This window comes from Brassica rapa, chromosome A04 (assembly GCF_000309985.2).
Source record: "Brassica rapa cultivar Chiifu-401-42 chromosome A04, CAAS_Brap_v3.01, whole genome shotgun sequence".
Lineage (NCBI taxonomy): Eukaryota > Viridiplantae > Streptophyta > Magnoliopsida > Brassicales > Brassicaceae > Brassica > Brassica rapa.
In genome coordinates this window covers 11,222,708-11,471,926 of record NC_024798.2, presented here as the reverse complement: position 1 = coordinate 11,471,926, position 249,219 = coordinate 11,222,708, and the positions used below count along the sequence as shown (strand labels likewise).

The 249,219-nt window shown below is 34.1% G+C and overlaps 38 protein-coding genes, 1 long non-coding RNA gene, 1 other non-coding gene and 1 pseudogene across 51 annotated transcripts in view; 15 read left to right on the top strand and 26 right to left on the bottom strand.

Annotated features, from left to right (window-relative positions):
* Nucleotides 1-3,964: 3,964 nt before the first annotated feature.
* LOC103864164 (germin-like protein subfamily 1 member 11) lies at nucleotides 3,965-7,118 on the bottom strand. Its single transcript, XM_009141924.2, has 2 exons — nucleotides 6,612-7,118; nucleotides 3,965-6,509 (listed from the first exon to the last, which is right to left on the bottom strand). The coding sequence occupies exons 1-2, from the start codon at nucleotides 6,739-6,741 to the stop codon at nucleotides 5,971-5,973; spliced, it is 669 nt and encodes a 222-aa protein (XP_009140172.1). The 5' UTR covers nucleotides 6,742-7,118; the 3' UTR covers nucleotides 3,965-5,970.
* A 4,137-nt stretch (nucleotides 7,119-11,255) lies between these two features.
* On the top strand, nucleotides 11,256-13,794 carry LOC103864165 (leucine-rich repeat extensin-like protein 3). Its single transcript, XM_033290062.1, has 2 exons — nucleotides 11,256-12,480; nucleotides 12,572-13,794. Exons 1-2 carry the CDS (start codon nucleotides 12,345-12,347, stop codon nucleotides 13,792-13,794), a joined length of 1,359 nt encoding a protein of 452 aa, XP_033145953.1. The 5' UTR covers nucleotides 11,256-12,344.
* Nucleotides 13,795-18,971: 5,177 nt separating this feature from the next.
* Nucleotides 18,972-21,755, bottom strand: LOC103864163 (tryptophan synthase beta chain 2). The gene is made up of 7 exons (XM_018658151.2): nucleotides 21,558-21,755; nucleotides 21,069-21,393; nucleotides 20,707-20,923; nucleotides 20,315-20,578; nucleotides 19,780-20,053; nucleotides 19,495-19,593; nucleotides 18,972-19,414 (listed from the first exon to the last, which is right to left on the bottom strand). Exons 1-7 carry the CDS (start codon nucleotides 21,625-21,627, stop codon nucleotides 19,161-19,163), a joined length of 1,503 nt encoding a protein of 500 aa, XP_018513667.1. The 5' UTR covers nucleotides 21,628-21,755; the 3' UTR covers nucleotides 18,972-19,160.
* A 7,900-nt stretch (nucleotides 21,756-29,655) lies between these two features.
* LOC103864161 (S-protein homolog 8-like) lies at nucleotides 29,656-31,446 on the bottom strand. Its single transcript, XM_033290073.1, has one exon. The coding sequence runs from the start codon at nucleotides 30,861-30,863 to the stop codon at nucleotides 30,465-30,467; it is 399 nt and encodes a 132-aa protein (XP_033145964.1). The 5' UTR covers nucleotides 30,864-31,446; the 3' UTR covers nucleotides 29,656-30,464.
* Nucleotides 31,447-31,680: 234 nt separating this feature from the next.
* LOC103864160 (ribulose bisphosphate carboxylase small chain F1, chloroplastic) lies at nucleotides 31,681-32,762 on the top strand. Its single transcript, XM_009141922.2, has 3 exons — nucleotides 31,681-31,953; nucleotides 32,110-32,244; nucleotides 32,332-32,762. The coding sequence occupies exons 1-3, from the start codon at nucleotides 31,783-31,785 to the stop codon at nucleotides 32,569-32,571; spliced, it is 546 nt and encodes a 181-aa protein (XP_009140170.2). The 5' UTR covers nucleotides 31,681-31,782; the 3' UTR covers nucleotides 32,572-32,762.
* A 5,230-nt stretch (nucleotides 32,763-37,992) lies between these two features.
* On the top strand, nucleotides 37,993-39,724 carry LOC103864158 (LEAF RUST 10 DISEASE-RESISTANCE LOCUS RECEPTOR-LIKE PROTEIN KINASE-like 2.7). Its single transcript, XM_009141920.3, has 2 exons — nucleotides 37,993-38,485; nucleotides 38,572-39,724. Exons 1-2 carry the CDS (start codon nucleotides 37,993-37,995, stop codon nucleotides 39,663-39,665), a joined length of 1,587 nt encoding a protein of 528 aa, XP_009140168.2. The 3' UTR covers nucleotides 39,666-39,724.
* Nucleotides 39,725-54,763: 15,039 nt separating this feature from the next.
* Nucleotides 54,764-62,268, bottom strand: LOC103864157 (LEAF RUST 10 DISEASE-RESISTANCE LOCUS RECEPTOR-LIKE PROTEIN KINASE-like 1.3). The gene is made up of 6 exons (XM_009141919.3): nucleotides 59,965-62,268; nucleotides 59,762-59,785; nucleotides 59,361-59,657; nucleotides 58,974-59,279; nucleotides 58,320-58,892; nucleotides 54,764-55,486 (listed from the first exon to the last, which is right to left on the bottom strand). The coding sequence occupies exons 1-6, from the start codon at nucleotides 60,749-60,751 to the stop codon at nucleotides 55,425-55,427; spliced, it is 2,049 nt and encodes a 682-aa protein (XP_009140167.1). The 5' UTR covers nucleotides 60,752-62,268; the 3' UTR covers nucleotides 54,764-55,424.
* Nucleotides 62,269-64,777: 2,509 nt separating this feature from the next.
* On the top strand, nucleotides 64,778-67,057 carry LOC103864155 (E3 ubiquitin-protein ligase SINA-like 7). Its single transcript, XM_009141918.2, has 2 exons — nucleotides 64,778-65,972; nucleotides 66,185-67,057. Exons 1-2 carry the CDS (start codon nucleotides 65,781-65,783, stop codon nucleotides 66,845-66,847), a joined length of 855 nt encoding a protein of 284 aa, XP_009140166.1. The 5' UTR covers nucleotides 64,778-65,780; the 3' UTR covers nucleotides 66,848-67,057.
* A 1,372-nt stretch (nucleotides 67,058-68,429) lies between these two features.
* On the bottom strand, nucleotides 68,430-77,836 carry LOC103864154 (putative aquaporin NIP4-1). The gene is made up of 5 exons (XM_009141917.3): nucleotides 73,348-77,836; nucleotides 73,023-73,247; nucleotides 72,687-72,884; nucleotides 72,527-72,588; nucleotides 68,430-72,442 (listed from the first exon to the last, which is right to left on the bottom strand). The coding sequence occupies exons 1-5, from the start codon at nucleotides 73,477-73,479 to the stop codon at nucleotides 72,208-72,210; spliced, it is 852 nt and encodes a 283-aa protein (XP_009140165.3). The 5' UTR covers nucleotides 73,480-77,836; the 3' UTR covers nucleotides 68,430-72,207.
* Nucleotides 77,837-78,003: 167 nt separating this feature from the next.
* Nucleotides 78,004-80,824, bottom strand: LOC103864153 (putative aquaporin NIP4-1). Its single transcript, XM_009141916.3, has 5 exons — nucleotides 79,864-80,824; nucleotides 79,536-79,760; nucleotides 79,200-79,397; nucleotides 79,052-79,113; nucleotides 78,004-78,967 (listed from the first exon to the last, which is right to left on the bottom strand). The coding sequence occupies exons 1-5, from the start codon at nucleotides 79,993-79,995 to the stop codon at nucleotides 78,733-78,735; spliced, it is 852 nt and encodes a 283-aa protein (XP_009140164.3). The 5' UTR covers nucleotides 79,996-80,824; the 3' UTR covers nucleotides 78,004-78,732.
* Nucleotides 80,825-86,032: 5,208 nt separating this feature from the next.
* Nucleotides 86,033-90,181, bottom strand: LOC103864152 (putative aquaporin NIP4-1). Its single transcript, XM_009141915.3, has 5 exons — nucleotides 88,532-90,181; nucleotides 88,215-88,439; nucleotides 86,653-86,850; nucleotides 86,451-86,512; nucleotides 86,033-86,363 (listed from the first exon to the last, which is right to left on the bottom strand). Exons 1-5 carry the CDS (start codon nucleotides 88,661-88,663, stop codon nucleotides 86,150-86,152), a joined length of 831 nt encoding a protein of 276 aa, XP_009140163.1. The 5' UTR covers nucleotides 88,664-90,181; the 3' UTR covers nucleotides 86,033-86,149.
* A 414-nt stretch (nucleotides 90,182-90,595) lies between these two features.
* On the top strand, nucleotides 90,596-91,593 carry LOC103864151 (annotated as a pseudogene).
* A 1,100-nt stretch (nucleotides 91,594-92,693) lies between these two features.
* LOC103864150 (calcium-binding protein CML24) lies at nucleotides 92,694-93,176 on the top strand. Its single transcript, XM_009141914.3, has one exon. It carries the CDS (start codon nucleotides 92,694-92,696, stop codon nucleotides 93,174-93,176), a length of 483 nt encoding a protein of 160 aa, XP_009140162.1.
* Nucleotides 93,175-100,909, top strand: LOC103864149 (BTB/POZ domain-containing protein At1g30440). Its single transcript, XM_009141912.3, has 4 exons — nucleotides 93,175-95,068; nucleotides 95,176-95,245; nucleotides 95,621-96,844; nucleotides 97,306-100,909. Exons 1-4 carry the CDS (start codon nucleotides 94,995-94,997, stop codon nucleotides 97,879-97,881), a joined length of 1,944 nt encoding a protein of 647 aa, XP_009140160.1. The 5' UTR covers nucleotides 93,175-94,994; the 3' UTR covers nucleotides 97,882-100,909.
* Nucleotides 100,910-101,521: 612 nt separating this feature from the next.
* Nucleotides 101,522-103,316, bottom strand: LOC103864148 (protein C2-DOMAIN ABA-RELATED 1). Its single transcript, XM_009141911.3, has 3 exons — nucleotides 103,087-103,316; nucleotides 102,075-102,170; nucleotides 101,522-101,988 (listed from the first exon to the last, which is right to left on the bottom strand). Exons 1-3 carry the CDS (start codon nucleotides 103,195-103,197, stop codon nucleotides 101,689-101,691), a joined length of 507 nt encoding a protein of 168 aa, XP_009140159.1. The 5' UTR covers nucleotides 103,198-103,316; the 3' UTR covers nucleotides 101,522-101,688.
* LOC103864147 (U-box domain-containing protein 21) lies at nucleotides 101,522-113,820 on the bottom strand. The gene is made up of 3 exons (XM_033290063.1): nucleotides 103,087-113,820; nucleotides 102,075-102,170; nucleotides 101,522-101,988 (listed from the first exon to the last, which is right to left on the bottom strand). The coding sequence occupies exon 1, from the start codon at nucleotides 107,219-107,221 to the stop codon at nucleotides 105,905-105,907; it is 1,317 nt and encodes a 438-aa protein (XP_033145954.1). The 5' UTR covers nucleotides 107,222-113,820; the 3' UTR covers nucleotides 101,522-101,988; nucleotides 102,075-102,170; nucleotides 103,087-105,904.
* Nucleotides 113,821-114,099: 279 nt separating this feature from the next.
* LOC103864146 (protein TPX2) lies at nucleotides 114,100-117,189 on the bottom strand. 4 transcript variants are annotated; one of them, XM_033290070.1, is made up of 8 exons: nucleotides 117,001-117,035; nucleotides 116,869-116,924; nucleotides 116,628-116,687; nucleotides 115,709-115,765; nucleotides 115,135-115,233; nucleotides 114,996-115,055; nucleotides 114,561-114,655; nucleotides 114,100-114,440 (listed from the first exon to the last, which is right to left on the bottom strand). In XM_033290070.1, exons 2-8 carry the CDS (start codon nucleotides 116,908-116,910, stop codon nucleotides 114,320-114,322), a joined length of 534 nt encoding a protein of 177 aa, XP_033145961.1. In that variant the 5' UTR covers nucleotides 116,911-116,924; nucleotides 117,001-117,035; the 3' UTR covers nucleotides 114,100-114,319. The 4 variants fall into 4 exon arrangements, with proteins under 4 accessions (XP_033145961.1, XP_009140156.2, XP_009140155.2 ...); XM_009141908.2 differs by having other exon boundaries at nucleotides 116,854-117,032; XM_009141907.2 differs by lacking the exon at nucleotides 116,628-116,687 and having other exon boundaries at nucleotides 116,869-117,189.
* Nucleotides 117,190-119,948: 2,759 nt separating this feature from the next.
* Nucleotides 119,949-122,094, top strand: LOC117133565. The gene is made up of 2 exons (XR_004457442.1): nucleotides 119,949-120,968; nucleotides 121,248-122,094. It is a non-coding gene; the product is annotated as an uncharacterized LOC117133565 (long non-coding RNA).
* Nucleotides 122,095-127,940: 5,846 nt separating this feature from the next.
* On the bottom strand, nucleotides 127,941-129,342 carry LOC103864145 (probable transcription factor At1g11510). The gene has a single exon (XM_009141905.3). The coding sequence runs from the start codon at nucleotides 128,978-128,980 to the stop codon at nucleotides 128,057-128,059; it is 924 nt and encodes a 307-aa protein (XP_009140153.1). The 5' UTR covers nucleotides 128,981-129,342; the 3' UTR covers nucleotides 127,941-128,056.
* A 266-nt stretch (nucleotides 129,343-129,608) lies between these two features.
* On the top strand, nucleotides 129,609-131,456 carry LOC103864143 (eukaryotic translation initiation factor 3 subunit J). Of its 3 annotated transcripts, none has more exons than XM_009141903.3 (7): nucleotides 129,609-129,789; nucleotides 129,964-130,035; nucleotides 130,124-130,248; nucleotides 130,328-130,452; nucleotides 130,524-130,671; nucleotides 130,760-130,919; nucleotides 131,112-131,456. In XM_009141903.3, exons 2-7 carry the CDS (start codon nucleotides 130,023-130,025, stop codon nucleotides 131,198-131,200), a joined length of 660 nt encoding a protein of 219 aa, XP_009140151.1. In that variant the 5' UTR covers nucleotides 129,609-129,789; nucleotides 129,964-130,022; the 3' UTR covers nucleotides 131,201-131,456. The 3 variants fall into 3 exon arrangements, with proteins under 3 accessions (XP_009140151.1, XP_018514198.1, XP_009140152.1); XM_018658682.2 differs by having other exon boundaries at nucleotides 129,633-129,789; nucleotides 129,983-130,035; XM_009141904.3 differs by having other exon boundaries at nucleotides 129,633-129,789; nucleotides 129,936-130,035.
* A 368-nt stretch (nucleotides 131,457-131,824) lies between these two features.
* On the bottom strand, nucleotides 131,825-135,328 carry LOC103864142 (peptidyl-prolyl cis-trans isomerase FKBP43). Its single transcript, XM_009141902.3, has 12 exons — nucleotides 134,504-135,328; nucleotides 134,358-134,434; nucleotides 134,033-134,277; nucleotides 133,827-133,951; nucleotides 133,313-133,598; nucleotides 133,076-133,234; nucleotides 132,885-132,983; nucleotides 132,633-132,759; nucleotides 132,465-132,552; nucleotides 132,344-132,385; nucleotides 132,198-132,246; nucleotides 131,825-132,093 (listed from the first exon to the last, which is right to left on the bottom strand). Exons 1-12 carry the CDS (start codon nucleotides 134,514-134,516, stop codon nucleotides 132,009-132,011), a joined length of 1,395 nt encoding a protein of 464 aa, XP_009140150.1. The 5' UTR covers nucleotides 134,517-135,328; the 3' UTR covers nucleotides 131,825-132,008.
* Nucleotides 135,329-135,583: 255 nt separating this feature from the next.
* Nucleotides 135,584-136,262, top strand: LOC103864141. The gene is made up of 2 exons (XM_009141901.3): nucleotides 135,584-135,838; nucleotides 135,933-136,262. The coding sequence occupies exons 1-2, from the start codon at nucleotides 135,740-135,742 to the stop codon at nucleotides 136,017-136,019; spliced, it is 186 nt and encodes a 61-aa protein (XP_009140149.1). The 5' UTR covers nucleotides 135,584-135,739; the 3' UTR covers nucleotides 136,020-136,262.
* Nucleotides 136,263-138,584: 2,322 nt separating this feature from the next.
* LOC103864140 (dynamin-related protein 1A) lies at nucleotides 138,585-143,397 on the top strand. Its single transcript, XM_009141900.3, has 16 exons — nucleotides 138,585-138,894; nucleotides 139,190-139,253; nucleotides 139,338-139,445; nucleotides 139,528-139,629; nucleotides 139,723-139,773; nucleotides 140,468-140,529; nucleotides 140,683-140,773; nucleotides 140,866-140,930; nucleotides 141,085-141,279; nucleotides 141,589-141,708; nucleotides 141,788-141,858; nucleotides 141,997-142,222; nucleotides 142,317-142,367; nucleotides 142,456-142,684; nucleotides 142,782-142,921; nucleotides 143,009-143,397. The coding sequence occupies exons 1-16, from the start codon at nucleotides 138,766-138,768 to the stop codon at nucleotides 143,135-143,137; spliced, it is 1,833 nt and encodes a 610-aa protein (XP_009140148.3). The 5' UTR covers nucleotides 138,585-138,765; the 3' UTR covers nucleotides 143,138-143,397.
* A 1,875-nt stretch (nucleotides 143,398-145,272) lies between these two features.
* Nucleotides 145,273-147,694, top strand: LOC103864139. Of its 3 annotated transcripts, none has more exons than XM_009141898.3 (2): nucleotides 145,273-146,133; nucleotides 147,313-147,694. In XM_009141898.3, the coding sequence occupies exons 1-2, from the start codon at nucleotides 146,111-146,113 to the stop codon at nucleotides 147,530-147,532; spliced, it is 243 nt and encodes an 80-aa protein (XP_009140146.1). In that variant the 5' UTR covers nucleotides 145,273-146,110; the 3' UTR covers nucleotides 147,533-147,694. The 3 variants fall into 3 exon arrangements, with proteins under 3 accessions (XP_009140146.1, XP_018513951.1, XP_018513950.1); XM_018658435.2 differs by having other exon boundaries at nucleotides 145,274-146,139; nucleotides 147,314-147,694; XM_018658434.2 differs by having other exon boundaries at nucleotides 145,277-146,135; nucleotides 147,310-147,694.
* Nucleotides 147,695-148,010: 316 nt separating this feature from the next.
* On the bottom strand, nucleotides 148,011-149,562 carry LOC103864138 (B2 protein). Its single transcript, XM_009141897.3, has one exon. It carries the CDS (start codon nucleotides 149,379-149,381, stop codon nucleotides 148,353-148,355), a length of 1,029 nt encoding a protein of 342 aa, XP_009140145.1. The 5' UTR covers nucleotides 149,382-149,562; the 3' UTR covers nucleotides 148,011-148,352.
* A 2,778-nt stretch (nucleotides 149,563-152,340) lies between these two features.
* LOC103864137 (tetraketide alpha-pyrone reductase 2-like) lies at nucleotides 152,341-155,000 on the bottom strand. Its single transcript, XM_009141896.3, has 4 exons — nucleotides 153,338-155,000; nucleotides 153,020-153,128; nucleotides 152,788-152,957; nucleotides 152,341-152,705 (listed from the first exon to the last, which is right to left on the bottom strand). Exons 1-4 carry the CDS (start codon nucleotides 153,425-153,427, stop codon nucleotides 152,463-152,465), a joined length of 612 nt encoding a protein of 203 aa, XP_009140144.1. The 5' UTR covers nucleotides 153,428-155,000; the 3' UTR covers nucleotides 152,341-152,462.
* A 235-nt stretch (nucleotides 155,001-155,235) lies between these two features.
* Nucleotides 155,236-157,173, top strand: LOC103864136 (protein ABIL4). 4 transcript variants are annotated; one of them, XM_009141893.3, is made up of 8 exons: nucleotides 155,236-155,572; nucleotides 155,689-155,771; nucleotides 155,861-156,011; nucleotides 156,089-156,188; nucleotides 156,281-156,340; nucleotides 156,450-156,533; nucleotides 156,614-156,705; nucleotides 156,795-157,173. In XM_009141893.3, the coding sequence occupies exons 1-8, from the start codon at nucleotides 155,474-155,476 to the stop codon at nucleotides 156,936-156,938; spliced, it is 813 nt and encodes a 270-aa protein (XP_009140141.1). In that variant the 5' UTR covers nucleotides 155,236-155,473; the 3' UTR covers nucleotides 156,939-157,173. The 4 variants fall into 4 exon arrangements, with proteins under 4 accessions (XP_009140141.1, XP_009140142.1, XP_009140139.1 ...); XM_009141894.3 differs by having other exon boundaries at nucleotides 155,249-155,572; nucleotides 156,284-156,340; XM_009141891.3 differs by having other exon boundaries at nucleotides 155,258-155,572; nucleotides 156,429-156,533.
* Nucleotides 157,174-158,633: 1,460 nt separating this feature from the next.
* LOC103864134 (putative nuclease HARBI1) lies at nucleotides 158,634-160,427 on the bottom strand. The gene is made up of 2 exons (XM_018658551.2): nucleotides 159,710-160,427; nucleotides 158,634-159,572 (listed from the first exon to the last, which is right to left on the bottom strand). The coding sequence occupies exons 1-2, from the start codon at nucleotides 160,249-160,251 to the stop codon at nucleotides 159,005-159,007; spliced, it is 1,110 nt and encodes a 369-aa protein (XP_018514067.1). The 5' UTR covers nucleotides 160,252-160,427; the 3' UTR covers nucleotides 158,634-159,004.
* Nucleotides 160,428-160,539: 112 nt separating this feature from the next.
* LOC103864133 (UPF0160 protein) lies at nucleotides 160,540-162,511 on the bottom strand. The gene is made up of 6 exons (XM_009141889.3): nucleotides 162,007-162,511; nucleotides 161,684-161,830; nucleotides 161,516-161,614; nucleotides 161,244-161,435; nucleotides 161,059-161,178; nucleotides 160,540-160,967 (listed from the first exon to the last, which is right to left on the bottom strand). Exons 1-6 carry the CDS (start codon nucleotides 162,259-162,261, stop codon nucleotides 160,671-160,673), a joined length of 1,110 nt encoding a protein of 369 aa, XP_009140137.1. The 5' UTR covers nucleotides 162,262-162,511; the 3' UTR covers nucleotides 160,540-160,670.
* Nucleotides 162,512-162,605: 94 nt separating this feature from the next.
* On the bottom strand, nucleotides 162,606-164,002 carry LOC103864132. The gene is made up of 6 exons (XM_009141888.3): nucleotides 163,774-164,002; nucleotides 163,469-163,693; nucleotides 163,299-163,378; nucleotides 163,092-163,167; nucleotides 162,902-162,997; nucleotides 162,606-162,774 (listed from the first exon to the last, which is right to left on the bottom strand). The coding sequence occupies exons 1-6, from the start codon at nucleotides 163,897-163,899 to the stop codon at nucleotides 162,754-162,756; spliced, it is 624 nt and encodes a 207-aa protein (XP_009140136.1). The 5' UTR covers nucleotides 163,900-164,002; the 3' UTR covers nucleotides 162,606-162,753.
* Nucleotides 164,003-164,146: 144 nt separating this feature from the next.
* Nucleotides 164,147-167,528, bottom strand: LOC103864131 (protein HLB1). The gene is made up of 14 exons (XM_009141886.3): nucleotides 166,962-167,528; nucleotides 166,772-166,891; nucleotides 166,550-166,619; nucleotides 166,309-166,422; nucleotides 166,087-166,170; nucleotides 165,961-166,011; nucleotides 165,781-165,810; nucleotides 165,603-165,665; nucleotides 165,452-165,517; nucleotides 165,224-165,352; nucleotides 165,084-165,119; nucleotides 164,874-164,993; nucleotides 164,549-164,740; nucleotides 164,147-164,439 (listed from the first exon to the last, which is right to left on the bottom strand). The coding sequence occupies exons 1-14, from the start codon at nucleotides 167,420-167,422 to the stop codon at nucleotides 164,329-164,331; spliced, it is 1,647 nt and encodes a 548-aa protein (XP_009140134.1). The 5' UTR covers nucleotides 167,423-167,528; the 3' UTR covers nucleotides 164,147-164,328.
* A 3,080-nt stretch (nucleotides 167,529-170,608) lies between these two features.
* LOC103864130 (small G protein signaling modulator 1) lies at nucleotides 170,609-173,442 on the bottom strand. Its single transcript, XM_009141885.3, has 5 exons — nucleotides 173,094-173,442; nucleotides 172,775-172,910; nucleotides 172,649-172,698; nucleotides 172,180-172,233; nucleotides 170,609-172,093 (listed from the first exon to the last, which is right to left on the bottom strand). Exons 1-5 carry the CDS (start codon nucleotides 173,333-173,335, stop codon nucleotides 170,779-170,781), a joined length of 1,797 nt encoding a protein of 598 aa, XP_009140133.1. The 5' UTR covers nucleotides 173,336-173,442; the 3' UTR covers nucleotides 170,609-170,778.
* A 2,085-nt stretch (nucleotides 173,443-175,527) lies between these two features.
* Nucleotides 175,528-184,901, bottom strand: LOC103864129 (scarecrow-like protein 23). Its single transcript, XM_033290330.1, has one exon. The coding sequence runs from the start codon at nucleotides 176,885-176,887 to the stop codon at nucleotides 175,673-175,675; it is 1,215 nt and encodes a 404-aa protein (XP_033146221.1). The 5' UTR covers nucleotides 176,888-184,901; the 3' UTR covers nucleotides 175,528-175,672.
* A 3,908-nt stretch (nucleotides 184,902-188,809) lies between these two features.
* Nucleotides 188,810-192,638, bottom strand: LOC103864127 (probable lysophospholipase BODYGUARD 2). The gene is made up of 4 exons (XM_009141882.3): nucleotides 191,795-192,638; nucleotides 190,898-191,232; nucleotides 190,085-190,284; nucleotides 188,810-189,291 (listed from the first exon to the last, which is right to left on the bottom strand). Exons 1-4 carry the CDS (start codon nucleotides 192,351-192,353, stop codon nucleotides 188,958-188,960), a joined length of 1,428 nt encoding a protein of 475 aa, XP_009140130.1. The 5' UTR covers nucleotides 192,354-192,638; the 3' UTR covers nucleotides 188,810-188,957.
* Nucleotides 192,639-204,911: 12,273 nt separating this feature from the next.
* Nucleotides 204,912-208,565, bottom strand: LOC103864126 (DNA primase small subunit). The gene is made up of 15 exons (XM_009141881.3): nucleotides 207,533-208,565; nucleotides 207,393-207,443; nucleotides 207,140-207,315; nucleotides 206,983-207,060; nucleotides 206,790-206,901; nucleotides 206,537-206,621; nucleotides 206,416-206,467; nucleotides 206,267-206,328; nucleotides 206,077-206,192; nucleotides 205,875-205,996; nucleotides 205,676-205,802; nucleotides 205,522-205,595; nucleotides 205,388-205,445; nucleotides 205,226-205,305; nucleotides 204,912-205,137 (listed from the first exon to the last, which is right to left on the bottom strand). Exons 1-15 carry the CDS (start codon nucleotides 207,645-207,647, stop codon nucleotides 205,075-205,077), a joined length of 1,371 nt encoding a protein of 456 aa, XP_009140129.1. The 5' UTR covers nucleotides 207,648-208,565; the 3' UTR covers nucleotides 204,912-205,074.
* Nucleotides 208,566-208,818: 253 nt separating this feature from the next.
* Nucleotides 208,819-215,576, bottom strand: LOC103864125 (isoleucine--tRNA ligase, cytoplasmic). The gene is made up of 24 exons (XM_009141880.3): nucleotides 214,956-215,576; nucleotides 214,310-214,882; nucleotides 213,906-214,019; nucleotides 213,673-213,770; nucleotides 213,352-213,430; nucleotides 213,083-213,241; nucleotides 212,889-212,978; nucleotides 212,665-212,798; nucleotides 212,262-212,421; nucleotides 212,045-212,128; nucleotides 211,738-211,947; nucleotides 211,509-211,634; nucleotides 211,283-211,420; nucleotides 211,100-211,203; nucleotides 210,936-210,999; nucleotides 210,671-210,759; nucleotides 210,446-210,587; nucleotides 210,283-210,346; nucleotides 210,099-210,166; nucleotides 209,835-209,957; nucleotides 209,612-209,677; nucleotides 209,409-209,520; nucleotides 209,224-209,315; nucleotides 208,819-209,136 (listed from the first exon to the last, which is right to left on the bottom strand). The coding sequence occupies exons 1-24, from the start codon at nucleotides 215,487-215,489 to the stop codon at nucleotides 209,032-209,034; spliced, it is 3,528 nt and encodes a 1,175-aa protein (XP_009140128.2). The 5' UTR covers nucleotides 215,490-215,576; the 3' UTR covers nucleotides 208,819-209,031.
* A 5,253-nt stretch (nucleotides 215,577-220,829) lies between these two features.
* On the bottom strand, nucleotides 220,830-227,790 carry LOC103864123 (probable GABA transporter 2). Its single transcript, XM_009141879.3, has 8 exons — nucleotides 227,764-227,790; nucleotides 223,206-227,678; nucleotides 222,907-223,137; nucleotides 222,302-222,399; nucleotides 222,022-222,208; nucleotides 221,795-221,925; nucleotides 221,477-221,713; nucleotides 220,830-221,370 (listed from the first exon to the last, which is right to left on the bottom strand). Exons 2-8 carry the CDS (start codon nucleotides 223,288-223,290, stop codon nucleotides 220,981-220,983), a joined length of 1,359 nt encoding a protein of 452 aa, XP_009140127.1. The 5' UTR covers nucleotides 223,291-227,678; nucleotides 227,764-227,790; the 3' UTR covers nucleotides 220,830-220,980.
* Nucleotides 227,791-227,792: 2 nt separating this feature from the next.
* LOC103864122 (COP1-interactive protein 1) lies at nucleotides 227,793-231,575 on the bottom strand. Its single transcript, XM_033289353.1, has one exon. The coding sequence runs from the start codon at nucleotides 231,573-231,575 to the stop codon at nucleotides 227,793-227,795; it is 3,783 nt and encodes a 1,260-aa protein (XP_033145244.1).
* A 1,942-nt stretch (nucleotides 231,576-233,517) lies between these two features.
* On the bottom strand, nucleotides 233,518-238,629 carry LOC117133722. The gene is made up of 2 exons (XM_033290590.1): nucleotides 238,523-238,629; nucleotides 233,518-238,250 (listed from the first exon to the last, which is right to left on the bottom strand). The coding sequence occupies exon 2, from the start codon at nucleotides 238,248-238,250 to the stop codon at nucleotides 236,820-236,822; it is 1,431 nt and encodes a 476-aa protein (XP_033146481.1). The 5' UTR covers nucleotides 238,523-238,629; the 3' UTR covers nucleotides 233,518-236,819.
* A 5,311-nt stretch (nucleotides 238,630-243,940) lies between these two features.
* LOC117133862 lies at nucleotides 243,941-244,047 on the top strand. Its single transcript, XR_004457903.1, has one exon. It is a non-coding gene; the product is annotated as a small nucleolar RNA R71 (small nucleolar RNA).
* A 4,213-nt stretch (nucleotides 244,048-248,260) lies between these two features.
* Nucleotides 248,261-249,219, top strand: part of LOC103849247 — a 2,662-nt gene continuing 1,703 nt past the window's right edge. For both annotated transcript variants that reach the window (XM_009126055.3, XM_009126054.3), the window contains exon 1: nucleotides 248,261-249,219. This exon is cut by the window's right edge. The gene's annotated coding sequence lies outside the window, so the exon portion shown is untranslated.

Below are 249,219 nucleotides of genomic sequence, written 5' to 3'. Positions count from 1 at the left end.
ATGGCCGTATAGTATTAACTGAATTACAATACAAAACGGTTACATATTTTTAGACAAACAAAAGATTTCGCTAAATTAAAAAAAAAAATCAAAAATTTAAGTCTTCATATTTTTGGGTTGGCGGAAAAAACACTAATTTTAAAATTTATAATATATAAGTTATTTCAAATTCAACAATTAATCTCACTTTCAGAAAATACATGGTATTATTATAACAAATATGATAATAAATAAGTCAATATTTATATACCTTTGTAATACGGACACTGAAAAAATTAAATATATAAAGTATGTACACATTTTAATTTTAATTAATTTTTTTGTCAAACAAAAATTAATTCCATAATGGGAAATGGGTGTCAAAATCAATATTATTAAGATAGAATAAAAAAATTGGATCCAACTTGTGTTTAAAATTGACTACAACCTTATACTATTTAAAATAACTAGGTAAATTTTGTTCTGAAATTTCGAAAAGTCATTTTAAACTATTTTAATTTTTTTACTTTGAATTTTAAATATATATATATATATATATTCATTAAAATCTTAAACTCCATCTCACTCTAAAACTTCATCGCTCAAGTCTAACAGTAAGTGTAGATTAATTAACCCTAAGAATATAAGTATTTGTTTATACCTAATCCTCGATTATACCATATTCATTAGAAGCAACAAACAAACATATTAACTTTTGGGATATGATCAATACATAGAATTAATATATAAATCATATATCTTTTTGTTAAAATTTAATAAATGATATTATAAGAAAATAAAAAAGTAAAATATGTTCAAATCAACTTTTTTTAAACCCGACATATACATCAAACACCATTTTTGGTCATTGGGTTATTGTGCTGATCGCGGGTGAGCCATTGGTCAATAATTTATTTCATTTTATATAAATACACATATCAATATTAAATTACAAAAATCATGTTTAAAAAATAAAGAAAAAAATTAAATCAATTTTATTTATATTGCTAAAATATAAATAGATCATTTAAACAATTTTTTAACAAGTTGGAGTTACGACATAATAAAAATACAATAAGATTAAAATTAATAAGTATTTAAATATCTATGCAAATATTGAAATTAATTTTTAAAATTTGAAAATAACAGTTTAAATCAAATACCATAAGAAAATTCAAATTGGATTACACATCAGTCACCTATTGGTTCAACTGGTTGGCTTCGGGTGCCAGCATTTTTTTTAGTTTTATAGGGTTATAAAATAATGAATGTTTATTAAAACCAAAATTAGTTAGATATGGATTTACTGGTTCACATTTGGGTCTAGATCCGGTTTAAAAGGGTTGATTTTAAATAGAATTTTTTTACAAATCTAAAAAACATTTATAATGTTGTTAATGAAATTTTTCATCTGTTATATATCCCGCGCTTCCAAAGCGCGGGTCAAAATCTAGTTTCCTGTTAAAATCTTAAATAATTTTGTACACATAATCTCAAAACTTCTTGGGAAAATTGCAAAAAAAACACATATGAAGTACACTTATTCATGTTTACATTATCAAGATTTCCATTTTTAAAATTACATAAATTTTAAGGAAGCAAAAGACAATCATATCCCCTGATCTATTTTCTACTCAGGTGAGAGACGAGATCTTGTCGACGAGTCTGAAACCGCCTCCGATTGTGGACAGTGTGCTATTACCAAAACATACTAGCATGGCTTATCCATCTTATCTCAATACAATATTCCATCACCTTCGCCAGCGTACTATGAGTGCTGATCGATCAAGCTAATCTTTAACGATCAACTGTCTCCTCCTCTGAATGAGGTTCAGCTAACTCGATTTACTTTGATTCTAATTCGATTTTCTCTTTGAATAGCGGTTGAGCTATCAGATTTATTTTGTAATGTCAAATCTTAGTCTCAGTACGAGTCAAGAGAGATGATATATCTCTGCTGGTTGCCACAGAATTGTGTTGTCAACAAACAATGACTAACTCAAGGACATTATTTCATATTATCATTGTTTTCAAGGGGTGGACAGAACCTGCCATGGTTCATATGATTGAGAGAATTATGCATAACTATTGTATTGTATGGCATCACTGACTTCACAAACTGATAGCAGTTCTGCATCTCCAGGTGAGACCTTCCACAATGGCTGTCTACCAGTCACATGTGCACTCAAATTCCCATCCATATTAATTCTCGTTATTTTACCAATAGTTGCTGGAGTCTCGTTTGATTTCATTTTCGTTTATAAACCAAAACTATATTCAATTTTTATTTCTAATTATATTTTATGATAATTTAAATAAAAAATAACTAATTTTTGAAAGTAAAATTAAAAAGATTCTAAGAAGATTTTAAAAATATTTCGTTAGAACATTTAAAAAAAATAGAACATTTTAAATATATTCATTTGTATTTCAAATAAAAAGATAAAGATATTAAAAGATATAATAATGAACTTATGTAAAATATGATATTTTCTAGGAATGATCCAAACTAAAAAATCACATATGAAAAGAAGTCATGACTTTTGTTTTAATATATTAGATTAGGTATTTTTCATAAAAAATACCAGGTGAAAAAAACAAATCATAGGTTTTAGTAAAACACATTAGAACCTTAGTAGAATAAAATAATTTGACATAAACCGTCCACTAACGTATGTATTCTATTTACCTTTTGTTTTTTTTTTTGTAACTAATGTATCAGGATAAGATCATTTTATTTTCCTATGTTATTAATCCTACATATAACCATCCACTAATAATTAAGGGTATGACTGGTTTTCCCGCTACCACCCGCAAACGCAGCTTTTGCGGTTGGTAGCGGTTATTGGCGTTTCGCAACAATCGCTCAAACCGTTCCAAACCGCTTCAAACCGCTCTAAATCGCTCTGAACCTCATAAATTCAAAAGCTGGTTCCAGCTAGCGTTTGCGGTTGCGGGCGGTTGCGGGAGGATAAAAAAAATTTCTTTTTTTCCAAAAAAATATAAATACAAAAATAAAAATATTCAATAAAAAAATTAAATTGGAATTATAAAAATGCTAAAATATATCTATTACATTTTAATTAATATTATAAAACTTTAAAATAAAAATATTTTCTATATTTTTTAAAAATTAAACTATAACTTTCTAAATATAACTTTTATATTTATTATAATATTATTATTTTTGATATTTTTATAATTGTATAAAATGTAAATATTGTTAATTTATTATTTAACCGCTGCTGTATTTGGTAGTTAACCAGTCATAAGTATCCCGCAAACGCACCAATTTCTAACCGCAGAACCAGTCGTACAAATCTCTTAAAACCGCTAGAAACCGCAACCACCCGCATCCGCAAACTCCCGCAACCGCAACCGCAACCGCTGCGGTTGAACCAGTCAGGCCCTAACTGAGAAAGCTGATTCACAAAAATTTTGGAATTAAAATGGAACCATCGACTAAAATCAATTGAGAGAAGTAGATCCCTAGAATTATGGAACTAAATAAAGGTTAATATTAGTAAAAACTGGTTACGTAATATATTCAAATAATTATTTAGATGAAGTTATAAAAATAGTTAGACTTAGAGCTTGATTGGTTTTCCCGCTACCACCCGCAAACGCAGCTTTTGCGATTGGTAGCGGTTGACAGCGTTTCGAAACAATCATACAAACCGCTACAAATCGCTTCAAACCGCTCCGAACCTCTTAAAATCAAAAGCTGGTTCCAGCTAGCGTTTGCGGTTGCGGGCGGTTGCGGGAGGATAATTTTTTTTTCTTTTTTTTTTAAAACCATATAAATACAAAAATAAAAATAAAAATAAAATTTTTAAAATGGAATTATAAAAATACTAAAATATATCTATTATATTTTAATTAATATTATAAAATTTTAAAATAAAAATATTTTCTATAATTTAAAAAAATTAAAACTATAACTTTGAAAATATAATTTACATATTTATTATAATATTATGATTTTTGATATTTTTATAATTATATAAAATGTAAATATTGTTAATTTATTATTTAACCGCTGCTGTATTTGGTAGTTAACCAGTCATAAGTATCCCGCAAATGCACCAATTTCTAACCGCAGAACCAGTCGTACAAATCTCTTAAAACCGCTAGAAACCGCAACCACCCGCATCCGCAAACGTCCGCAGCCGCAACCGCAACCGCTGCGTTTGAACCAGTCAGACCCTTAATCTACATTAATTGGTCATGTTACTAATTTAATAGTATTGATATCACTTTTTCTGCCTTTGTAAGAGTTTTTCCACGTCCGAATTTGATCTTCATTTTACATCGTCTATGCTATGAAGAATTCTTCATCTCTTAATCATGTGACATACTGTAATATTATCAATAAATATGCTCTGTGTTAGAGATAAAATCTCACATTGAAAATATGAATTGGACTTAAATAATATATAAAAGAGTTGGGGTACTCTGCTTACTTCCAATTGATTTTAAGTTGAAAACACATGAAACTTGTCATGGTATCAGAACAGGCCCATACCCTGACCCATTAATCCGGTCCAGAAAGTGGCCTGATCATCTCGTCAGCTGATGGTTCATAGAAGGCTCAGTTCCGTCGAGATTGCTAGAAAATAAAGCATTATCTCGGAGGGGGTATAATGGATTATGCGAGATTAATGGTTATACGCACCATTATCTCAAGGGAGGGTGTTGGAGAGAAAATTCTACAACGGAAATATGAAAGGAACGTAAGTAATATATAAGAGACTTAGGCCACTCCACTTACTGCCAATTGGTTTTAAGTTGAAAGTCTAGGTTATCAGAGCGAGCCCACACACTGAACCATTAATCCGGCCCGAAAAATGGCCTGATCATCCCATTAGCTGATGGCCCATAGAAGGTTAAGTTCCGCCGAGATTGCTAGAAAAAAGTATTGTCTTGGAAAGGATATGAGGGATTATGCGAGATTAATGGTTATATACACCATTATCTCGAGGGAGGGTGTTGGAGATAAAATCCAACATTAGAAATATGAATGGGACTTAAGTAATATATAAAATACTTGGGTCGTTCTACTTACTGCCAATTGGTTTTAAATTGAAAGCCGAGGAAATTTGTCACTCTGTTTTAATAAATCTAACTTATATCATATGTTGGTGAAGATACTTCTCCAAATATTTTTTTTGGCAAAGATTAACTTCTGCTTTGTATTTGTTTTTATTAACAAAGGCCTCCAAAACACTGTCATACCATCTCAGCTCAAGGAAATGTTAAACAATGCATTTGGCCAGCCCAAAGAAACTCATATGGTCAAGTAAATTGGTTAATGGAATCAACTTAACAACTATCACGTGATTGGCTCTCTAACATCTTTCCTGAGTCTTACATGCTGACCCCCGTCCAATGGAATCAACTTAACAACTTCACTTGCCAGCACACGAGCTTCACCAGAACAAAATGTGACAACCATGTTCCCCTTTTCAAGAATGGTTTGCACAAATCCAACACTCTTAGGCTTAGCACCTAGCCGTCCATGTAAAGGTGTTCTTATGCCTCTCTTGAACTTCAACCATGTGTTGTCATTATATGTCCAACACTCTTAGGCTTTAGTAAACAAATAAAAGATATAGAAATTTAAGGGGTGTCAGGTGCACCCCATTGGTCTACATGGGTCCACCTCTGGCAGGTGATAGATGAACTTGGCTAATTTGTCTTTTCGTGGAAGAGTTATGGCCATTTTCTCTATTACTCACAATTCTGATTCCGTTTTGTAATTAATTAGGCACAATAGTCTTTTTGCCAAAATAACTTTTCTGAGCATTAATACATTCTGGACGGAATAAAAGAAAGACCAAAAGAGACATGTAATTCACTGAAAATGTCTTAAAGGGAAATACAAAAATTTAACACAATGTCACGTTATACTGATGAACAGATAATACATGATCCTTATTCAAACAAAGGATGGAAGAAAATTTAAGTGCCACAATATTTTTCATTTCATGATCAGAATTTGGCCTGTAGATCCATGATCACCTTTGGATCCAACTGAAATGCTCTTGCAAGAACATTTGGGTCAATCGCAGGGTTAGACCCAAACACAGAGTTGGCAATAGTGACAACACCTGGGTTTTGGCTGCTCAGAGCAGCGAATGCAACCGCAGGAAAACGTCCCACATTGAATTGGAAATGAATTAGTCCTTCTGGAAACACAAATACATCACCCTCGTTGAGTGTTTTTGTGAACATACGGTTTCCATCTCCGTTCGATGTGACAAATCCTACAAGAAGTTGTCCAAGTCCAACATAGAGGATCTCGGTAGCACGTGGGTGGGTGTGAGGTGGGTTTTGTCCATTTACTCCATAATCTATGCGGACAAGTGAGATTCCAAGGGTGTTTAACCCTGGAAGGTTGTTAACATTAACGGCTGTGACATTCGACCCGACTACATTAGCTACGGGTCTTGCATTTTGAAGCCCTGCCATAAAGAAGTCATCCACGGTGACGAGCTTTGGGTCTTTGCAGAACTTTCCATTCACAAACACTGATGAGAAAAATAACCAAATAGTAAAGAGTATAAGAAATGAGAAATCAGTAAAAACAATACGGCAAAAAAAATATTATGAAGTCATCATCATGTACATACCACCATCTGATGGGGTGTTGACGCCGACGCAGAAGTCTTGAAGGGGGCTTGGGTCAGAAGCAATGGCTAATGGAAGAGTTAAGGCTAGGAGAGATAGGACTGCAAGAAATGAGAGATTCTTCATGGCCATATATTTTAACTTAAAACAATTGTATTGTTTCTTCAATTAGATTTTGATGGAGAGGTAATAAACTTATGAGATATAGCTCTCAATATATAGATGATCTTAGGTGCTGAATCCATATATGCGTATACTTGTAAACCTAAAATGCGACAATGTCTTAATTACTAGATGTTTGAAATAGCTTTTTAAAAATATTGTTTTCATGTCTCAACATACATATGTTTATTGGAAATGGTGCACTCGAAGTTTGAATGGGTTTGTTTCTGTTTACTGATTCTATTTACTCAACTTGTCACGAACTTATACGTGCTTGTTTGGATAATATACAATGACACGTGGTGTTGAGTTGACTCCAACAAATGTAAATGTGGACTTGGTGGTTTGGTTTGATTGCTCCATAAGTAACAAGACACGATTGTGTCAACTCAGATACGGAAGTCAATATCGGTGTCGAAACTTGGAAGAGAAAATTAACATTCGGAGGAATATTTACACTTTAAATCATAAATGTAATTCATTCATAGCTGGTATTAGTTTGAAATCTTGGATGAAAATGCTAATTTGTTTAATATTTGTATTGAGTTTGAAGGAAATAATTTCTTTGTTTGCTTCTTTTGTGTATGAGGACAGTAAAAAACTCAGTTCGAAATTGGCCGTGTCTAGACTAAAACAATAATCAGTAGCTAGTTCAATGTCCCCACTGGACTGTCTAATGGTACCAGCCCGTGATAGGTCTCGTAGAGAGCCGATGGATGAGGTGTGTCTGGTCGAATGTTGGCCGAGAGATGGTTAAGAGCGGATTGACTTGCTATGTCTGGTCAGAGCTAGCAAGGAATCCAGCTGCTTGGTCAGGCATGTGCCGTGCACCTGCTTGTTTTTCTCCTGTCCGAGCATGTGCATTGCACCTGATCTGCATGCCTGCTTGCTTCATTAATGTCATGTGCAGAAGCGGATCTACTTGGGAAAGAAGGGTGTCACCTGACACCGGTAAAATAATCAAATAATTTAAGTTGTGTAGGATTTTGTAAGAAATATGGTTTCCAAGTGGTTATTTTAAGATGCTGACACCGCTAAACTCACGTTCCATATCCTCCTCTGTTCAAAAACGCGGGCGTCTAGTCGCGTAATCGGTCGCCTAGGAGTACCGTAGGGATTAAGGCCCGTATAGTTTACAGCCTAAATCATTTAATCGGATCTTTCCCAGAGTTTTAATCGATTTTTAGCCAACTAATTTTAAACTTTTAACATATTTTGGGCTTTACTAAACAAAACCCACAATGCAATATGATGATACGAAGAAATAGCTGTATTTATAGACAATCAGACTTGTCACTTATGCTCTCCTTACCGATGTGAGAGAAGGTAATTCTGAACTTTTTGTATTTTTCTTTAATTTTATTTCTTGTTTAACTTTTTTAGACAAATCAAACTCGTCTTCTATCTGTCAAAACATAGGTGTATTGGGTTACTTTCTTTTTTTTTGTGCATGACTAAACTAAACGCATCTGTTTTATTTTCTTGAGAAAAACTAATGGCATCCGATAAAACTAATGGCATTTATCAACCAAAAATTATCAGTTTATATGATCTAACTTGGAATTTGATGAAACTTGTATGTATTTAAAACTAAAAATGTACTAAAAACCAGTTCCCACGTATACCCCCGAGTTTATTCTGATTTTTCAAAAACTTGCTAGGTCCAGGATAGCCGCACGGATAGCGCCCAGCGCGATTCCGAACAGGATATCCTCTCATGACCTTGACATCTTTTGTTTTATATATTTTAATAGTTTTTATCTGTTAACTTTTTGAAAGTAGCAGCCATTACATATTTTTGGGCTTTATAAATTTACTTATTTATTCTTGCACTGAAAATAGTGGTCTGTAACACGTTTTAGACGATATCTATGTCATAATGATACGAGTAAAGTACACAATACATTAAAAATTTTATGCTTATATCATGGCACATAAAAATAATTCATGGATCCGTTACTGGTCATGTGCATGTCACAAACTGCTTGCTGAACTTGCTTTAGTCCAGATGATCGTTGAGCCGTTTAATCTCTCGGATGGCTGTGTTGAACTTGCTTTAGAAACAATTCTGAAGCATAACAATTCTCAAGTTTGTGCAAGCATTTCTTAGGATCAATTCTATCCTCTCCTTCGTCAGTTTCAAAACTTATCTTAAGGTGCCAGATAGTTAGTTTGATGAATCATGTATTAGTGTGCTGCATAATTGAATATGTTTTGAATATTCATGGTTGTTAAGGAAAGTGTCTTGTTCGTTAATCAATCGTCAAGTGTTTACTTTGAGTAAAACTCTTACGAACTAATATGAAATGTGTGTTGAGTTTTATACTGAAACTTACTACTTGTTCTCAAGTACAAACTGTTGTGGTAATTATATCGATAAGTATTTAGGTATAAATCATGTCAAGTCTTACTATATACTAGCTATCCAAGAATTCTCGTACGAAATGTGAACTGTGACCATGATGTTGCGTGTGGCGTGTGACGTATCAAGAGCCCAAAGACACGGGATTGCAGCCTATGGCCGTGCACTTCATGACTATGCAATGTCGGATGTTCATGTATCATGAATTCTGACAAAGATGGTGATTGCTAACTCCCTAGGCTAGTTTTACCTTTGTGATTTCGGGATTAGTTTATGCTTTTATATATAGAAGTGAGGACTACAATGAGATTTCATAATGACTAAATAAGTACTAAGTTATGATACTAGTATTTGTTTGTTATACTTAAAAATTATCGTGCTTGCTCAGGTTTAGGACTGAATGTGTAATGGGAGCTAGACTCACTGAGTAAATTAGTTACTCATGACTCATTTGAGTGTTAGATGACCAGTATGCGGGAGACCATATCTTTTGGACTTGAAGAAACATCCAAGACAGTTTTTTTTATATTTGCAATGTCTCTTTTGTTGTATATGTACAGTAAAACGTTGGACACTAGGCTGTTGGATAAAATTAGAAACAGGTTGTAAGATGTTCAAAATTAGATATATATAGTGTATACACAATGTTTATAAATGGCAAGTTACCATATGATATCAGTCTTTTTCCGGACAAATTAATGATCGGGTATTACTCCGTCAGATTTAAAATCCTAAAGTGATTTTCAACAGGAAATTTGGTGTGCTCGGATTGCTAGTTGAAGGAATTCAGAGATATTCCAAAAACTCCGGGTTGACCGTTGGGGAGCATAGACCGTGTCATTTCCAGTCACCCATGATCGGGAGTGTTAGGGTTTAGGTTTAGGGTTTAGGGTTTAGAAGGTGTTAAAGAGCTTTTTATATGATGTTAGAATGGGACCTGTTTAAAATATTTTTCGAATCAAAACTAGTCACAAGGATACTAACATAAGCTGGGTTGTCCCTTTTTTTAAGAATAGATAGTCATGGTTTACAGATTTAGGTATGCTAGAATAACCACAATTTCTTATGTAAACATTCACTACTAACTTTATAAGTTTATATGCATTTGCTATGTTATTATTGTATGGAGGAAAACTAATTATTGCCTAGATCTAGCTACATAATCAGAGAGTAGAACATCGGAGCAATGGTTGCCTGAACTTCAGACTGCGGAATTGAATGCTCAAGCTACCATGCACTACAATACGTCAGGGGATTGGTATGGAACTAATTTAAAGTATAACTCTTCTTTGTTACGATTAATACAACTTACGAGTTGATGCTTAAAGGAGAGACACGTATTCACACTTTAAAGTAGAGTTAACAGAATTAAAAGCATTTCCAATAGAGGTTTTTAAAGAGAGGTTCTTTAAAAAAAACTCAAAAAATAAACCAAAAAGAAACAAAAACTAAGAATCAGGTTCTTAAAATATCGTTTTTAGAATTGGTAAGAACTTCTAAGGTGTCTTTTTTGTATTGGCTCTTTTTGTTTTTGTGTCTTTCTCTCTCTCCCTTGACTTTTTCTCTTTTTGTTGTCTTGAAAACTTTAAATGGGTTTTACTATTGGAGATGACAAATTACAAGAAGTTCTAAACATCACAAACTACAAAATTTACAATTAGAACTCTACTTTAAAGTACTACTCTTTTTCCCAGTTAATAACCGTTGTTCGTGTGTTTTATTACATAATTCATCAGGTTTCTTTGCATCACTATGGAAAAATAATATGTTTTGTTCCCCCATTTGTGTGTTTGCGGGTTTATTTAGGTTTGAGTTTCTTAATCACTCTTTAGCTTTGTATCACGAAGTTCGTGCTTCATCCATTATTTAGCTGATATGGATTACTTGCAAAAGTTTGTAAGCCTTTTGTAAACATGCTCTTTAGTTCTTATTGTGTACAAGTAACGATCGTGAGGGTTTTGAAACATTAAACTCTCGTGAAGGTTACATACTATTGTCGGATAACTATCAAGAGTCTAATTCGGACAACCATTTGCTTTCAGGTCCATAGGGACTCATTATATCCCTGAATTATACCAAAATTTGTTTAACAAAATCACACTAGGGGTATAGCTGGTAATATTTCTGTCTAAAATAAATATACACATCGTTTGTGAAGAAACCAAATACAAAGTATTTATTTAATGATAGGCAGTTTGAGGTTTAAGTGGTACTATAGATAAAAAAAAAATTTGTAAACAGATATCTATTTGAAGGTTATTTTTTTCAATAATTGAGTTGATATATTTTGAATGGAAAATTTTGATAGTTGAAATTTATTTTTTTTATTAATACTAGGTTTTTCGCCCGCGGTCCTAACATTTTATAACTACTTACTAATACATGCATTGCTAGTTAAAATACTATAATGATAAATTATTATGGGGATTTATGTTTTCATTTAATTTTTTTACTTATTATGAAAAAATTGAAATTTTTTGTGTACACTATATTCATTAGTGATAAATAAATCACTCAATATTCTCTTTTCAATTATATAAATTAAGAATTTTACTTGATTAATATTTAGTTATGCTTATTAATAATTAAATTTTATTAAAGATATTTTTGAATAGCAACAAAATATATATATGAATGATTTTTTATTTTAATATATATATATATATAGATTTGGATAATTTTAATTATTATTAATTTTAATCACTTATCTAATAAAAAAATAAATTCGTTTTATTTTGTAGGTAGGTTATATATTTGATTCATTAAGGATCGATATAAACGATATTAACAACCTAACTTTTATCGTGAGAGCTCAGATGTGAAAACTTATTTTACAAATAATAATATAAAATCTAATAAAGGAATTTTAAAAATAGATTGACCAAGACGTTTTCTTCATTAGAATCTCGAACAAGCACATGATTTTTGGAACTATTCTGAATACGTATTGTTGGCAAAAAGCATAGGACTTTTTTTTTAAACAATTGCCTAAAGTAAGTTTACAAATTCAAGCATAACTAAGACAGACCTTCTTAGGTTTTACTATTTAGTTAACCTAGTTTTAACCTATCTGCAAGAGTATCTTACGTCAGTGAAAAGGACATTTTACATATCTTAACTGATATACAACAAACAAGAACAATAGTTATGCTATAAACAAAGGGGTAACTACAACGTTTTATTGTTTGTTTGAAAAAACCAAAGCTCCAAAATGTCTTGTCTTCTCATTCTCGTCTCCATTGCCTTAGCAATAACACTCAGTAATCATTCTTCACATGCAGAAAATCTACCTCTAAGGATCACTGACATTGTCCTATGCAACAACAATAACATCTTCTTAAGATCAGGTACCACAACGCAAAATGATTTTAGTATGAAGAAACTTATTTTCTTTTTCTGTTCTGAAACATTTGTTGTCCTTTGTGTGGACTTGTGCAGGATCATCTGGCAAGCTTGAATGCAGATTCAGACGAGCAAAACTGATCTTAGGACAGGAGACAAAAGGTCATCACGGGGAATCCCATGTTTTATGTCCTGAACACAAAAAGTGTTCAAGAAACGAGAAAAATCAGATATTCGCTCTAAAGAAGCATCCGGGGAGAAAGTCTAAACGGATTCTGAAACAAATAAGAAAAGCAAAACATGTTCAGTTTCAATACAAGAAGCAAAATATAGGAGACAAGAAGTTCATTTCTCCACATCCATGGTTTCTTCCCCCAAACCCGTTTGCACCACCACGTTCGATTTTCCCACCAAACCCTTTTGCACCACCCCCTTCGATTTTCCCACCTAACCCGTTTAAGCCACCGTCTCCTTCGATTTTCCCTCCAAATCCGTTTCATCCACCTCCTCCTCCGAGATTTCCTCCATTATTTCCTCAGCCTCCTCATGCTCCTCCTCCGTCGATATTCCCTCCAATATTTCATCAGCCACCACCTTCTCCTCCTCCATCGTTTTTCCCTCCAAACCCATTTCAGCCTCGGCCTCCCCCCACTCCTCATTCATCCTTATTCCCTCCAATGTTTCCACCGCCTCCTACTGCTCCAGCTCCTCCTCCCTCGTTCTTCCCTCCAAACCCATTTCAGCCTCATCCTCCTCATCCTCCTGCAGCTCCTCCTCCATCATTATTCCCTCCAATATTTTCTCCGCCTCCAGCTGCTCCACCTCCTCCACGATCAATGTTTCCTCCAAATCCATTTAAGCCACGTCCTCCTCAGTCTTCTCCCGCTCCTCCTCCACCATTTTTCCCTCCAGTGATTCCTCATCCTCCTCCAGTTTCCCCTCCTCCTCGATCATTTTTCCCTCCAAATCCATTTCAGCCTCGTCCTCCTCAGCTTCCTCCAGCTCCTCCTCCATCGTTTTTCCCTCCTATATTTCCTCCACCTCCTGCTGTACCAGTTCCATCTCCTCCATCGTTTTTTCCACCAAACCCATTTAAGCCTCGTCCTCCTCCTCTTCCCAGTACTCCTCCACCTCACTCTCTATTTCCTCCACTGCCGCCAATCTTTCCAGGTCTGCATCCTCCTCCACCACCACCACCACCTCCTCCTCCACCCTCTCACTTTATTTTTCCAATTCCGCCATTCCCATTTTTTCCACCACCTCGTAACCCTGGCCCTCCTCCTACTCCATCTTTTTCAGCAAACAAACAACATACTTAAGCAGACAAGAGTATTAATTATATACTAGGTAATAATCCGGTTTCATTATTTTTTAATAATGAAACATTAAATATGTTTAATCTGGATATCGTTTTGATTTTCGGCTGTTTTTTTTAATCTCCTAAATATAACTATCATTCTAAATTAATATTTATTTTAGTTTGTTCGGTTAAAATGTTTGATGTTTCTGGTTTTTCCAGTGATAGCCAAAAATTACTATTATTTGTTTGTTTTCCTATTATGAATTTTAGATAATCCTTATGTCGAACCAAGGCTATTATATTATAGTTTCTAAACGGATAATAGTTAAAAAAAAAAAATATTAAGACAAATCATTTCATTACAATTTGGTTTAGTAAAAGAAATATAATAAAAAATATTTCAACTTCAAAGAGAATTAGATATTTCAGTTATTGTGAATATTTAGTTATAAGGTGCTTACGTCAATATGAACATGTATATGTATATAAAAGTATATAAAAATAGTTGATAAATATATAAAGATACTGTTAATTAATATTAAATAACGTTTTTGTTCAAAATAAAACTTGAAAGATAAAATTCTAAAAATAAAAAAAAAACCTAGACATTAGTGAAATTTCTTTCATATAAAGAAAACCGAATTGTATCAATAAATAGGAGAGGGAGCAGATCGAATATCCAGGTATTTGGAGGCATTCGTATCGATTGGATCTATAGCCACCTTGATATTCGGTGTCTCGGATATCCAATTCGATTTGATTCGTAAATAAATAAATTTTGTTAAAATCAATAGAAAAAAATCTAAAAAAATCTAAAATGATAATATTTTATTACAAAAAATAAAACATTATTTAACTTTAAAAATTCTAAACCTAATACAATAAATTTAATACATAAAATATTGTAAACTTATATAATCTTATACATATATATATATTCTTTAACTATATGCATATAACATATCGAATTGGATATTCGTTCCTAAATATATTGGTATTTCTGATTTGCTTTTTTTGCGGATATTGCATGTATTTGATTTGCTTCGTAGAGTTAAGTATATCATATTTTTTTTGATTCCAATCAAAACGGATAATGAATCGAATCAAAATTTAATTTATGAATGTTTTGCCCAGCTGTATCCATAAACAATATATATATATATATATTTTTTTTGGTTTTCGGTTCGTTATCTATTTTGATTCAAACCGAAAAATCCAGATAGTGTGAGTTTTATTGGAACCATGCATATGAATTTTATATTAAAAAAACCCGTAAAATACAAAATGTGAACACATTTATGTATAGAGCTCTCTACACGTGACACGTCAGCGTATTCATTCTCAAATCGCTGTGAGAGTGTCATGTGTTCATTATAGTATGAATGTATTTATTACAATACTTCTCATTTAATAAAGGACTAAGGAATATATAGACCAAACTCTTATTTTAGAGTTGCAATATATGTATGTTGTATTATGACATCTATCTTATTAAATCTATACTTTAACTTTTTGTTTGGCAACATAGATAGCAGTTAAAAAAAATATAATGTTGTATGGAAACATAGATAGCAGTAAATTAGGAAAAAAAAATTAATGGGCTTATGCTATTAAAAAAATTGGAAGTCCATTACATTATATTAAAAAGTAATAGACTTATGTTAATTGATATACATATTCAAATCAAAATAATAATTTAAAATTGATTTATATCAAAAATTCATTCAAAAATATACATATATTCAAAAATTGATTTTCACTAACATATTTTCTAATAACCATTATAAAAATGTTTTCAATATATAAGAAAAATACAATACAAAGCTCAATTTCAAACACCAGCTTAAATTATGGTTTTTATATTTCACACTGAAATTTAAAAATATATGTGATTATTTATATGATTGTACGTATAAAATATTATTAATTATAAGATTACTTATTTAATGGTACGTATAAAATACGATTAATTATATGATAACACATATTTTTATAACCTATGATGACACATATAGGATATATAATAGTGATTAGGGGTGGACGTTCGTTTTCGTTTTCGGGTCTGTTTGGGATTTCGTGTTCGGTTCAGATCTTTGAGGATTCCGTTAGGATTTGGATAACCAATTTAAATTATTTTTAAAAAGTTAAATTATTATATTCTTTAATTTTTTTAAAAAAATTATAAGCAATAGAATATATTACATATAAATTTGAATAACATATGTCAGAGTACCTAACTTAACATATAAATTGGTTTGGTTTAAATATTTGTATAGAGAATTAATAATTATTTAAGTATTTTTTTTTATTTTTGAGATATTTTAACTATTTTAGATATTTACGTTTGATTATTTGTATATATTTTCAAATAATTAAACGAACTTAAAAGTATCATATATATATTCTGGATGTTTTTATATATATATATTAATCTAAAAATAAATAATATATATAAATATGTAAATCTATTTTGGATATCCAAAATACTTCGGTTCGGATCGGATTAGATTTTAGTTCATCAAATACCAAAATTTTGAATAATTTGGATATTTAATCAATTTTGGTTCGCATTTGATAATACTTATTCGGATTGGGATCGGTTCGGTTCTTCGAATTCGAGTTTTTTGCCCAGCCCTAAATAATGATATAAAAATAAATAGCATCATGTTTTTAAAAAAAATACATCCGTGCGCCCGCGCGGATCAAAATCTAGTTTATGTTTATACTAAGGGCAAAGTACAACAGATTAATGGGCTCGCCTGCAACTTTCCTTTAGATCTTGTGAAAATACTGATCGGCATAATTAATCATTGAAAATAGAAAAAAGATTTCTTAGCAAAGCCTCTTTTTAATCATGGACTCTCTTGAGATGAAGATTAATTATTGGGAACTGATTCTTTCTTAACCATAAAATCTTTGTCTTTGCTCGAATTAATCACTAAACATCAGTCTACTACACTGATGTGAATGATGCAAGCGAATAATAGCTCAAATAACTGTAAATCACGTGATTCGATTAGCTTATATCTGTTAACTCAGCCGTAAATTTATTTTCATGTCTTGCAGTGTCATATTATAAAGTATGCACGCGGGTTCAGTTAGTTTGGGTTATTAAATTTGGGTAGTTTGGTTTTTGGTTAGTTTGGTTTAACATAATCTTACCGAATTAACCCAAAATAAAATTCGGTTAGTTTGATTTTTTTAAAAAATTCCGAATTCTTTTATTGGTTAGATTTCTGTATAATGTTGGATAAATTTGATTATTTTTTGTTAATTCGATTCAAAATTTGGTTAATTCGGTTTGGTTGTTAGTATGGTTTGGGTATAAATTCTTTTTTTAAGAAGATAACCTAAGTAACCGATTGCAGAACCGAACTAAAAATTGAAGTTTTTTCAAGAATTCTACCGAATCAAACCAAACTTCTAACCGAACTAAATGATCATCTTTTTACAACCATTTCAGTTTTTTTTTTTGATTGGTGATAATCTCTATAATATTATTTGTGAAGTCAGTTTTCTATGTGTCGCTCTCACGTTAACTCTCACGGTGGTTGATTACACTGATACTCTTAATGAATTAATTTATATTTAAAATAATATTATTTATTATTTTCTTAAATTTCCTTTTAAAAAAATTCCAAAAAATATACACATATAATAAAAAGGAAACTTTTAATAAAGTTAAAAAAAATTGAAAAACGAAAAATATATATATGTATATAATATGATTTTATAAAAAAGGGAAAGTTCACAAAATAGTAATATTACATTTAAAAATACTTTAAAATAACATAAAATATAATTTTGAAGTAATAAAATATTTTCTTTATATCTATATTTTCTTAGATGAAAATTATAAATTTCTATATAATGTGATTTCATTAAAGACAATTTACACAGATAATTTTGATATTAGAAACATAAATATTATTTCTTTTAAAACATAATTTAAACAATACAAAAAAAATCAAAGTAATAAAAATATCTTTATATATCTATATATTTTCTTAGATGATTACATAAAATAATCAAGTAACATAAACTGATATATGTTTAATTGTCTAAAATATTTTATAATTAGTAATATTGAAATATTTTATTTATTTTTATATATTTAGTTGACTTTAATATCTTTCAATTACAGAAAAAAATATCGATAAATTATATTTTACTTATATACTATTATTTTAAATACAATCACAATTTTTTTACTGCTTATTGTAAATATCTTTAGTTGCTTAGTTAATATTATAATATATTTCATATATTTAGTTGCTTATTTTTTATTATCTTTCATTTTTTTACTAGCTCACAGGCGAGAAAGTTCTTCCTTCTAATTGTAAAAATTGATATGTGTTCATGAACTTTCAAAAATGTATCAGCTATTTACGCATGTAACTTCCTATTGATCATCGCTTTATTTTCTAATATTTTTTAAAAAACATCAACATATAATTTGATAAATATTATGAAAATACATGCACATTTGACTTAATTATAACAAAAAAAAATTATACTTCATTTTGAATTTGAAAGAATATATGTAACTCAATATACGCACAACATGAATGATTCGACTAATCCAACTTATTTCTAAAATCATAGATTTAACTACAAAAAGGATATATAATTTTATACGAATAGTAATTTATTTTATAAATATAAATCATAAGACAACTCAAAACATATTAAAATGAAAATAAAATATTAACCAACTGTTACAATTTAGCTCTTTTGTAAAATTTATATATATGCATGAGACTTCAGAATATTATCGTTTCGTTATATTAATTTATGTAATTTGGAATCAGACACTTTAGTTTATTTTATTTTTTTCATTATAAACACAATATATCTTAAGTTATACATAATATTCATAAAATATATTTACATATCTAAGACAACAAACACCTAAATGCAAATAAGAAATTAATCAAAATTTTAATATATAGAATAAAAAATATTACAGTTGAATTCATATATACAATCTAATTTACTCAAATGATAACTAAATCGACTGAAAAACAACAAAACCGATAAAATATAACATATATAAAATTATATGTATAATTAAAGTAATATAGTATTATTAATATAAATGATGCATATAAATTATACATTAATTAAAAATTAAAAGTAAATAGTAATAAATTATTATAATATATTTACCTTAGAAATATTTATACCATGCATGAGCACAGGAAAATCACCTAGTATCTTGTAAAATAAAACCAAATTATAAACGATATTAAAAGTTCTTTTCATATGTTACACATTGTGTCTATTACTGATGCTCCTCTCTCTGGCACAATTTATTTAAAAGGGCATGATAATGCCCTAACTTATTACACACGTTTGGTTCGGAACATGGGGCTTAACTTGGAGCTAGACAACAAGAGGAACCTTGGACAAAGACTCTTGAATCTTCTCTTCGCTAAATGATAAATCTACCAATTCGCCTCGTAAATATTTTTCATACGAGGCAAGGTCGAAGTGGCCATGTCCACACATGGCCATTAGTATCACTTTTGCTTCACCTGTTTCTTTGCATCGGAGAGCTTCTCTTATGGTTGCAGCAATGGCGTGAGTCGGTTCTGGCGCAGGTATTATCCCTTCTGTTCTTGCGAACTGAATAGCACCTGCAAGAAAATTATATGGGAAAGTTGGGATTTTTACAGTCCAGTACAAAATCTACACGGGTGTAAAGTTAGTAGGCGACCTTGGAAGCACTCAGTTTGGGGAATTGAGATTGCTTCCAAGAAACCTTGATCATAAATATGTGAGACCAACGGTGCCATCCCATGGTACCGTAATCCACCTGTTAAAAACCATAGATAAAACGACAAATTAGCCGAAATGAAAACATGAAGAAAAAAAAGAAGAAGCAAGAGCCACCAATAAATCAAGAACAAAAGAAAAAAAAATTCAAGAAATCAATAATCCATAGACCGAAACCTTCAACTTTAGTATGTCTGAGATCTTGGATTTAAGGTTCATTTATTACCGGAATGGATAGGACTAGGAATGAAGTCATGCCCTAAAGTATGCATCTTCATCAAAGGAGTCAATCCAGCTGTATCACCAAAATCATAAGCGTAAACTCCTTTGGTCAATGAAGGACAAGCCGAGGGCTCAACCGCTCGTATAATAGGGTTGATTTTGCCTTTGAGTTTCTCCCGGATATAAGGAAAACTCAAACCAGCAAAATTCGATCCTCCACCAGTACATCCTATGATCACATCAGGCGTTTCGCCATATTCTTCCATCTGCTTTATGCAGGGCTCTCTAATTAATTTTAGGCCCTGTTCAAAAAATATATTAATTGTACATTTTATAACGTAATTTTAAAATTTAATAACTTTGTTTGATTTTTTTTAATTATAAGTTCTAAATTTAGCATTATATCTAAAATTTTAAAGTTTCTTACCATAATTTATCTTTATATTTTGAAAAATTCTTAAATTTTTTATCTTTATATTTCGAGGCCCTGTTCGACCGCTCCACTTACGCGTGCTGTTAGACGGCCCTGGCTTTATGCATTCTTCTCCAATAACCGTCTGGTGTAACAACACATGGTTAAATACACTCCCTAAACAGTATTTTGTATCTTCGTTTCTTGATGCGACTTCAACAGCTTCTGAAATTGCAATGCCTAAACTTCCTGTGCTTGATGGATCTGCCTGAAGGATTCTTCTACCTGCCTCAGTGAGTTCCGAGGGTGATCGATGAACCTTTGCACCCCAAGTTTGCATCATCAGCCTGCGATATGGCTTTTGTTGGTATGTATGGGCCACCTGAAATACCTATAGTATAAAAGAAACAAGAAATTTATAAAACTGATTGAAGTTGATATCACTGCAAAAAGGATAAAGACACAAACACTTGATTAAATTTTCAAGAAATCACTGCAAGAAGCAAACATTTTGCGTACTTCACAATCAAGTCCAAATAGACTAGAAGCAAAGGCTAAAGAACTGCCCCACTGGCCAGCGCCTGTTTCCGTCACAACGTTCTTGACACCTTCTTTCGCATTGTAATAAGCTTGTGGAACTGCTGAGTTGGGTTTGTGTGAACCAGCTGGGCTACCACCTTCATACTTGAAGTAAATCCTTGCAGGTGTCTGAAGAAGCTTCTCCAATCTCTTTGCTCTGTTATCAAAGCAAAAACAATTAGTATTAATAGATTTGGACTCTGTATTTCTTTGAGTCCTTTTACTACTCTAATTTAATCATCCACTACAAGCTAGTGCATATCATAAACATAAGAAGAACAAGAAAAAAGAAGAACAAGAACCTGATGAGAGGAGTTGGACGCCAAAGCTTATAGATTTCAAGAACTTCTTCGGGGATGTCGATAAATCTCTCTAGTGTTTCTTCTTGTTTAATTATCTCATTAGGGAAAAGATGAGTTAAATCATCCGGTTTGATTGGTTCGAAAGTTTTGGGGTGCAACTGTGGAGGAGGCTTAACAGAGAGATCAGCAACAAGATTGTACCATTGTCGTGGAACTTCAACAGATGATCTATGACTAGATATCAAAGCTGCGTTTGCTCTTAAGCTAAATCCATATGAAACTCTTGTTGCGTGGTTTGGCTTTCTTTTCAGAGTCAAGTCATCACCTAATCAAAAAAAAAAAAAAGTCATCACCTAATCAAGTCAAAATCAATCTCAAGACATCATAGATTGAACCTTTGAAGCTTGAGCTTCAACATCAATTAATAAAAACAAAAACAAATCTCTTTTTATGTTATTTTCAAACGAGTTCATGTTACATTTACGTTACCTGTAACGAAAACTTTAACTAAGGATGAATTGGTGAATGTGTTTGTTGGCAAAAGCAACTGAGAGGCCATTTCTTTGGAACTCTATCAGTCTCACGAGGTTTCGAGCTATGAAACTGAATGTGAGACTAGATCGGTGGAGCATATAAATAATAAGAAGAATTCCCGGCACCTAACGACATCTCACTTGAATACTACTTTCTTTTTTTCAGTCGAATATATACACACACTGTTTTCTTGGTCTTAACTTTTGTTCCTTTTCTAAAGTTGCTTTGTTTTTTCTTTCGACGACAACCAACTGTTATATTACTCAAGCTAGATATGGTCTGGGTAACCAAACCAAAATAGAACAACTAATAAAATAAAGTTTTCTATTTAAAGATTTTGTGGTCCTAGCTAAAGAGTCCGGAATCTGATTTTGCACTCGTGGAATATGTGAGATCTTGAAGTCCGGAAAGCATATCTGCAGAGTCTTTATCCTCTCCAGTTCTAATGCAAAGCTTGGCCAAGTGTAAGGCTCATTAATCATGGCAATTAAATCTTTACAGTCCGTTCCAAAATTCTGACATGTCGAATGTTGAAACATGTTCTCCATCGTTCATTGCAGTGATTCCAATTCTGAATGCAAGGCAGACTCTCGCCGTATGTAGTTTTGTGTCCCCATAAGTTGTGCCTTGCCCAAACTGTCCATCCAGACCCATCTACACCCGTTAAATCGTGATGTGGATGTCTATGACCCATCTATCATGCAAATATTACTCAAGCTTAAGACTTGAGGTTCCACTATACTATGTTCTTGTGGATTTGATGGTACCATATCGTTTGCATTAAACCAGACTTGACACTCGCTCTCAGTGTATCGAACTAACTCTAATGGGTCCCTGTTTATTTCTCTAAAGAGTTTATCGTTTCTAGCCTTCCAAATGTACCAGATTATTTAGGGATAAGGGTCCATGTCTAGTTCAGGCTCGACAATGTTGTTTTTTCTCAAAAAGAAGATAATCAATATTTGCATAAAGGCTCGAAACCGGGAAGATGTGTAGGCTTGTTGGAGTTGTTGATAAGGACCAAGCTTGTAAAGCTGGCGGGCATTGAAAGATTGCATGTGTGGCTGATTCCTCTGGTTCTCCACATCGTGGACAGTAGTTATCACATCTCATGTTTCGTCGTATGAGATTCTTCGTTACTGCCACCTGACATGTTATCAGTTGCCATATATGATGACAAATCTTTTGAGGTGTCTTTATTTTCCAAGAGAAGGCTTGAAGTTTAGTTATATTGGGTTCCAGTACCTCCTTTTCTTCCTCATCCTTCAATAAATTCCGAGCAACCCAATATCCTGATTTAACAGTATACTGTCCATTCTTCCAACAAAATGTATCATGACGATGAGTTGTGCTTATGGCCAAACTCCTTACAAGAGGTATATCAATTGGGGCAATATAATTCTCCAATAGCCCAACATCCCACTCCTTCGATTCTCCATTAATGAGGTCGCTAACTCTCATGTTCGGGTGCAGAGCTGGGGTTGTAGATTAAGCCGGCCTAGCCAGTGTTGTAGGGATCCAAGGATCCTCCCACACCTTGACCTCATATCCAGAATGTATACTTTCTGTCTAATCTCCAAAAGGAGTAGCTTTCGTGCCGCTGAAATTAGAGATGGCAATCATGGATCTGGACCGTGGGCCTGGCCCGTAAAGGACTGTCGCGGGACGGTATTGGGATGAGGTTTTCTAGGCCTGCAAATTTGCGGGCCTCGTGGAACGGGTCTTTACAGGACTGGACCTTTTGCGGGATGGGCCTTTTGCGGGACTGGGCCTTTTACATGGACCCGCATTTTTTTTTATTTCTTATTTTACCTAAAAAAACGAGAAAGAGAGTGAGAAGAAAGTGATTCTTGTGATTTTTCCCCCACAAAACATAAAGAGTTCTGGCGATGATGATTCGAGCTCCAGTGATGATGATTTGAGCTCCGGCGATGACGACCAGCTACAGCGATGACGATTCAAATTCTGGTGGTGTTTTGATTTGGTTTTCTCTTTTTATTACACACACCTATGAATTGCTTTATTACAATGTCCAGTACTGTGAAGTGGTGTTTTTCTTAAATTAAATTTGGTTACAGTGGTGTTGTTTAGGAGAAAAGTTAGTTGTATATCACGTCACTTGTATAATTTGGCAAAGTGATTCACGAATTTTATTGCAATCCAAATAATTAAAAAGAGTGATGGTTTGATGAAGACATACAACACTTGAACCAAATTATTACAAATAAAACAATTCAATCAGATTCAAACTTAACAAAAGCTTATACTTATAACAAAAGAAGACTTTTAGCTCAAAAACGCAAGCACAAACGGAGCTTTGTGGCATTGATTTTGATAAGGTTTTAGTGAAGCTTAATGAGCTCTCTACAACTCTCTTACACAACTCTTCTAATTGAGCATTCATAAAAGAAACTGTAGCAGGCGGTTTGATAAGAAGGCATCCCGTGGGACGGCCCGCGAAGGCCTATATATTTTGCGGTACGGGTTTGGGCCGGCATTTTGAAGACCGCAGCCCGCGCGGGACAGGTCCGCTGTGATTCGCTCAACGACTAACCCGCCGCGGTACGGGACGGAACGGGATGGATAAACCTGTTTGACATCTCTAGCTGAAATGCTTGTTCACACATAAGATGGACTGCTTACAGAGATTATTCGTAAACGCGAACTTGATCTATAGTATCTTCCTTTCAGAACTCGAGCTACTAAAGAGTCAGGGTATTGAACTAGTCTCCACAGTTGTTTTGCTAGTAATGCTAGGTTAAACTCATGGATCATACGGAAGCCAATTATGTCCTTCTCCTTTGGTAAGCAAAGCTTTTTCCATTTTGCCCAGTGAATTATTCGCTTTGGGAGGTTTGAACTCCACCAGAATTGTGCAATGACACTTGCAAGGTGTTCACATATCGCTAATGGAAGCAAGAAACTAGACATAACGTATGTCGGTAGAGCTAGCAAGATTGATTTTATCAAAACCTTTTTTCCTCTTTTTGATAGCCATCTACATGTCCATCCATTCATTCGATGCACCAATTTGTCCTTGAGAAAAGCAAAGAGTTTGCATTTAGATCCGCTGATGTCTTCTTGAATTCCTAGGTATGTACCCATTCCTCCTTCATTCTGGATTCTAAGTGTATTTTTAATATGTTGTCTAACAGTTCCGTTGATCCTCTTACCAAAGAGTATTGAGGATTTCTCTAAGTTGATACGTTGGCCTGATGCTTGTCCGTATTTTCTAACTACTTTCATCACTTCTTCGCATTCATGGGACTCCAACTTACAAAAGAAATGACTATCATCAGCAAAGAGAAGGTGAGATACCAAAGGACACGTGTGTGTAACACGTATTCCCGTTATCTTTCTTTGGTTCTCTGCATGATTAAGAAAGCTAACGAGCACAAGACGCGGATTATCATTAGTATATAAGATAAACTTGAATACTGTGCTTTATTGCTTGTACACCTAAATAATTGAAAAACTTATCATATTTACTTTACCAAAAATTAATAAAGTAAATAAACATTCAGTTTCCTATTGTTTAAGTAACCAAAAAAAACTAATTTTGAAAAGTCGGCATGGCTTCATAATCATACGGTGGATATGAGGATGCAAGAATTTGATTGTCCTGATTGCTTTCATTTGTTGTAGTTGAGCTTTATTTCAAGATCTGTTTAAGGTTTTGTTTTTCTCTTTAGTTATCTTTTATTTTATTTTTCTTTTGTCATCCTCTTTAGTTAATTTATAAGATAAAAGGAAATAATATGTTTTCATATTTAGACTACACCGAAAAAATGTTGAAAGCGTAAAATTATCTACTTTTACTACAACGAGCTTAACCACCTTTCCAATAAGTTTTATTTTCGTTATAAAATTGGATTCAATAAAAGATATTATTATGATACTAAGGCTTCGAATGTTTACAACCGCCTAGTGACAAACAAGATGTTTTCTGGACCAGATGATGTATTAGAGAGTAGAGACAGACTAGATATTTTTATCGAAGGCTAAACCTCAATTTGAGCTAGCTAGATAACGAACAAATAGAGCCAAATGTTTAATTCTTTGGCTAGTATAATACTATCTATTTTGGGCGTATACCGCTCTCAAATTTGTTTTTTGGATCACATATTCTTCAAAAGACTTCATATTAGTTGGACCAAATATATATAGGCTTCGAATGTTACGAACCACCCCGTCCCGCACCGCAGTTAACAGTAACAAAAATCTCTACATATACCATATATCTATACGTTTTTATAACTGTTAAAACCGCACTGCAGTTAAACCGCTTGTCCTGCACTGCTCAAATCGCAGTTACCATTCGGAAACATATAGTCTAATATTTGATGTGAGATTTGAATTGTTTATTTATTCTAACAGTCATTTCCTCCAACCAATAACCACGGAATCTTAACTTTTAAAAAAAAATTGGATTTATCATGAAAATAAGTGGATTCACATATTCTTTATATATTAGTTAATTAATTCTATAATTAGCGAGGTGGAACTCATTCATTCATTAACACTTCCCCTCCTGTACATATATGACAATTGTAGGAATCACATCAATAAAGTGGTTCAACATTGGGCCACTCTGATGTTAAGTTAAATCCATATTTGACAGACACTTCCGATTAAAAACCAAATAGCAATAAATGAATTGACTCATATCCTTTCTATATTATTTAACTAATTTTTAACTATTGATGGAAGACTTCGTTCAACCGAATACATAAAAAATTACAAAATTGGTTCAGATAAGAAAAAAAGGGAGAATTTGAAGGAAAACTTTTGAGGAGAATTAAAGCCGAAATAAGAATAACCACAAGAATTTGAAAGAATCATTTGCAACCAGCAAGCAGTAGACGTGAAATTACCAAACGTACAAGTCGCTGCCAAACGAACTACACCTGGGGTGATGATTGGTTCGACTGTGCCTTTAAAAATTTAGATGTAGATGTTTAGCTATAGATAAATTGGTTGTAGCTGTAGATATTTAGTTATAGATAAATTGGTTGTAACTGTAAAATTATTACTGTAGACTTTTTCTCCAGAAACTTTTGCTGTAGTTAAATTTGTTGTACTTGTAAGTTATAGGATGTAAATATTTTAAAGTAAAATATATGAAATATGTGTTGTATATATAAAATTATTATTTTATATGAATTAAAATAATTTATATTAATATTTTTTTATAAATTATCAAAATTTATTGTAATTTAAAATGTGATATGTAAATAATATTTAAATAATATCTTAATAATTAAAAAACACTTAAATTCAAAATTAAAATATTTATAAAAGTTTTTATTATGATTATATAATTTATATGCTATTATAGATATTCTTTTCATTTTACAGATTCTACAGTATATAAAAAGATGATATAGCATTTTTTGTCTAAAATACATAAGAAAAAGTTTTGCTTTATTTTTTTTTGCTGTAGCTTTAAAAATAAAGCTAAGCATGATTGGTAAAACTAAATAAAAACTTTATGTAGACTTTAATTTTCAAAAGTAAAGCTACAGCATGATTGATAAAATTTAGTGATTTAAAAATAAGTCTCTATAATATTATTTGACAAGTCACTTTCTTAGGTGTCATGCTCACGTTCACTCTCACGGTGGTTGATTACTATGATATCCTTAATGAATTAAAAATAATTAAATTTTAAATACTATTATTTCCTTTTTAAAATTTTCTAAATAACAATATAAAACATAAAGGAAATATAAGTAAAGTTTAAAAATATTAAAAACAAAAATATATGTATATATAATATGATTTCATAATAAAAGGAAAATTCACAAAATACTAATATTTCATTTAAAAGATTATTTTTTAATTTTGAAGTAATAAAACACTTTCCTTATATCTATATATTCTTAGATGAAAACAAATATTTGTATATAGTGTGATTTCATTAAAGAGAGATCATACAAATGATCTTGATATTAGAAAAAAGAAAAAGATGTTTATGGTTATGATTCAAAATATTTTTTTCGTCAAAAAAAAAGATTTTTTCTTTAATTTTGAAGTAATAAAACACTTTCCTTATATATATATATTCTTAGATGAAAACAAATATTTGTATATATTTGTATTCAAGATTTTTATTCAATGTGATTTCATAAAAAGGAAAGTCTGGAAAAATAATCTTGATATTAAAGTAAAGAATTAATCTTCCTTTTTAGAATGTATCAATTATGTTTTTATGCAATTTTGTACTATCATCACTTTATTTTTATAATTTTATTTTTGAAAATTTACATATACCAAACTTCTAAATCCTATAAAATTAACATAGTCCCTGGCTATTTACAAATAGTCAATTCATAAATATATATATATACACATCTAAGATGTAAACCAAACTAATGCAATGAATACAATAAATATGATTTGGTTGAATTAGATTAGAAATAGTTATACTGAATTTGACGGAATATATGTAACACAATATACCTACAAATGAGTAACTAGACAATTTCAAATTTGTTATACAAAGTCAAACATTAAATAAAAAATAATATATTTCCATTTATAGTAATATTTTTATACATATAAATTATGGATGACTCAAAATATTACTAAATAAATACGAAATTCTCAAATAATATTATAAATATATTAACCAACTATTACAATTAAGTATCATTGTTATGTTTATTTATGAAACTTTAATCGATCAACATTTTAGTTTACTTTTACCCTTTGATTCTCAAAACAACATATACTAAATTATACATAAACTTTCTAAAATATATATACAAATCTAAGACAAAAATCAAACTACATGAAAATAACAAAAGTAATAAAAATTTTAATATGTAAAATAAAAATATCTTAGTTAAATCGAAAAAATAAATGTTATCTAATATATCCAAATAATAATCAAACAGTCGAGATATTATATATCCACAATAATACGTCTAATTAAAATAACATAAGATTATTTAAAATAAACCATGTATATTGATTACAATATAAATAACAGAACAAATAAAATTAAAATTAATAAATTAATAAATTATTATAGTGTAAATAAATTATTATAATATATTTACTTTATAAATATTTACATCCGTGCATGAGCACGGGAAAATCACCTAGGCCAATATACTATAATAATTGATTACTATTTACTTTTAATTTTAAATTAATTTATAATTTGTATGCATCATTTATATTAATAATATTATATTTCTTTAATTATACATATGATTTTATATATGTTATATCTAATCTGTTTTGTTGTTTTTACAGTCTATTAGTTATCATTTGGGTAAATTGGATTGCATATCTGAATTCAAGTGTAATACTTTCGGGTACCCAAAATACTTCGGTTCGGATCGGGTTCGGTTTTGGTTCTCTAGATACCAAAATGTTGAATCTTTTCGGATATTTAATCAATTTCGGTTCGGGTTCGGTACTACTTTTTTGGATCGGTTTCGGTTCTTCGGATTCGGATTTTTTTTTTCCAGCCATACTTTGGACGACTTCTTTAAGTAAAAGAAACGATTATCTTTTATAGGACTAAGAAATTGTACTTCTTGTTCCGTTTTCTGATGTATTTGTTTGACATCAAAATTATGTTATTACTCAACAAGAGGTGGTTTGAAAAGACAGATCGAAATAAAATAACCAATAAAATAAAATCTCTATGAAAAAATCGTGCAGTCTTAGCTAAAATACATCGATTACATTTTTAGCCCGAATGATGTAAGAAAGCTTGAAATCTTCTTTGTAGCACTGCTATCCCTTTCAGCTTTGTTGAGAAGCTTGACCATGCCTAAGGTTTCTTCCTTTGATATTAAAAACACATTTTCTAGCGCACTTACATGAATGGAAATCTTGCTCCATTTGAGAGGGGAATATACAAAGATTACATAGCATATCTGGTGCACAAGTTCTTTTCTCATTGAATTAAAAAAACTGTTCACAACACCATCTCTGAATTCTCTAAAGCTTAGATGCAAAACTATTAGCTCTCAAGTTTTTTTTAGAGCACTACATTCACTAAACATTAAACATTCAGATTACACTTAGAAGGAGAGTTATACAAAACTCTACAAACATAATACAACAAAGCATAAAAGATAGCAGAGTAGAGAGAAATCTAAGATAAGGTGACACCGAATTCATAGTAAAAATCAGATGCGTCAAAACAAGGTTCATGACAACAAAGTTTGTGATTTAGTCACTTTGAATAGTGACATTAACGAAATTTATTGCATTTCCAGGCTCCGAACAAACCTCTACACAAGTTTATATTGTAATCTACGTTATGACACAGTAATTTTTTTAAAAGTAAAATTAAGATATTTTATATAAAATATAAGTTATAAAGTGTGGTATAATTATTTTTATAAATGATTTTTGTGCAATATTGCACGGATTCTTAACCTAGTAATAATAATAGAAAAATTAGAAAGTGAACGTCAGTTTTTTCTTCTGGAAGAATATTTACAGAAATTCTGAAATATTCACATATTATGTGTCATTTAATGAGTAGATTTATTTATTTTTAAAATAAATTATTTTTTTAATAAAATTTAACTTAAGTAATTAAATTATATTATTAGTAAATTATTTGAAATACCCTATAGAGAAATCATGTGATAATGATGCTCTCACATGCTTGTAGATACAAGTATTAAATTAGTTTATGCTTAGGTATAAATCGTGGTATTCAATGTTAAGAAAGTCAATATTATTTATACACAGTTTTTCACTTATATAATAAGTTAAATTTATATTATAAATGTGCTTTTTATTATTTGTTACAAAGGTTTCCTTTCCACAATACACAATAAATAAATTATTTTTGTTAAACTTAAAACAAAATGAGCAACTTATCAGTTATCATTTCCACGTATACTCTAACTTGGGCATTTTTTGGCCATGTGTGAAGTAAATTCCATCTTCTCTAGCATCCCAAAAGTTCTTTTTACCGTAATGAACTATAAGACCACCACCTTCATATCCGGTGAACCCTGCATGGAACTTAAAATTTGGCCCTTGCCATAGGTCACAAAAGAATTCTGTTTTAATAACACTGTCATGAAAACTGAATTCATAGGTTTCTCCAGGCCGTAGATAGTGGAAGCCTAGATCGTCGTCGTTAGATATACAATTAATCTTCAAGATATTGTTTCGACCAAGAGAGTTCTTAAAGTGCACGGAGTTTTTTTCATTCCACTTTGCGTTACTCAAACCTATGCACAATCCAATAGTGAGAAGAAAACACGAGAGACGATTCATTGTGTTGATTATTTGTAATGGCCTTCTTCTATAGTTCTTTTAAATTTAGAAGTAATCCGTAGATAACCAAGAGGGAAGATGTGTAATATATATATATATATAGTGGCGTTACACGGATAAGCACTCATTTTTTCTCTATTTTTAAACATCTTTGTTTTGACTAATATTAAGAAAACGTTGATCGCTTTTACTATTTTTCGTGTCCTTATCCGTGTTGCTGTTTTGCATCTATTTAAAGAGTAGATGCTATAGTTTTTTTACGGCTTAGACTAGATGCTTTTGGTAATTTGTTTCAGTGTTCAGCTTTGACCCCCTTTTTTTGGTGTAAATGTTAAAATTCAGCCTTCAGCTTTGACCTTTGTGATATTATATGAATGACTGTGTTTATGTAAAATTTATTGATTTATAAAACTCTTAAGAAAAACTATATAATAAAAAATAGAATTGTTACTCTTCTTCGTTTGAGTATGAACATAATCATCAATAGTGCTCTCATCACTCATAAGTTATAACTAATGACGACATTACATGTCTGATTCAAGTAATTTAATTTTCTTGTAGTACAAGTCCACGAAGATTTAAATGTAGGTCATGCGTCTCATTTCTTTTCTGCCAAAAGGAAGGAGCCAAGAGAATCGGCTCAAGTGGACACTAGTAACCATACACATTCACTCATTACCTTCCAAGAAAAGATAAGATAAGAAAATTTTCTGCCACGTGGCCTTATCATAGTGGTCTGTATCGATAAGGGTGTCAACACCTTTCCTTAATCCTGTGGCAGGTAACGACGTTATCATCAGACATGAATCCCGCACTCTTTGATCTAAGGGCTTTATGCCTCATGCCGGCCTCACTATATATAGATGACCAAAGGAATAGACAAACAAGTAAGTAAGAGAAAAGAGAAAAAGAAGTAGTAATGGCTTCCTCTATGCTCTCCTCCGCCGCTGTGGCTACCTCACCGGCTCAAGCCACCATGGTTGCTCCATTCACCGGCTTGAAGTCATCCGCTGCATTCCCAGTCACCCGCAAAAGCAACACTGATATTACTTCCATTGCAAGCAACGGAGGAAGAGTTAGCTGCATGAAGGTAAATATCACTAGAGTTGTAGGCCCGTCCTTTATTATGTGGAACTGGTACATGTGAAAGTCCGAGTGAACAATAGTATATAATAACGTACCGGATTGAAAAATGTGTATATACAAAAGGGAATTCCTATTTATTAACTGCAAATGGGATTTATAGGTGTGGCCACCAGTCGGAAAGAAGAAGTTTGAGACTCTCTCTTATCTTCCTGACCTTACTGACGTTGAATTGGCCAAAGAAGTTGACTACCTTCTCCGCAACAAGTGGATTCCTTGTGTTGAATTTGAGTTGGAGGTAATAAAAACAAAATTTTGTTTACTTGTATCTAAACATCCATTTTATACCATGTGAATCCTGATTTTGAATGGTATGTGTATATAGCACGGATTTGTGTACCGTGAGCATGGAAGCACACCTGGATACTACGATGGCCGTTATTGGACAATGTGGAAGCTTCCTTTGTTCGGATGCACCGACTCTTCTCAAGTGTTGAAGGAAGTGCAAGAGTGCAAGACGGAGTACCCTAACGCCTTTATTAGAATCATTGGATTCGACAACAACCGTCAGGTCCAGTGCATCAGTTTCATCGCCTACAAGCCACCAAGCTTCACCGGTGCTTAATTTCCTTTCTAAAACAATCATATAATAATCTATACTCATTTCACTTCCAATTGCCTGTTTTTATCCTCTTTGGATTTCTGTCTGGGACATTTTCTATCGGATTGTCAAATGTCTGATTTATGGATATATATATGTAATTTCTATATCGTTGCTTCTTCTTGGTTATTTTTATGGCAATGAGGTTTTAAATTTTTATCCCTATAAGAAAACAGACCACATAACTTAACAAAAAGGTTTCGATAATGTTAGTGGTATAAATGAATTAAAATATAAAAAATGTATCTCAATATTGAGGTTGTTGATTTATTCCCGTGACAATGTGTTGGAAGCAAAAGAGCCATCTTCATAGATCGAAATCCTAGTAGATAAGATCTCGTCCGCTTGGGATTGGACAACCTGTTTTGTTGTTAGACAGATCCTGAATTTGACCCATCTGCTGGTTAGTGTGCGTTTTCACCTTCAATATCAAATAATCTGGAGAATTCTTTGTTTTGTTACATTTATAAAAATAATAACTAGATCTTGACCCACATGATCATGCAGATTTTCTTTATTAATTTAAAAGTAAATATTAAAAAGAAAATTAGATTTAGATTTTAAATTAAAAAATATTAAAAGATATTATTAAAATGCAATATTAGAAAAAGATACTTATGAATATTTTTTCAGATATCTTATTTTTAAAATATCAAAATAATAGGTAATATATGACATATATTTAATAGTAACTAAGTTAATTGTAGGAGAAAAAATAGAAAGTTAAATAAATGGCATGGTCCAACGTAGACTATTTGTAAGTAGATAAAAAGTTCTTATGTTTTAATAGTATTGATATAGAAAATAATAAATAAATGAAATATGAATTGTATAAATATATAGAAAAAACTGATAAGTGTATTTTTGGGAAGGGAATTGGTGGACTCCGACTTGTGGGTATACAACCCTTTCCAATGAATCACGATGGTCGCTACGCCGGTTACCTGAGTTGGTCTAGAAAGTAGCATGTGCACTCGTTAATGCCAAATAATCCTTCAATTCCTCCCAAACAATTGGGTTGATTGACTTTGGCCTCTTGCCGACAACCCGCTTCTGTTTCTACTCATTGATTTGATAGTTGTCATGCTTTTTGTGCATGATGGTGGAACGCATTTTCCACCTGATCGAGTCATGGGCTACAGTTTCCAAGTGAACTCTTATTAAAATATAAATAAAAATAATATTAGTTAAAAACTGTTAAGAGTCAATAATCATGAATCAAACAGTTAGAAAAATTAACATCGATCATCCGTTGTCTTGTCCATGTATGTCAGATAAGCGTGTTTCAGCATTATATACATCATCTTCAAAATACTTTCGCTAATTCAGTTGCTTGAGTAATTGAACCTAAGAAAAAGAATTAAAGGAATGTGTAGTTTAAATAAAGAAAAATTTACCACATCGCACCGTCGGCTCATGAGGATGGAGTGTCGTCAGAAGTTTTCGTCTAGGTTGTTGAACTAACTCCGAGACGCTCATGGTATTTGGCACTTCCCAAGAGACCAGGGTTTGAAAATTTGGTGCGGGAGAAGATACAAGAAATCCAGACGCTGATACAGTATTCACACCAATTTGGGTGGGCCGTTGTTGTCGAGCGCCTTGGGAATGTTTCCTGCATTTCCTGCCATATAAAATTAAAAATAAATTTTGTTAACAGAAAAAATAATCCAAAAACTATTTAATTTTTTTCTAAAATCAATTTTAACAAAACATTTTCTAAACTTTTTTAAAAATTTACAAAATGAGAAACAAGTTTTTTTTAAAATGTATTGAATAATTAATTAATTATATAAAAAACGTTTTAGTTAGACAGACACTTTTAAATAATTTAACAACGAGCAATGAGTCATCGTCCACTCTCCCGTAGAGTGTCGCCTCTTTACTCCTCACCCATTTCGAGTCATCGCCCACTCTCCTGTAGAGTCGTCGCCCACTCTCCCTAGAATCGTCACACACTTCTCCATTCATAGTGTCTCTCCTGATTCGTGTCTTTAAAGCTCTTCGTAACAAAGTTGCCAGTAAAAAAAAATTATAAACAATGAGAAAAAAATTACGTAAAACTAGCGAAAAGGTTGAATAAAAAATGGTTAAACGTAAACAACAAATAGTTTTTCGACAAAAAAATATTTTCATCATTTCGTAATCCAACGACACCAAAATAACCGTGGAGTGAAATGACGAGATTTTCAGGAAACACTTAAAAGACCTAAATCATAAAACATTTTGAAATGGAAGCCCAAATCAATGAAGGTTTACTTGCTTTGAGAGGAATAAGGGAGAAAAAAAAGGGAAAATGAAGATTTCCGAAAATGATAGACTTGGATATTGGAGATAATTGGGGGTGATTGGTTAGGCTGTAACCGTAGAAAATTTACTTTATAATTTAGTATGTAGAATTTTTTTATTTAGCTTTAAGAAATGTAGCTTTAAAATTTCCTACAGTTAAAAAGATGGAGCTTTAGAAAATAAGATTTTTACAACCATTTTTTGTATGTTTTTGCTGTAGTTTTAGTTTTTTGGTTGTACCTTTAAAACTAAGATAAAGCATAATTGGTAGTATTTAAGGTTGTAAATAAAAATTAAAGCTAAAGTCACTTCTTACAACTGAACCAATGACTCATAAAGAGAAAAATAGAAAGATGATAGATACAAGTCTACGGAAAGAGAAAAATAGAAAGATGATAGATACAAGTCTACGGAAAGATGGAAAGATGGGACCTAGGATGAGAATATAAACAAGCCGAGACAGAAAAGAGACGGTAATATGATAGATACGCATCAACTCTACTCTTTGCAATTATAAACTTATGATTTTACCTTTTATAGACTGTTTACATATGAACTGTGACTCACATAGCAATTTTGATCATGCTTAAACACTTATCATAACCTTGTCAAAATCACACGTAACTCTAACAAATTAAGGGCTAATTGTTGGGGTAAATATCAGTCATAGAAATATCGACGTCTGAGATCACTTAAAACATAGCAAAATGTGTTGTTCATGTAACCGATCCGGAAATGTTTAGAGAATAATTCTACATACGCTGCACCAGTTTAAATAACGATATATCAGAATAGGCTTCAGTTTAAATAACGATATATCAGAATACGCTTCGTATAACTCTTTCCGGAAAGTGTATAAAATAATTTACCACGAACAAGGATTATTCGGAAAACATCCTTTCAAAAGGATTTAATGAGAACCTTATTTTATGTAGAACATTCTACGGAATATAAATTTCTTAAAACAAAATTAATACGAAATAAAATTTCATAAAACTAAGATAGACAAAATTTAGAACATCTTTTGTATAAGTTACTTCGGAACATTTTTCACGAAATAACTTTTGTTAAACAAAACGATACAGTTTTTACGAAACAACTTTCATTAAAAAAACTCTACGTTTTACGAAATAACATTAATAAATTGAATGGGGTTACACGGAACAACCAACGGAAGACAAGAAGAGACAACAGTGAACCTGCTCGCCCTGACCACGTGCTCGCCCATTTGCCATCGTCCGGACGTCCTTGCCCGTTTGATCCCGTTCACTCCACTCATCCTTCGTTCCTAGTCGCCACTAGTCCTTCCCACTCCTCCTAGTCCTTAAGTCGTCGCCTGTTCGTCCCCGTCCACTCCTCCTCACCACTTCTCTAAATTTATAGTAAATCGGAAAGTTGGCCAACCTTAGAGAACTAAATGAAGAAGAGGTCAAGACAAGAGAAAAGAGAGATACATTGACCATGAATTCTTAGACTCCACATGTTCTGCATCCTGATTTAGCCTTAGAGAACTTAGTTTTTAGGTGGTTTAGTGTAGCATATCTAGTATTAAACGCAATATTGCCATGATTTGTTGTTTTATTCTTTGTATCTGGTTATTTGACGAATTTTGCGAAAGCATTTCAATCTCTTGTATAAAACAAACTATGTTTGGCTTGATCTTTGAAAAGGGGTACTTAGGTAGCTTTTCATAAAATTCAGTCTAAAATCGGTAGAAACTCTTTACACATTTTTCTGTCTTTTCAATTTGTTGTGTTTGTGTGATTATCACAGAAACTATGGTTCCCCAAAAATTATGTTATTACAAATTTTGATTACACTAGTTTTCTCTCCCACAGTTTTCAACAGGCATTTGTTTTTTTCATGAAATTGGATACAGATCCTATTTAAATTGGTTTTATAAACCATGGCCCGCAGCTCAAAAGTATTGGAAGAAGCATGGATCAGAAGTTTTAGTAAACCGAAAGCTTCAAATGACTCTTTACAAGGAATATCCAAAGAAATGGAGTTGTGGGTTCAATGATTGAGTCTTTCTTATACGTTAACACGAGTCTCCACAAGGACTAGTAAATGAAAGCTTCTAAATATTATGGGTGAGTGCTAACAATGTATAAAATATATACTCTCCGAGTTTATTTGTCACTTTCACTCTTGACTTGGCCTTTCAACATATCCAAGTCTCCCATGCATTTTGTATTTGTAAATTTTATTTTACATTTTCTTTAAACTTAATTCCATTTCTTTATTAAAAAAGAATAAGTTTATTTAGTAGACACAAACATAAAGACTTCAAATCAAAATGCAAATTTGGATTTCAATATTGTATGTCTTAATTGAATTTTAATCCAAATGTTTACTTCGTTGAAATTAACAAAAGGCATATCTTTCTTGTTGGAGATGGAAAGACTCGTCCGGTTCTTACTGTTCAACAAGTAAATGAAATCTTATCTCTTTGCATTTAATTGAAATTTAATGTTATCAACTAGCAACAAACTCGATAATCCATTCAGACTATAATTGGTTCTGAGCTTACAAAAAGTCCTTATCCAGGATTCGTATCTGTAGGGTTAACGGAGACTACTAGTCTGAAGTCCAGTGTTCTCACCAAAGTGTGAAACAGAGACCTTTCTTTCATTTTTTTTTGGTTAATAAACAGAGGACCTTTGTTTCCTTCTGAAAAATTTTCTTGTACTGTTAATCTTCCTCATCACAACAGTTTCTCCAAGAAACAGAAAGAATTATACTTTAAATAAAATGATGGATACTCCATCACTAGGGGTTTGTTTTGTAACGTTGTTCATGTTCCTGTTTCATTATGTTCCTTGTGCTCTAGGCAACCAAGCTTTCTTGTCATGCGACTCTGTTTTTGAGTGTGGAAACCTCACCGCAACATTCCCCTTCTGGGGAGAGAATCGTGGTGAGCCTTGTGGCCATCCATTATTGAAGCTTAGCTGCGACAGAGTTTCTAACAAAACCTCTATAAATATCTCCAACATCTTTTTCAATATCCTTCACATAGATAACACATTCAAAACTATTAAACTTGTAAGACAAGATTATTCAGTTTCCTTCTGCTCTACTCTATCATTTACCAAAACAATGTTTCCTCCTAAAATCTTTCAGCTGTTTCCAAATTACAAGAACCTCATCGTTTTCTCTAACTGCGACCCTCGCTTTCATTACCTTGAGAATTTCACTTGTTCAAATGGGGGGACTGGTTCAGTGTATCACAATGAACATTACTACCAGTCTTGTCGAACAATCTCGGATGTTATTGTTCCTGCAGGTTTCATACCTGAAAAAGAAGCCTGGAATTTGGAAAATGTATTGAGAGAAGGATTCGAAGTGAAGCTCGATATCAATGAGAGACCATGTAAACAATGTTTAAAAACCGGTGGGTTTTGCAGTTTCGACAAGTTTGCAAATCAGTTTTGCTGCAAAGAAGACTTTTCTTTTTATCCTAACAGGATAAAAGAGTTCTCCGGTTCTTTACTTGGAATCAAATGCATAAAAACAAGTTCTGGTGAACTCCCAAAGTCTTCGGCTGGAGCTGATCCAACTAGCTCTACTTATCTCTTGACGGGTTCTAGAGGTTAGTTTTCTAGCAATATAAATTTTGCTTATATCTTTCCAATACAAAATTTACCTATATATAACACTAGTCAGTTTCATGTGCAGTGTTAATCCTCATTATATGTTTGACATTATTGATTCTATCAATGCTCATATACTTTCTGAACAAGATAGAAGCATTAGAACATCCAAGAATAGAGAATTTTGAGGAACTTATACCGCTGAAACGATATAGCTACGCTGAGGTGAAGGAAATAACAAACTTGTTCGCTCAAGAAATCGGGAGAGGGGGATATGGAATTGTATATGAAGGAAACCTTTGTGAAGGGCTCAAGGTTGCAGTAAAGGTCTTAAAAGAATCCAAGAAAAATGTTGAAGATTTCATTAACGAAGTGGCGAGTATGAGCAGAACATCCTATATCCACATTGTTTCTCTGCTAGGCTTCTGCTACGAAGGGTCCAAAAGAGCAATTATATATGAATTTGTAGAGAATGGTTCACTCGATAAGTTCATAACGAGCCAGCCCTCCCTGCGCATTGACCTTGGAAAGATGTATGATATTGCACTCGGAGTTGCAAGAGGCCTTCAGTACTTGCACTATGCTTGCAAGACAAGGATTGTTCATTTCGACATAAAACCACAGAACATACTGCTGGGTAAAGATTTCTGTCCCAAGATTTCTGATTTTGGACTCGCCAGGCTCTGTGGGAGTAAAGAAAGTGTCTTGTGGATGTCAGAGACAAGAGGGACCATCGGTTACATCGCACCCGAAGTGTTTTCAAGAATCTACGGGAGAGTCTCTCACAAGTCAGATGTGTATAGTTATGGAATGTTGGTACTTGAAATGATGGGAGCAAGAAATAGGAACACTGTATCAGACAGCAACAGTAGTTCAATGTATTTCCCAGATTGGATCTATCAGGGTCTTGAAAAGGGAGATTGTAAAAGGTATCTAGAAGATCAGATAACAGAAGACGAAGATGAAGAGTTTGCAAGGAAGATGATTCTTGTTGGATTGTCGTGTATTCAAGCATGCCCATCAGATCGCCCATCGATGAACAGAGTTGTTGAAATGATGGAGGGAAGCTTAAGTGCTCTTGAGGCTCCTCCTAAGTATCTTTTGCATTTATCTGCATCTCCTATGCCTCCATCTGCACCTGAAGATAAAAATTCAATCTCCTTCGAGGAAAGCGCATGAAAAATTCATCACTATAGTATATATATATATATTAAAAGCAATTTATTACAAAACCAGTATATGGTTGAATCCATAGAAATGTATTTTAAAATATTATATATTTATCAATACATGTATGTTAACACAATAACTAAACAAATATTGATACATATATAATGCATAACATGATTAATAATAATAACACTTATCATGCAAATACAATAGTATTTTTTTTAATGCTGATTTATTATAATCTTACAATTATGATATAGGAAAGATTACATAGACGATTAGACAACCGACAATACTACTTGCCTTATGAAGATCTACGCCTAACTGCATCACCTGAGCCGTCTTATGAAGATCCACGTCCGGCCAGATTTACTTGCACCATGTTGAAGATCCTTTGCAAGCATTTCTTCCGTAGTCTGCATAATTGTTTAATAAACCGCTCTCTCCGGGACTTGAAACATGGATTTCCTGTAATCTGTAATAAATTACATAGTCTGGGATTCGAACCCCAGACCTAGGTGTAGAAGCCTTTAAACCTTAACCAATAGGCTACGGTGCTTCCACAAATACAATAGTGTTAGGATTTTAATATTTGTTCGATTTTATTATTTGCATGGTGAAATTCTAACATTATTTTATTTGCATAATAAATATTAATTATTATTACTAATCAGATCATATGCCAGTATTAACTCTAGAATATAATTAAATGTTATTATTATTAAGTATATTATAAAGGGCAATTGTCAATAATAGCACCTTTTGAAGTTTATGTCACAAAAATAGCACTAGAAGGAGAAAGTCACAAAAATGACATTCATTAAAGGGTAAAATATCTCCAATACCCTTGGTTTAAAATTAAATAAACAAACAAAAATAAACAAAATAAATAAAATAAAAATAAAAATAAAAAAAAATAAAAAAAAGAAATTTTTTTATAGTTTCAGATTATGTGTTTTCAGATTCAAAATTTTTATAATTTTTTTTTGAAATTTTTTTTATTTTGTTTTTCAATTTTTTTATAATTTAAAAATACTTTTTGAAACTGTTTTTAAAATTTTTATTTTTTATTTTAGTATTTATTTTTTATAAAATTTTAAACCCTAATTCCAAAACCCCACCCCTTAACTCTAAACCCTAAGGCTTGGATTAATTAACCCAAGGGGTATAAGTGTATATTTACCTCTTTAATGAAACCTATTTTTGTGACTTTGAGCCTTGAGTGCTACTTTGGGAACAAAAATTTGGTTTGGTGCTATCCTAGTCTTTTTCTCTATTATAAATGGTTATTTGCAACTATAATTATATATTGATGGAATAAATATATTTTTGAAATTATCCATATCTAATAATATTTTGATGGAATAAAAAGAGAATTAAATATCTTGTTATGATATTGTTATGAAAATACCAAAAAAAAATAATGTAAGCAATTTTCCAAGAATGATCCATTTAAAATATCACACATAAAAAAAATCATGACTTCTCTTTTAATATTACAGATAAACGGCACAAAAAAAATACATAATGGATCCACATAAGAATACAATATTGACAATCACCCACAATGGTGGATCTAGAAAGTTTTATCTTATGCGGTAAATTTTCAAAGGAAAAAAACGAGGAGCATTGAACTCCATGTTTGAGATTGTAAGGATGACATATCTATACTATACTAAAAGCAGCATATGCTGAGTCTTTAGGCTGCCACGTCACCCAAAATAATCAGCCAATCATGACAATTCGTTTGGACACGTCATACAGGTTTAAGTTGCTTATGGGCTTCACGTTTTCTTTTTATTTGGAGTGGGCTTCTGTGTTTTGTTCGCATCTTTATGGCCTTTATTTATTTTTTTCAGCTTTTCCGTGAACCTGATGAAGACGGAGGTCACAAGATTTGACAATTGAAACTTCTCTGACTGCTTCACAGAACTTTTGTCTTGAACAAATTCTATGGAGAAGAGAGAATTGTAGCAGAAAGATCAATCTCTGTCAAGCCTGTTTTTCTCTGCGAATGTATTTTTCGCTTACCCTTTTTAACATAGTGTGGTGAGAAGCTACTGAATTCATTGGATTGTTATCAAAATGAAAATGATTTATTCGATCCCATGCACTTGGGGGCTGTGAACCGTGAGTTAGGATAGTGGAATTGGCAGGGGCTTCTGTGATTTTCTACTCATTAACTGGCAGGGGCTTCTGTGGTTTTCGACTCATTAACTGGCAGGGGCTTCTCTCGGTTCTTCAAAGATATCTGTCTGGGAAAGACAGAGCTGCGATTCCAGCTTCGATGAGTTGATAAGACATCAAATTCTTAAATCTGCGATTTTTATACATTACGATTTGATTCCAGTTACTCATAGCAGATGATATCAACTTCCTAAAACGTTTTCTTATGTCCTTACGGTTCACTGTGATTCATGGGTACAGTTTTTGAGAAGAATGTCTTGCGATGATTTGATCTTGAACGTGTCTATCAGTTTCAGGTATTTCACGGGTTTTCCGCCTCTGTTGCATGTTTTCAGGGAGGATTATTTGGGTAATTGAATAAGTTCTCTAATCCTTTCGCTTATTCCCCCCTTGAATTATATGGCAGAAGTTCCATTTTTGATGAGTTATTCAGGTTGATGTCACGACTGGACTTAATGGTAAGTTTTTTTGTCTCCTACACAATTAGTTCCTACATTTTTCTTCTTGACCAGCTGCCCAGTGATCTAATATTTTATGTGATCCTCTTTGAAGGTGGACTTCTCCGAGTTTGTTTTCTTTATGTACCGTGAGAATGGAAATGAGAGTATAAGTAAGAGCTTTTGTTCTTTTGAATCATTGTTTTGGTTACCCTCCGCAAGAATATGTTGCATTATGACAATAGAGATAATGCCAAAGATCCACTCATTGTTGTACACTGTAGGTAAAGCTATTACCACATAAATACCGGTTTTGGTTGGGAGATTTGGATTATTTATTGTTTTGTGTTTCACCTCAGGTGCTTGCCCTGTCTTCATAGATGAATTTGTTGAGCATATGTACAGGTTTGGAACCAAATATAGAGCTCTCTTCCTCGACACATTTAAAAGAAAAAAACTATCCTATTGTTATTGATAGCATTTTAGGACCGTATAAGAACATTGTCCTCTAATTGTGGTGCTACAGAATCTGAATCACACCTTTTTAAAGATCCTCTTTCTGTTGTGTTTGGTTTTTATGCTCTTGAGAGATTTTTAAAGTTCACTACAGTCTTATTATTTTCTTCTGCTGTTATATGAACATCACATAGATTATTGCCGCTGCGACACGGGATTAAGAAGTGTTCCAGGCTTAAAGAGAAAAAATCTTAAGACGATGAAGAAGAAGTATCAAAAACTCAATACTCTTATCCGTGGCCAGTCGCCATACTTGAAACGAATAAGATCAGACAAGTGTCCAAGATGTTCATTCAAGTCGTATTGCGTGATCGAGTGGAATCGCTCACAAACGTTTGTGAGTCATTGCTAATATGATAAGTACTTATAGAAGCGTAATTAAGATGCTTTTGTAAAAAAAAAAAGTTGTCATCTAAGTAAATTGGTTGAATTCTGAGAGGATTAATGCTTATTTTTTATAAGATTTGGGAGAAAACCATGGATTTCCGTAGTCTAGATCAATGTTTGATATCTGCTAGCACCAAGGTGAAATTTTTTGATGGTGATGATCCATTGACCGAGTAAGTTTCAGGCAGTGATTTTTGAGAAGCAGCAGTTGGACGTGATTCTCCCGAGGATTTTGATGAAATCATTTATGTGATACATCTACACTATATCATAATTTAACAAAAGAAAACATGAAAAAATAGTTTGATATGATAATTCTTTGGAAAAACAACAAAAAATTCAACTACCAAACGACACTATATCATAAAGAATTTAGGAATTTCATAGAAACATATTTAGGGAAATAAAAAAAGCAGAATAAAAATAAAGTAATAAGGAAAAAATATACAGAAAATTACCTTGATATATATGCTAATTTTTGGAAAATTAACATAAAATATATTAGCTAACGTTATATCTAAAACTTTGTCAAAACATACAGATTGGCACATCCTCATACAAACTGATGATGGATTACACAAGTTTGGTATTAGTAAGACTAAAAAAAAACGTAATCTAATTTACAATAATATAATTCTTTAACATTTTATGATTTATTAAGGATAACTTTCTAAAAAAAAATTGAATGAATGCAAATTACATCGTATCTATTGGGAGTCTTTTAGATACATATATGTGTCTAATAAATATAACATAATCAAACATGATGAGTATTGACTAAATACAAAAATAAATAAAAAATATACATGAATAAAATTATTCAAAATACTGTAACAGTAGATTTATATGCATCATACGATCTATATAATATTTTAAAATATAATATTATTTTTTATAATCTATAAATATATTTAAACGAAGAAACCAATTGTCAAAAAAAATTTACTTAAGCAAAAATAAATAATTTTCAAACTTTGGTTCTAGCATCAAACTTCTGTTCACTTTAATTTGTTATAATTGTGTAAATATTGAAAGAAGCTATTAAATACTTCTACACAATTTTAGGGTTCATATAAATAACTTAAAAACAAACTAAATGAATAAAAGAAAATAACATAAAATAATAAACTAATCAGTTTCTATATAAATATTATTAATAATATTACTTCATAGTAATACAACCAGAGTAACCTACAGAGTCAGCAACAAATGCCAATGCTTGATTACACCAATAAACAAAAATCTGACGATAAAAAGGCTCTAAATTACTACCATGTCTTATATTATATGATATGTTGGTCATAAAACTAATCAATATTTATTTAAATATTACTAAGAATATACATTTAAAATGAGTTAACCAATAAAATAGTATTATTAGTTAACAAAAATTTGAAGAAAGTTAAAAATATCAAGACATCTTACATTTTCAACCTTCAAATTTTCTCTAGAAAGTTTTACATTATGAAACTGAAAGAGAGATAATTAAAATTTATGAACAAAACAAAAATAAAGTAAGCTATTAAGTTAAAGGAACGTTTTAAATAAAAATGAATAAAAAGTTTTATAAAGTAACAAAAATTGAAACACATGGAAAAAGATCAATGTAAAATAAAAGGGCAGAAAAAGCATGTAAAAGTAGTTTTTTTTTTGTCATCAACAACAGACTCACACTGACTCTGTGAACCACTCCGGTAGATGTTGATCCATGTGAACGACAAACGACGGTTGTTTCCTGACACTGCGTGCTAGGCTATCCGCTCTTGAATTTTGCGTTCTTTTCAAGAGCGGATAGCCTAGCACGCAGTGTCAGGAAACAACCGTCGTTTGTCGTTCACATGGATCAACATCTACCGGAGTGGTTCACAGAGTCAGTATGAGTCTGTTGTTGATAAAAAAAAAACTACTTTTACATGCTTTTTCTGCCCTTTTATTTTACATTGATCTTTTTCCATGTGTTTCAATGTTTTTAACTCTAAATATTTTATTGTCTATGTGGATGTGGAGTTACCCGATTGGTTTGTAGAATATAATGAATTTTTTAAGTTGCTGACAGAAAAAATAAAATTTATCAGTTAAATAAAAGACAAATAAAAAATATACACAATATTAAGTAATTAGTTTTTATTTTTAAGTTAATAAAAACAGATAGAATAGATAATGATGATTTTCTTTTCATCACTGCATTATTAGACTAACGTTCTTAAATATATATAATTTGCGCATATGTTACAAAATATTTAGATTCCAACTCACGTTGGAAAACATAAAGATATTCTTTTCCTAATCATAAATAGATAAATTGTTTAAACTACTATTTTTTGGTATAATTTTCAAGTTTATTTTAACCATATTTACCTTTAGTTTTAAAGGGATAAATTGACATTTATGTCCCTAGGATTAACTAATATAGAATTTAAGTTTAGATTTGAGGGAAGTTTTGGAGGATGGAGTTTATAATTTTTAAAAATAAATAAACTAATACTAAAATTTTATTTCTTAAAATTATATCAAAATAATTAAAAAATTTAAAAACAAACTTCAAAAAGAAAATTTGAAAAACATATTTTGCAAAAAAATTATAAAATTTTGAATATAAAAACTTATAATTCAAAAATTATAAAAAATAAAAAAAATTATTTAAATAGTAATTTATATTTATGTATCTATAAAATAAGGATATACATGTCTTTTACCTCTTTAACGAAGAAAGTATTTGGAAAATATCTTTTCAGTGAAAGTAAACATGAATAATAGTATAAACAATGTGGTAAACTTGAAATTCTCCCTCATAAATACTACATTTAGCAATTCTATGAAATTTATGTATTTTTATTATCTTAGTTTGTATCATTCCGAAAGTTGAAAGATATTTAAGATTTAATAATATTTTCAAGTTTAAAATATAGTAATTAGCTAAAATATTATAGAAAGTAAGAACAAAAAAGTATTTACTTTGTTTTCATTTGGATTATGAAACTAATATTCAAAACATATGTAATTTGCTAAGCGTATATACCTAAATAAAATACATGTAGCAATATGGTGATAGCTCACAACTAGGAATGTCTACAAGAGTCAGTAAAACCATTCTGGAAATCCTTTTGCATTTGTAGCAAATTTTATAGTAAGCTTTGATGCATAAGAATTTTTATAATCCCTCAATGATCGATCTCAAACGAATTGTTCTGACTTTAATATCTAATGATTGATTTCTAAGAAGCAAGCTTAGAACTTAAAGCAAATAGGTTGTTCTTAAGCTCTTGGATGATTCACTTTTGACATGACACAAATTCTTTGTGGGCACTTATCGTGAAGATGTGGATCGTAACCAAGAATTTATGTTCAATCAGCTGCAATTCATAAGTAATCGGAGATTAAAGTTTTCATGGTGGCAAATATATCACTTAAATAAAAAATTTAAAAAAAAAATATAAACTTAGCAGTCTGATACATACTGACTAATAATTCTTATTTGCATCGAAAGCTATCATTCACTTCATTATCAATCACACAGTTTTACTTTGACACAACAATAAAAAATCAAAAACTTCAAAGGAAAAATAAGAGTAAAAGTTTAATACATGGTTTAGGGCTAAACTTTCAATGTACAACTCATAAGATTATGATAAAGAAAACGTAATTAAGAATAACTTTCTGATATTTTGAGAACTGTTTATGTATTCTGAATTTAGTTTTGATATTATGCCCACTAACAAAAAAAAAGTATTTCAAAAAATGTGACGAAAAACATAAATATCTCTTTTCTTATACTATATCATAAACGCTAAATAGTTTATAAACACAGAAAAATTTACAATATTTAATATTCATATAACAAAATCAATGAAAATATATAATAGCAACTATCCGCGCATAGCGCGGAAAACGGTCTAGTTTAATTAATTACTCCAAAATCCATAACAAATATTATTGAACTGAGGGTTTCATCAAATACTAGATTTTTACCAAATCCTCTCTTATTGGATATGATATTTATAAAAACTCAGCTCTTATAAATACTAGGTTATTGGATATAACATTTGTACAAATCCTATCAAATCCACCTTTATTGGAAAATATGGATTTCATCAATGATATATATCAAGAATTATTGTGAATTATTAGAAAAAATTATTTACACTTGAATTACAATAGCAATGAATATCATGTAAAGAGATGGAATTTCAAAAAGAAGAAAAACACGATTATTATATCTCCTCTCTTTAAACCTACAAACCCAGAAATAAAATGATCAAACCATAGAAATGGTCTGTCGCTCTCGTATGTTCGTAAACTGAGAAAGAAATGAAGGGGTCAAAAATCAGATCAAAGAGTCCCTTTCAAAACAAGAAACCTTTCTTCTCTGGTGATAGTACGGACGGCGAAGTTCTCAGTCACAGTAGACCGGCAACATCGAAAGGTAACTACTTAACAACAATGTTATATAACTTCTGAATAACATAACCATCTCATCACAAGTCACAAAATTGATTGACACACCTTTTCTATCGAAGACCCGAACCTTCCACTTCTTCCTATATACGGACATTGATACCGAGTGAAACTTGCTGGCCACTGATACCACAAGCCAAGGATCTGTGGTGATGGAACATGCAAAGAACCGGACGTAACTGCCTCATGAATCAAGAGTCATGATGATGTCTCTTGTGTTCTGGTCCATGTCGTCGTGAGTAGCCGAGACAGTATGGCCGCAGCCTCTCATTTTGTCAGCGAGCCAGTCCATCTTCGAATACAGCAAACACTGCATAGTTTTTGCCAAGTGCGTGGACCAATTTGATCATCACTATTATAAGATTTCAACTGAACTGTTGTTGAGTTTTATACCCTTCAGTCTTATGGTTATGCATGGACTTGTGTGTGCAGTGACTAAACAATTACATTGGGAAGTGGAATTACTAAAACTTCTTCTGTCTTATGGCATCAATTGTGGGACATACATAGTGTTCTTTGTGTTTTAGTACTTCGATTTACTTGAAAATCTTTGTTGTCACAGTCTAGATGAGTTTTGTTTTGCTCGCTTAATCAAAATTGAGTAGAAATTAGTCCCCTTTAGATGATTACAATATTGCTATGCATTTGGTACGAAGTTGTCTATTGTCATTAGGCTTTATCTCTTTGTTTTGCTTGCAGGAAAATAAAAGTGATCTGTGAGGGTTAATCAGATATACAGTTTCTAACTAATGTACTGAGACCCCATCTTTGCATATGTAATTGAGAAAGATAGAGTGTTTTTTTCTCAAAAAAAAGATAGAGTGGTTTGCTGCATGTACCTAATGGCCAAGCCACAAATTCCCAATCCTTAGATGTTTCTGTTCTTAACATGGCACTATAATCCTGAGTATATAATCTTGACGTTTTCAGATGTAGTTTTCATATCTTCTGGGCAAGTATAATAATTTGTCTGTTTTTTTAAAAATGAAATTCAAATTATTCATTTTATTTTTTTCTAAAATCTCCAAATTCCATTCTAATTACCTCCTAAAAATTTTCTCAAATCCCAGTTTTTTATAAAACCCCTTGAATTTGGCATATCTCCAAATCTCCACAAATCATCAATCCAATAAGCCCCACTAAATAAAATTCATTTTTTGGTAAAATCTATAGGGGAAGATGCCCTTCCCATTTTGGTTGTAGATTCACCACTGATCACCCATAGGCCATAACACAACAAAGATATCCTAACCGTTAAAATCTTTCGAAAACAGACCCAATAGAAAAATGATTCGGCCAACCGCCAACTTATTAGAATACTAGTATTAGCTCCCGTGCATTATTCTTTATTTTATTATTATATAACATATATTACAAAAATACAGTGAATAGAAATGTTATTTTTAGAGTTATTGGTAGATTTAAAATCTTTTTTTGAGATATTTATAACTTATAACAGCCCAATTTAGATCCAAAATGCATGCAAAATATTGATGCTAATCCAAAATCATTAAATATGAAAACTGAGGGAAGTATAGATGTAGCACAAATGCAATAACAATACGAACTTTAATCTCGTAGATAATTGACGTATTTTTGCTGTTTTCTGATTTAATTCATCACCCATCCCACCATCAGTATATAATCTATACGTTACATGGAAAAACATGTTATAACCTTGAAAAAATGCCATACTTACTTTCATAATTGTATATAAACCCCATACTGCGAAACAGAATATATTCTGTTTTTTATCTTGTTTTTCATTTTCGATGCTATATTTATTCTAAAGTTTTTTTGTTTCTGAAAAAATCTACAAAAACGTATGTTGATCAAAAAACAATACCACCATATAAAAATTAAAAAATAAGAAAACTAAGCTGAAGCTAGATCTTGATCAGAGGTAGACATGAGTTCTCTTTTCTTTCACCACTCGATTTTCTCAATCCCCATTTTCTATCTTTTTGATATCATAATATTTTTTTGAGGTGCTTCTTATGTTGATCTTCATACTTCTCTTCCTTGAATTACTACGACCACAACGAAGAATCATATGCCAGCGAACTGGAACTAATTTAATCTTTCAAAAACAGAATTGACCTAAATTATTAGCTTTACCTTTTACTGCATTGAAGTATATAGATTTTGCCAATACCTTGAAAACAAAAGAAAAGAAAAATATTATAAATAGGTTAGAGGAGAAAAAGATTCATAAAAAAAGAAGGGAACACATGAAACAAACTATGATTTGACTAAAGAGTCGGAGAGTTATTAGCCTCACTAACCAATTAGAAATTATCAACTTTGCAGGAAAGCTTTACTATGAAAAATATGTGTTTTTCATCTTCTTCTTAAAAACTATTTGTTGTGCAAATGTTGCGAGATGTAGGGGATAATTGGTTGGAATTTCTCTTCATACTTTAGTTTTATTTATTTTTAAATCAGTAAATTTTACCAATCATGCTGTAGCTTTACTTTTAAAAATTAAAGTCTACATCAAGTTTTTATTTAGTTTTACCAATCATGTTTTAGCTTTATTTTTAAAACTACAGCAAAAAAAAAACAAAACTTTTTCTTATGTATTTTAGGCAAAAATGTTACATCATCTTTTTATAGGCTGTAGAATCTATAAAATGAAAAAAAATATCTATAATATCAAATAAATTATATAATCATAGTAAAACCTTTTTATAAATATTTTAATTTTTAATTTGAGTGTTTTTTAATTATTAAGATATTTAAATAATATAAATATTATTTACATATCACATTTTAAATTACAATAAATTTTGATAATTTATAAAAAAATATTAATATAAATTATTTTAATTTATTTAAAATAATAATTTTATATATACAGCACATATTTCATATAATTTATTTTAAAATACTACAACTTATAACTTACACCTACAACAAATTTAACTACAACAAAAGTTTCTGCAGAAAAAGTCTACTTTAACAACTTTACAGCTAAGTTTCAAAAAAAAAAAAAAAAATAACAACTTTACAGCTACAATCAATTTATTTACAGCTAAACATCTACAACTAAATTTTTAAAGCCACAGTCGAACCAATCATCACCGTAGTCTCGAGTGTTGATACAGTCATCAAAAATAAATAAAAAGTTAAAAATTTCATCACTTTCGCAACAGAGAGAGAATCAGTGGACGCACTCCAAATAATCAAGAAAATTTAGGTAGAGATGAATTTGAATTTTATAGAATCGTTGTGAGGAAAATCTTTAATGTATAAAGATTAATTAACCGTTCCAAGATCGTGTGATCATGACGTAGTGTTAAGTAGGCCTGGGCATTCGGGTCCTCGGGTCAGGTTCGGGTCGGGTCTCTTCGGGTTCGGGTCTGTCGGGTCTAAGTGTTTAGGACCCGATAGGGTAATTTAAAATTTTCGGTTCCGGATCGGTTCGGGTCTTACCGGGTTCAGGTCGGGTCGGGTTAAAACTTTTAGAACCGTTAATACCCGAGATTTTTCGGTTCTTAAAATTTTCGGGTCGGTTTCCGGGTTTTCGGGTCGATTTTCGGGTTTTCGGGTATGTTTAAGGGTTTTCGGGTCGGGTTTCTTTAATCTCGGTTCGGATATACAGTATATGGGTCCAAATTGCCCTATATACCCGAGAAATTACCCTATATTCCTGTACAAAAACCTGCAATTCTTCAAAAGTGCAATAAGATTCTAATTCTTTGACGATTTTCAAACATCATATCTTCATAAAAAACAACAAGTTCATAACAATACCACAACTTAGTACTAGAATCACAATATAAAACGATTAAGGACAAGCTTTACCATAAGTATTAAGTAACCACAAGAAGTTTAAAAACTGAAGAAGTGCAAATTCAAAACACAACAACAACAAACTGATACTCATTACTCAGTCTCAAACTCTTGACTTGACTCTTTTTAATGCGCAGCAAACCAGCAAGGCAGCAACATTCAACCTTGAAACACAGGTTCAAATTCTGTAACACAAAGATCAGTGGTCATTGAGTAACATAATAGCAATTGAGTAATGAACATTGCAATTTGCACATACGAATTAAAGAGATTAGAAACCAGAAATTATACCTCTCATAAGATCATCTTGCTCTTCTAACAGCTTAAGCATCTGTTCCTTTCCTGTGATTCCTTTTCCTTTGAGTCTAATCTCACACTTGAGCCACTGCTCTGTGCACATTATACTTCAATCATAAAATGAGTCAAACAACTTCTGCTTGGGTCTAAAATGCGTCCACTGGTGCTGAAGGCAGATTCAGATGCAACTGAACTCACTTGCATTGCAAGTACATCCCTAGCTAACACTGATAGAACCGGATACTTTGCACTATTAAACCTCCAGAAAGAGAGTACATCATACTCTGAACCGCCTATAAGATTTGGAATCTCCACACTCTCTTTCAAGTACATATCCAACTCACTGGTTTTTTCTTGAAATCCTGTTTCTTAAACAAGCTCTTTGTAGATATCATTCATGCTCTCATAAGCAAGGCCATTACCAAGTACTGTCCGCTGAGAAACTTCCTCTCCTAACTGATCCTGTGACTGAGTTTGAGATTGAGAAGACGGTCCATGAGATTGAGACTGAGAAGACGGTCCTTGAGATTCACCAGCACTGCCGCTACTGCAACTGTTGTACTGATCAAATAAACTCTTCAAAATGTCCTCGACTTCACCTTTCAAAAGACTAACCTGAACCGAGTCTTCTCCATACAGCTTCTCAAATAACTTTGTGGTAACCTTCATCTTCTTGGTAGGGTCAAGAACACCAGCAACAATGACAAGCTTATTCATCTTCTCAGGATTAGTTCCAAATGGATTCCAATACTTGCCAAGTTTACATAACATGTTTGCTGCCTTAGACCTTAAACTCTCATCAGGACCAGGAGCGGTGCTTAAAGCACTAATGTTCCTTGTTACTGTGACGATCGCATGATACAACTTATGCGCAGTAACATGATTTGATGCAGACAGAACCAAAGTAGCCTGGTAGAAGATAATTAAGAACTGGACTAACCTATCAACAGCTTCCCAATCCTCTTTACTTGGTGGTCCAACTCGTTTTTGTCCATCCACAATCTCATTGAAGTAGTCGTTGTAGGGCTTGTCCTCAGCTTCCATCTTCTCAAAAGCCACCTTGAACTTTAATGCTTGCTCTAGCATCAAATAGGTCGAATTCCATCTAGTTTTCACATCCAAAGGTAAGCTTCCTCTCTGAAGTCTTCCTGATTCTATATGTCGCTCAAAAGAAATCTGCCTCTGAGTTGAAGACCTCACAAAATAAATGCCATTACGAATGGCATTGACACTGCTCTCTATCTCCAGCAAACCCTCTTTAACGATCAGATTGAGAATGTGAGTAGCACACCTAAAATGCAGATACTTCCCATCTAGAACCAATGCATCAGCGCCATTTTTCTCAATAAAAGCTTCAGTAAACCGCCTCAATGCAGAAGAATTAGCTGTGGCATTATCTACGGTTATGCCATACACCCTTTTGATATCCCATTCCTCTAAGCAATCAAGAAGTACCTTAGATATTGTTGATCCTTTGTGATCATAGACATTCTTGAATCCAATGATGAGCTTCCTCAAATGCCACGAGCTGTCTATAAAGTGAGCCATAATCACCATGTAACTGGCACCGGTATGAGGAGCATTCCAAATATCAGTCGTCAGTGACAGCCGTTGATTGTTCTCCTTAATAATCTTCTTCATTGTCTCTTTCTTTTTCACAAACGTCTCAACAATATCTCGGGTCGCTGTTCTTCTCGAATGAGGCACGTAAAGCTTAGTCCTGTTGCAGAAATTCCTCCAAGCTACACTCTCCACCCAAGATAAAGCCAGCTCTCCCACAACCATCATCTCATTTGTCGCCTCTCTGAAGACAGATTCAGATACTTTGCACACTCTGATGTTTCCATCGTCGACATCTAAAGCACCTTGATTATTGTCTTTGTTCACGGACCGCCATGCTTCGTAAGCCTTTCACGCAATATTAACATGTTTCTTCAAGCTTGTTGTTCCTGATTTTGTTGCACACGCCATCTCCTTCCCACAATAGTTGCAGACGGCTCTATCATTATCTTCTTTTTTTCTAGTAAAGTGTTCCCAAACCTTTGAAGTCCTTTTCTTTTCTGACCTTGAACCACTGCAGCCTTCTGTTTTCTTACGTTTGCCTTTGTTACGAGAGATTGGTGTTTGAACTTCATCACCTTCGGGGTCATCATCACATGAAGATACCATCTGCATTATACACAAGACAAGATTAAAAACAATTCTAGACAAGACCAACAAGTTACAACATAATATCTCATAATAAGACTCAAAGTCTTAAATTCAAATCGGCAATCAAAGAAGAAGAAACAAAACTTAATCATAATCAAAAAGATTAATCAAATCCATAAACAAAAATAACCATTCAACAGTCAAAGCCATAAAAAAAGAATCACAACTAAAGTTTGAGACTTACCCTAAATCGATTTGTAGACAACGCTGTTGCTGAGGAAGAAGACGGTAGGGTTAAGGGGCGTTGCAGTTGATGAAGAACTTGATTCTGATGGGATTCCAGTTTGGTGATGTTTGATTTCAGATTTATTGGTTATAAATCGACGACAAACTCTTCGAATCAAACGCTTCTGGGGGAGTGGAAGTGATTCACGACACAAGCATAAACGGCTAAATGTGCATCGGGGATGTGAAAACCTATTTACTAGTGGTTTAGTTTGGTTTAGGGCTTTTCATTCGGGTCTACAAATACCCGCTCGGGTATAGGGTACGGTCCGGGTCGGGTCTCCTACCCACGGGTCTTCAGAATCAAGACCCAATAGGGTAATTGGCCTCTACCCGTACCCGACCCGAACCGAGTTTTCCGGGTCGGTTTCGGTTCGGGTTTTCGGGTTCGGGTAAAATGCCCAGGCCTAATGTTAAGCAATAGTAAAAAATTATTTGTATTTAGGAATACATTAATAATCAGTTCAAAACTGTTTTCTTTTAGGATTTAATTTATTTTATATTTTTTAAACTATTTAATACATGCCACTTGTCATAATTTAATTGCACAAGTGACTTGTATTTTAGTTAATAAAGGATTCAACACACCACACAACATCATCTATGAAAAACACATAATATCATGTCCACCCACACAAATTGTAAGATCTAATATTTGGCCCCCAAAAAAGACCATACTATACATGTTTTGCACATCGGATCCCTTTGCACATTAAAGCAATCAAATTCAAACAACAAACAACACATTGGCTTCGTTCATAAGCACCTCCAACCTTTTCAATAAAACAAACAAAATAACAAACAAATTTTCAAAGACTCAACTACCTAACGCTTTCAAACTAACCGGAACAAAAAAAAGAGAAAACTAGCTGTTTTCTCTTTTTTTCCGATTTCTTTCCTTTTTCTTCTTATTCTTATGACTTTTAATCAACATATATCAAATTTACAACAGAATACGTGATTGGAACTTCAAATATGCACAAAGATGAACTTTTTATTTTTCACCGATTAAGTGACCGAACAACGTCAAATTACCGTGCTTGGTGGCCGAACAGCATTTTTGCGGCGAGTATGCGGTCCTAGGCGGCGAGTTTTCGAAGAGGGAATTAACGAATAGTAATGGTCCTTTTATGCAAAAATCACAAAGAAGGAGAACAGGAAACAACAAAAGAGTCAAAAAAGGTGAAATTCGCAAATGGTTTATCCATATACCGACACCAAACCCTCGCTTCGATCTAGAGTCTCTCATAGTACACTCTCAGAATGAACTCTTCCTCGTCCTACTAGAACTACTAGTCGTCGTCGTCGTCGTATTTGAACCACTCGTAGGGATGTTACGGTGGGTTTGTACCCATGGGTTTACCCAAACCCATAAGTATTGGGCTGGGTTTTTACCCTGAAATAGATAGATGGGTTTAGTATGGGTTATTAATTTTAGAGAATATATTAATTTGGGTAAACCCAATAGGGTAATTGGGTACCCACAGACTTAAAAAAAAAAAATATACGTCGTCGTTTGTTATGTCTTCTCTCTCAAATCTGGAAAATGAAGTCTGTCTCTCTCAAATCTCAATTAAGCTGCGTCCTCTTCATCTCTCTCAGGTTATCTCTCTCTCTCACGTTCTCTCTCTCTCTCTCTCACGTTCTCTCTCTCTCTCTCTCTCTCACGTTCTCTCTATCTCTCTCACGTTTTCTCTCTCTCTCTCTCACGCTCTCTCTCTCTCTCACGTTCTCTCTATCTCTCACATTCTCTCTCTCTCTCACGTTCTCTCTATCTCTCTCACGTTTTCTCTCTCTCTCTCTCACGTTCTCTCTATCTCTCTTGTTTTGATTTTGATTTTGATTGTTCTCTTGTCTCAGGGAAGAAACATCATCAGGTTTTGATTCTGATTGTTCGCTTGTCTCTGCAGCAAACCCATTATCAGGTTTCCTCTCTAACTCTCTTCTCTAGCTTCTTTTGATAGTGAAAGAAAATTAGTGTTGTTGATGAAAAATTTGGGTATTATTGAATGTGTTCGTCGAAATGTCCCAAAGAGAATCTCTCTTGTTTTATATAAAATTGTGAAAAAATTACATTTTTTAAGAGTTGAAAGAAGACCCTTTTAGTGTAGAAGCTAAAGTATATGTAGAATGTTATGGTATGTTACTGTGTTTGCTTGATCTCTTTGCATATGTACTTAAACATCAACTTCTCTTTGTATATGTAGATGGATTCCCAGTCAGTGAGAGTACTTGCAGAACTTGAAGAGCAACTGGATATGGACAGAGAGGAGAATGAAGCTGAACTTCAAGGAGCCCACAGTGAAACTCAAGTGACTCAACCAACAAAAACGGTATTTCAGTCTAACAAACGCTTAAAGGCTGATGTTTGGAAGGAATACATACCGGTAGGTGTAGGGATAGATGGAAAGAACAGAGGGCGTTGCATTTATTGCTGTAAGGAGTTAGTAATAGAAGTTAAGAATGGAACATCATCTTTGAAACGGCATTTAGAAATCTGTCCAGTGAAGCCTGAAAGTGATGGCAATGCTGAAAGGAAGTATGATCACAAAGTAAATCGCGAAATGACTAGTGAGCTTATTATCTATCATGATTTGCCTTTTCGGTATGTGGAGTACGAGAAGGTTAGGGCAAGAGATAAATATCTGAACCCAAAGTGTGTGCCTATATGCCGACAAACCGCTGCTGCCGATGTCTTCAGGAAATATGAGATGGAGAAAGCAAAGCTCAAAAGACTTTTTGCAAATCTCAAAAGTCGAGTGTGTTTTACGACAGATCTTTGGTCAGCTCGCACAGTGATGGGGTACATTTGTTTGACCGCCCATTATATTGACGATGGTTGGACCTTAAACAACAAGATCTTGGCGTTTTGTGAAATCAAGCCTCCTCACACGGGTGATGAAATAGCTAAAAAGGTGTTGGGTTGCTTGAAGGAGTGGGGCTTGGAAAAGAAGGTATTCTCCTTCACCTTAGATAACGCTACTAGTAATACTAGTATGCAAAAGATTCTTACACATCGTCTTCAGATGGTTGCTGGAAATAGATTGCCATGTAATGGAAAGTTCTTACACGTGAGGTGTTGTGCCCATATCCTAAATCTTATAGTGAAGGAAGGATTAGAATTAGCTAATAGTCTATTGGAGAATATCCGCGAGAGCGTGAGGTTTGTGAAAGCCTCTCAATCAAGGAAAGATGCTTTTGCTGCTTGTGTTGAAAGTTCAGGGACTACGGGTAGCTCCGGATTGTCTTTAGATGTATCTACTCGCTAGAATTCAACCTATGATATGCTCGCAAGGGCTCTTAAGTTCCGTATGGCGTTTGCTAGTTATAAAGTTTGTGATAGGAGCTATAACACGCTACCTTCAGAGGAAGAATGGGAACGTGGGCAGAAAATTTGTGACTTCCTGAAGCCTTTCAGTACCATCACAACATACTTCTCAGGTGTGAAATATCCAACTGCGAATATATACTTCATTCAAGTTTGGAATATCGAATTGCTATTAAGGAAATATGCAGATTGTGATGATGAGGATTTGAGGTTAATGGCTAGGAGGATGCAAATCAAATTTGCAAAGTACTGGGATGATTATAGCATAGTTTTAGCGATGGGAGCTATGTTGGATCCAAGGTTCAAGACTCAGATACTCAAAAAAGCTTTTGATAGGTTAGATCCAACTACTTCCGAGAAAAAAGTTGAGGTTATAGTGCAGAATCTGAAGGATCTGTACGAAGAGTATACGAGCAAGCCTGTGACGGGTTCATCTTTTAGTTCTAACTATTCATCAACACCAGATGACCTTCTTAATGAATCACCCCTTGATGATGATTTGAACGCTGTAAGATTACTTAATTTACTTCTTTATGAATTATCTTTTAATATTTATGCATAGATATTTAAATTATCTTTTTATTAGTATATAAAATGTATAATTTGATTATGTAGGCAAAAAGATATAAATATTTTACATAAACTCTTTACAACAAATTAAATAGTTTGGGTACCCATGGGTTAACCTATACCCTACTGGGTTATTTTATGGGTTTTAATTTAACCATAATGTTTATGGGTTTTCGCGGGCTGGGCATAAACTGGGTCGGGTTTTTTGTGGGTTGGGCTGTGCTGGGTTATTTCACCCATTTTAACATCCCTAACCACTCGTCTCTTTCTCAGACACTGGCGATAACACCGGAGGAACACCGTGCTTTAACAACGCAGCTTCATCTCCGCTCCTCACATCTACCTCCACCACCCCAGGAATCTCTCTCAGAACCTTGACGACCTCATCCATGGACGGCCTTGCCTCCCTCTCCTGTTGCAAACAACCGAACGCCAGCTCAGCAACAGAAATCATCATCCTATTCACGGAAGGATCCCTCGCGAACCCGAGAGACAAATCCGCCAGCTCGTGAACGGAGTCATTTCCTATTTTGGAGATAGCCATATTCGCGAGGTTGATATCCTCGCGACTTCTGGTGATATCAACTGCTTTTTTGGATGAGATCAGCTCCGCGAGTACGACTCCGAAGCTGTAAACATCGCTTTTTTCGTTGAGACGGTAACATTGATAATACTCAGGATCAACGTACCCCGGAGTTCCTTGCGGCCCGGTTGAGATATGAGATAGATCCGGCGGAAACAACCGCGAGAGACCGAAGTCAGCCACTTTCACTTGGTAGTTGCTATCTAGAAGAATGTTCGTAGTCTTAACATCTCTGTGTATAATTCCTGTAATCATATCAATATGTAACATCCCGATTTCCGGTATATGGCGGTGAACGTAGGAATCTCAATATGTGTTTAATTTACCCGAGGCATGGAGGAAGGACAATGCACTCGCGGTTTGAATGGCGATGTTGAGTCGACCAGGCCAGCTAATAGGACGAGACTGTGCTTGGTCTCCATGGAGATTATCAGCGAGTGTGCCATTAGAGATGTATTCATACACTAGGAGTAGCTCTCTGCTATGTCTCGTTGTGCATCCGTATAGAATCACTAGGTGCGGGTGTTTTAAGGATTTCAAGATATCGATCTCGTTCTTGAACTGCTCCACACGTTTCAGGGACTTCTCAAAGAAGCGTTTTACAGCTACCGCTCGTCCGTCCTTTAGTATGCCTTCAGAGTTTTTGTATAAAAGTTTTTTTTTTTAAAAGCTGAGTTTTTAAGCTTTTATTTGGTACGTAGTTTGGTTCTTACCGTAGTAGACGGTGCTGAATCCTCCATCTCCGAGCTCTCTAGAGAAATGATCAGTGGCTTCCTCGAGTTCTTCGTAGCTGAAGACTTGGACTCCATAATCGACACTTCTGTTTGCTAGGTTAGAGATAGATGATGGCATGAGAGCATGGTTGCTTCTGGAGATTGATGTGGGAGGAGTAGCTGAAAGGCCTTTGTTTGTGTATTGTGCTGCCAGTTTCTTCCTTCTCCGGATGTAGAAACAGAGCAAACATGCTGCTAAAAGAGTGGCACCCAAGAAACCACATACGAATCCAATGCCTTGTGATAAACAAAAAGTCAGGAGCTCCGTCAGATTATTGTTGGTTTCTTAGGTATGTCTTACTGAAATTAGTTGCCTTGCAAGGAAAAGGGTAGAAACATACCTATTTTTTCTGGTTTGGATAGACCTGCATGAACAAATTTCACACGAAAAATGTTAGTTCAAACTCAAGACAGAATCGAACATTTTGATTGAAGCAAATTTTTAAGAAAAAGGAGTTTCTCTAAATGTTTCGCTAAACTAGTCCAAGTTAAAGATTAACAAATTAGTTTCAGACCAAAACAAGATGGGGAAAAAAATCATTACCATTCTTTTCACAAGTATGCTTATGAGACTCATTTATACAATAGCAGACGAATCCTCCCAAGGTATTATTATATCCACAAGCACCCTTTGATCTTCTGCATCGCGAACAATCTCTGTTAAAACTAAGCTCGAAACCCTTTTCAAGAGCCTTCGTTAGAGCCTCCGCACTCTGATTTCTCTCTTCTATCCTCAAGGCAGATCGAGAGACTGGAACATTGACGATACTTCCACATGATTCCCTTAACTCATTAATGATTTCCCTTTTCCGAGAATATAAATGGGACGAGACAGAGAAACTTGGTCTACCAGAATCATCCCCACAGTCAAGCTGTCTGATGTGGCCGCTGTTAGTAACATCCACTTTTGGGCTAAGACGACATCGGTAGTAAAACGTTCGGAGCTCCGTGTCTTCAGAAAATGGAAGGACTTGATTGTTGAGTGTTGCGTTCTCAGGCTTATTGGGACAAAGATCGTTGATGTAATCCATTCTGGCAAGTCTGATGATTCTAGACTTAGAATTCATCTCAAGGATTCTCAACTTTACTGCGGAAATGGTAAGCTCTGCAAAACCGTCGCTGCAGTTGACTTTGAAATCCGGGTGGCCGCACTCTTCTCTGTCAGATGTCCAAAAGGGATAATACAGATCAATCTTATGTCCACAGCTAAACGTTGGAGCGCAGTGTTTGTGACGCTCATTAACTGACAAAACACAATCCAGAATCATAAAGAGCATCCATATGACTGCATAAGCCAGTGATCTTTTTAGAGACTGGAGGAGATTGATCATGATTCCTGTTTTTTTTTCTTTCTTGCCTTTGAGCGATCAACAAGAAGATGATAAAGAAGAACAAGAAGAAAAATGTCAATGGTTTTTGTTGTTGTCTAAGTCTTTGGTTTCCTGAGTTGAAAAAAGATAAAGAAAACTAAGGTTTCTTATATATATTATTTGTTTATCTGGGAATTTCTTTGGAATTATGTGGGTTAGGAGGACTTAGTTTACGAATAAACTGACAATTGACTAACTAAAGTATTTTTATTATGCTTGGTTGCTATCAAAATATGAATTTTCAGTAATATACATATCTTTTGTTTTCTTTAGGCTGCGAAAGAAAGAAGAAAGACTTAGAGCAACCCATTGCTCTTAGACCATAATGTCTTAGATTCCGCTAGCTTGTTTCGGGGAGGCTCTCTCTTAGTTCACTGACTTTGTATTCCTCTCTTGTAATGTTGTTCTTGATCAATGAAGTTTTACAGTGTTAAAAAAGACTTAGACCATATTTAATAGATCATTCTATTTTTTGAAAGAAAAAAAAATTTATAATAGAATTATGTTTTACTCTAATGATACTTTATTTAAGAGTAAAAAAAATGATCAACAAAAAATAAATGAAATAATTTATTTATGGAATAAATTTATTTTTTATTTTATTATAGAATGCATAATAGAATAAGATTAGAGCATTTTCACTATAAGGAAAATAGAGTGAGGTTAGAGATTCTCTTAGACCGTAATCAAAATTTTACCTTCTATCTTGATCTCATTAGGAAGTACAGTATGCCTTAACATTATTAAAACTAAGGAAAATCGAATAAGGTAAAATATTTGTAATTTGGTTAAACACTACAAAAAAACATATTTTTTACAAAGACCGTATTCTTTGTTAATTCGTCATCATAGGCGTGTTACAACAAATTAACAAGGAAACGTTTTTTGCTGTTAAACAATCATCGTAATGAAAGATTCGTCGTAACTTCCGCGTAAAATGACGAGAAAAGGTTTTCGGTGTAAAAGCGAAGAGAACATATTCGTCGTAAACACGTTGTAAGACTCGTTAAGTTTCGTTATAACGTCGTATTTAAATGATTGTTAAATTTACGACGAATTTACAAGTCCTACCATGTAATGTCCTTGTAAATGTTACGTGGAAGTTACAAGTATTTCCATGTAAAGACCTTGTAAAACTTACGAGGATTTTACAATGAATCCTAGTAAACTCTATGTTAAGTTTGCGAGGACTTTACGACTCTTTGCCGTATTATATATATGAAATATTGAAATTAAAATTAAAATTTAAAATTTAAGATTAAAAATATTAAAATTATAAAATGAAATTTTGAATTTGAAATATATTTTTAAAAGACAAATGTCATAAAATAGTATTTAAATTTATAACTTACAAAACAGAAAAAAGCTACGGGATCACACCGTCAAAGTAGTTGTTGGGCTCGCTCGTTTCAAGATAATCTCGATCCGTGGATTCCAGGGGAGGCTTTCCCATCCCGTGAGTCTCTCTTTCTGCTCCAACGCTCTCTGCAGAAGCGGGTTTCCAACCGCCATAACGTCGAGAAGATCTTCAAAGTAGTCCAAGCGGACCTGCTGGGCATCCATCCAAGCCTGCATCCAAGAAGTCTCATGATCCCGTCTCAAAGTATAAAACGAAGTCGCCCTTGCGACTTTGTGGACGGAGATTATGCCCACCGTCCGTCCCTTCTTTCTAGGAGTCACCTATAAATTATTTTTTAATTAAAGTAATTATGAAATAATTACTAAAATATAAACATATTTTAAAATTTTTACCTCTTGGAAGACCTTGTTGACCTTCTCTGTCGACAACTTGACGGATAATCCATCGGGAAACTGCTGGGTTAGCTGTGTCTGCTCTTCAACCCGAGCAGAGACCTCGTTGAAGAGCTTCTCCGATGTCTGCAAAAGTCCCGGCTGGTGTCCCATGAGTAAGCTTGAATAGATCAGACAGAGATGGTAAGATTCATGTCTTCTCGGCCTACAAATAGATAGAAAGTTAAATGATATTAATTGATAAGAAATTAAAAATTAAATTAAATATTAAAAATAAAACTTACAACTTCCAAATGGATCTCGGTGTGTGGTTTTTTGTCCAGTTGTATGAACCATGGGCAAATGACCATCCGCATCCTTCGTCCTACTGGAAGCAGAGCACATGTTGGCTTTGTCGATCGAGGTGGGCAGCTTCCAACAGGAGATGAGGCCATCCCATACATCCTTCGTGATCTCGTTGGGTTTCCCCTCATACCCGTAGTACTCCCACTTGTCCTTCCAATCCAAGACGGTGTTCGTAAGGCGGGTCTTTGCTTTTGCAAAAAAAAATCCGTCTTCACCCTCTCGTTGATTGCTAATGACATTGCCACCTTTGCTGAACGAAACAAAATTTTAAAAATATTTAAATATTTAATTAATTACTTAAAATAAAAAGTGGAAAAAAAATTACCACAAAACATTTGAACCACGTCGTCCTAACGTGCTCAGGTGTCAAAGTCCAGTTCGGATGGGCCTCGACGAAGTAGCCTTTGATGGTTTCGTAAACGCTTTGTCCGACTCGGTTGTTGACTCCAAACCTGAAAATTGTACCTACTTGTTAGAAATTTAAAATGATGTAAAATTTATAAATAATAAAAATACAAAACTTATCAACAAGTACTGGCGGTCGATCGGGGTTCAGAATCTCTAAAATTTCTCGTCCATGCTGGGCGAGAAGATCCTCGACTGTATATGTCGTGTATGGTGCAGATGGAGGCACAAGCGAATCCAGATGAACTCCGGCTGCTGCTGGTGCAGGCTGAGGTGGAGCTTCTGGGGCAGGAGGTGCAGGCATATGAGGTGGAGGCATCTGAGGTGGAAAAGGAGGAAGGGACCGATAAACTCTCTGAGAAGTCTGAGAGTCGGGAACTGCCTCTGGATCGGAAGAAGATGATGGGACAGACAAAGATGTCCCAACACCGTCAACAAACATCTGGCTATAAATGAGGGGTCTCTTCCTACGATCCATCTAAATTCCAAAAAAATGTAATCAGTTTAATTGCATAACCAAATCTATCAATATAGAGTTATGTTACCTAAACTAATTCCCTAAACTAACATATATTAAAAAAAAAACTTATGTGAGAAGAGGAGCGAGTGGAGAGAGAGGCGAATTGAGAGGAATGAACTAGTTTTCCTCGTTCATGCGTTCGAGTCTATATAAGAAAACACCATTCCTCATAAAGTCATCGTAATTTTACAAGGAATCTACCAGGCCCGTGTTTTAATTACGACGAATTTACCATGCCCGCATTTTAAGATTTACGACGAATTTACCAGGCCTGCGTGCTTTATACATTACAACGAATTTGTGAGGACACGTGTATTACGAGGAATCTACAGGCCCATGTTTTTTTACGACGAATTTACTAGGAACAAATCTATGAAAATCAAATCCCTAGAGATTGAAGAGAGAAAAGGAGAGTGGAGAGAAGGGTCTTCACCCTTTCTTTTGGTCCAATCTTTGAAATTTACTCATTAGTTTTTTTTGTTTTTTCCAATTATGTCGAGAAAATCAACTATGCATGAGGTTCCCCTAAAGAATCAAAGAGCCTAAGATTTTAGGTTAGTGCTTTGATACCGTGACAAGAAAAATTCAAGTCGATATGAAAAGCTTTCTTAGATCTATTTAGAGGATGTCGGCTCTGCCTTAGAGCATCTCCAACAAAGAACTTCATTTTACGGGCCAGTGACCCTTAAAATGAGAGTTTGAGGGTGAGTTACTCCAACACGGATCTTCAAATTTATCTTTAAAATTTTATGTAAATTGCATTTCAGTCTTCAACTTCAATATAAGTTAACTATCATCGTTATATTTTTCATAGATAGATAGTACATACACATTGAAATTATTAAACACAATATTTATAAATACAATTTATTATAACACAAAATTACATAAAATAATATTAAACACACACATTAATTCATAAAACTAGCATTAAAAGACACAACTAGAGAAAAAATTACGAGATGGCCTAATTGCGTATACAAAACCAAGCAAAAATATTAGCAATAAAAGAAGTTGATCAAGAAAATAAAATATTGCTAACGAGTTTAAACTCTATCGATGATGATAATACACATGAGTTTATTCGATCTGAACAAGCAAGAATCATCCATAAAAGAAGAGAGAAACAACAACCTCCTATTACACCAAATTTCTATAGAGCATATTTTGGTGATCTTGGAGGTTCGGGATCAAACCTACCCGATTATTAATATCAGTGTATGGATTATAATTTGTATAATATATATGTGCAATATTTATTGTAAATTTTTAATCTTGTAATTTTGATCTTTTAACTTGTAATATATTATTCAATGTAATATAATTTTTCTGTGAAATAATAAATATATTTTATGTAATATTATTTTTTATTAATTTTATTTTAGTTTTAACATCTTTATATATTTTATGTATTAATAATATATATATATATATCTGTATATATAAGATATATTTGAAAATTTAAGCGAAATATAGTTATAAGGATTAAAGTGATAAAGAAAATTAATGCTAGTACAAATATATATGAATTACAAATTTATATGGACTAAAAGTAAATAGTGTTTTGAAGACCTAAATAGTAAAACTTCAAATTCAGACCCTCAAAATTTGAAGGTTTAAGAGTCTGTTAAAGAGCCAAAAATTTCAAAATTTGAGAGTTTGGGGATCTGTTGGAGATACTCTTATATGTTACAAGATAGTGTTCACTAATTTACATATCAGTACCCGAATGTTTCGTATTTACATAATAGGACCTCTATTTCCCAATAAAAAGTTGATTTTTTGAGAATCCAATAACCTACAGGATAATTCTTTCTTCATTAGTCAAATTTGGATAGGTGGCAAATTTTCCTCTTAACTTCACTGATTGTTTTTTTTTTAATAAAAAAGTTGGAAATGAAATCAGGAGCGTGAAACATTTGATTTAGGGGAGAAGGAAGAGGATTAGGGTTTAGGCATCTCTCCGACATGGTTGGTGTAGCAGAAACTTCAGACGAAGTCAATGGGTCGAGCAGCAGCATTCCCTCCTCACAAAAGAGAAAACGCTCCTCAGTATCTTCTTCTGGTGACGGCGCGAAGAAACGCTCGCTGATGCTCTTGGATTCCGATCTTCTCGACTGTCCCATTTGCTACGAACCTTTGACAGTTCCCATCTTCCAGGTTTTGTTAATAACTAGACTTTGGAGTATCCCTAGCTTGAAACTGCAATTTTTGTAAAAAAGGAGTATGTTTTGTCTCCAATCCGACACTTTTGTGTTCTTTGTTACATTTACTGTTAACTGTTTGAATCAATTCATGTTGGCTAATTTGAGATCTACTGCAAATAAGTTGGATACAGCTATTAATCAATTGGGTTTTGTATTATATAACAGTGTGATAATGGACACTTAGCTTGCTCTTCTTGCTGTCCCAAATTGAGTAATAAATGCCATGCCTGTGCTTCCCCCATTGGTGACAAAAGATGTAGAGCGATGGAGAATGTTCTTGAATCCATTTTCACCCCATGCCCAAACGCCAAGATGGGTTGTACAAAGAATGTCTCTTACGGGAAAGAATCAACGCATCTAAAACAATGCAGCTTCTCTCTTTGCTCCTGCCCTGTAGTCAACTGCCGTTACGCTGGATCATACAAGAATCTCTCCGACCACTACTGTCTTACCCACCCGGATAGTGAATGTTCAGATTGTTTCATTTGTGGACTCTCCTTCACCGTGCAGACGAACATCAGCGATAAGATATTAGTTTTGTGGGAATATAAGAAGCATCTGTTGTTTACGGTGGAGTGTTTCGCGGAGCCGTATGGTGTTAATGTTGCCGTAAGCTGCATCGCACCGTGTGCTCCGGAAGTAGGAGAATTCTCATACAATCTCTCGTACACTGTGGATGGACACACCGTGACTTACGAATCACCAGACGTGAAGAGGGTTCTTCAAGTGAGCGGTCAAACCCCTCAAGAGAATTTCATGTTGATCCCTAACAGTTTATTGCGTGGTGATTTGTTGAAGATGAAGCTTTGCATCAAATCAAGAAGCTGAACAACCGAGCAAGAAGAGTGGGGTCATATAGAAGAAGGTCCTTCTATCTTTTATAGTGAATGAACTAGTAAAATCTATCCATGCACCCCAAACTGGCGTTAATATGCATGTTTTGGCATATGATATATATATAACTAAGATCTGTTCTAGGCATAAACATTTTTGGCTTTACAGATTGGTTTATTTAGTTTGAGAAAAGCGTTGGCCACATTCGGAACATACCATATTTGGGTGGCATGGTTTTGCAACAAAAAATCCAGCGATTTTCAGTTAATCCCCCCATCATGACTGAGGAAGCTCTCTCTAATGATGTCATTGAAAACTTCTTACTTTTGAAGATTACTTAAAAGATAAACTTGTTTTCAGTTCACTACATCGCTGTTGATAGTGAATCTAATACTCTAAGGCTCAGACGCTGGCTATATAGCCACTTATTGCTCTTTATTTCTGCCACTTTCTTACAAAACCTAAAGAGATAGTTCGGCTCCATTTCTATGAAAGGTAACTGAAGTTTAGTCATCAAGCGTGAATAGATTGAAGATTTAACGATACGGTATTGAATTCAATGTTCATTTAGTATATGAATCTGACAATTATGGAAGGAACACTTAAAATAAAATAAAATAGTGGCTACATTTTCTTAATTAATTGGAGACTTGCTCATGTATAATAAATACACAACCGCTGCAAAGCAGGACAGAACTTAGGTTCACCCCCTAGGGTGAACCTTTAAATTCACCCCATCATTTATAACCAATCAAATTTCCACTTAGATTATTAATTAAAAAACATTAAAATAAACAAAAAATATCTACAAAAAATAAAAATGCTAATTTTAACGACGCTTACGCTTCCAGCGAATCCCTAAACCCTAAATTTTAAATTCTAAACCCTATACCCTAAATTCTAAACCCAAATCCAAACCCCTAAACCCAAACCTTATACCCTAAACCCTAATCCTAGACCCTAAACCCAAACTATATACCCTAAACCCTAATTCTAGACTCTAAACCCAAATTATATACCTTAAACCCAAAAAATAGACTATAAACCTAAACCCTATATCCAAGTCTTAGACCCTAAACCTAAACCGTAAACCTTAACCCAAACCCTATAGCATCTAAGTTTGGGGTTTGGGTTTAGAATTTACCGGTTGGATTTTAGGTCTAAGATTTAGATTTAGGGTATAGGTTTTGGGTTTAGGATTTACGGTTTGGGTTTAGGATTTACCGTTTGGACTTATGGTTAAAGTTTTGGGTTTAGGGTTTATAATTTAGGTTTAAGGTTTACGGTTTGGGTTTAGGGTTTAGGACTTGGGTTTAGGGTATAGAGTTTAGGTTTATAGTCTAGTTTTTGGGTTTAGGGTATAGAGTTTGGGTTTAGGGTCTAGGATTAGGGTTTAGGGTATAGAGTTTGGGTTTAGGGGTCTAGGATTAGGGTTTAGGGTTTAGGGTATAGGGTTTGGGTTTAGGGGTTTGGATTTAGGTTTAGAATTTAGGGTATAGGGTTTAGAATTTAAAATTTATGGTTTAGGATTCGCTGGAAACGTTAGCGTCGCTAAAATTATCATTTTTATTTTTTATAGCTATTTTTTGTTCATTTTAATGTTTTTTAATTAATAATCTAAGTGGAAATTTTATTGGTTATAAATAGTGGGGTGAATTTAAAGGTTCACCCTACGGGGTGAACCTAAGTTCTGTCCTGCAAAGCAATGGAGACTGTGCTCGCATCAGTCTTTTGTATCATGCCTTAACGCCAAGCTTGGATGCACTGAGAACGTCTCTTTGGGAAAAGAATCATTGCATAAGAAGGAATGTAACTTCTCTCCTTGCTCTTGCCCTGTACAAGATTGCAACTTCGCCGGCTCATACGTTGATCTCTACGGTCACTATAATTTGTGTGCGCATCAGGATACACAATTGCGGATGGACACAGTATGACATATGAATCACCAGATGTGAAGAAGATTCTTGAGGTCAACTTGGAAACTCCTCAAGAGAATTCCATGTTGATCCCTCCTCAAAGTTTATTGCGTGGTGAATTGTTGGACTTGAAGCTCTGCATCAAGTAGTTGAACCAAGAGTAAGGTTAATGGGTGATATAAAAGGGCTGTCCTTCTTTATTGTTTTCACTTATGGAGAATTGGAGACTATCTATCTCCTCCGGTTTATTTAACCCATCCATTATCCTTTATATATAAGTTGTGACATATTGAAGTAAGATCAGATTTGGTTTCAGTTTAAAAAGATCTGTCTTTTATCTATCTCATTCTTTCTTACGGGTTTGTCTCGTTTAGGAATCTACTCGGTTTAATTTATCAAACGCAGTATGTTATTCCATTGATAATGCTACCACAGAAACATTGCTAATGACGTTATCCTTTTTTCAGTATCTTTCACTAGACTGTTATTACACGTCCTCTTACAAGAACACATCTATAAGCATTAACACATTGTCATTACACGTCCTCTTACAAGAACACATCGATAAGCATTGACACCGATAGAACAAAACCATTAGCTTGGAAGGACAGAGAGCCCTCTGTTCGACGATCCATCTAAATACAGGCGCCTCGTTGGTCGCTTGGTTTACTTACGAATGACTCGGCCAGACTTTAGCTATGCTATTCATATGCTCTCTCAGTTTATGGACAAATCCAAGGTAGCACACTGGGAGGCAGCTCAACATGTTGTTCGCTATCTTAAAAGCTCACCAGGACAAGGTGTTTTACTTCGTGCAAAGTGCGATCTGCGGTTACGTGTGTACTGTGATGCGAACTGCGCTTCTTGCCCTTATCAAGGTGGTCTTTCACAGCGTTTGTAGTGTTCCTAGGCCAGTCACATATCGCCTGGAAGACTACAAAGCAGGACACAGTCAGTCACTCTACCGCTGAATCCGAGTATCGGGCGATGTCAGCTGTAACTCGGGAAATAAAATGGTTGATGCAGCTCTTTCACGAAGTTGGTAATCCATTGCCTGAAACAGTTCATATGTACTGCAATAGTCAAGCTGCTATACACATTGCGGCAAACCCTGTGTTCCATGAGAGAACCAAACACATTGAGAAGGACTGTCATAATGTACGTAATGCTGTGATTTCAGGGCGTATCAAAACGATTCATGTTCGTACATATAATCAGCTAGCTGACATTCTCACTAAGGCTCTTGGATATCAGATTTTGTCAAGTTTTTGCCCAAGTTGGGTGTTCTCAATCTCCACACTCCAACTTGAGAGGGAGTATTAGAGAATATTAGTGATAAATAGTTAGAGACCTAGAGTTATTAGATAAGTCCTATTATACTTATGATAAGGACGTCAACTCATGTATATATATTGTGTATCTTGTAAACGTATGCATACAACAGAACATTCTTCTCTTTTGTGTCTGGTTTTACAATGTAAAAGAGTTGTAGCTAAATACTTTTTCCCTGCAACATTCTTATTCTTTCTCTTGTCTGAGTTGTATTCATCGAGCATCTACGATAGACTTTTCTAAACGAAGAATTTTACAAGATGATCAGATCAAACTAATCAAATTTTGTTGCACCCTTTCTTGAAAGTAAACACTTACTATGAAAAGTCATAATAAACTAAGCTGATTTTAATCACATCGTGATGGTCCAGTGGTTTCCACTAGATGAGAAGTCGCTTTGTTGATCCAGGCTAGGAATCGATTCCTCGAAATTATTAGCTTTTCATATGGCCAGGTGGCGTGGATTTCTAACTCTCACGTAGAGTAATCGGATTTTCCTGTCACTGGTGGATAAGCCCCAGGGAATTAGTCGGTTGGGTCACCGCCCGCGGAACACCCTTGGTTAATAATTAAAAAAAAAAAACTAAGCTGGTTTTTTGGTTTTGTCTCATGACTTTGCCTCCAAACAATAACATTGAATCAATGAAGTGCTATCATATTCTCCACCATTGAATCATAGGACGAATGGCTACAATAAGTTGAAATAGAAGGTAAATAAATGATATTTATTTTTTTACTCAACTTTTTATTGCATTTGTGATTAGGTTGTTATAATAAAACTTATCATAGTTTATCAAAACGAGCATGCACATTTATTATCGCTATTAATACTAGTTAGTAATTAGAACTTAAAACCAATAGACAACTATACTGCTTTTGATAGAAGAGTGCATATATCAACGTTTTTCATAGATAGAGAGAGATGTAAACTCTAACAGTGACTAATTGTTCATACAACGTAAGACATCTTTAGCCATCTGACAAATTAAGAAGTGCATTACGTCAGAATTAGGACAAAATATGAATACTCAGTCTGAAAAGAGAAGAACAATTGGTCTAAGTTTAAGCATAAAATGTGTTTAAAAAAAAAAAAAGTTGAAGCCTACAAAAACTAAGAAAAAAATGCTGGATCCATGAGAAAGAATGCCACTACAAAAACAAAACATAGTTAGAAATGGTTTGGGAGGAATAATGAAAGATTCACAAAATGGATCTGATTTGAGTTGTAAGGTTATTCATCTCTTGGTTCATTTTACAATGATTACAAAATGACAATTTATACTCATGGTCGTGACTCCTCTTAATCAAAAATAGAAGTCACTTAAGTTGGGTTTTTAACATCTTAAATGCATTATTGAGTTTTGTAGCATTGGCTCTGGTACTGGTCCAAAATATACAAGCAATGGATCCCCTTCATCGGTCTTGCCAGTTCTCATATTGTTATCACAGTGCAACTGACGAACTTATTTCAACCATTTAGCACAATTATAAGTTGATTTTCCTAAATAATTAAAACTTGTTTATATACTTTTATAATTAAATACATTGTTATTTTTAAGTATTGTAAGAATACTTCAGAAAATTTTAATGGTAGTGTAAACAGAAATATTATCTTCCAATATTCTTCTAATTTGGAATCTTTAATTTTTTGGAAAAAAAATTGGTCAAAATAAAATTTCACAAAAGGAATACTTATTAAGATGCTATAGAATATACATTCTGCAAATATCATAGATTACAATTAGGCTTAGGCATTCGGATACCAGATCGAATTCGGGTTAGATTAATTTTTTGGATTTTCAGGTATTTTGGGGTATTTTAAAATTCAATATCGAATACGGTTCGGTACCTCTTAGATCCGGTTCAGATAAATTATATCAAAAATATCTGAAATTTAATCGGATTTAGTTTGGTTCATGTATCAATAACAAAAATCAATCCAAAAAAACTATACCCAAAATATCTGATTATTTTATAAATCAAAATGGACAATTCTTAATCATCTTAAAGAAACACCAAGTCAAAAGAAACCAAATTATCTTAACACAACAAAAGAGACGTCTAGAAGAGACTAACACAGTCAAATACAAGAAAGAGAACAAAATATTAGCTGTTAGAACTAGAAGCATTGTTGTTGGAAGAAGCTTTACGAAGGAAAGAAGAACTTTTAGTGAGTTCCCCTATTGGTTTATCCGTAAATCTGATGAAGTTGTAAACAAAACCTCCGGCCACAATTCCGATGATAGGACCAACAATGTAAACCCAAATTCCTTTATACACTCCCATCACAATTGCTGGTCCTAGACTTCTTGCTGGATTCATTGATGCTCCAGATATCGGTCTAAGAATATTCAAAACCCAAAATTAATATTTATGTTCAATATATGAATTTTCTTTATAGTAGAATGAAAAATGTAAGTTTTACCCGGCTACAAAGACGTTCAATATTATTGTCATCCCTACCGCAATTCCAGCTAATTCTCCGATCTGTCAAATATATCCAGAACAACATTAGAATCTCCATTTGCACACTAATATATATATATATATATATATATATATGTATATGTATAAGGAAGACTAACCGCACGACTATCTGTGGCAACACCAGATATAACGAACATGAGGAGGAATGAGATAATGATCTCTGAGACGAGCGCTCGTGCCGCAGAATCAGCTGGAGTTGTTCCGAAGAAAGCCTCGGGTGTGACTTTGAACATTAGCCTCAATGTCAAACTAGCTAGTAAGGACCCCGCAAGTTGTGCACCTATATACGATGGTACCTGCCCAAAGCATTGTATACAATCATATTAGTTAAAAACTATGCGACTTGTTTTGAAAAAGTTCTTGACAAATGTAAATACAAAACCTAGTGTCTGAATCAATCTATAAGTCTTATTCTAAGAGAGAAGATAAGTTACCTGATACCAAGGAAACCGCCGGAAAATGGCAAAACAGATAGTGACGGCAGGGTTAAAATGTGCGCCAGAAATGTGACCAACAGAGTAAATCATGACCATAACAATCAGACCCCAAGTCACACATATCCCTGGAAATGTCACTTTTCCACCGTACAACACATTCACCACCACCACTCCACATCCAGAAAATATTATGAAATACGTCCCAATCAACTCTGCTATCAACTACGACAAATTTATTTTAAAAAGAATAACAACAAATCAGTTTTTTTTTAAATATGTATTTCTTATAACTATGCAATAAACAAAATACTTCGTTTTCTACCTTTTGAGTAAGGCAAACAATGCTGGGGGAAGTACATATGATTGTCTCGATTCCGCCATGGCAATCTTTTTCTATTCCTTTTTCAATTCTTGATATTTGCTCCTCTTCGATTCCTTCACCGTGAGAAGTCATTTTTGGTTAAGTTTTAAATTAAAATATAGGTTTGTACAAAAAGGTTTTTGAGTAGAGTTTTTTATGTGTGAAAAAGGAATCTGAAATATGTTACTTGTTAAAAATACTGGAGGTCAAAGAGCTTTTTATACATGTCAAACAGAAATTAGTTGAAACAATAACAGAAGGATTGGATTAAATCTAATGAGTTGGACTATGATTCGATGGAAGAGATGATAAATAGGATAAGACTTTGACGTTACGTGGAGATAGGTAAGAATTGATACTAAGATTGTCACTAATTATTTAATCAAATAAGGAGTTCAACATTGTCTTTCTCTGTTACTCTGCCGACCTGTTAAACGCAATTTAGAAAATTGTCATAAATGAAGCTATATGCAGAGGTGTCACAAATTTTTGTAAACAATTTGCTTGTGTCTAAATTTTTTATTTTTCTTTTGAATTAGAAAAAGCAAGTAATTTTATCAACTTTGCTTATGTGTATTTTTGAAGGCAGGTTTTTTTTTGGTTGGAGCGTTAAGGAAACAAAGATATAAAAATTAGTTGAAATTTGTTATGCAAATATATAAGGAAAAAAATCTAATATCGCTGTTAAAAAATTAAAGAACAAATTATAATAAAAAAATTATTTCTGGATATGACACATGAAACATATTAGATTATAATATAACATATAATGCTTGACCTACATGTCCGTATGAGTATTTTTTATTTTACAAGTGTATAACTTTGATATTATAGTTAACTCTTTAAATATATGATATAGATTATAAATTTATATATTGTGTAACTTTATAATCTTATGTTTACTTATTCGACATTATTAATATATAATGATTTGTTTTAGACATTTTTTTTGTTAGTTGTTCTTATATCTAATTTATTAATTTAGAGTCATGTTTGAAAGTTACAATGCATGTTTTTATTTTGGACATATTAGAGTTTTACCTTGCAAGGCTTAATACATGGACATAATTCTTACACAATTTTAAAATAATGTATTTTTGTATCAACCTGATAATATTCCTAAAATAAATAGTAACATTAACTCATATAGTCATTCAATTCCTTTTTTGATTATTTGTAATTAAATTTTGAAATCGGTAAACCTTAATTTCAGTTTCTGGAGTTAAGCCTTACAAGCTTGTAATAATTCATCTCATCCCACCCGGAGATAATCCACTCTTTCTGGTCTGCATGGATAGGTACTTCGATTTGTGATGCTATATTTTGTTGCCTGAACATTGAAGATATTAAAACTTTGTTTCTCTTTCCAAAAAGTTAGCAGAGCTTCTCGTGGGATAGATTTCACTGGTGTTAATCATGTGGTGCACTACTGGTGCTGTTTAATTTTCCAGGTTATCCGAGTGAATCCGTAAGAGGTGTTGGAAGAATAGCAAGATATGTTAGAGGAGTAACGTTTGCATAGAGGATAACTAAGAGAAACCAGATTTTTAATGGGAAATCTAATTATCTGTGTTGTAAGGACCTGCAACATTCTGAATTGAACTAATGACGTCGAGATCAGTCGACGACTCTGAACTTTGACCACTAGCTTTCACAATAAGAGCCATGCTAGGGCTTCTTCTATCTACAAGGAAGCTCAATACTCATAAACTCGATCTCATATCAATCAAGGAGAAGGATGAAGCTTCGCCTCGAATAAGAGAAAATTAGAGTTTCTGAACTGAGGTTTCCTCTGAGTAAGCAGCAATGGTGGAGGCATTGTTGCAGAAATGATATTGATAAAATTTATATATTATTTCATCTGAAATGGATTTTTTTTTAAAATTATATGTGTATAAATTTATATGTTAAAATTACTAAATATATTGTTTAAATTTTGAGTACCTTCGTTTGTTTTCCCCCTTCTAATGCTTTCATAGGGAAAAACTCAACAATTTCAGACGTGTTAAATCTCCTGTCTTCTTATCAAAGGCCCATGACCTTTGTTGAGATATGCATTGCCTATCAACTATGAAGCCATCAGAGATGTGCAAAAGCCTTAAGATTGCAGGCGTTAAGGCGATATCTTTATCATTTTGGTTAATTCTAAGTTTGGATATACAGCTTGATAATGATTTAGATCATTCATTTACCCTGAATATTAGGTTTGGTTTGGTTAAAAAATATAATAGTAGCCATAAAATTCTTAGTCCTACAAACAATTGCAAGTAAGCTAACTCAAAAATTCCATACATAAATAATATACAATCCCTCTATAGTATTACAAAAATACGTTATAACTATAGAATTAAATAAAACAATTAATTTATAACAAGACACATGAAGACAACTCTTACTTCCAATTATGGTTTAAGACCTATGAAGATAATCTATTTAAAACTTCATCAACAACATATAACAATCAAATTTTAAACGATACATCATTGATCCATCTACTTTTTCTATGAATAAAATTTATTAATGTAAATGACAAAACCTAAATCAGAATCAAGACCGAAAATTACATATCCCTATTTAGATCCAAGGGCTCGAATTGAACTCAAAAGTTTATCGGATATAACATTGTTATTTGAACCAAACAAAAAAAATTAAAATAACCAAATCTAAAACAAGTTCAAATTCAACCGAAAACCAAAGCCCAAAACTGAACCAGAACCAAGCTGAAAACAAAAAAAAAATTACAATCTGGACGCAACCGAAGTTTATAAAATATCATTAAATCAAACAAAATTAATAAAAAAAACATAAATTAGAAATATAAATAATCCTGCGTAGCTGCGCGGATAAAATCTAATACTATTTTATTTTTAAATTCAGTACAATAAATTCATAATCTGAAATCATTAAAACAGCACCACATCAAAATATGAATTTTCAAGGGAAAATTGCCAAAATATAATGAAAATAAAAAAACAGCATCTTTGACCTTTTTAGTATAACCCTTTTTGTCCATTTTTTCTCCCTTTTACCTTTCCATTTTTCAAACTGAATGAAATAAATAATTTTATGAATAAAAAATCATAAAACTAGAAACAATTGATAAAACACTCATATACACAGAATGATTTATGAATGCCGGCGTAAAAAAAACACAAAATGATATTTTTTGGTTCAAATTTGTTAAATTAAAATTTTAAATTATGTTCTACAAAAAAGTATATTTCATCTTCTATGAAAATTGGGTTGGTAGAAATTAAATTCCAAATTAAACAAGTTAATCTACTGTCTCTTGAACAAATAATCTACTTTTAAATAAAATTCTAAATAAGAAGAATGTGAATATGAATTGTAAAGATAGCTATATTTTCTCTGAATACAGCTTCCACTTTTATGAGCAATTCTAAAATTCTAAGAATACAAAATATATACACAACTCAAATGGCTACATACGGTAATAGTTTCTACGCAGGGTAGAGGTGTGTACGTTCTACGGATAAGAATATGGCAAATTCACTTACAAAATATTCTAAAATATGTGGAAATCTTTTAAGTTTTCTAAAACGGATTTCAACGATTTTCTAGTAAAATAAATAAATTAAATGATTATAATTTATTTATTTTGATTTATTTTAAAAAAAAACAAATTCATTTATTTTAAAATTATATTTAAGAGTATATATGTATTTATTTAAAATTATAATTTATATTGATTTTCATTTATTTCTTTTGGTTAAGATATATTAAATCAAATTGCCTAAAATTAAAAAAATGATATATAATTTGTAAAATTATCAAAAAATAAAACTAAACAAAATTCATATATTATAGTGATTTGGGAATTTTTTTTTTTCGTTTTGTTTCCATTTAGGTAATTTTTAATTAGATTAGATTTAATTTATTTATTTTCTCTGTCTTTTTTGGTCAAAATTCGTTTTTGTTTTATATTGATATTTAAAAGCCAGTTTTAAAATTGTTAATTGATAAAGTAAGGGTTAGATTGGGTTTTGTTTGTAAATATTATACTAAATGGACTAATTTATGTTGTTTTTATATTAAGGGGACAAAGAGTGTGCTTTTTTGTTCTATTTTGGCAAATTTCCAATTTTTTTATTTTTATAGTTTGCAAATAATACATTTCTTTTTAAAACCTTTAGTTATACTATAGAAAATATATTTATTTAGGATCAAATATATTTGAGAAAAACCCTAGGATAACACTAAAAAAGTTTCTATCACAAATATAGACTCTAAGAATCAAAATGACTAAAATGTTTCATTAAAGAGGTAAATATACACTTATACCCCTAGGGTTAATTAATCCAAACCTTAGGGTTTAAAGTTGAGGGGTGGGGATTTGAGTTTGAAGTTTAAAAATTTATAAAATAGAAAATAAATATTAAAATTTGAAAATAAAATTTTAAAAATAGTTTCAAAAAATATTTTCGAATTACAAAAAGAAAATTTGAAAAAAATATAAAAAAAAAGAAAAAAAGAAAAAAAATTTATAAAAAAGTTCGAATTTGAAAACATATAATCTAAAACTATAAAAAAATTTTTTATAATTTTTTAATTTTAATTTTATTTTTTTTATATATCTAGAGTATTAGTGTCCTTTTACCTATTAAATGAAACATTTTGGTCATTTTCCTCTTTGTGGTCTATTTTTGTGACCAAAACTTGAAAATGATCTATTTATGAGAATTGCCCAATATATTTTCATGTTGTGTTTAAGAAATATAGCATTTATCATTTAAGTATATTATATACTTTTATAATTAAATACATTGTTATTTTTAAGTATTGTAAAAATACTGCAAAAAATTTTAATGGTAGTGTAAACAGAAATATTATCTTCCAATATTTTTCTAATTTGGAATCTTTTATTTTTTGGAAACAAATTTGGTCAAAATAAATTTTCACAAAAGGAATACTTATTAAGATGCTATAGAATATACATTCTACAAATATTATAGATTACAATTAGGCTTAGGCATTCGGATACCAGATCGAATTTGGGTTAGATTAATTTCTTGGATTTCAGGTATTTCGGAGTATTTTAAAATTCAATATCGGATACGGTTCGGTACCTCTTAGATCCGGTTCAGATAAATTATATCAAAAATATCTGTAATTTTATCGGATTTAGTTTGGTTCATGTATCAAAAACAAAAATCAATCCAAAAAAAAAAATTACCCAAAATATCTGATTATTTTATAAATCAAAATGGACAATTCTTAATAATCTTAAAGAAACACCAAGTCAAAAGAAACCAAATTATCTTAACACAACAAAAGAGACGTCTAGAAGAGACTAACACAGTCAAATACAAGAAAGAGAACAAAATATTAGCTGTTAGAACTAGAAGCATTGTTGTTGGAAGAAGCTTTACGAAGGAAAGAAGAACTTTTAGTGAGTTCCCCTAGTGGTTTATCCGTAAATCTGATGAAGTTGTAAACAAAACCTCCGGCCACAATTCCGATGATAGGACCAACAATGTAAACCCAAATTCCTTTATACACTCCCATCACAATTGCTGGTCCTAGACTTCTTGCTGGATTCATTGATGCTCCAGATATCGGTCTAAGAATATTCAAAACCCAAAATTAATATTTATGTTCAATATATGAATTTTCTTTGTAGTAGAATGAAAAATGTAAGTTTTACCCGGCTACAAAGACGTTCAATATTATTGTCATCCCTACCGCAATTCCAGCTAATTCTCCGATCTGTCAAATATATCCAGAACAACATTAGAATCTCCATTTGCACACTAATATATATATATATATATATATGTATAAGGAAGACTAACCGCACGACTATCTGTGGCAACACCAGATATAACGAACATGAGGAGGAATGAGATAATGATCTCTGAGGCGAGCGCTCGTGCCGCCGAATCAGCTGGAGTTGTTCCGAAGAAAGCTTCGGGTGTGACTTTGAACATTAGCCTCAATGTCAAACTAGCTAGTAAGGACCCCGCAAGTTGTGCACCTATATACGATGGTACCTGCCCAAAGCATTGTATACAATCATATTAGTTAAAAACTATGCGACTTGTTTTGAAAAAGTTCTTGACAAATATAAATACAAAACCTAGTGTCTGAATCAATCTATAAGTCTTATTCTAAGGGAGAAGATAAGTTACCTGATACCAAGGAAACCGCCGGAAAATGGCAAAACAGATAGTGACGGCAGGGTTAAAATGTGCGCCAGAAATGTGACCAACAGAGTAAATCATGACCATAACAATCAGACCCCAAGTCACACATATCCCTGGAAATGTCACTTTTCCACCGTACAACACATTCACCACCACCACTCCACATCCAGAAAATATTATGAAATACGTCCCAATCAACTCTGCTATCAACTACGACAAATTTATTTTAAAAAGAATAACAACAAATCAGTTTTTTTTTTTTAAATATGTATTTCTTATAACTATGCAATAAAAAAAATACTTCGTTTTCTACCTTTTGAGTAAGGCAAACAATGCTGGGGGAAGTACATATGATTGTCTCGATTCCTCCATGGCAATCTTTTTCTATTCCTTTTTCAATTCTTGATATTTGCTCCTCTTCGATTCCTTCACCGTGAGAAGTCATTTTTGGTTAAGTTTTAAATTAAAATATAGGTTTGTACAAAAAGGTTTTGAGTAGAGTATTTAATGTGTGAAAAAGGAATCTGAAATATGTTACTTGTTAAAAATACTGGAGGTCAAAGAGCTTTTTATACATGCCAAACAGAAATTAGTTGAAACAATAACAGAAGGATTGGATTAAATCTAATGAGTTGGACTATGATTCGATGGAAGAGATGATAAATAGGATAAAACTTTGACGTTACGTGGAGATAGGTAAGAATTGATACTAAGATTGTCACTAATTATTCAATCAAATAAGGAATTCAACATTATCTTTCTCTGTTACTCTGCCGACCTGTTAAACGCAATTTAGAAAATTGTCATAAATGAAGCTATATGCAGAGGTGTCACAAATTTTAGTAAACAATTTGCTTGTGTCCAAACTTAACAAATTGGTTTTTTAGGAAACTAAGATTTCTAGCCATTAGTAAATTTAAACACCATTTTCTAACAGTAACAGTATTGAGAATTCTATGTTCACTCATATTCACAAATTAAAATGTGTGTCAAAAATCGCTTGCAGAAGATATTTTAGTCAAGATTTATTTATTTGCTTATTTAAAATGTTTTTGCTAATTGTTTTCTCATAACAATAATTGTAATCTCTTAAACATTATTTGCAAAGTAATTTTCTCTTAAAAATTATGCGCGAATTAATTTTATCAACTTTGCTTATTATGTGTATTGTTTTGAAGAAAAAAACAAAGATGAAGATCGAAAAATCTTAGAAAAACCAAAAACAAAAAATATTTAAGATTCATGTATTAATTTTGTGAACTATTGGATAAGGATGTTGTATATTAGAGATATATATGAGAATTATATAGATAAATATGAGATCCTAGAGATAAGGACGATCAAGTTATTAGAGTTGTATATATACTCTTGTAAAGTCATTAATAAGATGACGTTGTTCAGCTATATTTACATGGTATCAGAGCTAAGATCTGATTAGCGAAAGAAGTTTTCTTTTCAAGTTTGTTTCGTCATCATGGGAGATGAAGAGAAGCAAGTTATGGTCAAGTCTGGTGAAATTGTTCATGTGTCTCCGTACTCATTGTTTTCTTACGACAACCCGGGTGCTCTAATCACATCGGTGCAGTTGAAAGGAGACAACTACAACGAATGGGCTATGGAGATGTGGAATGCGCTGAGGGCAAAGAAGAAAGCATGCTTCATTGATGGGAGTTTGCCAAAACCACAGGAGGATGGTAAGGACTTGGAAGCTTGGTTGAGTGTAAACTCGATGATTGTTGGTTGGATACGCTCTTCGATTGAACCGAGAGTAAGATCTACGGTGACCTTCATAACGGAGGCTCACAAATTATGGGATAACCTTAAGAAGAGGTTTGATGTTGGGAACAAAGTACGTGTTCACCAGTTGATGGAGCAATTGGCTTCATGTCGTCAGAATGGTCAGGCCGTAATTGATTATTATGGACGCATGGCGGTTATGTGGGAAGAGTTGCAGACATATAAGCCGCCACCGGCGTGTACGTGTTCAGCTGCAGCCACTTATGAAAAGGAGCGTGAGGATGAGAGAGTTCATCAATTTATTATGGGGTTGGATGACTCTAAGTTCGGTAATGTGGTGACAGCTATCATAGAAGCAGATGAGTTACCAGACCTTGGCAAAGTATATGCGAAGGTTATTAGAGAAGAAGCAAGGTTCAATTCTTCTAAAAGTCGAGAAGCAAGTCAAGAAGCAATTGGTTTTGTGGCTAAACGAGAGGCTTCTCAAAGTGAGAATCATGAAATCGTCATGAATGGAAACAACACACGAGGAGAAGGAAACAGAGCAAAAGACAGAGTCTGTTATCATTGTGGCAAACCAGGACATGAAAAGAGCTCTTGTTGGCAGCTAGTGGGGTATCCAGAGTGGATGAATGATAGACAGAAAGGACGTGGTGACGGTCGTGGTTCCAATAGAGGAACTGGGCGTGGTTATGGCAGAGGCGGTGGGCGTGGAGCAGCAAATGTTGCAACGGCAACCAGCTCTTATGGTGCTGCTTCTGGTGATCTTACGCCTGAACAATGGAGACAGATAACTCAGATTATTCAAGAAGTGAAGTCTAGTGGCGGTAATGAAAAGCTTTCAGGTAAAACACTTGGTGATGTTATTATTGACACTGGAGCTTCACATCACATGACTGGGGAGCTCTCCCAGCTTGTGAATATACGAGATATGGCACCTTGTTTAGTAGGTTTTGCTGATGGAGGAACCACAACATCATCACGCATGGGTGACCTTATTTTAAGTGACACCATATCTCTTAAAGATGTTCTATACGTGCCAAACCTGGATTGTTCATTGATATCGGTTTCTAAACTACTAAAACATATGAACTGTTTTGCGTTATTCACCGATGCTATATGTTTACTGCAGGACCGTTCTTCGAAGACTCTGATTGGAGCAGGTGAGGAGCGTGATGGGGTGTACTACTTCAAGGATGTTTCAATGGCGAAAGGAAATAAGGCCGAGGGCAAATTTGATCAGTTGTTGTGGCATCGGAGACTTGGACACCCAGCTTTTTCAGTTTTTCTCAGATTTCTGGTGTTAAGAATAATGTTTGCTCAAGTCTTTGTGACATTTGTTTTAGAGCAAAACAAACTAGGGATGTGTTTTTTGAAAGTTGCAATAAAACTACCAAGTGTTTAGAGTTAATCCATGTAGATGTTTGGGGCCCTTATAGAGTTCCATCCTCGTCAGGTGCTGTGTATTTTCTAACGATAGTAGACGACCATTCACGGGCTGTTTGGACCTACTTAATGATGAAAAAGTCAGAAGTAAAAACGATAGTGGAAAGATTTGTCAAGTATGCAGAAAAGCAGTTTGATAAGAAAGTACAAACGGTGCGCAGTGACAATGGTCTGGAGTTTATGAGCTTAAGCAGTTATTTCTTGGATAGTGGGATAGTTCATCAAACAACATGTGTGTACACGCCGCAGCAGAATGGCAGAGTGGAGAGAAAACATAGACACATTTTGAATGTGGCAAGAGCAATGCTATTTCAAGCAAAGCTGCCGGTGAAGTTTTGGGGGGAGGCAATATCATCGGCCACTCATGTTATTAACATGACTCCTTCCAAAATATTACAAGGAAAGTCGCCTTATGAAGTTTTGTTTGGGAAGAGACCACACTACAGCTCACTTCGAGTGTTCGGTTCTTTGTGTTACGTACATCGAAGGGACAGGAGCAAAGATAAGTTCAGTCCGAGGAGTAGGAAGTGTATTTTTGTGGGATATCCTTTTTGGAAAAAGGGGTGGAGAGTGTATGATATTGAGACAAACGAGTTTCTTGTTTCGAGGGATGTAGTGTTTAAAGAGGATATTTTCCCCTTAAATGAAGAGTTGTCGACTGTGGTTGATGAAACAAGCTTGACTGGGGGACCGGATGACGACTGGATTATATACACTGTCTCAGACACTGAGGACAGGGGGAGTGATCCAGTTAATGTTGCTGGAACAACCAAGGAGTCCGAGAAAATTGAAACAGAGAAAGTGAATAGTGTTGAAACAGAAGTTGTAGAAGTAGTCACTACGGGAGAGAAAGTAGCTGAAGGAGATGAGATAGACAATCAGATCACAACAGGCAGTGGTAGTATAAATAACGCGCCCACGGTTAGTAATGAATCAGTTGTGACAAACCAAGAACCTGAACTAGGACGAGGCTTAAGAGAGAAGATGCCATCAGTTAAACTGCGAGACTACATCAGTTACAGTGCCGTATGCCTTGACACCCCTCATCACAATCTCACCAGCTCCGATCCAGAGTCTTCAACAGTGGTCCCAGGTACGGCTGCGACACCTTATCCTTTAGTAAACTATATCTCTGATGAGAATTTTTCAGCGTCCCATAAGGCGTTCCTAGCTGCTATTATCAATGAAACTGAACCAAGGAGCTACAAGGAAGCAATGCAGCTTGAAGAGTGGAGAAACTCGATGAAGGATGAGATTACTGCATTTGAACTGAACAAAACATTCAGTGTTGTGGACCTACCACCGGGAAAAACAGCTATTGGGAATATGTGGTTATACAAGAATAAGTATGGACCAGATGGCACAATAAAGAGACGCAAATCTAGGTTGGTGGTGCTTGGTAATAGACAAGTAGAGGGCGTGGATTTTACAGAAACGTTTGCGCCGGTTGCTAAGATGACAACGATCCGGAGTATGCTACGTGTGATAACAGGTAAAGGATGGATAGTACACCAAATGGACGTACAGAATGCGTTTTTGCATGGGGATCTCAAAGAAGAAGTTTACATGAAGCTACCTCAAGGCTTTACTCATTCAGACCCAAAGAAAGTGTGTCGGCTTCACAAGGCAGTTTATGGCTTAAAACAAGCTCCTAGATGTTGGTATGCAAAGTTAAGTGAAGCGTTGACAACATTTGGGTTCAAACATTCGTATGAAGATTACTCATTGTTTATGTTAACTAGAGGACATATTGAGATCAGGGTCTTGATCTATGTCGATGACTTACTGATATGTGGGAATGATATGGACGTCTTGTTGAAGTTCAAAGAGTATTTAGGCAGATGCTTTCATATGAAAGATCTCGGGAAACTCAAGTATTTTTTGGGTATCGAAGTTGGACGAGGAGATGAAGGATTCATGATCACTCAAAGGAAGTATACGCTGGATTTAATCACAGAGGTCGGACTGCTTGGGGCAAAGCCGAGTGCAACACCTATGGAACAACAACACAAGCTTGGGAGAGATAAAAGTCCGTTTATTATACAATCACAGAAATACAGAAGGCTAGTGGGGAGGTTGATATATCTGTCGATCACAAGACCGGACATATCCTACTCTGTTCATATTCTGGCGCAGTTTATGCAGACACCAAGAGAAGCTCACTGGGATGCAGCTCTGCGTGTAGTATGTTATCTAAAGGGAACAGTTGGTCAGGGTATTCTTCTGAGTTCAAGTACGGATCTCAGGCTTTCAGTCTACTGTGACTCTGACTGGTCTTCATGTGCAGCTTCCAGACGATCGCTGAGTGCGTATGTAGCAATGGTAGGAGACTCGCCCATCTCGTGGAGAACACAAAAACAAGACGTCGTGTCACACTCATCGACAGAAGCGGAATATCGGTCAATGGCAGAGGCGACAAGGGAGATCAAGTGGCTTAAACGGTTGCTGCATGACTTGGGGTCGCCACTCAATGAGCCGGTGAAGCTGTATTGTGACAGTAAATCAGCAATCTATATTGCTACTAATCCAGTCTTCCATGAGAGGACTAAACATGTGGAATCTGATTGTCATCAAACTAGAGATGCTATAAAAGCTGGACTGATTACGACAGTTCATGTCCGAACTACTGAACAGATAGCTGATGTTTTGACCAAGGCGAGTTCGAAACTTCCATCTTCCCAAATTGAGGGGGAGTATTGGATAAGGACAGGTCCGGGCCTGAATAGAAGCCCATCAAGCATGTGCTTGGGGCCCGGCAAAAATATAGATTGTTTTAGGACCGATAAAAATCATAAACAGCATGTAGCTCTACTGGAAACATTCTTCTAACAGTGGAAATGAACTCGGGTTCAAACATCCACACCTGCATCTTTAAATTTTTTTTGCTGGTTTTTAGAAACAAAAAGGCCAAAAATATTTTTTGCTTGTGGGCCAATATTTTTCAGGCCCGGTCCTGGATAAAGATGTTGTATATTAGAGATATATATGAGAATTATATAGATAAGTATGAGATCCTAGAGATAAGGACGATCAAGTTATTAGAGTTGTATATATACTCTTGTAAAGTCATTAATAAGATGACGTTGTTCAGCTATATTTACATGAACATCATACTTTTAGTGTCCCCAAGCAAAACTCATACGCATATATTAGACATGAACTTGAAATGCCATTATCCGTAAAAAGACGATGAGTGGCAAATCATATTCTCAAAAGGATTATGGAATTAGGAGGAAATAATGATCTTGGAAATAAAGGATATGTGGTACCTTTCTGGATACATATTTTAAAAAGTACGATTAATGAAAAAATTGTATTTCATTGCCAAATTTTGAAAATGGAGTCTGTTTTCATTTAGTGAAAGATATCAATTTATACATACATATCTGGAACTAATAAAATATTAGCTCGTCGAATTATTGTTTTGGAGAGATGCTACGGAGAAAAGACGCACTCTTGGTGAGTTCTCGAAGTGGCTTATCAGTAAACCTGATAAAGTTGTAAACAAAACCTCCGGCCATAACTCCGGAGATGGGACCTACAATGTAAACCCATATGTCTTTGTAAACTCCCATCACAATTGCTGGTCCTAGACTTCTCGCTGGATTCATTGATGCTCCTGAAATCGGTCTATATCATTTACAAACCCAGATTAGAAATATTTCCAACTCTATGCTATGCTGGTAATATGAAAACGTTACTGAAAAGTATTTTTACCCGGCCACAAAAACATTTAACATTATAGTCATCCCTACCGCAATTCCAGCTAATTCTCCAATCTGTCGAAAATATTGATAACCGTCCAATAACATGAGAACTTCCATTTGCATACTTTCGTGATTAATCGTGTCATAATCTCTTAGATATGTTGGATAACTAAAGGATATAAGGTAACTTGATACATATAGAAAAAACTAACCGCGCGACTATCAGTTGAAACGCCGGAGATAACGAACATGAGAAGAAATGAGATAATGATCTCCGCAACGAGCGCTCGTGCCGCCGAATCAGTTGGAGTTGTTCCGAAGTAAGCTTCAGGTGTTACTTTGAACATTAGTCTTATTGTCAAACTGGCTAGTAACGATCCTGCAAGTTGTGCACCTACATACAATGGTACCTGCCCAAAACATATTATACAAATCATTTCCATCATCAAATATCAAAATAAATGAGTATAGTTTAAGTTTTGGACAAAGAACCAACATCATGGCAAAGCTTTTCAACCGAACTGAAAAGGTTAGCAACTCTAAAAAGAAGATTTCAAGATAGTTTACCAACCCTGAGCACAAAATACGACTGCAGATTTATTAGCTAAAAATGTAAGAGGTTTTCATAAATATATGATTTCTGATGGTTTTCTATTCCAGTCAGACTTCCTAGACTATTTCTTGTTTGAATAATAAAATAGCGTTTAGATGTAAAAAAATGTACTTGTTTTTTTTAAAAAAAAATTACTTGTATTTCTTACCATTATCATCTTAAATGAAAATTGTTCTGTTAATCACAAGGTCAAATGATAATTTTTATTATGAGTAAACGCGAACTCTAAACCGGCTGTCTTGTCATCTCATCTATATTATTAAAACTGAAGTACCTTTTGGTACTGTTTGGAAACTTAGATAGTAGATTAAATAATTATTTGGAAACAAAGATAGCAAATTAAATATTTTTATTTACATATTTAATCACTGTATTTCTTTCTCATTTACAGATTCTGTTGTTTGGAAACTTGGATAGCAGATTAAATGAGAATTGCTTAGAAACGTGGATAGCAAATTAAATATTTATTTTTATTTACACATTTAGCCATTGTATTTCTTTCTTATTTACAAATCTGCCGCTTTACTTAAAATCAAATATCATAAAATTAATAATAATTTATAAAAACCTACTGTAAAAAATTAAATCATTTTTAATAAATAAACAAAAAAATCAATAGGTTAATATATGAATATTACAATTACATCAAATTGCATCAAGTTATAAAATTATAAATATAATATTACGTACAAATAAAAAATTATTATCAAACATCTATATTAAATAATAATATAATATATTCTACTCTAAATATATTTTACAAAACATAAAAATATAAATGGATATTTTATAAAATAAATGGTTTATAAATTTACATTGAACGCAAGTTAAATCCAACACCCGCGCGGAGGCGCGGATCAAGATCTAGTTTTAATTAAAGATGCTTTAAAATCGATTAAATTACTTCAAAAATGGAACAAAAAATAATTAATGTGAGTGCATTAATTACATAACAAATGTATAAAGTTATAAACTACTAATCACTAGAACTGATTTGCTATTGTGATATTTGAAAATGTTCACATTTGATTTATGAAAGAATGGAAATGTTTTTCTTTTAATGGTTTCTTTTATTCGTTCTAAATCACATTTATTTGCAAACGCAAAACTTGGTGTTCAAAACAATCTAGGTCTTTCAAGGATGAGACAGAGAATAGCGACCTGATACCAGGGAAATCGCCGGAAAATAGCAAAAGTTAAGGTGACGGCCGGATTGAAATGTGCACCGGAGATGTGACCAGTAGAGTAAATCATAACCATAACAATGAGACCCCAAGTCACACATACCCCCGGGAACGTCACTGTTCCACCGTACAATACATTCACTACCACCACTCCACATCCAGAGAATATTACAAAGTACGTCCCTATCATCTCGGCTATCAACTGTAATCAATTTTATAAAGGCTTAAACCAATTTGAAGAAAAGATCTATTGTCATTGTAACTACGTATTACATTTTGTTTTTTGATTTTTACCTTTTGCGTAAGGCAAACAATACTTGGAGAAGTACATATGACTGTCTCGATTCCTCCATGGCAATTTTTGGCTTGGCCTTTCTCAATTCTTGATATTTCTTCTTCTTCGATTTCTTCACCATTGGAAGTCATTTTTTAGATTAATTTAAACAAAAAGATCAAATGGAGATTTTTTATTTGAGAAAATGAAAATTTTAGTGACTGGTGAATCTGGAGTTTTAAGAGTTTTAAACATATGAAAGAGAATTAGCTGAAACAATCACAAAACTGTTGGATAAAATCTCAAATGCTGGAATAATAGAGCTGTAATTGGATGTAATAGATGAAAAATAGGATCAGACTTGAACTAGTAGAAGAGGCTACAATTGCAATAAACGAGTTGCAAGTTTGTCGGAGTTATTATATTTCTTTACTACGTCGACCTGTTCAAAGGAAAACAACCTTTAACAATATACGTTGGCCAACTAAAGTTTTGGGGTGTGTTGTTTGAGTTTGGGATTAGTTTTGAATTATAAAAATTAATATATTTAAGTTTTACTTAGTCCAATATCAAAAATAAAATAATTGGATAATATATATGCTTATTGATCTTACTAAAAGGAATATAACGTTTTTAGTATGAACCATATATATACAGTTTTAGCTGCATGCTTGTATTAAAAGTAGTCCATATCAATAGATTTTTTTTTTTTGATAAAAGGCTTATATCAATAGCATTTTCTCTTACGGCTTTAAGTTCTTTTATATAGGTAATCATTGGTGAGATTTATATTTAATTCGACCGTATCCTGGAATATTTGAAGATTTCCTTTTATATAAACAAAATATAAGAATTTATAAAGTTTTTTAAAAATAATTTATGAAGCATTATTAAGTACTTGCAAGAATTTATAAAATCAGTTATAAGATGTATATAACAATGTATATATTTTTCTTGAACACCATAAAAATGTATATATAAGGGTTTATAAAGTGTTATATAATCAGTTATAAGAGTTTGCAAACAATGTAAAAGTGTTTACCAAGGCTTATATAGATTCTCAGCTTCAGAGTTAATAAAACAATGAATTATGATTTATAAAGGTCATAAATTATTATAAAGATTTAAAAATTATGAAGTAATTAACCAAGGCTAATAAATTTGTTATATAAAAAATGTATAAGGATTTATAAAGTCTTGTGAAAAATAATTTATAAGATTTATGAAAAATAATTTATAAAGTTTTATGAAAAATAATTTATAAAGCATTATTATGTACTTGCAAGGGTTTACCAAATCAGTTATAAGAGTTTATATAACAATGTATATATATATATATATATAAGGATTTATAATGGGTTATAAAAGCTTACAAACAGTCTAAAATGATTTACAAAGGCATATAAATTCAGTTATAAGCATCCACAACACAATATGATTTATAAGGGACTATATATAATTTACAAGCCTTGTAAATAATGTTATATAAACAAATCATAAGGGTCAAGCCTTTCGTTTTCGTCAAAAAAAAAACAAATCAGAAGGGTCTAAATAGTCTTAAAAATCCTTTATAAAGCATTATTATGTAAGATTTATAAAAATCAGTTATAAGAGTTTATGTGACAATGTATATAAGGATTTATACAGTGTTATAAAATCCGTTACATGAGGTTATTACAAACAGTGTAAAAGGGTATATGAAGGCTTATAAACTCAGCTATAAGAGTTCATAGAAAATGTATTAAGATATATAAAGGTTATTAAAATCATGTTCTATTTATAATAAAATTTCAAACTATTGATTTGGGGAAAAAAATTAAAATCTTTAAATTTGGGAAAAATAAGTTTGCAACTTTTAATTTAGGAGAATTTGGTGAAAATCTCATGCTATACGTTATCTCTCTAAGAAAAATAGATAGTTAACCCACAACATTATAACAATAGTTAACATTTCTCCCTTTTCGTTTTTCTTTATATTTATTTCTTCGTGTTATTTTTTTTGTCGTTTGCTTAGATATTTTGTTAGGAACTTTGTGTTAGAGAGGGACGACTCAGAATCCCAAATAAAATAAAAAGCAAAGCAAAGGGAGAAGAAAGCAGGGAGCAATGGCGGACCAGCTGACAGACGAGCAGATATCCGAATTCAAGGAAGCCTTTAGCCTCTTCCTCCCACATTTCTTCTATTTCTCTGATCCCTAATTGCTGGGATCGATTGTAGAACGCAGATTACGTTTCTCTGAGTCAATAATCTCTTCCCATTTGCTGTGTCTGATCCTTGGAAATTTTCTACGCTTCTCGATCTTCAGCTTAATCGCTTATTGTTTTAGCTTCGATCTGGATTTTGTGTCTTTGAATCTTTCTTCCCTCTGTAATCATTTTTGAGTTTTCTTTATTATGGTCACTTATTCATCGAGGATGTACGTTTTTAAGCTTAATTTTCCACTTTGTGTAGATTTATAACTCTTAAAGAGATGATATAAGCAAGTTATTGTGTTATTATTTTATCTGTAATGCCTTCTGAATTGTTCTTTACACAGGTTGCATCACTACCAAAGAGCTGGGAACAGTTATGCGTTCTCTGGGACAAAACCCAACCGAGGCTGAGCTCCAGGACATGATCAACGAGGTTGACGCCGATGGAAACGGAACCATCGACTTCCCCGAGTTCCTGAACCTGATGGCTAAGAAGATGAAGGACACTGACTCAGAGGAAGAGCTCAAAGAAGCATTCAGGGTTTTCGACAAAGACCAGAACGGTTTCATCTCCGCTGCTGAGCTGCGCCATGTTATGACCAATCTCGGTGAGAAGCTGACTGATGAGGAAGTCGAGGAGATGGTCCGTGAGGCTGATGTTGATGGAGATGGTCAGATAAACTATGAGGAGTTTGTCAAGATTATGATGGCTAAGTGATGGATGATGATGATGACCTTTTTTCTAATGCCTCTTAGGACATTTGCATGATTGGTTTAGATATTGGGTATAATAAATAGACAGAGAGAGATTTGAGGCAGAACAATATTTGCTCTTTGGTTTATGATTTTATGGTATGGAAAACAATTATATTGGTTTGAGAAAGCTAAACTGCGTGCGTGTTCAGTAAAGGACTAAAGGGAAGGTAGCGTAAGCAAATGTTTTTCTACCGTCCGTTCCATTACTCCTGTACGATTACTTCCAAGCCACTTATGAAAACGCGTCCAATCAAGATCTTAGTTTTCATAAGACAAATAGGTGGCCATGGAAATTTTTTTTGTTTTATTTTTGGGTACAAAGTGCTTTTGACAATTGGCAAGAACAAAAAAAAGATTCGTATAAAGTGGAGTTGTATATTGGCATTGTGGCATCTGAGGATGAGATAGAAAATGAAAAAAAATTAACTTCATCTCATGAAAAGTTTTCAATAAGATTAAGGGTTGGTCCACACTTCTTGAAATTTTCTGTGTATTTAATTTAACATTTGTTTTTGTTTAAAATGGTTTAGTTATATATTTAGTGTGAATCTTTATTTTCGTTTTATTTTATTTTCTTTATTCTTTTCTTTTGGTCAAAATCATTTGATGTTAAAATAATCAACTTCACTCTCATTGTGATAAATAAACTTCATTATTCTATGGTTTAGATTATTCTAATGAAAATTTGTCACATTTATCTTTCATTATGTTTATTTATTTTCGTTTATCTTCTTAGGGTCGAATGCTTCTCATGTTATAATCATTTAAGCCCATTAAATTTTTAATTTAATAAATATTTTAGTGTTAAAAAGTTCTTTTTTTAAATGATTATTTATTTTAAATATCATAATTTATATTATACTGTGCTTGTCTAATATGGAAAAATTTCATCACTCGAATATTTAACATAAATTATAACTACGGCATACATAATTTAATCCATACGCATTTTAAAAAAGGAATATTTTTAAATGTCATGATCTAAATTCTAACAAAGGCAAGAATAGTTAATGCGTTTAGTTAAGGAAAAAATATGCTTTGGCTAGTTGCTTCACTCCCCAGCTCACGCAATCTTAACGCGTTTTTAAAAACGCGTTATTACGTCACTCCCTCATCTCCCTTTATTTATAGATTCCTTAAATCATAAACAAACCATCACCATCGTCTTCTTCTCCACCACACACACACACACACACACACACACGCTTTCGTTACTCAATCAATCTGTTGCAAATGTCGAAGAGCAACGGAGCTCGCAGCTGTCTAGGCTCGATGGACGACATCCGCCGAGTCTTCCAGCGCTTCGACAAAAACGGCGACGGGAAAATCTCCGTCGACGAGCTCAAGGAAGTGATCCGCGCGCTCAGCCCCACCGCGTCGCCGGAGGAGACGGTGAAGATGATGAAACAGTTCGATCTCGACGGGAACGGATTCATCGACATGGACGAGTTCGTCTCTCTTTTCCAGATCGGAGTGAACCAAGGCGGAGGAGGAGGAGGAAACAGCAAGAACGATCTGAAGGAAGCGTTCGAGCTGTACGATCTGGACGGGAACGGGCGGATCTCGGCGAAGGAGCTTCACTCGGTGATGAAGAATCTGGGGGAGAAGTGCTCTGTTCAGGATTGCAGGAAGATGATTAGCAAAGTTGATACTGATGGTGACGGTTGCGTTAACTTCGAGGAGTTTAAGCTGATGATGAACAACGGCGGCGCTTGATGATCGTGTTTTAGGGATTGTGTTTGTATAGAGGGAAGCTAGAAAGTTCTGTTAATGTTCTCTGTTTAGTGACGGCGATTTATATTTTAGACTGCTTTCGTTCGAAGTTTTTGTTTGACTCATGATGACACAAAACTTTAGTGATTGCAAATGTGTAACAACGTCGATCATTTTTCACTTCACTGTTAAGATTGTTCTGATGGGCCTCACTTCTACCTTTTCAATTGCAAATTCAAAGGAATACGTGATGTAACATGTTTAATGAATATAAAACAACATAAATGATCATTAATCAAAGTAGATCCTTGATGTGTAGACCAGAGAGCTATTAGGACTGTTTTTTGATATTCATTTTTTTTATCGTAGCGGCTGATGCAGGGTCTTCTAAAAAGGGCCTAATTATGCTTTACTCAACTAACTCTCTAGTTTCTTTAATAGGTGCACTATTGCAAAAAAAAATAAAAATATATATATAAGGTATTAGTAGGCATGGAACATGAATTATAAGGGGTGCACAGCTTGATTTTTGCCATCTCATACCACAAAGTTTTAATGATTTTATGAATTTGTTATTATTATTTCTAATACTAGTATGGGTGGCATTAACCTGCCTTGGGTATACTTACCTTATTCGTCTCCGAGATTGGGAGACTGCCAGTTTTCTTTACATGATATCAATACAGGATCCAAATGTTGTCTTACCGAGTTGTGACAAAGAATACAGAGAACGAGCTGTTGTAAAGTGGATTGGTACTAGTTATTTAATTATGGTTTAAAAATTTAAGGGGGGCAAATCGCAAATGAACTGTGAATGAGTTATAAATCTTGCCCTCCTTTTTTTTTGTTTGACTATTTTTTTATTGATTAAACACTATAAATGCACCTCTTCTCTTCCAAAAAAACGTTGTGAGCACGCTGACATTGCTGATTCAGAAAGAAAGAGGTGACTTGTGTTATCTTATTATTTCGCTTTTCTCCGTTGATCTGTTTCTTTTTACATTGATTTGGTGACTTGAATGTTGCTCTTAGATCTATATATGTAATCAAGATTAAGAAGCTCTCTGACTTATCATATAACTTGTTGTCATTGACAACCTTTATTGATTTAGTTTGGTTGTTAAGACCAAACACTGGATCATTTCGTTGTTACTTGTTTTGGGCTTCTTTAATTGGAGGATTCAATCCTCGATAGAACCATCTCTACATGATATCTTCCTATCGAAAAGTTTAGATTGGTGATCGTTGAGTTTCGTAAAGACTGAATTTAAATATGTTTTGTGCAGAAAAGATGAAAAACATACATTTGGTTAAGAATCTAAACATTGAATTCAGAAAATTTTGGTTTAAAAATCTAAACATCTAATATAAAGACTTAACGGCCAAGCTGATGTAAAATCTAAACATTTTATTGTTATTTTCATCTTAGATATACGTTTGGTTTTGGATCAATTATACGCTTATTACGCTCCATTGTTTTATAATTGAGAATGTAAATGTCATTAAAATAAAATGTAAGCTATATTTCAAACTTATAAAAGACTTGAGGGTAATTTTAAATTTGCACATAATTTGGGGTATTCTATCAAATAATCTCTAATTTCTATCACGGGTTTTGATAATTTCTGTCTTGCATTGAATTTCTTCACTCTCCTTGTTCATGGCTGATTCTTGAAAATTGTTATTCCTACCATGCCTGCATTATACTCTACTGCTCTTATATATTAGCCAATATTTCTCACAAGCTTAATTAGGGTTTTGATTTTTGTGGATTGATTTGTTTTACGGTTTTGGATAGCTATGGAATTTCCTTATTGAATTATGTTGACAGGAAGTATGGCATGCATGAAGCTGGGATCAAAATCAGATTCATTCAAAAGACAAGGCCAGGATTGGTATATTCACTTTATAGTGTATATTGTTCCCGAGTTCCTTCTAATGGCTCAGACTTGGACTGATGTCTACTGTTGTTTTCTTCGATTTTTTTTTCCAATTATTGCAGGTTTTGCACAACTGGACTTCCAAGTGATATCATCATTGAAGTTGGAGAGATGTCTTTCCATCTCCACAAGGTAAATTTGACTTGACCAAAGCAACTCTCTCTTGTTGAAATACAGTGATATATTACCTTTACCTGGAATGATTATGGCTTTTTAGGGTTTGATTTGCAAGTATTTTTGAATTTTTTCACATACATAAGTTTCTAAAGCACTAAGTCTCTTCTTATCATGCTCGTTTTAAAGAAGATGTTTCTTTCATTTTTTTTGGTGTAGAGAGCGTAACACCTAAACACACTAATATCTTGACTATAAGAAGTTGATGAGTAAATCACTATAATTTCTCAGACCTATATCTAATATCTTACATTATTATTTTATTAAAGCCTCCTCTCTGAGAAAGAATGATGTTGTTATTTACAATTTCTTATAGTTGTTTTTATTGTGTAGTTTCCCTTGCTCTCAAGAAGTGGAGTCATGGAAAGAAGGATTGCTGAGGCGTCTAAAGAAGGGGATGACAAATGTCTCATTCAGATTTCTGATTTTCCTGGCCGAGACAAAACGTTTGAGCTAGTCGCCAAGTTCTGCTATGGTGTGAAGCTTGAACTCACTGCCTCCAACGTTGTATGCCTCAGATGCGCTGCTAAGCATCTCGAAATGACAGAAGAGTATGGGGAAGGAAACCTAATTTCCCAAACCGGAAAGTTTTTCAACCAAGTCGTCTTCAAGAGCTGGAAATATTCTATAAAAGCGCTTCAATGCTGCGATGAGGTCCTCAAGTACGCTGATGAATTCAACATTACCAAGAAATGCATTGAATCATTAGCCATGAGAGCATTGGCAGATCCAAACTCGTTCGTGGAGCATGGTGGTGGGCCCATGCAGAGTCCAGGGGGCAGCGTTTTATGGAACGGGATAAGCACAGGGGCTAGACGTGAAGACACTAGTTCAGATTGGTGGTACGAGGATGCGTCCATGCTTAGTTTTGCTCTTTTTAAGAGACTTATCACACTCATGGATTCCCGAGGAATAAGAGAAGAAATCGTCGCCGGTTCCCTAACCTATTACACCAGAAAATACTTGCCTGTCTTAAAGCGACGTCACAGTGGTAGTTCTTCCATCACACCTTTGAGCTCAGGGAGTAGTGTATTATTGTCTGAAGAAGAGCAGAAACACTTGCTTGAAGAGATCCAGGAGCTTGATCTTCCCTGTATGCAAAAAGGTTTACTTCCGACCAAGTTTTTCGTAGACATGCTTATAATCGCCAAGATTCTGAAAGCTAGTCCGAGTTGCATAGAGAATTTGGAGAAGCGGATAGGGATGCAGCTTGACCAGGCGACGTTGGAAGATCTTGTAATGCCTAGCTTTTCTCATACTATGGAGACTCTATATGACGTTGACTCTGTGCAAAGGATCCTGGACTACTTTCTTAGTAGGGTTCATACTATGCCCGTAGGGGCTAGCTCCTCGTGTTCTTCAGTAGAAGACGGGAATTTAAACGGATCCCCACAGTCAATGGCAGCGGTTGCGAAGCTGATAGATGGGTATCTTGCTGAAGTTGCTCCTGATGTCAATCTCAAGCTTGCAAAGTTCCAAGCTTTAGCCGCTTCGGTTCCTGAATACGCCAGACTCTTAGATGACGGGCTCTATCGTGCAATAGACATCTACCTAAAGGTAGGACTAAACAATATTGATTTACTTTTTAAATGAAAAAATTTTGACCAAATCTCGATTAGAGCGTGTCATCATTCCACATGGGTAATCTTCTCTTTAAGACCATCTGCAACCGTGGATTCGGTAAAGAATCCTTAAAAATTCACTTTTTTATTTTTTTTATTATTATTTATTTTTCAATAAAGAAAAAAAAAAGATAACCAATGGCAAATCACCACTTAACAGCGGGACCCGCAAACAGTGACAATATTTCTCAAGGATTGATCCTTATATAAGGATAAGAAGAGGCTAATCCTTAATATTGTGTGGAACCCATCAAATTTTTTATAATTTTTTACCTAGGTTTTGGAGCTAAGAGGCTCCATTGCAGATGCCCTTATTGTTCCAATTTTGCTAAGGTGGCTATTTTATTTTTTTAACAGAGGCATATTAATTGTTTTTCATCTTTTGATGATTTGTAGCATCATCCGTGGTTAGCGGAAACAGAAAGAGAGGATCTTTGTAGGTTGTTAGACTGCCAAAAGCTCTCTACGGAAGCTTGCACACACGCAGCACAGAACGAGAGGTTGCCTCTAAGAATAATAGTCCAAGTGCTCTTCATCGAGCAACTTCAGCTCAAGGCCTCTGTTGCTGAATGCCTCCCGGTTTTAGGCAGCCTCGATGGCCGGTCAAGAAAGTTAGGAAGCAACGGATTTTCAGGAGAATCAACCAAAGGAGGATGGGAAACCGCAGTAAGGGAGAATCAAGACCTGAAAGTTGGAATGGACAAAATGAGAATGCGGGTTTGCGAGTTAGAGAAAGAATGTTCAAAAATGAGACAGGAGATTGAAAAACTCGATAAGACAACAAAGGGTGGTGGTGCTTCTGGAAGCGGCAGCAAAACGTGGGAAAACGTTTCTAAGAAACTCGGATTCGGTATGAAGCTGAAGTCACATCAAATTGACAGTGCTCAAAAAGTATCCAGCTTAAAGTCTAACAACGAGAATGTGAAGATAGAGAAGCTTAAGGATGTCAAAGAGCGTCAAGGGAAGTATTAGTTCGGAAAGGTCAGAAATGGAAAAAGTTCCATGGATTGATTGTCAAGTTACCGTATTTGGAAATTGGAATTGTTTAGCTTTTAAGAAGAAAAGGAAGCGTTTGTTGTTAAAATGTGTGCATCTTATCTTTCATGACCAATCTATGTTTTTTTAGGTATCTTATTTTTTTGGAACAAAATTTTTGAGGTGGTAAAGAAAATCTCAATTAACCTCCACAATTCTAAATGAAATTATGAAGAGACAATTATATCCTTTGCCCGGTTATACAATGATTTAAAATGCATAATTTTTGAATAACGAGAACATTCAAATTTAGTAGGATCCAATTTCGAAAAAAAGAGTTCATTTCTCTTTCGTAAAAATTGATATAATTGTTTGAGACAACTGAGATAACAACAACTGAAAAAAATTAATAGAATTGGAACAACTAACAAAACTGATACAATTAGTACAACTAAGGTCAATAATACAATTGGGATTGGAAAAAAACATTTGCAAGCATATTTCAAGCTGGTTTGATAGTAAAAACTCCAGATGTTAATTGTGTTTCGGTTCTGTGACTCTTATGTTTGTGTTCAATTTGTGTAACGTTTGGGATGTTCTTTTGTTTAGTAATACTAGAGACGAATGTGATATGCTCAAATATAGTCTGAGCTACTTTACAAATTTATAGGTGCAATAGTAGTAAGTAGGGTCAAATCCACTGAGACTCAAAATCACTCAATAGATATCAAATTTCGAATTAAGTTAAACAAAGAAAAATTTTGTGCAAATAAAAGAGAAATAAAAACGGTTGTAAGGTAGATTAGGAAAAACGCTAGACTTAGGAATATTCTCATGTAAATCAGAATTGCAGATCAAACAATTTGCTAAAAGTTTATGAAGAACAGTTTTGAACTCAAATCACAATATTCAAATTAATCAACTTTCGTTGCAGAGATTACATATGTCTAGATCCTAGAATTATAATGTTTTTTCAAATTTAATAGTTAAGACAAGCATTAAACACATGTTTGATAAGTTCACAAAATCCATAAACCAAATTTCTTTGGAGATAAGTATTTTCCTCTTCTAATATTAAATCAGAAAATCAATCACACTTTCATATCTACCAATTATCCTAAAATCTAAATTTTAGGTTGTCAATCCACAACTAGCATTAGGTTCAATCTAGATGAAGAATAGAAGATTACCGTAACAATTTTATCACTCGAATAATTCATCCTTAAGCATTGAAAAACTCTAAATCTAACAAATAGATTACTCAGACATATTCAATGAAACATAAATCATTACTTAAATAAATTGCATTAAAATAAATAAAGTAAATAAAAAAGTTCGAAATCTTCTCTTTGTGAATTTTGATTTGTCTCTCTAAAAACCTTAAAAAATCTCTCACCCAGTATGAATTCTCATACAATAACTCTTACAAAAAAAACTAAATATGGTCTAAAACACAAAAATAACTTATTTGCAAAAAGCATAAACTTTTGATCAGTCTTAAATTTTTTGAACTTGTTAAAAACTCGTCGAGAAGTGTTGTCTCCGACACCAATGTGTGGTGTTGACCAACACCAATTCCAAAGATACAATCTCGACTTGTTCTTTTCAGCTGCAACTCTTCTTAATGGTCCAAAATGCTTCAAAATTTTCAATTTTGTCGAAAACGTACATGAACCTGCAATGACTCAAAATTACTTGAAAATACCCAAAAGACTTTGATCCACTAAAATATGATATATCAACTCTCTAAACTTAGTTTTTGCTTATCCTCAAATAAAACAGGAGACTAAACATGTAAAAGAAGTTTGAAGAAATGACACTCACATATCTTCTGAACATTATTTTTACCTCAATCAGTGTAAGCCACATCAACTAGTACCAACCTTAGAAAGTATTTCTATGTATTCGACCTCTACTTAACAACCTAACCATTTCAGCCCACAGTTCATAAGAGATATCTAAATTCAGCACTATTGACCTCATTTAAAGAGTTTAAAGTGCAGTCTCATTGAAGAAAAATCGATCACAAGAGACATGGACTCTTACTCATTCAGGTTTCTGATCACATAAATAGTCTTACTTTGGTTTATTTCTTCTCTTTTTTCTCACTTCACTTAGTTTATTTATCCCTACTTTACATGATATCATTTTATTTTTCTATCGATTGAGTTTATTGGACATGCTTCCATGAGATACAAATACTAATGAGGATAACTATTGAGTGTCTGGTTTACTTTTTTCTTATAAGGCTTATCCTTTTAAGTTTTAACCATTGAGTTGTACTGTCTTCAATCAATAACTGAAAGAATGGTAACTAAGGCGTCAATTAGACGATTAGTCCCAAAAAAAGTCATAGTTCCCGACTAACTTTGACGCAATTAAACAACACAATTAACACTCAAAAACAAACACAGCGTTACCAACTACTTCCCCAAGACACAAGTATATATATTTGTTATTTAATAATTATTAAAATAATATTTATATATTTACAAAGTATTAGTACTTTAAAAAACTGTATATTTATATTTTTCGTAAGAAGAGATAGTAAAATTTTATTAGATCGGAATAAGAAAAATAAGTATGAATATCTTTTCAGTTAATTTATTTTAAATATTTAGATATTTAGTTGAATAATTAAATTGTTAAAAAAATATTAAAAATATAGTTAATATAAATGTCTAAATTTGATTTATCACACAATAAACCAATATATTCTTTTTTACACCTTCTTGTTTTAAGACACCCATATCATGAAGATATCGAAATGTTATATTTAGATTTTGACTGGTGTAACTGCAGCTGATACGGTTGCGGGAGTTTGCAGATGCGGGTGGTTGCGGTTTTAAGTAGTTTTAAGAGATTTGTACGACTAGTACTGCGGTTAGAAATTAGTGCGTTTGTGGGATACTTATGACTGACAAACCACCAAATACAATAGCGGTTAAATAATAAATTAATAATATATATATTTTATATAAATATAAAAATATTAAAAACATAATATTATAATAAATATAAAAATTATATTTATAAAATTATGATTTTAAAAAAAATTATAGAAAATATTTTTAAAAAAATTATAATATAAATTAAAATTTAAAAGATATATTTTCGTATTTCTATTACTTCAATTTAATTTTTTTAATTTTTAGTTTTGTATTTATATTGTTTTTAAGAAAAGAAAAAAAATGTATGCTTCAGCAACAGCTCACAAACGCTAGCTGGAACCAACTTTTGAGTTTAAAAAGTTTAGAGCGGTTTGAATCGGTTTAGAACGCTTTGAGTGATTATTACAAAACGCTAACAGCCGTAAAAGTTGTGTTTGTGGGTGGTATCAAAAAAACCAGTCATGCTCTCAGTGCAAGTCCAACAGAAAGATGTTAATGAATATCTAATATTTAAAGAAATTTTTTTTAAAAAAAATAAGAAAGAAAGAGAACTAGCTTTTGGTTGTAATTTTTTTAGAACCTCTCTATCCATATGTCATCAACAAAATACATCACTTTACCATTTGTCCTCGTCCAATGATTAAATGATTTGATTTTATTAAAACTTAATCATGTAATTAAAATATTAATATTTTGTTTTCAGAACTCATGTTTTAGAAAGCTACGGATGAAGTTGCATTAAGTTATTCCTCATGGACTTGCACGCTCTTGGACTCAAATTAGAACAGAAAACACAAAAGAGTTCATTACATAACCAGTTTGAGATCCTTTCACTGACCAGTTTCGAACAACGCCGTAGTTCTAATTTCTAAACCATGTATGCATAAGGGACTAAGGATCGGATCGGATAGACTTAAAAACCCTTTGAACCGGGAACATCAATCCACTCGAGCTGTAGCTCGACCTCTCCACACTCCACGTGCTGGAGTCTAAGGAACATATTCTGCACAAGCTTGTCTTGGTTCAACAAAATATGGCTCTCTTCAGACAAACAGTTTTGTCTGGTCGGTTGTACCTTCATTATTATGGTTCCGTTGGGAAGTTGTCCTTCAAGCTTATGGCGTAGTTTAATGGCTTCAAGATATGGAGCAATGCTAAACTCTGCTTCTCCCATCTTGTCATCCGCTGAGAACAAGTCCTTGTCGTAAACCGTCTGCACATAACAAACAAAATGTTTCATATCTCTAGTAAAACTAGCTTCTAACAGTCATGGTAAAATAAAACGTAAGGATGACTTACAAGTTTAACACTGAGATTTGGATCTGTAACGGAAAGAGTAAGCTCGTCGTTCCATTCGGGGTTTATACTATGTTTGATTACACGGGTTTTAAGCTTCTGTATCAAATAAATAAAACATTAAAACTACATATAGGAGAGGAGAGATTATCAAGGATCAGGAACTATCAAATGTTTTCCAAAAGGAAAAATATCACAAATCATCAACTCAATTATTTCGTGCTGGAGACAGAGTATTTGATGTTGACACAAGAGGAGAGATTGGTGGCTTTAATGTAAAAGAGGACCAATATTCCTACATAATTCAATAGATCATCTGTACAAGGACCCACACAAACATGAACATGATCATATTCTTCTTCTCCCATTTAACTTTTGTGAAAAAGTCAATTATATATCTCAGCTTTAGCAGAGAAGTTATCACCGCAGGTTTCAATTTTCTTTTTTACATACATATATACTAAATCAAGATTCAAGGAAATTTCACGAATTAGATAAAACTTTGCAAATCTGCCACGATCAAACAAACCAACAAGATTTAGGATCAACCCGATTACTGATAACTATACCCTGATGACTCAAAACCTTAAGTCTCAGTTTTTGGTGATTTATGCAAGAGATATATAACAAGGACATGAACATGATCATAAAGTCTTCTTCTCCAGTTAAACTTGTAAGAAAATAATAAATTACATATCTAAGCTTTAGCAGAGAAGGTATGACCACAGGTTTCTGGTTTCCTTTGTATTTTATATTAGGCTAAGACACCGTCACTCTTCATACATATATACTGAATAAAGATTCAGAGACCTTGTAAAAATTAGATAAAACTCTCCGAATCTGACTTGATCAAACAAACTAATAAAGCTTTGAAACACCATTAATATTAACTAAACTATGTCTAATTTAAAATCTAAAATCTCTGTTCTTGGTGTCTTATGTTGGAGATCTGACATGAAAAAAAAAGATCAAATAGTCCGCTGTCAAATCTCAAAACACAAAATCGATATTTTACCTGTTTTCCTGAGTAAAAGACGATGTAAGGATCGCTGCTTGAGGTATCTCTAATGGCGAGATTCACACCTCTCTTCACATGAATTCTCAGAAGACCCAGTATATTCTCCATTTTTGGATCAATTGCAAGATGCAAGGTTGGTTTCTTGTACGAAACTGTGCTTTTGGACTTTGGAAAGCTGTGATGAATGTTTTCTTTTTTTTGTATTATATATAGGAAAGAAGTCTCAGTTGGTTTAGGGCTAACTAGTTGAAAGGCAGCGGTCACTGATGCGGGGTTGCCAAAGAAGTGGATGGTTGCTTTTTCTTGTGTCATTAAACTCGTACAGCTGTTGATTATGAAATACTATAGCTGTTTAACCATAAATTATCAATACTAACACATTATAATATTATAAAAATCAAAACATACAATTATGATAAAATATTATAATTATTAATATAATATAATTAATAAAATAATACATTTATTTATTTTTTATTTTATTTAGTGGGGATGTTATAATTTCAAAAAAAATTGTTTTGAAGATTTACATTGGAATTTTTAATTTATACATGTACATATCATTGCATATGTATATATATTAATGTTTTAATGTTTTAAAATTATAGTAAATATTCTTCGTTTAAATTTTTTATAAAATAGATTATAATAATATTTGTGAATTTAAATTAAAATATAAAATGTATGTGTATTTTTATTTTTAATATTTCAGTTTTAAGATTTTAATCTAAAATTTAATATATTTTAAAAATATTTGTATATTTATTTATCCAACCACAATCGTTAGCGGAAACTACTTTTTGATTTTAAAAGGTTTGGAGTGCTTTGAAGCGATATATAACATTTTTTGTGATTGTTACAAAACGCCAATAACCGCTACCAACCACAAAAGCTATGTATGCAAGTGCTAGCGGAAAACCAATAAAACCCTTACTAATCAACTAAAGTTATTTTATTATTTGGGTTTGGTTTGGCACATGATTTTTCTAACCAAATACATTTTATTCAGAATATTTAAAATATATGAATTATCTGAAAAAAAACATAATTATCCAAAAATATTTTTATCTTTAATTTATCCGATATTTTATCTGAAAAAAAATTAAATAATCTAATTTTATCTGAAAAATTAAAATTTGAATTATCCGAAAAGAACCGAATTGGACCCAAAATTTTAGTAGATATTAATCAGTTTCTAACATATTTGACCGAACAAAAATTCATAAATAACATAATAGCTCAATGTTTCTAGGACCAAAAATTTGAAATGCCCCCGAACCAAAAGCTGAATACCCAGATCTACGCCATCAAAAAGAAAAATGTTTTTATGATATTCTTTTTCACTTTACATCAAACTGAAACCAATGAAAAACAAATCTAACAGAATTGTTTTTCAAATTTTGGTCACAAAACTCAAGTTTAGTAAAATTAACAAAAACAAGAAAAATATATAAACAATAACAAAATATTAGTTATGACATTAACTTTTTAAATTCATCAAATTTAGGCCAAAGTATTTCAAAAATAAAGGGAATATTACAGAAATTGTTTCCTCTTTGGGTCACCAAAAATTTCGAAAACTCTAATTATCCAAATTACCCGAAAGAATTAAATTACTCAAATATTTATTATTCAGAATATTAAAAAAAATCGATATTTTATCCAAAAAACTAAGGTTTTACTGAATTTTTAAACTGAAACTGAAATAAACCCAAACTTATATCGGAGTAACGGGTTCCTGACAATCATGATCATAAGGATGAATATGACAGGGACAGATACGCAAGAAGTGAAAGTGATAGGTATGGAGCTATGAGACCGTACATAATGAGGGAAGAGCCTATAGATACAAACCGAGTCCTTATGAGCCTCCTAGCAGAGCTGGAGGGCGGTATTCTTCATATGAATGTTGGTAGTTTGTTCGGTTAACGGAGATCAATGCTTTTTGTTTTTGGATTTAAGGACATATCAGAATGCTTTTCTCGAATATTATATGCTTATTCATCACACAAGAAAGAAAAGAACAAGATAAGCATCCAAGTATGATGTAAGAAAACATTTGCATCGTCTGCTCCCATCAAGTAGATAACTTTAGCAGACTGTTGAATGAGACCAAGATCAAGATCAGCTGCCTGAGCAGCGTACAGAAGGAGATAGTTAACAGCAGAGAGTATAGCATCTTTGTCCGTTATGTTGAAAAGCCTAGCGCCAACGGCTGACGTCCCTCAGCGATTTCCTTGAATGTATCAGACCCAGTCCCAAGGTGTTGCAGTCGTAGTTGAAATCTGCAGGTCGACCAATGTATGCTACTTTGGCATTCCAAGCACGGACTGTCTTGCAGATCCCATACCAGTAAACTTTGAAGTAAATAGTACACAATAATTCCAATGAAAGTTATATTTATAATTTCATTTATAGTGAAAGTGGAAACATTCACCTACAAATACATTAGAAGAGAACATAACCTAATTATTAAGGATAGCTTATGCATCACATTAACTCAAACTATCACACTTGAAGCTAACCAGTACCCACGATTCCTCGTTCAATGTTTGTATGGTTATAAGTTGAATCCTAATTTGTCGTTTATGAAAGATAACCTTGGCAACTGTATTTTTAAAGCATTATTGGGTTTTATATAAAATTATTTGTTATTCTTGTTGTCCCTGCAGTCTCTTCCCATTCATTTATGCTTTTTTAGAAAACATTATTTAGATTTTATATAAATTCACAATGGTCTATCTTCTTCATTTTCAAAATGATCATATCTCTGATTTGCAAAGAATGTGGTTGGTCTTTATACAATTTATCTACTTCAAAATGGCTTTTTGAGATACTTAAACTCCATTGAAGAATCAACATCATCACTCATTAGTTTCATCTGTGTGTTCATCATCTTCAACAACTCTGTCGCTTTCTCCTTGGTCTCTTCTCCATACCCAACCTGTAACACCAAAAACATCTTCTGAAACGCTCCCAAACGCACCGCTTCTTCAACCGTGGACGCCTTCCCTGCTTTACACAGCTTCAAAATGGCTGAAACTGAGCTCCCCGTCCCTTGTTCAGAGACCTTAAGAATCTTCTTCACCAAAAGCGGCATCACCAACGCGTTTTTCCTCACTTCCTTTATCCCTTCGCTGGTTTCGCAAACCGCGTCTAGAACCGCCAACGCTTTCTCGCAAACGCTATTCTCACCATCAATGATCATCTCCACCGTTTGATTCACAAGACCGATTTCGAGAAACACAGACGCGATCTCGGGCTTTGCCAAGACCATTTGAGAAACCGCTATCAACGAAGATTTCGTTGCGTTAGAAGAAACCGAATCGCGGATCAGTTTAAAAAACGCTGCCGCGACTCCGTTCTCCTCCGCAAACGCGTGAACTTGCGTTTCTTCCAACGACAGAATCTCCTTCAACAAAAACGCAGCGTTTTCACGAACTGTATCGTCCTTGCTCCTCAAGAAACCCGCGATGCAACGAAACGACGACGCAGACGCCAGTGTCGTTAAACCCTCCCACCCAATAGGAACCATCCACGTCAGCAGAGATAAAATCTTTCCCAAGAGAGACGTTGATTTCTCGTCTGCCGAGAACTTCTCGAAACAATCACACAAAACCAATGCGACGCCGTTTTCGATAATACAATTTCTATTTTTTTCGCTTTCTTTCTCCAACTTCTTAATCCTCCAAATAATCTCCTCGCATTTCTCGTAATCCCCACGCCGCGTAGCAGAGGATAACTTTCTACAGATCTCGTAGACCTCACACGGCATCAAAGGAACACGTGGCGTTGGGATCCGCTCAATCAACGAAGAACCAATCTCCACGCACCATCCTTGGATCATCTTGCGAATCGTGTGGTTCGGGATCTGATCGAAAGTGGTCAAGACCGTGTTCGTGACAGGACACGTGTTGTTCCCTGAATCGATCCATTTTTCGATGCTTGTGCGATCGTAGGTAATGCCTGTGGAGATTATCACCGGATCTTTCATGAGATCGATTGAGATCGGGCATTGAAACTCCGGCGGAATCGTTATATCCGGCTCCGATGTCGATTCCGACCAACTCATTACCGGAGCTATCTTCTTCTTGCTAGCTCCACGTAGTCTCATTCCCCATGTAAAGCCCATCTTGTGTGAAGCAATCTCAACAAAATAAAGATTGAATTTGAGAGATTATAGTTTTCTGAGGGTTTTTTAAAATAATAAAACCATATTTATACTACTATTTTTGCAAGTGGTCGGTCAAAGTTTTACGAGTGAGTACAATGAGCAGAAGTTTATTAGGTCTTAATTTGCAAGCTGTTCGGTCTTAGCAAGGTGAAAAATTTGACCGTTGAACGTTTCAAGGAAGAACAGAACCATGAAGTAGAAAGCAGATCTTCTAGTTCTACGACCCAGATCCATAGACTCGGGCCTTGCACTGGGATACATCATCATAGATGGACAGGTCTTGGCAATGCTAGCATTGACCGTTGCAACTATAACATTCATTTCACGTATAGACTGATTAAATAGATAGATTATCTATTTTTGACTTTACATAATTAGATTCCTTTTTATTTATTTATTACATAGGGTTTTTTATAAAGTATATATAATAACGAATAATTCTTATGCATGCGGTAGATAACTTATTCACTTTTTGGGAATAAATATATGTAGTCTGTTCTGATTTATTGTCGTTTGAATCGGCACGGCATATGCGGAATTATTCTCACAACGTTTCCGGCTCAGTTATGTGGACAATACGCTTTGTCATGTTTAAGTGATTTTTGTCATTGATATATCTATGATCGATATTTGACCCTAACATTCTTACTCATTAATTGTTTGAATTTATTCTACTCTTTATTAGATGTTTCCAAGATTGTGTCCTTACTTATTTTGGCTGCAACTGGAATGCTAAATTTTAGAATAGAATTGTTTGGAATGCATCATTTCACAGAATTACAAAAAATATTTACCAGTTACATGGAAAACTTTTTGAAATCAATTCCACATATTCCAAAAATGGAATAAAACTTAAAAACAAATCCTTTGTAAAATCTTTTCCATTTGTTCCAGATCAAAAATGATCGTGAATGTGTGGGATGATTGGAATTCCAATTCCAAAACAAATTTCAGTTTTTATTCCATTTTGTTTATCATTCCAATTTTTCCCATTCCACATATAATTATTCCTTTTATTCCATGTATTCCTATTAGGAATAACCAGTTACAGCCTTTAACTTTTTCTTGTTGCATCCCTCCCCATGTGATAGAATTTAAGTCAAATTGCCTCACTCTCACGGTCTCTCTTATAACTATTTTAAGAGCCAATACATCAATCTCCGGTTATCCGCTTTTTACATACTCTTAGTATTATCGTAAGTCCCAATTTTTTTATCCAATTTTTTTTAGAATATTTATAAAATTTATTAAAAAAAAAACAAACTTTTGTACATCAAATATAACTCATTTGATTTAACTAATTTTTAGAAATCGAAATAAGCAAGAACTTGAACAGATAAATCCTACACCCTTTAGGCGAGGCATCGTTGCAGTAGAGCTTCAGAGTGTCGATGATCCGTAGCAGAGACCATTAATCACAGTTCTGAATCCCTCTATCTATCATCTTGGCCAAGGAACCTGCGACCATAGGTGTTGCTCTGTGACGTCTATCATTTCGTTCTCTCCAAATAGAGTAAAGAGTGATCTGAAAAGTGTAGCGCAGCAAAATTCTGGATTTTTAATCCAATATTGTGTCAACTATAAGTTGAGAAAGGTCTCCCCAGGCCGTAGTAAACCGAATGCCAAGAAGTCCTCTTGCCAATAGCGACCACACTGTCGCAGGGTAAGCACAATCAAAGAAGATATGCTCACGAGTTTCAGTCTCTTGGTGGCAGAAGATGCATAAAGAACTTATTCCATTGCTCCAAGTAGCCATACGATCACCTGTAAACAGTCTGTTGTGAAAGGCTAACCAGGTACAAAAAGCATACTTTAGGGTCGTTGAATCAACAATTCGAAGTGCTTTTCTTGCGTATTTTTGATAAACCAGTGTTTATATATATGTGTAGAAGGATCTGTTTGGGAAGTAAGAAGCCGCTTTGACATCTCTTCATTTGCAAAGAATTCTCGATGTGAAAACACAAAGACAAAAGTCTGAACATTGAATAAGAAAAAGAGTAGATCTGCAGGATCCCAAATGAATTGGCTTATTATAAAAAAACTTTGTTCTTTGAAACATATATCTCGTCTTTGGTACTGCATGGTTTCGCTCTACAAGAACTTCGAATCATTCTCATGAAGATCATACTTGTCATCATAAATGATCCGTTTGCCCCGAAATGACCCGGCCAAATAGGAAAATCTCAATTCATTAGGCCTTTCGATACAATCAAATAGAAAGTTCCGAAGGTCCGGGATATTTTATCCAATATTTTATCATGTAGTTGTAATAATTTTTGCACGGAGTTCCATCACAAAATGATTAAATGAGCAATGTTCATCACAATACTCAAAAATTTTACTATAATATGATTCTTCTTTTTTCCAACAACGATGTACAATATCCATTTGTGTAGAAAATTCTTGAAACTTAATTTCTCCAGCATTTGAAATATTTTCAGTACATGTTAGAATAGAACGATAAAGTGTAGATGATATAAATATAGCATCATTGATCGTTCATAATCGTTTATAATAAATGGTATAAGAAAAATTGGTGAAAATCATAATGGTATGTATATATATTTAAGAGTTGGTTGAAAAATTGATTCAAAATTTGACAATTGTTAGGATTTTGGCAATTATAAACATAAATAGTAAAATTTTGGAAGTTAAAAAGTTTATTGTTTTTATTCCTTTCACTAAAATATGTTTGAATATATAAACAAGAGCTTAACATAAAATAATGAAAATTACAGAAAAAAACCTTTTCAGTGTCCAAAATAAATGAATAAGTTTTTATTTATGAACCATAAAATGATAAGTTTCAGTATTAAATTTTTAAAATAAACTGATTTCCTACTAAATAACTAATCTTAAGTACTCCATCTGTTTTTGACCAAAAAAAAAAAAAAAGTACTCCATCTGTTTCGTTATGTAAGTTATTTTGCTTAAAAGCACGGATATTAAGAACCTTTAACCTTTTCTGAAGTTGCAATATAAAAAGTTTTTTGCACGCATTCATTTAGTGGAATGTTGTTATTTAGATTGTTTTATTGCTTTGGGCTCTAAAAATATCTTATATTGTGAAATAAATATTTTTTTTTCTAAAACTCCTTACAAACAGAGGGAGTAATTAAGATGAGATTAAAGATCACAAAAATTTTAGCAACTAATAAGACCATGTGCGATGGTTCTTTTGAATTTTTTAATTCAGTTATTGGATTCTTACGGTAAACATGTTGACAAAATCAAAGCGACTACGTTGATTCAAATGGTTTGAATTTTTTCAAACTGGAAAAAAATGTATCCAGATGAGATACATGTCACCATTTAAAAAATGAGTTAAGAAAGAAAAAAAAAAAGATTAAGAGAAAATTACTAGAATCTTATGGAAACGTTAAGATATGACTAAAATAACATACATCTTTTAAAAATTATTAGAATGTTGGTATACTTTTTGTAAATTACAACTAAGACCTTAGTTAGTTTTTTTTAATTGAGATTACTTTTAAACAATGAATTCTTACCACTAATTATTGTATCCACGTTATTAATAATTGTAATTATTTTGATCAAAAAAAAAAGACAATGAATCGTTTTTGTAACTAAACTATGTTAGAAAAAAAATCACAAGTTTCATTGTTTGTCGCTTAAACCCTAATATTTTTAGTCGATATTGTTGTTTTTCGTTCGAAATTCTCGAACTGTCTTCTTTGATAACGTCTTCACCGAAATCGTCTTCTCCGCAAGCGTTTCTACGAAATCTTCTTCGCTACAATAGCCTGAAATCATCTTCTCTGCTGAGTTTTTCGAGTTTGTGGCTGAGTTTTAATTTATGTTGTGGCTGAGTTACTTTTCTTTTATGGCTGGTTTATATATGCAGTTGTGGCTGAGTTATTTCTTCCCAATCTCCAAAACCTAGCTATAAGAAATGTGCATTCCGAGGAGAAAAGACAACTATATTCCAAAAAATACCCAAATTAGTAATTATGGGATGTATTCATTTAAGTTTGTTTGTGATTTGATATCCATATTTGGATAATATAAAAAAACAATTTCCAGATCTAACTAAAAGAGAAGATTGAACAAGAAGAGAACGGAAGAGACGGAAATAAATGACGGACTCAGCAGAGACGACACAAAGGAATTCAATGAAGCTTGGAGACATGGAGGAGTTATCACCGGGATGGTTCAGGAAACCTGTATTTTTGGTTTTCTATGTAAAAACATAACTCACCCATGTATTTTGTATTTTAGTTATGCTATATTTACACAACTCAGTCGTGTCGTTTATATATCTCAGCCGTGTCGTTTATATAACTCAGCCATACCTCAAAAATACCCTAAAATCAGAAAATATATATATAACTCAGCCGTGTCATTTAGATAACTCAGCCATATCGTTTATATAACTCAATCATATCTCAAACATACCCTAAAATAGAAAAACTCAATTCAAATACTTAAAAAAAATTATATTGAAGATCATCTTATCAATATCAAGTGAATATAAATCAACTGAATATGTATAGTTTCTTGAATTTTCAGGTTGAGACTTTAACTTGATCATGAGATATATGTTCTCTTACAATCACTTATACAATTCTTACTTAGAAAACTCCAACTTTAATATTTTCTTAAATCTAAACCTCAAATCCTAAACTATAGAATTATAAAGTTATAAAAATTATAAAGTTTATCTTTGATTATTAAATCTGATATTTTTATTATTTAAAGTTTAAGGTTTAGGTTTAAAGTTTAGGTTTATAGTTTAGAGTTAAACTCAAATTTAATCATTTAAAAAAAATCATTAATTTTTAAATTCCATTTTAAATTTTGATTTAAACCCATAATTACATTCTTTAAATTTAAGCAGTTTTTAAAACAAATTGAAAAGAACTAAATTACAATTTATATTGTTTTTTCATGACCAGTGATTGAATTTAATCTAAGAGTTCAAAATTATCTTTTTGTCTATCCTCACCTTTTTTTTTCATTGGATAATCTTTCTTTTCCAAAGATCACAATTTATGGTCATTGATTAAATGAAATCTAAAGGCCAAAAATCTTCTCTCATTTTCTTACAATCGATGGGACTTAGTCTCTTCATCTCTCTCACTTTAACTCTTTCTTCTTCTGCAAAACGACGAATCCGATGAGAGAGGGAGCAGTAAGATGTCGGGTCGCCATACATGACACTGTAGGAGAGAAAGCTCATTCTTTTACCGACCACGATCAAAACGACAACCACTGCAATAGATCTGTGTCAGATTTTTGAGTTTTTAGATCTATGTTATTTATGCGACTGATTTTTCTCTTGATTCCTAATCTATAGAGTCGTCTTTTTGGTTTATAAATTCAATTTAAGTTTGGATGATGAATCTTGAGCCTGTTATAAGCTTTTTTGGTGGACTTGGTTATAACAAAGCCGTATTGTAACCATAACTCAACATTTGATTACAACAAATTCGTATTGTAACCATAACTCAACATTTGATTATAACAAAGTCGTATTGTAACCATAACTCAACATTTGATTATAACAAAGTCGTATTGTAACCATAAAACTCAGCCATAATGTATGCATAACTCAACCATAATTTGATTATAACTCAACTGTAATGTATGCATAAGTCAGCCGTCAAGTGTAATTTGTTTCGCGACGTTTCGTATTTTGGACGGGAACAAAATCTTTCCATCAACTCTGAACACAATATTAAAACTTTAATATTTTCTTAAATTTGAACCTCAAACCCTAAACTATATAGAGTACCATAACTCAGTCATAATGCATGCATAACTCAACCATAATTTGATTATAACTCAGCTGTAACATATGCATAACTCAGCCGTAAATTATGCATAACTCAGCCGTAACGTATCTGAATGGTATAAGTCAGCTGTAATGTTCCTATAAGTCAGCTGTCAAGTGTAATTTGTTTCTCGACATTTTGTATTTTGGGCGGGAACAAAATCATTCATTCAACTCTGAATACAATATTAAAACTTTAAATATTTTCTTAAATTTGAACCTCAAACCCTAAACTATAGAATAACTATAACCAGCCATAATATATGCATAACTCAACCATAATGTGATTATAACTCAATAGTAAAGTATGCATAACTCATATGTAGTATGCATAAGTCAGCCGTAACGTTCTTATAAGTTAGCCGTCAAGTGTAATATTTTTTTGTGACGTTTCGTATTTTGGGCGGGAACAAAATATGTCATTCAACTCTGAACATAATATTAAAACTTTAATGTTTTCTTAAATTTGAACATCAAACCCTAAACTATAGAGTAACCATAACTCAGCCATAACGCACGATGTTTTGTATTTTGGGCGGAAACAAAATCATTCCTTCAACTCTGAAAACAATATTAAAACTTTAAATATTTTTTTAAAATTGAACCTCAAACCCTAAACTATAGAGTGACATAACTCAGCCAAAACATATGAATAACTCAACCATAATTTGATTATAACTCAGCCGTAAAATATGCATAACTCAGTCATAGTATGCATAAGTCAGTAGTAATGTTCTTATAATCAGCCGTAACGTTCCTATAAGTCAGTCGTCAAGTGTAATTTTTTTTGCGATGTTTCGTATTTTTGGCGGGAACAAAATCTTTTCTTTAACTCTGAACACAATATTAAAACTGTAATATTTTCTTAAATTTGAACCTCAAATTCTCAAACATCAATCTTTCAGGTATAGAGGAAGCATCAATTCTAAATTATAGTGATTCATGTTTTTCAATCACTCCATGTATATAGAGTACTAGACTCTTACGAGGAGATATAGAAAAATAATTAAACGGTTGTATCTATTTAATGGGCAAGTTGAGATAAAGTATTAATGACAAGACTGACTATCTTGTACATATCAACGTGGAAATGATATCAATCGAAATCGGTCATTTATTTAAATCTACGAAAAAGTGAGAAGAGGAAATGACCAAAGAAAAGAGACATAAACTTACCAAGATTAATAAAAAGATAATTTGGAAAAGGAAGATTGAAATGAAAATTAGCAAAAGCCTCTAACTGAGCTAGTGGCTCTCAGGATTTAAGCATGAGCATGATGAATATGGTAGAGATAGTGTTGGTTGTTGAAGACACAAGTCCAACAAGTACTGTTTACATTTCCAAAGCTTGGTTCCTTTGGCATCGTCAATGGTCTGCTCGATCTACACCCAAAACATTGATTTGAAAAGAAAAAAATATTTAGATTCATAACTAATAACCATTTGAATCATTTAATACTACTCTTTTTTGCATTATCAAAGTCGCTTTAGGACCAAACTAACCTCTGTGGGAGGAACGGTCTATCGAAGAAAGGCATTAGCTGAGCTTTTGGAACCATTTCCTTCCGTAGCATACGAATCTCTTCCTCTTCTATCATCTGTTCCACGGTTCGGTTTAATAAAAAGGTTTATTTTTGAGAATTCTTCTTAAACCGATTCCAAGTAAACATACTCTTTTTAGTTTAAGAAGTTCCGGTTATATATCTATGTACGGTCGATGGCGTGTTTACAGGACTCATATCAAACCAAAATTCTGTTTTATACCTTACACCGAGAAATTAATTAAATCTTCAGTTTCTCGACTAGCCATGCTCATATAAAAGTACGGTACCGTGTTAGTAGGATACAGGTCAGAGTACTATTTTCTTTGGTTGAATTGGCTAAGTTTTTTCTCTAACCAGATGCTAAGTAAGCATTTTATTTTGTTTTGTAGATTACCTTTTGCAACCTCTCTTCTTGTTTCTTCTGTAGTTTTGTGATATAATAATTTGTTGCAACCTGAGAATACAAGTAATGAGCTACATGGAAATTGAAAAGCAAAATTAATTAAAAAAATATTGAGGATGATCGTGTAAACCGTGTAGTTGAACATGGCACGTTTCATTGCTCTCTCGCCAGAGTGAAGCTTGAACTCAAGAGGCTTTTTGTTCTCTTTTGCTGGTGCCTTTGCAACATTCTGATTGATTGGAAAAACAATTAATTACATGCATGTTAACTACTCGTACAGTAAATATGTTTATGTAAAACGGTATTTTAGCATGCCCAATATTGGATAATTTGAGCGAGTGCCGATATAGAAATAGAAGATATGTTTCTATAACTGTTTTCAAAATATTGTAGGATTCTTAATTTCTTATAAGAACCTGACTAATAAAAGTGTGTCGTGTACAAATCTCAAATAATTTGAGACGGCTGGTGTTAATGCATATAAACACATAATGCATATCTATAACAGCTATAGTGACAAAAATCGTAGTAAAACGAGGACGTAGATGAGAGTTGTAACTTGTATATTTTCTTGAGTAAAATATTTTTCGTGTAATAACATACACCTTTTTTTCTTTTATGAGTTATATTGTGGAAACTGGATAATAGTTATCATATTTTATTTAAAAGAATTCATAGTTGATCGTAGAGTTCTATATGGATACCTTAGAAGCGGCTGCCTTGGTTTTGTCATGCGCTCTATCTTTGAGTTCCACTTTGTTCTACAATATAATTTTCAGTGAATAGTTGGAGAAATTGAATTGTTATATATGAGGATTTACATTGATCAATATAGCATGAAGTGCATTCAAATAAAACTATTGTTTTACAACTTTCGTTCTAGACATAATATGTACCTACAGTATAACTAAACGTGTGATACTATACCATCAGGAAATAAATTTGATACTATTACTCCTTTTTTGCATAACCAACGTGTAATATACCTAGTGCACGTAAAGTTACAAAAAAAAATATACCTAGTGTACGTAGAACTCAACAAGCAATACTAGTTAATCAGTTTGTTATAGAAATGGAACCTTTCCGGATTGACTACACGTCCACACAACACACACACGCACACCAAAAAAAAAACTCAACCTTGTGAAACTTTTCATGAAGTGAGATTGTGAAAGACATATTATTCGGATATCTCTAGAAAATGCCGATTTCATTAGTAATATTTCTATCAACATTCAAACTGTAATTAATTATACTGATATTGGCAGAAAATTTATAGTTATTTCATAATTTGAATATTAATTAATTTATATTTATTTTGAAACCAGAAGAATGTGTTCTTTCAGTTTAAAAATAAAAGAGTACTGGTCGATTTATTATTTTGTTGCTAAACGACCTTTGCAAAGCATAAACTTAATGTCCATCAAGTGACCTTTTTAGTCCAAAACATATACAAACAAGTTAGAGTCTTCAAGCAAGTGTTTTCCTTTACCCAAATTAGTCTTGCACCCACAAAAAGATTGAAATTTTGATTAAAAGAAGTAATGGTTAAAACGATATATACAAGAAACATTAATGCCTCACAAGAAAATAAACAAATAAACCAAGGTATCTTCATCTCACCATTCCTTTACTGTCAGAACCCAGGGACAGTACAGAAGAAGCTGGACTTATTTTCCCGCACTTTAAAAAATAAGGAGGAAAATATTTTGTCAGTATTGATTTAGTTAATGTAAATATAAACACAGGTGCCCTATTTTCTATATGCCTGCAAACATATTTACATGCAATGCGTATATACATACATGCATTAAAGTAACTAGTAATTGAATTTGGTGAGAAAAGTAACCAATTATTGAATAACCTTGGGTGAGGATTTTGTGTGTGATGATTTTCCAGTACACATGTTTAGGAGAAGAACTATATAATAAGTATAATATTAGATAGTAGTTGTAAAAACAATATAAAAGGAATAACTCAACCAAAAAGTTCTTACGGACTCTTTTTTTTTTGGCACAACTTATAAATGGATTCTAAATTTTAAAGAAGTGAAATAAAAGTATTACTTAATGAGTGAAAGAGAGAAGATACTAAGTGAATTTATAGAGAGTGAAGGACGAAGCAAATTAACATAGATACAAGTTTGGACATTAGTAGCTTTCCTAAGTGGCGTCTGCTGCTGCATCAGCAACATGCTTTAGTTAGGGGTTTCTTCAAATTTTCATTATTAATTCAATATAATAATAAGTGCAAATGTCTCCGTAAACTTGCAAGTGTTAAGTGAACTCGACATATGTAAGTATTTGTTATTTTTTTAAGTATTTGTATTTGTATTTTTGATTGTCTGTAAAATTTCATCATAGAGAATTTAAACTTCATATACTAATCAACAATCTAAGTTTATATATATATATATATATATATATACATACCTCATACCAGGATTCTACAAAAAATACGAGGTGCAGTTATTCTTTTAAAATTTGCGGTTTAGTTATCAACTTCTTCAATTAGTTTAGGCGGATCTACCAGTACAAGTTTAGAATTAGTAACATATCACAGTGTCATTACGAGTATATGTGAGTGAAAACAAATAAATTAAACTTCCCGCTCATGCATATTTGTAATTTTCCGGGGACCGGGTGTCCTTCATGTTCCCTCACACCACATTTTCACGATATATACGTACTTCAATTATATAACCATCCTTTGCTAATCAGTCATTACTTTCTAGGTGTGAGAAGAAGTTTCATAGTGATTTTCCTGGTTTCCCTGAATTCCTATGTGCGAGAAGAAGTTTCATATTGAGGGGATTTTCTTGGTGTAAAAGTTAACTTAATATTTAAGAGGTATAATGTATACAATTTTTTTTACCAAAAAAAATATAGAATTTTTATTTTACAAAAAAAAATCACAAGTTAACACAGATTAGACAATAGTTTCATTTGAAATAATGAAGACTAGATATAATGTTCTAAGATCTGAAAAATTTTCCGATTTTAGATTTACAAATAATTGTTTAATATTTTAATGCACACGTAAATATATATTTATTTTTTTGACAAAGAACACGTAAATATTAACGTTCATATTAAAACCAATCATAGCCAGTGGATCACACAAAAAGCAAGTTAGTGAATGATACTCGTTACATAAGAAGTTACAAACTAAGTGAATGTTTAGTTTACTACAAAGAAAAAGAAAGTATTAGGAATTATATGATTAATAATCCTTTAGAGTAGATATAGCTCTGTACACTTTGGACTTGCGTCCTCTTTAAGGGACTCGTCGCACTCTTTTTACAAACAAAGGTTTGAAAAACTTAACCAAGTGAAGTGGTTGTTAGCCTAACAAATCATCAATCTTGAATGTTTCTTGGTGAGTCATCTACTTCAGAGAAAGTGGTCGACAAACTGTTTATAATGTTTTACGAAAAAAAACTGTTTATAATGTTGTCTTATTGTATTGTATTGTTAATTTTTCATAATTAAGTGGGATAATGTTTTTTACCAAAAAAAAAGTGGGATAATGTTAAATTACAAAAAAAAAAGTGGGATAATGTTATGCAAGTATACGTGATAAAACTGCAAATGAAAGGTTAAGAGGAATGTCATACTGTTAAGTTAGGTCCGTGATTGGAAAATGGAACCTAACTCATGCAATCCTTAAATCTCAAGTCTTGCACTTTTTTGTCGTGGGCATGGCAAAACACCAACATGCATGATTACGGTTTAGTGACAAATTGACCACGTAACATCTATGAAAAACGAGTGTGAGATTGACTTATGTAATATTTTTTAGCATAATCTGTCTTGTATTATTATATGCTTACACTTTGTTCAAGATGATATTAACACTATATTTAAAGTAATAATGATATAGTTTAAAAGGTAACTAGATTATATAATCTAATACAAAATATATAATGATGATATGCATTTTTATTATAAAACATTTTCATTATTGTAATGAAATTCTGATATGGATTGTCGATTTCAAAATGAAAATGGGTTTCTCTTGCAATATATCTAAACAAAGTTTTTTTTTTTTTTTTTTTGAAATGGTTTATCGTGGCGATCGGTGACCTGTTCTTTAATAGTGGTCTTATTTTGTATGTAAACTTCAGTTGAAAATATAAAGAGTTTAATCTGTGCATTCAAATCGCCGAATTAATCGCTGATTCTTAAATAAAAAAAAATACTCATTTCATCCTATAATCGAGTAATATATATAAAGATTCATAATGTTTTCATGAAAATGGCAAAATACGAAAAGACTGATGTATAACTCGTGAAAAATTATGAGTCGTCAGAGTCAATATTGCAGAACCTAAAAGTCTAAAGAGGAAAACGACTTGTAAAACTCATAATTGCCTTTAATTAAACTTAATCATAAAAACATGGACAAAACTTAGGTTCACTCCCTATAGTAAACATTTAAACTCAACACCTCTTTTACCACCAATCTCAATCAAAGTGTTACCTAGATGATAAATAAAATATATTAAATTTTATTTCAGAACATTTAAATAGTTGAAAAGAGAATGATGCTTAACAAAACCCTAAATCCTAAATTCTAAACCCTAAATCTAAATCTAACCCCTAAATATTAAACTCAAACCCTATACCCTAAATTAAAATAGTAAAGCCTAAACCCAAACCCTATACTATAAACCCAAATCCTAAACCCTAAACTCAAACTGTAAACCCAAATTCTAGACCTTAAACCCAAACTGTAAACTCTAAACCCTAACTAAAATCCTAGACCCTAAACCAAACTATAAACCTTAAACCCAAATTCAAACCTTTTGGGTTTAGAGTTTACGGTTTGGATTTAGGGTATAGGATTCAGGTTTAGGATATAGGGTTTGGATTTGGGTTTATGGTTTAGGATTTGGGTTTATGGTATACGGTTTGGGTTTATGATCTAGAGTTTGGGTTTAGGATTTAGGGTTTAGAGTTTAGGTTTAGGATTTAGGGTTTAGAGTTTGGGTTTTGGATTTAGGGTTTAGAATTTAAAATTTAGGGTTTTGTTAGTGGCATCAATTTTTTGTTTTGATTTTTAAAACAAAATTAATATTTTTATTTAATAATCTAACTAGCACTTTGATTGGTTATAATAAAAGTGGTGAATTTAAAGGTTCACTATAGGAGCGGAACCTAAGTTTTGTCCTAAAAACATGCAAAGCACTCATGGTTTCTATTCAAACTCGGGTTGTTAGCTTTTTTAAAGCTGTATAAACTAATGCAATAAGTGATATTTATTGTAAATTTTTACGAATAGATAATAGATTAAAACAAAAACATAAAGATGGATCCCACCAAAATAAATAAAATGCTGAGGTGGACACCTTAAAGAGAAAACAAAAACTCAATCTATATACTATATTAAAAGGGATATATGAGGAGTAGGGAGGGTGTCCACGTCAGACAAAAAAATTAACCAATCAGGTTGCAATGTTTTGCCACGTAAGCTCTTTGTTGCCCGTGTTATTCTTTGGCGTTTTCGTTTGGGCTTTGCGTTTTTCTCCTTTGATCTGCTGTGTATACGTTTGGGCCATGGAGCCCATCAGACTTTAGAGACGGAAATCTGATACCTCGCCGAGTATGTATGCTGAGATCTCGCCCTTTCTCATTTCTTCAAACCCTAACTCTTCGACATCCCCTTTGCTCTTCCTCTTATTTGTTCCGTTTCACGTCTGATTCTCCAGTGCTGCCATGATCACGGAGTCAACTTCTTCGACAACGCCGAGGTTTACGCCAATGGCCGAGCTGAGAAGATCATGGGTCTGGCGATTCGCGAGCTGGACTGGCGGAGATCCGACATCGTGGTCTCCACCAAGATCTTCTGGGGTGGTCCTGGTCCTAACGATAAAGGTTTCTCGAGGAAACATATCATCGAAGGAACCAAAGCTTCTCTCAAAAGACTCGATATGGACTATGTAGATGTCCTCTATTGCCACAGGTCATAAAGATTTGATTTTTTTATATTTTATTTCTTGAAGATCTATTCTAGGGTTTTGAGTTTTAGATTATGATTTAACTCTTAGGGTTCCTGAGATTGAAATAAAGAGTTCGAGCTTTAGGTCTTTTAGTGTCAATGTCTTCCGTCGTTTCTACTATGGAACCTCTCAGTGGTTCTGTAACGCCTCTCCATTTTTATTTGTCTCCATTCATTGATTCCTTATTCCAATCAGGCTAAAGCCTCATGTCATTTATGTGTATTTCCTTGAGAGGCTTTCAGACCATGTCAGGTGATTCTAAGACGACAGGTCGGCTCTTCTTATGATCAGTGTTTTTGTCAGCCTTCTATTCAACAGTTTCGTCAATAGAAGGCTGACAAAAACACTGATCATAAAAAGGACCCCAAGGGCAGTACAAGCCAAGGAAATCCTCCAAAAAATCTGGTAAGAAGCATGAGTCTAAACCTGACACTGGTGGTGTCAGTGACGAGGCAGAAGCTCCGTCTGATGTGGCTGTAGGAGGAGCTTCATCTCATGTGAATATTGGTGAGGAGGTTGTTGATCCTCCACCGACTTCTGTAAATGCAGCAGCTAACAGTGATGTTTCAGTTGACACGCTTCAGCCAGGAAACACCACAGCAACTTCTGATAGTGGAGATGAACCGAGAAAAGAAGTTGCGAATTCCGAAAATGATATCAGCGTAGCATTGTCCACGGAAGAAGAGAATGTGAAGAGTATCGACATTGGAGCGGCTGGCGCAGTAGATTCTTTGACGTCTGACCTTGCAGATACCGAGAAGGGAGTTACACATGACGATGCAGAGGAGTCCCTTCTGGCCGTACGATCTGAGTTACAAAAGAGATCTAATGAACTTGAACAATCAGAACAGAGGTTATTATCTACTAGAGAGAAGCTTAGCATAGCTGTTGTCACGTGTTAGCTCTGTTTGTTCTCATATGCATTTTAAGACTCAGAGACAGAGAGAGCATTATCTGTTGTGTTTTAGTTTTTGTTGTTTCCACTTTTTAAAAACAAGTATAATGTTTTTGAAACTTAAAAGTTGGCTTTTATAGTTGTTGTCAAGAGGTCAGTAGTAATGTAGTATATTGAAAAGCTCATTTAAACGATTTTTAACTGTGTTAAAAAAACAGTTGTTAATTATCATACAAGTTTTTATTTTATAAAAACAGAGGAAGTGAAGATATACTAATTTAAAGATTTGATGAAAAGTATATAATGCTGATCGTGCACATCATAATGTCAGCACCATCCTAAGTCTAATGTTTAGTCTACCTGTTGGCAATTGTTTAGTTCCAATTATTTAGTTTCTTCTTAAAACATACATGCACGTACATTTCTGATTTTTTTGTTTGAAAAGACATTTCTGATTTTTTTTACATAGATATCCTATACAACTTCGATTTTCTTTTGGGGTAAGATTCATTTTTCACCGTCATTTTAAAACTAATTTTGGATATTCTATTTTATTTAGTTAAATCAGAAAATAATTTTTTTTAGAATTGTCTAAAGAAAGTAAGAAATAGAGAAAAACGTTCCTAGGCAATTTTATGAATTTACTATTTGAGAAAACAAAAGAAGTAAATCCAGATTTATAATTATTAGTAGATAGATCATCTCAAGAGTACAAGTGAAACGAATAAAATCAAAAAATTATTAATAATCTTAATTGAAAAAAATAATAATTAGAGAATTTTCGAAAGGAGAGTTAGTTATTGGAATTTGTCTTTCACCATCCACCCGCGTTTATTTTTGAGAACGCTTCTCAGCGTCTCTCTCCTCTCATCCCAAAAAAGTCTAAAGGTAAGTGTTTTATATTTAACATATTGTTCATACAATTATTTTTAAATATTCAGGTGCATGAAAATTGGAACTCGCTTCTTCACTAGCAACCAAATTTTACTTTGACAGCTCAGTCAAATACGTCAAACATTTTAAAGAACGAATACCATATTAACTACAGAATTAGCTGAGGTACAAAGAAACTCCAACACAACCAAAGTTATAGAGTGAAAAAAAGACTGCACCCTGTTTCTATTCTTTTTCTTATGTCCTACCAAGTATTACATTTTGTTTGACTCGACTGTAATACAAGAAACAAAATATTTTTCCATCTGTCTTTTTCCTTTAAACTAATTTATTATTTTCTATTTTTTGACAATTTTATCTATCCACCTATGGAAAAAATTATATAAAATGTCAACATCCAAATCAAAACATAATTGGACTTAGCAAATAAATTCTTAATATTAGTAAAAAAGGCTATCGAATAATATATTCAAACTCATTTTCCGCGCGTAGCGCGGACAAAGACTCTAGTCATTATAATATAGATTTAAAACTCACCCATGTATGTTAATTACGATGATATATATTTAAACAAAATAAATAATTAAAAAGTACGTCTAGTAGAATAATTTTAACAAAAAAACGTCTAGTAGAGTAAAGTTTACTCACAATCACATTATACAATTAAAAAAACTATGTAAAGCAAATCATATGTGAAACTATATTAGGAAATATAAAATTTGGTTATTCAAGGAACATATTTTTTTCAAATATTCTAAAGATCTCGTCAATATATTGTAAGTAATTTAATTAATGTTTAATATATTTCAGTGACACACTTGTAAGTACTAAACCAAATCATGGAGACCTAAAGAAAAAAGGTCTCATGTTTTAATAGTATAGATAGTTTCATATGTTTGTTTTATTTTATTTAAAATTAAGGCCTAACTTTAGAAATATATTTTAAAGTTTAAAGTTTAGGCCCTAATTTATATTTTTTTATCTTAAAAAAATAAATATTTCATAATCGAGGCTATGTTCGACCGCTCCACTTGAACATGATAAAAGACGATCATGCTTGACCTTACTATATTCAATAATATATATATATTCAAAGATAAATAAAATGATGTTAAATTAGTGTACTCACTACAATAAATATGCAATTCCCGACAAAATTTAAGAAATTGCATTTTGTCAAAACTCATCGGAAATTCGACAAAAATATTCAATGGATTTCATACCAACATCCATTGGTTAGAAGTCTCCCACAAGTTCCTGACCAAACTATATATGTACTGGTTAAGTAGTTGTTTTACAATACAAAAAATGCCAACGAAATCCAATATCTGTCAAGAATTTTCTCAACGAATTTTCGACATAATATATAATCATTATATAGCCATTTTAAAATTTTAAAATACCCAACGGATTTTTAATGAATTTTTTTCTGTCAGAAATTGGTCAAAATCCGTTAAAAAATGTCCACCTTGATTTATAAATATCACATCTCCTCATTCCAACAAATCAAAAATGTCTTTTCCTAAATGATTTTGTTTGCAGATTGATAAACCTCCTTTAAATCCAAAGAAAATTTTACTTACACAAGAATATACAAATGATATAAGCGAATTCAAGGGGTTGGCTCTACGACAACCAGAAACATCAAAAACCCGTAAGTTGAAATGTCTTCGATTGGTATGGAGAATTCTTACGTCGACGCCATCTATGTGGGTTAAATGGATCCAAACCTATCTGATCTGTGATGAAAATTTATGGTCGATAAAATATAAGACTAGCAAAGGATCTTGGATGTGGAGAAAGATTTTGAAGTACAGAGATGTGGCTCTAGGATTCTTCAACAAAGAGGTAAAGAGTGACTGTCAAACTTCTTTTTCTGGTTTGATAACGAAGAAGACGAAGAAGAAGAATTTTGCAAAATAAATTGATTTTTCTAGTTTTGGCGAGAAAACATAATTTTGCAGTTTTACGAAAAATATGACTTTTACACTTTTGGTAGGAAAATCCAATTTTGGCGAAATTTTTGATTTTACGGTTTTAGCAAAAATTATTGGAGTTGAGGTTTTAACGGGAAAAACTATTTTTTTGGTTTCCGAATAAACGTGATTTTCAATTTTGCTGGAAAACGTGATTTTACGGTTTTAGCAAAAAACTCAATTTTTCAGGATTCTGCTAAAATCATTTTATGGTTTTCAAGAAAACATAATTTTACTATTTTTTAAAAAAGTTTAATAATATTAATTAATACAAATTAACTATTTTTATATTCATATTAAACATTATTTATTTTGGATTTTGAGAAGCGAATGTTGCATCTAAGCTCCACATTTTTTGCATCTCAAATATCTAGATTTTCTAAATGCTGTAGATTTTGCATTCAAATACAACATTTAAACGTTGATGCAGTTTGCTTTTCATTTTTTAACTTCCATCTGTATCCAGTTGGATTTGTTAATAAAATGACAAATATATAATTTTTACGTTTCGGCGGAAAAATAGCATTTTTATGGTTTTGGCCGATAATATTTTTGCAGTTTTTGAGGAAATATGTGTTTTTCGCGAAAAAGTGCATTTTTACGATTTTGGCGAAAAAATACGAATTATGGGTTTCGCGGAAAAATACGTTTTTGCGGTTTGGACAGAAAAAGTGTGTTTTGAACTTCTGGCGGGAAAAGTGTTTTTGAAGGGAAATTTTTTTTTTTCACGATTTTGGCAGGAAAAGTTTTTTTCGTGATTTTGGCGGGAAAAAATATTTTTGCGGTTTTGGTGGGAAAATACAGTTTTTTCCGGGTTTGGCGGGAAAATACTTTTTCCAGTTTTAGCGAGAAAATGCGTTTTTTCAGTTTTAGCGGGAAAATGTGTTTTTCCAGTTTTAGCGGGAAAATCCGGTTTTAGCGGGAAAATGCATTTTCCGGTTTTGGCGGGAAAATGCGTTTTCCGGTTTTGGCGGGAAAATTTCATTTTCCGGTTTTGGCGGTAAAATTGTGTGTTTTCAGTTTTGGCGGGAAAATGCATTTTTCCGGTTTTGGCGTGAAATCGTGTTTTTCGGTTTTGGCGAAAAATGCGTTTTCCGATTTTGGCGGGAAAATTGCATTTTTCCGGTTTTTATGAGAAAATGCGCTTTTCCGGTTTTGGCGGGAAAATTGCGTTTTTCCGGTTTTGGCGGTAAAATTGTCTTTTTCAGTTTTGGCAGAAAAATGCTTTTTGGAGTTTTGGCGGGAATATGCGTTTTTGGGTATTGGCGGGAAAATGCGTTTTTTTTTGACAGAAAAATGCGTTTTTTCGGTTTTGGTCGAAAAGTGTGGTTTTACTGGTTTAGTCGAAAAATGTGTTTTTTATGAAAATGTGTGTTTTATGTTTTTTTTTTTGCAGAAAAACGCATCTTGCGGTTTTGGCGGGAAAGTGTGTTTTTCAGTTTTTGCGAGAAAATGCATTTTTTGGTTATAGCGAAAAAATGTATATGCAAAAAAATAAAATTTACGGTTTGAAAATAATATTTTGATTTTAAAAAGTCATTTTTGTCATTTATCATTTTGGACTGAACTAGAGGCATCTGCATCGAGATGCACCATAAAGACTCACATTCATTTGGAAGAGAATTTGAGATGAGTTTTTAAAAATTCAGCTTGATAATCCATCTGGATGTAGCATTATAATGCACAAAACCAACATCAATTTACATCTTCACCCAGATGGGTCACCTGGGTGAGCAAACGAACAGGACCAACATCAAAATATTTTCATATGGAATTCTAGATGCAACATCAAGCATAAAAATTTAAAAGGGAACGTGGCCTTTTTACATACTCTACTCTTGGAAACCACAAAGCAGACAATCGAATAGAACATTAAGTCCCCAAGATCTTAATTTGTCTTTGGTATTTAGGTCATGTCTGTTTTTGATGACGGATGCTGCATGTGTAAACAAATATTAATATGTGGTTCGTTTGGACACTTGCACTAGCATTCACAACTTCTAGAAAATCCAAATATTTGAGATGCCAAAAATATAGACTTTTGATGCAGCATTTACCTTATACCAAACAACATCACACCAACGAACTATAGAGGGAGGCGGGTTAAGAGTGTCCCAAGTTTTGGATGCCGAAAAGGTCGGACGGTGAGTTTCTCCATTAGTAAAAATCCGGCTCGGTTGAACCCCCCCCCCCCCCCCCCCCCCCCCAGATCACAAAAGAGAGAGTGTTGGATGTCTCCTATGAGAGATTCTCCTAGAACTCCAATCCACAGCATCTCTTACCAAAGCGTCCACCGCTATACCGGTGACACGAGGTCCATTTAGTCCTGTGATATCCAGCAGCGAACCAAGTCTTGTCTAATCATCATTCCAAAAGGATGCTAAATTGCCTGAGATAACACTGCAGCTAATAAAGGAGCGAGCCAAAGGCCTTAATTTCTTCACATTTGTCCAAATCCAACTTCCCATATTCGAAAATTCCGCAATCCGAAAAAATCTTGCATATGTTTTTGCCTCGTAGAACTAAGGATTGTAGCACAGCTCTGAATGAGTAAAATCAACCTTTTGTATAAAATATCTAGTGGATTTGCATGTTTTACTTGGTTTAGTACATATTATGTTACACTAAACTGTAATCTGGATTTTATTTCAGTATTGTGTTTTCTTCTGCCATCCCAGATTATGCGAAGTTACTTTAGGAGAGTCGGTATAAAACTCCAGTTCGCTAGAACTTTTCCCTATTTATAGGTCTTTCAAGGGACATCTGAGAATCAAAATGCTTGCGAGCCATGATGCTTTTCGGACTCCTATGATAAGTATTTTGATAAGATCCTATTATCTTTGGTTCTTTGTTTGTGGGTTTGATCCACAGTTTATTAGTGGTATGCTCCTCCTTATTGGTTGTTGGCTTGTTGCTCCATTTATTTGCTCGTATGTGGAATAGTTTTATTCTGTAGAGGTAAAAAGTCAAAGATAGCTCCGGAAAGTTCAGACACTTACAGATTCTAATATTGTCTAAACTGATATTCTGGTACATACGTATCTAGTTTAGTCTGTACTATATTCAACAACAAAAAAAGCTCTGTTTATAAGATCTTGTGTGATTCGGCTCTCTAGACTTTCTAACAAGACAAACGTTTGAACACATATGGTTCTTGTTTTGTATAAAAGTGGACAACATTGATTAAGTTAATTTAAAATATCACTTCAATATTGATAAATCAACAGAGAAAGTAAAACGACAGAGGCGAATTCAGGCAAAAGAGACAAGAAAACAAAACATAAATCTAATGGTCTGGCCGAGAGGCTTCAGCCATCTTTGTTACCACTTCATGAATGAAACCGCTCTTTTGAGAGTAGAACTTGAATTCCTTAAGCTGCAACTCTTTCCATTGCTCCTCGAATCTCTCCCTATCCTTGGATGAAAGCCTACTCCAACCTTGTTTAGCAGCAAGATCATCCACACCAAAACGAGCTACTAAATCAACAATGGGAACAAACTCTTGATTCATCACAGCAGGTTCCTCTTGCTTCATCACAGCAGGCTCCTCTTGCTTCTTCACAGCATGCTCAACTTTCTTTGACTTGACAGCTGACAATGGTTCAAGAGCCATGATCCCATTATCTCCCCAAACCAACTTTGCCAAATCAAACGCCTTGCGATCATGAGCTTTGGAAAAAGACGGATCCTTTCCTTTCTTCTTGCCTCTACCAAGATTGTTCTCAAACTTCTTCTTCAAAGCTCTAATCTTCTCCATAAACTGAGTTTTAGTAACATCAAAGCTTACAGATTTCTTCACGAGATCATAAAGAGCGTTCTTGTCGTCATAAGGGCTTGACCCAGTCTCGGTTTTGAAGTCGATAATCCCTTGCAAGACAGCAATCTCGTCTTCTCCGGTCCAAACTCTTTGGAAACAGCTTTTCTTAGTCTCTTCTCCTGAAACCCTCTTGACCCTCTTTGCTTCTACTTCATTTGTCTCACTAGATCGCTTCTTCTTGGTCTCGGGCTTTGAGGAAGTTTCAACCTTTATGGAATCTGCTGGAGGTTTCACAAGCGGCTTCGCGACCGGCTCGGCTTCGGTTTCGGAATCGGTTTCTTCTTCTTCTTCTTCCGAGGAAGAGTTGGCTACGGCATCTTCGTCTTCTTCTTCTTCACTTGAAGAAGATGCAACCGGCGGATCTTCCAACTTCTTGAGAAGTTTTCCACTCATCGCTTTTTTTTTAAAGGGTTTTAGTCTTTGGGACTTTTGAGGTGTTTGATCTCTCTCTCTCTTTAGTCTTTATACTGAACACAAATCGTCTCTCGGTTTTCCATTTTATTTAATTTTAATCTCAGTTTTTCGTTTTCCTAAATTTATTATATTTTCCATTTACTGTCGTTTTGTTTCCTTCATTTAAATAAAAAATTCTGGAAAAGAAAAATAAATTACAGCAATATTCTCATAGAGTTATAACTGGACGGTGTGGTTCACAGTTTATGTAATCTTTAGATTTAGATATGTGGTTTATAACTTTTTTTATCTTAATATTACATAATTAAAATAAATATTTGAGCTACCCAACAAAATTAATAAATAAATATTCTGAAAAGATATTTCATAGTTTTAATTTTTGAAGTAGAAGAATATTGTCTTTCTAATTTAAACATTTTACCAAAAATATATAAATTATCTATTTTAAGTTAGTTCAAAACTTTAACTCATGTTTGTTACATTACATTGCATAAATTAAACTAGATTAACAAAATAATATTTAATATTTATAATCAGGAAAATTAGTTTTTTTTCTTTCTTATTTCACTCCAGCGAAAAAATTTTTATTAATAAAATAAGAGATGGAATATTAATGTTTTTGAACGTTTAGGTTCTCGAAAAACAAGTTGTAGAAAGTGAGAGAGAGAAAACCCTAAAGGCACAAAATAGATTTTGGCTGTCGTTTCGTCCCTCCCTCTTCCGTTGAACGAACATCGGCGTTTTCACCGACGAATCCAACTTTCTTTCCATTTCTCTCTACGATTCAGGTTATTTCTCTTCCGCCTCCTTCCTTCCTTCATCCATCGTCTTCTCTTGGAACTAGTATCCTTCGAATTCTTCACGATTTCTACAACTTAATCAGTATTATTGTTCAATTGATTCATCTGATAAAATCTTGATTCTGTTGGCATAGAGATGATTATAACTTTCTGCTTATGCGGGTCTTTCACTTGGATTCAGAAATAGCACTTTTGTTTCTTCTAGATAATTAGCAACAAAGATGGATGATTGGGGTAAGACTTATACTACATTATACATTGTTTTTATTACTTCTGTTCTGTAAGAAAGAAAGACTTGTCCACACTTGTTTCTGGTTTTCAGAGGCTGAAGACTTTCAACCAACTCCTGCTAAAGTTGAACTGAAAAGTAACTGGGATGATGAGGATGTTGATGAGAATGACATCAAGGACTCTTGGGAGGAGGAGGATGATGATGAGCCTACTCCGGTATACTTTTTTTTTCTTTTCAATTATTGGCATAGTTTTGAAAAATTACATCTAAACAATTTTTTGTTTGTTTCTGTAGGCAGCTGTGGTAAAGCCTGCTCCAAAGAAAGCGGCAAAAGTTGTTGAAAAGAAGGCTAAATCTGTTGAAGAACCATCAAAGGAAGAGCCTTTTGATCCTATTGCTGACAAACTTCGCATGCAGAGGTATTGGTCACCACTTGTTCTGTTGGTTCTACAGTACCCATAAGAAACATTTTGTCTCTCTTATTTTTTAGGCTAGTGGAGGAAGCTGATTACCAGGCAACTGCTGAACTCTTTGGAGCAAAGACTGAAGCAAAAAGCGTTGATATTTTCATTCCCAAGTCTGAAAGCGATTTCTTGGAATATGCTGAGATGATATCTCGTAAGCTTGTACCTTATGAGGTAATCCCATATTCTCTTTCTTGTCTCAGCTTTTTGATTAATTAATTACCTACTGCTTTGCATTGAATCCATGTTCTCTGTTTTGCAGAAAAGCTTTCACTATATTGGGCTGCTCAAAGCAGTGATGAGACTTTCTGTGGCCAATATGAAAGCAGCTGATGTTAAAGACGTTGCTTCCTCCATTTCGGCAATAGGAAACGAAAAACTCAAGGCAGAGAAAGATGCTGCTGCCGGCAAAAAGAAGTCAGGTATTCACTCATTCACTCTCTTCTTTTTTTTTACTTGTTTCCTTGGATTTCCCTTTTTTTTTCTAGTGGTTTCTCATTGATCTGTTTCTTAAGCTAAGCATGTCTCTGTTTCTTAAATGATCAGTTTTATAATGGTCTTAAATGATCAGTTTTATAATGGTGTTTTTTTGAACTGTGGTTCTTACTTCTTAGGTAAGAAGAAACAACTGCATGTGGATAAGCCTGATGATGATCTTGTTTCGGGTCCTTATGGCGCCATGGACGACGATGATTTCATGTAAAAGAAAATGGCTTGGGGATTGCACTTACTACCTATGTAGGATATTGCAACTAAGAAGAGGTTTAAATCATTTTACGTTTTTTTTTAATTATCTATTGAAGCAACACAAATTAGTAAAACAGAGTTTCCTTTTTCTCAGTGTTTCATTTTCCCTAGCCTTCATTTAAAAAATTATGTAGTAAGATTTTTTTCTTTTTTTTTTTGCAAACACATTTTTTACTTTATGAATATTACAAGGTATGGTATTGTAATTGTCACTTGCAAGTTTAAAGGACCGTAGCAATAATATAAGGTCTAAGGCAAGCTTCTTAGCTCGTCTTTGGTATGGCCGTATCAGTCTTAATTGGAATCGTTTGGTAACCGGGAGAATTGACCAGTTCAGCTTCCGTTGAGTTGGGATTGAGATGATGAAAACGGCCTCCTGTTGAAAGGTTGTTAAACTTTGTTTACAACCAAAACAAAGAAGGATACAAGTTTTTTCAAGTTCTTTCGATCGATCGACCTATAAACTTTTGGAAACAAGATAACAAGCTTGATTCAAAAGGCCAAGGACAGTTAATTAATTTTATTATAGATCATGTCTTTTTTTTTGTTCAACTTATAGATCACGTCTTCTTTCTCTAAATTCGAACTGAAACAATCTTGGTGATCATAGAATGAAAATGTTTATCTTTTTTCCTGGATTTAGATTCTTTTGAGAAAAATGATAGAAGTGACAAGCCAATTGGAGGCAATAGAAAACGAATAGATGACTCAGGGCAGAAGGTTAAAGCTTGTTTGTTTCAAAAGGTCAAAAAGAGCCAATGGCATCATCTCACTTTTACTGCCTCTACTTCATAGACAAGCCACGAGTTCTTAGGCACATTTTCCTTCTTCAATCCTTCCTCTGAGTATCTGTTTATATCACATCCAGAAGCAAGAGAAGCAAAACAGGTTATTTATAGTAAATATTATGCTGAAAATCAATCATCAAAAGACATAATAATCAACTGACATACCCAAGAGATGGTGGAATTACGAGTCTTCTCTTATCACCAACTCGCATCCCTGAGAATTAGAGATGCAGCCGTATTGTTTTTTTTTTTAAATATCAACATCTTTTTTGAAAATTTTAATTGAAATTATTAAAGCTACTATACAATACCTTCAACACCATTGCTGAGACCTTTTATGACCTTTTCTCCACCTGCAAACAAAAACGAAGCATATTGTGTATTTTAGGATGGTTGAAACAACAATGACAATATATCTAAAATATATTTTACCTAAGCGAAATTTTAATGGAGATCCTTCCAAGTTTGATTCAAACACTTTCCCAGTGTCCTTCAACTTCGCAGTATAGAGTATGCTGACCTGAAACAGCAAAACCAGACTTGAGACATCAACCAGATTGCATAGATTTAGAAGTATAAAGATGAAAGAAAAAAACACACCTTTTTCCCTTGAACAGCTACTTTACCATCTGACTTCCCTTTTTCAATCTCTTCAACTGTCACCTCATTTGGAGAAAGCTCTGATTCTGGTAGTTTCTTAGTACTACTAGCTTCTTTCTCCATGTTCCTATTCATTATGGAAATTAAATCTTATTGGACAAATCTATTAAACAAAGAGACAACTCTTTAGCAGGAGCTTGTCTAAGGATCATCATATATTCAACTGAAATTTCTACATAAGATATGACTCACTTTTCGGTAGCTTGTTTCTTTCTGCCTGTAGTCTCCTCTTTCCTCTCTTTTTTCCTCTTTTTCTTTGATAGTGTTACATCAGCTGATGATTCAATTGCTCTGTCATGTGAGAGACAATGGTAATGTTGATTGAACCATGAACAACAACAAAGTAGACATAATCAATTCAGTTTGTATTGTACACCACTTACTTGTCAGTCTCTGGCTTCTGACTTCCAGGCATATCTTCGTCTGTGTTAATAACAACTGGTTCCTTGTTTCTTTTCTTCTTCTTCTTCTCCTTCTTCGAAAGCAATTCAGAGCTGTTCTTAACGGGAGAAGGTTCAACGTCACCAGATGGTTTCTCCTCCCTGACATATATTAACACAGATTAGTGATACTAATAAATAACACTAACACCCGTCTGTAGTGAGTGAAGGCTTTCTTACTTTTTATTATCCACAGCCTTGTGTGTATGAGTTGTTGCTTCTGATGTCTTCTCACCATTTTCCGAAGTCGCACTTCTTGCCTTTGACCTCGTGACCCTTGAAGGCAAAGGAGCCTCTGACGAAAGGACCTTCGGGGTCTTGTGGTCATTAAGTATCTCTACGGAGTCCTCACTGGCAGCTCTGGCAGATGTTTCATCAGAATCTGAATCAGAGACCTGAAACTTCTTCCTTAGTCTTTTATTTCCCTTCTTTGCCTTTGTTTTAGCTACCCTCTCCTTAACAGTCACTGAATAAAGGAGACAACGATTAATCAAAGTATTATATGTAACTTTCAGCATGAAAAGACGCTATTACAGAGAATCAACCTTAACTAAATTTGCAATAAACTTACAAAGACAAATGATTACTAGAGGCTAAGAAAAAAAGGCACAATAACTAGTCTCTGAAGATTTACAGCTAACAGTTCCAAGTTTTAAATCCACAGAGAACATATAAGAAGAAAAGAAAAACATACAGTCATCATCGTCAGTAGAAGATGGATGATCAGCATCATCATTAATGAAACTATCGCTGTAGTCATAATCATCACTGCTCCCTTTCTCCACGTCTGTGTCAACAATGTCTTCTCCAAACGACTCCCTTCGTTTTGAAATTCAAAGTCAAAGGGATACAAATTACGAACAAAATTACAATTAATAACTCGCATATATTAAAGGATACGATTCGTCGTCATTTAGGCTCAAACCGCCGGTGCTACTCCTTCCAAGGAAGTAGCCAGTGAGGTGAACACTCCTAGGACCGATGACAGAGAAGATAACATCCTCAGCTTCTTGAAACTCGATGTTGAGCTGGCAAGAATCAACCTTTTCGGGAGACAGGACACATAGGAAAAGTGGACTTTTGTTCCCAACGTTACACTGAAGAATGCTTCTGTTTGTTCCCGAGCTACTAAGCCCCAATGTCGCCTGGAAGATTTAACGAAACAGATTAAATAAAAGGGGACCTAATTGCAGAATCTGAGAGTTTAGGGGTAGAAAGGGAAGACCTGGGAAAGGTGAAGTCTTTTGGCATCGTTAGTAGCCGCCTTGAGAGTGAAAGGCTTTCCTGGCTTCACTTCAACTCCTGCAAACACACACACGAATCATCGGTTATTTGTTGATAGATATGTTTTGAGAAATAAATAAAACCAACCCCAGAAAGCCATTGAATTTGATGAAAGAGAATCGTAAAGGGCAACACTTTGTGTTCTTCTTCTCCGTTCTGTGGCGAGGTTTTATGGTGGCCAGGGTTTTACTTATTGCCGCCCTAATTTATTTGGGTTTTTAACCTTTTATTATTACAAAAGAAAACGCTTTCGAGTGTGTTCCGAAAATCGGTTTAAGAAGTGCCTAAATGGCAAATTAGTAATAGCCACAATAATTTTCTTATAAAATCTGATTTATGCTATTTAAGAGATATAAAAACTAAATTAATTTAAATCAATCTAAATCAGTATTAAATCTCGTAAATCAAATAATAATATTAATTCAAATCTATAAATTTATCTAATTCATCAAAATAATTTTATAATTAAATATATTATAAAATTTATTTAACACTAACAAAATCTATTTTAAGTGATTTGTGGTGGAACTGTAGTCTATTAGTTAAAGTTTAAAGATTTTATATCCAAGTCTGGGGTTCGAGCTCCATACTATCCAATTTATTGCTGATTATAGAAAATTCAGGTTTCAAATTCCAGAGAAGAGCGGTTTATTAATGCAGACTACAAAAAAAAAATTATAAAGGAGCTTTAATATGATACAAGTAAATCTAGTCATGAATGAATCTTCGTAGGATGGTCCAGATAATGCAGTTAGACATAAATTTTTATAAAGTAAATAGTATTGTTGATTATTTATATAATATTTTTCATAAATATAATGTCATAAATAAATCAGTCTTAAAAAAGTGATTTTTGAAAGAAGAAAAAAAAAATTTAGGCTTCGAATGGTGACTGCGGTTTAAGCAGTGCGGGACAAGCGGTTCAATTGCGGTATGGTTTTAACAGTTATAAAAATATATAAATATATAATATATGTAAAGATTTTTGTTACTGTTAACTGCAGGGCGGAGCGGGACGATAATCACCATTCGAAGCTTCAGTTCCATGAATTTTGACTAATTTAATGAGTCAAAAGAAAACATCTCATCCATTAAAAAAAGAGCACCGAATCAAAAGAATCAAATGCGCCGTTTCGATACACCACATTCCAACGTCATTACTCTTCTTTTCATAATGTTTTTTTCGCTAATATATAAAGGAAAATAAGCATTTTACTATTCTATTTTCTTCCTGGTCCAGAAAACAAAAAGGCCCAAAGACAAGACGCAGAGTTGGTGGTGGTCGAGATCCGGCGTGACGGGTCTCCTCCTCCTCCAGTAACGATGATGATGAAGATTCCGAGCGGTGTTGTCGCTTCAGTCATTGCCTTCTCCACCGCTGCTCTCTCTTCCTCCTCCGCTATTCCTCCGGTCTCCCCAAAGGTTTCCTCTTTTTAGCATTTTGCGATTACAGATCTGCTCTTGTCTAATCGTAGGCTCAGGGTCTCTTATGAATTGAATTGAAATGAATGAGCAGGGTTGGGAATCGAGGAAGACGGAGAAACTGGAGCCGAGGTTTGATGGGTTGAGGTTCATAGAGACGCTGGTCACAGCACACAGATAGATTCATTATGACTTTGGCCCGGGTGATGCAAAAGCTTTGACACAAAGCGTGAGTGCTCTCACTTCGGGTCTTCTTATCTTTGTCTTGTTGTCTTCTATTTACCAAAACAGTCTTTCTTTTACTATTTACATTGTGTACTGAGACTTGTTATCATTCTTTGTTGCGCCATTTGCTTTAAGGGTTACGACTAAATTGAGAGCAATCGACTGCCGTTCAGTTGTGTTGTTTCATATTTTTTATTTATTGCCGGTTGCATTTAGATGTATATGAGCCAAACATGTACGGGAATGGCATTAGTATGGTGTTTCAAAAATGGCAGTCAAATCTGGTTTAGTTTGATTGTATTATAAATACTAGTTGAAGACTTGAAGCAATTAAGAGTGTGAAGGAGTATAGTTGAGTTTGACATTCACATGATGAAAGAAAAAGAGTCGAGAGTAATTAGTTTCTCTCCGCTCCATGTAGCTGTCCCAAATACCTAGCAACTGTTGTGTAATAAAAGCATCAAGAACACAAAGAAGAAAACAAGAATTATCTGTCATGAGAAATAAGAATACGAGAGCAAATGCCAATGCAAACAAGAAAGATGCAAACAAATTTATACATCAAGTTTATGACGTACAAATAAGTACTTAAAACCTTGGAAAGTTTAAATACAACACATGTTTATTGGTCAAAATTATACATCAACTGTCACACCAACTAGCAGATCAATTAATTTTGCTAATGTAAATAACATAGCATATAATTTTTGTTTATGTGAATGTCATGTATACAACAACATAGCTTAAATAAAATTAAAATAAAATAAAACTTAAAACAAAACATAATAGTTTATAATATTATTATTTTAATAAAATTAACAAAAACTCTATGTTCGAAAACGCCACGGTGAATATGACCAAATCGGTGAAGTAAAGCATTGACCGCATAATTTCCACGTTGACTGTGTAAAGTTTTTTCTTTTTTGTCTGTAAAGTTGAAACGTACTTGATAATTTTTTATCCATTATTGACATGTTTTGTATAATTATTCATTACCAAATAATAACAATTAATTATTAAGTCCAAAACCATTGTTTGGAGGTTTTTTGGTATCAAACAAACCCTAATTTAAATGTTCGACAAATCAAAAAGAGACTATTTAAAATTATCTTTAAGAAGTTATATAATTATGTCTAATAACTTGTGTCATTATGTTTAAAATTAGCTAAACATATTATAAATATATTATATTATATTTAAAATTAGGCTCCGCGTATTCTTCGAGTACTCTCCGATTTTTTGGTAACTCGCTAGGCACAGTTTTATCGCCGACTAGCGCTTAGCGCGATTCCGAACAGGACCAAAAACTAATCAAGATGAACAATTTTTTTTATCTTATATAATAAATTTTATTTTCTCTCAAAGAGAGTTATATTTTCGTTGTAATAGTTTAATCACAGTGCTTACTCTCATGTTTCTTTTAGCTAATCTTGTTTACATTATTTGCATTTAAAGAACTAGATTAACATAGAGCAACACAAGAATAATCACTATGATTGAAGCATTGCAATGAGGATATAATTTTTATTATTTTATTGTAAGGGAAAAATATAATTTATTATGTAAAATAAAATATAATCCTTATTAATTAGTTTTTGAATGATTTTATTAAAATAAATAGAATCAATTAAACGATTGCAGTTTTTAAAAAAAATATAAAATAAATATTATGTAGAAAAATAATGTTGTTATACATGTGACATATACATCAGTGAATTAGCTGATGTATTATCTACATCACTAAAATTAGTTGATGTGATAACTGATGTAACGTCTGACGTATAATTTTACCAAATATGAAATAAAGTGGGTGTTTTTATTTTAAATATTTAGAAGGTATTATATTTAATGTATAAGCTAAACATGTAACATTAATTTATGCATAATTTGGCTGTTTTCTTTCGTACATAAAAAGTTAAATGAAATTTTCATTGCAAAGAAAAAAAATTTAAAAATAATATTCTTCCTCAATAAAAATTATATATACTAAGCCATTAATTGCTAATTGTACCAATTTCTAATTTTGGCTATAATTCTCCATCCAATATAATATATTTATTATTAAACAAACTTTTTTTATTTTTACACTAACTAATTACCCTAAAGTATGAAAAATATTATATAAGCGTTTTATCGACGATAATTTTCTATATCTTATGAAAATTCAGTTCTGATTATATCACCATAAACTTATCATATGAGATTTATGTCGTTCTATATTTTTTCTTCGTTAACTTTAGGAATTTTGAAATTTGCATAATTATTTTTGAAACTCGAAATCTAAATTTTTGACATAAAAGTATTAATAAATATTTATAAAGTTAATGGATGAAATGGGTTTTTACATTCATTTTTTGGGTTAAATATAATTTTATATTTATTGATGGACAATCAAGCAGTTTGTCGTCTTTAAAGAGCTGAAGTAAACGCCACGCCGTTTCAATTACACTATGCGCAAAGTCCAAACCAAAGCCTTTGGTAAAAGAAAATAAAAGAAAAAAACCCCTTCCTTGGCTACTGTATAAACGCGTTAGGCTTAATTTTTCTCCCTTAGACCCAAACACTCCCAATTGCTTTTTCCTCGACTCAAATTCAAAATCACTTCTCTCTCTCTCTCTTGGTTCCGTCAGATCTACTCCCCTGTGCAGATATCAGATCTTGCCGATCTGCTTTAATTTGATATAAAGAGGGAAAGGAGGAAGATGGAGAATCTGATATCTCTGGTAAACAAGATACAGAGAGCTTGCACGGCTCTCGGAGACCATGGAGACTCTAGCGCCCTCCCTACTCTCTGGGATTCCTTGCCTGCCATCGCCGTCGTTGGTGGTCAGGTTTAATTCTCGATCCTGCTTTCAAGATCCATCTCACAATTTGAGACATTCCTGAGATGCATATTGTCTAGATTTGAGATTCTCGTGCCCCAAACTTGTTTTATTTTGTCACCCTGATCGTAGAGAACTAGAGTTTAATTGAATTGCATGCACTATATGTGCTAACTGTCACCATTGGTATTGTGGACTTGAGTTTGACTTGGATACTGTTGTTATTGTTGGTGATTGCATTGATTTGGTTTTAGAAATTGTATATATACAATCACCCCCTTAACTTTATTTACTATTTTGACAGAGCTCTGGGAAGTCTTCAGTCCTGGAGAGCATCGTCGGAAAGGACTTTTTACCCCGTGGATCTGGTAAATTAATCACACTTCTTCCCTAGTTTTTAAACTTGAAACCGCTTGTTCCCTCGTCTAATCATTAGCCGAAACTGTGTGTAGGTATCGTTACACGAAGGCCCCTTGTCTTACAGTTGCAAAAGATTGATGATGGAGCCCGGGAGTATGCTGAGTTCCTTCACCTCCCCAGGAAAAGGTTCACCGATTTTGGTGGGTTCGGTTCTCTCATTTGTAGTTTGATTTCACATGTTTCGGTTATTTTTTTTCTAACCTTAATTAATCACCTATGTAGCTGCTGTGAGGAAGGAGATCCAAGATGAGACCGACAGGGAGACTGGACGCAGCAAGGCCATTTCTAGTGTTCCCATTCACCTTAGCATTTACTCTCCCAATGGTTAGGATTCATATTTCTAATTTTTTATTTGCCTTTTTCTTTTCCTTGGGAATGCCATTTGCTAACTTTTTATCCTCTTTGCTATGTGTGCAGTTGTCAACTTGACATTGATTGATCTTCCAGGTCTTACAAAAGTTGCTGTTGGTAAGTCACATTTACAGGAACCGTAGAACAAGGAGTTTATGTCTATTTCTCTAGCGATCTTGGTTTAAAAAAGCGCTCGCTTTTGGCGCCATGGCGCTACGCGAGGTCTGGCGATGTCTTCATCGCCTCAGCACCTCAAGGCGTGGCGACTTACACAAAGCGAGCGCTTTCTACGCTTTCTTACTAAACCTAAGGCTCCTAAAGCAACGCCTTAATTGATTTTAAGTCAAACCGAATTGGTTTGCCAAATTTAAACTGCTAAACCGAGTTAGATTTGTAACACATCTTTGGCGTCACATAAAAGCCTTTTTAAAACCCTAAGTTAGTCTTATATACCGTAACCTAAGTTTAAAATTAGGGTTCCATGTGCTATTGTTCTTCTATCTATTTCACGGCTTTTGATGTTTGACGTTTCTCCTGATCTTTTTGTGCACTAGTAAGTACTCTGTTTTGCACTTTGGTTCTAAACTTGTATTCTATCTATACCTATATTTTTGCACTATAGTTTTTGCCTTCACACACAAAGCGCTCGCTTTGTGTCGCCATGGCGCAAGGCGAGAGGCGAGACACTCATCGCCTCACCTCGCCATGCGCCATTTTGAACCAAGCTAGCGATGGAGAATGACACAATAGATATTATTCTTTACCGTATATAGTTTAGCATGACACGATGAACTTCTTTTGGTTGATGCAGAGGGACAATCTGAAAATATAGTCAAGGACATTGAAAACATGGTCCGGTCCTACATTGAAAAGGTAATAAGAAATCCTTAGTCGCAGACCCTTTAATGTTTTATTGACAGATTATTGCTAGTTTAAATGCATAACTTTTTCCCTTTTTTCTGCTATTTTTGTGGAGCAAACTAGTTGACATGATTCTGTTTCATGTTTAATCAAATTTCCTTACAGCCCAACTGCATTATTTTGGCAATTTCACCTGCAAACCAAGATCTTGCTACTTCAGACGCAATTAAAATTTCACGTGAAGTTGATCCATCTGGTAACTGTTTTGCAAACCATTCATTTGCCACCAAAGATACCAGACGTGTTATGCTGTCACCTTGTGTCTTATACTCGTTGTAATCTTTACAGGGGAGAGAACATTTGGTGTCTTGACAAAGATTGATCTTATGGACAAGGGGACCGATGCAGTGGAAGTAAGTTGACTTATCAAATAACAAAAGCTGTTGTATAAACTTTTTATATGATGTTCGAGCTACAGCAAATTTTTGTAGTAACATAATACATATGTTTTCTCATTAACGGCTATTGTGTTCACTGATACTTAACTAATGATGTTTTTTTGCTCAGATTCTGGAAGGGAAATCTTTTAAACTCAAATATCCATGGGTTGGAGTTGTCAACCGCTCCCAAGCAGATATTAACAAGAATGTCGACATGATTGCGGCTCGGAGAAGAGAGAGGGAGTACTTTTCCAATACTACAGAGTATAGGCACCTTGCACATAAAATGGGTTCTGAGCATTTAGCAAAGATGCTCTCCAAGGTTTGTGCTTTCACGAGGATTGATTTAAGCTTTTCTTCACTAGTTTTTCTTTTTGGAAATTAGAATAATAAACGCATTCTGAAATTTGTTAGGACTTAGGACTGGTAAATTGGAGTTTCTTTAGACTAATAAGGATCCAAGGTAACTGTTTTCAGAAAGATTGGTGCTTAGGAAGCGAACACAACCATAAAATTATAAGTATCACAAGAACCTACTAGGAAGCTAGGAATTTTGTGGCAATATGCAACCATCAGCTGTTGCGGTTAAAACAGAGTCTAACTGCAACACGTTTTGTTGTTGTTTGAACAGCATCTAGAACATGTGATCAAGTCGAGAATTCCAGGAATCCAGTCGCTTATTAACAAAACAGTGCTAGAGCTGGAATCTGAACTTAGTCGCCTTGGAAAGCCTATTGCAGCTGATGCTGGGGTATGATTTTGTATTCTTTTTTTTTGTTTAATTTGTATTCCCTCTTAAATATCAAGATTTAATTACTGTTCTGGTGCAGGGGAAGTTGTATTCAATAATGGAGATATGTCGGCTCTTCGATCAAATATTCAAGGAGCATCTCGATGGAGTGTATGTTTTGGCCATTTTGCTGCTACTACTATTTATAAAATTAAACCATGAGTGGTTATAGTGTCTGAGTTGATATGACTCTTAGCCAAATTTAAATCTATATTTATAATTTTGTGCCAATGGGTAACGATGACACAGGCGTGCTGGTGGTGAAAAGGTGTACAACGTGTTTGATAACCAGCTTCCGGCGGCTCTGAAGAGACTTCAGTTTGACAAGCAGCTAGCAATGGACAACATCCGCAAGCTGGTCACTGAGGCTGACGGTTACCAGCCTCACTTGATTGCCCCTGAGCAAGGTTACCGTCGTCTCATCGAGTCTTCTATTGTGTCTATCCGAGGCCCTGCGGAAGCATCTGTAGACACTGTACCAACTCTAACTTTCATCTCTGAAACAAAAAAGAAGCATTAAGTGTCTTTCCTGTAATTTTTTAATTTTTTTTGTTGTTTAATACTACTAGGTTCATGCGATATTGAAGGATCTGGTTCACAAGTCTGTGAATGAGACGGTGGTACGTTCTCATCTTCTTTTAGATATATATATTAAGGCTTTTTATACTTTGGTCCAGTGTTATAGAGAAGTTGAATATCTATGTGCAGGAATTAAAGCAATACCCAGCTCTGAGAGTGGAGGTGACAAACGCGGCCATAGAGTCGTTGGACAAAATGCGGGAGGGAAGTAAGAAAGCAACATTGCAGCTGGTAGACATGGAGTGCAGTTATCTCACTGTAGATTTCTTCAGGAAGCTTCCCCAGGATGCTGAGAAGGGTGGTAATCCTACGCACTCCATTTTCGACCGCTACAACGACTCCTATCTCAGACGAATCGGTATAGTCAAAAGCTTATATTCTGATGCGGTATCTATATATATATATATATTTTTTTTTTTTTTCTACCTCACACAACCTTTTACATGTGTCAACAGGATCCAATGTTCTGTCTTACGTGAACATGGTCTGTGCTGGACTGCGGAATTCAATCCCCAAGTCCATCGTCTACTGCCAAGTCCGAGAAGCCAAGCGCAGCCTCCTCGACCATTTCTTTGCCGAGCTCGGTACCATGGACGTAAGTTCTTTCCTGCCTTTTGTCTTGAGTGTAACTAACATCCGGCTAAACAAAAACTAAACTGCCGGTGAATTCCATCTTCAACAGATGAAGAGGCTCTCGTCACTTTTGAACGAAGATCCAGCGATCATGGAGAGACGCAGCGCCATATCTAAGAGGCTGGAGTTGTACCGAGCTGCTCAATCGGAGATTGACGCAGTCGCTTGGTCCAAGTGAAACCGGCATCACTTGCCCACTACTGTTTTGCTTGGTAATGATCGGTGTGGTCTAGACCGGGAAGAGACATTTAGGTTGTGTAATTTTTATAAGATGGTCTTCCCTGCAAGAATGCCTTGTCATTTTATTACTACACCACAATGTTTCGTCTGCTGCCTTTTTCTCTTTGTTCGTAATCTTATGTTTACCCAATGTACGTGAGCTCTCGTCACATCCTTAGACATTTGCTTTATGTAGATCTTTATTTTTTTGGTGTGATATTTCTTTTGTCATCTTTAAATTGATGTTATACAGATGATCATTTCATCCTAAAAACGATGGAATGATCAACAAAATTAAATAACCCAAAAAATATTAGGAGATTAATCTGGAAGACCCTGAAGTCAAAAGCTGGACAACCCCGAAAGCTTTAAAATCAGAGCCAAACTATGAATTTTGGAAAAAAAACAACTGAACGAATGCTCAAATCCATCATGATGAATTATCAAATCCACCATAAAAACAAGAAAGCCACATTCATGATGAACAACCAAGGAAGTTGGAAGCTTAAACAGAAAGGAGAACAGCAAAACTCTATCCTTGAAAAAAAAAACTTTAACTCTATTACCTATCGAAGAAGTGGGATATAATACAATTAGCGGTTCTTTTCTGTGCTGGCCTCTTTCTATCGTATTCCGGCCTCAGGGTCGAACATGCATTCGGATCAAAAAGAAAAACTTGTAGAAATAGAAAGATTAATCCATATAGTTTTCAAGATATTAATCTAACCTAGATTTCAACCAATTACTATCTATAAAAGAGATTCATAAACCTTGTGAGATAACTATAATAGAAAAAGAATTAAAAATATAGGTATTTCTTGGTAATTGTGTCAATTGATTACATAATTGGATATTTTTCTTTTTTCATCGCGTGAGCATGAACACAACACACCGGACAAAAAATATTGTTCTATTTCTGATGTATATTTGGAATAAAAAAAGCAAAAGTACAGTGTGGAGAGAGAGAGAGAAGGAGAGGGAGAGGGAGAGAGAGAGATGAATCTATACTATATGATAGTATAGATTTAAAACCGCGTTAATAGAATATCTTATAAAATATAAATTTGTTTTGGAAATTTCAAAACATTTTATGTGAAGAAGAAAATATATATTTTTAATATTAAAATATAAAGTTTAATAAGTGTTGTAGCAGAAATTGAAATCAATTAAAAATAGAAGGAGAAAACATATTTGTAAGAAGAAGAAAAATCAAAGAAAAAAAAAGTGTTCAAGTTAATGTGGTAAGAGATAATATGGCAAATTATTACACAAATATCATAGCTTAAGAGTCGTTATGTGTAGAAAATTAATTTTGGTGTTTCTTATGTTTATGTGTTCAATTTTCCCTAGTAATAATATCAACTATAATTCACTTTCCATTTAAAATTAGATAACCAGAACTAGAGCTGTTTGTACACCATTATGTTGTATTCCTATTCTTAGGAACAGTAAAACATTATTTTAAGGGTTTTTAGTAATTAAACCCCTCAACTAAAGATGAATCGTAAAAAAAAACCTCAACTAAAAATCCTGTGAAATAAACCCTCAACTTTAGTTCCGTTAACATATGTTACCCTCCGTCTAAAAATCCATGACGCAGGGTGACATATGTTAACGGTTTATAAGTTGAGGGTTTATTTCACTGGATTTTTAGTTGAAGTTTTTTTTACGATTCATCTTTAGTTGAGGGGTTTTATCACTAAAAGTCATTAAATGTTATTAAATTATTTATTATCATTTATACATTGTTTTAAGATTTATAAGCCTTTAAAACTAATTTATAAATTTTAATACATTAATATATTTGTATATTAATTTATACATCTTAAATTAATAATTTTAACACTACTTACAACTTATTATAACTTTGAAATATTAAATTATTTGATATTTGGCAATAGTGATATAAAAGAATTTGTGTGTTTATATCGTCATTGTCAAATATGAAATAATTTATAGTTTCTAAGTTATATTAAGTTTTAAGCAGTGTCGAGATAATTCATCCATGAAGTCAATCTTTCTATTTAGAGTATGACGCACTTTTTCCTATTTTCATGATTTCTGTCATCTGGCTCATACTCCCCCCCTCCAAAATAATGCATGATTATTTTTATTCTCATTGATTTCTGAATAACTACATTATATTTTTATTTTCTTGATCAATAATATATTTGAAACATAAAGTAATACAATAAATTAACAATAAATCAAGAACAATATAGGAAAGTATGAGCCTGATGACGAAAATCATGAAAATAAGAAAAAATACGTCATACTCCAAATAGAAAGATTCACTTCATGAATGAATTATCCTCAGCACTATTTAAGACTTAATATAACTTAGAAACTTTCAATTATTTGATATTTGAAAATGACGATATAAACACACAATTTTTTTTATATCACTATTGTCAAATATCAAATAATTTAATATTTTAAAGTTATAATAAGTTGTAAAGTTATAATAAGTTGTAAATCGTTTTAACATCGTATATAATAATATTTTTGGATAATTCAACAATTTTGAATATTTTCAGATGTTTGGATATGAAAATATATATCCAAATGGATCCAAATTAAAACTGAAAATTTTCGTTTTTGATAAATATTCTAACCAATTAGAAAATACTCAACCGGTACCAAAAGTACGTTGAACCGAATATTTGATAGCAAAAAAAAAGAAGTGAATTCAGACCGGTGGCCATCCGTTATTATCTTAACGGACTCTCTGAACTCAGCTCAGGGAGAGAGATGGCGAGTTCTATTTTTTCAGTCTCTCAAGCGCCATGTTTCATCGCTAACAATGGTAGTCAAAAATCATACACGTGGCTTTATCAATCATCGCTGAGCTCGAACAGTATCATAGTTTCTTCAAAGCTTCATCATCCTCCTCGTCCACTATCTTCTTCCACGGCCTCCGTCGTAGAAACTGATGACGACGACGACGGACAGAATGTCAGTAGAGCTGTAAAATGGGTGGGCTATCCAATGAGCGTCCATGTCCAAATATATTTGGGCTTCCGTTAGCTATACTCATATTTCAAGATGAGTTTTAAATGATCAAAATTGAGAAACTAATTAATTTACGGATGTTTGTAGATTTGGTTAATATGGACATGGACGGCCCAACTAAAAAACATTTATAGGGTTTCCAAAATTTGGGAGAAAATTGGAAAATTTCATTTCATCGTGAAAAAGAGTTTATGCGATTCATTTGGCGATTTTGGTGATTGAAACTGAGTTCCATTGGAGAAATTGAGTTTTTCCGCCAAAACCGAAAAATCAACTTCTTCCACCAAAACCGGAAAATCAAGTTTTTCCACCAAAACCGGAAAATTAAGTTTTTCCACCAAAATCGCAAAGTCGAATTTTCCCGCCAAAACCGCAAAATCGAATTTTTCCGCCAAAATCACAAAATCGAATTTTCCCGCCAAAACGCAAAATTGAGTTTTTCTGCCAAAATCGCAAAATCGAGTTTTCCTGCCAAAACCGCAAAATCGAGTTTTCCCGCCAAGACTGTAAAATCGAGTTTTCCCACCAAAACCGCAAAATCGAGTTTTCCCGCCAAAATCGCAAAATCGAGTTTTCCCGCCAAAACCGTAAAATCGAGTTTTCCCGCCAAAACTGAAAAATCGTGTTCTACCAAAACCGAAAAATCGAGTTTTCCTGCCAAAACCGTAAAAATGAGTTTTCTCACCAAATCCGTAAAATCGAGTTTTCTCGTCAAAACCGTAAAATCGAGTTTTCTTGCAAAAACCGAAAAAATCGAGTTTTTTTCTTGCAAGATTAAAAAATCGAGTTTGTCCGTCAAAACAGCAAAATCGAGTTTTCTGTAGGTTTATTATAGATTAAAAATTAATTTTTTTCTTATATGGTCCATTATGGATTTCAGGGTAATCCATGTAAATATGGGTGTTAGTGGGTCTAGTCCTTAATAAACATGGTTCTTAATGGACATAGTCATTCTTTGTCCGCAAACAATAAATAAATAAATAGATATGAGTTAATTAACGTGGACTAACCCAGTTTACAGCTATAAATGTCAGGTGCCTTTTCCCTCTCTTGATCGATTACAATGGAAGTCTGTAGCTACAGACAATAAACTAACTTTAGGAATATGAATGTGTTGAACAGTGGTTGCAGAGGGTGCGGGAAGGAGGTGAAAGAGAATGGTTGCAACGGCGACGGGCGGATTCAAGGAGGCATTGCTACTGTCCCTGGCTTCGGTTGGTGGCCCATTAAGGCTTACCGGCCTTGTCCGGGGTTTGTGGAGGCCGGAGGTAGATACCGCCGCATAGGGGAGAGCATGGACGAGGTTGCCTTTGGTCGTGGTGACTCTAAATCCACCACTTGATTTGTACTTAAGGTAGTATGATTCAATAAATATATGCACGTTCGTACAATATAATCGGAAAGATAAAAGAGTGGCGAGTAACTGAACCAATCTCTTACCGTCACTAAGATTTATTGCATTTGAGCATATCCAGATTTATAAAAGAATTGGTATCCCCTACAATGTTTTGCCCAAAGAAGTTTAAATATGTTGGGAAAAACTCTCGTGATTAAGATGGGAAGTACACAACTAATCTTTAGTCTTTGATATTAGAAAGAAAAAAAATTGTATTTGAAACTTGGAATTCTTTTTTTCTTGATGATTACAAGTGAACCAAGCATCCATATTTACACTACTGAAAGAATAAGTACTAACCTAATTCTAATACTTATTCACAATTCTTCATTTTTATTTACTATATATTTTTCTTCTCCGGTTTCTTGGATTGAAGTTTGATTATGCATTGAATAATCTTGAGTGAGAAGAGAAGAGCAAGAGATGGTAGTAAGATTCATAAATGGATCGACTTCATCCTCATTTTTACAATAGTTTTGGGTGTACAAACTGATTTACTTTACACGAACAAGTGAAAGATGATTGTCTGGTTTATCCTTCTACCCACACATCTCCTTATCTAATTTCTCACATATATCTGAGAAAATAGTAATTTAGAAACATACTAAAAAGAAACCGAAAACAGTATAAAAACTACCACCATTTTATCTTCTGGAGACAATTATTAATACTCTTTATACTAGTAAACGGGTAGTATATCTCTCTTTCTGTAAATATAATAATAATGCAGAGCATCAACACCTGTCTTCAAGGTTGTTTTGTTAACTCAAGGGTTCTGCTCAGCAAAAACGTCCAAAAGAGAAAGCACCTCAGGGACGCTGAGTTCGAGGCGGAACTTAGGACCGTCGTAGTGATGCAGAATGGGCCTGAAAGAGTCTTCCTCCAGCGGCAAACACACCTTCCTCGTCACAGCCCTCACCTGAGCAGGGAACCGAGACTCTCCCGGACACTTCTTGTCTTCAAAAGCGTTCAGCTCAATGTTCGTTCCCCCGAAGCTCGCCGCCTCGTAGATACCGTGAAGCTGGTGAGTGGAGTAGTTGTAGAGGAAGAGAGGAAGCCCCGGAGTGATGGCTCTGACGGAGTCCCTGTACCTGGGAGGCAAACCGAAAACCTGGCGCTTGAGATTCTCCTCCATGGTGTCGTTGTTGCAGACGAAGACGTAACCGCCGATGGTCTCGTTCCTGGGGAGAGCCTCCGCGGGAGGAAGAGTCTTGAACCTCTTGTCCAGACCACCGTTGTTGTTGTCGTCTTCTTTCTTGTTGTTCTTCTTATGATGATTCTGGTTCTTCCTATTCTTCTTGGGGATCTGATGATGATGATCTTCATTGATGACCCCTTTGCTCTTCAAGTTGAAGCCATAGCTGCTCTTGGGCGCGGGGGATGGAGAAGAGTAGATGCCCTTGTTGAACCCGCCGTTGACGCTGTCGGAGTTGAATTGCCACGTGTCGTTGAAAGGGCTGGTGGTGAGTTTGTCGGTGTGGTTGAAATTGACGTTGGTGGTGGATGTGGATTTTGAGCCGACCGGTCCGAAACCGTTGGGGCTGGAGTGCTTCCAGTTGTTCCACGTGGAAGAAGACTTGTTGTTGATGTCGGAGGAAGCCTTGTTGTTGTTGTTGTTGTGATACTCGACATGGTTTTTGTCGGAGGCGGCGATGTCGAAGTTTCTACGGCCGTCGGTGCGTTTGGTGCTCCAGATGGAGTCGTTTAACGACAGATTCGCCAGGTTGTGAGGCGTCTGGACTCTTAACTGGTCGCTGAACTGCCAAAACGATTGCTGATTATTGTTATTATCCATCTCTCTCTCTCTGGTTTTGGTTTACTGCAATTAATCTGGTAGATATCGAAATTAGAGATGCGATTTGAGGGAGGGGTGAATGAAATTGTGAGATCTGGGAGGGTTGTTGTTAAGTAGAAGAGTTTGGTGAGAAGATTTGTATGTAGAAAAGTTGTAAGGTTTTCATTGGAGCAGTTGTGTCATCTTATTTATTATTATAAACACACATAACACATCCAGTCGAAATTTCTACGAAAGTGACAAACCTATTTTTTATTATCATTTCTTTTTTTATATATATATTCTCCTCCCAAGGTTGCGTGTGAATACGAAAAAGGGGTTTAGATAAAGAAAAAAAAAAGCTAAATCAATCGAATAAATCCAAAAATATAAACTAAATCACCAGATTTATTAGTCGTATTTAACTATTTATGTTTGTCTAATGTATTTATGTTTATGTTTTTTTGTTAACTTGAGTGAGGGGTTGGAGAGGCGGCAGGTAGCAGAGACGCGGTCTAGTCTCTAGAAGAAGCTAGACGTGGCTCATTACGAGATGTGAGAGAGAGTAAGAAAGTCAAATAGATATTTATTTTTCTTTTAATTAATTTGTAAACTTTCTATAAATTGAGTTGATATGTCTTACAGGCTAAGGCTTTGTGCTTTGTGGACCAGACCAAATCTTTTTTTTTTTTGAAAAAGTCCGACAAAAACGCGTTGACGAGAAGGGAAGAGAGTGGTCGCGTCATTCAAGCAAAGCAAAATCTGCGGCGGTAACACGTATTAGATACCCAGAAGCTTCTATTGAGATACTAGATCTTTTCTCCGCGCTATGCGCGGATTATGTATTTTGAATTTATGTTTAAGGTATACATTTAAGAATATGTCTTTTTGTAAACTTATAAAAATATTTTTTTAAGTATGTGAAACTGCATAGAACTGAAAGATTATGTATTGTGTCTTTGAACCAACTTTAATTTTTGGAAAACAATATTCTAAAAATCGGATCGAAACAAAATAATTTTTCTAAAATAACCTTTATAAAATCTACTTAGACATTCAGAAAAATAGTTTATTAAAAGGTTCTTAGCTGCTGCATGCCGATTATTTGAACGCTAAAAGATGTTTATTAACGTTGTTTTGTACCTGATATCCTAAACTTTATGACATTGTCTTAGACCAAAATCTGTGTAACCAGAGGCATATGCACTTGACGATGAATGAAGTCACATACCCAGATGATTTTTAATTTTGTATAGATAATTACCTAAAGTCTTGGTTGTTTTTAAGAAATGTGCTTATGATTCATTTTTGGTACATTACTTGCTTAGATGATCTAATTAAAAGTGATATATATATATATATATATGTATATATTTATATTAGATATTTTCATTTTTTCTAAAAATTAGTTTGTGTATAAAATATACAAAAAATATTTACCGATAAGTTTGGATCAAAACCGTTTAGTCATTCTCACTTAGAATAAAATTTTAAATTTAATATAAATATACCTAAATTCATTAATTATTGTATATGCTGCTTTTTGGGCTTATAATAAAATATATTTGAATTACACAAGTAATAACTAATATTTCATTTGTATTTCCAATAAATTTATATATATATATATATTACAATGATTAAAATTAGATATTTAAATGATGTGACATACATGCAAATAATAATATTTATCACTAAGTTTATTTTTGTTTTAAAAATAAATATTAGTCATGAATATAAATATTTTTAAATTAGTATATCTAAATTGATAAATTTTTAAAATATCATTAGAATTGGTTAATAATTTTCAAGTTACTAATAAATTAAATTTAGTATTAGAAAAATATATTTAAATTTTGTTTTTGTTTAGTTTTTTATTTTCTATAAAAATATAATATATGTTTCTTAAATTATAAAAAATAAGTAAAATAATTTATTAAAATAATAAAATTTAAATAAAATTAAATACTTACACTGGTAAATAACTAATTTATGAAAATAAAAATATTTACAACATGTTTGAGATATATGACATATGTGTAGAAATTATAATGAAAATAATAACTGTTAACATTTGAGAAATGAACATTAATCTTGGGACATGTAATTTTAACTTTGTATACTGTTGTTAAAAACCGTGTAAAGAAAATGTTACATTTTTTTTTTCAAATTTATGATTTTTTAGTTTTTTTTAATTTTTTTTTTCAAAATATTTGGATTTTCTACTTTGATAAGATATAATTTATGTTCTTTTTGTTCCTAGTTATACAATTTTGGAAATTAAAATTTTTATGTTGAGTTTCCAGATATTAATTGTTTTATATTATTTTATTTGTTAATTTAAATTTTGTTATTGATTTTCATTTTTATTCTAAAAAATCATACTCGTAAAACCTTTGTGAAAAATAAAACTTGCAGAACTCTGAATAGCACATCTATAATAGTTGGCTTGGCCTAAATCAAATTAACAACAATTACATATTTGCTTCTTTGCTATTTGTTGCAGTCTTTCTGATTCTTTCAAACTGTTGTTCCAACACTCAGTTTCTGATTTTGATGCAACTATATGAGTGCACAAACGCTAGATGAGTATATCCATGACACAAAGGATTAGATTAACATCTATGTAACCAAAGACGAATCGTTCTCTAAACCTGTATTATCATAATGTCCTAAAGTAAGAACCTATGATAAATGATGTCTGTTTCCACAATTAGACAGTCAATCATCCTAACCAGTTGGTTCAGGTAAGCGTTTGAAAGCTGAAGCTTTTCTTTTCAAATTACTGCAGTTAGAGCTTGTGTTAAAGCAAAGGTGTGTACACACTTGTCCACTCAAGGCCTGAAAAAAGAAGTGAGACGTCACGACTTTACCATTGCAACTCCGCCTTGCATCACCGCCGAACAGGGCCATACTCCGTAGAAGGAAGATGCCCAATGAATATATGTTCAGTTGTATGTGAATAACTGAAAACTCTATGTACTCGGCAAAGCTAAAGAGTTTCAACGTTACGATAATTCATTTACACACAACTCTATGTAACATCCTAAAAGAAGATTTTTCTTATACATTGTCATTTCTACATACATTTCAGACAATTCATTAACTAAAACAGTGGTTAAAATTGATACAAAAGTGAGGTATGTTTCTTACTTTGAAGCTTTTGCTGTAGTCAAGATCGCTATAATGTGATTCGTTAAGTGGAGAGGCTTCTGTGGCGTCATAACGGTACCGGACAGCGGTCGAAGAAGATGTGAGTACAATCCTCTTCACAGTGTTTCTTGATTTCTCGCAAGAGTTCATCAAGTTCCTTGTTCCATTTATATCTCGATCGACCAACTTCTCCTGACGAAAAAAAATCAACTACTTTGATTGATATGGAAATAAAAATGAGATTAATTTCTAGCAAAAGTAAACTGCATTTGACCAGATCATTGCTGTCCACACAAAGGGTAACACGAGAGGCGATGTGGAAGACTCCATCAACACCTTTGATTGCTTCATCAAAGCTTCCCTCCACCGTTAGATCGGCTTCGAAAATCTTTAGCCTTTCTTTTGCTCCTTTCAACTCCCACAAAAACCTAACTTTCTCTTCATCTTTACAGAATAGTTAGAAACAAAAATCGTCGCAGCAATCAAAATGAGAGATCGCTAAGTACCTGAGGAGTCTCTAACAGTTGTCCTTACGGAGTGACCCAAGTCGAGAAGTGCCTTTACAACGTGAGAGGCTATACTTGTCATCATGGACAGGAACTCCACACTCTTAGGCTTTAACATGAATAAAAAAAATCAAAGGTCCAGTCATAGCAGAGGAAAATATTTAAGCCGAGAAATGATAAATAAACTAATCTTTACACTTTATGTTGAATTACTAAAGCAAAGCATCAATGTCAATTTCTAATTAATATGGAAAAGCAATTGTATTCCTACGAAAACTGGAAAACGATCAATAAGGGAGACTGAGAAAAGATTATTACCAGATTTGGGACTATCTTTTCATCTTTCTCCTCTGTCATATCCCTTCTCAGTGGAGATGAATAGTTTGACCGGGTACGACGCGAAGCCATCTTCCCCACTCGAAGAAGACACCATATCAGTGGGAAAAAGATGTCTCAGATGAATACCATGCATTTGAGATACCATTTCGCCTCAGATTTGAAGGGTGTAGAGGCGAGAACTACATCATTTTATCAAACGAAGCGCCCTAAAAGTGAGATCTTGAGATGTATCAGCCATCGGTTTCTCCAGAGATGTAGATTAGGATGTGTAACGGCTAGAGACGATCAAAATAGAATTAAATTGGGATGTGAGATAAGATCTATTGATCGTCTTTGCTGTAACCTTCGAAGAAAATAACGGGATTGAATGAGTGAGGATGGATCATAATAACTCAACAGAAACAACAATCTGCAGAAATCGGAAAAGATGAGGCGAAGTAGAAGGGTCACACGTTTGTATTTGGAATAAGAAATTTGGACTGATTTAAAATGGGCCGCAACCAAATATTATCGGCCCATATGAATTGGTCTGCTATTATTCTGCGTTGAGAAACAACGGTATGACGTGGTCATTTTGAAGATTATGATTGGACGATTTTTTTAAACGACGTGGACAGCTTCTCTGTTGAGTATATGCTGCTTTTAGTATAGTATAGATTGTACAATGTTCAAGTCCATTAGTTTTACTTGTTATTCGATTGGCCCATTTATTAAGTCCGCACACTAGATACTAATTGGGCTTCTTTTAAGATGTTATAGCCTATTAATTTTTGGCATGGAGTCTTACGGGTTGTTGAGATTGATCAGCCCCATACTACAAAAGTAATTCTACGTACTTTCTTTCTTTGGAACCAAGTCATCGCCGGTGAAAGAAATGGAGAGATGGATCCGCAACTGACGGAGATTTGGCAGCAGTTCGAAAGGTTCAGGTCCTAATGCACCTCACGAGTTAACTATTGCTCTTTCTCTTCTGAGCAAGCATATGATCATCATCATCTCTAAATCAACGACGGTTTGTAAAATGTTGCTTTTTATTTTCTTTTGATCAACAACTGATAGTATATGTCAACGAGGAGCACCCGTGACCGTGAGAGACAGGTTGCTTCTCTTCCAAACAGCCAAAAAACTGCACCGTGCAACTAATCAACCAGACTCTAGGCTACGCTAGAGAGTTCGCGTATCGTCCAATCCCAAATTCGATATCCTTACATTTCCTCCCTTTGGGATAGTTTCATAAACTTTTGCTTATCATGTATGAGTCACGCGTGATTTAGAGGACTCCCCTCTTTACTAGTTACTACCCCCAACAAAAGAAGTGAATCCCACTTATTGGATTTTTTGTTATTTAACTAGAGTTAAATAATGTTACTGCCTCATGTAGTTTTGAATATGTTTTGGTCGTCTGGTTACAATGCAATTCCATAGTTTTGACTATGATTTTAGTGGACAAAATATATAAATCACTTCACATCATCACATGAATGAACGAACGATATTTAAGCCTCATAAAGGCAGTAAACCATCAAACGAGTCCGTGACTGAATTTTGATTCCTATGTGTGTGTCCCCACTTCTTGTATTCACACTTTTGTGTATTTATTATACTTTTCTATAAATTCATTCTTTTAAATTTCAAGAAAGGGACAAGAGATTTTTAAATTGTTGAAAAGTTCTTTTCTCTTTAGTTAACAAAATGTTAAAATAATTCTGCTCCATTATTTTTCCATCTACAATATCCTTCCGAATTCTTTTACCTGTGCATATTTTTTATAATTGATCCCATCATTAGCGCTTAAATAAATTTCTTTAGATAATAAAAGCTAGTATTATCATGTGGCCTAAATGCATTTCTCCGGTCGTTATGTTGATTTGTCGGCTGCTTTGGACCTTTTTTTTGTAACCATTCACAAAATTTATTAAATTTGTTCATATTTGTCCTTAAAAGAAATTAAAAATTGATTTCCCACTTGAAATAAATAGTATTTAAAAGAAAATAATTAACTTGAGAAGAAAGTATGGAATGTGTTAAAGAGTCTTGCAGTGACTCCACTTGGATCTCTCTTACTTACTCCATTATCTCCCTCTTCTCTCTCATCTCATTAAAATAGGAATAGAAATGGAGAGCTCAACATCTTTAGCCATCGTTCTTCATCAGTCTTCCAATCATGACGAACTTTCCATGCAGCAGACTCTTCAATTCTCACAAACTCTCAAGGTTTGATCCCTTCTCTCTCTCTTTCCCTAACCATATATTTGGATTCTGAACTTTTAACTAGTTTTTCTATTCATTCAAGATTCATATTCTCTCTTGTTTTTGTGTGCTTTTAAAAGGATTTAAAGAACTTGCGGAAACAGTTATACTCAGCTGCTGAGTACTTCGAAACATCTTATGGCAAAGAAGAACACAAAGAAACGTAACTATTTTTATCTATTCTTTGATAAATATTCTGCAAAGTAAGCTTGAATTGTCTGAGAGGAAATGAATGAATGATGTTACTGTTAGGGTGATAGAGACGTTGAAAGAATATGCAGCCAAGGCAGTAGTGAACACAGTTGACCATCTCGGTTCTGTCTCTGATAAATTCAACTCTTTTCTCTCTGATAACTCAGCCCATTTTTCCACCACTCGTCTTCGTTTATCTTCTCTCGAACAAGTAAGCTAAGTAGTAACCACTGAATCTTTTCAAATGAAGAGAACACAACGCTCACATTGTTGTTGTTGTTGTTGTAGAGGATGAAACTATGCAGAGAGTACATGGGAAAGAGTGGGAGTTCTCAGCATCGCTTTCAAGTTCAATCTCCTCACCATCATAACCGTTATTTCTTCCCTCGTATACTTTTTTTCCCCTCTACAAAGTTTTTAATCCATTCCAACCGTCTATCAATCTGATAACCTTACTTATCACATATTCTTATATACAAGAAGAACATGGAAGAGGCACAAGTTTCGCTGCAGGAGATGACTCACATCGGTTCAAGAGTGGTAATCTAAATCTTTAGTTTTATATCCTATTTTTTAATTTGGTTCTGTGTTTATGATATCTGAGTCCTTCTCCTGATCTGCCTGGAAGCTGTTCGATCAACAATACTAGAAAACCACCCAAATACTGCAAGGAAAACCAGCAAGACAGGAAGCTTCTCCTTTTTGCACAACAACATCAGCAACATAACACCAAGTAAGTATAAGCAGTGCAATTTCTCTAGCTTTGCTTTTTCTCAGATTGCAGATAAGTAAAGTGTGTGTTGAATATTGAAGGTAAAATAACAAAGTCTCCTATGAGATTTCCTCTCATGCGTTCAGGATCTCTACTAAAACGTTCAAGCTCCCCAAGTCAGCCAAGACTACTGGTAATTAACACTTGTTACTATTTTAATATATTCATTCATTTTTGTTCAACATTTGTAATTATTTTCTGATCTGTGTGTGATTATAAAAGGCGTTACCGGAACCACAAAGAGCGATATCTATGTCGACAAGTAGAGAGATAGTGGAGATAAAGCAAAAATCTACATTGAGAAAGGGGAAGAAGAGTCTGATGCTGAAGGCATTGATGAGTATGAGCAGCAAGTCCAGAAACTAAATAAATCTTGTATTTTTACGTTAATATGTACAAAATTAATATGTGAAATATGAAGAGAGAAGAAATAGTGCTCACCCACCATCGGTCTTTAGTGGAAAATGGTGTGATCAAGAGCTCTATATTCACTTCTTTCTACGCACTCTCCAGCTTTGACTTTAGACTATAGAGTCAATCATTACTTTTTTGTAATTGTCTGTGCACTTCACTGCATCAAATTTGTTTTATCCTTTTTTCATTCTTTCTAACAAAAGTACAAAACTCATCAACTAACAAATTTGTGTTTGGTTTCTAATTGTATGTAGGGTTACTTTAATTCTCTTTTGATTAAGGTGAATCGTTATTTTGGTTTGGAGGTTGCACTGGACTAATGAATAAAAAAGAGGTTAATAATAATGAATAATCTATCAAAAATATCAGAAGAAGAGTTGTATACATTCCATAGACCCTTCCCCGACTAATCATTCAAATCCTAGATTTGTTCGCTAAACATATTCTCTTTTTAACCAGTTTTGGGATCATACAAATAATAAACCGAGAGACCAACCAAAAAAAGAAAAGAAAAAAGTTGATTAGAAGCAGGCCCAAAGAAACAGTATATATGCGATGGGATGAGACTGAGAGGACCATATAAAAGCTTCGAGGTTGGGTTCGAATGACATTGTTGTAAATGGATTCAGAGCTTCCAAATCTACTTGTCTTGTCTTGCATTATACACACACCTTCTTTTTGTTTTGCTTTGTCTAATCAAGGCTTTCATTGGTCTGCATTGATTCCAAAAATGCGGACCTTGTGCATGTGTGGGAATTTGGCGACCACCATAACAAATACGGCCAGTGTGTTGAGGAAGAGCATAGGATATTGATAGTCTGTTGTGTGAGGAACTTGCGATTGGGAGTGAGCTGGTTGCCGTGGTCAGCCTGCTGTAGATCCCCTTGATCCTCCCCAAACGGCGTTCCCTTCTTCCAGTGGAACGAATAATACGTCACCTTTTAATTCAACAAAGAAAGAAGCCTATTGATTCAAAATCTAGAATGAGACAGAGATCTCGAGGAGATTAAAATGAAAAAGAGAACGTACGGTGAAATGGGCGAGGTGAGCAGTGTAAGACGGAGAGAACGAGGGGCCACGAGAATAAGAGGATTAGTATGTAAGTTGTCCACACCCCTGGATACGTGAACCACTCCGTGTTCCGTTTCATATCCGTCGTCGGGACCGCCCTCACTTACTGTACATCCTTTTTCACCTGAGATTGGGGGAGAAATGACTCTTTTGTCTCTCTGAGCATCCAAATCAAAGCTCTCCACGTCCAACCGCCCTTAAGTTAGGAATATTATCAACGGACTATTACTTACCCTTGTCCTCAAACGGAAGTGCTGCTGCTGGCCCATGAGGCATATTTGTCGATAAAGCTGCTAATCTTGCTCAACCCTTTACACATTTCAGACAAGGACTATCCAGAAGCGAGCCTGATCTAGTCACATGTTAACCAGTCCTGGCAAGATCTGCTGAAGCTGAAGGAAGATGCTATAGCCAACGCAAAGAGAAAATGGATTATTGGAAAAAAAAAAAGAAGCAAAAAGGTGTGAGTTCTGAACATCAAAGCCCCTGTTATTTATTGGATCTTCTTTCATTCTCTGCCCTGATTGGTGTGATGATCTATATATACTTTAATTGGTCTGATTTGAATGTATTTTGTACTTAACAAACATGAACACACACTACTAAAACGGTTAAAAAGAAGGTCCACATATTTTGGACATAATATAATGGTAACCATCTCTTAACCTTAAATCAATCTTCCATTTCTTCTAGTCTAAACCAATGTTCATTATCTCTCCTCTATTACCCACCTACTTTATACTCTTCCCTAGTTTCGGCCAATGTGTCTTCACTCTTCATCAAACATCCTAAACAAGGTCTACCGGATGGTTAATGAGGGGGCTTTGAGTAGGGAATAAATCAGCCACTGTCAAGGACTCAAGTTTATAGATGGTAGAAAGACCTGCAATCAAATGTAATATCTCTCTCTCTCTAACAAATAAAGCACTGATGGAAGAAGACAAGTTTTAGAAGGTTGGCAGGTTTTGGACATAATGGTTCCAGAGGTTAGATGCGATCTCATCTCTTAACCTCAAACTATCTTCCACTTCTTCAGGTCCAAACAAACCATGTTCATGTCCCTCATTCTCCTCCTCCTCTAATGCCATTCCTCTATCTTCTTCTTCTGTTGTTTCTGCCAACAACGTATCTTCTTCAAACATCCTAAACACAAAATCATCAGGCTTCTCCAAGCGCACATAGTTGTGCAACGCACACGCCGCAATCACCAGCTTCACTTGCGTCTGAAGAGGATACGGAGGAGCCGATAGCAGGATCGGAAACCGTTCTTTCAAGGCTCCCAAAGCTCTGTCAACCGCTCGATGCAACACCTTGTGCCGCTCGTTGAACACCCCCTTGGGTTCTGAAACACCTCCACGATACGGCGCTATAAACCCCGGAAGATTCTGGTACTTACTGTCCACAATGTAGTACTTCCCTTGAGGGACTTGCAGCTTGTTAGGCCGAGTCAAAGCAGCGTCGAGAACTTGCTGATCAGAAGCCGAACCTTCCCAACCAGCTAAGACGTAGTTGAACCTGATAATGAAGATCAAAATATCTTTTATTATTATCATCATTCTGTTACAATGTAACCAATACTTGAACTATATATATAGAAAGTTCCTAACCGGTATTAACCATATTAAACCAGCGTACAATGTATAATCCAATACCTGAGATCAAATGAAGAAGCAACGAGCACGTTCTGCGTGAGCAGTCCGTTATGGCCGTTACGGAAAGGACCTTGCTCGTCGACGCCCACCATCACAGGCATATGTATGCAATCAACGACTCCAATACAGTCTTTAAAATAAGGATCGAACTGATCAACATCGGGGCTGGTGGATTGAAAGAAACTCGTGGAGATTGAGGTGACGGCGTTGAGCACGTTGTTGAAGTGGCGGCTGATTGTTTCGCCGGAGTATCCGAAGAGCTCTTGGACGGCGCGAGTGCGGAGGTTGTGGCCGATGATGAAGAGGAAGATGGCGAGCTGCTCCTCGATCTTGATTCGGTTGGTGTGGCGTAGCAAGCCTCGGGTTTGGAGGATGTGGCAGAGCTTGTAGAAGACGGGCTTGTCCATTCGGAAATTCTCTTGGCATTGTTCGTTGGGGCCGTTGAGGATTTGGGTGACGAACTTGTCGGAATCTGAAATTGCAACTTCTTTATTGGGAATAATGCAATCTCCACTGGTAGCTGTTTCTTCGCCGGCGATCATATCTGCACAGAAATACAGAATGACTCATGAGGAGGGTTTTGAGAAATACGAAAGAAATAAAAAAAGAGGGTTTCGACGCAACAGCTACGCAATGAAAGATATATCAAAGGGCAAAAAGGGAAAATAATATAAAAATTTCGGCAACGATCATGTATTGTATAAGGATTAGTGTATTGCGCCCTCTAGGTGTTCGACGGAATGTTTGCTAACTATTGCTTTTTAATATCTTTTCAAACACATATAACTTGATGGATTATTATTTCCAGTTTGTTGTGTTGGCACAATTAATGAAATAAAAAATTCAAAATCTCTAATTGAAGATACGATTCCATCCAAGAAAAATGACAATTTTCATCAAACGAAAACAGAAATTGTACGATATATAAACAAGTACTTTTATACTCTCTCTATGCTTTGAATTAGAGAGTGAGAGCAGTTCGAGCCATGGATAAAGCGCCGTCATAGGACTGGTTTCCGCCTATAAAGCCGCTCATGTGCACAAATACGCAACCTGGGATCTCAGCAGCTTCGGAGAGCTTCTCATCTCTAAGTCCTCTCCATTGCTCCGGAAGACCCTTTCGGTTCTCAAACCTGTCCGGTGCAACCGCCACTGCTTGAACTCTCCACTGCTTTCCTCGCTCGTCCTGGTAGATGACGTATTTGATGAGGGGTTGGATCTTCATCTCTTGCTCAAGCTCGAACAAGTGAAGCTTCCACTGCTCACCCACCCATAAAAGAACTCAGAACAGTGTACTACTAGCAAGTAGCAAGCATTGATTAAAAAGGGAATGTAGAAGCAACACTTACAGGGCAGAATTGTTTCAATACCATGATCTCGCCACTTGAGTCCGTCTTGAATCTTTCTTCAAGACATTGCATCACTATTGATCGAGCCGGTAACCACGATCTTACATGAAACCTTACACTCTACAACGCAAAATGTAAAATTAGGAACATATGTAGTTCAACAGAATGCAAGCTGGAAAACTTACTTGGAGGAACTCTTCGCCAGCAAGAGCCATAGCAAGCTGGAAAGCCTCATTCTCCTTCTCCTGTGACTGGTCAGGATCAATCCAATCAAGATTTAATCTTCCAACCCTTGAAGACAGATGTGTGTTGTTCACGTATCTAGGAGGCTTATCAGTATCATACTGGTTTATTCCGTTGTCCACAGCATCAATTGCCTGCATCAAGAAATAATAATCAATCAAATCTGCACAAAATGACTTAGGATAAATACAAATGGATGGATAAATTGACTGACCTCCATGAAGCTCTTGTAGACAGCTAGAAACAAGCGAAGGACATCAGGGTGATCTTGGTCGACGTTAAGTTCCTTAGCTATGATCTCCTTTCCAAAATGCTGAAGCAAAACAACAACATTCAGTCCTATCTTTCAAAGAAAATCTCAGGAAGCAAAGCACTAGTTTACCTTGTAAACGAGACCGGCACTGCTGAGCTTGGTGTTGAATCCGTGCCCAAACACCTCTTCAAAGCCTTTCTGGTGATGATCATAGCGGTCATGGTGGGGATCATAAACGCCTCCAACGTCAAGCACTGCATCAAGCTCTGCCAATATCTGCACATACACACACAAAAAAAAGAAACCATCAACAATCTCTACAAGCAAATGAATTTTCACCTCACAGTGAGATTCAAAAATGACGCAGTCAATTAAACAAATCTCAGCCTTAACTCAGTCCCAAACACAGACAGAGCTAATTCAACAGTTCAAGTGAGATTTGTTTGTATTACCTTAGGGTCACGAGTACGGACGATATCGGCGCCGGAGAATTTATCGGAGAGGCGGATCATGAAGCAACCGAGAGCCTCGTCGCAGTGGAAGCTTCCGTTATGAGTACCAACTTTCTTGACGGAAACCTCGGAAGGAGAGGTGGGAGTGGTAGAAGAGTAGACCCTAACGACGGCAGAAGAAGGAGCCATTGCTGCTGCGACAAGAGGGAGAGGATTGAAGAAGTTTCTGATTAAACCCTTGGTCACAGGAAACATGACGAAATGAAATTTCACGAATGTTTTTGTCAAATGGGCCCTTTTTATAAAGATACAAAACAGTTTGGGCCTAATGTGCACCTTTTTTATTTGCACACTGTTATGGCTTGCTCAATCTTACTGCACCTGCTACAAATGATTCCCACCCTTTTCCATCAAGGACGAGGCTACTGCTATTGGTTGGACATGCCAAGATTGTGTGTTTAGGAGGGATGTTTGTTTTCTATGGCTGGGATGCAAAGGATATCATCCTTGTTTTTAGCACCTGCGTGTCTTCCTTACCCTATATGGATTTTTGATAACTGGGTTGTTTCTTTTTTTATTGAATTTGTTTGTTTTTGATCTTTTAGGCTCAGTGTTATATTTTTATTCAATCTTTGTTTTTGGGGCTAGAAACAAAACAACGTTACTCATAATCATCATCATTATTCATTTTAATTCGCTCGTAGTCTCTTTCTCTCTGTCTTGGTGCTTTGGGGCTTTCTTTATATGTTAATCGTCAATGTCTTTCTCCTTCAATGCAAAAAAAAAAAAAAAAAAAAAGAGAGTACTTGTAAGTTTCCTATCCAATTTGTGCAAGTCTTTGTTTTCTTTTTATTTTTTCAGTCTAGTAATAAGGACACTAAAATTAAAAGGTTACCTTGGAATGTTTCTTGTCAAAATGGATACTTTCCTTTGATGCGTCTCTGAAGAATGCAAGAGTCTGAACATCACCATTTGCGATACTTGCTTCCAGCTACCCAAAAGAGGACAAATATGATGAAACCACAAACGGTTGTTGTTTGCAGGTTATTATTGGTTGAAGAACGAAGGAAGGAAAGAAAGAGAACCTGAACATGAATGATGCCCAAGACAATGCTTGTAATGGGCAACCAGCTCTCTTCCGGGGAAATCGATAGGTTTGAGCTGCAAAATTTGAATATGAAATCCAATTTAAGAAACAATCATAAGATTCCAATTGAAATCGTCAGAGTAACAAAATGTTTATAAGTTGATCATAAAAAAAAAGAAGAGGAAGCCAAAGAGAGAGGATGTACCTGAGATAGGGAAGGAGATAAACGAGAGCATAGACAGAGTAACGCGTTTTCCCAGTGTCAAGCCAAGCGAAGACCCAACTCTGATCCACAAGAAGAATAAGTTGTTTCTTTAGATAAGTGTTTTACTTTTTATCAATCAAACCCAAAAAAAAAAAGGATGAGGAAGAAACCAGCCAATTGAAGTAAGGGATGAAGCTGATGATTCCCATGGCTGCTAATCTCATATCTGTTGACACTATAGCTGAATTCTCCTCTTCTTCATCCTCCACTCTCTTCGCCACCGGAAAAACAAACGAACTCAGTATGCACGCGCCTATTGCCGTCGCTAGCGGCGCTTCCTGTGAAAAATCCGCTCTGCAAATTAATCGTTCCATCTTCCCCTTCCTACTACACAGCTAAGAAGAAAAAGACAAAATGTTGGCACAGGTTTCAAAAGAAAAACATGATTGCTGGTTTTTTTGATCGATTGTTTTACCTTGTTGTTGTTAGGGTTTTGTAGGGGATTGTAAGCTAGAGGAAGCGCCGTAGAAGAAGAAAGTAGGCGCGGTTTGGCATAAACAGAACCGGGGAATGAAAGCCACCAAGTCGACGGAGACGCCATTGATTCTTCTTTCAGCTTTGAGCTTAGTTGATTTAGATTTGGATTACACGCGCCATCCCTCCCTCCTAGTATTGGGAAAGTGACAGCAGCTTCATTTATCAGAGAAACAGAGAAACAAGGCCCACAAATGTCATCCTACTTATTGGCCCATTAGCCCAACTTCTTACAACGGATAGACTGTATTCTCTATAATGTTATTTATTTGTACGCTCTCATGAGAAACAGAAGACTCTCTTCAGGTTAAATGTAAAAAAAAAATCGATCAAACTGAAGAAGCCTCTCTGTGAAACAAAATAAATGTTTTAAAATGAGAATTCATGCAAAACAAAATCAAAACATCTGGCTGGCTATGGTGGTGTCAATACAAAAGACAGAACTATATATGATTGAAAAGGAGAGACAAAGTATGAAGTGTGTGTGTGTGTGTGATTAAGCGGTGATAATACCGGCTAAAACATCACTCTTCCCTCTCGCATAAATCGTATACACCAGACGAATCGCATCCAGCCATCCATCCAACGACTCCCATGAATCTGCTACCTGTTTTTTTATGCAAATTTCATATTTTTCCAGTTTCAGTCTTTTCTTTCAACGGGTACGATTTTTTTAAGCATGGTGATATCATATGTGTATGTAGTAACGCGCTTACCAAGTAAACTGGACCATGAACGGTATCAATGCAGAGACCAGCACCAGGAGGCAGAGTCAGATCAGCACATGTCGTCACTGACACTATCTCTGTTATGTTCACTTTTACCGTCTTCTTCTCCACGTTTGTGCTCATTGTCTCTGCTTTTCCAGACAGGTTTCTCCCCATTTCTCTTGCTTCAGGTTTCAGTACCTACACCCACGTCAGGTAGTAGGGTTAGTACAGGGGTTTTGAAATGCCTCTCAAGAAACACTTCCCATCTTTTTGCGTAATCTCATGATTTAACTTTTCATTAACAGAAGATTCGATCAAATTGAGAGAGTACCTGAAGAAGCCTCTCGTGATTGAGTTCAAACTCCGTGCGTTTCCAATCACTGTGAGGAGCGAGTGAGTTTCCCACGGGTGGTGCCGTCAGATATCCAACCTTAAGATGCGGTAGAGGTAGCTGCCAACATATATTTTACATTTTACTTTTAGGTTAATTCCAAAACTGAATCAAATTGAGTGCGTGAAGTGATGGGTCATGAAAAGGTACCATGGAACGAACGAGCCTCAAAGCGCTGCTGTAAACCTGGACCAGGAAAAGGATCAGTCTAAACCAAAGGAGTTGAATCAATGGCAGTAATACACCCTTTTGATTCTAGCAAAAAGTTGGGTGGTGGATCATAGGCTTACCGAATAACTTGGCTTCAAGGAATGAGCTGCAGCGATGTAGATGGCGGATTGGCTGTATAACTCACCCGGAGGAATGTCTTTGCCGTTTCCTGAACCCCCCGTTCTAAGTGTGTCTTCTGCTAATCCATACTGTATTAATACAGAGAAGAATTCACAGTGGTCAATTAACTCAATTTGAACTCTGCATGTGAAGAGTTTTGTGAAAGGATTTGTCAAAACATGACTGACCAGAACGGTTCCAAGGTTGTATATGGCTCGATGGAAATCAAATTGCAACCTGATTGCCGCCCTAAACTGTACAAGTGAGAAGGGACAGTAAGAAATCGTCCATGCATATCAAATGAAACGGTCTAAATTAGCCAGAAAGGCAAGTACACACCTTGCTAATTGCAGTTCTGACCACTTTTTCCTTCTCCCTAGCAGGAACAATTTGGCTGAGTTCCTAATGAAAAAAAACAAGGGGATATTGTAAGTTCTTTGGCATTATAATTTTTGTTTAAGGTAGGCATATCCTACGTCAGAACTGTAATGGAGACTAAGACATGTCACTCAGTTACCTGCAACGCCAGTCCCCAGTTGTTTAAAGCCTGATAATTGATAGTTCAAAAATTAAGTCAGAAGTCGAAAAGATTACAATACAAAGGTAAACCAGACACATTCGCAAGAAAAGGATATCATATAGTTGCTAAGTTTTGGTTTCGAATTGTGAAGTTTGTAGTTTAGATGAGGATCATTACCTGGGAACTGTTCCAGTTGAGCTGGACAGCCTTTTCATAGTTATTGGTCGCCTGGAATCAGAACTTAGAAGTTGGGATCAAGCCACACTAATTTAGTTAGCAGGATAAGGTCATGTCACTACTGACCTGTTCCCATAATTCTTCAGCTTCCTTGGTGCGACCACGCATCTTTGCTCTATCAGAGATTGCGATAGCCCAGTTGTAGTAAGCCTGTCAAAGAATCAAGTTGAAGCCATTTATACCAAACTGAAAATCATGATTTTGCTTGTTTACAGTTGTGTTATCCATAGTAATGACATAGATCAGAAACAAAACTAAAAGAGATAGAAGAAGCCAATGAATACATACATCATAGAGCGTAGGGCAGAGACGGGTAGCCTCATCGTACTTCTTACAAGCTTCCTCGAGCAAATCATCCTTAGAGGGTGAAACAGAATCTGCGCTGACATTATCAGCACTTTCCTGTGGAGAATCAAGCATTATTATTTCTATCCAGTAAAGGCATATTATGATTTTTTCCTTCAACACTAGTAAGAAATCACAAATAAGAGAGAGGGAGAGAAGTTGTGAATAAAGAGAAAAGAGAGACCTGGAGAATAAGTGCCCAGTTGTATAAAGCATCATGATCATCTGGATTTCTCTCAATCGAACTAGCATACCTACAACATGGGGAAACGTAAAAGATGAAGCCTTGGAATGAGGCAGTAAGGTCAATGAAACTATTCAACTAAACTCGTATCTATCAACGCCCACGTTATAATCTAAGCCATATCTAGTCTAGAGTTGATTAAAAAGGAAATGGGGAACGTACTTGCGGGCAGCGAAAGCAAGAACACGCTGGCGAGATCGGCCTTCTTCGTCGTTGACTTGGATCCTGTTGATCAGATCTATTGCAGGATTGTTCTCCGCTGCTTGCGAAGCACTCTCTCGGCTACAAAAATCAAACAAATTTCCACATGATCATCAAGGCCCCTGATGTTGAGAGAGAGAGAGAGAGAGACCTATAGGGAGAAACAGTACTGCGAGGAGTCCCATCTCCTTCATCGCTTTTTAGTTCGCTCAGCAGCTCTCTCATTGTAAACGTTCTGTTTCCTTCATCTTCTTTCTTCATTACCGCCTGGCTCGTTCCCTGATCTGCCTCCGTGGATCGGATCTGGTTCTCCTCCGGCGACAGATTCACATGCGCCAGCTCCGGCTTCGCGTCGATTACAACTGGTTGTACTTCCTCCGCCTTCGCGTCGATTACAACTGGTTGTAATTCCTCCGGCTTCAAATCGTTTACCTCAGATTGTACTACCTCCTCCACCTTCGCATCGGTTAACTCCGGTTTCATTTCCGGGATCTCGTCGGTAAGTTTGGGATCGTCGCCGGATAGTGGTTCCGAGGACGGATGTTGATCGGTTTGAGACTCAGATAATGCCGTTCCATTATGTAGTTGAGGCTCTTCAACGGTATCCGCCATAGTTTGTTGTATCTTGCTCTAAATCGAAGAAGAAGAAGAGATCTGTTCTTCTAGTAAAAGAGGACAGAAGGAAACAATGATGGTTTTTTGATATATGTCTATAAACTCTAGCTCACTTAGAGGCTCTCCAACTAATTAAAGTCTAAACCTTCTGGCTGCCTCCACGGGTATACAGGCCTGGACGAACCGAACACAATCTAAAAAATCCAAATTCAATCTTAGTTAACCATTATATATAAATACTGGAACAAGATTTGAGAGCTAGATATTTTGGGAGGGGATACAACTCAAAGAGACATCCAAAGTAGGATCCAAAAATATTTGAGACATCCAAATTCAATCTTAGTTAACCATTTTACAAATTTTAAGACAATTTAAATATTTTAAATATTTTTTTTAGATTGTATACCATTTTTCGGTTATTTCGAATACTTGTAGTTAGTTTTAATAGGTTGACTAGTAGTTGGCCGAAAAAAAAAAATAGGTTGACTATTTCTAATTAGAATTTTTAAAAATAATTTATATATTTGAGTATTTTTAAATCAAATCTTATTAGTTTTTTTTTAATATTTTTGAGTGATTAGAAATATTTGTTAGAATCTTTTTTTTGAAAGAATTTTAAATTTATTCACTACAGAAACCTTTTTACAACCTAATGCTTCTATACCAAACCAAACTAAAAATAAAATTAAAACCTAAAAATAATTTGTGAGCATCTATACTATTATTTGATAAGTGAATTAGCTTATTTGTTATCTTCTCCATTTTTTTTGTTATTTTGCTTATTTGTCATATTTTATTAGTTTTTAGTAGTTTATTTGTCATATTTTCCATAATTTCAGGTTGAGTTATTAGTTTTAATAAATAATTATTAGTTTTTAAGAAATTTTAACGATTATTTAATAAATATTTTGCACTATATTCAGGATAATTATTAACAGGGATTATCAAATTTAACAATAATTGTATAGATATATTTTATCTTAGGTTTACTTTATAATATTAAATTGTATAATATTTTTTACTTATTATCTATTAATAGTGTACTATATAAAGGGTATTCACAATGAAATGATAGTTATATTCAAGCCCAACAAAAAAAACATCTAGTGTTAGAAAGAAAAAATGTTATAAATCAGACAAAAAGTTGCAACATTTATTTTAGATCATCCAACATTTGACAAGGAAAAAGGATTTGGATTTGTACCACCTACAAGATTTATGCGTGTCAAATTCTTTGATGGAAACATAACAACAGACTGTGAAAGGGGTTCACTTCAGCAATACATCCTGAATCAAGAGTGTAAACACAAACCAAAAGTGTTTGCTATAGAAAATGTTTAAAGATTGAGTTTGATTGATATGCGTTTTGGAAATAATGACAGGAATGCAGACAGTATATTGAATTCAAACATAAATGGACACATATAATCCCAGTTGACCATGGAGAATGTTTTCCTATGGATGTATCTTTAATTGCATGCCTTTTATCATTTCAATTCATCATTTTAGAAATTTTTTATCTTATTTTGTAAAATATTATTGCTGATAAAGAAGTATAGTGTGGTTTTTGTTTTTGTATTTTTTTAGTGGAACAGTTAAAATTTTTGTTTAGACGAAATCGAGTCAAGCTGCTATCATGTATCCGTGTTATATGGTAGATTACGTGATTAAACTAGACGTAGAAAATAATCTCTATATTTTTAAGGAAAATCTGAGCAAAATCTGAATTTATTTACAAAGTTCAAAACAAAACTCTAAAAGCATGTGTGTTTGGTGGATATACTTCTAAAGATATTAGAGACTTTATGATAAAAGTCTATCACAACAACAAAAAACTATTACATATGTTATAAGTAGTTGCATGAGTCGACAACCAGAAGTTGAGAGTGATAAAGAGAGTCGGCTACTAGAGTAAATTCACGAGAGTACAAAGAATGCATTGGATTACAACAAAAGGTATGTGTTTGGATTTTTATAATTTTTTTTTACGTTCTCTTTAAAAGATTTTAAAGGATTCTTGTTTTGCTTTTGTGATGTTATAGTTTGCCTAAGGAGGATTTAAAATGTTTGACATCAACATATTAAAACATTCTCATATTGACTTGTTTGACTCTGTTTCTTAGAAAGAAAAACAGGGAGAAAGTTTGTTAAAGAATGTATATCTTATCGTTTAACAAAAAAAATATTACTAACATATATAATTTATTACTTTTGTTTTATAAAGTTTTAGTTAAATAGATATATGTTTTTAACTATTTTAGATTTTGATAATAGGTGTCAATAAAATCCGGAGAAGACGAAATTAAATTCACATAAAATGTAACTAAACTAATGTTCGTAGGAATCATCGAAAAAAGCAAAAATATCCAATCATCTATATTATTATTTGATGCAGATGAGTTTGGTTGATAGACTTCACTGATAATCGGTAATTATAGTTTTATTTTTTAGATTTATGTTGTTTAAAAGTACTAATAAATTTTTCTTAGGTTATTATGATGATGATTATTTTTACATGCTTGGTTTGGTGATAAAATAAATAAAAGTCTTTTTAAGTAGCAAGCTATTATATATGTTGTGGTGTAGTTAAAAAATCAAATTATATCTTCTGTTTAATTCTTGACAAAAAAAATCTTCAATTTATTCAATATTTGAAAATAATTAAATTAAAATAAAAAATATGTTAAAACTGGAAGGACAATTCTCTCAAATAGCATTTTTTAAGTTTTGACACAAAAATAGCTCTCAATAAGGAAAATGACCAAAATAATTCCTTTTAATTTTGAAAATTTTAATTTTAATTTTTTATTTTTTAAAATTTGAAATCATATCTTCAAAACCTCACCCCTTAGCTATAAACATAAGTCTAGATTAGTTAAGTCTAGAGTATACATGTATTTTTACTTTTTAAAGAAACTTATTTTGATTTTTTTCTTATTGAATGACAAAAGCTTAAAAATGACGGAAATTTTTCAAACTTAGAATTGATTGAATATATATTAGTCCACACATGGGGCCATCGTCCAATCAAAAATCGGGAAAGAACCAAATCCGAAAGCAAGGCCTACTCAAGTATCTGTTTTCCAAAACAACATCTAACCGGGTTGCCTTTAGAGAATTTCTCAGTCAACTAACTGAGAGGCTGGCATCTCAACTTCTTCCCATCCATTTTAGGTCGCCTTATTTAAGTAACAAAAAATTCCAATACATGGATGAAACGTTTTTTTAGCGCTTTTGGGACAACATTTGTTTCACATTTTTAAGTAACAATAACAGATGAACACTAACAAAAAAGTGCAAGTAAACTGATAGTGGCAAAGAGTGAGATTTAACACTCTCTCTGACTGTCTCTCTCAGATCTTGTCGTGAAGATTGACAACCAAGTCATGAGCATCGTCAAGAAGTTTCCAAACATCAAGACGACCAGCCATGCTATTACATTCCTTCATTATCTCATCCATCCCACTGTACTCCTCTATGATCGTCTTTCTCCTCTGCAACACGCTTGCAGCTATCGCATACAGCAACAAATCTTCTGTGGGCGGTGCCCGTAACCTGATTCTACCCCAAGTGGCCTTTGCGATCCCTGTTCTTATGGCTGCTTGATCCGCCCACATCACTTCCCAGAGACACAGCGTTTGCTCAAAGGTTAGTTCTCGTCTGAACAGAACCACCACCATACGGTATACGAAGAAGCAGTCTTCCGCTTCCAGGTTCTCCAAGTGCCTGTACAAGCGTATGTCTTTGTATTTTATGATCTTCGATACCATTGACAGCTGTCGCCTGATTCCAACCTCGTCTAGCCTGAAATTATGACGTGCTTTACTCATGAACCCGACAAAGCACCAGAATGCTAACGCGTCGTCTTCAATTACTGCGATTAACGGAGATAGCAAGTCGCTCATTCCTTGACAGTATCCGATTTCTGGGTCGTACACTGCATATGCTTCGAGGATCCCGACCAGACGGGCTGCGTGGAAGATCCGGCAGGGCTCCAAGTGGTCGTAGTCATTAAGACCAACTTGTGTGGCTATTCCTCGGGCTTTTTTGTCAGACACAGCAGCTTGAGACGGTGAGTAGGGGACCCATTCATCGTTTGCTCTCACTGCATCCAGGCGGATAATTCTCTGCCAAGTTGTGTTGAATTCCTCTTCTGCCTGCGATTTTGGGTTTGGTGATGGAGTCAGCGTGTCTTTTTCTTGGTTGACTTTATCTTGGTTTTCTGCTTCTTTAGCTACAAGAGGCAAAGTCTCAGTTTCTTCAGAGTTAACGCTTTCTACTTCTTCTTTGGCTTGAAGAGGTGACGTCTCGGTTTCTTCGGATTTGGTTGAGTCTGAGCTAACAGTGTCGTGGCTTTCTGCTTCTTCTTTCGCTAGAAGAGGCGAAGTCTCGGTTTCTTCAGAATTGGTTGAGTCTGACTCATTAGCAGCATCTTCGGAGGTGACGCCACTTTCTTCACAGTCCCCATCCTGAAGAATCGAATTCAACTCCTCTGGTTCTTCTACTTGGATGGATCTCTTTGAACTATTGACTTCTGCAATATCATTTGAATCAAGAACCTGGCTGTTTTCGGTGTTGCTTCTCTGAGCTGTTTGGTTTGAGTCACAACCATTTTCATTGCGTTTATGAATCTCGCGACACTGTCTCCGCAGGTTTTCGTATTCCTTCCTGCAGGACTTACATATATAAGAATCTATTTACATACATACTAAGAGAAAAATGGGAAACTCTAGATAAGTACAAAACGAACGTACTGTTTCTGCTGTCGAATAGAATCTCTTTCTTCTTCGGTGCTGTTTAAGTCATACCTGTGAGAGGTAAGTGGAATAAGGTTACAGTGTGTCGGGATGATAAAGAGTACTCGTAACTTGCACAGGTTCATCAAAGTAAACTAAATGTAGAGTGATGGCCGGTTGAATTTTGGTTCGACGAAGCTAGGGCTAGTCTTATAAATCCCCATGAAGACAAACATAAAGGCGACTCTGAGACTCTCCCATTTGAATCTACACTTCTAGTTAATGAGTTCACTGTTGTACTATTGATTCTACCTTAAACCTATATAACATAAATGACCAACCCCAAAGAAAAGTCTACACTTCAACATTTAGAACATGCACGAGTAAAGAAAATCTCCATGGAAAAGTATATAATTGAGTGGGTCAAATCCTACTTGAGCATTATGTAGATAAAAGAAGGAATAACGAAAAAGATGCTGATACTTACACTCCAAGTAGGAACGGCCAAACTTCAGGTCTGATGCTTGGATCCACACCCTGAAAACAAAGATGGGAATTCATCTATCAATGGAAATTTTTTGCTTAAATCAGAGTGTCAAAAAGGCAAGCATACCCCACTGCGAACTTTCTTGAGAAACTTAACACCTCCATCACTGAGTCGGCCTTGGTCGGTGAAAAAAGCATTCCACTGACTAGGTTGAAGCGCATGCTTCCTTCTCCTCAGTGACCAAGGTGATCCAATGCTCCCTCTGAAGAAGTGTATAAGCAACTTCAATAAGTAAATAAGCCAGGCTACATGTTATTCTTTAAAGACCAAGAGAGCATAGTAACAAAGAAGCAACTAGAAATAGAACCGATAAGATTTATCTTCCCCTATCAAACCTACTTGGCTTCTCAACAGCTAGATCTTTGTTGTTTATGTAACAATATACCTACGGGAGTAGACGGTGAAAGCCACGGCGAGACCGGCCATGACGGTGACAGCGACAGCTAAGCCAACATTGGAGGGAGCAACTGCCGACGACCATGCTCCGCCGGAGTAGCCGTTCCTCCCGGCGCCACCGCTGCTTCCATCGGCAAAGACGATCCATCTCCCGCCGATGATCAGCAAGAAGAAGAGCACGGAGACGGAGCGAATAGCCATGGTCGTCGTCAATCGTAGTCGTCCAAACATCAATCCCCAAGCTAAGCTAGGGATCCCGTTCACTATTTTTCTTCTCCAAGATTTCTGACTCTCACCGCAATTTACAAAGCGGGCTCCACACGCAAATTAAATGAAAATTGTTTTTTTTAGACAGTTGAAGGTGGTTGTTTTGAAGACTCGGCCTACTTCTTTAATGGGCCTTCATACAGTTGGGATAACTAAAACATTCCGGCCTATTTAATATTATTATTTTAGTTGTATAATGTAAGTCTTTTTTATATAAAAGTATGTTATCTTGATATTTTAAATGAAACTATGTTTTTATTGACAAAAAATAAAAATATGTTTTATCTTTTATCATTTTCAAAAGCTTTTCCATGACTGATTTAAACCTAACATATGACCCATTAGAAACAAAAAAAAAATTAATAAATGGAGAAAAACAAGAGATAGTAATTCATATTAATTTTTTATTTTAAAATAGGATATTTTGATTGTAAGTTTTAGTAAAATTTTAAAATAAATAGAAAAATTATTTTATTTTATTTTATTATAAAAATCCATTTTTAAATACATCAATGAATTGAAAACAAATTAAAATTGCAGAACTAAGATGGTCTTATACATAAATGATGGATATAATGTCTCTCTTTTTATATTCACTTAGATACATTTTCAATAGATAAAAAAAATAGAGTCGGAATTAATTATTTTTATACCTTTACATAGTAATATTATAAATTATTTTATTTTATTTCTCCTTTTTATTAATTTTTTTCTTATCTTTTCACTTTTCTAGCTTGCACAGTTTACATATGTAAATAAATTTTGTGAATATACTTATCATTTACGCACATTTTAAAATGAAACTAGATTTTGACCCGTGCAACTGCACGGGTGTTTGTTTTCACTTTTCTATACATAAATTATTGTTTTAGAACATAAGTGGTACTTAAATATTTATCAAAAAAAGAATTAGAAAAAAAGGGGGGGGGTATACTTAAATATTTATATAACTATTTCAAATACAATAATTTTATAATTTACATACTATAATTAATTAATTGTTTAAACCTTATGTATTTGCCCCTTCTTATTATATATTTATCTTATTATATTTGCATTTAGTTATTAAAAAAATTAATATATTCATGAGAAAATATATTTAAAAAATATTTTGTATTTAATTTATGCTAAATTCTGACCCGTATTTCAAAACTGGATTTCTTTTTACCAATATTTTTATGCCTATTCATTTTAGATAATTTATTATTGTATATATAAAAGTGTAACATATGTTAATTTTTAGACATGTATTATATAGTTTGTTAATTTTAAGTCGTTCTATCATCATATTATATTTTAAATAAATAGTTTATATTTATGAAAATAAAATTTATAAATTTATCAATTGAATATAATTTTATCATATTTATTTTAGTATAATAATTATATTTTAACATGATCGTGACTATAAAAGTAGATAAAATAGGATATAATTTATTTATTTTCATTTCTAAACGATAACTTAAAATACATTAAGTTATTGCTTAAATATTACACAGATTTATTAGAATTTTTAAAATATAATATATAAATATATATTATATTTAAAATGAAAATATATTATGATTAAAGTAGTTACAAAGATTTTATATTATTAACTTTAAAAAAATACATGTTAATTTTTATACATGTATTATATAGTTTGATAATGTTAACCCATCTTACCAACATATTAGATTTTATTTTTGAACATAAATATTTCATAGTTACGAAAAATAAAATATATAAATATATAAATTTAATACAATTTTATTATATTTAGCTCAATATAAAATTTTAATTAAATATGATTGATTATGATTATATAATAACTAAAATATTATAGATTTTTTTATTTTTATTTTATATAACTGAATATATTAATGTATAATAATATTTTAAACTAATTTCGAAATTAGTGAAAATATTTAAATATAATTTCAAAAATGAAGATCTTGTAAAAATCTTTTTAAACAGATTTGTTAGAATTTTAAAATAAATATATTTATATTTAAAATGAAAAGATATCAAAAGATACTATGATTAAAATATTTTAAAAATTATATTTATTATTAGTCTGAATTAAAATATAGTATGAATTTCTATGAATATGTACATTAGGTCCATTTTAAAAAAAATCACACATGAATCAAGGTTGTGACTTCTGTTTTAATATATAAGATAGGATTAGTGAATTATATAAAACCTTTGATATCTCAACTATATCATAATTATTTTTCTCCAACCTTGCGTTATTCTTTAAACGGATCAAGTGTGTTTATAAAAAGGAAAAAGAAAAAAGAAACACATTGTAATGAAAAGTTAATCGGACGGCTGAAATTGCCAAGCAGAAGCAGTCAAAAGCGAGAGATCCTTCCAACCGAGCCGAAGAGTTCCATTTTCTTCGACCAACGTGTATCCATTCCACGGCAACATACCCAATAACAAACCCGCTTGCGTTGCCGGGTTGCCCCGAAGCGAAACGGGCCTAAAACCGACCCGACTCAGCTCCTCTTTCCACCTCATCATCCCCCTCCCTTTCCCCCCAACAATGTTCCTTATCTCCGTCGCAAGCACGATCTGCTCCACCGTGAACCTCTCCCCACTCTCCTCCCCCAACCCGTCCCCAAGCGCGTCGAACAACGCGCTGTAATAATGCAACGCCTCCACGAACCTCCCAAGAAAGCAGCCTCCTCCTCCGTCGTCGTAGCTCAGCTCCTGCTCCACCATCGTTACCAGACTCGGCCTCAGCCTCCGTATAATCTCCAGCGCGTCGAGATCGCTCCCGGTGACGTCGTATAGCCGGTGCTGCATCCAGTGAACCACCACAGCCTCGCCGGGCCTCCTCCCGAGTCGACTCGGATCGGTTACGTTTCCGATTTTGCCTACAATGGGACGGAACTCGAAGGGGAGGGACAAGGACGCCGCGAAGTCGGCGAGTCTCCGGCCGGTGGAGGCGAGGATGTCGGAGGATGGCCCGAACCCGGTGATCCGAATGGATCGGATCTTTCGAGGACGGGAAGCGAGGATGTGGAAGAGTCCAGGCCATTGGAGGCCTTGCATGACGTCGAGGTCGATGATGTGGACGGAGTCCTCGCCGTCGAGGGCCTGGAAGATCGCTTGGTTGGCGGTGAAGTGTGAGAATTTGATGAGAGGGCTCAGGGAGTTGAATGTCTGCAAGGCCGCGAAGATCTTCTGAGACTGGAGTGGACTCTCCGAGAGTTGGGAGCACGCGCTGGAGAGGTAGGTGCTGATGACGCGCGCTTGGAGCGCCTGGGCGAAGTAGGCGACGACTCGCTCCGGGGAGGAACCGAACGGGGAGCATGTCTCGGAGATTTCCGACAGGAGGATGGAAGCTTCGCGGAGGTGGTCCGTCGCTACGTATTCGGCGCATTGTAGGAGTAGGCTGAGGAGGTTGATCGCGGCGGCGCCGTCGTCGTCTTGGAGTGCGGTGGTGGTGTCTTCGGGGAAGTCGAGGTCCTTGTGGCGTTTAACGGTGGAGGAAGGGTAGTCTCCGTGGACACGTTTTGCAGCCATGGGAAGGAGTTGAGTGAAATTCAGAGAGTGGAATCATTGAAGAGAGAGGAAGAAGAAGAAAAAGGGAGATTCGAAAGGCGAAAGGGTTTGAGAGAGTAATGACAGGATTTTTCAGGGACAAGACAAGATTGTCGTTTTGGATTTGATCACTTTTCTGATTTCTCCAAAAGACTTTTGTATCTTATTCGCAAGCATTCACTTTGCTATCATCAAACTACTGTTGTTTTTTTTTTTTTTTTTTTTGTCATCTGGAATTTTATTAAAAGAGACAAAGCCCAAAAGGCAAAGCCCAACAAACTTTACAAACTAAGGCCAAATAAACGGCCAAACATTAAAAGGCCACAAACCAACGGGCCAGAACAAACCAAACGAACTTCGGGCCTTCAGCCCAAAGACGAAAACCGTTGGGGAAGGAAACGTCCAGATTCCACCACGTGTCCGATTGCCCAGCAATCAATGGCACACGCGTCAAGACACAAGACATCACCTTCCTCCGGTGCCAGAAAGCTTACACGGCGGTGCTCCGCCGACGGCGAAGACGAGACCAAGGAGAACCCATTCAAGACTGAACCGTTCTCAACCTAGATCAACCATAGAGCCAAATCTAGCAAATCACCGCTTCTGAAAAAAAATCGACATCAATCCAACTGAAGCCTCCAAAATTCTTTACATGCAAACCAAACATCTTTATAGAAAGAGATAAGCTTGAAGATGAATCATCCTTAACAAAGGCAAGGAACAATGGATCGGAAGCTGAAGAGGAGAATCGATTGAGCAGAGGACCCCAAGAATCGATGATTAAACGGAACCGGGGAAACCCCCGGTAAGGAGCCGGCGAAGTGATGTAGCAGAATCATCCCTTCCCGGAGACAAGAGCCGGCGAAGATAGTGTTGAGGGAACCACCTCTCCCCGGAGACAAAAGCCCGACCATCGGGAGACACAACCGGAAAAATTCGGTGAAAAGAAACAAAACTAAACCGGCGATACTCTCCTTCTGAAAGATTCATGAGAGAGAAGAAGGAGAGGAATCGAGAGAAAAACTCTCTCAAACTACTGTTGTTATGTGAACAACGTAACCACTGCTCTCTCTCTCTCTCTTTTTTGTCCTTTTCTAATAACTAGATTGTCCACGAACAAAAAGCCCACTTTCTATTATACTTGTTTTGTTCCTTTAGCTTAGGCTAAGAGAATCTCTGCATAGCCCTCTCAGATCTCTGGATGGACTGGGTATATGCTCTCATAAACCTTCTCTATCGAGTATTAAAGATTGAGTTACACAGGTTACCAAATGGGCTAACCTCTTGGGGCTGCTAGCCTGCAATCCATGGGTTTGGTTCGTGCCTAACTTTTATGTGGATGCTTCCTATTAGATATCCCTTTTACTAGGATGACTAATCTTGACTCTGCATAAATCAACAACCCAAAACAATATCCTTGCCGATAGAAGAAGTGATCTTGCTTTGCATTGGCGTTGATTGCAATGTCAATTGTCTTTGGTTAAAAGAAAGCTTTCTATTCGTGTACAACTATTTTGTATTATCACATAAATTACTTGTCCTGACAGAGAGAACAGCTTCCTGAGGAGTATTTGTACTTTTGTAGTGCCATTGTCAACAATTGAAAGAAGGTAGCGAGAGTAAACGGTTTTCACACCAACGTAAAGATAACAACTCAGTACAGATGTTGACATGTATAAATATATTAAAAAGGATTTGGATATGCAAATAATAGATAATAATATTTATATTTTCGAAAGATAAATCACAATACTAAAAAGCCTATATGCTGAGTTTTTAGGCTGTCATATCACCAAAAATAATCAACTAATCGGAATATTTTGTTTGGACATGTCAAACACGCTTAAGTCGCTTCTGGATTTCACGTTTTTGTTTTATTTGGAGAGGGCTTTTGGGCTTCGTTTGTATCGTTATTGGCCTTTATTTTTTCTTAATTTTTGCGTGAACCCAATAAAAGATGGAAGTCACGAGGATAAAAAATGATAGTATAAGACATGGCCATAATTTTCAACGCCACCGTTTTGGCAAGACAAACCGAGGAAGTTAATGTTGTTTCCTTCCACTAACATAACAAAATATTCTGATATACAAGCCAATAAATTTCTAATTCTCCTTCATATACGCTAAGCTTAATCATTTTCCATTATTACCATGTATACTGCTCAGAGAATCATTGAGGCATATATAATTAAATTAAAAAAAACCCAACTTCATCTCTCCCATCTACAAAAACAAGACTCAAACCACAATATCAGAACCTTCTTCTAAGCTCTCCTACGTACGTGTATAATCTAGGGGTCTAACTGATAACCATTCGGAAAACAAAAGGAACGAATAAAAAAAGAATGTTGGAATAAAATAGTAGGAATGAAAATGAATGGTTGTTCCTTATCAATTTTATCAATGAATAATTTTGTTTTTTAATTCTCTACAAAAAATGAATGAAAGGAAATGAGAGGGAATTATTATTCCTTGTGAATGGTGATTTGTTTTAGGAACGTTAAGGAATGCATTATTTCTCGTCGTTTCCTGTTCACCATTCATACCCTAAATTCCCTCTCCATTCCTTTTTTTGAAAAGAACTATAGAACAAAAGCATTCCTTGTTCCTTTTCATTCTTGTAATTTTATTCCTATATGTTCCTTTCCTATTCATTCCTCGTGTTCCCGAAAATATCACCAGTCGAAACCTAAATCTCTAACACACAATCGGATCGTTTCTAAAATCAAGATTACAAAAGGATGAAGAACACACCTTCTACACCACCTCTGGAAACAGCAGGTACGTCAAACCTTTACTTCCGTAGGATCTATAATAATATATAATAACTCTACCACGTTATACTAATGTAATATTGACTGTGACATATCTACAAAGCTATGCATATTGTAGATTGACTGCACTTATACAATACAAATATTTTAATGTAGTCCGATAATTTAATATCATCGTTTTTCTTTTCTATCAAAATTATTTGTTTTATTTTGCCAGAAAACTTTCAAACTAAGCCTAGAGCCTCCGAGTAATCAAAACTCCAAACTTATCAATTATGTGACTCAAATCATGCCACAGAAATCTTACCACAAAACTGCCATTAAATAAAAAACCTAACGTTGGTAAGCTTGATAATTGTTTTTTTTTCTAAAACAAATAAATGTTTTCTAAACTGTTAAAAAAATCTAAAGAGCTTGGAGAATTTGTGGAGTATTATTAGATGATTCTACTAAAACCATATTAATAAAAAAACTATTAATGACGCAAATATTTTTAAATTCAAAACAAAACTCAGATACAGTTTTACTAAAGTAATAAAATAGAATTCAATCATATTGTAGTATAATTACGTATAGACTATAAAATCTATAACTGAATTATAGATGGGATGCAACTGGGCCCCACAAATCTACTAAAACTTGGTAAGGTTAGTAATCAATTATTAAAAAACATAAATTATTTTCCATGGACTTATTTGTACACTATAGAAAGCACTGTATTTTACTATCTTTTTATTAACTACATATAATAGAACCTGAAATTCTCATATATGACTATTTCTTTTTTTATAAGAGTTAGTGTTAATAAGGAAAGAACATGTATATGGTTTGATAAACATGAGATAATTCTTTTTAAAATAAGAACATGGTAAAAAAAATTTAAAAAAACTCTCTATATAGTAAATAAACTAAAACTCATATTAAAAAATTTACCTAACTCTACTATTAGAAGTTTTGTAGGTATGACAACTGTGATATCATATGAAATTCTTCTTATGCGTATGAATGATAAGTGTTTTCTCCGCACTTAACAGAAGATAGTATATATATATTAAAAACCATTACAATAATCTTTTTTAATAAACATAATTAATAATTAAACAAATATTAATTTTAAATATATGATAACCTTTTAAAATAATTTTCTGTATTACTACTGTATTAAATTTTATACAAACTCACATATTTTTAGTTATTTTTTATTTAATACATATAACATAAGCTGAAGTTCACAAATATTATTATTTCCATTTTAATAAGAGTTAGTGTTAATAAGGAAAAAAAACATGGATATGGTTTGATAAACATAAGATAAAACTCTTTCAATAAGAACGTGGTAAGAAAAGTAAGAATATCTATCTATATAGTCAATGAGTTTCTTCTTCTTTGTATGAATGATATGTGTTTTGCTTGCAATGGCAGGCTAATAATTTTCAAAATTATACATATATTATCAATTCAAAAACCATTACAATAAATTATTTTTATTTTTATGAAATATTTACTAATTAGCTAAATATTAATTTTTAATATATGATGAACTTTTTTAAATAATTTTCTGCACTATCTATTACTGCATTATCTGCACTATCTAATTTTCTGCACTATCTATTACCGTCTTGATTAAAATATAACAATATGAATTTTTTAATTTTAAGAAAATTTGAAAGAAAAAAACACTTCAGAAAAAACAAATTTATCAAAAAAAAAAAACTTCGAATTTGAATATATTAGAAAAGAAAGGATTATTGTTATGCTGGGAACCCAGTAACCTTCATATAACAAAGGGATGCAAGTATACTAAAGGCGAATACTCACACAAACAAAAAGTGAAGAATATAATCTACAAAGAAACCTTCAACCGCCTTCGTTCCCATGAGGGTAAGTAAAATCAAAAACTCAGAATCTCATTGAAGGTTTTTAAAGTGGTTATCTATCTAATAATTCACATGTATCTGCTATGCAGTATCAAGCTACCAACAGACACGAATCAGAGTTAAAACTCCTTCCCGTATGATGGATACCTCGCTACTTCCAAGTACGTCTTCCTACTCTATTAATTAAATAAATTGATTCCTAATGCAAATTTATGTTCACTAATTTATTTGAAATTAAATTTCAGGCTCTCCAACTTAAGCAAATCCCATCACATCTACCACCATCTTCTTCAAAAACTCCACCATCTTATTTATGATTTCTACTCCTCTGTTTGAAGACTTAAGCGTTTACAAACGAGACTAGTCAATTGTTTGTAAGCTTACATTATTGCTTCCAACGTCAATTAATACAATCATTGTATCAGTAAGAATCAATAGCCATCGATAATACTTCTCCTTTTTTTTTTTTACATTCAATGATTACTTTAACCCTGACACTATTTTACATTAAAAATAATTCAGACAGAAATATATTAATCTTCTATGATATTCTGATTTCACATTTTCATACAAAAATAACCCGGGCGTAACCCGGGAACAACTCTAGTGTTTTATAAAAAAATTTTGTTTGAACACCTGTAAAAATGTTCTTAAAAGATATATTTTGTACATTTTAATAGCTGATAATGGATGGTATTAGTGATTTTTTTTATAAAAGTAATAATATTTATTGAATTGCTACTGATTTAAAATTATCGAAACTAGCTAATCATAAAATGGTATATTTATTATTGTTTAAACACACCAAAACTTTTATCTTTTATAGAGGGGGCCAGGAGGGAGAGGGAGTACATTTTAAGTATGCTTCTTTTCCTTTGTAAATATTTGTTTCACTGAATTTTTTGGGTTTTTTGTATTTCATCCATTCCATACCACTTATTCTCCTGTAACAATTAAATTTTTGTGCATATGGCAGTCACAAGACTTTTCTTATTGAAAACATATAAAAATGAATGCATGCGTGGGTTGGGGAGAAAGGGAAAAGAGAGGTAGGTGTGTGAATGTCACATGGAGTACATGAGAATTATGAAGACATTTTCCTCTGTAATCTCATCTTCATCTAATCCAACATAATCATGTCCTAATAATTCACCTATCGCTCTTCTTTCTTTGTTTTTTTCCTCTTAATTTCATTTTACATTAGTTATTTCTCAACTAATCTTTTGACTTTCTCACTTTCTGTTTTGACTTGTAGCATCATCGTCCTAATGCTGAAAATGATATTAGCCTTCCGTGTTACATAGAACATACTTACATTTCAGTGTAACGTTTTTGTTAGTAAATTATGCTAAGTCACAGAAACTATAAAAAAATCCAATATTTAACTTAATTTGATCCGAGATACATTCAACCAAGAGATAGTATCTTGATCATCCACCAATCGAATATTTGACTTTTTTTTAATATCCAGTACCATATACATGTGAAAGCATTATAAGCCTAAAATGTTTAACTATATATATAATGTATTAAACAAAACGAAAAAGGTCGTCAAATTGGTGAGATATGACTTTAATATGTTTGTTCTTTTCTATCTTTTTCCTCTTGCCTTTTCATTATTTTTACCACCTACATTTCCACAATATCTTTTCCTAATAATATAATATCTGCCTCTTCCTTTCATCATTGCGTTCTTGTCTCCTTCTCTTTCACTTTTACGATTCTTTGTAAATTATAAGCTGATCATCTCACTTGTAAAAGGTAGCTAGGGTTCTTCTTATGGACTCCATGTTCATCTATGAAGCTTTTTCTTATGAGGGGATTGTTGTCTGGCACGAGGCCCTTAACTCAGATCTACGATCGGTTATATAAATATATTATATGAACGATCAGTTAAGTGGTTGATGACGTCGGACCAGGCTTCATTCCCCTCAGTTACATCGCTTCGATCCTCCTTCCAGTCATTTCCAGGTTAGTATTTAGATTTCTTTTTATTTATATTACTCACTGAACTCCATTTAAACTCATAATTCTACATGAATGGTTGCACAAAACATTTATTTGGTTTACTTCTGCTGGGAATTTTTGGAGCTACAAAATCTCGAGGGATGAATTAGCTAGTAATTGCAAGTTGAGGTTGCTAGTTACATTCGAACTAATTAAGATCAGATTCATTCGTTGTGTACAGCCTAATGGATGGCAAAGATATTCTCGTTTCTGAATATAATAGCAACCCGAGCTTTTGAATGGTAGAAATTTCAGATCTATTATCAAGGCTTATAATCCGTTAGTTCTGGATAATTACTTTGTTCTTCTTAATTATAAGTATGTATTTTCGTTGCTTATGTATTTTCGTTGCTGCACAAACATTTATTAATGTGGAAAGAACTTGAAAAGAAAAGAAGAAGAAAGACAAGTGGAGTGGAGAATAGTTTTTGCTCTAGGCGATGCTTACAAAAAATGACTTTTAATACAAATGAGAGAATGAATTCTCTTCTTGTTGCATTTTAGAAAAAAACTTTGTATCTATTAATGAAGCGTGTCATTCACAAAGGTGAAAAACTACCGAATCAATTAATCGTATATCTCAATAAAGTTTCTAATGCTTGGTCATACTAAAAGAAACGGTTTGTAAATAACTAGAACACCTACATTACTAATCACAGCCATACTATCCTGCGAATGACATATATGTACTTTGAACTCGTCTTAAGAAACTTGGTTAAAAATGTCACATTTGGTTTTGGTCTATGCTCATTTCATTGCAGCATCAATTAGTTCGGAACCAGCACAACAAGAATTTACTGTTGTTTTTGCATTGTTTTTACTTTCTTTTCTGTAAACACTAATTGAATTCACCATTAATCAATATTTGATTATGCATTTGTAAGACCGACCACATATACTATACGTAACAATTACACTCATTTCCTAATTACTACAACGGTTATACCATTAGAAAGTTGGTATCCCTGTATCTCTTTTTTTACCTATCTTCTTTTCTGCGTTATATGCCTTAAGATGCGACGACGGGTGTCATTTAACCATGCATGTGAGTACATAAGGATAGCGTGGAATCATATTCGATTTTCAAAGAAATAAAGTGCCTAACATTTGATGCCTCCAGCGGTTGAGTCACATATCTTTACATTCACTCTAGTTATTTTCAAACAAACGATTTTTTTTATCGAAAAAACAAACAAAATATTTCTCCACAACAAACAAATACAAACTTTCAAATAATATCGTGAAACTGTGCCCGATAATCCCTTATATATTAAAAGAGAAGCATTACAACATATTTTTGTAGCCACATGTCATCACTACAATCATTCTTAGAATCCTTAGAAAAATATGTTGGTCCATATAAATATATAATAAGTTTTATATTAAACTAACCATAAATTAATCATAAATGTTCTTCACTGTTTCTTTAAATAAAAATCACGTAATTTCCTAATGTGGCTAAAGTATATATTGCAATCAATGATTTTGAATAATAAAGATTTGATAAAAATTAGTCTATTCTCTATCATTTTTAAAAATTTTGACTTATTAAAATAAATTAAACAACCACATTAACTATATAATAAAATTTAGATTTTTCCTATATGTTATATTTTGAATTTTTAAAAACGAATATAAATGACTAAAGTTGTTAAAAATCTCACATTGAAATTTTTTTGATCCATGATTTAAAATTTATGTTATAACAAGATACAAATGATTACGAAATTATATAAGTAGGAAATCTCATTTAATAAATATTATATATATATATATTAATTTTTTTTAAAATAAATTATATACCATATAAAATACATAAGTATTTTAATTTTGAATTTGCTTTGAATTTTTTTGATAAACATTTTGAACAATTATTAACAACTTAATATTTAGATTTCAAGCTTTGCATTGAATTTTTTTAAAATTATAAATTACTAAAACTATTAAAAAATTTGTTATCATTGTTATCATTGATTTAAATTTTTTGTTATAAATAAATACAAATGATCAAAAAAAATATGAGTATAAAATATTTTTTAACAGAATTCAATATTAAAATATACTATATACCTATGTTAATATCATTTAAACTTAATTTTATACCATATAAAATAGAAAAAAGTGTTTGTCTGGATTAATAAAATTATTTAAGTATTTGTACCAATTTAATTATATACATAATAGTTACTAAACTTTTAATTATTCAATATATATTTATTATTTCATAATATGTAAAAAATATATAATACTTAAAATAATTTATATATAATGTTCATCTGATCTTAACCTAGTTTACATAATAAAAACATAAACCTTATGCCACTTTTACCATTTTTGCCGACACATATATTTCATTATTACATGAAAGTAATTTGAGGTTGTAACACGCATCTACTGGTAATATATTCCAAAACAATTTACCTAACATTATTATCTATGGTGTTTGTTTTTGGTTTTTGATATTCATTTTCTTTTCTATATACAGAAAACTTAATTTAAAAACACTCACCCCTGGTCTTTTAGGGAAACTACAGACGTACAATGTAGTTCCAGAAATATGTCACAATTTATTTGATACTTTTTATGAAGTCGCTACAAGAATAATTATACTGATTTAAATTTTGGTAAAAATAGTAATTCTATGGGGTCCGAGTGAAGACAAAATAAAGAAGAACCGAAAAGTTTGGTGAAACACTACCAATCTTAGCTTCTCTAATAATAGCAATCACATCCCAATCAACGAAATAAATGAAGAAAATAAAAATATTTCAAATGCAAATATATGTCGAACATATATGATACATTAACAACAAAGAAAAGTATAACAACTTCTTATTAGGTCTTCCCTCCTTAATGTTTTTTTCCTCCTTAATGTTGGTTATTTATATTTATATTCAGTAAACCTGGTTATACAGTCACCAATCCGGTACAAGTTCAATGATAAATTTGCTAGTTATTAATTTGGTGACATAAAAACTCGTGAGCACGCGATTCAAATTTATTGGTTGAACCGATAGATCGGAGTATAATTAAACACTATCATGTTTATTATATAATATGTTGTGTAAAGTATGTTATATGTGATTTTTATATTTGACTAAAACTTCATTATATTATTCGAGGAAGTGAGTAAAATGGTGAAGACTAGTTGATTTGTTGATGTGATGCACTATTAGTTTATTTTCGTCATGATTTGTCATTGTTTTACTAATTTGTTGGTTTAATGTTAATTTAGAATATTTAATCACTTTATTAAATATCATATATATAAACTATAGATGAAATATCCAATTATACACTATATATTAAAAGAGAAACATTGTAATAAATATATTCATACTTAGACATTTGACAGTCTCACAATAATTTGATAATAAATATGCTAACGCGTTCACATTATATTCATAAATATGTCCACACTATATATTTTATATTTTTTAATATAAAACTCACATGCATGGTTCCGACTTTAGATTTTTCGGTTCGAATCAAAACAAATAACGACTCAAAAACTAAACAATATATTGTTTACGGATAAAGTTGGGCAAAATATTTATTGTTTACGGATAAACTTGGGCAAAATATTTATAAATGTTGATTCGATTCGTTATGCGTTTTTATTTGAACCAGAAAAATGTGGATATCCGTAACTCTACGAAACAAATCAATTACTAAAATACAATAAAAAAATGCAAATCACAAATGCCAATATTTTTAGGAACGAATATCAAATTCGATATGTTATATGCATATATATATATATGTACATAATTATATATATATGTTATATATATATATTATAGTTTATATAAGTTTTACCATATTTTTAAGATTTAAATTTATTATATTAGGTATTGAAATTTTAAAAGTTAAATAATATTTTATTTTTGTAGTAAAATGTTATTATTAAAATTTTCAATTATTTTTAAAATTTAATTTTATTTACGGATAAAATCGGATATTCTTTAAAAATCTAAACAATTTTGGATATCAGAGTCACCGGCTATCCATGTGGCTAAAGATTGAATCGACATGAATGCCTCCAAATACCCGGATATTCGATCTGTGCCCACCTCTATTTACGTATACAATTGATTTTTCTTTATATGAAAAAAATTCACTAATGTCAAGACCTTTTAAATTTTTAGTTAATTTTAATTTTATCTTTCATGTATTATTTAGAACAAAAATGTCATTTAATATTAATTAACAATATCTTTATATATTTGTCAACTATTTATATATACTTTTACATACACATACATGTGCATCTTGTAACGAAGTATTTACCACAACTGAAGTATCTATTTTTTTTTTTGGAAGTTGAAATATTTTTTTTTAATGCTTCTTTCACTGCCGACCAAATTATTGTGAAATGATTGGTCTTAATAATATTTTTTTTTCTTGAACTATTATCCGTTTACAAACTATAATATGAAACCATTGTTCGACATGACGACTATCTAAAATTTATAACATGAAAATAAACAAATATATAATCACATTCCGCGTAAGGCGTAGATTATTACCTAGTATATATAAAGTTCATTAACCTACTAACTCGAAGTTGACCCACAACAGATTCAGTGATCCGAAATTGATTTGTCCAGATCGGGTTAAATTAATGCTATTCTAACATTTGAAACGGAGAATGTAGATTAATACGTGAATGCATCCAATTGGCACTCATAGTCGACTGTCTGACAGAGACAAATTGGGAAGTAAACTAAGGCCACGTCTTGATTTTCCAACATCATACATGATACAACCAAGGTCGGTCCATTTCATTTAATTAATGCCCTATCTTGATCTTCTATTAAACATGTTTCATTTGCGTTTTTATAATCATTTAAAAAATATATATAGCAAACTAACATCCTAGGTAATAGCTATGAGATGAGTTTCACAACACTAAAAGTACTAAAATGAAAAAAAAAACAAGAAGACCTTTTAACCTTATTACTACTAGCTAGGATCAAAACACACTTTATGAGTGACTCTTTGACATGTTGCAAAAAAACGCATAAAAAGAAATATTGAATTTTATGGTTTCATATCTCTTCTCGATGCAAATATGTAATGCAAACTAATTCCCAGCACAAACATCTTTTATCACAGAATTCTTATAACGTAGACAAATAGACTATTCTATAACACGTAACCACATTTTACAATTTATTCTATCAATTTAAGCGTCTCTACACGAGGCTGCGCACACTATTTAACTCTCTTTTGTTAGAAAAAGAAAAAAAAACAAAATTAGAGTCTTGACATTTCTTCTTCGAACAGAGACAAACAAAACAAAATATTAACCAGCTATAAAATGAAAATATACTCTTTTGTTTACATGGTATTATATACTTCATAAAAAAGTTTCAGTTTCATCATATATATTCACTTATGAGTAGTAGTGGATCTTTGCCAGATGAGCTCAAGCTCTCGAGCAAAGTCCTTTTGTCGGCCGACGACAATGGTGATGTGGTCTTTGTCGGGAATGACGTGTACAGTAGCACGTGGCACTTTAGTCTTGACGCTGTAGCTACACTCCACAGGAATGACCTCATCCTTGCCACCGTGAAATATGGCGACGTCACAGTCCACGTGGTCACGGACATGGTCGAGATACGACTCGAGCTTGCCTCCTGATCCGAAGATGATGTTGTGTAAAGTGTGCCACGACCCGGTGTGTGTGTGACATAAAAATCCTTCTATCAAATACGTTCGCATCCTGCACAGGTAGAGGTAGTTTAATTTATCTTATTCAAATTTATAAATCTGTATTGTTTATGTATGTTTGACTATAGTATGTAAAACTATTTAAATTTATCATATATTATAATGATGCATAATTCATCTTGATTGAGAATTTTAAATGAGCCAAAAAATTAATACCAAACAGAATAGAACATCATCCGAATTTTCTTATTTTTATAGACCCGAACTAAATCTAGATTTTATAAGTTTAAATTCTTTTAACTTAATATTTTATGTATCTCATTTTATATGGTGCAGATTATACATTTCATAATATAAAATTCCAAAATTAATGTAAGTTAACGGGGCCAAATAATGGAGGAGACATGGTCGATATAAGTTGCTTTCTGTGTTAAAGACATTTTTCCTCTTTTTCTAATACATAAAGCTATTAGGTTGCACTCGCATTTCCTAATATGGTATCACATATTTTTATGTAATAACTACTAAAGTGAACCAATCAACATCTTATTTTTAGAAAATTTGTATAACAATTTAGAAATGTCAATTTCAAGATATTGAATAAGAGTAGGAAACGAGTGGTTGGTTCATTAAAACTTATAGACTTTTAGACATTTCGGTGTTTCCCTAATCTCATGCACCGTGAACTTCGGGTCAAATCTTGCTTACTTAAATTCAACAAAAGAATTTGTGGATGTAAACCTACGATCGATCGTCTGATTACTAAGGCTACGATTCTTTCTTCTTACACGTTTATTAGAATATATCAAAAACGCAAACGTACATAAATAATCTTATATATGTACCTGTTTAAGGTGAAGAGGCGAGTGAGGGAATCGACCAAACGATGGCCTTTGCAGAGTACAAGGCAAACGGTGCGGCCAAGATGCTCGTACCAGCTAATCAGCGATGCACCAAACTGCATCGGTGGCCAAATGTTCTTAGGAGCCACTTTCCTCATCACGTATTGCCCCGGATTTACTCCCTTTGGCACCTTGTAAAATGGCTGCCAATATTATACGACTTCATTTAGTTTACAAAAATATTCATATATAATCACTGCCATAACTACGTTGAGAAAACAGAGTTTGTACTGAAAACGAAATCATACAAAACTGTTCATTTTTGGTTTGGTTGATATACTTTCTAAAACAGTAAACCCCAACTATGCACGAACAAAAAGGTGTATTTTTATTTTTTGAAAAAAGGTGTATATTCACTCCTATTACCAAATTTTTGTAAGAAAGAAATCATACAACACAAATTAAAAGTAGGTTGGTTCATCATCAATCTGGTTACTACATTTCTTAAACCGGGGATAAATCTATACACCGAACTGAAATCACCTGTATTCCGATTTTGGTTCTACTAATTATGTTTCCTTTTCTATTTTCAAGAAAGCTTTAGCTTAAATTCTCCCTTTCATATTTACTATAAACAGCTTTTCTTTGACGGTTTTACTATAGACAACTAAAACATGAAATACCTATTAAAATATTATGCCACAAATGAGAATGAACCTTACAAATATATAAAATGATATAAGACATTTCTAGTCATGATCCTTTGATTTCTAAAAATAGAGAATTGTTAAAGGTAAATATGTATAACTGACTTACCGGAGCCAAGAGAGTGAGAGACTTGATAGCTCCAGGGTGTTTAACGGTGAGGGCAAGAGCCAAAACACAACCTAAAGAGTGAGCCACTATGTGAAACTTTTTGAGTTTATACTGAGCGATCACCGATTTCTCAATCATCTCTAAATGTTCTCTTAGTGTATACAACGAGTCGTTTGGCTTTGGACTTCTTCCATAACCCAAAAGATCGACTGCGATGAGCCTATAATTAGATTTAGCTGAATCAGAAAAGTTTGGGAAGAGAGTCTCTGTCCAAAAGGAGGATGATGATAAGAAGCCATGTATGAACAAAACGTTGTCTCTTGCCTTCTTATTATCTGCACATAAATATTCCCCAAAATTATTAAGAAAGCTTCTAGTGTATGTGCTGACGACAATAATATTTATTTATTAGACTCAAAACAATTCAAAACCCTTCTATTATAACAAAAATACTAAACGACAATCAGTGTTATAATTCTTGTTAGTACTCTGTTTTCGTAAAATACTCATATTAATTGATGTCTTAGTCAAAAATTGTCTTTAACATTTGTTTTCTTTTAAATAAAGTTTTGCTTTTCGAATAACAAAATATGTTTTTGTTTTCCCTAATTGACTTTATAGTAAACACTTAGTTACTTCTTGTTGTCTTGAGAAAACAACTAATATGCATTAAGTAAAAACATCATTTAATATGAAATGAAGGAATTATGTTTTGCTCTTTTAAAAAAAAATATATAAATGGTGATTTTATTGTCTTCAGCTCATGTTACTACTATTTTATAACAACGAACCAACTTTCTTCTCACAAGAATTTAAGGTAATCAAACATTCAATTTTCCTGAATGCGTATAAATACAAATAGTTGTATGAATTTGGAAATAATGGATTTAATTTTACCTTTCGGTTGTTGAACTTTGACAAATAGAGAATCTTTGTTGGAAGGAGAAAGCCAAGAAGTGCAAAAGCTGCAATTACAATCTGACCATCTTGGTGTTGTCGGAGACTTCTCAACGACCGTAGAATTCAAAGTCATTAATCTCTTTTTGTTACCACTAGAAACCTTCTTCTTAGACTCATAATTATGATCACAAGATTCCACCACACTGCCTCTCATGATCACGCCTTTGTAATTGAAGCATTTCACGGAACTCACGAGCTTAGAGAGCCTCATTAGAAGCGAAGGACCACGTGAGTAAAGTGTGTCTGAGATCTCGTCGAAATGGATCTTAGTTCTTGTCATAGACACAACTTTTGAGTACTCTCCTCGTTCGGACACTATGATCTTCCTGGTCTTGGCTTGTGCCTCGAGTGGAGAAGAGCAATAACAGGGTTTCCATTCGGATTCGAAGAAGAAATCTAACGTCTTGTAAGTAAAACAAAGTAAGAAATCTAAAATGTCGAGTAAAAAGAAGACGAAGAGGCCTACGGTTTGGTTGAGCCACCGTGCAATGGCCATGATGTGGTGTGATGATGAAGAAATGGTTTTGATTTGAATCTGTGGATTTGTACGTGAGAGTGTTATATAAACTGATGAATGATGATTCGTGTGTGAGAGAGTGGGTAGTTTATAGGAGAGACAGATATACGAATTTATTGTTCATTTAACATAATTTGCTGTCCGAAGTGATTAAATTGGGTGGACGTTGCATCCTTTTTGGGTGGGCAAACCCTAAATTAACTATATTAATGTTCATTATAATTGTTCATAGTATTTTTATTACTTGGAATGTAAGATACTATTAATTTATGGTTTGAGAGCCAAGTTCTGAAATTATTGAAGAAACTGTAACTAGCTACTACATATATTTGAAACTTTGATTTTTCTAATTTTATTTTATAGTAATACTCTAAAACCAAATGCTTAAAGAAAATGTCATAATGTTTAATAATAACTATATTATATATCTGTCTAGATTTCTATTAAATATATAAAAATTAATAAATACTATTATAACTCAATTTAGTAATATATCTTTGAAAATAGTTATATAACCAAATGTGAGGTATTTCTGTATTAACGTTTATTTTATTTGATAAATATACATATTATATATTTACTATTTTGTGAAAATCTATAAATATACTTGTTAATTTATCAATTTTTTTTTTAATTTCCAATTTAGGTGAAAGTAATTCACATCCTATCATATAAAGTTTAAGAACTGATGTCTCCAATTTTAATACACTGCTAATATAAATATAAAATATATATTTTAAAACTAAGGTAAAAATTAATTAATTATTAAATATAAAATTATGCAATTAATTACTAGTTTTAAATATATTTTCATATTTTATTAAAATTTATAGTAGTTTGCAAATTATATATTTTTATCTTTAGCATATTCATTTGTTAGTATTTTGTTGTTAGATTTTACTAGAAAATAGATTTAATAGTAGTTCCTAATAAACAGTCAAAATCAACAAAACATATAGAAAATATACTGAAATATATAAGTAAATAAAAGGAATAAATAGTAATTAAATTAATAAATAATTATTATAATTAATATAACGGAATGTATAATTATGTAAACAAAATTAAAAAAAAAAACAATATGTAACTAATGAATAACAAAAATACCACATTCATAGTATCACTTTTCATGTTTACACTAACCAATTTTTCCTTCACTTTTAATCAAAGGTAAAAGACATTTATAATTCTAGGGTTAAATAATCTGACTTAGGGTTTATAGTTGAGGGGTGGGATATAATTTTTGAAATGTGAAATTTAGGATTCTAATAAATATATAAATAAATAGTTAAAAATATATAAATTTTAAAATACAGTTTCAAAAATAATTTTAGAAAGAAATTTTGGAAAAAATAAAAAAAAAACATTATAAAAAAGTTCAAATTTGGAAAAGTATAATTCGAAAACATAATTATTTATTTATATTTATTTATTTATTTAATTAAATAATTATTTATTATATATAAAGAAAAAATATATAAAAGTTTTTTGTCACTTAATGAAAAAGATATTTTTGGAAATGTCTTTTTAGTGACGGTAAACATGAATATTCCCCAAAATATAAATACATACAATTTGTTTGCAAGTGATATGATTTTTTTATTTTTTTTAATTTTTTTCCTTAAATCATTGAAATGAATTATAGATTTCACATATACATGCACTCTAATCCAGTATAAATATAATATTTATTTGATAAACTGAAGGATACATAGAGTTATGAAATAAGTAGTCATTGTATTATATACATGTATATTAATGCATTTCCAACTCTTATCTACGTTTTTCTATATTTTAAAATGAAAATAGATGAACTTTATTATATGGACTTTTCTTCCAATCTGTATATAATATAATTTACTTTTAGATATAGAGACAAAAAAATTGCAATATTCTATATTTTCATATAAATATAAAAACTCTATTATAAAATTATATTTTAAAATAAAACTAATTTTTATAATATAATATTTCTATTTTACAGAAAAATATTGAGATGAATTGCAAATAGTATTTACTATCGTGGTCGATATGTTGTCACATGTGCATTTAATAAACCTCTCATCATCATTGTGTTTGAATATTAGTCGGTCCAACTAAAAGACAGCCTACCCCATAGTTTCTTGTGTTATTATAGATTCATAATTTTTTTTTCTGACTGAAGATTCATGACTTTTTGTTATTAATCTGGGGTATTCCAAATTTATGCAAGGGCCTATATTAATCCAGAATGGAAGGTGCAGTTCACAAATAAACTTTGTTTTTAGATATTCAAATGAGTTTTATACATAGACTCATATCTACAAACCATATCTTAGAGTACTTTTGAGATTTACAGTAAATTTGTGAAATTCTAACGTCAATTACATATGCACTCAAGATAAATTAATCTTTTCGACCAAAAGAGATAAATTAATTTTGGGAGAATTTGTGGTATAACCATATTGAGAAAAGAATTAAGATTATACATATGGTTTGGGAAGTGTGTCTATTTACAATGTCAATATAGAATAGATCATTTGAAAGAAAAATATAACTATAAAAAGAATTTAGTTTCAGGGTATTATTTATTTGTAATATTCAGTAAAGTAAACACAATGTCTAATATGAAAGAACATAATTATTGTAAAATAAATACTTAAATGTATGTTATAGCATATGAAAAGCATATTTGATTGTTATAATACAAATTAAAAAAAAATGTTATTCTATATTTGATGACCATATAGTATGGTATGTGAAAAACTATATATGAGAGAGAGAGAGAGAGAGAGAGAGAGAGAGAGAGAGAGAGAGAGAGAGAGAGAGAGAGAGAGAGAGAGAGAGAGAGAGAGAGAGAGAGAGAGAGAGGGAGGGGGAGAAATAGAAAGGGAGAATGGGGGAGGAGGAAGATAGAATTATAATTATATTCCATGTTCGTAAATAGAATATAATATAATAATATATTATTTTAACATTACATATTATAGAGAGAAAAAAAGATATAGAGAAAGAGAGAACGAGGCAAGCGGAGAGGGAAGGACATGGGAAGACAGATAGAAAAAAAAAGACAGAGAAATGAAAGAAAGTGAAATTGTATAATTATAATTATATTTTATATTTCAAAATAGAATAGAACATAACTTTAGTATAACTGTAAATATTCAATTTTATAAATATATATTAGTTTTACAAAATTCAAAACATTTCATATACAAAAAAAATCTATATTTTTTATAGATATATAAAAATTTCAAATTAGTTATTTTTAAACTTCTAAAATTAATTGAAAAAGAAAGGTGAAAGTGAAAAAGGATAAAATAGTATATATTATATAAATATCATAACCTCTTAGATGTTATGGTTACATGCTTTATTTTGCTTTGTCTTATAGTTATGTCTCCCAATTTCCCAGTGTTAATCGACCAACAAATTAGGTAATACTGTACGTAGAAGAAACATGTGCTATCTTTTGAATAAGTCCTACTGTAGATACGTAAACTAGAGGAATAGTTCAAAAGTTTCAACTACGTATCACCGACATAGTATACATCTCTGTCCATTGGAAAAGATTCGACAAAGTTAAGAAAATGGAGATCACAAATCACAAATCACAATCTTCACTCTTTTTCCTTTTCGGTTTCTCGTATGGAAAAATTATTATTTTAGGCCAAAAATGGTAACTATGTCCTAGTTGACTAATCAGTAATCACATATACTTTATGTTTCATTATGCTAATTATTTCCAAAATGATAATAATGTCTTTAATTTAAATTAAAAATTACAATTAACAAAATAATTGTTAATATTAAAATATAATAAATAATTAAAGTAATTAAAATAAAAAAAACATTAAAAATTCTCAAATAAAAAATGATTATTTTCTTCCCATATTTTTCTGAAACTAAATATTTCCAAATATTTTCTCGAACTGATTATTTTTATTCGAAGAATACAGTAAATCTGTAAAACTCGGTTTCTACAAGTTTTTAGATTTATAGTAATGTGTAGATTTTGATTTCTACATGTTTTAGATCTATAGTAATCTGTAAATTCTGATTTCTACAGATTTTAGAGCGATAGATTAAGTGAAGAATGTGTATTTTAAATATTTTTTTGGCTTCAATTGGTGACCACTAGAAGAATGGAAAAAATGAACAAAATAAAAAAATAAAATTTTATTTGAGGAATTGAAAAAAAAAATTTGTTCATTTTGTTCCTCATCAAAATTGGAGAGGGAAAATTTTCCTTATAAATTTATTTTATGCATTGAGGCGCATCACTTAACTGGTCATCTAGGGGTAAAACACTGTTTCAGTGCGGGCCGCGAAAGCGGTACCAAATCGAGGCATACTCCTCCATCAGGAATTTAGAGGAAAAAAAATGAAACTTACCTTTCAATAATTTGACTAAAATACTAACATAACTGGTATGAATTTTGAGGATTAAATAATTCACCATTTTTTTTTGTGATCACCAGTTAGAGTCTTAGAGTACTATTATTTACGTAGATCATGTATTCTAAACATAGTAGATTCAATGAAAAAAGTGGATTATACTTCGTACAATGCCTATTCTAATTTATGTAGAACATAATCTGAAATTATGATTTAAACATTTTTTAGAACTAGAAAAAAAATACCACTAAGTTGATATGTATATGTCATCAATAATTATTATTTTTCCAATTCTTTTTAGAGAAAAAAAGACTAGGATAACACCAAACCAAGTTTTTGTTCTCAAACTAGCACTCAAGGCTCAAAGTCACAAAAATAGGTTTCATTAAAGAGGTAAATATACACTTATATCCTTTGGGTTAATTAATCCAAACCTTAGGGTTTAGAGTTAAGGGGTAGAGTTTTGGAATTAGGGTTTAAAATTTTATAAAATAAAAAATAAATACTAAAAAATTAAAAATAAAATTTAAAAAACAGTTTCAAAAAGTATTTTTGAATTATAAAAAAAATTTAAAAATAAATAAAAAAAAATTCGAAAAAATATTTTCAAAAAAACAATTATAAAAAATTTCGAATCCGAAAACATATAATCTAAAACTATAAAAAAATTTCTTATTTTTAATTTTTTTTATTTTTATTTTATTTGTTTTTATTTATTTTTGTTTGTTAATTTAATTTTAAACCAATGGTATTAGGGATGTTTTACCCTTATAGAAAGCATCCTTTTGAACAGGACTCAGCAGATAGATAGAGATAGATGACACTTTACAAAAAATGAGAAATATTCGGTCAAGTCCGGATATCAGGTAGAGCGGATCCATCGAGATAGAGAAATGCCACCTTTACTGATTGGCCCCACAGTTGATGTTTTGAAGGCTTACTGTTGGAAAATACGGTGTCCACCAAAGTTGAAACATTTCAATGGCAATTAGTGACATGGTGTATAGTAGTGCGAAAGAATTTACACGCAAGGGGGATTCAAGGGGATACTTCTTGTGTAAGATGTGGAGCTCATGAGGAATCGATAAATCATGTGTTTTTTGAATGTCCTCCAGCTCTCCAGGTTTAGGCTCTCTCGAAGATACCATCAAATCCAGTTTTTTTTCCAACAAGTGCCCTCTTCACAAATATGGATCATCTATTTTGGAGAGTCCTTCCGCAGATGGAGGATCACCAGTTTGCTTGGATACTTTGGTACATCTGGAAAGTTATGAAAATAAAGTTTTAAGTAATTTGGACATGGATCCCATGGACACGCTTAAATTGGTAGAAACGGAATCGACATTGTGGGCTGAAGCACAAGTATTACAGGATCAGAGAATGACTCCACAAATAAACATGCTATTACCGTCAATTCCAAGAAGATAATGTTTTACAGATGGCTCGTGGAAAGAGGGTTCTAGTTTTTCAGGACAAGATTGGCTCAGTACTTTGAAAGGTTTTGATGGATTATTGGGGGCAAGGAATGTTAGGGCTAGTCTCCCGCCTCTTCATGCGGAGATGGAAGCGTTACTATGGGCCATGCGGAATTTACGTCAATTTCAGGTTACGTTTGCAACGGATTGTTTTCAATTGGTGAAGATGGTTTCAGAACCAGAGGAGTGGCTAGCTTTTGCAAGTTATTTGGAAGATATCACGATCCTGAAAGAGTGCTTCACCCGATCAGAGCTTATCTATGTACCACGGACGCAAAACTCAAAGGCGGATAGTCTAGCACGCAGTGCTAGGAACCAATCGTCTTTTGTCGTTCACATGGATGCAGATCACCCAGTTTGGTTTATAGAGTCAATATGAGTCTGTATAGTTGATGACAAAAAAAAATGTCATTTTGTGACTTTCTCCTTCTAGTGTCATTTTTGAGACAAAAACTCAAAAAGTACTATTATTGACAATTGCCCTTCTTTTTAGTTTGTATAACTAATTATTTATTTTATTTTCAAAAATACTAAAAGACATTAGAGATAAAAATCATATAAAATAAAATTTAGTCTCGTGGGACATAGTTACCATTTTTTTTCCTAAAAAAATTTCCCAAAAAAAAGTACTATTTTCTTCTCTGGCTATCAAAGGTTTGCTCAAGTTTTTGCAAATTTCATATTTGGAGACTCATTGATAGATGTTCACATTGTCAAAGTTGATTCTTGTAGCATCTGCAAAAGACACTCTATAACTTTAAATATGAATTTTTTTGCTATGCAAATTTTTTTTTCCAAATTTCAAATTTGAAGTTTTAGGTAGTGAAACTCTATATTTGAAGTTTTACTATTCAAATTTGAAAATTACACATCACATTTATAATTCTAAAATATTTTCTCGTCTATCGTTTTAATCCTTTAAAATATACCTCAATAATATTTCAATTTTTTTTATAAATTTAAGTTTTACACATAAAATTAAATAAAATTTAAAATAAGATTTAAAATGCTTAAAACTAGATTTAGACAATAACAATATACAAAAGAAAATTAACAAAAAAAAACTTTTAAAAAATTACATGAAGACATAACTATTGTGCAAATTTAAATATTTCAACAACACTAATAGTCATGTAAATTTGATCCGAAACCTCCAAAAGATTGTCCAAACAAATTTTTATAACCAAAGATGGTTGTTATTGTTGTTTTTTGTCTTTTCGTACGATTTTTTCTTGTTCAAATCGACTGTATTCACGAGTATTAATATCATCAATAGAATTTAAACCTTTTAGCAATATTTTATTTTTTTCTTTTACTTTCTTTTTCATATCTAATGTATTTACAAGTATTAATATCACCCGTTTTCAATAATTTTAAGTTCGTAATCTATAAATTAAAAATAAAAAGAGTCATTTTTACTAGATGATCATATATGCATTACAAAAATAATTTTTGTGGAATATTATAGTATTTTGCTTAAGTTTTAATATTAATTATGTTATTTCTGTTTAGAATTTTATATTTTAATATAAATTTTACTAATTAATATTGTTGTAATATTTTATATATATGCTAGTAAAGTTTTATGATTTTAAATTAATTATGACAAATATAAGGACTATAGTATAACATACAAATAGTTTTGAAGTTAATTTTGAAATTCTGATTTTGGAGAACAATATCTTTAAACTTCAAATATAAATTTTGTAAATTTCAAAATAAAGTATAGATGCTCTAATTTTGAAATTTTGCTTATGGCATAGACTTCAGAGTTCTGACCACCAACTGGCCAACGCACCCGCAGATTCACTAATTTTTTCTGTCATCCCGCAGATTCACTAATGGTCGGACCATTTCTGTTATCGTAGGTATGTCTGTTTATTCACGTAGTAATATTTTATATGATATATGTGAAATTTATGATTTATTTATATGTCCTATAAAAAAGAAGGTAAATCATTTTTTTAAATCATATCACTTGTAAAATAAATAAATTAAAATTGTAATGTAAATGCATTTTTGTTTTACAAACAGTTATATGTTTTAAATGAATTAAAGCATCACCTATTTTGTTTTATTTTATACTTCTAGAAGTTAAATTGATTTTGTTCTGTATATGTCACCATTCTATCTTTTCTTTTTGATAACTGTATGTTAACTTTCTTTATTAGTCTTACGTATAAATAATATAAACTTATAATAATAATATTTAAATTATATAACAAATACTAGTTTTTATTGTAAAAACGACATTTATTGAAACCGGAAAAAATATTAAAAGTGGTTAGTAATTAATTAGATATAAATGCGCCTTGATGTAAAGGTTAGAGGGGGTACTATACAGCGATTCAGTTGAACAAGACCCTCATAGCTTACAAAAGCACTTGGAAGTCAATGGTTGATAGATAAGTTGACTTATTGTAAAGCATATAAAAGTCAGCATTGGGTTGGACCGACAGACTGAAAACAATGGTAATAAAAGAGTTTGTAACGTTGGAGAAGTCAAAATGCTAATTCCATAAATGCAACCAACATTCATTCATGGAGTCTGGCAACGAGTATTGATTTATTATTACTATATGCTTTTGAATTGGTCGTCTATTTACTCACTTAAATATTAGTTTTTGAAAGTTTGGATGCTGCTAATTAATCTGTATTCAAATGATACACAGAATCTCTGAAATTAAAACACAGGGTGAAGCCTTGGGAGAAAAATCAGCACCAGCTCCATTTCTCGAACCTAACACTGAGGCTAACACAATGGGATCAAATATGCTTCTGGTTCGGCTGGAATCATTGATGACACTGGACTTTTGATCGCAAGCTCCCATGTATAAAATGTCATTTTTAATGCCTAACTATAATGAGTTACATAACAATGCAATAGTACATGGAACAAGTTGGCTCCATTTAATATAGCGAATAAAAGATAAAAGATGTAATATATATTAGAGATATAATGATGGTTGAGAACAACAAAATTTGTTTCTGACAGATCGGTAGGGTTCCGTTGAGAGAACAAGTGAGTTATTTTGAGAGAAGCATAGACTATATGGTAAGAATGATTGGTGAAAATGGTACGGAAGAGATGTTGAAGAAGGCAATACTTATAATCACAATTGGGTCCAATGATATATTAAATTACTACATACAACCAACCATATATACCTTCCTTCTCTCAAGACAAGCTCCCCATTGATGCCTTACAAAACTCCATGGTCTTTCATTTAACCACACACTTTCAGGTAGAAAATATAGTACTTTATGTAGATATACATAATGCATGAAGTGTCAAGCAATTATTATGGAATTATTGTCTTTTGTTACCACTTGAGTACACTAGTTAATTGGCAGTGAAGTTAAATAAATAATTCAATCGTGTCAAAACAAATTTTCACGTTTGCGCATAAGTTTTAAATACTAGATATACATAATGCATGAAGTGTCAAGCAATTATTATGGAATTATTGCCTTTTGTTACCACTTGAGTACACTAGTTAATTGGCAGTGAAGTTAAATAAATAACTAGGTGGACCGCCCGCACGCATGTGCGGGCATTAACATTAATATTAAATTGATATTATATTTACAACTATATAATACTTATGTTACATGTATATGATTAATATGAAAGATTCGATGTTACATATTGATATTTATACTATGTTCATATGAACAAAGAATACATTAGAACGTTAGGAAAACGATCACATTTAACACTAATATTAAAACATCAGAAAAATATATGAGAAAAAATAAATATTTCAGGCATAACCCCAATAAAAAAAATCAGCCATAAAATATGAAAGAGAGATTTGAATTACCTGAGATTTGTTATCATTGGTTTCATTGTAAGAGCAGAGATAATTTACGGTTTCCTTCTTTAAGCTTTGAGTCAGAAAAGAGGTAATTCTAACAAAAATATTTAAAGATAACAAATTATATAATTGATAGGACAACATCAATGAGTTTCAAAGTTTTTAAAAAGCTCTAAGATTACCTTTGGCTCTCAGACGTACCGAAGAGGATCACGCACAATAAATAAATTGCACTTGATTAGCATACATATCTTTTATTATATTCTTGATAAGTGATTTAACTTTATAAAAAAAAGACTTACTTTTTTCGAAAGGGATGATCAGTTCTTGGATAAACAGAGTCGTCGCTTTTTGTTAGTTGAATCATTACTGATGCAAAAATATAGATAGAGATACAACATGGAGAGGAAGAGAACAAAAATAAACGGAGTAGAAGAATCCCCCACAAATTACCAGTAATGGTGTTCCCGTCTATGAGTTACTTATTGATTATCATACACCTGCGCAAGATCACAAAAGTAGAATTTAAATTATAACGATCAAAAACATATGAAAACTTAAAAGATATATGCGTGAAACTAATGTGGGTGGTGCGATATTTATATAGCAAATTAGTTTAAGTTTCTAAATGACCTAGTTTTCAAGAGAAGCAATGAGATATAATATCTTCTAATAAATTTTAATTCAGCTATGAGATAAAATATCTTCTAATAAATTTTTAAAAATATTATGGTTATAATATATACATAATTTTGATAACTCAAATCTTGTTATATATATATTTAAATATTAAATGCATGATATTAGGAAAGAAGATATCTCGTCAGTTGATTGAAACTGGTTTTTGAAAAAACAAATCCCACTATAAAGATTTAAATAATAGATAATAAGAAAAAAAAATAAGGAATTTTAACGTTAAAACCCCCCAACTAACTTTGTTTTGGGCAAAAACCCCCCAAACTAAGTATTTAACGAAAAACTTCCTAAACTAACTTTATTTAATGAATTAAACTCTGATAGGTCATAAATACTATTACTACCAGTAAATATATAATTTAGGGGTTTTTACACTAAGTAAACATAGATGAAGAATTTTACCATTAAAATGAAAAAAATTCAAAATACTGTAATAGGAGGATAAAGTTTCAAATTACATTTTATAAATTAATGTATAAGCTTCTATAAATGACTTAGAACCTCTTATAATAATTTAAAACGTCTGATTTTTATAAATGTATTTATAATTTTATAAATAATTTATAAAGCATGCATTGAATAATTAGACATTAATAGTTATTATGATACTTTATATACAAATATAATTTTTTCTATACGAATATAAAATCATTATATCAATTGAAATAAACACTTTTGTGTATTATTTTATGTAATTTAAAAATATATAAAAAAATGATCGCATTATTACTCTTTCATAGTTTCAACAATTAGTTACCATAAATAATTATTTCTAATATTATGTAGATTATTTGGAAAGTGGTAATTGAATTATCCTTTCCTTTTAGATATAATTATAATAAATAAAATTAAAAATCATCTATTATAACAATTTGAAGAGTTCATTTATGATCAACACGTAATAAAAAATCACTTATGTGACTTCTCAATCAATATATAGTAGGATTTATATTTTTATAAATAATTTATAACATTATATAAATAATTTTAAAATTCTGATAAATTTATTCTGTAAACAACGATAAATAATTTAAAAATCATATTAATAAACATGTTTAGATTTTGTAATATTTAAAATAGTTATTATATAATTATATTCGAATACAGTTCATCAAGTAGAATATAAAACTATTATAATTATCTTGTATAAAAATTTGTTCATTATATTTTATAGTTTATAAATATTAAAAGTAATAAAATATAACATTATTAATCTTTCTATAATTTCGAGATTTAGTTACCATAAATTATTATTTGTAATATTCTTTAGATTATATGGCAAGTGATGTTAAATGTTCTTAGACTTACCTTAAATTTTTAGATCTAATTTAAATAAATAAAAGTTAAAAACAATCGACCAATCAAATTATAACAATTTTTTTGAAACTTTACCTATGAGCGACACGTCATCAGAAATCACTAAAGTGACTTCTCTTTTAATGTATTGGGGGATTCAATCGTGTCAAAACAAATTTTCACGTTTGCGCATAAGTTTTAAATACTTTAACTTGCAAAACCAGATGGAAGCGCACGATTGATTGTCTCTCAAATTAATTAGTGTCAAGTCCGTGTTTCTCAGCGTTTGCATCAACTAGGAGCTAGAAAGTTCGTGGGGCCACTCGGTTGCATGCCATTTGCTCGTGCTTTCAACTTAATTCCAACTGGCAAATGCTCTGAACAAGTCAACCAAATCCTCTGTGGCTATAACATGAAGCTTAGACTTTCTCGCAGGAGTTGACCAAAAAAAAAAAAAAAACTCTCAGGGCATTGAATACTGAGGATATCACAATACTACATTTGTCTACGCCAACTCTTTACGACCTATTCATGAAACTAGTTTTCAACTATGGTCAATTTGGTAATAATTTAGTTGTCTAGTACCCTATTGAAATGTTTTGGTTTGGTGATTTTGGAAGGGTTGGAGAACGCGTACAAGCCTTATTGTGGCGACTATTTCCACCCTTTTACTTGCTTCAAGGGTGAGGACTAGTCAAAGTTTGTCTTTTGGGACGCGTATCACCCAACCGAAGCTACCAAGGCACTTCTTGATGGGGACAAAACTGTGGCTACACCTTTAAACATTCGTTACCTTAACCATCTTTCATTATCAATGTAATCTTTAGTGTAATTCATATCCATATAAATATACTCAAATCACATGTCATGCCAGATTAATCACTCGCTAATAAAGGTATAATTTTCTTAAAAAACATAACAACAAGATGTATAGATTCTCAAGCTTAGTGAAGATAGTACATTACAAACTAAAACCAAACTGAAATAGAAACTTAGAGCAGACTGTAAACCACAAAATAAAAACTCAATAACTCTCAGTTACCAGCTAAGTGAATCCTTAGACTTGCCAATTTTGGTTTTGTATGAACTCTCTATTTCTTCCTGCAGACATTTCATTAAACATACCACATCACTTTTCCAAGAGCCTTTCATATATTTTCATTTAATAAAAGAATGGGGAGTAATATACCTTGCATGATTTCAGTAAGGGTTCTAGGAATGAGGATCTGAAGAACTTGACTGATTTCCCAAGTAGACTTGTATCTGAATCTGGCAGGTGTTAAATACAAAATGATATTATTCAAAGGCTAATTTGAATCAAATCAACATTTACTGTAACTAAAAAACGTACCATCACTATCATCATCCACATCCATTCTTGAGCCTCCTGAGTTGATTTCTTCGATTAGCTGGAAGAAAAGAGAGTATATAATATAAGCTTGAAGAACAGAGCTAATTCAGATGTAACAGGTCTATTAATTTTACCTGTGAAAGTGTTGGAACTGCCAATGGATCAAACTCATCGCAGTTATTTGGGTCGATAGGAACACATACACGACCTGATAATTCACAAGACATTTCTTCTTTAAGGTGTATATGAACATCATTCTGTATCTATTCAAGAATCAAAGGAAGGGACCTGTTTTTGGATGGACACAGAAAGGTGCCTTAAGCAAATGGTTCATTTGTTTTGAGACCTCCAAATCAATTCGAGGATAGGTAAAGGTGAAGACGATTTCTTCAACGCACATACGCAGTGTTGGAGCCTGAGACATTGGATATAGGATTCAATTTCATTGAGACAAAACAACTAAACAATTCACAACACTACTACAAACCTTGTGTTTCTTGGATTGGAGGGTGTTTTTAAGCTGCTCCCACCTTACAAGGCTGATGGCTTCTTCTGATAGAGATGATCTAGCTGAATTCTCCCATTTTCCTCTGAGCTCTGATTGAATATCTGTCATTGTAAGTCACCAAAATGAGGTTAGGACCACGTGTAAGCTGGAATAAAATACATCATCATGACACTTTACATACCTTCATCAGAAATCATCGCAAGTATCTTCTCATACTTGTCTTTGGTAGAGAATATGCTTTGAGTTGCTTGTAACTCGCCCTCAAAGAAACCCTTGAGATAATCTACATACGATCTCCTGTAGAAGCCAGATAAAAATTAGTAACCAGAGATAGTGATTCTGAAAAGCAAAGGTGATGGAGGAACACTTACGCAAGGAAAGGATGAAGAGAATAACCCATAAGAGCTACTTTTCTTGCATTGTTCTCATTTCCCTGTTGTCACACATAAACAGTAATTAAACTTTAGAGAATTTCACAAAACAAAACAAAACAAACCAGCATTTAGCTCTTGAAGGCAACCTTATAAACACGGAAGTACTCAGCAACTGCTGATCTTTGTTCATTAGTCATCCTGCAGAATGCAGAAAGTGATTCTAATGTTCAACAGTGTTAGTAGTGAGCGTTGAGTAATTGTTTTTACCTGCGAGCTTTAGGATCACAAACCCAACAGTGAACTCCACGACGTCCACTGAACACCCAGAGGATGTGTTTGAATCCGAAATCCTCTGCAAAAATTGGCAAAGACCAAAAATATAAGTGACTACCTATGACACTAGTTCCATCCACAACGTGCTTGACATTGACTAGGCTATATTGTTGAACAGCATAGACAGAGTTAGAAACTAACTCCCAAAGAAATGGTAGTTGAATGAAAGTAGTGGGAGCTGGGGTACCAGTGAGGGAAGTATGAATGACTTTGATAGCAACAGTCATCAAAGGCCAACATTTGGAGCAAACATCAGCTCCAGAGCAACAGTATCTAACATCGTCATAATCTGTTATATCCTGAAAAAAAACACACTTAGGAATAAGAAATTAAAAAAAAAACAAAGAAAATTTCAAAGATGAGAAAATGAAAAAACTGACAATATCAAAGACCAACTCCCTCTCCACAGGAGTAAACACATTGGAGCCAGTTTGTGAATAGGCATGCCTCTTATCAGGCTGCACGAAAAGAAAAGAAAAGAAAAACTCAATTAAAAATGGTTTCTTAAGCAGACAGAAACTGATTTTGAGGGCTTACGTCAACGCTATAGACGGCGCCAATATCAATCTTGTAAGGGAAATGGGATCTGATAGCGTCTTCCATGGATGAAGCATTTTTGAAGGACTTGTAGCGGAGATAAACGTCGTTCTCAAGGGTGAAAGAGAACTCTCTTCGACCAAAGTAGTATTCATCGCAACCAGGATGTTTCCCATCTATTATATATTTATTATTAGGCCTGTATAGTAAGAGAAAGCAAACAAATAAAAAAAACAAGAGAAGTAAAGCCTACCGTGTCCGTAAGAAAGCCATTTGTGAATATCACTGTAAGGAAACAGATTGCCTGCATTCAATAAAGAGTACTTGAGAGATCTGACTTGCGAAGAAGATCAAATGTTTTGATGGTAAGAAAGAAAGAGAAAGGACTCTTGCCGTAGTAAATTCGGAGGTAATTAACGTTGAAGAACTCTTCTGGTTTCGGCTTGTTGATCTGTGGTGCGTCCATCATCGATTCATCTTCTCTGCTTTCGATCTCTTCTCTCGTCATCTTTCTTTCCCGCAACAATTAAACCCAAAAAACAAAATCCAACTTTGCAAAGTAGAGATTCACAGAAACAAAACAAGAGAGAAACACAGTCGACGATTACTGAAACATTTTTAGGGATTGTGGAAATGGCGGGAAAGAGGAGCCAATTAGGGTAAAATTAGGCGGGACACTTTATAACGGGCTTTACTTATTTGGGCCCATTAATGTTTAGAATACAGCATACGCTATAAATTAATATTAATATTGATAAATTAATATTTTTCTTAGTCCCAAGTTAAATCAATATAAAATTTGATCAAATAATAAATTTATAAAAAAAATCTGAAATAAATACACGGTCCACTAAAATAATAAATTAATAATTTTTATATATTTTCTGTTTCAATATATAAGTAGTTTTAGTTAAAAGTGTTAATATCAAGAAAATTATAACTTTTAAAAACTAGCATTTAATAGATAAATTCAATCAAAAATAAAAAAAATATGTATTATTAGATTACACAATATTCAACTAATGAAAAAATTAGTTTAGATTTCGTGAAACAAAAAGGTTTGGCTAACACTCACGGCCGGCTCAAAAAAACTGTGGGCCCTTGGGCAAAATGATTTTCAAATTTTTTTTTACATATATTATGGATAATTTAAAAAAAAAGATAGGGTCCATATCCCTTTTATTTTTCTGAAAAATTAAACTCCTTTTTAATACTAATTATGCCAAAAAAAATTAGACCCTGGATCCACGCTCCATTGCACTGCCTCCTAAGCCGGCCCTGCTAAAACTACCTATATATTGAAAAAATGTATGAGGTTTTGGTTTTGGTTCATGTAGATAGTTTAAATAACTGGTTTTGGTTCTTATTAATTTTGTAAATGCAAATAACTATTCGAGTATTCTTTTTATAGAGTTTTATATTAGAAGAAACTTGGTAACCAAAATAATATTTGATTGGCGATGAACACGTTGGTATATGGAAGAGAGCATGCATCTCCTCCAAGCAAGGAAACAACTGCGATTTTAGGCTTCTATGTGATCGACGTGAATCAAATATACCACGTGTTCCTTCCATCCAATGTCTGTACCGTTCTGACTTCTGACCGTTGAAGTTGTTGTTTTTTTCGTTCATCTCACTCGCAATGCTTCCTTTTTATGTTTTTATCCAATACAGAAAAGAAAGAATTATAAGAAAATCATGATAACAATAGTTTCTAGAATATTTATTTATGTAGGAAGAAAATATCGAGAAATAATTTGTGCAATCGTCGTAAAACATTACTCTTAAGTAGTAATGAGATCCGTAAAAAGCCAGGGTTGCAAAGGGCAACGAAGTAATAAAGACATAAGAAAAAAAAATAGATGGTGTGTGACATAAAGGGGAGGGGGTCCTCAAGAGTTGGTCGTGCTCAACAAGTAGTCCCCGACTGTCAAATGAAGATGGTCTCCAAGGACCACAGTCACCGCTGGCAGCTTCTCAACGCAGCTTACAGTTATCTGCTCATCCAACAACAAAAAGCATTTAGGCACACCCCAAATCTTCGGGTTCTTCAAAAGCTTAACTAAGTAACTATCAGCATTTACCTTGCCATTTCCTTCTTGGAATTCTGATTTCAAATTAGAATGGTCCCGCGATAACAAGTACGCTTGGAGCCCGCTTGCAAATTTCACATCTCCTGAAAACCATATTAGATGCATTCGTTAAAACAGAGAGAGAGAGAGCGCGAATCAACAAGCATTTATTATTATTATGAGATGTGGTGACTCACCTGAATATAAGGCAATAATAGCTTCTTCATTGAACTTCAAAGCTGGTCTAGCCAAGCTTATCTTAAAGGACAGCTTTGAAACGTTTTGAAAACTCTCTTCAGATAATATCACCTACAAAATAACAGACACCAGATCATTCGTTACGTTTTCTAACTGGGGTGAAGCAAACGTAGCAGGCGTGTTGATGATGATGATGACTTACTGCATGTGATGGCATCAACGTCGACAGAAGCAAAGAGGAACCAATTGTATCCTTTATGTATTGTTCCTGCCCACAAAAAAAAAAAAGATGAACGATAAGATATTCTCTTATAGCAATGCACTTGAAAGGTTCAAGTATATGAGTGTGTTTTCAAAAGGAAATCATCTCATCGGATAGATAGAGCTTTAAGTCAAGAAGAGAAACACAAAACAAACGCAGTTACCTGAGAGTTTAGAACTTGTCGCAACGCAGATACATCTTTGTCCAATGATTCAATGTACACTTCCACAAAGTCTGTTGGTTCCAGACCTGACTTCTTCCTTAGTTTTTGGATCCTATTCACAATCTATATAACACAGGGAACGAATAGCTCATGAGCACCGCATCGGAAGAAAAATGACAAGATACAGAAAATTATATACAAATTCTTATACGAAAATGTATTCCTACGGTTTCATCTAAACAGCCGTGCGGCATATCTATTTACCTCGCGAGCAACACCTGCTTCATACAACGAATCATCTGCTCGTAGATCCAAAATCACCAAAACATCACCTGCATCATGAACGAAAGAAAATATTGCAAGTTATCATTAATCGTAGAGCACCCGTAATCGATTAAAGATTCAAACAAAATTGACAATAGCGAAGGTAATCAGTTATGCTCCGTACCATCTCCATTTGCATCAATCTCTGTCTCCTTCAAACCATCCGGGCGTTTGAAAACCCTGACAATCTGAACGAAAAGTGTCAGAATTTAGCTATTTACAGCATATTCTTCATTTTCTATCCCACAAGAAAAAATGCATAAGAAAAAATGCATAGGATGAGATACCTTGATATCTGTTAGCTCCAGCGTGTGTCCAGCAATAGTAACTTTCTCAGCCTCCTCAAATCTTAAGATATCTTGCTGAGACATTGCTTTAACTTCTTTGGCAACAAGTCCCATTGACTTTCCAAGCCGTTTTCCCAATGCACTATAGGGATGAACAAGTCAAATCGCTTTCTACATTGAGCACAAAAGGTTAAAAGCAAATCGCAGGGAGAAAAGTTGACCAACCTGAAATCTGGTTCTGCTTTTAGAGACGCATACTTCAGAGTATCATTGCATGGCACTAGAGATCTTACATTAAGTTCTTCCAAGACATACTGCAAGGGAAAATCAAAATGAATGAGCTTATAATATTGGTTCTTTGAATATCAAGTGAAACAATATAGCTGTAGAGACATGTTTTTCTGATTTCACTAACAACCTCAAAATTTTCTTGTAGATATTTATATATGCATAATAAAAAACTTCAAGAAGATACACTAACACCACATACCTCTCTTAGTTTTCCAGTTATGTCATCCAAGAATTCTGCATCTGGATGAACTACAGTGATTTCCCTGATACAACAAGGATAATTATGTGTTACTCTTTTTTGTTCAGTATAGGCTACCAAAACAGATGCTGCAAGCCAGAATAGTGATTAAGCACAAAGCTCACTTTAGAGGAGTTTTCAAGGGTAGCTTGTGACGCTCACGAATGTTCCGAGCAAGATCGATGATTGTCATCATCCTTGTAACACTTTGTTCAATCCTCTCATCTCTCTGTTAAAATATAAATAAGTTAAAATTCAGACAATTATTATGTTATCCTTGGGTATAGAGATATGGACTTCAGTATTACCGTTCCTTCCGCTTCTGGGAAACTGCAGTAATGAATGCTTTCCTCAGAACCTTCACATGCTTTCCGCAGATTCTGGTATAACGTCTCAGTGAAGAAAGGTGTAAAAGGGGTCATCACTTTGCAAGAAGTGAGGAGCACCTGAAAATCCAGACGATTATTAGTCATTACATTTGTTCAAATAATAGTCACCATGAAAAAAGTAGTATTCCCACAACTATTACTATACATTGTATAGGGTTGAAAGAGCAATGTGACAGTCATCTTCTCCTGTCCGGCCTTTTAGCCTCTTGCGGTTGAATCTAACATATATGTTAGTGAGATTGTCGAGGAACTTCAAGAGATAAGGAACAACCTGAAAAGGAAAAGAAAAATATGATAAATACCACGAGACAGTGATCGCTTGTTTTCTAGTACAAACATCACATCATGCTGAAAAAGACATGTAATTAGCTTACAGTGTAAAGCCGATATCCATCCATCTCCTGGCGGACAAAATGAACAAGACTCTGCGTAGCTGAGTGAATCCATTGATCGAGAACGTTTGATGACCGTAAAGTTGCTAGATTAGTAGGAACAAATGGTCCAGAGCCCTCAATCTCAAGTCTCTTTGCATTCTGAACAAGGAACCGATACGCATTGTACCATGGAAGAAATACATCTTTGACCTAGAGACCCCCAATACAGTGACCAAAACAGTTCAGGAAAACAATAGATCTACTACTCAAATAAGCAGCAATAAAATCAACAACCAAGATTACTCACAACACCAAGTACTCCTTCCTTTTTGAAGCGTAGTGGCTCAGCACGTACGACCGGAGAATTTATGATGTACAATCGCACAGCATCCTGTTAGCGTTCACGTAAAGTTACTAATTAATGACGTGTTCACAACTGCCAAGATTTCCATAACTAATCGAACAGAGAAGAGAAATAAAAAACTGAAAACGCAGCATAAGAGCATATTACAGGGACAACTTACAGCTCCATACTCATCTATGACTTCCAAAGGAGGTGGATAGTTCCGTAATTTCTTACTCATCTTTTTACCATCCTCAGCAAGCACAAGGCCATTGCAAATCAGATTTCGAAATGCTGGCTTTCCAAATAGTGCAGTCGACAGCACCATAAGAGTATAAAACCTGTATATGCCAAACCAGCAGTTAAGATGTTATTAATTGCCTACTAAGCAGAAAAATAATATTGCTTTTTCAATACACTATCACATTTGCTATATACTAAATTAATAACACCTTCCATTAGCCTCTGACTCATTACTTAATTTAAGTACTGTAGTAAGAACTAGACCATCCAATACATTAAAGGGAGGGAGCAACCCCAGAGATATAGTAATAGATAATTTTACATATGCAACTTGAACATACCATCCACGAGTTTGATCAAGCCCTTCAGCAACAAAATGACCAGGGAAATTCTTCTCAAAAAGCTCCTTGTTTTCAAAAGGATAATGGATGTACGCGTAAGGCATTGACCCACTCTCAAACCAACAATCAAAAACCTGAAGAGGTAATATAAGCATAAGTGTGAGATCACACTCTAGATAAGAAAGGATTATAGATAAAATGAAAGAACACGGGATCAATCTTACATCTTCTACACGATGGAGCACACCAAACTCAGGCCCACGACTGGATGGGATTGTAATGTGATCAATATGGTGACGATGCAGGTCAAAGACCTGAACCAAAGATCATCAGAAAAACAAAATGAGCACCAGGCCTTTTTGACAAGTAGTTGCAACAGAAAGATAGACAAACAAAATGCAAAATCAGAACAAGAGACCTTGACACCAGAGAGCTTTTCAAGCTTCTCGACCGAATCCATGACAACAATTTCCTCACCATCATCACTGATCCATATCGGTAGAGGCGTGCCCCAAAATCTACTTCGGCTAACAGCCCAATCCCTTGCGTTTTCAAGCCAATTGTGAAACCGTTTATCCTGAGTTGCAGGTCAATCAAGAAGAAGGTATCAGGAAAAATGTATTCACGTCATTCTCTAAAACTGCTATACTCGTAATATATATAGAGTATTGATCTTTCTTCACTTACCTTCACATAATCAGGTACCCAGTGTGTCTGTTTATTGTTTTCTAACAACTGTTCCTTCAACAGCTCCACCCGCACAAACCTAACAGGGCAACCACAAACAAACTTCAGCATCCTAACCACGCAAAAGAATGAAACAACAAGCTTCATATGATCTTTGCTAATTCTACGTGTCATACAGATCTGATGTTCACTACTTACTGAAATAAATACAATATGGAAATGAAAACATGGAAATCAAGATAAAGTGCCTCACTGGAACTAGGACTGAATGATGCAACAACTAAGACCTTAGCTCAAGCTCATATTAAGCAAGAAGCATACCAACTGGGAACGGCTCTATATATGAGAGGAGTGTCTGATCGCCAGCAAAATGGATATGAGTGAACAAAGCTCCCCGTTTTAACAAGCCTGCCTTTGGCCTGAGATAACAAGAAATATTATTTGACAATAAGAAGCCGCCTAAAATTAACAATCCAATGGTCCAAAATGCACTTCGATCCTCAGACACTTGAAAAATCATCCAGGCCTATTAGAAGTTAGGCATCAATAATTACCTTCACGGCTTCAATTATATCCTTGTCTGCATCTTTGACGTACCGGCCACTGAAATGGGTAATTCTCTCAGTGAACAACCCATCGTCATCAACAGCCACAACTAGATTCTCACCCTGAAAGAGAGTATCAAAACATATAAAACATTTACCATTATGAGATAAAGGGAGCTCAGTAGAATAGAGACGAGCATGGGTCCTTGAACATACTGTACGCCTAAACAAGAGAGAAAGAAACTACTAATGAGGATCTCTTCCGAAACAAATAAATAATACAACGTAGTCCCTTAAACCCCAAATAAATCCCAGGAGTTACCAACCCAAAATCAAAGATCAACTAAACCCCAACTTTTCTAGTCATGTCTGACGTTAAGGGGTTGATAAGGATAATGTAGTCAAAACCTAACCTTTTTAATGATGTTGTTCTCGAGACAAACACGGTAATCGTCTTCACCAAAAGCAGGAGCACAGTGGACAATACCAGTACCACTGTCATCAGTGACATAACTATCTGCTACTACTCGGAAGGCCTCACTTGAGAAATCACTAAAGTACTCAAACAAAGGTTCGTACTTCTTCCCAACCAGGGAATCTCCATTAAACTTCTCCAAAACCTCATACGAATCAGCCACACTGTCAGGTTTAGCACCACCTTTGGCTTTAGGATTAGCTTTCTTTGTATCAGCATTAGCCTTGGGCTTATCAGCGGGAAGGGCTGACAGGCGAGATTCAGCAACCACGTAGACTTTCCCAGTGTTCTTGTTCCGAACCTTGACATAAACAAACTTGGCATTGACACACAAAGCAAGATTGCTAGGAAGAGTCCACGGAGTAGTAGTCCATGCCACAAAAGCAGCATTATCTTGATCACCAATGACTGGGAACGTCACCATAATCTCAGGATCTGGAACGTCCTTGTAGTTCTGACCCGCTTCAAAATTAGATAACGGCGTCTTACAACCAGTACTATAAGGCATAACCTGCACCAAAAACATAAATCAATTCACCTATCAAAGCAGATAAAGAAACAAATGGAGAGAAAGCCAAACAAACCTTGAAGCCTTTGTAGACAAGATTCTTATCAAAAAGCTGAGCAAAGACCCACCAAACACTCTCCATAAAGGGCAGATCCATCGTCTTATAATCGTTCCTGAAATCAATCCAACGGCCAGTTCTAGTAATCACCTTCTCCCACTCCTCCACATATCGAGTCACGATGCTCCTACACTCTTCGTTGTACTTATCAATCCCCATCTGAAGCACCTGATCCCTCCTCTTGATATCAAGCTTCTTATCGATCTCGTTCTCGACGGGGAGGCCGTGGCAGTCCCAGCCGAACCGACGCGTGACGTGGTGGCCGGTCATGGTCTGGTACCGCGTCACGATGTCCTTGATGGTACCGGCGAGGATGTGGCCGTAGTGAGGGAGACCGGTGGCGAAAGGAGGGCCGTCGTAGAAGATGTACTCGGGGAGGTGCTCGGTTCGCTTGAGCTGAGTCTTGAAGGCATCGATTTGAGTCCAGAAAGAGAGTACATTCTCTTCCTCGCGGGGAAATGAGAACTCCTTTCCTTCGCAGACTTCTTCCATGGCGAGAGATTGAGAGAGATTAGGGTTTCTGCGGGATTGACTCAACACAGACTATAACGGCGCAAGTGAGAGTGACGACTTTGATACTTTTAACGGGCTGAGCTTGCAACGTATATAGGGCCTTTTTAGGTTTCAATATGTTAGCTCTCTTTTTTTTTGGGTAACAATGTTAATTTACATAAGCTCAGAAAATCACTACAAGAAAACATCGGGATACTGAGGGAAAAAATCGTCGGTATGTCGTCGGAATAACACTATTCCGACGACATACCGACGAAAAAAGTCCTCGGAAATATCTCCTCGGAAATTCATACTTCCTCGGAATTCCGTCGGAAATTTCCGACGGAATTCCGAGGAAACAAAATTCCGAGGAAACTCCGAGAAACATATGTTCGTCGGATGGTTCCTCGGAATAAACCGATGGAATTCCGATGGTCAAATCCTCGGAAGTTTCGACATTTTCCGAGGAACATATGTTCCTCGGAATTTTCCGAGGGAATGGAGTTCCTCGGAAAATTCCGAGGGACAAAACTCCCTCGGAATTTTCCGAGGATTCCATTCCCTCGGAAAATTCCGAGGGAATTATGTTCCTCGGAATATTCCGAGGGAATTATGTTCCTCGGAATATTCCGAGGGAAGAAAGTTCCTCGGAATTTTCCGAGGAACTACATTCCCTCGGAATTTCGAAAAAATTTATTTTTTAAAAAAAAATTTAAATTTTTTAAATTTAATTTTAAAATTTAAAATTAAAATTAAAATTGAATAAAACATTAAATAAAACATAGTAGATAATATTCAAAGTTAAATAAAACATTCAGAGTTTTTGGTAAAAAAAAAAAAAAACTACGGGTCTTGGATGTTCGGGAACACCTCGTTCGGGTACATCCTCTTCATCATCTCCATCATCTGCTCGTTGAGCCTCTTCTGGGTCTCATAGCCCGCCTGTTGAGCTGCCATCTGGGTCTCCAACGCAGATATCCGATCATCCTTGTCCTTCAGCTGAGCCGTAAGAACTTCCGGATCAACATATGGCGGTGGTGCAGAAGAAGGAGCAGCCGACCGGGAGCGACGACCCAAACCGAACGTCTTCTCTTCTGAGTTGTGAATGCATATCCTCGAGTACAAAATCTCGGATATGACTTCACAACAAAGTTTGGTCCAACGACCATCTCGCGTATCCAATCGTCAAATGTTTCACCTCTGGCCAAACCATCACTCACATAAGTAAACATCCATCCACCAAATTCTCTCTGCTTCATTTCTTCTAGTTCGTCATCTGTGGCGTATCTATATTCTAACCGCTTTTCTGCCATGAAAATCCTTTCATATTGAAGAACATCTTCGCAGTTGGTGAGTAAATATGTTTGCAAATGACTGCGCTCCTGATCAGTAAGTCGACGGTCCTTTGGTTTTCCGCTAAGTCGTCCAACGTCTGTGAAAATGTCTGGAACCTTCCAATGATATGTTGCCCGTTCGCCTCTATCATCATGCCGAGCAGGTCTTCTGTTTTTGGTCTGAACTTCTGCTGGAAAGTAGTACTCGGCAAAGTTTGAAGTTTCTTCATTGATCATCTGTGCGACTATAGACCCTTCCACCCTACTTAATTTTTCACCATCTTCTTCAAATGGAACATATACCGCTCATACAGATACATCCATCTATACTGCACAGGACCACCAAGTTCCAATTCTCTTACCAGGTGAATAACAAGATGCTCCATAACATCAAAAAATGAGGGAGGAAATATCTTCTCAAGGTTGCACTGAATCACAGCTATGTTAGTCTTCAAATTTTCAATACCTTCAAGAGTCACTGATCTTGTGCATAAATCGCGGAAGAAACCACTTATCCCTGCAATTGCTTCATGAACATTTCGTGGTAATAGTTCCTTGAAGGCAAACGGAAGGAGGCGCTGCATCATTACATGGCAATCATGGTTTTTCAAGCCAGTAAACTTTCATTCCTTTCTGTCGATACAGTTACGCAAATTAGATGCGTAACCGTCTGGAAATTCCACATCGTTTGAAATCCAATCAAAGAACGCATCCTTTCCCGCTGCATCAAGTCGGTATATGGGAAAAGGAGCCCTACCACTCTCATCAACATGAAGTTTTGAACGATCACATATATCGACTAAATCGAGTCTTGACTTCAAATTATCCTTTGTTTTACCTTGAACATTAAGGATCGTGTTCATGAGATTGTCAAAAAAGTTCTTCTCGATATGCATGACATCTAAATTATGCCTTAGTAGATGATCCTCCCAGTATGGCAGATCCCAAAAAATACTTTTTTTGTGCCAGTTATGTAGGTTTCCAACACCATCTACCGGAAAATGCTCATGTCCACCGACGTCTGGCGTCCTTTCTGCACCAAAATCTCTAAGTTGTGTCTTCAAATCTTTCCCACGAATTTCCGGAGGTGGACTGTCAAACACCCTCTTGTTCTTCGTAAACAAATTCCTACTTCTACGATATGAATGATCTGGTGGTAGAAATCTCCTGTGACAGTCAAACCAACACGTTTTCCTTCCGTGTTTTAGTTGGAAAGCATCAGTGTTATCTTGACAATATGGACATGATAGCCTTCCATGCGTTGTCCATCCAGATAACATACCATATGCTGGAAAATCACTTATTGTCCACATTAGTACTGCCCGCATTTGAAAGTTTTCTTTACACGAAACATCGTATGTTTCAGCACCTTGAGCCCATAGTTGTTGCAACTCATATATTAGTGGCTGAAGAAACACATCAAGTGATCTCTTAGGATGCTCTGGTCCGGGAACGAGAATCGAGAGAAACAAAAACTCTCGTCGCAAGCACAAGTTTGGGGGTAGGTTGTATGGTGTAAGAATGACTGGCCATAGAGAATACTGTCTTCCACTCTTGCCAAACGGGCTGAAACCATCAGTACATAATCCAAGGTAGACATTTCTTCTCTCATACGCAAAGTCGGGATACTTTGATTGGAAATGCTTCCACGCTTTTGCATCTGAAGGATGTCTGATCTCACCAACTGTTGAGTGCTCCGCATGCCATCTCATTGGTTGCGCTGTGCGTTCAGACAGATACAGCCTCTGCAACCTTTCCGTCAAAGGCAAATACCACATCCTTTTATATGGTACTGGAACTCTTCCACTCGTATCTTTATAACGAGGCTTCCCACAAAATTTGCATGAAACCCGCTGTTCATCCGCCCTCCAATAAATCATGCAGTTGTCTCTGCATACATCTATTACCTGATACGATAAACCAAGACCAGCTACGAGTTTCTGAACCTCGTAGTATGAGCCAGGAGCTACATTATCTTCGGGTAGAATACCTTTTACATAATCAGCAATCGCATCCACACAGTCTTCAGCCAAATTATAATCCGTCTTAATGCCCATCAATCTTGTAGCAGATGATAAAGCTGAATGACCATCTCTGCAACCTTCGTACAATGGTTGCTTTCCAGCATCCAACATATCATAAAATCTCCTAGCTTCGGCATTGGGTAAATCTTCCCCTCTAAAATGATCATTTACCATCTGCTCAGTACCTACACCGTAATCTACATCCGTTCTAATTGGATCTTCTAATCTAACCGCTGGCTGAGGTTCGCTAGTACTACCATGTTCATAATCAGTTTCTCCATGATGATACCAAATTTTGTAACTTCGTGTAAACCCACTCAAATATAGATGAGTCCAAACATCCCATTGTTTAATAACTTTTTTATTTTTACAATTAGAGCAAGGACATCTTAACATACCTGTTTTTGCTTCCGGTTGTCGGTGAACTAACCCCATGAATTCGGTTATACCTTGTTGGTATTCTTCCGTAAGCAATCTCGTGTTCGGATCCAAATGAGGTCGATCGATCCAAGAACGAAAATAATTTGAAGAAGACATGTTTTTTATGAATCAAATTCGTGTGTAAAGAAAGTGAGAGGGAGGATGAAGATATGAAGTGAATGAAGAGGAAGAGGGGTGCTTGTATTTATAGTTGAAATCCTGCCGACAGTCCGAGGAAATTCCGACGGAATTCCGATGCAAACGGCTAGTTCGTCGGAATTTCCTCGGAATTTTTAAAATCCCCCAACGGCTCTCCAACGGCTCTCTAACGTCTATAATATTTCCTCGGAATTCATCGGTTTTTTCCGAGGAATACTAGTTTCCTCGGTATTCCGTCGGAATATTCCGACGAGATGAATTTTCCTCGGAATTCCGTCGGAATATTCCGAGGAAATTCCGAGGAAGCCAAATTTTGTGTTTCCTCGGAATTGCCTCGGAAATTCCTCGGTATATTCCGAGGAATTCATTTTCCGTCGGAACGTCCGTCAGAATACCGCTGTTTTCTTGTAGTGAATGTTAAAAGAAAACTAGTCTTCTTCTTTTGCCATTTTTTCATTACACTTCTTTTGAACCAGGTGATAAAAATATTAAACTAACATTCTAAATCAGTAATAATTATTTATAAAAGTTTATAAACTCAACCAAAGTCTCTAAATATTACACCTTAAACAATAATCATTAAACTGTAAACTGAAATGTTAGAGTATTTTTCAAAATTGATTTTTAAATTATGGTGTTTCAAACAATTTCTCTTGGTATAATTCTAAATCTTGACTGAAAAATAAAATTACTTACAATTGATGCATGTTACAAAATTGACGATGCCAATCAAAAATTTAGAATGTTGTGTTCAGATTTTATCATTTACAACATTAAATATTAAAAAAACCTCTTCTCTTTTGATCAACAAAAGATTCAAAATTTGGTAAATAATTAATTTTTGTACTTATAAAATATTAAAATTTTAGAAAAAAATAAAAAAAATTGTGGAAGCCCCTTAGTCAAACCACTAAACTAAGGGTTCATTAATATTTTTACATACGGAGGTCTAGCAAATGCAAATTATACCGATTACGGAAAAAAATGTTACAAGAGATCTTTAACATGGTGCATGATGTATCATCAAACATGAATTTCATAGGACGGTTCGGTGTGGCGCAATCAGACGTGTACTTTCATAAATTGGTAGAATTGTCAAGTGTATAATCGTTAATATAATATTTTTTATCGTTATAATAGTATAATTAACCGGACGTTAAAAAAAATTTCTCTTCCGATATGTCTCTAATGGATTAAGGGGATTAAGGGGGTTTAGACTAATCAACTAAATTCATATTTATATGGTTTATTAATATGTCAATGGTCTCAGTATTACTAGCTTGGGGGTTTGAGAAAGATTAGTCTATTGTTTTTTGGGATATTTATTTCCTCTTAGAGCAGAAGCTAAGTAATTATCACAAACCAAACACACACAAAAATCTCAGAGATTGATTAGTGTTTTCCGTAAGAAAATTTAATATTTTTCAACTAAAAATCACCGCAAACCTCTTTTGGTCAACCACCGGAAAAACTCTTTAAGGACGTTAACCCAAAAAAAAACATGTACACAAAAAGTGCGTCTATGTATCATCAATATGCTCTATGATAAAGCATCTAGTCAACAACTTCACTACTAAACAACTTGAACTTATTAGCATCAAGAACAAGTTTCCTAACAGATGAGAAAGCTCCCATGAGTCCCGCACAAGTGAACACAACCATTATCGTCATGTTTATCCAATACGTGAAGCTCTTTTTCGTAGGCTTGTATGTCATGTTGTACAGAAGCATTGGCAGCACGAAATCGAGTGGGATAAACCCAATCGCTCCTACCACCGCGTTTATATCCCCAAAGAAGGGCAGCATCGCTGCCATGAACCCACAAAACGCCATATATAGCGTTCTTAGAATCAAACGCGGCACCAGGTTGCGTCTCGAGAACATCCCTTTTGTTGTATCCGCCGATTTCTTCTCCATTATCTCATACGCAACTTGAGAATACACCTACCAAAAAACCCTCTAAGCGTAAGCCACTCATCTCACTGCTAGATGTGTTATCTTGCTATCCAAGTAACCTTCAATATGATCACTTGACTATTTTTAAACTTACAAGGCCAATGGCGAAGAGCTGAAGAAGAACAAAGATGACCGCTAGGCCAATGACGACAATAGGAGCCAGAGTCGGTCCTTGGTCAGGCATTAGGTTCTTGAGAATATTAGAGCTTGAATTATTACCAAATACCCAATAACCAGAAATTGCAGCCGAGTAGAACGTGAAAAAGATCACACTATAACACAACAATAGTCCTTTCAACATCTTCCCTGTAGCTGGTGGGGCAAGAGTTGCCTGCATTTGTATATACGAGCAACATAATTAAATCTCAAGCTCACTAATGATATGTTATGATTGTTTTTCACCATATTTCACCTGTATTTCAGGCAAAATTCCATTTCCGAAAATAGCAGCAATGATCGAAATGGATGTGAAGGCACTAAATACTCTCCCTGAGTCCGAAGGCTCTAGTGAATACTCACGTTTAGGAGCGTGTTTAGACAAGCCTTCAGAACCAAAACAAAGATATTTAGTCTCTAACTTTACCCTTAGTTGTCGTTTTTCGCTAAACTAATAATAATAAATAATAAAAATGACCGTACCTAGGTTGATACAAGCGGCAACAACGAGGAAGGTGTAGCCTAAGCTGAGAAGAAGAGAAACACAATTAATGTGTCTAAGAGAGTGAAAACTTGGGAGCTGTGACAGAACAACCATCACGGCTGTCACCATAGCAATGAACTCGTAGAGCTTCAAGGTTCCTTGTGGGAAAAGGCTCGAATACATTATCTGTGTGTCACAAACAAAAATACATTTGATGGAACAATCTGATCCGTACATGTTTTAGTGGCAAGTAAGAAAAATTGTAATTTGTATTTTTACTTCAAGGCATTGGCCTGCGAGTAGAATGGCGCCAATTCCGATTCCAGTGTTGATAGCTGTTTGAATGAATATCACTACATAAAACATCCATCCTGATCCTGCACCACATTACAATAACCGGTTCAAAAACTAAAATTTACCGGTATACCAGAACCAATCAGCTACAATACCCAAAAGAACTCCTATCCAAAACCAAAACCAAGTCGAAATTCCAGCAGACAGAAACAAAATCAAAGAGACTGCACACTGATCTAAACCTATAAAAATATATTTTTCGGGTCAGCTTTAAAAACCAAACCCAATTAGTTTTTTCTCGGAAACTCAAACCAAAAGTTCTTTGGTTCCAAATTGTTAAGAACTCTCTGAACTCAACCAATAAGCTGAGGAAATTAATTCCTACACGAAACCGAGAACCGGTTATTGAGATCCGGTAAGGATCACTTCAATACAACCAAAAGTCAAAATGGAAGCACGTGTGCGATCAGGAAATCTAACAGACGAATAAGGTCAAAGTATCTACACTGAAACTCGATCCACCCTATACGGATTTACCCAAAAATAGCAAAAGAGATTTAATTCTGAAAAAGATTTATTTTGTATTGTACCGAGAACGTCGGCGGCGAGTTCCCGGAATCGGATATGACGGCGGCCGGATTTTTCACAGTGATCAAGAACCTTGGACATGAGGTAGTAAGCGTAGAAAGTGACGAGTCCCATCGTCGTCAGGCACACAAACCCTAACCACCATCCCAACCCCCTGAACGCGTATGGTAACGTCAATATCGTCGGCCCCACGATCGCCGTCGTCAGATGAAATCCGGCGTGCCACCACTCGCCTGAGATTACAAGAATCAATTTGTGGAGAAAAGTTTCCAGGAATCGGATAAGCAGTCCAGTGAATTACCTTTCGATTGGAGGACGAAGAGAGCTCCCGCGTCGTTATCGAGCCGGGAAGAAGGAAAGACTTCGGATCTTGGAGGATCCGCCATTGATGATGGATTTTGGAATTTTTAAAAGAAAGTGATTCTTGGGGGTGAATGATGATAAACAACAACAACAACAACGTAGAAGTGGTAGTGCATTTTAGCTGGTGAGATGGTTTATACTAATTGCTAACACAGGAGACAGGAATATGTATTTCGTTGGTTCTTTTTAAAGATAGAAAACAACCTGTCCGAGTGGGGAAAGAAGTCATAATATGCATTTCCCCCTTTATTCGGGACGTATGTAATAAAAGATTTGTTTCCGTATTGTTATCTCTTTTACTTATTTTGTTTATAATTATTAGGATTCCTTCTTTACTTTTCATATTTTCCACTTTATATTGTTAGTTTATACTTTTGGCTATTGGTCAAGAATTTTAAAAATTTCACAGATAAAGAGTTGAGCTTTTTTAAAGAAATTTAATTTTTATATTTACGTTATTTTTTGTAATCAGATTTGTGTATAATATTAATTTAATTTAATATGCAAAGTCTGTTGTTTGTTTCTGACTAAAAAATAATAATATAACTTTTGGTAACTATATTAAATATGTGAAAAAATGTGAAGTTGCATAACTATACACTTGTGTCATATGCATTTAATAAATTATTTTTAAACTATATTTCTAAAATTTGCAACATATTATATTTTTTTTTAATAGTTACCTAACATAACTAGTCAAGAATATTCGTACAAAAAAAAACCGACTCAGAATCGATCCGAAAATCAAAGTATCATAATATTTTAAATTTTAAATATTTTATGGGTGCATGCACCCAATAAATTTTAAATATTTGACATTTTACATTAGACAAGCACGATGTCAGTAGCCAAGTTGGTAAAGTTGCACCCTTTGATTTCCAAGAACTTGGGTTCAAATCCCACAACCCTATTTTTGAAAACTATTTTGCACCCAGTCAAAAAGAAGTCTAGCTTCGCCCCTGATCATACTCCATTAGATCTGGCCTATATACTCGAACGGTTCTTAAAGTGTTATATCCGAAAACCAATATCAAATCCAATCCAAACCGAACAAATCTTTTGAAAAATGTTTGAAAAAATAATTTTAAATATATTCTGTTAAATATATATATGGGTTGAAATGATTTTATATCAATGTAAACATATTTAAATCATACATATGAACGCATTTGAATAGAGTAATATAATATAAATATCATTTTCAAATATTTTAATATAAATTATATATACTATTATTATTAGGCTCGTGTAAAAACTGTCAAAAAGCAAAAAAAAAAACAGTTTTAATATAATTAATGTTGATTTTAGAAGTAACATGTGGTTATTAAATCGTCCATTACGCAAAGAAATAGAGAATTACGTCTTTTTTACAGCTAATAAGGAGTTACGGTTTTTTAACATTAAAACCAGAATATTATTGCATAAAATAAGGAGTTATATTTCATTTTGAAAGAATAAAACATGAGAATAATTAGTTGGACTAAACATATATCAACCGGTCGTGTTCATAATTTAATAGAATAAACTAGATTTTGACCCGCTCTTCAAAGGGCGGGTATATATATATTTTTTTTTTGAAACATTTAATTTTTATATTTATGTATTAATAATATTTATGTTTTTTAATCATATTTGTGTTTAATCTTAACTTAATTTAATTTAAATTTTGGTACTTGTATTAAATATGTCAAGTTGCATAACTATACACTGTGCTATATGTATTTCTGAAATTATTTTTAAACTTTATTCATGTAACATATTATATTTTTTTAATAGTTACCTAACATAATTAGTCAAAAAATATTCATATAAAAAAACCAATTTTGGAATCGACCGGAAAATCAAGTCTTGTACTCAATTAGACCTGACTATATATCCGAATAATTCTTATAATGTTATATCCGAAAACCAATATTAAATCTAATCCGCCCCAATCCGCTCCGAAGAACGAACAATTTTTTAATGTGAAAAAATAATTTTAATATTTTCTGTTAAATATATATATATATATATATATATATATATATATATATATATATATATATATATATATATATATATATATTGTAAGTATATTAATTTTATACGCTTAGGGAATGTGTATTAATTTCATTTTTAACATTTTAATTTTTTAAACTGTTTTTTAAATTTAATTTAATTATTATGCCAAATTCTTCTGTAATTATTAACCAAGTTTATTCTTTACATCAATCCATATTCTTTTACAATAAAAAAGCGTATTTTTTAGTTTTGAAAACCTATTTTATTATTTTAAAAACTTTTTATTTCTATAAATTGCAAGTTTTCATTTTTTTTTACTTTATTACATCTATACATTTATTGTTTGGATTTTTGATTATATAATTAAAATAATTTTAATTTTACTGGGCTTGCAAAGTGGATTTATATCATTTGCTTCCAATGTAAAATGTATTTTATTAAATGAGCCCGTGAAAAGCTGTTCATCATTTTTTCTTCATAGTTCTTAAATTTATTTGGAAAAACACAAACAATTAAGAATAAATAGGATTTTACACAAACTAACACTATACATAATTTTTTCAATATTCTGCGTTGCTGACTAAGTAGAAAGAAGTCACGACAAATCACCCCCGTCAAAGATCTCTACACTGAGAATAAAATATAATTTTTTTACATAATCTGCATTGGTTAATTAAACAAAACAACTTTAAAATGAAATAAATAAATTATAAGTTCTCATAGATGAGAGTTATGGGTTCTTATTGTCAAAAGAAAAAAGGAAGTTATGGAGGCTCCTAGAATATAGCAAAAAAAGAAGAGACTACGTGAGAGGAAGATATATGTATATTTAGATGTAGTTATAAAAGAGTTGGTTATTTTTTTTAAGTAGGTTTTGAAGGAATATTGTTGGACTGAACCTATATCAATGGGTCACACTGCTGTTTTAATAGAATAGATATCACCAATAGGAACCTTTATTTATCACTTCAGTTTCTTCCCTATTTCTTTATTTTATAACTGTCAACTATTAATCACACCAAAAATATCTGTAAGCAATGATCTAACATATGAGAATTTACAAATTACAGATCTAGATCTTTCTTTAAGTACCAAAACTTGTTTATGCTCAACTGTACCCCTTTCATATGATATAACATTTGTTCTACCAAGTACATAACATTTTGAAATCATAGTTCCACCAAGTACATATCATTTAAAGAGATCATAACTTGGAGATCAAGAAATGATTCATATGATTCAAAGTGATGTGTATTATTATTATTATTATTTTTTTTGAAAGAATGTTAAATTAATTCAAACAAAAAAGCTGTTTTGCACTTTGTGTTATAGTGGTATATAAATTTTTATAAAATCAGGCTTAAGCTTCAGGAGCTATCTTGTTCCAAATCAAAGGGATAAACCACCCGTGTGCACCTTATCACGAATGGAAGAGAGCCTGTTCCAAACGTTCTTGTCCACCATTTTTATTACATATCCTGGTGCCATTGGTCCTTCTCCATGCTTACGTTGATTGCATTCCCTCCATATAACATACAAAGTTGATTAGAGCACATATCTCACAATAAAAAGCTCTGTTTTGTCTCTGTTTTGATCAAGCAGCAGTGGTATAACTTGGTCCCATTGGCAGGTATAGCGCATAGCTAACAGCTTCTGGGTTAAACATTTCCAAACCTCCTCTGAAAATTTGCATACAAAGAAAAGATGAGCTCTTCACTCCATCGGATCATTGCAGAACACACAAAAGCTGGTGTGTTGAGTGTTCCATTGTTGAATCATGTCTCCTGTTGCAAGTCTATTGAGGATTGCAAGCCAAGCTATGTAAGAGTATTTAAGTGTATTAAAAGCAAATCAGATCCCATTGCTCCAATTCACCTTTGCTCGAGGCACTCTTTTCAGTTTCCAAATTTCCTTAGAGCTGAAAGTTGATTTGTATTTATCTCCTCTCTACAACTTAATATCATCACGTTCCACCAGTCCTCTCTCCTTCATGCGCTCTATGTGATCCTCAATCTCATTAAATATCTCCACCCTGTGCCTCCTTCGTCGATGCGTTCTGATGCTTCCAGTCGTATACCCATTATTTTTACAAAGAACAAAAATCAATTGTATTTAACAAATACCAAAGACTCAAAAACACTATACCGACAACATTGATTAATTGTTCTGTACAATCACACCCTCCAAAAATATAATATCAAATTCATTTGCAGGATGCCCATTATTCCCATTTAATCCCACCACCAAACTTTGCCCACGATATAACCCAATTTGACTTTAAAACAACAGCAAAAACAAAATACAGGGGAGATGAATAATGCAATACAATCACACCTAACACAACAGACACAAAAGTAGTTGACCAAAAATATCCTCTCAGCCAGGAGTTTTCCGGAAGTCCAGCTTCTTCCTGAATGACCAAAACACAAAACCTAAGAACCATATAATACATTGTTTGCATTCATGTGAGGTGAGAAAGAAAAACAACAACGTACCATACTGTCTCCGATGATGGCGCTAGCTCTTAGGCTCGCTGCGACGGTCTTTGCCCTCGACCCACAACAGTCTTAGACAAAACCTCTTCAAGATATTCACAGCGACCTCTGTGGTGATCGATCCACACACATAATTGCCTTATTGCTTCTCTTTTCTCTTCTCCAAGTCCAACCAAAGTCTCCTTCATCCTCTCCTTCTCCTTTTCATCTTCCCTTAATTTTTCTCCAAGCTTCTTTATCTCCTCTTCTTTTTTCTCCTTCTCCTTTTCATCCTCTCTTACTTTTTCTCCAAGCTTCTTTATTTCCTCTTCTTTCCTCTCCTTCTCCTTTTCATCTTCTCTTACTTTCTCTCCAAGCTTCTTTATTTCCTCCTCTTTCCTCTCCTTCTCTTTTTCATCTTCTCTTACTTTCTCTCCAAGCTTCTTTATTTCCTCTACTTTCCTCTCCATCTCTTTCTTCATCTTCTCCTTCTCGTGATTCCTCTCTATCACCCAATTCGTAGCAGTCCACAGCAATTTAGAAGCCTCCATTACCGTTTTCTCGTACTTCCCCTGCTTCTCCGTGAATTTTCCCGACATTGACTGAAACCCATCTAGTGTTGTGTTCGCTTTCTCTGCTATCTCTTTCATCATACCTTGATAAGCCTCATGAGTCACCTTGAGGCTTTTCTCAAGCACTGCTTGTTCCTCCAAGTGTTTAGCTTCTTCTCTCCTGAACGCTTCCTCTTTCTCTGTTAGCACCTGTTCGGTTACCCTCAGTTTCTGGTTCGATAAACGTAGCTTAACCTCGATGTTACTGATCTTCTCCATCAGAGTTTCTATCTCTTCTCCTTTCATTTCCAGCTCGTTACGTAAACTCTCCATTGTCTCTTCATGACCTGCGATTGCAGAATCTCTGGATGATACTTCATTACCTGTCTCCTCCAGTAACCTTTGTGCTTCTTTGTGATCCTCTGTTAGCTTATTAAGTGCTTCCTCACGTTCTTTTAACATTTCTTTGATCTGTCTGTGTTCCTCTCCCAAGGTATTGTAAGCAGCTTCTTGCTCTATCAATGCTTTTTTGACATCGATGATCTGATTAGACAAATCTGATTTCTCTTGCTTCTCTCTATCAAGCTCTGATTCGACTTCACTCTTCTTCACCTGCAGAGAATCAAGTTCATGCTGCAGACTGTTGATCTGTGCTGTTAAGGCCACTGTATCAGCAGAGGCTTTGTTTATCTTATCCTGCATTTGAAGGATCTCTTCTGTTTTAGTTCTTAGCTCCTCGTCAAGCTCACTTCTCTGTGTCTGTAGAGTCTCTATCTCAACTTCAAGACCCTTGATTTTCTCAGTTAAACATTTTCTTTCTTCTAGAATATTGTCATGATCTTTGACCTTGCTTGTTATCTCCTCTCTTAGATTTGTAATCTGACTCATATATTCAGAGATCTCCTCGGACTTCTTCTCAAGTTGGATCTCTAGTTCTGCTTTCTGGCTTTCAAGTGAGATCACTTTCTGGCCCAGACCATTGATCTCATCCTCCAAACCCTTAATCTGCATTGAAGCTTCATCGCCTTTGCTCTCCATTAGCTTCTCTAACTCTTCTTTTTGAGCAGACAGTGACTCTAGTCCTGCTCTTAGGCCATCGATCTCAGCTGTCAAACTCTCAACTGTGGACGATGCTTGCTTCTCCTTATCCTCAAGTTTTTGGGTTAAAGCAGAGAGTTCAGTTCCTCTCTCATCCATTGTCTTCTCAAGTTCCGAGATTCTAGCAACCATTTCTCTATTTTGCGCTTCCAGTTTCTCAACTTCAGTGGTCTTGCCTGAAATTTCTGTCTCAAGATCTACTGTACGGGTACGAACTGACTGTAGCTCCAACTCGAGGGTGGCTACTGTTGCATCTAGTTCTTTTATCTGCAACTGTGATTTGCTTTCCTTCTCTGTCAGATTTGAAAGTTCTGCTTCTCTCTCAGCAAGCTTCTCTTTCAGTTTGCTTGACTCAACTGTGAGTTCCTGTAACGTGATCTGTACTCTTTCGAGCTCCCCTGAAGTATCTGAGATTTTAGTGGACATGGATTTGTTTTCTTCCTCTGCAATCTTCAGACTTTCATTCAGATCAGAAACCCTTTGTTCAGATGACTTCAGTTGCGCTTCTAAATCTCTTAGTTGAGTGGATGATTCTCTCTGATGAGTCTCATGGATATCCCTCAAACCGAGAAGTTCCTTGTCTTTCTCAGTGTGGCTCTCTTTTAACTGTCCAGACTCAGACATGAGTTCTTGTATGGTGTTCTGCGCCTGCTTGATCTCATTCGACATATCTGAAATTCGCTGAGATAACAGCTTCTTCTCTTCCTCAGCATTGTTCAGGCTCTGGCTCAAATCTTGAACTCGTTGCTCTGCTGATTCCACCAGAGTTTCTAATTCTTTCACTCGACTTGATGAATCTCTCTTATGTGCCTCGTGTACCTCCACCAAAGCAGAAAGCTCACTCTCTTTTTGTATGTGTATATCTTTCGATTCTGCCAATTCAGCCATTAGTTCTTGTACCTTGTTCTGCGCCTGCTTGAGCTCGTCCGTAGTTTCCACATTTTTCGAGGACATGGACTTCTTTTCTTCCTCTGCAACATTCAGACTCGCACTCAATTCTGAGACCCGCTGTTCCGATGATTTCAGCTGAGCTTCTAACTCACTCGTGCGAGTGGATGATTCTCTCTGATGAGTCTCATGGATGTCCCTCAAACCGAAAATTTCTCTGTCTTTCACACTGTGGCTCTCTTTCAACTGTTCAGACTCAGACATGAGTTCTTTTATGGTGTTCTGCGCCTCTTGAATCTCGTGAGAGATTTCCGAGACTCTCTGGGAGAGCAGTTTCTTCTCTTCCTCTGCATTATTCAGGTTTTGGTTCAAATCTCCAATCATTTTCTCTGATGATTCTACTCGTGCTTCTAACTCTTTCACTTGGCTCGATGATTCTTTCTCATGGGTTTCATGTAACTCCACCAAACTAAAATGTTCACTCTCCTTTTCCTTGTATTTTTCTTTCATCTCTCCCAGTTCGGAAGTGAGTTCTTGTATGGTGTTCTGTGCCTGTTGGATCTCACCTGAAATCTCCAAAACTCGCTTTTCTGATGCTTCTACCTGCTGCTTGAAATTAGCAACTTCATCTTTGAGCTGACCACTTGTTGTTTTCCAGTCTTCTGCAATCTTTTCAGCTTCTTGAAATCTTTGGATACCATTGTCTATCTCAGTTTGCAGTTGATCTCTTTCCTTTTTCACATCTTCTAACGTCTGGCTCAGATCAGTTTCTGTTTTTCCCGCAACATCCAGTTTCTGATGTAGTTCTCTGCTATCACTCAGAGCTGTTGTCTTTTCGCCCTCTAACTTCTCAGTTTCAAGTTTCAAATTTCTGATGATCTCTTCTGATTCTTTTAACTTCACCAAAGCTGCTTCAAGCTCAGAATCTACTGCTTCTTTTTCTTCAACACTCTTTGTCAACTTCTTTTTCAGATCAGCAATTTCAAGATTAGCAGCTTCGGTTTGTCCATCTGTTACAGACTCTACTACATCTTTCTCTACTTTTCCGTTTCTCTTGGTCTTCTTCTTCGAAGAATCGTCAGAATCCGAGTCTGAGCTCGACGATGAAGAGCTTTCTCCTTTCCCGTGTACCTTTTTCTTAATCTCTCCTGTTAGATCATCGTACTTGCGATATAGAGTCTGGTACGCGATGTAGAATTCATTCACTAACTCTGAAACCACTTGTCTTTTAGATTTATCTTCATCTATGTCTCCACTCTCAACCATTCCCAAGATTTTCTTCACCTTTTCATCCATTTCTGCATTAGATGATGAGAATATTTTTAATTTTTACTAAAACAAGAGCTACGGTTTTCATTGGACATGTGAAACAAAAAAAACTTAGTATTGTAGGAAAATTACCAGATTTTGTTCCTTTGAGCATTTCGCCTTTCTCATGATCAAAATGAGGCTCAAAGAAAGACTTCAAGGTCTCTCTAAACCGATGCTTTCTCATATCTTCTTTTCTTCTGGATTTACTAACCAAATATCATTTATCGAGGCAACTCAACAACAAGAGGTTTTGAGAACCCAATATTCTTTCATCTGTGAAACTCCATCAAACACGATCTGTCTTTGGACAAAACACAAGAGAAACATATCAGAAGAAACGTTATGACTAGCAACACTAACTTTTTTTTTGTGCAACAGCAACACTAACTTACGTTCAAAATAAATGGCATTATTGATTATTTAATTAGAAAAAGAGGTACCATCCATTTCACATTCATACTCGTTAATATATAATACTAGTAGTACTATACTACTACTAACTAACACATTACTAAACTAATAATAAATTTGGCTTTCAGATCATAGGTTCGCATCTTGGTTTTCAGCAGAGCGATAATATAATAATAATAGAACACAGACAAGGTATACAGACAATAATGTAATTAGAGGGACCCGCAAAGAACATCGGTAGATCTCATAAGATCCAAAAGCCCTGCATCATTGTGTATTTCTTACCAAGTGATAGTGTTAATAAGATACAAAAAAAAATGTAAATGTAAATGCAAATGAAGAAGAATAAAACAAGTTTGATTTAACTCTAATCCCTTTTACCAGGTCTAAGTTGGTAACGCATGGTATTTGGTGAAACAAGAAATGTCATGTGGAGCCAGCTAAGCAAAAGTTTGGAAAACGCACATACCTCTAGAAACGAGATAGCTATCATATTCAGAAAATGTGAGTTGTTACTTTTTGTTCTTATGTTACTCTAACCAAATGACATAAATAATAGTAATAAAGTTTCAACTAAACCGATCTCGATCCGATCTAATCTAAATTTAGCATAGTAGAGAAAAATTAGTACTGGTAAAAAGGGTAAAAATACAGGGAGGAGTTTCTAGACTCTCTTACCCTTTTATCCCAAAACTTCCTTTGAGCTCGCTCCCCAGAATCGATTCAAAGGAGTTTTGGCCTGTATGGAAAAGAGAAAAAGCTGATCATTGATGGGAAGCTTAATGACAAATATCTACTAACATCTAACACTATTTAATCATCTCTAACAACGGCCTTGATTTTACCTCTTATAAACTCTCTATCACTACTTTATTGAATAAAATCAGATTAACGAATAATGGATGAAGACTGCAAATAATCAGATGTGAAATGATCAAAACCTCAACGTCATCAACAGTTTGAAAAAGAAGAAATCAAGGGAACAATGACAAAAAAGCATCATCATCGACATAGAAAAATATGTTGATGATCAGTTCCATCATTCTACTATATATGTAATCAAAACCTTGAACTAAAATCCAGTGGAAGAATCAAATAAAACAATCGCGGAGAAATCGAAGCTACCAAATCATTTCTAACCTAGTATTCGAAGCTCCGGAGATGAGAAGAAAATATCTCTCTCTCTCTCTGTGGTTCAACGATGACGAAATTACGAAATTGAAAAGCGAAGCGAGGGAGAGAGTTTGAAGCAAAAAAAAAAAGAAAAGTGATTTGGTTTTGGACTTATGTGTGGGGGAGAGGAGAGACCAATTATGAGCAGAGAAATTTTTGTTTTCTTCAATTTTGAGAAGACGAATAAGAGAGAGAGAGAGAGAGAGAATCTTATTTTTTTCTTTTTTTTCTTTTTTTGTTTGGGTGGAAAATGGGTCTTCCACAAAGGCTCTTTTCATTATTGGATTATTACGCTTTCTGCCACTTAAAGGCGATTTCTTTGCTTCTTCAAATTCTCGTCATCGCGGTCAAACTGTCATTTGACTCTTGTACCTATTATTTACGCTTCTGCCACTTCTCTTTTTTTCTTTTTTCTTTCTTTCCAGGGGGCATGCAATTGCAATTGCAATGCATGCATTTATAATGCGGTCATGTTGGATTAGCTCATGATTAACGCCTCACCACAAGCACATTTCCTGCCTTTTTTGTTTGTTGGAGAAACAAATATATTATATGCAATCACTTTAATTTTCAAATCTATAGTATCTATTAATTTAGAGTCATGTTTTTATACAACTTTTAGCAATTGTGTTATATTTCACTCCTTCAAACTTGCTTTTAGCAATTGTGTTGGAGTATTTTTCACTAAAGGTACATTTAATATCTATATTATTAAAGCATTATCATATTGTCTTTTTTACTTTAATTCACCATTTTCTTTACTAACATTGCATGTTTCATTATAGGCAATCAAATAATATTAATAACACATCTATATTGGGTCATTTTTTTCGGATCCAGCCCACATCAGATCTCTCTTGGGTCATTTGGATCGATTAACAAATCAGATCCAATTCTCACATTATTTTTCCTTTGGACCATTGAGTCCAAGTTCAAATAATTTTTTTAACTATTCTTAATTATTATTTTTTCTTAATATAATTTAAGCATTCATAAAAAAATTGATTTTTTTCATTGAAAAGTATAAATCTTTATTACAAGTTGATACACTAAATATGAATCTTTGCTACTGCCAAGTTAACAGTTGTGATTATAGTACTTTAGATTCAATCCAGAGGACCAGTCTACACTTTACTCTTATAAATCTCAATATCAAGCTAAGAAGAAAATGGTTTTCAATTCAATTGGTGACGCGGAAAACAAGTAAACTAGAGATTGATTCAATTTAACAAGAAGCTAGCCTAGGGTATTTCATTGGATGTTGAGCGAGAGCCAAACAATTATTCAAGCGCGGTGCAGTGCTTTCTAGAACTCGGATCACTCAGCTGGAACACCCCACTGTCGTGGTGGTGATCTCTTTGCTGGTCGGTCCCATCATCTAACTGTCGTTGAGATGAGAAACGACTGCAAGCCTTAGAGGTCAGGTCCGATCAGTTCACTTACTACCCTAATATCTACTTTCGCTGATTAAGGATACTAAGCTCATTCAATACATGTCAAGCTACCTCCTAAGCGGTTAGCTAGGCGATAAACTTAGGATCTAACATCAAGTGATCAGATTAATGGAAGCTTTAAGAATAGTATGGATGAAGAATAATCAAGAATAGCTTATCTATGTTTAGCTCATATTTCAACACCCTAAAAACCCTAGGCGAGCTGGATCACTACTCAATCATGATGCAAGCAATCAAACACATAGCTACTGAATGAAATTGCATAATAAATAGAGTAGTAAACAAGGGTTCAGAAGGTCTTCTCTATGAGAGAATGGATTCTTCTCCCTTACAAGTTGCAGATCGCAAAAGCTAATAGTTCTCTTGTAAAAACTAGCGTAAGAAATAAAATAGGATAGATGGCGTCTTTATATGGAGGCGCCAATAGGTAGAAAAGAAATTAGGGCAACAAGGCCTTAATTCCCGAAAATAGAAGCTTCCTTATTTGTCGGGAACAACCTCGGGATCACTCCGTCTGCTTGTTCTGCTAGAGAACAGTCTCGGGACTGTTCGTCTTGAGTGTTCTCCGCAAAATGCTCCAAAAGGACAGCTTCTCTTCAAGCATGCTCTCTTCATTCTTCTACCAACTCCAGACCTGTAAAAGATCAAAAAGGACTAGACCGACTCGGATTATGGACTCGAATCAATACAAAAACACCTATACAATGATGTGAAAAACACCATATATCAATTCCCCCAGACTTAGATCCTTGTTTGTCCTCGAACAAGGCAAGTATCAAGAACAGGAGAAAAGTTTGAAAGTGTGGGAACTCGCTTATTCTCAGCAACCATACTCTTACCACAAATCTCTGAACCATACAAGCAGTAGATTAGAACCACACACACTTACTGGAAACCCCTGATCGCTGTTCACAGATCGGCTCCTTACTCTACATCTTGACCTGAAAAAGCGACACTTTCGAGACCAAACTCCATTTGTTCAATTAGAATTTTCGTGAGCTTCTTGTCATGGGCGCTACTCAGGGTGGACGGTCTAGGTATGGAACAAGCTTTTTAATGGTGGAGTTGAGAGTGTTTAGGGGTTACCGATTTCTTAGAGGATGCAGGATATCGCACAAAATGGCAAAAGAGAACGGATCCATTGATGTCCACAGCCTCTACTCGTTTTCGCTCTCTTTCGAACGGTTGCTTTCTGTTCTGGAACAGTCATCAGACTGCTCTGCTTGCCCCCTTCTATGTTCTCCGAAAATTAGCCTGAACTCCTTCTTGGCTTTCCCAGTGGCTCATGTTCCCTCGAACTCATCTCCTTCTCCATCGTCAAATGCCAAAAACGAAAGGTAATTAATTTTTTTTTTTTTTTTTTTTTTTTTTCAAACGGCATGAAAGTAGAGATGAGGTGACGAAGAAGGAGGTAGCATGTGATTTTGAGAAGGCCACTGGTGGATCTGATTCGCATCATTCTGCTATACTTGCACGATCCATTGGTCATGGAGCAGTTGGTCCCTTGATCTGCTTGTTCTCCTTTCTGATTGAATTTCTGCAGCAGTAACGAGTAAAGGCTGCGTTGATCCTTTCCTCTCCAACCTTTTTGCACATATCTGCACATATAACACTGAGAAACAAATGCCTGAAGTTGGAACGAAGGCTAAGGTACAAGGTGGGAACTAGCTAAAGATGAGCTAGCTACTCAGGAACAGCAAGATGGATAAAAAGGATAAGAAGTCCTGAGTATAGGTCTCGTTTCCCTGATCTAGTACCCATAACAAGAAGAATTAAAGTCCAGATTAGGTTCAGATATAGTGGAGTTGAGTCTACCCAGTGTAACCTGATCGGTGGAGAACTTCTGGAGTGTCAAATGAGATAAGTCAGGGTGTTCCAGGTCCATGTGTGGGTCTTTCATCACTGCTAAGGTCACTGAATAAGAAGGTTAAAGCACGAGGTGGTTAAGAAATCATCACAAAATAAGGTCCTGATTACCACAATAAGTTTGACTGGACTGACTCGATCCTAGGGACTGACTCAATAAAAACATGGAAATCGTACAGAGTTTCTCCCCCAGACTTACTTCACACCATCCCTGGTTGTGAAAATAAATCGGAGAAGGCTAAAACACACCAAACCAAAAACAAATAGCAGGGAAATAAATAGTTCAGATGGATAAAACAAGGGAATAGGAATAGTCCGTTTGGACTCAGTCTGAATCGCCGCTGCTGGAGTGGCCGGCTGTTCTCCGGTTCCTCGGAAGTCTCTCTTCTCTAGCTGAAGTGCCCGCTGGTTCTTTGCCTGGGCGCCTTGTTCCTTGCGTCGTCTGCTCATCCTGACTTCTGATGCAGCCTCCAGTGAGTGCTCTGAGGATCCTCTTCATGAGGCTGTTGTTTTTCTTCTGGGAGTCCACCATCCAACGTCTGTAGGCGTGGTCATCTGTAACATCCGTGAGGTCCTCTAGGTCGTAAGCACCATCAGCAGGTGGAGTTATGTCCTCCACATCATCCCCTGCCGCATTCTCATCTGGAATTGGCGCTCGGGGGTCGACGCACAAGTGTTCTGCGTTTGGCAAGAACACTATGTTATCCAAGGTTGTGAAATCTGTTAACCCTGGAAGAGGGAGCTTGCAGTAGAGAGTGATCCCGTCCTTGTCTGTGAACTTATATGTGCTTTCGTCGCGCAGGATGTGGCACGTGATCAAATAGGCGGTGTCAATGTACTCAAGCTCAGGAACAACCGTGTAGGAATCCAGGTCGATGTTGAAGCGTTTGAACAAGGGTGTGAGAACACTGCCGCAGCGATCTTTCTTGTCTTCCGTTCGGACCATGGAATCCTTGCGCTCAGAGAGCATCGTGATGAGAAGGAATCCAGGGTTTGTTTTCACAGTCTGTATCGGTATGACTCTGTCTCTACGGATCTCATCCTCGAGGCCGGTGTATAGAACCTGCAGCTCTCCGTTTGTGACCTTGGAGGTGTGTTCCTTTGCGAATAGGATGTTCGAGACGATCTTGGCAATGATACGCAGAGTGGGGTTTCGGATTTGTGACTGATAAGCCTTGCGAGAAGTGAACTTCCCTGTCGCAATGAGATCCCAAAAGGCGTTTGCTGGCGCGAACTTTTTGTCAACTGAGACCTCTCTTGGCGTGTCTGCGATCTCGAGTAGTTCGTTTAGATCGTGGAGAGAGATGGAGCAGAACTTGCCGTCAGCCATGAAGGAGAAGTAGCAGTTCTCGTATGTTGGCGCAGTTGGGTTCTGGTAAGTAATCTGAGCTGTTGCGAGCAATTGCCGAACCAAATCTGGATAGAGAACTTGGGCTTGGTAGCAGAGAGGAGCGAGGCCCATGACATCGAGCGTCTCGAACACATCAGACTCGAGACCAAGAGCAGCTAAGGTCTCCGCGTGAGCAAATCGTGTGGGCAGGATCTCTGCTGCGAGAAGCCTGTTGTATCTTGCTGCGGACTCCTTGTCCCACCCCTCACAATTGTAGTCAAGGAGTAGTGGGTCATTGATGTTGATCGGTTGACCCTCAGCCTTGTTCGGCCATGGGTAGGAGGAAGGGACGTTCGCGGAGTGAGAAGGCGTGGCTGCTCCGCGAGAGGCCTTGAGTGCTTTAGGGTTCCTTGTTCTTGGAGGCATCTGCAAAACAAAGTCAATTTCCAAATTAGCCATGCTCAACGGTTGTTCAGAAACGATGGGACATTCCAATCTCTCAATTTTGCCCAAGTCCATCAATTTCTAACAACCTACAACTTCCATCAATTCCCAACACAATCGCAATTACTCAAGAACGCAAAAGATATAGCTACAATCTAAGAAGCAATCGCTAAGCAATAGGTAAGGAGGATTCAAGGAGACACTTCCAAACCGCGTTTTGGATGCGCGAAGGGGAAGGGGATCTGAGCGGTTACCTTGATTGGATTGTTGTTCCTGCAAAACCAAACCGATCTCTAGAGGATCCAAGAGATTAGAGCAAAATCGATGAAGAAGAATATGAAATGAGAGTTTTCGATTTAGGGTTCGTTGAGGTTGGTTTGCGGCTCTAGATATAAGGGGGGTGGTAAAGTTAGTGGACCTTAAATAGGCCATTTCCCTTTTCCTCTTTTTTTTTTTTTTTTGTTCGAGCACTTACCTGGGAACAATCAGTGGAACAAACGCCGGAGTGTTCTGCTGAGAAGTGCTCGATTTTCTTCCTGCAAGTTAGTTTTTTTTTTTAGAAATAAAAGAAATATTTACACTCACCAGTGAGTTGCCTCCCACCAAGCGCTTCTTTTCAGTCACTAGCTTGACTTTTGTGAGCCGATTAGGCTTGAAGGGGATCACTTAAGGGTATTTCTACACCTTCAGCGATTGTTGTATCAGCAAGGTAAGGCTTGAGGCGCTGCCCATTAACAACAAATTCTCCTCCTCTTGTGTCCAGCAACACGACAGCTCCATAGGGGCGAACCTCCTTGATGGTGAAAGGTCCTGACCATCTGGATTTTAGCTTTCCAGGGAACAGCTTAATCCTTGAGTTGAATAGTAAGACCTGATCATTCGGAGCAAAGCTTCTGCTGATGATTCCGTTTGTCATGGAATGCCTTGGTTTTTTCTTTGTAGATTTTGGAGCTCTCATAGGCCAGATGCCTAATCTCTTCCAACTCATGGATCTGAATTGTTCGCCTCTCCTTAGCAGGTTTGATATCGAAGTTAAGCAGCTTAACAGCCCAAGCTGCCTTATACTCTAGCTCCACAGGTAGGTGACATGCCTTGCCATAGACCAGATGATAGGGAGTGGTCCCTAATGGGGTCTTATAGGCTGTTCTGTAGGCCCAGAGAGCGTCGTCAAGCTTGATGGACCAGTCCTTACGCGTGGTATTGACTGTTTTCTGCAGAATGTTCTTGATCTCTCTGTTGGAAATTTCCACTTGGCCACTCGTTTGAGGATGATAGGCGGTTGCAACCTTGTGTTTCACGCCGTTCTTGATCAGTAATCCTTGGAACACTCTGTTGATGAAGTGAGTTCCACCATCGCTGATAACCACTCTAGGTACTCCAAATCTTGGAAAGATGATGGAGGTGAACATCTTGGTTACAACTCGTGCGTCGTTGGTCGGACTAGCAATTGCTTCTACCCACTTGGAGACATAGTCGACTGCAACCAGGATGTACTCGTTTTTGTGAGAAGGTGGGAAAGGTCCCATAAAATCTATCCCCCAGCAATCGAACACCTCAACTTCCAATATGTAGTTCTGGGGCATCTCATTCCTTTTGCTGATACTGCCCATTCGCTGGCATGCATTGCATCTGGATATGAAAGCGTGAGCATCTCTGAACATTGTTGGCCACCAGAATCCCGCTTGGAGAATTTTGGAGACTGTTTTGAATGTGGCGAAATGTCCAGCGTAGGAAGATCCGTGGCAGTGGTGTAGGATCCCTGGAATTTCAGCCTCCGGAACACATCGTCTGAAGATCCCATCCTTGCATTGTCGGTATAGATAAGGCTCATCCCAGAAGTAGTGCCTTGCCTCTCTTAAGAATTTCCTCTTCTCGTTCCCCGTGAACTTCTGAGGCTCCTTTTCAGCAGCTAAGAAATTTGCAATCTCAGCAAACCACGGTAGATCAGGATATTGCTTCTGGATTGTTGCCACAAACTGCTCTAGTTGCGAAGAACAAGCTGTTTCTATGCGCATTGGTTGTTCCGTGTAGCAAAGACCAATCGCACTGACGTGTTCCACTGGTTGTTCTTCGTCAATCACTGTATCATCGTTTATTTTCATTCTGGAAAGGTGGTCCGCTACTCCATTTTCTACCCCTTTCTTGTCTCTTTTTCCAGGTCAAATTCCTGAAGGAGGAGAATCCATCTCAGGAGCCGCGGTTTGGCATCTTTTTTCGTGAGCAGGTACTTGAGAGCTGCATGATCCGTGTGGACTATCACTTTAGACCCAACCAGATATGATCGGAACTTCTCAAAAGCATAGACGATGGCCAGGAGTTCCTTCTCTGTGGTGGCATACCTACATTGAGCTTCATCCAGTGTCTTGCTCGCGTAGTAGATCACATGGAGCTTCTTATCCTTCCGCTGTCCAAGCACTGCTCCCACTGCAAAGTCACTCGCGTCCGTCATGATCTCGAAAGGGAGGTCCCAGTCTGGGGGTTGGACAACCGGTGCACTGACAAGAGCTCCCTTGATCGTGTGAAATGAAGCTAAGCACTCGTTGTCGAAATCGAACTTTGTTTCCTTGCAGAGCAGTCTAGTGAGTGGTCTTGCGATTCTCGAGAAGTCCTGGATGAATCTTCTGTAAAAACCAGCATGTCCCAAAAAGCTTTTTATTCCCCTCACTGAAGTTGGGGGTTGCAGACTCATCATGATATCGATCTTTGCCTTGTCCACTTCGATGCCTTTTTCTGAAATCTTATGTCCTAGAACAATCCCATCTCTGACCATGAAATGGCATTTTTCCCAATTCAGCACGAGATGCTTCTCCTCGCATCGCTTCAGAACCCTGCACAAGTTTGACAAACAGACACTAAAGGAGCTCCCATAGACACTGAAATCGTCCATGAAAACTTCCATTATGTCTTCAATTAGATCAGTGAAAATTGACATCATGCAGCGTTGAAAGGTCGCTGGAGCATTGCACAGCCCGAAAGGCATTCTCCTGTAGGCGTATGTTCCATAAGGACATGTGAACGTCGTCTTTTCTTGATCGTCTGGGTGGATGGGAATCTGAAAGAAACCTGAATAACCATCTAAAAAGCAATAGTAAGGGTGGTTAGCCAATCTTTCAAGCATTTGATCAATGAAGGGAAGTGGAAAGTGATCCTTGCGAGTCGCAGCATTCAATTTACGGAAATCAATGCACATGCGATGACCAGTTACTGTTCTAGTAGGGATTAATTCATTCTTTTCATTTGTTATAACAGTGATCCCTCCTTTCTTAGGCACTACATGAACAGGACTAACCCACTTACTATCAGAAATCGCATAAATTACACCAGCTTCTAGAAGTTTCATTATCTCCTTCTTTACAACATCTTTCAGATTTGGGTTTAACCTCCTCTGATGTTCTACAGAAGTCATTGATTCATCTTCTAGGTGTATTCTATGCATGCACAGATCAGGTGAAATGCCAGGTATATCAGCTAGGGAATATCCTAATGCTTTTCGATATTTCCTAAGTTCGCATAAGAGAAGAGCAGTTTCAGCATTGTTCAGGTCAGCATTTACGATTACTGGGTATGTAGAATTTGGTCCAAGAAATGCGTACCTGAGCCCCTTAGGGAGTGTTTTGAGCTCGACTTTTGGAGCTTTGGATTCACTCCACGGGTCATTGTTCCTACTTGGTGGAACAGGCGAGCTCGATGAGTCTGAGGCATTGTTCTCCCCCAGACTAAGATATGCCACTAATCTTTCCATGGTTCTGGCGGAGTCCAACATCTTGGCGTACCCATCAGCGTCGATGTTCTGGACATTCTGTTCTGCTTCAGCTCTAGTCAGAGCTAGTTCCAGCGGATCATCTATTAGGATCTCCTCAATCATCTGATCACTCGGTTCCAGCGGATCACCCTCCTCTTGGACAGTGAAGGTTTGTCCATCTAGCATAGGTTTCTTGAGCATCTGATTCATCTCGAACCTCATCACAATGTCTCCTAGGTGGAGATCGATTTTTCCCTGTCGCACATCTATGATAGCTCCGACAGTGCATAGGAATGGTCTGCCTAGGATCAGAGGATCCTTTGATTCTTCCTCAAGTTCCAGAACAACGAAATCGGCAGGGACAAGTGTGTTCCCAACCAGAACCTGGATATCCTCGATAATTCCGACTGGAGATTTCACTGATCGATCAGCAAACACTAGGGACATCCTGGTAGGTTTGAAATCTGTGAATCCTAGGCGCTTAGCCACAGAGTACGGCATGAGGTTGATGCTTGATCCCAGATCGACTAGCGAACACGAGAAGACTGTTCTCCCTATTTGGATGGAAAGGACAAATTTTCCAGGATCACCTAGCTTCTTGATCCTTTTGTTCTGGAGAACAGCGCTGCACTCTTTAGAGACTACCATGAACTCACTGTCATCGGTTATCTTTCCAGAAATTAGTCCTTTCACAAAGCTACTCATGGATGGCATCATCTGGATTGCACTCATGAGAGGGAGTCTGACTGTTAAGTCTTCCAGCATCTTCCTACATTTCATCTCCTCCTTGTCCTTGCGTGTGGCCTTAGCAGGAACAGGGTACGGAACCTTTGGCACATAGTCACGGGTGGGAACAGGTTCTGCCGCTGGGCGAACAACCACAGTAGGCTGCTCTGTAGTGGTCGGAGTATGTTTAACAGGAAGCTCTGCTTCTTCCTCGTCTGCTGGTGCGGTTACAGGTGGCTGTTCTGATTCTTTCTGCTTCCCCTTTTCAGCTGTTGTGAATCTCTTGGGTGCCAGATCAGTTAACTGCTTCCCACTCCTAAGCGCGACTGCATTACACTCCTTGGGATTTTTATCTGTTTTTCCAGGAAGAGTGCCTTGCTGTCTCTTCACACTCTCAGCAGTCTGAGCAATCTGAATATCCATCTGCCTCATATGGCTCGAGACATTATCATATTTGGCACTCAGGTCATTGAACATGTGATTCATTCGGGTATTGATGTCGTTTGTGACCTGATTCAGTGCTTTTCCCTGAATCTGTTGTCCTTGGAGCAGCTGGCTCATCATATTGGCAAGACTCTTCATCTCGTCTTGTGGAGCAGTTTGAGCAGGCTGTGCAGGCTGCTGGTTAGTCGGTTGTTTCTGGTTGTGGAACTGAGTATTCTGAGCTGGGCTGAGGACAAAGGTTCGTCCTTGATTTCCATACCCCCGTTGGTAGCCACTGTTCTGAACTTGATTACCTTGAGCATTTTCTGTGTTACCATCGGGTTTAGGGTTGTTGAACAGGTGGGGGTTGTTCCTCACGTTAGGGTTCGGGTGATAGTTCTTAAACTGCCATCCTTGCCCATTCACATAGCTAACCTCATGGTGGTCCTCAATCGCCTGGTCCGCTTCTGATGTAGCGTCTATGGTTCCTTTATCCTGAGGAGACTCTTCCATGATGAAGACATGGTTCTGATTACTCTTAATCAGCTGATCGACCTTGGCAGAGAGCTCATCTATTTTGCTATTGTCGATGCTGTTCACCTTTTGGGTGCGGTCTGTCTCTCGGTTGCTGTCAGCTGAGCTTGAGGCCATGTTCTCAATTAGCGCGAAAGCGCCTTGAGTGGATTGGGTCATGAAATCTCCATTACTGGCTGAGTTTAAAGCATTCCTGTACTCCCAACCTACTCCATCGTAGAAAACTCCGAGTAGATAATCTTCTTCAAAACCATGATGTGGGCACTCTCTGCGATAGACGTTGAATCGCTCCCATGCGTCGCAGAACGGCTCATCTACCAGCTGTTTAAAGGTGGCGATCTTCTGTCTCAGAGCTGCCGTCTTTGATTTCGTGTAGAAGTGGCTCAAGAAAGCGGATCTGACTTGTTCCCATGTGGTGAGCGATCCAGTTGGTAGGGAATCTAGCCAGCGAGCAGCCTTCCCATCGAGAGAGAAAGGGAACAAAGTACATTTGATGTAGTCTGGTGGTACTCCATTCGCCTTAGTGAACCCACACATCTTCTCAAAGTTTTCAATGTGGTCCATCGGTATTTCTGCAGGAAGTCCGTTGAAGATCTTCCTCTGCACCAGACCTATCAAGGCGGGCTTGATCTCAAAGTCTTGTCTAGTGCAAGGTGGAGGGTTGATGGCGGATCGCGTAGCAAAGAGAAGCCAATAGGTAGAAAAGAAATTAGGGCAACAAGGCCTTAATTCCCGAAAATAGAAGCTTCCTTATTTGTCGGGAACAACCTCGGGATCACTCCGTCTGCTTGTTCTGCTAGAGAACAGTCTCGGGACTGTTCGTCTTGAGTGTTCTCCGCAAAATGCTCCGAAAGGACAGCTTCTCTTCAAGCATGCTCTCTTCATTCTTCTACCAACTCCAGACCTGTAAAAGATCAAAAAGGACTAGACCGACTCGGATTATGGACTCGAATCAATACAAAAACACCTATACAATGATGTGAAAAACACCATATATCACAAGTATATAATTTTTTTATTAAAATATTAACCACATAATAAAATTAATTTATGAGAGTTATACCAACTTAATTCATTAAAAAAATAAAGTTTAATTTTTTTAACATAAATAGTCATTTAAAATGAAATACGAAATAAAGATAAAAAGTGTAAGTCTTTTATAAAATAAAATACAAATATATGAAAATACGACATTTACTAAATATTTGTCGATTGAAAAAAATAATAATAAACTCGCGCTTTGAAAGCGCGAGTCAAAATCTAGTAATCTATTAAAATAAAATATTTTTTGAGAAACTTGTAGTTGATGTGTTTATACAAGATATGCCACTGATTTTAATATTGATTTAAATTATTCATCAATAGTATTTTATTAGAAAAATTATTGGATCATATAAATAATAGCATATATTACCAATCTAATACATGTATAGAATATATCATATTTAAATCACATCTAACTATACCATAATATATAATATTAACTTAAAATTGTTTGGTACAATAATATATTATGTGTTACATACAAATATATTTAGTTATACCATAAAATAATACTAATATGTTTAAGTTTTATTTATGAACTATACATTTAAATTATTTGATACAATAGTATATTATATGTTGTTTTGAAACTTAATCTTTACCATATAGTTAAATAATGTTTAATTATCCACATCGAAAAATATAACCATATGAATTCAAATATCCCAGAAAATCCAATCCCAACAATTGACTAATTAACTGTTTAGATTTTTAGCTATGTATTACAACATATAGGTCTAGTAACCATAGTTCTAACCGTCTATCTTTATAGCGAAGTGTAAAATAGTCGACCTCCTATTTTAGGGTTTAAGAATCTCTTTTATAGGCTACTGTAGTCAAGAATTAGGTTATATTTTTTCCATATCTTGAAATATGGAAAATGTTTAATTTTACCCGGAGATAAGTAAAATTTAAATATTCAACTATTTTCTAAATCTGATGTTTTCTTGTATTTTCCAGTAGTTGATATATATAGTTTTATATTAAAACTAATTGATCTACTGATCCATGGTTCGCCTCTGATCAATCCAATAATTATGTGATCCGTGAAGTAGTCCGGTCTAGTGTCCATATCAGATTTAATAACATTGCTAAAACTAAACCTTACATGTTTACCTACTTAATTAATAAACTGTAAACAATTGACTAGGTAATATGATAGTGAATCATATATAGTGTAAAGAATTACGTAGGGACTTAATGTATGATTTCAAAATCATACCATATAACTGGAAAATCATCTGAATTTGATCGAATCGAAATTGTATATCCAAACTATATATGTTGCATAAACCCTATATATGTAAAGTAGACACAAAAATTACCGAATTCTATGTATATATATGATTAAAATATACATCAAACCTGTTGATATGACATGCAAATCAAATGAATTCAAAAGAATAATATAATCATCTAACGAGTTTGATTAGGAAAACCACACGATTTAACACAAACCAAGTTTTGAAAATGTGTTAATGTAAGCTCGCATTCTATATCATCAAGTTTAGAAAGTCTTATCCTATGTTGAATTGTATCATATTTGAGTCATCAATACATATCACTTTTGTGAACTCACATTTTAAAGCTAATCATAAGACATCCTACTATATAAAAGAAACTAATTTCAAGGCTTTTGAGACTATCCACCTCATCCAAAATATTCTCATCCAAAAAAATTAAAAATAGACATCATTTAAAAGATAATAACTAACATATGACTTTTGATATTACTAGAAATTTCAAATTTGTAACTGCTAATTTATTAATAGAATCATATATCTATATTGAATTATGTTATATTTTTAATCGTTAGACTTCAAGGGTAAATGAATTATTAATTTATAATATATATAGTTTATAACTTTATATTGTAGTTATAAATAACGAGAAAATAATCGGGAAGGGTGAAGAAGCTCATGTAAAATTATGTAATTAAAATGGTAAAATGGTGAGTATGATGAAGTGAATCTAAGAAAATTCGTTGTACAAATTATGGTGCTTTCTTCGTCCACTAAATGATTTAAAATAAAATAATATTCACATAAATAAGTTAATATTTGTTGATAAGATTTTAAGATTATCATTTTCTGAAAAGTTACACTGTTGTTTTTTAAACAATTTATTACAGCAAGGAAATAAAAACAACCAACAACAACTCAAGGTAAAAAAAAACCTTAAGGAGGTCTTATACAAGAAAGATAAAAAAGAAGTAGAGAAGAGGAGAAAGAAGAACTTGCCGGGTAAGAAAGAAGACGGTCACGCATCATACGGTCGAGAGAGGCAAGGATGACTGATGAAGGTGAGGAGACAGCTGTGAACACACGAGCATTATGCTCTTTCCACAACAGGTAGATGGCTGACTAAAAGTAGAGCTTGATGACTGGAGTAACATGCGCATCTGCGTTGACGCGAAGTTGATTGATTCAGGCTGCAATAGAGTGTAGATCAGTCGGAGGAGAAATCCAAACTTCAGCAGCAAAAAGCTCCCATATCAAGCGAGAGAAAGAGCACTCAAAGAAGAGATGATGGTGAGTCTCTATTTCCAGATTACAAAGGATGCACGTTCCTGAGACATTTAACCCCCAACGCTTCAAGCGATCATTGGTTGGCAGTCTTCTTCGCAAAGCCAGCCATGATATAAACGCATTACGTAGAATATGTTCCTTGAACCAAATAGTCTTGTGCCAATATTTGTTGTTGATAGTGTTTATATTCTTTTCTGACATTAGTATCTATATCTTTTAGTAAACTGATCCAAAGAGATTAGTTTGTGGAGCTAACCAAAGGAGGATTATAGTGTTTACTTTGAAAAAAGTAATAGGTTGAATGATAAATGGCGTGCGTGCTTTTTCACATCGAAATTTGTACATATATTAAAATTGTAAGATTTGAATCATAGAAAAAATATAGTGTATATGACTGATGTTGGTCCATTCCAAAACTAAAGATGGCTAAAATTCTTCTTTGTCAAAATGCATAGATGTGAATCTTATATGAATAGAGTTTTCTATTGCTTATAGCAGTGTAATAAACTCCGTGTGTAAAGGAGAAGAAATGTTATATAAGCGAAAACAAAAATTATGATTTTTTTGTGTGTCTATAGGCTCTTCGCAATTTGTAGAAGAAAGAACATATTGTGTGAAAATCTTTGGCTCGGTCAAATTTTATCCAGTTGTTTATAAAACTGTTGTTATTTGATTCATGTAATTTTTGAGTGTTGATTTAAAAGCCAAAAAAACTCATCTATACTAACTTTCTGATATTTTTTCTGTGATTAGAATTTAAAAAGAGATAAAACTTTCGATAAGTTATGTAAACTCAGAACAAATATTTAGCTTTAGAAAGCATTTACATGTTTCAAACTTATAATATATACATATATAATATTTAAATTATGCATATAAAACCTGTGTAAAATGTGTCTGAATATGTTTTTTTTCTTTAATGTGTTAATTGTACTATATATAATATTATTTTAAAATTTCAAAAAGTTTATGTCACATACAAAAAACCATTAATAAAAAATATAATTCTCCATCTACAACAAGAAAAATGAAAAATTATAAATATATAAATTTAGATTAAGAAAAACTAACATTGGAAAAACAAGAAGTTAATGTAAAAGAAAAAAACCGACAAATAATATTATAAATAAAATAAATTTATAAGACATAATCCTCGCGAAGCGCGGAAAAGATCTCTAGTTTTCACTTAATGAGTAGTATAAAGATTTTCATTTAGATCTAATGCACTCTTCGATGGCTACCTGATTCTTTTTTAGAAAAATAAAAGAACTAGATGGACCGAATTGACCCAATTGGAGAAACAACAAATCCATAATGGCCCGGGTTGGGCAGACCTAATAAGCGTTATAGTTAATACTTAGCATAAATAGGAGCACCAATATCGATCGGTAAATAAAGGAAGAAAAACATAAAACAAAAGGGTTTATGAACCATGTTTGGGACCTGCTGGCTCAACCAAGAGATTTTAGGAAATCATCGCTTGGAACATGTTTCTTGATTGATGGATCTAATCAAATCAAAACAAAAGATAGATAATATCATTCTCCCAAAAACCAAAGCTCTTTTATTAATCAAATCAAACTGAATACAACTTTAAGCTTAAATGCCTATTTATAATAAAACTTAAAAAATCCTAATCTTAACTAAAATAGAAAAACTATTAAAATATTAAAAATACAAATAAAAGGTAATTATCAATTGAAACTTATGAGTACTAAAGATATCTGGATAATTTCCAAATATCTTGCTGCATTAGGTCTCGCTATTATTCATTAGTTTACATGGCTAATTATTTTTTATTGTATTTTCTATATTTTAATAGTTTTCCTATTTTAATTAAGATTAGGGTTTTCATAGATTTAAAGATTTATTATAAATAGGCATCTAAGTCTAAAGTTGTATTCAGTTTTGATTTGATTAATAAAGAACTTTGGCTTTTGGAGATAAACAGCTC

Bases quoted from the DNA above. Each gene is read 5' to 3' on its own strand.
- LOC103864164 (XM_009141924.2), bottom strand. From the start codon at position 6,741: ATGGCCATGAAGAATCTCTCATTTCTTGCAGTCCTATCTCTCCTAGCC. The intron at 6,510-6,611 runs GTATGTACATGA...TTTTCTCATCAG, and splicing joins CAACACCCCATCAGATGGTG to TGTTTGTGAATGGAAAGTTC.
- LOC103864165 (XM_033290062.1), top strand. From the start codon at position 12,345: ATGTCTTGTCTTCTCATTCTCGTCTCCATTGCCTTAGCAATAACACTC. The intron at 12,481-12,571 runs GTACCACAACGC...GGACTTGTGCAG, and splicing joins TAACATCTTCTTAAGATCAG to GATCATCTGGCAAGCTTGAA.
- LOC103864163 (XM_018658151.2), bottom strand. From the start codon at position 21,627: ATGGCCTCTCAGTTGCTTTTGCCAACAAACACATTCACCAATTCATCC. The intron at 20,924-21,068 runs GTTCTTGTTCTT...CTTTGATAACAG, and splicing joins CGTCCAACTCCTCTCATCAG to AGCAAAGAGATTGGAGAAGC. The intron at 20,579-20,706 runs GTACGCAAAATG...TTTATACTATAG, and splicing joins TATTTGGACTTGATTGTGAA to GTATTTCAGGTGGCCCATAC.
- LOC103864161 (XM_033290073.1), bottom strand. From the start codon at position 30,863: ATGAATCGTCTCTCGTGTTTTCTTCTCACTATTGGATTGTGCATAGGT.
- LOC103864160 (XM_009141922.2), top strand. From the start codon at position 31,783: ATGGCTTCCTCTATGCTCTCCTCCGCCGCTGTGGCTACCTCACCGGCT. The intron at 31,954-32,109 runs GTAAATATCACT...TGGGATTTATAG, and splicing joins GAAGAGTTAGCTGCATGAAG to GTGTGGCCACCAGTCGGAAA. The intron at 32,245-32,331 runs GTAATAAAAACA...ATGTGTATATAG, and splicing joins GTGTTGAATTTGAGTTGGAG to CACGGATTTGTGTACCGTGA.
- LOC103864158 (XM_009141920.3), top strand. From the start codon at position 37,993: ATGTTTCCTCCTAAAATCTTTCAGCTGTTTCCAAATTACAAGAACCTC. The intron at 38,486-38,571 runs GTTAGTTTTCTA...TTTCATGTGCAG, and splicing joins TCTCTTGACGGGTTCTAGAG to TGTTAATCCTCATTATATGT.
- LOC103864157 (XM_009141919.3), bottom strand. From the start codon at position 60,751: ATGATCAATCTCCTCCAGTCTCTAAAAAGATCACTGGCTTATGCAGTC. The intron at 59,280-59,360 runs GTAAGAACCAAA...AAAACTCTGAAG, and splicing joins ATTCAGCACCGTCTACTACG to GCATACTAAAGGACGGACGA. The intron at 58,893-58,973 runs GTAAATTAAACA...ATATGATTACAG, and splicing joins GTCCTTCCTCCATGCCTCGG to GAATTATACACAGAGATGTT.
- LOC103864155 (XM_009141918.2), top strand. From the start codon at position 65,781: ATGGTTGGTGTAGCAGAAACTTCAGACGAAGTCAATGGGTCGAGCAGC. The intron at 65,973-66,184 runs GTTTTGTTAATA...ATTATATAACAG, and splicing joins TGACAGTTCCCATCTTCCAG to TGTGATAATGGACACTTAGC.
- LOC103864154 (XM_009141917.3), bottom strand. From the start codon at position 73,479: ATGACTTCTCACGGTGAAGGAATCGAAGAGGAGCAAATATCAAGAATT. The intron at 72,589-72,686 runs GTTAGTCTTCCT...TATATTTGACAG, and splicing joins TTGCCACAGATAGTCGTGCG to ATCGGAGAATTAGCTGGAAT. The intron at 72,443-72,526 runs GTAAAACTTACA...GAATATTCTTAG, and splicing joins TTGAACGTCTTTGTAGCCGG to ACCGATATCTGGAGCATCAA.
- LOC103864153 (XM_009141916.3), bottom strand. From the start codon at position 79,995: ATGACTTCTCACGGTGAAGGAATCGAAGAGGAGCAAATATCAAGAATT. The intron at 79,398-79,535 runs GTAACTTATCTT...TGCTTTGGGCAG, and splicing joins GGCGGTTTCCTTGGTATCAG to GTACCATCGTATATAGGTGC. The intron at 78,968-79,051 runs GTAAAACTTACA...GAATATTCTTAG, and splicing joins TTGAACGTCTTTGTAGCCGG to ACCGATATCTGGAGCATCAA.
- LOC103864152 (XM_009141915.3), bottom strand. From the start codon at position 88,663: ATGACTTCCAATGGTGAAGAAATCGAAGAAGAAGAAATATCAAGAATT. The intron at 86,851-88,214 runs GTCGCTATTCTC...TGTTTTGGGCAG, and splicing joins GGCGATTTCCCTGGTATCAG to GTACCATTGTATGTAGGTGC. The intron at 86,364-86,450 runs GTAAAAATACTT...TAAATGATATAG, and splicing joins TTAAATGTTTTTGTGGCCGG to ACCGATTTCAGGAGCATCAA.
- LOC103864150 (XM_009141914.3), top strand. From the start codon at position 92,694: ATGTCGAAGAGCAACGGAGCTCGCAGCTGTCTAGGCTCGATGGACGAC.
- LOC103864149 (XM_009141912.3), top strand. From the start codon at position 94,995: ATGTTGACAGGAAGTATGGCATGCATGAAGCTGGGATCAAAATCAGAT. The intron at 95,246-95,620 runs GTAAATTTGACT...TTTATTGTGTAG, and splicing joins TGTCTTTCCATCTCCACAAG to TTTCCCTTGCTCTCAAGAAG. The intron at 96,845-97,305 runs GTAGGACTAAAC...GATGATTTGTAG, and splicing joins CAATAGACATCTACCTAAAG to CATCATCCGTGGTTAGCGGA.
- LOC103864148 (XM_009141911.3), bottom strand. From the start codon at position 103,197: ATGGAGAATATACTGGGTCTTCTGAGAATTCATGTGAAGAGAGGTGTG. The intron at 102,171-103,086 runs GTAAAATATCGA...TATTTGATACAG, and splicing joins TCTTTTACTCAGGAAAACAG to AAGCTTAAAACCCGTGTAAT. The intron at 101,989-102,074 runs GTAAGTCATCCT...TGTTATGTGCAG, and splicing joins CAAATCTCAGTGTTAAACTT to ACGGTTTACGACAAGGACTT.
- LOC103864147 (XM_033290063.1), bottom strand. From the start codon at position 107,221: ATGGGCTTTACATGGGGAATGAGACTACGTGGAGCTAGCAAGAAGAAG.
- LOC103864146 (XM_018658201.2), bottom strand. From the start codon at position 116,807: ATGTATATACGCATTGCATGTAAATATGTTTGCAGGCATATAGAAAAT. The intron at 115,056-115,134 runs GTTTACACGATC...TTGTATTCTCAG, and splicing joins GTGCCATGTTCAACTACACG to GTTGCAACAAATTATTATAT. The intron at 114,656-114,995 runs GTAATCTACAAA...ACCGTGGAACAG, and splicing joins AAGAAGAGAGGTTGCAAAAG to ATGATAGAAGAGGAAGAGAT.
- LOC103864145 (XM_009141905.3), bottom strand. From the start codon at position 128,980: ATGAGTGGAAAACTTCTCAAGAAGTTGGAAGATCCGCCGGTTGCATCT.
- LOC103864143 (XM_009141903.3), top strand. The intron at 130,453-130,523 runs GTATTGGTCACC...CTTATTTTTTAG, and splicing joins GACAAACTTCGCATGCAGAG to GCTAGTGGAGGAAGCTGATT. The intron at 130,920-131,111 runs GTATTCACTCAT...CTTACTTCTTAG, and splicing joins TGCCGGCAAAAAGAAGTCAG to GTAAGAAGAAACAACTGCAT.
- LOC103864142 (XM_009141902.3), bottom strand. The intron at 133,599-133,826 runs GTATGTTTTTCT...TCCTTTATTCAG, and splicing joins TTCTACTGACGATGATGACT to TGACTGTTAAGGAGAGGGTA. The intron at 132,553-132,632 runs GTGTGTTTTTTT...TTGCTGTTTCAG, and splicing joins TAGCTGTTCAAGGGAAAAAG to GTCAGCATACTCTATACTGC.
- LOC103864141 (XM_009141901.3), top strand. From the start codon at position 135,740: ATGATGATGAAGATTCCGAGCGGTGTTGTCGCTTCAGTCATTGCCTTC. The intron at 135,839-135,932 runs GTTTCCTCTTTT...ATGAATGAGCAG, and splicing joins TTCCTCCGGTCTCCCCAAAG to GGTTGGGAATCGAGGAAGAC.
- LOC103864140 (XM_009141900.3), top strand. From the start codon at position 138,766: ATGGAGAATCTGATATCTCTGGTAAACAAGATACAGAGAGCTTGCACG. The intron at 139,774-140,467 runs GTAAGTCACATT...TGGTTGATGCAG, and splicing joins TCTTACAAAAGTTGCTGTTG to AGGGACAATCTGAAAATATA. The intron at 140,774-140,865 runs GTAACTGTTTTG...TAATCTTTACAG, and splicing joins ACGTGAAGTTGATCCATCTG to GGGAGAGAACATTTGGTGTC.
- LOC103864139 (XM_018658435.2), top strand. From the start codon at position 145,930: ATGGCGAGTTCTATTTTTTCAGTCTCTCAAGCGCCATGTTTCATCGCT. The intron at 146,140-147,313 runs AGAGCTGTAAAA...GTGTTGAACAGT, and splicing joins ACGACGGACAGAATGTCAGT to GGTTGCAGAGGGTGCGGGAA.
- LOC103864138 (XM_009141897.3), bottom strand. From the start codon at position 149,381: ATGGATAATAACAATAATCAGCAATCGTTTTGGCAGTTCAGCGACCAG.
- LOC103864137 (XM_009141896.3), bottom strand. From the start codon at position 153,427: ATGGCTTCGCGTCGTACCCGGTCAAACTATTCATCTCCACTGAGAAGG. The intron at 153,129-153,337 runs GTAATAATCTTT...TTCATGTTAAAG, and splicing joins AAAAGATAGTCCCAAATCTG to CCTAAGAGTGTGGAGTTCCT. The intron at 152,706-152,787 runs GTCAAATGCAGT...TTTTTTCGTCAG, and splicing joins GTGTGGACAGCAATGATCTG to GAGAAGTTGGTCGATCGAGA.
- LOC103864136 (XM_009141891.3), top strand. From the start codon at position 155,474: ATGGAGAGCTCAACATCTTTAGCCATCGTTCTTCATCAGTCTTCCAAT. The intron at 155,573-155,688 runs GTTTGATCCCTT...TGCTTTTAAAAG, and splicing joins AATTCTCACAAACTCTCAAG to GATTTAAAGAACTTGCGGAA. The intron at 156,534-156,613 runs GTAAGTATAAGC...TGAATATTGAAG, and splicing joins CATCAGCAACATAACACCAA to GTAAAATAACAAAGTCTCCT.
- LOC103864134 (XM_018658551.2), bottom strand. From the start codon at position 160,251: ATGATCGCCGGCGAAGAAACAGCTACCAGTGGAGATTGCATTATTCCC. The intron at 159,573-159,709 runs GTATTGGATTAT...CTTCATTATCAG, and splicing joins GCTTCTTCATTTGATCTCAG to GTTCAACTACGTCTTAGCTG.
- LOC103864133 (XM_009141889.3), bottom strand. From the start codon at position 162,261: ATGTTTCCTGTGACCAAGGGTTTAATCAGAAACTTCTTCAATCCTCTC. The intron at 161,831-162,006 runs GTAATACAAACA...GTGTATGTGCAG, and splicing joins TCCGTACTCGTGACCCTAAG to ATATTGGCAGAGCTTGATGC. The intron at 161,179-161,243 runs GTAAGTTTTCCA...TTTGCGTTGTAG, and splicing joins CTGGCGAAGAGTTCCTCCAA to AGTGTAAGGTTTCATGTAAG.
- LOC103864132 (XM_009141888.3), bottom strand. From the start codon at position 163,899: ATGGCGTCTCCGTCGACTTGGTGGCTTTCATTCCCCGGTTCTGTTTAT. The intron at 162,998-163,091 runs GTTCTCTTTCTT...TCTTTTGGGTAG, and splicing joins TGGGCATCATTCATGTTCAG to CTGGAAGCAAGTATCGCAAA. The intron at 162,775-162,901 runs GTAACCTTTTAA...TTTGCATTGAAG, and splicing joins TTGACAAGAAACATTCCAAG to GAGAAAGACATTGACGATTA.
- LOC103864131 (XM_009141886.3), bottom strand. From the start codon at position 167,422: ATGGCGGATACCGTTGAAGAGCCTCAACTACATAATGGAACGGCATTA. The intron at 166,423-166,549 runs GTCTCTCTTTTC...GATTCTCCACAG, and splicing joins ACTGGGCACTTATTCTCCAG to GAAAGTGCTGATAATGTCAG. The intron at 164,440-164,548 runs GTAAGCGCGTTA...ATAAAAAAACAG, and splicing joins TTCATGGTCCAGTTTACTTG to GTAGCAGATTCATGGGAGTC.
- LOC103864130 (XM_009141885.3), bottom strand. From the start codon at position 173,335: ATGTTTGGACGACTACGATTGACGACGACCATGGCTATTCGCTCCGTC. The intron at 172,911-173,093 runs GTATATTGTTAC...ACACTTCTTCAG, and splicing joins TTCACCGTCTACTCCCGTAG to AGGGAGCATTGGATCACCTT. The intron at 172,234-172,648 runs GTAAGTATCAGC...TACCTCTCACAG, and splicing joins TGGCCGTTCCTACTTGGAGT to GTATGACTTAAACAGCACCG.
- LOC103864129 (XM_033290330.1), bottom strand. From the start codon at position 176,887: ATGGCTGCAAAACGTGTCCACGGAGACTACCCTTCCTCCACCGTTAAA.
- LOC103864127 (XM_009141882.3), bottom strand. From the start codon at position 192,353: ATGGCCATTGCACGGTGGCTCAACCAAACCGTAGGCCTCTTCGTCTTC. The intron at 191,233-191,794 runs GTAAAATTAAAT...ATTTATGTGCAG, and splicing joins CAAAGTTCAACAACCGAAAG to ATAATAAGAAGGCAAGAGAC. The intron at 189,292-190,084 runs GTACATATATAA...CTACCTGTGCAG, and splicing joins CGCCTCTTCACCTTAAACAG to GATGCGAACGTATTTGATAG.
- LOC103864126 (XM_009141881.3), bottom strand. From the start codon at position 207,647: ATGACGAGAGAAGAGATCGAAAGCAGAGAAGATGAATCGATGATGGAC. The intron at 207,444-207,532 runs GCAAGAGTCCTT...TATTGAATGCAG, and splicing joins TTACCTCCGAATTTACTACG to GCAATCTGTTTCCTTACAGT. The intron at 206,622-206,789 runs GTACCCCAGCTC...CAATTTTTGCAG, and splicing joins CATTCATACTTCCCTCACTG to AGGATTTCGGATTCAAACAC.
- LOC103864125 (XM_009141880.3), bottom strand. From the start codon at position 215,489: ATGGAAGAAGTCTGCGAAGGAAAGGAGTTCTCATTTCCCCGCGAGGAA. The intron at 213,771-213,905 runs GTAATTATTGAT...TTGTTATCTCAG, and splicing joins ATATAATTGAAGCCGTGAAG to GCCAAAGGCAGGCTTGTTAA. The intron at 211,204-211,282 runs GTAATACTGAAG...ATATTTTAACAG, and splicing joins TCCCAGAAGCGGAAGGAACG to AGAGATGAGAGGATTGAACA.
- LOC103864123 (XM_009141879.3), bottom strand. From the start codon at position 223,290: ATGGCGGATCCTCCAAGATCCGAAGTCTTTCCTTCTTCCCGGCTCGAT. The intron at 223,138-223,205 runs GTAATTCACTGG...TTGTAATCTCAG, and splicing joins CTTCGTCCTCCAATCGAAAG to GCGAGTGGTGGCACGCCGGA. The intron at 222,209-222,301 runs GTAAAAATACAA...TGTGACACACAG, and splicing joins TCGCAGGCCAATGCCTTGAA to ATAATGTATTCGAGCCTTTT.
- LOC103864122 (XM_033289353.1), bottom strand. From the start codon at position 231,575: ATGGATGAAAAGGTGAAGAAAATCTTGGGAATGGTTGAGAGTGGAGAC.
- LOC117133722 (XM_033290590.1), bottom strand. From the start codon at position 238,250: ATGCCTCCAAGAACAAGGAACCCTAAAGCACTCAAGGCCTCTCGCGGA.